The sequence below is a fragment of the Echiichthys vipera genome (genome assembly GCF_963691815.1).
Source record: "Echiichthys vipera genome assembly, chromosome: 7".
Taxonomy (NCBI): Eukaryota; Metazoa; Chordata; class Actinopteri; order Perciformes; family Trachinidae; genus Echiichthys; species Echiichthys vipera.
Window position 1 is genome coordinate 26,966,538 of NC_139832.1, and position 288,358 is coordinate 27,254,895.

Sequence of the window (288,358 nt, forward strand, 5' to 3'; positions counted from 1 at the left end):
AGATTTGCGTTAGGTTGATCAACTCAGAGTAGTTTGACCTGGAGTTAAGCGCGTACACCACAAGTAAAAAAAGACAGCATCAATGGAGCCCTGATTCGACGAGTCACCATGGCAACGGGGAAGCAGAGGGCTACGCTACCACTGGAATTGGAAATATTAATGCGCTCGTACGGAGAGTTTGATCATGTTTTTCGCCGAAAGTGTAACACCGCTGCAGCAGCAAAAGAGAGGGAGACGGCGTGGGAGAACATTGCTGCTCGGGTCAGTGCGTAAGTTTAAATGTAGTCCTGTTGCAATCACAGTAATATCACAGGGGAAACTGCTTGAGTGGTAGTCTATTATTTATTTAATTTAGGTGCATTCCCACGGGGGAGAAGCGTACTTGGCAGCAGCTTAAGATGAAACATAAAAACATTGTTCAAACAGGTAAAACATTGGTACAATCTGTTGGTGACGCCTCATTTTGAGCATGTTTTACATTGTAAAGTAAATATTACCGTAAGTGGCTGTTTTATATGTTTTATAAAAAAACTCCCATTTGCAAAAACGCAGCGCAACACACAATATCTGCTGGGATATGAGAGCATGACTTTGGTTGTTAATGTTGGAAATGTAAGAACGGATGAGGTTGTGTATGTAAATGATGGAATGTGATGAAACAGTATTGTGCGTATTCGGCACCCCTGCAGTTACTATGCTGTGTGAGCATCCATTACTATATGAGCACCTTATTAACTGACGAGGTCATCATATCTGGTTGTGTTAGCATCCTGAGACCACCACGATACTTCATTATTGTTGTGAATGTGAATTCATTTTTATTTTGGTTATACATTTTAAAGAAGAAAACTATAACAATTTGTGTGAATATGCAACAGAAAAAAACGTCATTATAATACATGTTTACTCCGATCCATTTCACTTAATATATACCAAACAATCAAGAAGCCAAAAAAGGAACATTCTGTGTCGCATTAAGTATGTACGTCCTTGGTTATCAGGTTTGGGCCAACCAAACGTGATGATCCTTGCTTGTCACCCCATTAGTAACAACAAAACAAGTGCCAATACATTGGAGACAAATAGGGTTGCCAGGTCAGACGTACAGTCAATTCAGCAAACTATGCATGACATTGGGGGCCTCCTGGTGGTCACCGAGCCCTAAGCAGGCAAGCTTAGGCTATGGCTGTTTCCTTTAATGTTTTGCTGGTTTGTTGTGTCACTCTTCAGTACACATATATCAAGAAACAGTATGTTTGTATACTGTAAGGCTCTATACTACTAACAAAAGCCTTAGCCTTCCTATCCAGAAGAACAGGTAGAGTAAATACACAGTTAAACCTGATGTAAACAGATCTCTGAATGTGAGATAGACTGCTACTGAACACTCTCTCATTCAGGATATTAATTGTATCATGCAGAGCAGAAAATACTGTCTAAAATAATTTGTCTCCCATTATAACTTTTCCAAGGGAAGAAGAAACTTCTCCATATTTACCAACGTTAGCAGTTACGATCTGAACTATATGAGAACTTGATAGAGGGACATCAACTATGCGTTTTTGAGAGGGGAAACTAACAGACCAAATATTGCAGAAAATACAGTCTGAAGATGATATTTTTCCCCCTAATAACTTCTGCTAGGAAAGCCTGTGAATGTTCTCATTCGTCCAGGTCATCGTCATCCTCAAAGCAATTTCAGTCAAAAACAACTGGACTGCTAACTCCTCAGGCCTGGACTCGGCTGTCCACTTACACCTCAAGGAGAAAGCCCACTCCTTTGATGACAGCAATGTCCAAATCTTGGACAGAGAGGACAGATGGTTTGAAAGAGGAGTGAAAGAAGCCATCTATGTAAAAGTGGAGAAACCATCGCTAAACAGTGGAGGGGGTCTGAGACACCACTTATCTCCAATTTACAATGCTGCCCTTTCATCCCTTCCCAGGAGATTCAACAATCTAACCTCAAAGGACAACTGTTCACACACGGCCCGGGTGACCCCAACGACTGTCGTTCAGACTCAATAGAGCACTAACGAAGTCGAAACCAACTGCCCACCAACGACTGTCACTCTAACGACGGGCGTGGGCACTTGGAGCACAAAGGGTGTCAGTGACATCATCGGCCTTGTGAGAGGTTAAATACCTGGATCTCCACACCAGTTAGTTGGACCAGTCCCAGCCTGGTCAGATGCGTACATGAACTGATGAAGCCTCTTGGATGAGAGGTGAAATGTCTTCCTAGACAAACAACCAGTCCAGTTGTTTTTGACTGAAATTGCTTTGAGGATTCTGCTAGGAAAGAAATAAACTTCTCCATATTCATCAACATGACTAGTTATGATCTGAAATATGTGCAAAATTAAACACTGATGGTAGTACAACATCTGTCTATTTAAAAAGGGGGATAATTTTTGTGTCAGCCTGAATATCACAGAAAATGCAGCATGAAATAATTTGTTACCCCTATAACTTTTCCTAGAGAAGAAGAAGCTTCTTCATATAAATACATAAAAATGCTGTCTACCACTACCATAATCCACTGTCTGATATATCATCAGCAGATGTAATTATTTTCATAAATTAATGTTACAATTTGCCATTATTGGTTCTACCACTTCTAGGTGTACTGCACTTGTGTGTTTTGTCCATGTGGTGTTGCAGTTGCTCCCCTGTTGCTGGTACAATCAATGTTAAACACTGTACCGTACTGTCTGTTTATTAAAGACAGGGCAGGCACAGTTTAAAGTTAGAACAGGCACCTTCTTTGGAAACCATGACAGAATAAGTATTAGACTTTGTTTACATGGATATATATTGTCTACATCTTCATTCAAAAGAGCAAACAGTTCGGGGATTTTTTCAGGTCTCAATGTCCTGATCTCAATGTGGACCAGGTCCAGAGTCTTGTCAGATGTGGGTTACGCTGTGACCGAATCTATGAATTTATAGGATATAGAGCAAAAGTTTGATTATCCATGTTAAATGTAATAAAAAAAATCCAGGTCTTTCCAAGTTTTGCTTTGGGGCACAAGCACTATAGCTGTTTTCTTATATATGTTGCAGGTTTGTTGTGTTTCTTCAGTAAACAGTTTCTTTATGCAAAGCAGCACATGAGGGACCATATACTGGGCTTCAGACGCCTTGAGGCCTTGGTAAATATTGACGCAGCTAAACAAGATGTCAACGGGAGATCTCTGACTGAAAGAAAGACTGCGCCATTCTAGGTTTCTTCTTGTTCCTCCTGTAGGTGCAACTGGCATCCCAAAGATGATTGTTAATTTCTAGATCAATTTGAACTTTCAGTTTGATCATGAGAAGGCCCCAGTTTGATCAAACAAAGGAAAAGCCTGGTAGCCCTTTGTCTGTAAGCAGCCGTTTTGACCCTCCAGTCACAGGCCCAACCCTTGTCACGACTCCATCTCCGGGGGGGGGGGGGGGGGGCACACACACAAAGCCACACCTGAGACACCAGTCCTCAATGGTCATTGGTCAAACCTGGCCTAACACCAGTGACATCATTTTCTCTATAAAACTGTAGGACACCTCCTGCTTGCTCTCTCTTCCTTGGACTCTCTCTTTAAATCTCCACACTCAACTTGACGCTCTCCATCTGGATCCAGGGACCAGCTGCCCACTGTCCCTAGGCCCTGAACATGGCCTGTATGGAGTAGGATCATCAGCCAGTTTAACCAACTGGTTACCAACTCAACTGAGCAGAGCAAAGAGCGATCTGATTCCTATTTTGTCTGAGAGCAACAACGAAGACATCTCATGGACTGGTAACTAATCACCAACTGGGCATTACTACATGTTATATGACTGTATGAACGGCTGAGCATGGAACTGTAACTTTCGTATAACCTGAATAAGAACTCCTGAGATCTTCAGCCTGCTGGCTTTTGTGTGACTTTAATGTTCAGAACCTTTTCTGCAGGGGTCCAAGCCCAAACCCTTCCTCCCTCTTTTTGTCTAATTCACACACACACACACTCACGCACACACACACTTACACATACACACACACTTGCTGTCAGCTTTAGTACGTTTATTGTGTTTTGTTTGTTGCATTTATTAATTTGTTAATAAATGTACCATATACCAAGAGATGAATGAGCCAGCCTCTACTAAGACAAGAACTTTTAAATCCTTAAACTGATTAAACTATTACATTTATCGGTGTTCAACCCTTAATTAGTAGTTTAATATATTTAATGAGACTTTAATAATAGTTATCACTCCGTCTATGACGGTGGTGCCCCGAGGAACTCTGGTTTAACTAGAGTAATTATTATTATTATCTTTAATAATTATTGGTGATAGCTAATATTTACTTGATTAACGATAAGTTTATTGAGAATACTCAATCTCATAACCTGAGCGTGAGTCAAGGCCCTACATTTGATTGGTTCTCCATGTGAAGTTTTGAATAAATTAAAGTTATTAATTTTTAGTAATTTTTTTAATTAATTTTCTTTTTCAAATATTTCATTACTGTCACACTTTTGATCCAATTAATCTAAAGTACCTACATTCCCGTTGGGTGTCTGAACGTCTGATTTGAAGAAGTGGTCCTACAAGCATGATTTGTGACATCCCAACTTGGACATCAATCCAGGTTTCCAAATTTTCCAATTACAGAGGCGTCAAATTCAATGCATAGGCCTATGTGGGTTATATCCCCATCTGGGACATGATCCATCTAACTGTCAATAAGCCTGGCCTTTTGTTGGTTTGGGCTTAAGGACTTGTTGCTCTGGCAACAGTTCCAGATATATTCAATTGAGCCAGCTTCTAAGAAGCAAAAACTCCAGACTCCACTCTAACTGTGGATCAGGATAATTGGAAGAACGAGGCCCTTTGTTGGCCCTGCACGAGTTGAGAAGTCTCCTTTCCTTATAATCTTCTGGCTTTCAATATTCCAACCAAATATACAGATTCATATGCATAAGACTCCATTTTCTACCATTTACTTTCGCCCAGCCCCATTTCTGTTGACTTACAGATCATGTGGTGGGTGTTTGGATAGCCTTGACTGCTTTTAAACAAACAAATAAACCAAAAAATGCAGGGAAAGCATAGAAAGACACATTTACAGTAAAAACTGACTCGTCACAGTTCAGTTCAAACAAGCCTTCAGCAGTGTTTATGTTCAGCTGATTCCAATCCGTGAGAGCTTTCACAAGAGCACTGGTTACCAAGCTTTTCATTTCTTGACATTACCCACCTGTATCCCTAAAACACATTTAAACTGGTAAATTGTGTCGGGACTCAATCTGTGGGAGTTTCTCTAAAAGCACAATGTTGGGAATTTGCAGCAGAGCTCTGGTAAGTTTCAAACCTTTTATTGCTGCCTGTTTACAATGTCCATAGTGCAGCTAACTGAAATTACACCAGCTAGACAACATCATCTGGGTACATTTGTGTATCCTTGCATACAACTATGCATTACGTATTCTGTTCAAATAACTATACTACTATACTATAACTATACTTTTGTTTCTATGTTTTGATTACCCTTTGCTTATTCTACTGGGTGTCTACACTCTTAATTGTTATGTTTAATTTGACAAATTCAGGCAAAGGTGGGAAGGGTGAAGCCCTACCACTTGCTCAAACCTGTATCAGCGACTCTGGTTTCTGGTATAAACTTGACTCAGCAGAAGGTACTGCCAAGGCTTCCTGTCCCCCCTCTGCAGCAGACTTGTGAGATCTACCTGAGTTTACTGGAGCCCTTAGTGGAGGTGGATGAGCTGAAGAGAACAAAAGAGCTGGTGGAAGAGTTTCAGAAACCAGGAGGGGTCGGAGAAAGACTGCAGGCAAGCCTGGAGAGGAAAGCACAGAACACTGAGAACTGGGTGAGCTCAAAAACTACACCAACAGCTGTAGAGACACTAAGACACATTCTGCCATTATTTAGCTCCTGGTTTATTCAATTAGGCTCCTGGGACTGACCCTCAGACTAATTCTGCCAGCTAAGTTGAGACAGTGTAGGTGCCAAGTTTAAAAATCATTGTTACCTTGACTAAAAATTACTTTTACTTCATGTTTGTTACTATACATTTTTTTTAATAAACTTTTATAAAAGTATTGTTGGCCAAAACCCATAACGAGGTAAACTTTAAAGCTTAATTAGTCTGTTTTGAAAGCCGTGCCTGACGCACACAATACAGAGGGAAGGTAAAGTTCAGCAAAATGCAGCATAGACAACATGTTTTACCTCATTAGTGAACTACAAATGTCTGTAAAACATAATGGGACTGTGCATAGGTGCAGACTTGGGTTAAACAGTGTAGATATATCGTCTGATAGAATCATATTGTAATCTTCTAAATTTTCACGTTGATGGATGGCGTGATATCCATGTCTGTATGTATCTATGTGACACTTATAGTTTGTAACTGTTTGTAGTTTACAGAGGATTATTTGACGATTGATTATCTTGCTCATCGGAAACCTGTCGTGGGTTTTTCAAACGCTGGGGGGGTCTATCCCAGAATAGGCTTCAGGGATAAAAAGGGACAAATAAGGTAAGGACACACACACACACACACACAAACACACACACACACACAAAGTATGGAACAGTCGGACACACAGTAGGTTTTTGTGAATGACATAGCACATCCCCTTCCTCAGTCGATTAGACAGTTGGAAAGCTCCGGACCAGGTCATCAATGAAATTATTATACAGTTCCTTATACTTTTAGAGGATGTCTTATATGTGTTTGTTAATTCCAGCGACTGTTTGAGTGTTTGAATAACCGTTTGACCTGTTTCTTTCTTTCATTTTTTAACAAGGATTTGGTGAGTGGAAAAGTATATTTTCTTCCAGTGCGTGTGTTAGCAGGTATCCTTTGTCGTATGAGTTCAGTGTGAAGGAGATATAACTCACAGCTAAGCTAAACCAGTCTGAATAACTGTCATGCTGTGTATTTTGTGTTTTTATTTTTGCAATGTGTAGTTAAGAGCTAAAAAGAAAACGGTGCATACACGGTCAAGTCTGCCTTGCGGCAGAGTGGAAGCGAGCGCAGTGCCGCGGTTTGGATTTAAGTTGATTATTAATCTGTATTTCAGTACTAGTACTTTATTTTCATTTAATTTCATGATTTATGTGAAGCTAAAATTCCGCATATGCATTGCCTGTTGAATGGCAGGCCAGGTTTTTTAGTCGGAATCTCTGATGTGTGAATACCCCTGGAGCTGTAAGAAAAAGATGGCGAGCCACCCATAGGAGAGAGGGAGTTGGAGTTGATGATCACCTATTCTGCAAAACTCACCTGCACACGTGGTCAGAGACACTAATATCAACACTGGGATCGCGGTAGGACAAGACTGACAGGTTTTGAAACAATACAAGGTGGATTTAATTTGAACTGATAAAGGACTTAACCGAATGACTGGTCATATACCAAACAAAGGAGATCAGAGTTATTGGTTATACTAATCTGGGAAATCGGATTGAGTTGTATTTTGATAAGTTTTCTTGAACTATGTTTTATTTTGTTTATTAATTTTTCCTTATTGTTTTGTATAAAATGAGTTGAAGCTTAAACAGAGCTGGTTAAGAAAACCAAAGAGAAAAACAGAAACATAGAACTAAACTTATAAATAGGCCTAACTAAGATAAAATGAGAACTTGAACTGAGTAAACTCAAAATAGATATCAGTAACTAAACAACCAACATAAGAAACCTAAGTACAAACTTATCTCAGCTCAAATAGGCTGGATTTAATCCAAATAACATAACTAGGGATAAATAACCTTATTTTTTCTGGTTTCATTCTGAATGGTTGAGGGGAGATTTAATAATTCATGTCTTGTATGTGTGTGAAAGTGTTTAGTACCAATTGTTCTTCTGACGTTCTCTACATATAAAAAGCCGGCAGTTAAAATTCCCTCACTGGTCTGTGGTCTGTTATTCTTACACTAGGACCAACCACTCACCTGAACCTAGACTCTGGTCCTATACTTAAAGTGCTACAATAGCATCCCAGATAAGGGACAATCCTGTTCTCTCCAACTTTAACAAAACAAAAGAAGCAATTACAAACCAAAAGCCCAGTGTCCAACTCCATCAAAAGTTCCTCTTTATCAGTATACTGTTCTACAGTCCAACATCAAACTCTTCTTAAGACAACTCAATAATGTCAAATTACAGTAAGAAATGTACACTATCAGTTGTCTTGAGGAGTCATACACAGTGTTTTGGAAGACTTCAAGTTTTGAGTTTTTGGGAGATTGATCTATACGAGGGACTTAAAGTCAGGATATCACAGCCTCCGTAATTGGACCATTCCTTTGTATCATAACTGTTATTGTTGGAATTCTTTTTGGGCATTTTAATGAATAACAATATTTTTCTCTTTTTAGGTGTGCTGCTGAATTCATAGCATCTGTCTTGGAACTAAAGGCAAATATTGACAAGTGAGTACTGAGGCTGAAATGCTCATGTAAGATCTTTCTCATCCTATCTGTTTGAACAGATTTTCTGTCATGATATATTGTTTCACACCACGTAGTCATTTTTTTAAAACTTGAATGTTTCAAATAATAAATCATTTCAAATCATAAATCATTTTACATGTTCAAAATAAAATAATAATAAAACATATATATTAATAATATGATATTGTGTAGGGGAAAAGACTAAACTTGAGTCAAAGATGGAGGCACAGCTTCATTATTGAAAGTGGTCCTGAACATCCAGTAGATGTGGCAGCTTCAGGGACATCAATGGACAAAATTGTAAATGGTATTGAATGGTTGAGGTAGTGTTTAATATCTGTATGTTTTCCAGTGACACACTACCAGTTGATTACTTGGTAGGAATGCCACTGTGTATGAAGCAGTACAAACAGGTGTTGTCATCCTGCCGTATTCCTGGTTTGGAGAAAGACTCATTGGCGTTCTACAACCAGAAACACATTGTTGTAATACACAACTGTCAGGTGAGGAACATCACAGCACTGTATCCTCCAACAGATCTTCTAAATAAACAAAGTTTGGCTTTTATCATTAGCTCAGTTTTTATTAATACATCGGCATGGATCGAGTGAATATGGGTGCTTCAGTGACATGAATGTAAAACGTTGTATATGCTATTCTAATCAAGTTTTGAACCACCTCAACTGATTTGTTTAGATATGAAGCAGCAGTAGTCTGACTCCCAGGTCCTAACTGATACCTAAGCCCCTCGCCCTCTCTCTAAGACCAGACACCGTAAAGAAAGATCATTTCAGCGTGTGTACACTTAGGATCCTTAAATAACCCAGTTTAGGGTGTGAATTAAATTACCAAGTAAAAACAGGTCTTAAAGATCTCCACCAGTAATTTAGCTGTGTTACGCTGATTAATCTTAATCACTTCCTTTTTACACTGTTGATATTTGTTTTTGGTTCACCTTTTGCTTCCCGTCCAAATCAGGAAATATGTAAACACACTAAAAGGCTCGTAGGTAGGTACATCCATGTATTACGTTTGTGATTAACAACAACATGTAATTAATAATTGTCATCAAATAACCACAAAGTTATTTCTGCATAGACAATGTGAGTCCTTGGGGACCCCTGAGTGTCTATGGCCTACTGGGCATGGCTCAGTTGGTAATCCATATATTTCCTCCCCTTGGATTTAGTTCTTTGTGATGGACGTGTACAACAGTGATGGGACTGAGCTGACAATTGATGAGCTCTGTGTTCAGCTGGAGAGGATCTGTAACTCCTCACTACAGCCCAGCACAGGGCCTGTCGGCATCCTCACCACCGAGAATCGTGATATGGTGCTGGAGCAAAGCCTACATCAACCTCATCCAGGGTGAGAAAAACTCTGCTCTCATGCAAGTCAAAGAACCCTTGATCTAATAATTAAACTAAAACTAAACTAAACTTCTTGTCTACAATAAGAAAAGTGATCTTGTGGCAGTAAGGGGAAAATAAATAAAATTCACACAGGCGTGATATACACAGACATTCAAACCAAAACTATGGAAATTGCATTAAATGGAATGTAAGGGTAGGTTTGGTGCCTTTTCTCAAATGATAATAAACAAAAGGGAATAAGTAACCTAGAGGGGTCTAGGCTGTTGTTTAATCATGTATTGTATTGATCTATTAGTATTTTCTTTAATGATGATAATAATCAGAGGCTGCCTTCAGTAACCCAAGCACGAAAGTGTTTAAGATCACTTATATTCATATAGCACAATTAAAAAGACCTGTAACAGTCACCCAATGTGCTTCACAGAACAGAGACAAAAACAAAAAGAATGCATGTACAAGAAACAAGAAAACACGCATATCATCACACCAGTGGTGATTGCTCTTAAAACTGCAAGGGAAGCTCAGCTTCCCCTAAAATGTCACCAAAAAAAAAGAAAAGGTGATGAAATATGTACTGCTGTGTGTACATTTCATTGACTAAATACACGCTAGAAAGCCTTCATCTTTTGTTCAGAATCAGCTACTTCACACATACATGTAACCAGCACAACTTCCTTCTCATTCATCTCCACAGCTCTTTACACAGTCGGACGCTCAGCTTCTACAGACTTCAATAGGGAAGCGTACAGCGGGTTGTTCTACTGCAGCCAAACTAGACGCTCATTGGATAAATGCTAGGCTTTGTTTGAGGCAGAATCCTTTTTTGATTGACAGCTAAATGAGCGACAACCGGCAGGGAGAGGGAGTGTTTGTGTGTGCAGCTTAATTAATTTGTAATATTTATACCACTACTAGCTTTATTTTTTATGTAATACAGCAAGAAAGTGTCAGACTTGGTTAAAAAAAGAAAAAGAAAACAAATCTCCGACAGGCAGAGACCCAATGGTCTGAACAAACCCACGTTAACAGAACTCTACTGTTAATAAGTGAGTACAAACCGCAGTTAAAACATACCTGAAGCTAAAGGAAAAGACCCGCGAGTCTGAGTGACTCTGAGAGTGAGCAGAGCGTGTGTGTGTGTGTGTGTGTGTATCCGAGGGGGTCACAGCAGCGGAGGGGGACCCAGCAGCGGAGTGGCGCTGTGACAAGCATATCACAGAAGGCAGACACAGTCCGCTAATGAGGATTTTCATTCAATCCGAGCACGGATATTGACGCGTATTACTCGGATTATACTCGTTCTGTGCAAATGTGCGTTATCCGTACCGGATACTCGTTTAGGCTCATCTCTAAAAAAATATACATAAAACGGACACATGATCAAACTAGTTATGTTTTCGAATGTTGTTAAAATGTCACTTGGGTATGGAATCCATCTTTTGCAGTGCCCATTAGCCCATGCAGAAAATAATATGTTGAGTCATGCATGCAGTGTGTGATGGTTGCGGGAATGTATGGTTGAGTCTGCCAGCTTCCTGCAACCTGACATGCGCGGGATGTGAGGGCCCGTTCAATGGTGCTTGCAACTTTAATTGTAAATGTTTCCATGTGCGCCATGAAGTCACTGTAGCACTAAAACTTGTAGTTAAAAACCTGACAAGGGCAACATAACTAAAAGTTTAGCTTCTGAAATAATCAATGAAGTTAATATTCCTTGAGCGTAAATGCGCACAGGGGAGCAACGGCGGACAGCAGCTCTGCTCTGCTCTCTGCATTCGCTAAAATGTGATTGTGAGTCAATATTTCCCTCATTATTGAACAGAATTTTTTATTTCTATGAGCAATCCGTGGATAAACCACACATATGACTCGTGAATGTCTAAATCAACTGTGATTGTTGGTCAGTAGCGTAATTGCTTTATGCTGCCTCAAGATAGCAATGCGCCAACAATGCACCTGACCACACATCATTTTAAAACACCAATGGGCACACAGATGGGTGCAAGAAGTTAAATCTTGTGGGCACTCGGTGAGAAAAATGACCACTGCATCTGTGTGAAACTAACAATGAAAGGTGAACTTTGCGCCAGGTGGAAGATGGATCCTGAAGTGTTTTCTGTGAAAGACAAACTGTTACTGTTGTGGTCTGATTACATAATAACATGATGTTAACTCTGTGTGTATGTGCTTGATGTATTTAGATAAGACCAACAAAGAGTCAGTGTCGGCTATCCAAAATAGCATCTGCACAGTGTGTTTGGATCAAGCGATGCCCCCTGTGTCTGGTGACATGCATACCATCAGATCTAATGTTCAGATCCTGCATGGAGGAGGCAGCCAGTGTAACAGTGGAAACCGCTGGTTTGACAAGGGGACACAGGTGATATAACACATATGTAAATTAAATGTACATGAGGCACTGGCAAGAGTCACCGTTTCATATCTATAAATAGAACGTAATATCATACGCATTATTGTGCATAGGTTTTTCATAAGATATCATATCAACCAGTTGCTGAGAATATGTTGCGTAGCTCACCTTCAAGAAGCCTGAGCAGAAGCAGGGTTTTTATCTCACATCTCGCATTTGTTCATTGAATGCAAAACCCTATGGCCAAATATCAGCTTGTTAACAAAAAAGGGAATAAAGTAAAAGCAAGAGTTGAACAGCATACTGGCCCTTATGAAACTGTTTGAATGCAGCAGTATAAGCTTTTCAAAAGATGTGAGATTGTCAGACCGGGTGAAGTTTACTTCTTCATTACCAAGCAGACAATCAGTGAAGGCAAAAAAATATAAACATGGATCAAGCAGGTTGTGTTTACAGGTATTTGTCACTGCACTAGCGATGCCTACTGTTTCGTTGGGATAGTGTGAGCTCTTCCCAACTTCTCAACAGTGAAGAAGCTTATGTTATCTTGAGCAATGTCCGTCTGTTTCCTGTGAACAGTGAATATACTAGTGAAAAGGAGCCTGAATGTGTCTGAAAGTTCCAAACTGCAGGGGCAACAGAGAGAGAGAGAGAAAGTGCAATATCTTGACAGTTTCCATAGAGTAGTACAACAGCAGGTTTCTTCTGACTTACTGATGATTCACTCTTTATAGGTATTTGAAAATAATTGTGATTCTCATCTTTTTTTAGTTAATTATTGGAGAAGATGGGACATATGGTGCGAATGGCTCACATGCCATTGCAGACGGTACAATCCTAATGGAGGCGTGTGTCCATTGTCTAAAAAGCATGTAAGTACTGTAGACCAAAGATAAATGAGTTCATGATTGCCAGTTCAGCAATGAGACTTTCAGTAGGACTGACCCAAATACTTCGATGGTTCAAAGATTGTTGGTTGCAGCTTTGTACTGAGATAATTTGTGTGTTGGTTGCTGCAAAGCTTTGATAATTGCCATAGTAATGGACATCCAAATCAGTATTTGAATGCAAACGTCATTCAAACTGGACGGAAAGAAACTAAAACTCAGGAAAAGAAAGCCGTTATATGACCACCTCAAAGCACCGGACTCCGTTGAGAAAAACAATAATTTTACATCTCGCATCAGTGTTAAAAAACACTTTCACTTTTCTTTTGGACAGAAACAAAATAAACTCACCAAACATGTCTTAGTTATTCCTTTCACCGTTCTTACAATCACCAACCCTGGTTTGGTCCAAATAGATGCTATCAACCTACTAATGTGTGCGATGAGCTATGGCTCATTCTTCAGATGCAAAATTCAGTGATCTAAAATAAATATTTGCACAAAAAAATTGCAATTACTCAGCCAAAAGCAAGTGTCTTGCTAAGTTAGCTAGCTAAAGTTGGTAACAATACTACAGTATTGAGAGGGCATCTGGGCTCTTCACCTGCTCTATGCTAATCTACATGGTGCATGGGTCATCCCTATGTTCCTCTGGTCCTATGTTCCCCGGTCGCATAAGACTCTGCCTTCACAGATTTAATTCAACATTTTGCTAGGGTTAGAGGTTACAGATAGGGTTAGGGTGAGGTTCATGGTTAGGGTGTAGGATTAGGGTCTACATAGGCCTATTTTCCGTGGAATTCGGCACTGATTGTGGAAAAATGAACAGACCGGGAAAAACAGGAACCTTCTGTTAAAAGAAGGTGTGCTGTTCTCTGGTCACATACAAAGTGGGGAACATAGGTACGCTCCCTATGGTGCACCTGGTCGTGGCTAAGATACTTTACTAAATGTCACATGAAATAGAAATTTTATGTCAAATAATGTAAAGCGACAGTTGTCTGAAACTTCTAGACTAGAGCACATTCATTTAAAAAATATGCCTACATGCCCTTGCTTGTCCGGCATTATGAGTTGAATGCCAACGGACATACAATCTAAGATAGTGTGTCTATGTATTTCATTGAACTTTATTTTGCTCCACCCTGTGTATCCTTTCTTTTCTCTAGGAATAGGATCAGGAAAAGGCCACAAGTGAAGCAGTCCCCCATGAAGCCTTTGCCAATGCCCCAGAAACTACACTTCAACCTCACACCTGAGATCAAGATGGTCATTGAGGAGGCCAAGAAGCACATGGACATGTGAGAGCCGCTTTTAGTTGCGATAGTTAGATAGACACCCAGTGACACACTATTACCAGAACAATAGAAACCCAAAGAGACATGAAGTAATTTCCATTTCCATGTGTTGCTTTGTGAACAGCTTCATGCATCTGTAACTCCATTTTCACAATCAAAATACAGACACAGATCACTGGCTTAAAATGTGACCAAAGCGATTTAAAATGTGATATGACAATCCTATCAGCAGCAAAACGTCAATATTGGACAATAACCCGGCAATGACAATGTTTTTTTTTTTTTTACATTCATTTTACCTGACTCTTGCCAGATGTATTTCGTTCCGACTTGCTTCCGCCTTGACTCTGCCTAGCTCCACTCAGCCATCTTGGATCGCTCCATAAGAAAGTGATTTCAGGTGGTCGGGCCAATCAGGTACGCCGGGCGAGGTTTTTGTAAATGTGACGTTGCAGAGAAGTGACTGTTGTAATTCAGACAACAATTGCGGCTCGCATCGAGGAAGCAGGCGTCAACATGGATGCTGCCATTTCATTCGTGTCCAATCTAGAGAATCTTTTTCTTTCAAAGTTACACTAGAGAACGGCTCTGAAGGCTTTTGTTGGTGGAAACCATGTCGGCTGTTCTGTTTGGCTTCTCCCTGCGTCGCTCTCATCAGCGTCACAGGTTGGTTTCGATGTGAGTGGTTGAAGTAGCATGTCAATAGAGATGACCGACAAGAGGTTTATCTGATCATATGCAAGATTTTTTGATAAGGCCCAGCTTCCTGAAATCACTTTGCTATAGAGCGATCCCAGATGGAGTGAAGCAAGGCAGAACCAAATTCATCTGACGAAAGTCACGTTGACATTTGGTGCCAACGTTTAAGAGAATATTTCTACAAAATCTGCCAGAGAAAGATTAAACTATGCGTTAGTTATGGTCAGGGTTGGGTAACTACAGCAGCAGACCAAAGCGCTTCAATGAAATGCTAACGTAGCATCCAACATACTAACATGCCCATCCATCATCCCAACCTCCACACCCTTACTTAAAGAGCACACTACACACTTAGTATGCGTTGAATATACATGCATCGGTATACTCTGTACCATTGCACAGTCTAACGTCAAACAATGGTGACGAGAAATTGTTGTTTTCCCATTGACTGTATAAAAAGGATTTTCCTCGGTTTTCCTGTCCACTCGTGACTGCTGAAACCGGACTTTTTGAAAAAGTTCACCCTTGTTAAAAAAAACTAAAGGCCAAACTGTGCAGAGAAACACACAGTTTCAAAAATATCCGTTCGTATGGACAGCCCCTAATCCAACACTGCTCCTGGAGAGCTACTGCCCTGCATGTTTTAGGTTTCTCCACACTCTAACACACGTGATTCTAAAGATAATCAAACCTGTGACAAGCTTCATCTGATCGATAAAGAGCACATCATCAGAATTAGGTGTGTAGGAATACAGAGCTATAAGGAGTCTTAATGCAGGACCTGTGTTGGGAATAACTTCGTACAATTCAGTAACATAATAAATGACTTTTTCAAATTAAGTAATGCAGTTACAGATATTAAAATTTAAATAAGCTCGTTACTCACTACTTTTGTCTTGATCATAGCAGATAAACACAGCCTATTCCCCTGACTTTTCACGTGGTTATGATTTAACATCAGTCAGTAGGCGTCTCTCAGCAGGGGCATTTCAAAGCTATTGCAGTTTTCGCGGGCAGGAAAGCAGCTGTTTTTAGTTTAAAGTATCCACAACACAGCTGCTAGCATTATTACAGCTGGGTGTTACATTAGTTCTTGAATGAGAAGAACTCCCACATACTGTCCTGTCACATTTGGGAATAGATGTTTCAGCATTAAGGGGATGGTATGCAGGAGTTATTCTCATTGGTTTCAAGATGACGCTCCTTCGACACACCTATCAGACATTCAGGAGTGCAGAGATTTTTTTCGAAATATGTGTCATTAGGGGTGGCACTTTGGTTTGGTAGTGTCGCCTCACAGCAAGCGGGTTCCTGGTTTGAATCCCGGCTGGGGCCCTTCTGGGTGGAGTTTGCATGTTCTCCCCATGTCTGCGTAGGTTCTCTCCGGGTTCTCCGGCTTCCTCTCACAGTCCAAAGACATGCAGCTGTTAGGTTAATTGATGACTCTAAATTGCCCGTAGGTGTGAGTGTGAATGGTGGTCTGTCTCTGTTTGTCTCTATGTGCCCTGTGATAGACTGGCCAGGGTGTACCCCACCTCACGACCCATGTCAGCAAGTATCGGCTCCAGCCCCCGCAGCCCCCGCAGCCGCAGAAGATTGATGGATGTTCCATTAGTTCTGCCATGGTTATTTACCAAAAATTAGTCAAAGGCTCTAGTACAGGCTCTGCCATCTTTTGAAAGTTAACATTATGAAATTCTAACTGGTATGGACAGACCTACTGCTGCTGAAAGTGTGTAATTGTATCACCATTTCAGAATAAATAATGGGTATTATTACCATTTTGCATAGAGCTACTACCCAAGAAGTGTCTCATTGTCCTGAAATGTCTCCCATCCCCACCACCACAGACTGGCCCAAAACCTGTGTAGGAAGTTGATGGCCTTTAAACACTTTGGGAAGAATGTCCTAAAGGCCCACAAAGTTAGCCCTGATGCTTTCGTACAGATGGCGATACAGCTGGCCTACTACAGGTGAGGTGCTGAAAAGTCATGTGGCGATGGACTCTCTTTGTGTGCAGCAGTTTTACTTTTTATGTACTTGATAATACTGTCAGGCAGCAACAGAGAATCTTGTTAAACTAGGATGAAATGTATTAGCCAAGTTTTCCCAAGTTTTTAAGGTTGTGTTTAAAATCAAGGCATTACTGTTAAGGAAACAGAATTAAGTCATCACGGGCAGTACAATTTGTGGATCAATAGAGGCTAAAATGATCTCAGAAAAACATTAAACTAAATGTGTTTGCAGAGCTCCAGTATTTGTTCGACGGGTTAACAAGTTTCGGGGCTCTGAATCAGGGGTGCAGATCCGATGTCAGGATTGGGGGACACAAAAGGGATTTTTTTTTTCAACTCATACCACGCCACCATTAATCACAGCTTCGTAGAGGTTTGCCATATCATTCAAAAAGTACTGCACATGGAATAATTTACTCTGCTGACCTTTCTTGTTTATTTGTCCAGAACAGCCAACAGTGTGTCACTGCTTACTTAACTGTTATATTAGTGAATTTTAAGGGTCTTGGTCAAGTAATGTCTACTCAGCCCTGGTTCTTTTCACCATCTTCCTTTACTTCCGGTGTATGGGACTACTTTATGCATGATTCATGGATATGGATAAATATGAAAATATGAAGCCCTTTTTTTTAAAGCTTTGTATGAAACTACCCATTCATTTGTATAGTAGTAAAGGAGACTAGAGATGGAATGTGGAGTCAGAAATATATTTGTCAAAAATTATTTGTTCCACCATTTCAATCATTTCTTTTTTAGATGTGAATCTTAAATGTGTGGTCTGAAAAAAAATGTGTTCAGTTTTTACTAATTTAGGGTGTTTTTATTGGGGGGTGGGGTGGGGGGTGGGGGGTGGATCTGCAACCATGCTCTGAATGATGGAATACAGAGCCTTTTGTTTAAAAAGCATTTCTTTCCTTTCTTTTGCCAGGATGCACCAGCGGGTATGTGCATCAATACAACCTGCCACCACGCGTTTATTCAGACTGGGCCGTTTAGGTTTTATCAATTCTAACACGCCTGCCTCAGCTGCCTTTGTCAAGGCCTTTGATGACCCAACAAAACAGGTGCAACTCAAATAATGTAACTCTATCAAATAAAAAGATGTGTAGTCATCGTGCCATAAGAGGCACTGCCTTAAGTTGCTTTAGTTCTTACTATTGCTGCACAGTAATCACACTTAAAATAGTTAACCAACTCCTTCTTGTTTTGAACAGATCTCAGAGAAGGTTGACTTATTGAAGAAAGCTATGGAGGTACATAAATGGTTCACTTACAGGGTGAGTATTAATCACAGCACCTCTCAATACTTCAAATCAGTGTTAGTGACAGTGTGAAGATGCCTTCCTATCTTCACCAAGCAGATGGGGGGACTTGATGTAATGTGATGATTTTAGAGCGGTGTGAAAGTGAGGAGTGTTTACTGACAACGACAAAGTATACTGATGATTTGAATCTTTGATTTCCAGGGGGCAGCTGCAGTTGCAGTGTCCAGGTCAATTTTCTCCTCTGGGGCTTGTTTTAGTTGTCCATGTAAGACATTCGTGTCTAACTGTTTATGGATGAAAGAACTGGCAGAAAGCTAAATGTACCCTGTGTAGTTTTCAACCAATATAAGTGCTATGGAGCCATGTTGTACATGTGGATCGGCATGTTATTTGTTCTCATGAACAAGGATGTACATGCACGTGTGAGCCGTTACTGAGATGAAGATTCCTGCAATGCAACAGCAATGCTAGTGAAAGATGAACTCTGTTAGATTTCAGCACGAAGTGGCTTAACTATAGTTACAAAGGGAATATAAAATCTTAACAAAGAAGACTTACAAAGTTGCGCGATAAAAGTAGATTAATAAACGAAAACACTGGTAAGAAAAACAAAAGATAAAAGATGGAAGAGAGGAGTGTAAACTGAAGAGAGAAAAATCTGAAGAGAGCGTGGAGTCCTCCGCTTGTAATTTTATCCCCAGAGGGGGTCTTGGGGCAGATCGACTTTCATGTTTGAAATGTAATGAAGGGCCGTCTGTATTCCAGCATTCTAACAAGGAAGAATAAACTATCTCTGGGTGATTTTTCGTTATTAATCTTTTTTATGTCCAATTCAACCAAACCCTTAACAGATAACCTAACTGAGTGAATGGAAGCATTATTTTAAACACAGAATATTCAGGAACTAAACCGAGACTTTGCACTTCTGAATCTAAATAAACATAATCATGAACAAGATACTAATAACGCATACACAGTTACATATTTAAGAGAATGTCTTTGAACAGCCAGTTGCGATGAAACAGTAAACTTAGTTGTTTTTAATTTTATCAGGAGTCCTTTTTGGTTCTGCTCCTTAATTAAAGTATTTTCCTTGTCCTTACCCCATCCTACCACTGGATGTCACTCTGTCTCCTTGGGTGAGACAGTCCCTTAGTTCAATTAGCGGTCAAAAGTCCTGTTGATTTACAAAGGAAAGGGAGTTCTCCATTTGGGGAGGAGGTGTCCATGGAATTCACTTTTAATCATCCTAGCAGAAGAGTTCTAAAACTTCTATCTCACATTGCTCTTCCTGTGAGATTTAGCAGATGGCCAAAGGGGAAATCAAGAACGAGAGGTTACAAAGGAGCAGTTCACATCGAGGTTCCTACAAGGGGTAACATATGGGGGACGGACTAGACGTAGAGAGGTGAATGTGTTTCAATAAAATTTACAAAAGAGCAAAAGATGAAATAAAAAAATTGTCAACACACATAGTGACCCTGGAAGTGACAAGATGGAGGCTCTGCAGTTACTTCTTACTTCCAAAGAGGCCACTAGAAACAAGATAGAGTACAACTTTAAGGAAGCATGATTGTTAACAGTGCAGGTTTCAAACTTTGAGGAAAAATCAGGTCTATAAATGTTTTATGAGGAAGGAAAAGCATTAACACACAGTACACAATACATTGTGGTGCAACAAACTGACTTGAACAGAATTTCTGTTTCGAAGAAAACTCCACAGGGTACTGCTGATTGACTTTGTAAACATATGGAATCTTCTCCATCCTAACAGGCATTGAAAGGCCAGGACATAGACAGCCACTTTTGGGGTCTAAGGATTGAGGCTGTTAAGGAAAAAATACCCTTGCCTGATATCTTCACAGACATCTCCTTCGAGAAAGCCTTTGACTACAGACTCTCTGCAAGTCACGTAAGTACCAGGGTCGAAACTGTGACATAAAAGAAAAAGATTGCAATATTTCAAAATAAAGATAGACAGGCCCGTTATTTCTTGCTCTGCAAAAAAGAGTAAACTGAATGACCCATTTGACCAGTCAGTGGCTGGAGTAATCCTCCACCTGATTCTCTCTCTCTCTCTCTCTCTCTCTCTCTCTCTCTCTCTCTCTATATATATATATATATATATATATATATATATATATATATATATATATATATATATATATATATATATTTCTATTCAAAGATTTTCAATTTCTCAATTTCAATGTCTTTTTTTTCTGGTGTGATCCCAGATCAAGGCATAGACAGAGATACCCTTGGTAAAAGGAGACGTGTGTGTGTGGAGTAGAGAAGGTTACAGAGATGCGAAAAGTTACAGGAATTGAAAGTAGACATCCGTGGCGGGCTGCAGGCTGGGGGCTGTGTTGCCATCTGATAAAGAGACATTAAGTGTTTAATGATGACTGTTTCCTAACTGGTTAAAAACTCATTCCATTTGCATTTATTCTTTATTTGGATGCTCATTAGCTTCCACAAAGTGGCGGGTAGTCTTCCTGGGGTCCACACAGGAAGCGACAACAATTAAAACAAACAGTCATAAAATCACACTATGTCAATAAAACAAAAACAAGGTAGATATATTCATGAAACAAAAAAAACAGCAAAAACAAAACAAACAACAAAAAAACTAAACCAAAAAAAAACGGGTCAGCCTCATAAATAAACAGTGAATAAGTGAATTTATGTTTAAGTAACTTTTTAAAAGAAGGTCTGCTTTTCGTGTGTCTAATGCTGACAGGGAGCTTATTCCATGCAGAAGACGCCCTATAAAGATCAGTTATTGTCATTAAATTTGTTTTTAGACTTGGAACCACCACAGAACAGTACTCACTTTGTGTGATATGACAAAAACCTGTAGAAACAAGCTCTTCACAAAGGAATTGTGCTGAATTGTTCCAAATAACATTATGCATAAATAACAGAACATATAAATGTAATTTTCCCTCCACTGACAGGCATGATAATTGTTTATGCATCACACTCACAGTAGCACGGAAAGGACAATGAAGAATGAATCTGGCTGCTCTGTTCTTTGCAATCTGAACTTTTTTCAGATGTTTCTCAGCCACATTTGGCCAAATAACAGGGCATTAAGGAGGTATTTTGCCAGAAGGTAATGATATTAGTTTTAGTTAGTAAGCCAATGGCGCTGTCCCCGCAGGATATCCGCTCGTGCTTGTTGACTCAAGAGTGGTGTGAAGAGTGTGGTTGTTTTACGCTAGTATAGCCTGTGAATGTTCTCATTCGCCCAAGTCATCGTTTCACCTCTCATCCATATTCTGGCACCATTGGTGGGCAACCCCCCACGCCACATCCAAAACTCCATAGACTTTGTGAGCAAAGTCCGAGACCTTAAAATAGATCCAGATGAAACCATGGTGTCCTACGACGTGACTTCCTTGTTCACCTGTATTCCAACCATGGAGGCCTTGGCCACGGTAAGAGAGCGGCTCACACAGGACAACGCCTTACACAACCGAACAAATGTCAAACCAGACCACATTTGCCAACTTCTGGATTTGTGCCTGAATACCACATATTTCCAGTTTAATGGCATTTTTTACAGACAGAAACACGGCTGTGCCATGAGTTCACCAGTATCCCCTATTGTGGCAAGTCTGTACATTGAGGAAGTAGAGGACAAGGCTTTGAACTCCTTCAAAGGAGTAACCCCAAGCCATTGGTTCAGGTATTCAATTCAATTCAATTCAAAAAACTTTATTTGTCCCCGGGGGGCAATTCAGGGCACACAGAGCAGCAAATAACGACAGTGCAACTATACAAAAACATTTTAACCTAACAAAAGGAATAAAGTGTAAGAGAAGAGTAAGTGTCAGGATGTTAGTGTGTTAGTACAGGTAGAATAAGTGTCAGGATGTTAGTGTGTTAGTACAAGTTAGATACGGAGAACATCGTCGGCGTGAGATGTAGAAAGACATGTGTGTATCAGATGTAAGCAGAAATAAAGAAATGTGAACGGGTGTATAAGATGTAAACACGCAGTAGACTGTTAAAACAGGTAAGCGCGGAACTGTAGTGCAGAAAAGATATAAGTGGACAGTGATCGGATTCAGATGGGGTCAGACATGATACATGTGTGTAATGAGCAGACGTAAACAGAACTATAGTGCAGTAATAGAGTATAAATATAATATATAACTATAAGCTATGTGCAGATAGTAAATAATAAAGTGTATGTGGACGACACATGGGTTAAGATCAAATCCAAAGAGGTGCAAACTTTTACTGAACATATAAACTCTGTGGACAGAAACATCAAGTTCACCAGAGAAGAGTTTGCCTTTCTTAGACTGTGACGTCCATATGGAGAATGACAGGAGCCTCCACATTGGGGTATACAGAAAACCCACTCACACTGATCAATGTCTACTGTTTGACTCCCACCACCCCCTGGAACACAAGCTTGGAGTTATCAGAACACTGCAGCATAGAGCTGATAACGTACCCACTAGCTCACAGGCTCAAGGGGAAGAACGCAAGCACCTGAGAGGCGTCCTCACAACTTGTGGCTACCCCAGCTTGACCTTTGTGAAAACGGCAGCTGCCTCCAGAAAGAAAACCAAAGTGGTTGAGAAAGAAAAAGATAACAAGAGAAACAACATAGTCATCCCGTATGTGGCTGGGGTATCAGGGAAACTCAGGAGGATCTTCAACAAACACTGCATCCCTTTGTATTTCAAACCCAGTAACACACTCAGACAGAGACTAGTACATCCCAAGGACAGAACACCACACACCCACAAAAGCAATCTGGTTTATGCTCTCCAATGCAACGAGGAATGCAAAGATCTCTACATTGGAGAAACAAAACAACCACTGCATAAACGCATGGCCCAACACAGGAGAGCTAACTCCTCAGGCCTGGACTCCGCTGTCCACTTACACCTCAAGAAGAAAGCCCACTCCTTTAAAAGTAGAGAAACCATCGCTAAACAGAGGAGGAGGTCTGAGACACAACTTATCTCCAATTTACAATGCTGCCCTTTCATTCCTTCCCAGGAGATTCAACACTCTCACCTCAAAGAACAACTGTTCACACATGGCCTCCTGTGACCCCAACGACTGTCGTTCAGACTCAATATAGCACTAACGAAGTCGAAACCAACTGACCACGAACGACTGCCACGCTAACGACCGGCATGGGCAAAGGTGCTAGGCTGAAAGCCTCCACTTCTGCTCAGCTGTGGTCTGATGTTGTCTGTCGGGTAAAAAATAAGCACAAGGGCAAGTCCCAAGACCCCATCTGCTTAGTGCCACAGATGTAATGACTGCGAATGGTAATGACAGCACTATCATGCAAGGGATGCAGTGTATTAGTACTAGCTTCAGAGCTAATGCCAATGGTGGATGGTGAGATAAAACAGGAAATGTGTGTAAGACATACACATTAAAATAACTGTAAGATATTCCTTAATAAAGCATTTACTACCTTCAGGGAGAAATGGAGCTGCTGTTATCCCGGGCTCTACAGAAGAACTGGGAGACAGGCTTTCCAGGTGCTAGACAGTATAACACATTGAAAAACTCACTTCTGTTCATTAGAATAAAAGGGGTATGAATGTGAGACACACATGTAGAGGATACATACTTGGTCTGAACACACTGGGTGGCTGCTCTTCTATCCCCAGCTGTGTGGCGAGGGCGAGCAGCTGAGGAGGGACAGGCAGCGGGGCCTTCTTCGTGGCTGTGGGATTAAAGACCAAAGGCCACACTGTTTGGTCACAGAGCACGTGCAGTAATAACATCACACAACGTTCAGGGTGGTTTTAAGAATTAAACACACAATAACCTTTGAGAAAAGCGACAGTCACAGAGGGGTCTTCGAGGTCAGCAGGTGAGGGAACAGTCGCAGCAGCTGTGGGCTTCGTCCTGTGTGCTGTCAAACATATTCACTGTCAGTGTCATCACACCGTCAAGTTTGTTTCTGCTTCACAATGTTTCTGTCACTAACTGCTGCTACACACTGAAACTACAGCTGCTGTTGACTGTGAACTGTGATTTATTTCAAACGTAAAAGCACAGAAACGTTATCAACAGATACTGTAATAATCACACCAGCTGTCCTTCAAGGATGTGGCATGTTAACCTATAATATATCTTAGATAGATATTTCACATGCCAGATCCTTGAGTGACAACCTGAGAAAAAGCATGCAAAAAAAGAAAACACTTACCCTCATCGCTGACATGTTATTTCCTTCAGTTAGTAGGAGAGTAGAAGAACACAAGCATCAGAACAGGCCAGAACACGGCCAAAATAACAAACGAGTTGACAGAGAACGGTAGTAGCAGGAGGATTCTGGTGAAACAGAATCCTCCCTCCACAGCGATGGAGAAAAACCTGTTGCTGGAGGCACAGCCGGGGATCTGGAGACTGCTGCTGATGGCCCTGAAAGCACAGGGGACATAAGACTTTTATCATGTACAGTAAGACTTTAGAAAACTCTTTGTATCAAACTAGATCCACCTACTTGGTTGCGTGTCGTATTTAGACGGAGACATATCTAACATCTCTCTCTCCAGCTCCTCGTCCTCCTCCATCACTAGGGGATTAAACAATAACATTAATGACATGTTCAGTACATTAAATGTTCACATTAAATCAGTATGTGCATGGTTGTGAACTGACCAAGTGTGGTGGATGTCGCTGTGGAGGCAGCTGATGTGGTGGAGACAGGTGGTGGAGAAGACTCGGCCGTCTGCTGCCTTTGGATATACCGCTGAAGCATGTCCATCCTACTGTTCTTCACACACTTCACCCCCAGAATGAAGCCAGCAAACCCATCTGCCCTGCTCTCCCAGACCTGCCTCCAGGTGTCCTTGGCCCTCTGTCCGAAACCAACCATGTTGTCCCCCTCTGAGGCCACGGGTAGAGCAGGCTTCCTGGAGGACAGATACTCCTTCAGGTCCTCTACTTCCTGGAAGCTTCTGGCATAGTCCAGAAATGACAGCAGGCTGTCTTAGCTGGCTCCCTGAGGATTGAAGTCCCACGTTGCTCCTCATCTTCTACCTTTTGCATAAGGTAGATGGTGTAGCCAACGTCGGTCTGCAATAGCCATCTGAATGACATCCCCTTGTATTTCCCGAACTGAAGCCGATACTCCCCCATCACCTCCTGTCGGTCCGACACATCCCCGCCCCGCTGAAGGACCACAGTGAGGGCGTTGGTCCTCACTAGGTCCTGTCTCTGAGGTGGAGACTTGTCCTGCAGTGAAAGATGAGTCTTGATCCTCATGGCTTCATCAGAGGGGTCCTGACGCAGATGGCCTGATGGGCCCTTTCTGAAGGACACCGTCATCTTTCCTGGAAAGAAGCTGAAGATGTTCTTCTTCATTTTCTCCTGTGCATAGAAAACCACAATGCATATTATAAAGTAATGATGAAAAATGTATGCACACTATTGTTAACATGCACATTTTTATATATATACACACACACACACACACAGAGAACTGTATCATCAATCATATAATCATTATTTAGTATTTGTATTGACTAGGTAACAATAAACAGACAGACAGACAGACAGATAGATGATAACTTATTTTGTGTTTCACATACAGTATTATTATTTATGTGTTACAGAGCAATTCTACCTCCATCTTACATGTAAGCTTTATAACAGACACATACTGTAGTAACGTTATTATCACTGCTCAATCAAAGTGTGCACCTGTACAGTACAGCAGACAGACACAGATGTTATACACGCTGCTTATTCAAGTGTACTGTTATTCCCCTGTATCAGAAATATTAACGACAGTAATGAACTTACACAAGGAGAACACGAAAGCCATTAGTTCCCATACGTTTTAAATAGAGAAGACGATGAAAGAGTGTAGATAATGTTAACTAACTAATGGCAATTGATGGATTTAAATAAGGTCAACTAACGGTGACTGTAAATACAGTTATAACCTGTCGATGCTATCACAAAAAAACTGTTAAAAAAACACTTGCGGGTAAATAGAACTGAAAAACATTAATTTAGCACTATGAAACCTGAGCCCCACTCACCTTTGTCAAGTCAAATCGTCACTAACAGTTTAGTTTATGCCAAAACTCCGTGCACTGATTGTTTTTCTGCTGCTGCTCCGTCTGAAAAAAATCACCCTCCTTACTGTTCCCAAAGGAGGAAACAGCGCCCCCACAATCACGCTTGTGGCCAAAAATATATGGCAGTCGTAGTGATAAGAACTACCATAGAGAATGAATGGGAAAAGATAAGAGAGATAAGGACTACTATACGCGGTGCCCGCGCGAGAAGGTTCCAGGTTCGCATCCCGGCCTAGGCCTTTCTGTGCGGAGTTTGCATGTTCTCCCCGTGTCTGCGTCGGTTTCCTCCGGGTTCTCCAGTTTCCTCCCACAGTCTAAAGACGTGCGCGTGTTAGGTTAATTGATGACTCTACAAAATTGCCCTTAGGTGTGAATGGTTGTCTGTCTCTGTTCGTCTCTATGTGCCCTGCGATAGACTGGCGTCCTGTCCAGGGTGTACCCCGCCTCATGAATGAAGATAAGGTATTGTACTGTATGTTCACATTATAATTTCTTCCTCTTGTCACGATTCATCATAACTCAACCATAGGTATACCTCTTGTATGTACTATATTCACTGATATTACCTGACTATTGACTGTGCTTCAGTCTAGTCATAAATGTTTAACTTTACATAAAGTTTTCTCCTGTGTCCATATTGGTGTTTCTAAATTCTTGCAAAATTAAAATTAAGACAACTGTTATCTTGTGCCATGTAATTAAATATACTGCTATAAGACATCAATAACAATCCCACTACAGTATCAGTGCATTGATGATCTGAAGGATGATTGCCTAACTACTGGCCAATCCTTCTCATACCTCATATGTCTTATGTAGGTATGCCTACTCCGGTGTGTCCACCGATAACCGTTGGTTTTCTACAAATTTCAACAGGAAATGCTGGATTTTAACTAAGGGATAATCAGAGTAGTGTGGTTTGCACAGCAATCCTCTTCACATTAGGTGTTTCTTCGATTTCACTCTGTGCCTAATAACTGTTTAACGCACACCTACAGGTTGATCATCCTGCTTATACCATGGTCCTTTGTCAACAATATAAAATAAAAGCATTTGGTTAAAGTTTTGCACTCAAAATCAAAAGTTTATAAAGTGAAAGCTTACATTTGTCAGGACAAGAAGTAATTCTAGTCGATTTTACAACCAAACAGTCAAATGTGTTTGTTTTTTACTCCAAGTCAAGGTTCCAGTGGCTTTAAGCTGTAGCAAAGAAGGAGGAGCAGCCGGAAATCTGATTCCGCAAAGCATCTCTGTGACTTGTAAATACATTTCTGGGGAAGGGCAGGCTTTGACACCTGTGCTCTTTAATGTTGATATGGTTAAATGCTAGGTAGCAGAATTTATAATGTGATTAAACTTGAGCCGAACTACATGTGCATTAAATGGTGTTAACATTGTCAAACAATCAGAGAAGAGTACTCACCCAGGCCATGGAAAAATGCAGATTAAGAGGTAGACTGAATATGTCCTAGTACTTCCACAATGAACATCTGCATGCAATAATAATACACCAAACAGACTTGCGTTTGCTGTTAACTTGTGTTTTAGTAACATAATGCATGGACATCATGTACAAGTGCCACACAGCTCAAATGGAATGTCCTTAATAACTACAGATCACCACAAACTTGGCTAGCTTTAAATTAATGCATCTGGACATTAGTTAACAAGAGAATGTTCAGAGAAACTATTTTTTGTGCAACGGACATTGTGGTTAAACGTAGGTATATACAACAATACGCACCGTGCAGTTTAGCAGCATATTGAAATAAAATAAGTACAAACTAAATAAGTGATAAGGAGCGATAAGTGATAACAGTGTTAAAAGTGTAGCAGCATTTCCTACTGAACTAAGTTACAGTACAACTATTAAAGTGATGTAGTGATGATATAAAGTGATATAAAGTGACAGTCATTTGCTCAGGACACAGTGGGCCTCATTTATCAATCTTTCGTGAAAGCAGGCGCAGATCTGAGCGCAGAATTGGTCGTAGGAAAGGACCCACGTGTGATTTATGAAACATTCGTATCTGACCAATCTCAGCGTACGAATGAGCGGGCCTTGATAAATGCGGCGGCTGAATTCGATCGTCATTAACATGTTACGCCCTTAAATATTCCTGGTTCGGAGGCCTCACCCACTGAGGTCAAACACAAACAGATCGGCATCCTGACATCCGAGATGGAGCAAAATAAAGATGTGCTTTTTGTCAGTCTTAAGAGTGGAATAAAAGGGGCCCATAAAAACACTGTATGCTTTGAGGCAGTCAACCCGAAGCAGCGCTCCACTGTGACCCGAGTGCGCCTGTGCGCACTGTTGGACAGGTGTAACCCAATTAAAAGCACACACCTTTGAACATATGAATTGCAAGAAATGCTGGGATTTTATTTAGGAAACAAATACATTCAACTTGCTCAAAAGATCCATTTTATTCATTTTGTAATTATGGTTGCAGTATATTTCCACAGAACATACAAAAAGGTGTTGTTTTGTGTTCGCTATTATCCAAGTTTGTGATTTTAAACTCTTTAAAATAGTTTAAAGACTGTAAGTAACCAATGTTCTGACCATTGTGGGTTAGCTGTATATAAACTCCTCTTTAGGTGGAAACAACAGCCTTCTGATCCAGAATATAACCTATAACGCAAGGGGGTGCATTTCACGGCAGGGGTGCTGAATACGGCACAACACCGGCGCTCTTGCTCTGTAGCAGGGTTTGCCAGCGGGGTTAATAGGTATTCAATAAGAGAATACCTTTGTCACCTAGAACCATACAAAGATGTTAATCATCTGATACCTTGTTTGATTTAATGCAATTTATCGAGGATAGCCACCAACTGAGGAGATGAGTTTGGCTCTGCAGTGCGTCTTGCCGCAGCCACGCGCCGACACATTCATTCATTCATTCATTCATTCAATGTCGGGGTCGCGGGGGGCTGGAGCCGAGCTGTTTTGAAATATAAAAGAATCGTGTGTCCCCCCCCGGTCACCTGACCACCACGTTTAAAAGTGACAGCTTGGCATCACAAATCACCTGTACATTTATCGAGTGGTAGTTTTGACGATTCATGAATGCGTAATCATTCATGGATGTTGCCTTCAGACACACATGAGTACAATCAATTGCTCTAACCACAATTATTTTTAAATTTGTTTTAAGAATCCGTTTTGATCTGTTCTTAATATGTGACTGCTTATGCTTAATGACAGCTGAGGTTTGTTCATTATTTTCAGCCAGATTCATCAAATCTGTTGAAGAACAGATTCAGCTCGTTGGCACGTTCAGTACCAACTCCTACTGTCTGGCTACCAGATGGTTTGTAGCCAGTGATGCTCCTCATGCTGCTCCACACTTCCTTCAAATTGTTGTGCTCAAGTTTGTGCTCCAGCTTCCTCCTGTAGCTGCCTTTGCCCTGTTTAATCTTCTCCTTAAGCTCCCTCTGGACCTGCCTCATCTACTCTCTGTCCCCATCTCTGAAGGCCCTCTTCTTCTCATTCAGCAGGGCCTTGATGTCTCTGGTGACCCACGGCTTGTTGTTGGGGAAACAGCGTACAGTCACTGTAGGAACAATGCTGTCCACACAGAAATGAATGTACTCTGTTATGCAGTCTGTAAGATCATCAAGGTCCTTTCCATGTGAATCACAGAGCAAATCCCAGCCTGTAAGTTCGAAGCAGCCCTGTAAAGCTTCATCGGTCTCTTGTGACCATCTCCTCACATTCCTGGTGGTCACAGGAAGCCGCTGGACTTGGGGCTTATACAGTGGCTGCAGGTGGATGAGGTTGTGGTCCGGTTGAAAGTGCAAGGACAGCACCAAGGTAAACTAATTAATAATAGAAGACCATGAATGATACATACAGCTACAAATGTTTTTAATTATTTAAATACAATCCCAAATAGGCATCACAGTTAATTTTTGAAAAAAAAGCTGGAGAGAAGAAAGTACTGCCTTTTTGGGAGCAGAGCTAGGGTGCTGACAATGTCATATACTTTACAGACATAAACAGAAATCTTCACAATATTGATAAATAGCTCTTAGAGGGTTATGCCTTTATTCCTAGAATCTGGAGTTACAATAATGTTTCTAAATACTTATCCCTACATATTTCTGATCAGTTATTAGTGATTAGTATGTTTTTATCATGGCCATGTATCATTAAATACCCTACGTTGAAAAAGGAAGCCCAGCATATATGCCTTTATTTTTTACCACAATTCAAGACCCTATCAACAGTGCCAGAGTGGCTGGAATGGTTGGGCTGCAAGATTACTTGAAGGGCTCAGTATTCAGCTGTAAGACCAGGTTTATTAGGTTAGGTTAATATTGCATCATATCTAATTGGGGACATTCATCTATGTATAATGTCAAAACACAAGTATGTAATCTGTCAGTACTTTAGAAGACATTCAAAACACAGCTCATTGTACTCAGTGCATTACTACTTGGGCTGCTATAAGAGAAACACTGGTCAATAATATATACTAAAATAAAATGATTCAGCAGTGGTTTAGGTGGCAGGCAGACACACTCAACACTAAGAAACAAGAAAATACAGGCGGCAGGCAGGCTCTCTGTGGACATACACACTATAACACAAGAATAAACGTGCAGGAGAATTTTTGGAGAATTTTCTGCTTTTTTCAATAAAGAAATTCTTCCTCAACAGGTCTTTAAGTAGTTTTTTATAAACTGGCCCCTACCTCAGGTCTTTGGCTTTCTTCGACAATTGGCTTGCTGACATCAGGTGCTAATTGCTGCTGGAAAAGAAGAAACATGTTATTTACTCTATAATTTACATTTGGGGTCATTCCAAACACGCACACACGGTACTCATAGCTAATTGGGGACATCCATTTATGTATAATGTTAAGAGACCAGCAGGTCAGTCTATCAGTACTTTTGGGGACGTTCTAGACACCTAGACACACACACACGCACACACGTCATACCTAATTAAGAAGAAAAGAAGAAGAAGAATTACTTTATTAATTCAATTTTTTTACTCTATTATTATTCATGTTACACACACACAGGCCCGAAATACACACACATGCACAAATAGGACCTATATACATGCAATTAATGGAGAGATGTTAGAGCGAGGGGGCTGCCAGTGACCAGTGCCCCGAGCAGTTGGGGATTCGGTGCCTTGCTCAACAGCACCTCGTTGGGGACCCTAATTGGGGACATTCATCTTCGTATAATGTCAAAACGCCAGTATGTAAGTCTTTCAGTACTTTAGAAGACGTTCCAAACACAGATCATTGTCGTTACAGTACATTACTACTTGGGCTGCTATAAGAGAAACACTGGAAAATAATATATACTAAAATAAAATGATTCAGAAGTGGTTTAGGTGGCAGGCAGACACACTCAACACTAAGAAATAAGAAAATACAGGCAGCAGGCAGGCTCTCTCTTGACAGACACACTATAACAAAGAAATTAATGTGTAGGAGCATATTTGGAGAAGTTTCTGCTATTTAAATGAAGTTCTTGCTCAACAGGTCTTTAAGGAGTATTTTATAAATTGGCCCCTACCTCAGGTCTGTCACTTTCTTCGACACTCGGCCAGCTAAAATTAGGTGCCAATTGCTACTGGAAAAGAAGACAAATGTTATTTACTATTTTAATTACATTTGGGATCATTCCAAACACACAAACTTGGTACTCATACCTAATAGGGGATATACATCTACGTTTAATGTTACGATACCAGCAGGTCAGTCTATCAGTACTTTTAGGGTCGTTCTACACACACAAACACACACTAGTCATGCCTAATTGAGGACATTCATATATGAAAAATTTCAATACACTAATACGCAAGTCCGTAGTTATTTTAGGAGATGTTCCAAACAAAGCTCATTGTCGTTACAGTACATTACTACTTGGGTTGCCATAAGAGAAACACTGGACAATAATACATACTAAAATAAAATGATTCAGCAGTGGTTTAGGTGGCAGGCAGACACACTCAACACTAAGAAATAAGAAATTACAGGCAGCAGGCAGGCTCTCTGTGGACATGCACACTATCACACAGAAATGAATTTGTAGGAGCATTTTTTGAGAATTCTCTGCTCTTTAAATAAAGAAATTATTGCTCAACAGGAGAAAGTAGTATTTAAGTAATATTTTATAAACTGGCCCCTACCTGACGTTTGTTGCTTTCTTCAACACTTGGCTGGCTAACATCAGGTGCCAATTGCTGCTGGAAAAGGAACAAAAAATGTTACTTACTAATTTCATTACATTCAGGGTCATTCCAAAACACACACGCTCATCATACAAACTGGTGACATTCATCTATGTATAATGTCAAAACATCAGTCTATCAGTAAGACTGGTCTTATGTTAAGAAACCAGTATGCACATCTGTCATTACTTTAAGAGACATTTCAAACACACATCATTGTCCTTACAGTCCATTACTACTTGCGCTGCCATAAGGTAAACACTGGATAATAATATATACTCTTAAACCAACTGCGTACTACACTGAGAACAAATACCTTACAATCTCTAAGAGATTAAGAAGTATTTTATAAACTGGCCCCTACCTGGGGTCTGTCCCTGAAATCAGGTGTCAGCATCTTGCCGACATCAGGTATCAGCTGACTGCTGACATTTTCTTCTAGAGAAGGAAACTTGGAAAAATGAAAACAATCATGATATTGGTCAAATATCAGTTTCATCTGAAAATGACAAAAACAACTATTATCAACATTTAACAAATTGTACCTGTATGCGCCAGGGCCAATCTCAATCCCTGTAATTGTAAGTTATTTCTTCACCTGGGGCGATGTCTCTTAGGGCAAACAGGCAAAGATGTGGCATCCCATCAATGGTTTTTATCTTGCAGTTAGGCTTAATGTGGTCATCATTTACAAGCCTTCCCAGTGACTTGTCTTCAAAAGATGCATCAAGACTTAAGGACAATACTATTTATATTAAGGTTAGTTACCTACTTTGCTTGGATACAGTGATAAGAAGGGCATCTTTTATTTGAAAGCTGAGTAAGTAATTGAGGTAGCTTGCAACAAAATACATTTACAGTATTACTAGGGTGGTTAGTCTCCTGCATGGTTTGATCGGTTTGGACCTGCTTACTTGGACGACGGCTGAGCTCACTGCAGGGGCTGTGCATAAGGCGCAAAAAAGGTAGGAACTTTGTTCCTATCTCGCACAGTTGTATGCCTGTTGAGGCTCAGCCTCGACTCAGGGTAACGTTTTTGAGGTTCATCCCAAGTTGAACAGGCTGAATCAGCTGGGAGGCCTCTGGCTGTCGTGTGTGTTCCTGCATGCAGGAAAGCTGCTGTAATTCTTTAAAATTTGTTATGATATAACAAGAATTTTAAACATTGGACTGTGTCAGCAGCTGTGATAGAAAAAGAAAAAAGAATACTGGCCAGAAAAATGGTGAAATGTGCGTGTGTGGATGACCGGTCATTGTGAAAGGGGGAGTGGATGAGTGTTTCAATAAAAAAACGGACTGAATTTTTGGTATTGGCTTAAGAGGATATTTCCAAAGAGTTTGGAAATATAATATGGAGGCGCATGCGCTTTGAAGTCTGTCTATGTAGGTCACACGCACATGCTGACCCGCTACCGCCACGGGCTGATCACCGTGGTACTACAGTCAACTAACTCATTTATATATACGTGAAAGGAAATTCACTAGAAACTGAGCAGGATCTGTTTGAGCACTGGATAAAGATATGAACACACACACACACAGCAGACAGCAAAAAGTGTCTCAAGAGGTCTATTGAAAGGCTCACAAATAAAGTAATTCAGTCGGTAAGGAACACACTGCTTATGAAAACTCCCATAGAAATATATATAAACTCATATAAACACTGCATGTATGATATGTAAAGCACCAATTAATAAGGGAAAGTTAACATCAAAAATAAATAAATAAATAAACGATTAATAATAATCTTCGACGGAACGGGTTAATCACTCACCGACTCTCTTTCAACAAGGATGTTCGTGTGTGTCTGAGATCTGTTTTGACTGAGCGTAGAGTATTGAGATACTGTATGTGTTTTGAGAAACTGCTATCTGCATGTTGAGCAGCTGGCTTTCATGGTTCCAAGTAGAAAAGTTCATGTGACTCAGCTGTGATCAGAGGAAAAACAGCTAAATGAAATTGTGTAAATACATACTGTGAATTAAACAAATGAGGTTTTGCGAGCGTTGTCATTTTAAGGTTGTGGCGCAGTTGTATTTCAGAAGTCGTGTGTGTGGCTATAAAGGCCAAATGCCATTTTGGAACAGTGGCACAGAAGAAAATCGGAAATAGGTGTGGTTGTGTCATCAATCGCCATTTTGGAGTTGTGGCGCAGTTCAAATTTAGGAGTTAGGTGTGGCTTGGAGGGCCGCCATTTTAAAACCTGATCACCATTTTGAATCAAACGTTGTGCAGTTTAAATTCTTGGTAGACGTCATTTTTGCCAAGAGTGGCTTGGAAGACTGCCAGACAGGAGGGAGAGTGTAACAGATAACCAACTGAGAGGACATAGCAGTTAGCCATAGGCCCAAATAGCATAGCTACCTGAAAGGTTAATCTAAGTCTAAGCATTTAAAATTGATTACAGCTATTACCATAGATTAGCTTAGCATAATTAGCATAGCTAAGGCTAAGCTAATTAGCACTGAGCTAAAAAACTAGCACATTAAATTAGACTTTGGGTATAACCATAGACTAGCTTAGCATAACTAGTATAGCTAAGGCTAGGCTAATTAGCATTGAGCTTAAAAAAACTAGCATATAAAATTAGACTGTGGGTATTGCCATAGCCTAGCTTAGCATAACCAATATAGCATAACCAATATAGCTAAGGCTAAACTAGCTAGCATTAAAGCTAAAGAATTAACGGTTCAATTGATTTCAAATTTCACTAAAGACGAGCTTAGCATAACGAAGGTAAGCTAGGCCTAAACTTATCACAAGTAAAACATAGAAATAGCATTCACCTCTGCAAAAGTGCTATCAAAGATTTGCATCGCCACAATAACACAGCAACACAACAATGACTGCACAACCAATTGATATAATGGGGGCCAAATACCCAGAATACTTTAAGGATATTCCAAGATTATCAAAGAAATGGGCAAAGTGCATGGGAAAAATGCCTGAACAGTGGCCGAAGGAGGGCACATTTGATGTGGGAGCTTGCAAGGACATGGAGGGACAAATTAAAAACTACAAGCCAAAAGATGGGAGTAAGAAAAGGAAAGGGAAAAGAGAGCTTGAATTAAATTTTTTTGAACCTGTTCAAAACAGAAGGTGAACGATACAGAGAAAGATTCAGAGAGAAAGTGATAAATCACAGTCAAATGAAAAAAGATGCGTACAAACAGCAGGCTGCAGGAATCTACCCCAGCCTAGCTGCCGTGGTTAAATTTACTGGAGACTTTGACATGCTAAAGGAACAAACCACAACAACAGTGGTGACACACGCCCCTGTTCGGGACTCGCAGACCAGGACCCCCGACAGTATGATAACACAGAGACAAGGTGTGAGCGACAACACGGACAAAACTCAGACAGGAGCTAATTGCCAATTAGGCCTATTTAGGCCAATATTCTGTAGCACAGGGAAAAGGACATCCATATTGGACTGCTACAAGGACCTAGATACAAGCAAAGCAGGACAGTCCTACTGGCTGAACCTGGATACTGCAGCCACTGACCTACACAGAGAATTGAATCGATCTCAAATACAAGACTTTGAGGGAGACATAGATGTTTTCTATGACAAAGCACGGGACAGACAGACAACTGGAGAATACCAACAGTGGCCAGAGGTTCCCAAGCCACCAAAAATCGACAGACCACAGACAAGAGAATTTGACCTTAGATACAGACCAAACCAGACAGATATGAGGCAGGCCAGTATCCAATTTTAATAAAGGGCACTCTGGGGCATTATGTGCCTTGGCAAACAGTCGACCTTGCAGGTGTTGTCTCAAGACTCCCTGACATTCAAAAAAGAGCCAGCAAATGGATAAGAGCATTTGAAGGGGAAACTGTGGGAAAAATGCTGGCCCTCAGTGACATAAAAGCGATATGGGCAAGATGTTTTGGGGCGGTAGCAATGGAGAACACAGCTAAAATGGGTGGAGCAGATGGAACCGAGTTCAACGCATATCGCACCACACTGTGGACGGAGCTGCGAAGTGAATACCCCACGAGAGTTGATCCAAAGGCTCTTAAGGGGGAGTTGCTCTCAGAGACTGAGAACCCAGCCACGTACATCACAAGGCAGATGAAAAGGTGGAAGCAGGAAACTGAGGAGGAGATTGAGAACAACCCCGTGCTGATGACATTGTTCAGGAACACCATGGTGGAGGCCATGCCAACCCCAGTCCAGAGTAAGCTGGAAGAGGTGGTAGGGCTGGCATCAATGTCACACCAACAGTTTCGGGACAATGTGGTACACACGATAGAAAAACATCGTAAAGACAAAAAAAGAGAAGGGTAAGCTGAAAGAAACTTGCAGCGGAAACTGACAGTTACAACTCAACGAGCTGCAAGGAAAGAACAAAATGTCACAAGTGATGGTGGTACAGGAGATACAAGAAAATCAGATCCCACAACCACCTGCACAAGCGTTAACACCATCGCAACAACCACCAGGAGCTGCCAATGGATACCAACAATCTTGTGGTGCACGGGGTGGATATGGAAACGCATATCATTCAAGGGGAGGTCCCTACAGAGGACAAGGCCCACGGCGAATCAGTGGTGAATGCTGGGTGTGCGGCATGCCAGGACATTTTGCAGGCCGATGTCCAAAGAACAATGCATTCAGAAGGGGCAGAGGCAGGACAATGCAACATGGAGCTAGAGGCTCGGCAGGCCCCTGGGGGAGACCTAATTTTGGATACTAGGGGTGCCCAGAGAATCCTAAAGGGGAGGGTCAGTTTCCAGTGATAGCGGTGGAGGCTGATGAAGAACCTATGCTGCAGGTTCAAATTGAGGGAAGACAAGTACCAATGCTAGTGGACACTGGAGCCACCCACACATGTGTGGGTCCAAGTTTGCCACGCACAACCCCATGTCAGACAGATTTGTTGAGACAGTAGGATTCTCGGGACAAAAGCAACTAATTCAAATGACGGCTCCAGTGAAAATAACCACAGAAAATGAAAAAATTAAAATCCCAATTCTGGTTGCGAAACAAACAAATGTTAATTTGATTGGAAGAAATGCATTGTGTAAAATAAACATGACAATTCTGTGTTCGTCAAAAAATATGCAAAATTCAGTTGAAAACACCCAAATATTTAAAAGTACAACTTTTGATACAAAGAAGCGGCTTAGGATGAAAGAGACATTTGGAGAAGGCCAGGTGCAACATTGAGTGAACAAGGGTTATGGAGGTCACAAGACGGGTTGTTGGTGGCCCCAATGACGTTGTTGTCCATGTTAATTTCTGAAGTGCACAGTCAAGATCATTGTGAAAGGCGGGAAGTGAAGAAAATTCAGCAACAAGGTTACTGGTCGCCTTATATGCAAGCAATGGTGAACAAGGTGTTTAACCAAATTGAAATATAAGATAATGTAAAAAAAGGTGTGAAAACACCTGTTGGACATATTCCAGTACCAGAAGGTCCATTTAAACATCTAGTTATGTACTATGTTGATATGATAAAATCAAGTAATTAATGAATTAATCAAGTAAGTAATCAGGCGATTTGGGATTCCAGAATGTAAATGGAACCCTGAAGGCTAAGCTAAACAAAATCTGTGGCGCCACTAAGCTAAACTGGGTAGATGCTTTGCCACTAACACTATGAGCTATCGCATGCAAACACATATAAAAGCCCATTTAACACCCCATGAAATGCTAACAGGTCGACCTATGCCAGCACCGCAGCTAACAGGTCCTATTAAAGGAACCACCGCTTGAACAATTGCAAAATGAGCTGAAAGCATATATGAAATGTCTATCTATGACTATGATCCATAAAACTATCTACACACAGGAAAGAGCACAAGAGGAAAGCCTGGAGCAGAAGGGGGAGTCGCCAGTGAAACCAGCAGACTTGGTGTGGATCAAGGTGTTCCTGAGGAAATGGCATCAACCGCGTTGGGAAGGACCGGACCAGGTGGTCAGGGCCACGCCGACAGCTGTCCAGGTCGAAGGGAGCACTACGTGGTATCATCTGAACCACGGCACAAAAGCGCGAATCAAGGATAAAGGGAACCCAACGGCAGAAGTAGGAGATTAGAAATGTGGTAAAACTGACTCTGACATTCCTGTGTGTTCAGAGTATGATGACTGTGGGGAGCAGAGCTGTGCCGAGCCAGGTACCGACAAGCGAGAGTCCACAGAAAGAAGGAGTCGGAGATGAGGAAGAGGCGATCCAGCAAGACAGGGATCCACCAGTCTAAAACAGATGAGTATGATGCAAAATTAAACACTCTGTGCTACCTGCCAGCATTGTCAGATAGAAATAAATGTACAAACCCATTTGAGCGTCTAACAGAGGAAAGCATTAAAATGGGAAAGAAAAGACAGAGCCAAACAACATGAATTTGGGAAGATAGAAATAATACTTCCAGAACAAGTTACAAGTCCAGAGGTACCAGAGAAGTTAGAAGAGAACAAACTACTTAGGACAGAGGTGGTAACAGGAGGGAGATTAAGGTTTGGTAGAAAGAAGAGGTGACGATTTCAGAAATCCTCAAAGATGGAAGTAGGCAAGTTATATGTGGGTGGATGTCAGATAAGTTAGGAACACAGTGTGGGACTATGGGGCAGTAAAATGCGTGCTAGTAGTGCGAGAGGCGTTGTGTGGATGGATCATGGAGGTAGATAATAAAAGACACAAATGAGAAGAAATCTAATGGAGGACATTGAAGTGTTTTTGTATGTTATAGGACAACCACAAGGAATTACATATGAGTTTAAGGCCCGAGATGAGATTAAAGCTATGAACAAATTGGCTGAAATGAAATAAAGTTACAAAAATGCTGGCAGAGATGCACGTGAGTGGAGAGGACTAGAAGCAATAGCCGTAGAGTTGGGAGCGTTATGTATAAGAGCTATTGCGGTGATTTTCATAGTGTTAATTATTGTAGCATCCCTACACTGTTGCATCATACCCATAATGAAAAGGTGGATCCAAGGACTGTTGTATAAGCGGGCAGTGGAAGATACAAAACTACAAATGGCTCAACTGGAGTTGGTCAACTGAACCACTACCCAGGGCAAAGTAACTATGGAATACATGGTTTCTGATTCTTTCTTTTTTTCTTTTGGAGCAGTGAGGAGGATGGTGAAATGGACATAAAATAAGTGAGAGAGGGCTCATCAGGACTGTGCCATGAGACATCCTCTCAAGCTGAAATATTGTTGGCGACTTCAAGGACTGATGATGGACGATGCCGACACATGCACCCACATATTATTCCATTATTGTTTAAGACTGTACAAGAATGTTCTATCCAATATTAGAGTGTAAGTCACAGTATAAAGGTTCCATCATAATCATACACTAGAGAATAGTTGTTAGTTGTTAGTTTTATGGAAATAAGACAATCAAGGTAAATCGCATAAAGTGACTTCAGGAGGGATATGGTATGGTGGATGTGAACACACACACAGATTAGATGGTTATAATCACCCGATCACAGCGGATGATCTGCATAGTTGAGAGTCAGGGAAGAAGAAAGTAGTGGCTTCATTCATTCATTTTTTTATTCTAATCAAAACATGATTTTACACAACTGCACAACGCAGGCAAGCACTAATCCACAGTTGCTCAGGCTTACACTACATTAGATGATTTTAGTTGATAGTTTTACAGGTAATAACACTATATCATGATCTCATCTCATCTTCATCCGCTTATCCGTGGTCGGGTCGCGGGGGCAGCAGCTTTAGCAGGGGACCCCAAACTTCCCTTTCCCGGGCCACATTAACTAGCTCTAACTGGGGGATCCCGAGGCATTCCCAGGCCAGTGTGGAGATATAATCTCTCCACCTAGTCCTGGGTCTTCCCCGAGGCCTCCTCCCAGCTGGACATGCCTGGAACACCTCCCTAGGGAGGCGCCCAGGGGGCATCCTTACTAGATGCCCGAACCACCTCAACTGGCTCCTTTCAACGCAAAGGAGCAGCGGCTCTACTCAGAGTTCCTCACGGATGGCTGAACTTCCCACCCTATCTCTAAGGGAGACTCCCGCCACCCTCCTGAGAAAACCCATTTTGGCCCCTTGTACCCGCAACCTTGTTCTTTCGGTCATGACCACTATATCATTATTGCGGTTATAATTGACAGTTTTACAGTTTATAATTTACAGCGTTACAGTTTATAATTTACATTGTTACAGTTTATAATTTGCAGTTTTTATAGTTTCATTTACAAATGTTTTATCACTGGTTAAGTTTATCACATGCTAAAAGATTAACGTGAAGGAATCAATGCAGCCGTTGGTCGCGCCCATAATACTTTAATGAAGGTTATGAACCCTCACAGGAGGGATATGAGGAAGAAAACATGATTGAGAAAGTGAATAACAGGGTTAGCTCACCGTGTATTGGGGACATAGGCCTGATAAGCACATATTCTGTTTAGAAAACAATAGAACTGCATTTGGGCCGGATGACGTCTGGACACAAAGTAGACGCCACTGATTGTAAATGTATGGGTGTGTATTGGAAAGACCTAATGGGGCGTGCAAACGTTGTCAGCATGCGAAACTCGCTATAAGACGGGAAGTTCTGTTAAGAGACACTTGGAATTTAGGAATGTAGGATTTGGGATTTGGGATCTTGGAACTCTGTGATGTGTGTGTCAAACCTTGATTCAATAAATTCCCCTTGATCGCTGTGAGACCTCTCTGCTGACTTCTTCTTGTAGACCTTTCTATTTTTATAATACCATGTTCTACCATAGTTTCAGACTCAGACTTGATTGGCACTTAAACTTGTACTCCATAAAATTTGAGATACGATGTTACTAGTGGCCTATTTGGCAGAAAGACATAACTGCAGGTGAGCCTGTTCTTTCAGAGCCCACCATCTTGTCACTTTCACGGTCACTATGTGTTGACTTTTTTTTGCTCTCTTTTAAACTTGATTTATTCAGAGAGTACACTGCTAAATCATTCACCTCTCTACTTCCAGTCAGTCACCTATATTTTACACTCCTAAATCCATACACATTTTCCTATTATACTTCCCTCAGCGCAGAGCATAGAACAGGAACGGATTGCATGTGCCATATAGACGATACTATGATCTCTCCGCTTTGGCAGGTCACACGTACTAATCCTTCACGATCTAATATCGTCATATCGCCACCCCTACTTCCAACTCTATATTAATATTCAGCAAAAACATTAGAAACTGGATGCTACCCTCAGAGACTTCAAACTTGTCCTGGACTTGCAAAAAGTAACTTTTGACCATCTCTGTACCGTATCCAACACAAACTTGCTTGTTGAAGTTTTCTTCTTAAGACTTAACCATAAAGGGATATTTCAGATTTTGAATGTGGTACTGAAGATAATTATCAATAGGCTGTGTACAACTAACAAAAACACTACTTGCAGAATGCAAGAACTTACCTTTGTCTGGGTTGATAAAATGCTTTGTGAGACCAGCCTTGTCAGTTTTCAGTTTAATGAGTTGTTCGGCATCCTGTTGAGGGCGGACCCGTCTTCTCCTCGAAGATCTCTCCATTATCGCTTCATTGCTAGCTATATCATCTATTTGACAGAATATTTCATGTATAATTAACCTAGTAGCAAATGCATTGGATTTAGCGAGCACACGCACACACACACACACACACACTTTTCACCTGTTTAGACACAACTTCCCAACACATTTTCATTGTGATGCACCTGTGCTGCATAATGGTAAGCACAGGTGGCAAAAGTCAAACACAATTAAAGCACGGTTGTCACTACTTGAACACAACAACTCAAAATTGATCACACTTGTGGCTAATGATGTGAGGGAATATATAAAGCCAGTTCAGAGAGCACTGATTTGTGAGGCACTACAATGGATAGAAATCTGAGAAGAAGAGTTTGTGTGAGAGGAGGTCGAGGTGGTCAAGGTGGTCAGCGAAGACAAAGAACTAGGGATGCTCGATATTGGCTTTTCTGCCGATGTCCGATATTCCGATATTGTCCAACCCTTAATTTCCGATACCGATATCACTCGATACCGATATATGCAGCCTTTTTACACCAAAATTCATCACATATCACCTGTTATGGAATTAACACATTATGCCTAATCTTATTGTGATGCCCCACTGGATGCATACATAAATGCAACACGGCTTTTCAAATGTAAACACAGTCTGTACAAAATAAGTTATTGAAAAAAGTGCCATTCATTTATTTGTTTGTGTTTTTAGAGAGAATATTTTGCCTCAAACAACACTACAGACATTATCAAAACAAGGAAGATGCATATCTTCAGTCCAGAGTAGTAAACAAACATAGTCCTGTTTTTCCAGACTGAGGAAGGACTGAGCCGTAACTTGGCAAATAATACAATCAATAAATTAGCATTCAAGCTCAACATGCTAACCTGTATTGGATCTAATGGATACAGCACCAGAAATTAGCTTCTCGACGTGACTGTAAACAATGCTGTGCAATTCGGATAAGCACTGGTCTGAGAAATACTTCGACTGGGCGTTATACAGACATAACGGGGCTCAAGAAGACAAGTTTGGTGAATCCGGCATCCTGAACGATAGAAAAAGTTTTTTTCTCGGTGTCGGCTGTTGCTTCTTTTCATCACTTTGCTGCACAGATGTAGCGTTTAACTCCGCATGATTCTTCTTGAGGTGGGTGATCAAATTTGATGTATTAAAGGAAGACGCCTTGTTTCCTCCTCTCATAACCGACGCCTTGCAGTCATTGCAAAGCGCACATTCACTGTTAGTAGGTGACACTTGGAAATACTTTCAAACCACGGACATCTCATGCACCGGGAGAGCTGAAGCTTGTTAGCCACGGTTAGCAACCTACGAGTGAAGCGTGTTGTTGTTGTCATACGTCATCAAGCACGCGCCTGTAAACGTCCCATGTTGCATTCATGTAGACTCGGAAATGCTGAAACCTACAGAACTAACATCGGTTGTAAAAACCCGATACCGATAATTCCCGATATTAAATGTTTAACTCAATATCGGCCGATAATATCGGTGGGCCGATATTATCGGACATCCCTACAAAGAACAGTAATATCTGATGAAATCAGAGCTACTGTGATTGACCATGTTCTTGTCTATGGTATGAACATGAGGGAGGCTGGACAAAGGGTACAACCAAACATCGGTAGATTCACTGTGTCCACCATAGTCCGAAGATTTAGAGAAGAGAACAGGTAACATTATAGTACAGTATGTAAATGTTGAGAGCAAATTACTGTATAACATATTACAGTATATACTGTACCACAGTATACTGTAAGTTTCAGTACATCACTGTGCCAGTGTACTGTAGTATTGTAATGGAGGGTTAGTCTAACTGTCTGTAGGCCTAGTATTCTATGTATATTTTTTGTAACTGCATGTTCTCTTTTTGTAGAATTGAAAGACTGCCACGTGGGGGTGGGAGGACAGGTGGCACATGTACACAAGTGGTAAACGCATACAATTTCTGTTTTTTTTGTACAAGTGCTGTGTGTAAATGCACAAGATTTCTGTTTTTTGTCTTTGTGTACAAGTGCTAAATACACAGGTTTTTTGTTTTGCAACATGCATTCAACTTCATGTCCTGAGCATTGTGTTTTCTATTTTTCTATGTAGTGTTTTGGGACTGCTCAGTAGTGTTTTTGATTGACTTGGGGCACAATTTGACAACAAAGTTCAGTTTTGGGCACAGATTGAACTGTTTTGAGGTGAAAGTTTGGTTTTGCAAGAAGAGTCTGAGGTTTTGTGAATGTAGCTTGAAAATTGGGGTTTGTGTTCACAGTTTAGAGAAAAGGAGAGAAGCGTTCAAGAAATGTGTCTTAGCAATTGAGAAAAACTGTAAAACAGTCTTTATTCAGCAGGTAAAAGCAGATCCACAGCTGACCAGGGGAGGGCAGCAGAGAACTGGATCCAGGTGAGTGTGTGGGCTCATGAGCAGGTAACAGACCGAAAGTTCTTAACAGGCTCAGCAAGTGTGGTGGAGGGGAAGTAATGCAAACTCACAACTGATGAAGGTCAGACTGGAAAGTGGTTCAGGATGAGGGCCAGGAGTGGATCCAGAGCTTGAGATGATTTCACCAGAGAATGTGAGTTTGTGAGGTGAAGCTGAAGCCAGGTGGGTCTTTTGGTGGAGCAGAAACAGGCCAGGTGCCAACCAGCCACAGGCAGACGAGGAACAGAAAACAGGCGGGCAATACTCATGGTCAGGGACAGAGGGCTGGTGGATTTACCGGGGCTTAGACGAGAAGGTCAGAGGCCAGTCGGGTCGATACCAGGTAAGCAATCCAGGAACAATTGCTGGAGAGTCAGGCAGGACTCTCACTCTTTCGCCAGACAATCTGGCAAAGACTGAGTGGACTGACGCTGCATATAAACTGGCTTGATCGGAGATGGTGAGAAGGTGAGAGCTGCAGGTGAAAGCTGTAGACTGATCAGGGGTGTGGCTCAGCAGCAGAGCAGGGGAGGAGCCGAGCAAACTGTTACAGTTTTGGTGCCCATCCTACCAATACCTGCTAACTAATCTCACCCCAAGCAAATCCTGAAAGTTGGCAACACTGCTTATATTACCTTGAAATGACAGTCTTTATGACTAGCTGCAGTTCAGTTAAATAACGCTATTCATCACCAGCTAAAGCTTGTTTTCTACCCAGCTTACTTAGCAAGAGTGTAACTAGCTAGCTAACGTTAGCTATCTGTGCGGATAAATATCAATTTATCATCACCAACTCAACAGAAAAGTCAAATTTTTCAGTGCGGTCAATGTCATAAGTGAACTGGGTAAACCACATGGCATAAAAACCTGATAAATTCAAGTCCGCTTACCTTAAAGGCCACTCCTCACTGTGTCTCCCAGCTGTCTGCTTGCAGCAAGTAGCACCTGCACGTCATGCGCGGGGGGGGGGGGGGGGGGTAATATTCCCATCACATATATGGGCGAAAATACTCTTCCAAGAGAATGGAGCTGGAGCTGAGAGATGGCGTCTCTATAAACAGATAGAGACAGTTGCTCATCCAGTCAAAGCGATGTGTAATGTTTGCAAAGAGATGGTGGAGTGTCCAGGAAAAAGCCCCAGATTGTGGAGCCCCATGGCTCAGTGGTGGAAGCAGGTAAAACATGTACAGAGGTTAAAAGTCCTTCCGTCTCTCTATCCGTGCAAAGTGCTTCCTTCAGAACAAACAGTCAACACACAACTTGCCATCTGATTGCAAACATCCACACCAACTTATAAAAACAAAACAATTTAGAAAGGTTATTTTTTTGTTCAAATGATTCGCCTTACATAATTACCATTTTCATAGTATTTTATAGGATGTGTACAGAACACACACGGGACACAAAAAGTGTGATTAGTTTCGCTTTCATTTCTGTTATTTGAAACATATGACAGAATGAATACTGTGGGCCTATATATATGCATTTGATAAACTCTTAGCAACATGAACATGAATGGGTTTGAACTGTGGGCTTCGGTCTTGAGCTATACTATGCTGTGTGAGCATTCATAACTATATTAGCAATCTATTAAATGATGAGGTCGTGTTAGCATCATGAGGCCACCGCAATACTTCATTATTGCTGTGAATGTGAATTCATTTTTATTTTGGTTATACATTTTAAAGAAGAAAACTATAACAATTTGTGTGAATATGCAACAGAAAAAAAATCATTATAATACCTGTTTACTCCGATCCATTTCACATAATATAGTCCAAACAATCAATAACCAAAAAAGGAACAGTCCGTGTCGTGTTAAGTATGTATGTCATTGGTTATCAGGTTTGGGTCAGACAAACGTGATGATCCTTGCATGTCACCCCATTAGTAACAACAAAACAAGTGCCAATACATTGGAGATAAATAGGGTTGCCAGGTCAGACGTACAGTCAATTCTGCAAACTATGCAGGACATTGTGGGCCTCCTGGTGGCCACCGGGCCCTAAGCAGGCAAGCTTAGGCTCTGGCTGTTTCCTTTAATGTTTTGCTGGTTTCTTTGTTGTGTCACTCTTCAGTACACATGTCTAAGAAACAGTATGTTTGTATGAGGCCATATACTACTAACAAAAGCCTTAGGGCCCCTTCCTTCCTATCAAGAAGAACAGGTAGAGTAAATACACAGTTAAACCTGATGTAAACTGAAGATCTCTGAATGAGAGAGAGAGACTGCTACTGAATACTCTCTCATTCAGGATATTAATTGTATCATGCAGAGAAGAAAATACTGTCTAAAAGAATTTGTCTGCCATTCTAACTTTTCCAAGGGAAGAAGAAACGTCTCCGTATTTACCAACGTTAGCAGTTACGATCTGAACTATATGAGAACTTGATAGAGGGACATCAACTATGCGTTTTTGAGAGGGGATACTAACAGACCAAATATTGCAGAAAATACAGTCTGAAGATGATATTTGTCCCCCTAATAACTTCTGCTAGGAAAGAAATAAACTTCTCCATATTTATCAACATTACTAGTTATTATCTGAAATATGTGCAACATTAAACACTGATGGTAGTACATCATCTGTGTATTTTATAAGGGGGATACATTTTCTGTCAGCCTGAATATCACAGAGAATGTAGCATAAAGTATGTTGTATCCCCCTATAACTTTTACTAGAGAAGCAGAAGCTTCTCCATATAAATACGTATATGTTTTGTCCATGTGGTTTTGCAGTTGCTCACCTGTTGCTGGTACAACCAATGTCAATTGGTGAATTCACATGGTGAATTGCACTCTTCAGACGGGAATCTTCCCCGCCTCCTTTAAAAAGGGGGTGGTGAAAAAATTTCAATCAAGTAAATGACTTTTTAATTGCAAACAACATTTTTGAGAAGTGTCAGTCTGGTTTCAGAACGAACCACAGTACAGAGACAGCCCTTTTAAAGATTTTAAACGACACCAGGTGCAACTTGGATAACAATGAACTCACGATCTTGGATCACTACTGGATCTAACCGCCGCCTTCGATACAGTAGACCATCACATTTTATTAGATAGACTGAAGAACCTGGTCGGCCTCTCTGGTACTGTTCTTAACTGGTTCATTTCATACCTCACAGATCGACACTTCTTTGTAAGTATGGATACATGTTCCTCAGAAACCCACAAAATAAAGTGTGATGTTCCCCAAGGGTCAATTTTAGGTCCAACTCTTTTAAATCTTTACATGCTTCCCCTTGGGGACGTCATCAGGAGGCACGGCATCAGCTTTCATAGTTATGCTGACGATACGCAACTGTATATCGCCGCGTCTCCTGATGACACAGGGCCTATTGATGTCCTTTTTAACTGCATTTTAGATATCAAGACATGGATTGCAGGGAATTTCCTACAGCTCAACCAGGACAAAACAGAGATTTTACTCATTGGTCCTGAGGGCCAGAAAGAGAAACTTTTACCAAAGTTAAAGAATTTTAAACTATCACAATCTGTAAAAAAAACTGGGTGTGATTTTTGACTCTGAGCTCAGTTTTATTCCACACATCAAAAATATAACAAAAAAAAGGTTTTTACCATCTTAAGAACATAGCCAGAGTCAGCCCGTTTCTCTCTCTGGCCAGCACGGAGGTGCTAATGCATGCTTTTATCTCTTGTCGTTGAGACTACTGTAATGCCCTGCTCTCTGGCCTTCCCAAAAAGAGCATTTCCAATCTACAATTATTACAAAACTCAGCTGCACGAGTGCTGACAAGGACCAGAGGGTGGGAGCACATAAAACCAGTTTTAAAGTCACTGCATTGGCTCCCTGTGTGTTTCAGGATTGATTTTAAAGTTCTTCTACTAGATTTTAGGTGTCTTAACGGTCTTGGGCCTTCTTACCTATCTGATTTGCCTTTACCTTATCGGCCGCTGCGGACCCTGAGGTCCTCTGGCACCGGCCTTTTAACCATACCACAGGAAGTTCAAAAAAGCACGGGGAGGCGTCTTTCAGTTGTTATGGGCCCCGATTGTGGAACAGCCTGCCTGAAAGCCTCAGGGTCTCGGAGACTGCTGAGACCCATCTTTTTAACCAGGCTTTTAATTGAAATCTTAACTCCTTTTGATTTCTTTTAGGCAGTTTTAATCAGAGCACTTTTTATCCTTTTTTACTGTTTTAATCTCTGTGTTTTAGCCTTCATGCTTTTATTTTTTTATGGCCTCTCATGCCCTTATGCTTTTATGTTCTAGTTCATGTTTTTAGCCTCTGTGCTTTTATGCTTTTATGTTTTAGTCCCTCATGTTTTTTGCCTCCATATTTTAACCATTTACTGTTTTAGGCAAAAGTTTTTAATCTCTAGTGTTTCATCAGGGGGCCTGCCAGATTGGGAGTTGTCTCTGGTCTGGCCGCGAGGGGTGCTGTCCCGTGGACAGTTCCGACCCGGGCGACTAGAGGGCTCTGCACCTTTGTGCGGAGGCTCCTGTCTGCCCGGGTTGGGGTGGTCTCTGTGATGGTGCTCCCTGTGACCTTGGACAGGGATCTCTCCCAGTGTGGTTTGCCCCACAAAGGTAGCTTCCTCTAGCCTCCTCTGATCTCAATGTGGACCAGGTCCAGAGTGTTGTCAGATGTGGGTTACGCTGTGACCGAATCTATGAATGAATAGGATATAGAGCAAAAGTTTGATTATTCATGTTAAACGTAATTTAAAAAAAATCCAGCTCTTTCCAGGTCTTGCTTTGGGGCACAAGCACTATAGCTGTTTTCTTATATATCTTGCAGGTTTGTTGTGTTTCTTCAGTAAACAGTTTCTTTATGCAAAGCAGCACAAAGGAGACCATATACTGGGCTCCAGAAGCCTTGAGGCCCTGGTAAATACAGACACAGCTAAACAAGATGTCAACGGGAGATCTCTGACTGAATGAAAGACTGCGTCTGAACACCCACTTTAGGTTTCTTCTTGTTCCTTCTGTTGGGTGTTTGAAAATCTGATTTGAAGAAGTGGTCCTACGAGCATGATTTGTGACATCCCAACCAGGTTTGGACATCAATCCTGGTTTCCAAATGTTTTAATTACAGAGGTGTCAAATTCAATGCATAGGCCTATGTGGGTTATATGTAGCCATCTGGGACATGATCCATCTAACTGTCTATAAGCCTGGCCTTTTGTTGGTTTGTGCTTAAGGACGTGTTGCTCTGGCAACAGTTCCAGATGTATTAAATTGAGCCAGCTTCTAAGAAGCAAAAACTCTGGACTCCACTCTAACTGTGGATCAGGATAATTCGGTTCTCCATGTACGAAAAATGAGGCCCTTGGTTGGACCTACACGAGTTGAGAAGTCTCCTTTCTTTATAATCTTCTGGCTTTTAATAGTCCGATACCAAATATACGGATTCATATGCATGCAAGACTCCATTTTCTACCACTTACTTTCACCCTGCACCATTTTTGTTGACTTACAGATCATTTGGTGAGTGTTTGGATAGCCTTAACTGCTTCCAAACAAACAAGAAAACAAACAAATGCAGGGTAAGCATAGAAAGACAAATTTACAGTAAAAACAGACTTTTGGGACAGTTCAGTTCAAACAAGCCTTCAGCAGCGTTTATATTCAGCGGATTTCAGTCCGTGAGAGCTTTCACAAGAGCACTGGTTACCAAGCTTTTCAGGACATTACCCACCTGCATCCCTAAAACACATTTAAACCGGTAAATTGTGTCCAAACTTAATTCGTGGGAGTTTCTCTAAAAGCACAATGTTGGGAATTTGCAGCAGAGCTCTGGTAAGTCACAAACCTTTTATTACTGATTGTTTACAATGTCCATAGTTCAGCTTACTGAAATTACACCAGCTAAACAACATCATCTGGGTACATTTGTGTATCCTTGCATACAACTATACATTGCGTATTCTGTATCATTCATTCATCTTCAACCCCTTGTCCCTGTCGGGGTCGCGGGGGGCTGGAGCCGATCCCAGCTGACATCAGGTGTGAGGCGGGGTATACCCTGGACAGGATGCCAGTCTAACTATATTCTTGTATATGTCTTTTGTTTCTATGTTATGATTACCCTTTGCTTATTCTACTGGGTGTCTACACTCCTAACTGTCATGTTCAATTTGATAAATTCAGGTAAAGGTGGGGAGGGTGAAGCCCTACCACTTGCTGAAACCTGTATCAGCGACTCTGGTTGCTGGTAGAAACTTGACTCAGCAGAAGGTACTGCCAAGGCTTCCTGTCCCCCCTCTGCAGCAGACTTGTGAGATCTACCTGAGTTTACTGGAGCCCTTGGTGGAGGTGGATGAGCTGAAGAGAACAAAAGAGCTGGTGGAAGAGTTTCAGAAACCAGGAGGGGTCGGAGAAAGACTGCAGACAAGCCTAGAGAGGAAAGCACTGAACACTGAGAACTGGGTGAGCTCAAAAACTACACCAACAGCCTTACAGACACTAAGACACATTCTGCCATTATTTAGCTCCTGGTTTACTCAATTAGGCTCCTGGGACTGACCCTCAGACTAATTCTGCTAGCTAAGTTGAGACAGTGTAGGTGCCAAGTTTAGAAAAAAAAATCATTGTTACCTTGACTAAAAAGGATTTTTACTTCATGTTTGTTAATACATGTTTTTTTTTTTTTAAATAAACTTTTATAAAAGCATTGTCGGCCAAAACCCATAACAAGGTAAACTTTAAAGCTTATTTATTTTGTTTTGAAAGCATTGCCTGACGCACAATACAGAGGGAAGTGAAAGTTCAGCAAAATGCAGCATAGACAACGTGTTTTACCTCATTAGTGAACTACAAATGTCTGTAAAACATAATGGGACTGTGCAAAGGTGCAGACTTGGGTTAAACAGTGTAGATATATCGTCTGATAGAATCATATTGTAATCTTCTAAATTTTCACTTTGAAGGATGGCGTGATATCCATGGCTGCATGTATCTATGTGACACTTATAGTTTGTAACTGTTGGTAGTTTACAGAGGATTATTTGACGATTGATTATCTTGCCCATCGGAAACCTGTCGTGGGCTTTTCAAACGCTGGGGGGCTCTATCCCAGAATATGCTTCAGGGATAAAAAGGAACAAATAAGGTAAAGACACAACACACACACACACACACACAGTATGGAAATGCCGGGCACAGAGTAGGTTTGTGTGAATGACATATCACATCCCCTTCCTCAGTCGATTAGACAGTTGGAAAGCTCCGGACCAGGTCATCAATGAAATTATTACACAGTTCCTTATACTTTTAGAGGATGTCTATTATGTGTTTGTATAATACCAGCGATTGTTTGAGTGTTCGACTAACCGTTTGACCTGTGATGAAAACTGCGTCATCATCAGCATATTGTGACAAGCTAACTGACTTTACACTTTCTGAAAAGGTTAAGCCTGCTAGACCCTGTCCGTGCTGATTCAGAGGCAGATTATAGCATCCCAGATAAGGGACAATCCTGTTCTCTCCAACTTTAACAAAACAAAAGAAGCAGTTACCAAAAACCAAAAGCCCAGTGTCCAGCTCCATCAAAATTTCCTCTTTATCAGTATACTGTTCTACAGTCCAACATCAAACTCTTCTTAAGACAACTCAGTAATGTCAAATGTACACCATATCAGTTGTCTTGAGGAGTCATACACAGTGTTTTGGAAGACTTCCAGTTTTGAGTTTTTGGGAGATTGATCTATACGAGGGACTTAAAGTCAGGATATCACAGCCTCCGTAATTGGACCATTCCTTTGAAACATAACTGTCATTGTTGGAATTCCTTTTGAGTATTTCAATGAATAACAATATTTTTCTCTGTTCAGGTGTGCTGCTGAATTCATAGTCTCTATCTTAGAACTAAAGGCAAATATTGACAAGTGAGTACTGAGGCTGAAATGCTCATGTAAGATTTTTCTCATCCTATCTGTTTGAACAGATTTTCTGTCATGATATATTGTTTCACACCACGTAGTCATTTTTTTGACATGAAAATTTCAAATAATAAATTAATTGTTTTACATGTTCAAAATAAAATAATAAAACATATATATTAATAATATGATATTGTGTAGGTGAAGAGACTTAACTTGAGTCAAAGATGGAGCCAAAGCTTCATTATTGAACATGGTCCTGAACATCCAGTAGATGTGGCAGCTTCAGGGACATCAACGGACAAAATTTTAAAATGGTATTGAATGGTTGAGGTAGTGTTTAATATCTGTATGTTTTCCAGTGACACACTACCAGGTGAATACTTAGTAGGAATGCCACTGTGTATGAAGCAGTACAAACGGCTGTTGTCATCCTGCCGTATTCCTGGTTTGGAGAAAGACTCATTGGCGTTCTACGACCAGAAACACATTGTTGTAATACACAACTGTCAGGTGAGGAACATCACAGCACTGTATTCTCCAACAGATCTTCTAAATAAACAAAGTTTGGCTTTTATCATTAGCTTAGTTTTTATTAATACAGTACATCGGCATGGATCCAGTGAATATGGGTGCCTCAGTGACATGAATGTAAAACGTTGTATATGCTATTCTAATCAAGTAATGAACCACCTCAACTGATTTGTTTAAATATGAAGCAGCAGCAGTCTGACTCCCAGGTCCTAACTGATACCTAAGCCCCTTGCCCTCTCTCTAAGTCCAGACACTGCAAAGAAAGATCATTTCAGCGTGTGTACACTTAGAATCCTTAAATAACCCAGTTTAGGGTGTGAATTAAATTATCAAGTAAAAACAGGATAAAGGTATCCAGCAGTAATTTCGCTGTGTTAAACTGACTATTCTTAATCACTTCCTTTTTACACTGTTGATATTTGTTTTTGGTTCACCTTTTGGTTCCCGTCCAAATCAGGAAATATTTAAACATACTAAAAGGCTCGTAGGTAGATACATCCATGTATTACGTTTTTAATGTGATTAACAACAACATGTAACTAATAATTGTCATCAAATGACCACAAAGTTATTTCTGCATAGACAATGTGAGTCCTTGGGGACCTGAGTGTCTATGGCCTATTGGGCATGGCTCAGTTGGTAATCCATATATTTCGTCCCCTTGGATTTAGTTCTTTGTGATGGACGTGTACAACAGTGATGGGACTGAGCTGACAATTGATGAGCTCTGTGTTCAGCTGGAGAGGATTTGTAACTCCTCACTACAGCCCAGCACGGAGCCTGTCGGCATCCTCACCACCGAGAATCGTGATATCTGGAGCAAAGCCTACATCAACCTCATCCAGGGTGAGAAAAACTCTGCTCTCATGCAAGTCATAGAACCCTTGATCTAATAATTAAACTAAAACTGAACTAAACTTCTCGTCTACAGTAAGAAAAGTGATCTTGTGGCAGTAAGGGGAAAATAAATAAAATTCACACAGGCCTGATATACACAGACATTCAAACCAAAACTATGGAAATTGCATTAAATGGAATGTAAGGGTAGGTTTGGTGCCTGACCACACATCACTTTAAAACACCCATGGGCACACAGATGGGTGAAAGTTAAACCTTGTGGGCACTGGGTGAGAAAAATGACCACTGTGTCTATGTGAAACTTACAATGAAAGTTGCACTTTGCGCCAGGTGGAAGATGGATCCTGAAGTGTTTACTGTGAAAGACAAACTGTTACTGTTGTGGTCTGATTACATAATAACATGATGTTTACTCTGTGTGTATGTGCTTGATGTATTTAGATAAGACCAACGAAGAGTCAGTGTCAGCAATCCAAAATAGCATCTGCACAGTGTGTTTGGATCAAGCGATGCCCCCTGTGTCTGATGACATGCATACCATCAGATCTAATGTTCAGATCCTGCATGGAGGAGGCAGCAAGTGTAACAGTGGAAACCGCTGGTTTGACAAGGGGACACAGGTGATATAACACATATGCAAATTATATGTACATGAGGCACTGGCAAGAGTCACCGTTTCATATCTATAAATAGAACGTAATATCATACATATTGTGCATAGGTTTTTCATAAGATATCATATCAACCAGTTGATGAGAATATGTTGCGTAGCTCACCTTCAAGAAGCCTGAGCAGAAGCAGGGATTTTATCTCACATCTCACATTCTTTCATTGAATGCAAAACCCTATGGCCAAATATCAGCTTGTTAACAAAAAGGGGAATAAAGTAAAAGCAAGAGTTGAACAGCATACTGGCCCCTATGAAATTGTTTGAATGCAGCAGTATAAGCTTTTCAAAAGATGTGAGATTGTCAGACCGGGTGAAGTCAAAAAGATGTTTACTTCCTCAGTACCAAGCAGACAATCAGTGAAGGCAAAAAAATATAAACATGGATCAAGCAGGTTGTGTTTACAGGTATTAGAGCCGGGAATGGTCTTTGTCACTGCACTAGCGACGCCTACTGGTTTGTTGGGATAGTGTGAGCTCTTCCCAACTTCTCAACAGTGAAGAAGCTTATGTTATCTTGAGCAATGTCCGTCTGTTTCCTGTGAACAGTGAATATACTAGTGAAAAGGAGCCTGAATGTGTCTGAAAGTTCCAAACTACAGGGGCAACAGAGAGAGAGAGAAAGTGCAATATCTTGACAGTTTCCATAGAGTAGTACAACAGCAGGTTTCTTCTGACTTACTGATGATTCACTCTTTATAGGTATTTGAAAATAATTGTGATTCTCATCTTTTTTTAGTTAATTATTGGAGAAGATGGGACATATGGTGCGAATGCCTCACATGCCATTGCAGACGGTACAATCCTAATGGAGGCGTGTGTCCATTGTCTAAAAAGCATGTAAGTACTGTAGACCAAAGATAAATGAGTTCATGATTGCCAGTTCAGCAATGAGACTTTCAGTAGGACTGATCCAAATACTTCAATGCTTCGAAGTTTGTTGGTTGCAGCTCTGTACTGAGAGAATTTGTTTGTTGGTTGCTACAAAGCTTCGATCATTGCCATAGTAATGGACATCCAAATCAGTATTTGAATGCAAACTTCATTCAAACTGGACGGAAAGAAACTAAAACTCAGGAAAAGAAAGCCGTTATATGACCAACTCAGTTGAGAAAAACAATAATTTTACATCTCGTATCACTGTTAAAAAACACTTTCACTTTCCTTTTGGACAGAAACAAAATAAACTCACCAAACATGTCTTAGTTATTCCTTCCACCGTTCCAACAATCACCAACTCTGCTTTGGTCCAAATAGATGCTATACACCTAGTAATGTGTGTGATGAGCTGTGGCTCATTCTTCACATGAAAATTCAGTGATCTAAAATAAATATTTGCACAAAAAAATTGAAACTATTCAGCCAAAAGCAAGTGTCTAACAATACTACAGTATTGAGATGGCATCTGGGCTCTTCACCTGCTCTATGCTAATCTACATGGTGCATGGGTCATCCCTATGTTCCTCGGCTCCAACCCCGGTCGCATAAGCCTCTGTCTTCACAGATTAAATTCAACATTTTGCTAGGGTTAGAAGTTACAGTTAGGGTTAGGGTGAGGGTCATGGTTAGGGTGTAGGATTAGGGTCTACATAGGCCTATTTTCCGTGGATTTTGCCACTGATTGTGGAAAATTAATTTAAAAAATATGCCTACATGCCCTTGCTTGTCCGACATTATGAGTTGAATGCCAACGAACATACAATCTAAGATAGTGTGTCTATGTATTTCATTGAACTTTATTTTGCTCCACCCCGTGTATCCTTTCTTTTCTCTAGGAATAGGATCAGGAAAAGGCCACAAGTGAAGCAGTCCCCGATGAAGCCTTTGCCAATGCCCCAGAAACTACACTTCAACCTCACACCTGAGATCAAGATGGTCATTGAGGAGGCCAAGAAGCACATGGACATGTGAGAGCCGCTTTTAGTTGCGATAGTTAGATAGACATCCAGTGACACCAAGTTACCAGAACAATAGAAACCCAAAGAGACATGAAGTAATTTCCATTTCCATGTGTTTCGTTCCGACTTGCTTCCGCCTTGAGTCCGCCTAGCTCCACTCAACCATCTTGGATCGCTCCATAAGAAAGTGATTTCAGGTGGTCGGGCCAATCAGGTACGCCGGGCGAGGTTTTTTTAAATGTGACGTGGCAGAGAAGTGACTGTTGTGATTCAGACAACAATTGTGGCTCGCATCGAGGAAGCAGGCGTCAACATGGATGCTGCCATTTCATTCGTGTCCAATCTAGAGAATCTTTTTCTTTAAAAGTTACACTAGAGAACGGCTCTGAAGGCTTTTGTTGGTGGAAATGATGTTGGCTGTTCTGTTTGGCTTCTCCCTGCGTCGCTCTCATCAGCGTCACGGGTTGGTTTCGATGTGAGTGGTAGTAGCACATCAATAAAGATAACCGACAAGAGGTTTATCCGATCATAAGCAAGATTTTTTGATAAGGCCCGCCTTCCTGAAATCACTTTGCTATAGAGGGATCCCAGATGGATGAGGGAAGCAAGGCACAACAAAATTCATCTGACGAAAGTCACGTTGACATTCGGTGCCAACGTTTAAGAGAATATTTCTACAATATCTGCCAGAGTAAGATTAGGACCAATAAACTATGCGTTAGTTATGGTCAGGGTTTGGTAACTACAGCAGCAAGACCAAAGCGCTTCCATGAAATGCTAACGTAGCATCCAACACACTAACATGCCCATCCATCATCCCAACCTCCAGACCCTTACTTAAAGAGCACACTACACACTTAGTATGCAGTTAATATACATGCATTGGTATACTCTGTACCATTGCACAGTCTAACGTCAAACAATGCTGACGAAAAATTGTTGTTTTCCCATTGACTGTATAAAAAGGATTTTCCTCGGTTTTCCTGTCCACTCATGACTGCTGAAACCGGACTTTTTGAAAAAGTTCGCCCTTGTTAAAAAAAACCAAAGGCCAAACCGTGCAGAGAAATGACTTTTTCAAATTAAGTAATGCAGTTACAGATATTAAAATTTAAATAAGCTCGTTACTATTTTTGTCTTGATCATAGCAGATAAACACAGCCTATTCTCCTGACTTTTCACATGGTTATGATCTAACATCAGTCAGTAGGTGTCTCTCAGCAGGGGCATTTCAAAGCTATTGCAGTTTTTGCAGGGAGGAAAGCAGCTGTTTTTAGTTTAAAGTATCCACAACACAGCTGCTAGCATTATTACAGCTGGGTGTTACATTAGTTCTTGAATGAGAAGAACTCCCACACACTGTCCTGTCACATTTGGGAATAGATGTTTCAGCATTAACGAGATGGTATGCAGGAGTTATTCTCATTGGTTTCAAGATTACGCTTTCCTTCGACACACCTATCACACATTTAGGTGTGCAGAGATTTTTTTCGAAATATGTGTCATTAGGGGTGGCACTTTTGTGTGGTGGTTAGCACTGTTGCCCCACAGCAAGCGGGTTCCTGGTTTGAATCCCAGCTGGGGCCCTTCTGTGTGGAGTTTGCATGTTCTCCCCATGTCTGCGTGGGTTCTCCCCGGGTTCTCCGGCTTCCTCCCATAGTCCAAAGACATGTAGGTGTTAGGTTAATTGATGACTCTAAATTGCTTGTAGGTGTGAGTGTGAATGGTGGTCTGTCTCTGTTTGTCTCTATGTGCCCTGTGATAGACTGGCGTCCTGTCCAGGGAGTGCCCAGCCTCACGTCCGATGTCAGCTGGGATCGGTTCCAGCCCCCCACCCCGCTGATAGGGACAACGGTTGAAGATAGATGGATATTCCATTAGTTCTGCCATGGTTATTTACCAAAAATTAGTCAAAGGCTCTAGTACAGGCTCTGCCATCTTTGTAAAGTTAACATTATGAAATTCTAACTGGTATGGGCAGACCTACTGCTGCAGAAAGTGTGCAATTGTATCACCATTTCAGAATAAATAATGGGTATTATACATAATGTGTACTTACCATTTAGCATTAAGGTAATGCAACTACCCAAGAAGTGTCTTATTGTCCTGAAATGTCTCCCATACCCACCACCACAGACTGGCCCAAAACCTGGATCTGAAGTTGATGGCCTTTAAACACTTTGGGAAAAATGACCTAAAGGCCCACAAAGTTAGCCCTGATGCTTTCGTACAGATGGCGATACAGCTGGCCTACTACAGGTGAGGTGCTGAAAAGTCATGTGGCGATGGACTCTCTTTGTGTGCAGCGTTTTTACTTTTTATGTACTTGATAATACTGTCAGGCAGCAACAGAGAATCTTGTTAAACTAGGATGAAATGTATTAGCCAAGTTTTCCTACGTTTTTAAGGTTGTGTTTAAAATCAAGGCATTACTGTTAAGGAAACAGAATGATGTCATCACGGGCAGTACAATTTGTGGATCAATAGAGGCTAAAATTATCTCAGAAAAACATTAAACTAAATGTGTTTGCAGAGCTCCAGTATTTGTTCGACAGGTTAACAAGTTTCGGGGCTCTGAATCAGGGGTGCAGATCCGATGTCAGGATTGGGGGACACAAAAAGGATTTTTATTTTTTTTCAACTCATACCACGCCACCATTAATCACAGCTTCGTAGAGGTTTGCCATATAATTTAAAAAGTACTGCACATGGAATAATTTACTCTGCTGACCTTTCTTGTTTATTTGTCCAGAACAGCCAACAGTGTGTCACTGCTTACTTAACTGTTATATTAGTGAATTTTAAGGGTCTTGGTCAAGTAATGTCTACTCAGCCCTGGTTCTTTTCACCATCTTCCTTTACTTCCGGTGTATGGGACTACTTTATGCATGATTCATGGATATGGATAAATATGAAAATATGAAGCCCTTTTTTTTTAAAACTTTGTATGAAACTACCCATTCATTTGTATAGTAGTAAAGGAGACTAGAGATGGAATGTGGAGTCAGAAATATATTTGTCAAAAATTATTTGTTCCACCATTTCAATCATTTCTTTTTAGATGTGAATCTTAAATGTGTGGTCTTTAAAAAAATTTGTTCAGTTTTGACTAATTTAGGGTGTTTTTATTGGGGGGTGGGGGGGTGGGGGGTGGATCTGCACCCATGCTCTGAATGATGGAATACAGAGCCTTTTGTTTAAAAGGCATTTCTTTCCTTTCTTTTGCCAGGATGCACCAGCGGGTATGTGCATCAATACAACCTGCCACCTCGCGTTTATTCAGACTGGGCCGTTTAAGTTTTATCAATTCTAACTCCCCTGCCTCAGCTGCCTTTGTCAAGGCCTTTGATGACCCAACAAAACAGGTGCAACTCAAATAATGTAACTCTATCAAATAAAAAGATGTGTAGTCATCATGCCATAAGAGGCACTGCCTTAAGTTGCTTTAGTTCTTACTATTGCTGCACAATAATCACACTAAAAATAATTAACCAACTCCAAGTGATGAGTTGTAACATCCCTGTCCTTCTTGTTTTGCACAGATCTCAGAGAAGGTTGACTTATTGAAGAAAGCTATGGAGGTACATAAATGGTACACTTACATGGTGAGTATTATTCACAGCACCTCTCAATACTTCAAATCAGTGTTATTGACAGTGTGAAGATGCCTTCCTATCTTCACCAAGCAGATGGGGGGACTTGATGTAATGTGATGATTTTAGAGCGGTGTGAAAGTGAGGAGTGTTTACTGACAACGACAAAAAAATGACTTGAAGAATCTCAGTATACTGATGATTTGAATCTTTGATTTCCAGGGGGCAGCTGCAATTGCAGTGTCCAGGTCAATTTTCTCCTCTGGGGCTTGTTTTAGTTGTCCATGTAAGACATTTGTGTCTAACTGTTTATGGATGAAAGAACTGGCAGAAAGCTAAATGTACCCTGTGTAGTTTTCAACCAGTATAAGTGCTATGGAGCCATGTTGTACATGCGGATCGCCATGTTATTTGTTCTCATGAACAAGGATGTACATGCACGTGTCAGCCGTTACTGTGATGAAGATTCCTGCAATGTAGCAGCAATGCTAGTGAAAGATGAACTTCGTAAGATTTTCATTTATTTAATTGTCTTTTAAGTTACTATCTATCAAAGAGTGAGTTAAAACAATTATTATTGATAATAAGATCCACTAAGCACTTCTACTTGCCTTTTTGCGGCATATTCAAATATCTGTGTCTGTGGCGACATTTGCGGGCTAGATGTAAATAAGGTGCCATGTTAGTGAAGCTGCTGACAGCTGATGGTATGCTGGCCCAACTGTTCACTAACAATTTTGCTGCGTTCACTTGTAATCAGGAACTTCCAACATCTGTGTGTGTGTATGGATTTAAGGGTGTAGGAATAGTCTACACGTATTATGGCTCGAATAGATTAATCACCAAATTAATTGTGATCTAACTCGGCTAATCAAAATTTAGGATTTAATTTACCTTGAAGAAGGGCACCCCACCAACTAAGACAGGGTGTTTATTTAACTTTGGTGAAGGTTTAATACCTGTTAGCAACTTAAAGTAATTGATTACTTAAATTTCATCAGTCTCGTCTCAAACGCGTTAGTTCGTACCGTAACCTAACAGTGACCATCAACTTCTGCACAGAAGGGAAGATTCTCACAACGACGTGAGGTTATAAGCATTTATTTGATTAACTGGCAAGGATAATACAGAATAAGGCAGTGCTGAATAGATAAGTGATAAGTAGGTTAGATGTGGATATAACAACCTTAAGATAGAGTAGTTCAAACCTAAGGGCTGGTTTATAATATTACTGGCGGACTTAAACTAGCTCTAATTAGCCTATCAACAGAACTTGGATCAGAACTTAATTATTACCAACAGTCTTAACCAGGAGCTGTAGTAAAAGGGCCGACCTTACTTTTGCCGTTGGGGTAACAGTCGCCTAGGCGTCTCACAGTGATCGAGCACTTGGGTCCGTGGGTCACCGGGGCCCGCTGTTGACGAATCTGCAGTTCGGCTGTGGACTGGGTCGACTGTCAGACTGGCGCAGTTGGAGCAGCGGGACTGCTGCTGCTTCACAGCCCTGCTTTGATTCCGGCCCTTCAGGTAGCTTGGCTCTGGCTGTCGTTGGTGGTCAAAAAAGGGTTCTGACTTGTGAGAATTAAATGCAACCTGGACAGATGCAAGAAAGATCAGCACGAAGTGGCTTAACTATAGTTACAAAGGGAATATAAAAACTTAACATAGAAGACTTACAAAGTTGCGCGATAAAATTGATTAATAAACGAAAACACTTTGGTAAGAAAAACAAAATCTAAAAGTAACGTTTCTTGCGAACTTTTTGAGCAAAGGAAACTTGGGGGACGGACTAGACGTAGAGAGGTGAATGTGTTTCAATAAATAAATGAAATAAAAAAATTGTCAACACACATAGTGATCCTGGAAGTGACAAGATGGAGGCTCTGCAGTTACTTCTTACTTCCAAAGAGGCCTCTAAAAACAAGATAGAGTACAACTTTAAGGAAGCATGATTGTTAACAGTGCAGGTTTCAAACTTTGAGGAAAAATCAGGTCTATAAATGTTTTATGAGGAAGGAAAAGCATTTAACACACAGTACACAATACATTGTGGTGCAACAAACTGACTTGAACAGAAACTCTGTTTCGAAGAAAACTCCACAGGGTACATGTGCTGATTGACTTTGTAAACAAATGGAATCTTCTCCATCCTAAAACAGGCAATGAAAGGCCAGGACATAGACAGCCACTTTTGGGGTCTAAGGATGGAGGCTGTTAAGGAAAAAATCCCCTTGCCTGATATCTTCACAGACATCTCCTTCGAGAAAGCCTTTGACTACAGACTCTCTGCAAGTCATGTAAGTACCAGGGTCAAAACTGTGCCATAAAAGAAAAAGATTGCAATATTTCAAATAAAGATAGTCAGGCCCAGTCAGTCACTGGAGTAATCCTCCACCTGATTCTCTCTCTCTCTCTCTCTCTCTCTCTCTCTCTCTCTCTCTCTCTCTCTCTCTCTCTTTCTTTCTCTTTCTCTCTCTCTCAATTTCAACAAGCTTTATTGGCATGACTGTGGTTCACAATATTGCCAAAGCGTACAGAATTACAGAAAAAAAGTAACAATAATAATAATGATGATAACAATAACAATAATAAAAATAATAATGATGATAACAATAACAATAATAAACAGCATATCAGTGTGCAGGTAAGAACTCAGTCAGGATCAGCTGGTTCATGTGGAGGAAATCGTGTCAGGTGTTGTGCAGGTCGTCTCTTCTCCTGTGGCAGGTGTTTAAATATCTCTCTAACTGTCTGTCTCTCTAACTGTCTGTCTGGTTCCTGTCAGGTGTTGTTGTGCAGCTCGTCTCTTCTCCTGTGGCAGGCTTTCACATATCGCTGCATCTACAGCAGTGCCACTTTTTTCTCCCAGTAAATGTTGTAGTTTTTCTTGATCTGATAGTTTGGGGAAGTCTGGAGTTGAACCTGTGATTTTTGTGCATATCAGGGTTCTGAGATCAGTGTGTGTGTCACAGTACAACAGGAAGTGTTGTGCTCTGTCTCCACCTGTCTGTGTGATCAGAAGCGACACAGCCGTTCCTCTCTGGATAGCCAGGTCTGTCTGTGTCTGCCGCTCTCTAAGGCCGGACTGTGGTCGCTGAGTACATGGTCAACGTTTTCCTCAGTCTGGGCTCAGTTACAGAGCTCAGATAATCTGCCATGGAGTATTGTCTGTTTAGGGCCAAATAGCATTGAAGTTTGCTTTGGGTTTTGGTTGTGGATGTCCAATAGTCGATGTAATAGTCTTTTTCTTTTGCTATAATTTGGTGGGGCTGGATGGTGTGAGAGCGGTCTTGGTGCCCGGTGCTGTTGGAGTTCAGCCTGTGGACCAGCTGGCTGAGGGGACTCCCTCCTTTGCTCTCCTCTTGGCATTGTAGGGCTTTGTGGTGGTAGGAGCTGGGCTCACTGGCTCTGAGGTGTTGGTAGAACTTTATTGCTCTTTTTTGGATCCGAATTAAAAGGGGAAATTGGCCCAGTTCAGCTCTGCATCCGTTGTTGGGGGTGTTCCTGTGAACTTTGAGGATGCTTTTGCAGATCTCAGTGTGCAAGCTTTCGATTGGGTGTTTGTCCCATTTTTGGAAGTCTTGGTTCATGAGAGGGCCCCACACTTCACTACCATACAATATGATTGGTTCAATTATGGATTGAAATATTTTGATCCAGATTTTGACAGGGATATCGATGTTTGAAGACTTTTTTATAGTCCAGAAAGCTCTTCTGCCTTTGTCTCTGAGATCTTTAATGGCCAGATTGAAATTTCCCGTCGATGTGATATTTAGTCCTAGATATGTGTAGCTGTGTGTGTATTCTATGTCCGTAGAGTCCAGGTGGAACCTGTGGGTATGTTTCTGACTCTTGCATCGTTTCTGAAAGACCATGACTTTTGTCTTCTCCAGGTTTACGGTCAGGGCCCAGGTCTGACAGAACTTTTGCAGGTGATCTAGCTGCTTTGATGGAGCGAGCGGTATTAGGTCATCTGCAAACATTAAACATTTGACTTCTGTGTCGGAGAGGGTGAGACCAGGGATCTCTGACTCTTCCAGGGATTTGGCCAGTTCGTCGATGTAAATGTTAAACAGGCTGGGGCTCAGACTGCAGCCCCGCTTCACTCCTCTACTTTGGGGGAAGAAGTCTGTTTCCCTGGTTCCAATTTTGACAGCACATTTATTATTTATATACATTGTCTTGATAATATCGTAGATTTTTCCTCCAATACCTTTTTCTAGTAATTTCAGAAACAGGCCATGATGCCAAATTGAGTCAAATGCTTTCTTGAAATCTACAAAACAAGAGAAGATAGTGTTGTGGACGTGTTTCTGGATGAGGCTGTGGAGGGTGTAGATGTGGTCAGTGGTTCTGTGTTGTGGTGTAAAACCAATCTGACTCTCGTTTAGGACTTTGTGCTCCCTGAGGAAGTTTTGCAGTCGACTGTTTAAGATGCTGCAGAATAACTTCCCCAGGTTGCTGCTGACACATATGCCTCTGTAATTGTTTGGATCATATTTGTCTTTAATGATTGATTCAAGGTTTTCTAATTTGTTGAGCAGATGATTTTGGTCTGAATCCAGTGTGATTGCACTGTATAGATTTTCAAAATGTTTCTTCCATATTTCCCCGTTTTGAATAGCCAATTCTTCCTTGTTTGATTTGTTGAATGAATGCCATTTTTTCCAAAAATTGTTTGAGTCAATTGACTCCTCAATTTCTTCAAGTTGACGCTGTTCATGCTGCTCCTTTTTAGCTCTCAGTGTTTTTCTATAGGATTTCAATGTTTCCCAGTACTGGAGGCGGAGCTCATGATTGTCAGGTTGTCGGTGTTTCTCATTGGATATTTTTCGGAGTGTTTTTCTCAGACACCTGCAGTCAGAGTCAAACCACTTTTCGTTAGCTGATTTTGAACTTTGATACTCATTGTTGTTTCAGATTGGAGAGCAATGCTGTGCTGTCAAATATGGAGTTAATATCCCGCACAGCCTGGTTCAGGCCGTCAGTGCTGTGGGGATAGGAGGTGTTGATAAAATGATCTAACTGGGATTGGACTACTGGATGACAGATGGCTCTGTGGTAGTCATCCTTACTATTACTCGTCCATCTATAGGGTTGTTTGGAGGGGTTGAGTTTACCGGGCTCTGCTACATGGGGGTCAGTTGGTGTCTTCCTAAGGTATAGGGATATTTTGCTGTGATCGGATAAGGGTTTGAGGGGGCTGACGGCGAATGCTCTTACACTGAAAGGCTCCAGGTCTGTAATACTGTAGTCCACAGTGCTGTTGCCAAGAGGAGAGCTGTGAGTGTAGAGACCAAAGGAGTCCCCTCGAAGCCGACCGTTGACGATGTACAGACCCAGTGTGCGACACAACTGCAGCAGTTGCTGCCCATTTCTGTTGACAGTTTTGTCGAAGTTTTTCTCGGTTTTGTGTGAAGGAGAGGGGATGTTGATCTGGCCAGGTATATGTCTGTTTCCTTGTGTGTTGATTAGATCTGATTCTGGGCCTGTTCTGGCGTTAAGATCACCACAGATCAGCACGTTTCCTTTTGTCTGGTAGAAACTGATCTCATCTTCAAGGATGGAGAAGCTGTTTTCATTATAGTAATGGGACTCTGATGGGGGGATATAGGCTGTACACATGAATATGTCTCTGTCTGTGGAGACCACCTCTTTTTTTATTTTGATCCAAATTGAGAAATCTCCTTTTTTGAGCAATTCAATTGAGTGAGTGAGGTTCGTCTTGTACCAGATCAACATCCCTCCTGAATCTCTGCCTTGGCTTACACTTCTCAGTTTGGTTGATGGGAATATTATTTCGCTGTATCCTAAAGGACAACCAGTGGGCATGTCTCCTCTATTCCAAGTCTCCTGCAAAACAATTATATCTGCGTTTTTAAACTCTTTCTTAAAGTCTGGGCTCTTGCTCTTAAGGCCAAAAGCAGAAGACCTCAGACCCTGGATGTTCCAACATGAGATAACAAACGACTTAGATATCATTAGGTATTAAACTCAACATGTAGCTTTCTGTGGTAAAATGAGACAAACTTCCAATCCTTATTGTCAATAGACCTAATAATATTATAACCCTTTAACATCTATAATTTAGTAAATATGTGAGTAAATACTCTAGGGTTGTCTACTGTGCTTGATTAATCAGGTGGGAGCAGAGCAGGCTGAGCATGTGTTGGATGTCTCTCAGCTGGCTGTGTGGGGGTGAGGTTGGAGGTTGGGAGGGTAAGTGGGGGGTCTGCTGCTCTCCTTACCACCTGAGCATAGCTCAGTGGGGCAGGGTGTGGCTCCTGGTGACGGTGCCGGGATGGGGCTCCTGGGGGCAGGAGGGGCCCTGATCTGGTGTGAGGGGGTCCGTAGCTCTCCTGGTGTGGTCGTCGTGTAGGGGTATGAAGATGGTGAGGTCTCTGTGTGGGTGGTCTGGATAGTCTGGTTGGCAGTCTTGGGGTGCTAAGGACCGACCTGTTCCTTGTGAGGGGGGTGGACTGGTCTTGGTTGAGAGCGACGTCCTTCAGTGTACGGGCGAAGATTGGGACTGTGTTTTTTAACAGATGGACGTGGTCATGAAGGCAGCTGATGTCCAGGGTGGGGTGGTGGGCCAGCTGGACCTTCGGCCTCAGGACGCAGTCTCTGGAGACGCTGCTGTTGATCCTGTGGATGGTATCAGGGTGGAAGTCTTTCCTGGGCAGCAGGGTTGATATAACCACTCTACTGTTGGGAAACGTGTTGGAGGCTTTCTCTATTACTCCTTTGAGTGACTCTGACACTCTCTCCTGCTGCGTCCTCAGCTCGTTGGTGCCGGTGTGGATGATGATGTGACTGGGAGAACCCAGACACTCCTCTGACAGCATCTCCATGGCCTGTTGGCTGGTTCGGCACCAGAGTTTGGCCACTTGGTGGTTGGGGAAAAGTTTCTTTTCATTTAAGAATTTTCCATTGGAGTCAATTAGGATGGCTATGTCTGGCGGCTGTGCCGGTCTGGCTGGACGGGTGGATTCCACCAGTTGGCTGGGGGGGAGCTGCTGGGTGGATAGAGTCTCTCTGTCCTGGTGTCTCTGGATGGGTGGAGTCTCTCTGTCCTGGTGTCTCTGGGTGGGTGGAGTCTCTCTGTCCTGGTGTCTCTGGGTGAGTGGGGTCTCTCTGTCCAGATGTCTCGGGTGGGTGGAGCCTCTCTGTCCTGTTGTCTCTGAGTGGGTGGAGTCTCTCTGTCCTGGTGTCTCTGGGTGGGGCTCCCAGGGTCCTGGTTGTGGTCTTGCTGTGAGTCCTGCTGTCCTGTGAGGTCTGGGGTGACTCTGTCTGTTTCCTGGTGTTTCTGTGACAGAGATGCCAGTTCTCTCCTGGGGCTCTTCTCCTTCTGTGCTCTTTCCTTTATAAGGGCAAAGTCCAGCTCAGACTGCCTGAGGTTTCCCTGCACCATGACAGTCCCATTCTTGTATATGTTGACTGATGTCATGGGGGAGTCTGGGTCTTCTGCTTCTTTGACCTTCAGCTTCCAGCCATTACAGATGCCTCTCTCTCTCTCTCTCTCTCTCTCTCTCTCTCTCTCTCTCTCTCTCTCTCTCTCTCTCTCTCTCTCTCTCTCTCTCTCTCTCTCTCTCTCTCTCTCTCTCTCTCTCTCTCTCTCTCTCTCTCTCTGTGCGCATGCAAGTGAGTGGGCGTGGTTGAGTGTGTGAGAGTGCTGAGTGCGGCCGCTGTGCCAGCGTCTCTGAACCTTTACTCTTTCTTTCTATCTTTATTTCTCTCCTTCTTAATCCTTTTCTTTTACTCTTTAGGTTTGTTGGTTTATTGTTTGTTTAGTATAATTTAGTTGTTTAGTTTCCTCTTGCCGAGGCTTTGCCGGGCTGGAAGTATGGCAGCCTCAGGCACAAAGAAATTTGAATCTTTAACACGGCGACATGGCATTAAAATAACATCTAGTGCCAGTGTCGAGGCTTGCAGCTTAGCTGTAGGTGAAGTGATTGGTCATGATAAGATTGTTTCTGCTGCTCGAATGAACAGCGCGGTTGTTTTATTTTTGGCCTCAATAGACCTGGTAAACGCCATTGTTGAGAGTGGGGTTGTAGTTGGTGGGACATTCACTACAGTTTTCCCTTTATCATCCCCCTCCAAGAAAGTGATCCTTTCTAATACTCCCCCGTTCATTAAGGATGAGATAATCAAAGAAACTCTCTCCCGCTATGGCAAGCTGGTGTCCCCCATTAGGAAGATCGCTATTTCTACTAATTCTTCACTGTTGTGGGCAAACCGGACATCTGGCGCGGGCCTGTCCTGATAAAATGGCTGAGCCGGCTACTGATGGACTTACGGTGGTGACTAACGTTAACGGGGAGAAGAGTGAGGAGGGACAATCCACTCTCCGTAATGTTTCCACTGTTGAAGGGGGCCATGCAGAGGGAGAGGGAACGGTGAGTCCAACTCGCCCGACGTTAGCCCTGTAACCCCGGTAAGTGAATCCATTCTTACACTTGGCGCTGATGTCTCCCACAACAGTGTTGTAGACACAGATCAGACTGATGATGATGCAGAAGACGAAAGCTCCCAAATGGAGGCAGATGAAGGCGACTCAGCTTTTAAAGTCCCTCGGGCTAGACAAAAGAGGAGACGGAGTCAGCCTAATGATTCTGATAAAGCTAAAACTGCGAAGGTTCATAGCGTTCAAAGGAAAACGTATGAATTGGAAGGCGAGTTTGACTCTGACTGCAGCGTCGGCTGCAGTATGCGGTTGAGTGGCGTCACCGCTCAGTCATACTCCGTAGATGACATTAAAAATTTTCTGAAACAGACGAAGAATGCTAAGAAAGTTCAAATTGACAATTATTTTCCTGATGTGGAGCAATTTATATCTAAAGCAAAACTTTTCATGGCTGAAGGTCTTGTCACAAGGCAAGAGGGTTACCGTCTGAAAAAGTTTTTAACAAACTTAAACGCTCTGTTGAATGACACTGATATGAAGCCTGTGAATGTTCTCATTCGTCCAGGTCATCGTTATCCGCAAAGCAATTTCAGTCAAAAACAACTGGACTGGTTGTTTGTCTAGGAAGACGTTTCACCTCTCATCCAAGAGGCTTCATCAGTTCATGTACGCATCTGACCAGGCTGGGACTGGACCAACTAACTGGTGTGGAGATCCAGGTATTTAACCTCTCACAAGGCCGATGATGTCACTGACACCCTTTGTGCTCCAAGTGCCCACGCCCGTCGTTAGAGTGACAGTCGTTGGTGGGCAGTTGGTTTCGACTTCGTTAGTGCTCTATTGAGTCTGAACGAATGTCGTTGGGGTCACCCGGGCCATGTGTGAACCGTTGTCCTTTGAGGTTAGATTGTTGAATCTCCTGGGAAGGGATGAAAGGGCAGCATTGTAAATTGGAGATAAGTGGTGTCTCAGACCTCCTCCTCTGTTTAGCGATGGTTTCTCCACTTTAACATAGATGGCTTCTTTTACTCCTCTTTCAAACCATCTGTCCTCTCTGTCCAAGATTTGGACATTGCTGTCATCAAAGGAGTGGGCTTTCTCCTTGAGGTGTAAGTGGACAGCGGAGTCCAGGCCTGAGGAGTTAGCTCTCCTGTGTTGGGCCATGCGTTTATGCAGTGGTTGTTTAGTTTCTCCAATGTAAAGATCTTTGCATTCCTCGTTGCATTGGACAGCATAAACCAGGTTGCTTTTGTGGTGGTGTGGTGTTCTGTCCTTCGGATGTACTAGTCTCTGACTGAGTGTGTTACCGGGTTTGAAATACACAGGGATGCAGTGTTTGTTGAAAATCCTCCTGAGTTTCTCTGATACCCCAGCCACATATGGGATGACTATGTTGTTTCTCCTGTTATCTTTTTCTTTCTCAACCACTTTGGTTTTCTTTCTGGAGGCAGCTGCCGTTTTAACAAAGGTCCAGCTGGGGTAGCCACAAGTTGTGAGGGCGCCTCTCAGGTGCTTGCGTTCTTCCCCTTGAGCCTGTGAGCTAGTGGGTACGTTATCAGCTCTATGCTGCAGTGTTCTGATAACGCCAAGCTTGTGTTCCAAAGGGTGGTGAGAGTCAAAAAGTAGATATTGATCCGTGTGAGTGGGTTTTCTGTATACCCCTATGTGGAGGCTCCTGTCATTCTCCATATGGACGTCACAGTCCAAGAAGGGCAAGCTGTTGTCTTTAACTTCCTCTCTGGTGAACTTGGTGTTACTGTCCACTGAGTTGATATGTTCAGTAAAAGTTTGCACCTCTTTGGATTTGATCTTAACCCATGTGTCGTCCACATATCTGAACCAGTGGCTAGGGGTTACTCTTTTAAAGGAGTTCAAAGCCTTGCCCTCTACCTCCTCCATGTACAGATTGCCACAATAGGGGATACTGGTGAACCCATGGCACAGCCGTGTTTCTGTCTGTAAAAAATGCCATTAAACTGGAAATATGTGGTATTCAGGCACAAATCCAGAAGTTGGCAAATATGGTCTGGTTTGAGATTTGTTCGGTTTTGTAAGGAATTGTCCTGTGTGAGCCGCTCTCTTACCGTGGACAAGGCCTCCATGGTTGGAATACAGGTGAACAAGGAAGTCACATCGTAGGACACCATGGTTTCATCTGGATCCATTTTTAGATCTTGGACTTTGTTCACAAAGTCTATGGAGTTTTGGATGTGGTGTGGGGTGTTTCCCACCAGTGGTGCCAGAATATTGGGAACATGCTTGGCAATGTTATAAGTGACCGAATTTATGCTGCTGACAATGGGCCTGAGCGGGGCTCCTTTAAAGGAGTAACCCCAAGCCACTGGTTCAGATATGTGGACGACACATGGGTTAAGATCAAATCCAAAGAGGTGCAAACTTTTACTGAACATATCAACTCAGTGGACAGTAACATCAAGTTCACCAGAGAGGAAGTTAAAGACAACAGCTTGCCCTTCTTGGACTGTGACGTCCATATGGAGAATGACAGGAGCCTCCACATAGGGGTATTCAGAAAACCCACTCACACGGATCAATATCTACTTTTTGACTCTCACCACCCTTTGGAACACAAGCTTGGCGTTATCAGAACACTGCAGCATAGAGCTGATAACGTACCCACTAGCTCACAGGCTCAAGGGGAAGAACGCAAGCACCTGAGAGGCGCCCTCACAACTTGTGGCTACCCCAGCTGGACCTTTGTTAAAACGGCAGCTGCCTCCAGAAAGAAAACCAAAGTGGTTGAGAAAGAAAAAGATAACAGGAGAAACAACATAGTCATCCCATATGTGGCTGGGGTATCAGAGAAACTCAGGAGGATTTTCAACAAACACTGCATCCCTGTGTATTTCAAACCCGGTAACACACTCAGACAGAGACTAGTACATCCGAAGGACAGAACACCACACCACCACAAAAGCAACCTGGTTTATGCTGTCCAATGCAACGAGGAATGCAAAGATCTTTACATTGGAGAAACAAAACAACCACTGCATAAACGCATGGCCCAACACAGGAGAGCTAACTCCTCAGGCCTGGACTCCGCTGTCCACTTACACCTCAGGGAGAAAGCCCACTCCTTTGATGACAGCAATGTCCAAATCTTGGACAGAGAGGACAGATGGTTTGAAAGAGGAGTAAAAGAAGCCATCTATGTTAAAGTGGAGAAACCATCGCTAAACAGAGGAGGAGGTCTGAGACACCACTTATCTCCAATTTACAATGCTGCCCTTTCATCCCTTCCCAGGAGATTCAACAATCTAACCTCAAAGGACAACGGTTCACACATGGCCCGGGTGACCCCAACGACATTCGTTCAGACTCAATAGAGCACTAACGAAGTCGAAACCAACTGCCCACCAACGACTGTCACTCTAACGACGGGCGTGGGCACTTGGAGCACAAAGGGTGTCAGTGACATCATCGGCCTTGTGAGAGGTTAAATACCTGGATCTCCACACCAGTTAGTTGGACCAGTCCCAGCCTGGTCAGATGCGTACATGAACTGATGAAGCCTCTTGGATGAGAGGTGAAACGTCTTCCTAGACAAACAACCAGTCCAGTTGTTTTTTGACTGAAATTTCTTTGCGGATAACGATGACCTGGACGAATGAGAACATTCACAGGCTTATTGCACAAGAATTTGGGTCAGCAACCCTGAAAACGGTGCGGGAACATGAAAGGTTGGCTCGGAAAATTGCAGATTACAGAAACCACCTACGGTTCAGTCTGAGATGCAAACAACAAAGGCTTACACCAACTAGCCTATTCCACTATGAGAGGGCATAGAGTGGAGAAAATCATAGAAAAGGCTCAAAACCAACTCCTCGGTGAGCGAATAAGGCAGGTCAATTTCACCATTGAAGGGCTTAAAGAGAAAGCGGACCTCTCACTCCAGAAACTGACATCAATCCTACCTGTCTCTATCATGGAAAGAGTTGTGGAATTCACCCAGAAAGCCCAACTATCTCAGCACAACAAGAGCAAAGAGAGACAAACCAAGAAATTTCACAATTTGCAATCCCGGGATACTGGCAAAAACACAGAAATACTCACTTGGAGGCAAAAAACTGACTTTCCAGCAAAGGAAGAAACACAAAACAGATGGGTTAAGAATTTGTCGGACAGAGATCTTTCCCACCCAGAGAAGGAGGTCTTAGCCAAGGGCTTGAACTTTGCCATGACACCAAAAGAGGTACCCGTTGTGGAGTTGATTACGGCTACGGAATCGGCTATAAAGAAAAACAACCTTAATGGAACTGAGGCTGAACAGCTAAGGTTGAAAGTGTCAGCAGCGTTGTCCCAGGCTAAGGTCCCCCCATCCAACCTTCTTTATTTAGTTTTTTCATGTCTAACGTTACTTTTTCCTTTTGTCTTTTTCTTATGAGTGTGGTTCGCATAGCTTCCCTGAACATTAATGGGGCAAGAGACCCCTTGAAGAGGGCGCAGCTTTACGAACTGTTCAGTGTAAAGCGCTTAGATGTGGTCCTCCTGCAGGAGACGCATAGCGATACTGCAAATTAAGTCGACTGGGCTTTAGAGTGGGATGGGCTCTCTCTTTTAAGTCACAACACTTCTGTTAGTGGTGGTGTTGCCATTTTATTTGCAAAGAATTTCACTCCAGTTTCCCATGAGGTTGTGGAGGTTATACAAGGCAGACTGTTTAAAGTCAGGGCACAGTTTGAAAACAATGTGTTCATTTTCATTTGCATTTATGCTCCCACCAAGGCAGCGGATAGAGTGTCTTTTCTGGACAAGTTATCCACTACTATTGCTGGGTGTAACAGTGATGATTATCTGTTTGTCGGTGGTGATTTTAATTGCACAGAACTTGACCTAGATAGGAACCACATGGAGCCACACATGCTCTCGCGTAGAAAACTTAGTCAGTGAATACACATGCATGATCTGAGTGATGTGTGGAGAACTTTTCATAAAGAGCACAGGCAGTATACTTGGACACACGCTCATGATGGCAGGATTTCCATGGCCAGGCTTGATAGATTTTATACTTTTAAACATCATGTAAACATTTTTAAGAATTGTGAGATTTCCCCTGTGGCTTTCTCTGATCATGGGCTGGTCCTGTGTGGGGTCAGTTTGAACTCTGTGAAACCAAAAAGTGCTTACTGGCACTTTAATACATCCCTCACTCATGACAAATAATTTAAAGATGTCTTTAAGATTTTCTAGGCTGGTTTCAGGGGGAGCAAGGCGTCCTTTGCTTCGTTGCAACAATGGTGGGATTTTGGCAAAGTACAAATCCAACAGTTATGCAGACAGTATTCTCATAACATCACAAGCGACAGAACCCGGTCTATTGAGATTTTGGAAGAGGATCTGGCAGAAAAAAAGGAATGCATTAGCTGAGCTGTTAGGGATAAATGCTAAGGGTGCTTTGGTCCGCTCGCGGTTCCGATGTGTGGAGCAGATTGATGTTCCTTCAAAGTTCTTTTTTAACCTGGAGAAGAAAAATGGCCAGAAAAGATTGATTCATTCTTTGAAATCTGAGTCTGGTTTTTTATTGACTGATGATCGGGAGATTCGAAACAGAGCCACTCAATTTTATCAGGATCTATACAGGAGCGAACTTGGGGTGGGAGGGTCTGACAGTTCCTTTCTGAATGATCTGCCACAAATTCCTCTTGAGTCCTATGCTGAGCTTGACGCTGTCTTAACACTGGAGGAACTGGAGAGGGCCCTTCAGGGTATGGAAAGTGGTAAAGTCCCGGGCCTAGATGGCATCCCTGTGGATTTTTATAAATCTTTTTGGTCAGAGATAGGTGATGACTTGCTTGCCGTGCTCAACGATAGTCTTGCTGGGGGGCACCTGCCGGTGAGCTGTCGTAGGGCGGTCCTCACCCTTCTTCCTAAAAAAGGCGATCTTACTGATATCAGGCACTGGAGACCTGTGTCGCTCTTGTGTAGTGACTATAAGATTTTGTCTAAAGTCTTGGCCAATAGACTATCCAAGGTAATGGACCAGGTCATTCATCCGGACCAAACATATTGCGTTCCCAGTAGATCTATTTTTGATAATGTGTCTCTGGTTCGTGATGTTATTCATGTTTCCAAGCTTCTTGGTATTGATGTGGGGCTGGTTTCACTAGATCAGGAAAAAGCCTTTGACAGGGTGGAGCACAGTTATTTATGGGACGTTCTGCTTGCCTTTGGTTTCAGTGAAGGCTTTGTAAAAAAGATCAGGGTCCTGTACAGTGATGTGGAGAGCATACTCAAAGCCAATGGTGGTTTAAGTGCTCCTTTTAAAGTCGGTAGAGGTGTAAGACAGGGCTGTCCTCTGTCTGGAATGTTGTACTCTGTAGCAATAGAACCTCTTTTACATAGGTTAAGAGGGGCCTTAAGCGGTTTATCTATACCTGGTTTTAATTTTCCGGCTCGTTTATCAGCTTATGCGGGTGACATAGTCCTGATGGTTACTGGGGGTGGGGACATAGAGGTAATTGTAAATATACTTACTGCTTATGGGTTAATTTCATCAGCCAGAGTTAACTGGCCTAAAAGTGAGGCTCTATTGCTTGGCAAGTGGGAGGAAGGGGAGCCAAGGCTCCCTGATGGTCTAGGGTGGAAAAAAGATGGGTTCAAGTATTTGGGTGTTTACCTGGGGGATGACCCATTCCTCCAGAAAAACTGGGAAGGTACAGTGGAGAGTGTCACTGGGCGGCTTGAAAGCTGGAGGTGGTTGCTGCCAAAAATGTCGTACATTATTATAAATTTATAAATAAATTATAAATAATCTAGTGGCATCATCCTTTTGGCATCGCCTGGCCTGTTTGGATCCCCCACCTGAGCTTTTAACTAAACTACAATCCATTGTTGGAAACTTTTTCTGGGACAAGTTACACTGGGTACCAAAATCTGTGCTGTTCTTGCCTAAAGATGAGGGGGGGCAGGGTCTCATACACTTCCATAGCAGAATTGCTGCTTTTAGGTTGCAATTTGTGAAAAGACTTCTTACTGGGCCAACAGTTGTGGCCTGGAAGCTTCTAAGCTGCACAATTTTAAAAACTTGTGGGGGGCTGGGGCTTGATAAATCACTTTTCTTGACAGCACCAGATCGATGGCGCGAGGCTACCTCCGTTCTACCGTTCTCTCTTTAAAGTTTGGAGCACGTTCAATGTACAAAGGCAGGGGGAACAGACCTCCTTACACTGGCTCCTGCAAGAACCTGTGGTCGGTGGAGCGAGAATGGACATTTCCTCTTCCAGCTTCCCCTCGCTCCAGAGGAGGTTTCTTGATTCAAGGATTGTGACACTGAAGGATGTAGTAGACCTGGCAGGTCCTGACTTCCAGGATGCGAGGCGCTTTGCTGCCTCAATGGGGCTCAGGTCCCTCGTGTGGCCACACAGCTCCTGGACAAGTGGCGCACAACCTGCACCGCGGATGAGTCCGCACTGCTTGGGATCTATTGCGCTGGAGCAGTGCAACCGGACATATTTGCTGACTTCCCTGGGTTGGAGCTCTCACCAATTTTGGATGGGGGTGCTAGCCCGCTCTTATCAGAGGCTGCCACAGTTGGACTGAGCATTGCAACTGGAAAACAGTTTTACCATGCATGTGTGAAGGTTTTTAACAAAAAGTGTTTAGGAAGCAGGGCGGACACGCCCTGGCGCACTGTTTTAAAACTGAGTGTAAATGTAAGACCAGAGTGGAGAGCAGAGATTTCTCTACAAAATACTAACTGTTTGAATTGCCTGTTTGCTATTTGGTAGATCAATAAAGAATCTTAAAATCTCTCTCTCTCTCGCTCTCGCTCTCGCTCGCTCTCTCACTCTCTCGCTCTCTCTCTCGCGCTCTCTCTCTCTCTCTCTCGCGCTCTCTCTCTCTCGCGCTCTCTCTCTCCACACTACCGTTCAAAAAGTTTGGGGTCACCCAGAAAATGTTGTGTTTTCCATGAAGTCACACTTATTTACCACCATGAGTTGTAAAACGAATAGAAAATATAGTCAAGACATTGACAAGGTTAGAAATAATGATTTTTATTTGAAATAATTTTTTTTTTTTCCTTCAAACTTTGCTTTCGTCAAAGAATCCTCCATTTGTAGCAATTACAGCATTGCAGACCTTGGGCATTCTAGCTGTTAATTTGTTGAGGTAACCAGGAGAAATTTCACCCAATGCTTCTAGAAGCCCCTCCCACAAGTTGGATTGGCCGGATGGGCACTTCTTGCGTACCATACGGTCAAGCTGCTCCCACAACAGCTCAATGGGGTTTAGATCTGGTGACTGCACTGGCCACTCCATTACAGATAGAATACCAGCTGCCTGCTTCTTCTCTAAATAGTTCTTGCACAACTTAGAGGTGTGCTTTGGGTCATTGTCCTGTTGTAAGATGAAATTGGCTCCAATCAAGCGCTGTCCACAGGGTATGGCATGGCATTGCAAAATGGAGTGATAGCCTTCCTTATTCAGAATCCCTTTAACCCTGAACAAATCGCCCACCTTACCAGCACCAAAGCAACCCCAGACCATCACGTTACCCCCACCATGCTTGACAGATGGCGTCAGGCACTCTGCCAGCAATTTTTCAGTTGTTCTGCGTCTCACAATGTTCTTCTGTGTGATCCAAACACCTCAAACTTCGATTCGTCCATCCATAACACTTTTATCCAATCTTCCTTTGTCCAATGTCTGTGTTCTTTTGCCCATATTAATCTTTTTTTTTTATTGGCCAGTCTCAGATATGGCTTTTTCTTTGCCACTCTGCCCTGAAGGCCAGCATCCCGGAGTCACCTCTTCACTGTAGATGTTGACACTGGCGTTTTGCGGGTACTATTTAATGAAGCTGCCAGTTGAGGACCTGTGAGGCGTCTATTTCTCAAACTAGAGACTCTAATGTACTTATCTTTTTGCTGAGTTGTGCAGCGGGGCCTCCCACTTCTCTTTCTACTCTGGTTAGAGCCTGTTTGTGCTGTTCTCTGAAGGGAGTAGTACACACCGTTGTAGGAAATCTTCAGTTTCTAAGCAATTTCTCGCATGGAATAGCCTTCATTTCTAAGAACAAGAATAGATTGTCGAGTTTCACATGAAAGTTCTCTTTTTCTGGCCATTTTGAGCGTTTAATCGTCCCCACAAATGTGATGCTCCAGATACTCAACTAGCCCAAAGGAAGGTCAGTTTTATAGCTTCTCTAACCAGCTAAACTGTTTTCAGCTGTGCCAACATAATTGCACAAGGGTTTTCTAATCATCCATTAGCCTTCTGACCCAATGAGCAAACACATTGTACCATTAGAACACTGGAGTGATAGTTGCTGGAAATGGGCCTCTATACACCTATGTAGATATTGCACCAAAAAACAGACATTTGCATCTAGAATAGTCATTTACCACATTAGCAATGTATAGATTAGTTTAAACTTAGATTAGTTTAAAGTACTGTTTAAAAAAACAGTGCTTTTCTTTCAAAAATAAGGAAATTTCTAAGTGACCCCAAACTTTTGAACGGTAGTGTATATATATATATAAATATTTCTATTCAAAGATTTTCAATTCAATTCTGTCTTTTTTTTTCTGGTGTGGTCAAGAAATATCCACTAACCCTAAAACGTACACACGGAGTAAGTCATGGAAAATGTTTCTGAAAAAGTTTAACCACAAAAGAAGATTCACCACATTTCACAGAAACACATATAAGAGGTCTCTGTGCTACAACATAACTAACCACTGCATTTTCACTTCTGTTCCTGTTCACCAGCTCAAGCCCAAGGATGAAATTATGACTTGTATTGGCCCTGAAGAACCCGGAACGTGCGATGTGGTCTACGGTATTTTAGAGGATTATATTGAAGTCTCTGTGTCCACTTATGAAGATTCCAGCACAGAAGAAAGTTATGCAACACGTACAACCAGAGCCTTGGAGGATGCACTGTTGGATATGAGGAGCCTGCTGGAAAAAAGTACCGAACTGTGAAGCTAATCTAGACTCAGTATAATTTGCTTATTGCAGAGATGTAGATGACAAGATTAATACAATTATTGTGTCTTTCTAAACGTAAAGCTGCAGCTGATTAGCTTAGCTAAGAGAGCTGGAAAATTGGCTTACTAGCATAGTCACAACATCAGCCTGCCATCTAGCAACTTCCCCAAGTCTTGCCATCAGTAAGGCTGCTAAGAGATGGGTATATTTGAATGTTACTACCACTTACCTCTTTGTCGATCCTTTGGCGGTGCTATCTGTCTTTGTTCAATTATAAGAGAAAAACTAAAAGGTAACGACATATTTATAATTTTTGTGTACTTAATATGAATTTATTCTCAAATCGGAGTGGAATATTTAATAATATATATCGTTTTGAACAAAAAACTATTATAGACTATAATGTTGGGATGATGGACAATGGACTTGCATCATGGACTATTTCAAATTTAATTTATTAGAGCACTCTGTTGTAGAAATGTCTGTAATAAAATGAATTCCCAAAAAGCAATTGTCTTTAAGAGATTCATTAGAATCAGAAATACTAAGTCTTAGATCCCTAAGTCTTAAAATTACATTTTGACACAGGGAGCTTATACATATAAACAAATACATTTGATACTAAGTGATTGATAATTCATTTGCTGGTTATTTTGTTCCCACAAAAGCCCTGGTTGAAATTTCAAGAAATATGTCCACTCTTGGGCTGCGCTCCTTCATGATGCTGTCGCAGTCCTCCACCACCTGAGGGCAGAGCAGGGCATAACATCTCAGGGAAATAATCACAATCTGGAACCCTGGAAGTGAAGAGAAGGATTTGTATGTGTGCAGACCTACTGTACATGCATACTGGTGTGCTGGATGTGCCACTTTTTAATTACAGTACTAATCATGTGAAGCATCACTCGCTCTATTTAAGTGAGCCAAAAGAAATATACCACTGACACCTTCCTAACATACTGCACAGTATCAGCTATGCAGTGTTTTTTTTTAAAGTCTCTCCCTCCCTCTCTGGAGAAAGTGGGGTGAGTTGATCCAATTTTTCTCGAGGTGTCTTTAAAGCAAGGGCATGACAGTAATGTGTCCACCTAAAGTGTGGGGATAAGTTGTGCCAAACTGTGTCAGAGAACACAGTTTGACTAACCTGTCTGTTCTTCTCTGATCCAGCTTACATGATGGTAAGCTGGACCAGTTTACCACCATTTTCAATAACTTCATCCAGCAGTTTGGAGCTAACGACACGCTAACAGTATAGCCTTATGTTGTAACCAACACATTCTTTAGAATCCCACATAGACATAGACATAAAAAACATTTTACATTTTAATGTTTTTTTAAGTTTGCTTACCACTTATTCTACAGGCCTCTCTCCATTACAGGATGAACAAATTGTATAACTCTGTGTGTGGTCAGATGACCAATTTTGTCTATGGTTGCCTAGAAACAGGGGGTGGCTTTACTTCACCGCAGGTTCAAATCACCCCACTGTCCCCTATAGGTGAGATACACAGAGCATGTGCAGTTATCTTGTGATTTCAGAAGACAGCTGTCAGTGAGCAATAAAAGGTCACACCCTGCAGCTGGTATGGTAAGTGTGTGGGGTGGTGGCAAGGAGAGACATCTTAAAGTGCAAGGATGCATTAAACAGTATTTTTCACTTTATGTATTACAATTCACACCAATGCTGTCATTCTTTCTACTTTATGGTGTTATGTGCTGATAATAATATCTCTATCTAATCAGAACATGTAGCTGGGTCAAAAAGCAGACACATTTAACTTTTTCACCTGAGGAAAATGTATTTATTAATTTCAAAATATATCATTAAAATTAAAGTATTCTGATACTTAAAAGTACTAGACTCTCAGTACTGTTGGCAGAGGAGTCGTGGACTGCAACATTAATTTATGTTTAAGCAACTTTTTAAAAGAAGGCCTGCTTTTCGTGTGTCTAATGCTAACGGGGAGCTTATTCCATGCAGAAGACGCCCTATAAAGAACAGTTATCGTCATTAAATCTGTTTGTGGACATGGAACCACCACAGAACAGTACTCACTTTGTGTGATATGACAAAAACCTGTAGAAACAAGCTCTTTACAAAGGAATTGTGCTGAATTGTTCCAAATAACACTATGCATAAATAACAGAACATATAAATGTAATTTCCCCTCCACTGACAGGCATGATAATTGTTTATGCATCACACTCACAGTAGCATGGAAAGGACAATGAAGAATTAATCTGGCTTCCTGCTACTATTATAACTATTAGTCATATATACTGTCACTAGTCTTATAAATTATAAAATCTGTAGCCATTTCCGCTACTCATCATTGATCATGTTTGCCATAATTATTATCATTTTCATATTCTATAACCTTAGATGTGCTTGTTCCTACCATTCTGCTATATTAACTGGCATAACATATAAGTCATATTCACATTACTATAGATATTATTATATTAACGGTTACTCTTTGGTTGCTTGCATCTCTTGAAGTATGTCTGTCTCTCTGTCTTTTGTCTGTCTTTGTCTTTTCTCTCTTTCTCTCTCCTTTTCTTCCTCCCCAACCGGTGCAGACAGATGTCCGTCCTCCACAGAGCTGGGTCTGTCCGAAGTTCCTGCCTGTAATAGGGAAGGTTTTCGTTGCCACCGTACTCTATGGGGGAATTGTTGGGTCTCTGTAAATCATAAATAAGTCATAGAGTGTGGTCTTTACCTACTCTGTAAAATGTCCTGAGATAACTTTTGTTATGATTCGGCACTATAAATAAAATTGAATTCAACTGCCCTTCTGTGTGTGTTTTCTCCGGTTTCCAGTCCAAAGACGTGCAGGTGTTACACCTGTCTCTGTTTGTCTCTATGTGCCCTGTGATAGACTGGCGTCCTGTCCAGGGTGTACCCCGCCTCACGCCCGATGTCAGCTGAGATTGGCTCCAGCCCCCCCGCGACCCAGACAGGGACAAGCGGCAGAAGATAAATGAATTTAATTTAATTTAGTGGGGGGGGGCTGGAGCCGATCCCAGCTGACATTGGGCGTGAGGCGGGGTTCACCCTGGACAGGACGCCAGTCTATCACAGGGCACATAGAGACAAACAGAGACAGACAACCATTCACACTCACATTCACACCTACGGGCAAGTTAGAGTCATCAATTAACCTAACACCTGCATGTCTTTGGACTGTGGGAGGAAACCGGAGAACCCACGCAGACACAGGGAGAACATGCAAACTCCACACAGAAGGGCCCCAGCCGGGATTCAAACCAGGAAACCCTTGTGCTCTGACGTGACAGTGCTAACCACCAATCCACCGTTCCACCAATAAAAAATACAGCCCACCCTCAAAGATGATAAGATTATGAAAGCATGCAGTAAATAATTTAAAAACATTACCCTGAGATTCAACAAAAGGACTGATTACTTCAGTGATGGTGACAATAATGTGACACTCGGGCGTGTTTTCTCTCTGGTTTCTCTCCACAAGAGGGTCAGAGGTCAGTCAAGGAAGAGCATCCTTGGAGCTTGTAGTGTGGGTGCTAGAATGCCTGGTCTGGATGGATGGGTGAAGGCATGACCCGCCCAACTCTGCCTTTGATTGGCTTACCCTGATATTCTTATCCCAATCTTAACCAATCTAACCAACGAAAGCAACACATTTTAGCCAATACCATCCTTCTGGCCCATCCATTCTAGCATAAAGACTGAAGCATTAGTCAAAACTGAGTTCTTTGGAATCACTTCTACAGCAGTTTACTTCTATCATCAATCTTGAGGGATTCAAGTAAATTAAATCTGAAACAATTAAAGTAGATAGCTGTTGCTTTTAAGATGATGATTTGGAAATGTTACATGAGTTAGTGAATTATTGAAAAAAACAGTCTACCACTGTGACCACCCTGTGTGCTTAGATTCAGTGACCAAGTCAACCATTCATTTATTTGTAAAGTCCTTATAATATAGGCCTAGAGATACAGCTTGTGTGTTAAAACTGTGTAACAGTGTAGCCTACTTTACTGACACAGATGTGGAACATGCTATCCAGAACCATTGTTAAATATTTAAAGCCCTGGTAGAAATATGATATTGACCCATGTGCTTTGTGACTTGAATGCTGACATTGAAAAATCCACGTGACAGTCTAAATTGACACCAACCCCAGTGTATCTCCTCAGGGGTTCTGGAAAGTGCAGCTTTTTCAAATTATGGACCAGTTGTGTCAAGCTAGTCATACAAAGCAGTACCGGAAATTAGCAGATTGCCTTTCAAAATAAAGGAAAGTAGTTTAAAATAGACTTTAAGGTGTGGATGCTCTGCTGCCACCAAACCAGGGTGAATTCAACTTTGGGGCGAACAATTAACATTACATTTCCTCAAGAGATATCCATGAGGGACACACACAAACACACACACACACACACACACACACACCAAAAACAGTGCTATAACACATTGCTTATATTGTAACATGTTAAATGTAGCTATAATGAGGAACCATAATTACTGTTACTGGATAATTGATAGGTAGTCAACTCAGGGGTTGTCTCAAATCTGCAGTGGTCCTGCATGACGCTTCCTGCTAATACTCTAACTATTAGTCATATATACCTTCTCGAGTCTTATAAATTATAAAATCTGTAGCCATAAAAACACCATCAGTGGTATGTCTCGCTGTATCGTAGCTGTTTGTCATAATTATTATCATTTTTATATTTTATCACCTTGGCTGTGCTTGTTTCTACTATTCTGCTGTATTAACTGCTATAACATATAAGTCATATTCACATTACTATAGATATTATTATAGTTACTGCTACTCTTTGGTTGCTTGCATCTCTGGAAGTATGTCTGTCTCTCTGTCTTTTGTCTGTCTTTGTCTTTCTCTCTTTCTCTCTCCTTTTCTTCCTCCCCAGACAGATGTCCGTCCTCCACAGAGCTGGGTATGTCTGACGTTCCTGCCTGTTATAGGGAAGGTTTTCGTTGCCACCGTACTCTACGGGGGAATTGTTGGTTCTATGTAGATCATAAATAAGTCATAGAGAGTGGTCTATACCTACTCTGTAAAGTTTCCTGAGATAACCTTTGTTATGATTTGGCACTATGAATAAAATTTAATCAAATTGAATTGAATTGAATTGAGTTGAAATCTTTAAATCGTTATACTGATACTAATACATATAGTTATAGCAATGTTTCAGTCCAGCATGCACGCAGGTATACTGTATTTGTAAAAATTGTAAAGCGCTTTGAAGAGCTGCTCACACACCTATTGCAATCGGTGCCAGCCCTTCATACATTAACACAGAAACTGCATGCATGTTTTCAAGATTTTGATTGTATTTTGAATAGAAAATAACCCTCAAAATAAAAACTGTAGAAAAAACATGTGACATGACATGAATTAGAAATACTATATCAATAAATTGCACAGAAGATATTAAAGAAACCATTGAAGACTTTAAAATGACGGCACAAATAAAAAATACTTGCAGTTAATATTTTTTATTTGTGCAACGATATTTAATATCTTCACTGCTGTCAGCAAACCTAATATGGTTCTATATACACACAAAATATAAACAGGTAACAAGAAAACAAATGATATAAAATGTATACCGGTATTAAATATGATATAAATAAGGCATTGCACAAAATGAGAAATATTTAAACCAGTGCATACATTACAACACATACTAACTATTGCACACTATACTAAAGTACAATGACAAGTCAGAAAAACCTCTGGATTTACCGCTTTTTACAGTGATTCCAACAGAGGGAGCTGTCTACATTTTAATTGCACCAAAGGCCTAAACACACCTCAACAAGCTCACCTTACAGCCTTACTCTTCTTGGTGCATAGTCATCTATATTGTCATCATGTGAAAGCTGTTTTGATGGCTGTTCTGAGGTGGAGGGGGTTGGAGCACCTGATGGTCCATCATTGGACTAGGCTGAGGTGGAGGGGGTTGGAGCACCTGATGGTCAATCATTGGACTGGGCTGAGGTGGAGGGGGTTGGAGCACCTGATGGTCCATCATTGGATTGTGCTGAGGTAGCGAAGGTGTCTGCAGCCCAGGATTTGCAGGGGCGTGGTTAGAATATTTTGCAGTGCAAGGGCATCAGAAAGAACTACATGTATATACACCATGGATGTTATATTTTAATTTTTTTTAAATCTAAAATGTACAAAAAAAGATTAAAACGTAACAGCGTTTTGGTGCTTTCTATACACAAGACTAATAATGGAAATAAGATGAGATTGAACTTTATCATTATTACAAATGCTGCAAACCAGAGTGCAAAAAAGCAGTAAAGTGCAGCGAAATGTGTGTGTATAGATCCAAATTAGAGAACAAAGTATTAATACTTGATTTATTCTGAAATATTGTTCTTGCAGTTTCTTCCACAGTTCAGTAACTGTAGTGGGTTTCTTAGATGTTACTCTGTTGCCAAGGATTCCAGGGATTAGTCATGGGCTTTGGATCTGGACTCTGACACTTCCTCCTCCAAATTTAACTGATTTATTTACACACTTTGGGTTCAGTAGTTCGCACTCTGCCACCGAACATAATGTTTCCTATCAGACCCAAATAAATTGAAGTTAGCAATGTCACGTCATGGTTTGGGGGATGTTTGCTGCAGCAGGAGTTGGGCCTCTTGTACAGCTACATGGCAGGGTGAATGCAAATGTTTATGTGTACGTCTTTTGTAAACATGCAATACCTTCACTGCAATTATCTCCCAATTTTCACGTAAGACAATTCCCCCCGTCACACTGCAAAACGGATTATGCAGTTCCTTGAAGCTAAGAAAATTGAAACAATGAAATGGCCAGCCCAGAGTCCAGACCAGAGAAACCCACTACAGTTACTGAACTTTGGAAGGGACTGCACGACGAATGGACCAAGATCAAACCAGAGCAGTGTGAGAAACTGTGGGCGCAGACAGGCTGAAGTCGTTCATATACAGTATGTATTTATTTTGTTAACATTAAGCTAAAAATTACTGTAGCCTTGCATAGAAATGTGAAGAAATCCCATGTAACCTATCATTCCTCCTGTCAGAGTGACTTCCCCTACATTCATTGGCTAGCTGTCTAACCTTAATCCTAATTATAAAACATGGGTCATCGACTGTGACTAGATCTAAAAAGGAAAAACAAGAATCAACTATTCCTTCTAATTTAAATGGTAAAGAATAAGCAAGTGGTACAAATGAGCTTGTCATTTATGAGTTTTATTTTAGCAGGACCTACAAACCGGAAGTCCACCCTCTGTACTGTAGTCGAGTTTGACGCTAGTCCACAACACGGCAGCGCCAGGCTGTCATGCGAGGGACAGGTCGCTGGAGAGGACCGCGAAGCCGACATTACGGGTGTGTTAATCATCCAAAGGAGAGTTTGTGACTTCCACTGTCGTCATTTTGTGGATAAAACCCGGAGGACTGTAGCGGGACCGCTGTTTACTCTTCATGGACTCTCCGGTGTGAGTAACCGAGAGCCGCGCTTTCCACCGTGAGCGTGAGTGCACGACTGAGCGCGTATCGGGAATGTTATGTTGAAATGCTTCATATCTGACATCCAGCTCACACTGCCAGGAAAGTGACTTTTTCTTGTCTCTGTGCAAGGCTTGGCTAAAGCTAAATGTTGGTTCTGGTTGCTGGTGAGTTCTTTATCCCCGGCTGTTCTGTCGGTAGCCCAGAGGCAGATGCAACAGGTGACGGGTGCAGGCCCCAAGCAAAGGTGCACTGGTCAATTAGTTGATAGCAAATTAGACAGTCCATGATGCAATTATGAATTAGGCAAACTATGGATATGAACTCACTGCCATCAATGTAAATAATAGTGACTAGGTTTACTATGGATTTAAGCCATTGGCTGTCAGATAATAGGCAATTTATACTCTTACCCACAGATAGACCCACTTGATTGAGAACTTAATTTTTACCTGCGCTGTTCCACAGGAAGGGTTTTGATTTGATCCCACAACAGACACTGGTTGCATAAGTAAACAAACCCTTAAACAAGCTGCAAAGTCAGAAAGAACATCAGAGCTCATAGTGTGGGACTATAGTAGAACATTCTTGTATACCCTTTCTGAGTGGTGCCTGAAAGCTTGGAGTTTTATTTTTGCTAGTGATACACGTCACTTGTGACAAGCAGGGTTCTAAATGAACTTTTTGGATCACCAGCCAATAAGAATTTCCACTAGCCATTTTTTTCCCCGGTGAAAGTAAGAGAAATTACGAGTGCCACTGAATGCATTTGATCATTTTATTGAAATAGTTGGCATGGAAAACACATCAAGTACAATACATACAACAAAGTATATACAGCAAGTGCAAACATTTCATTTCAAGCTTGGGATCTATCTATTTATGATTTTATATATATATATATATATATATATATATATATATATATATATATATATATATATATATATATATATATATATATATACACGTATATATCAGGGGTGGGGAAACCTGCTCCTAGAGAGCCACTGTCCTGCATGTTTAAGGTTTCTCCCTGCTCTAACACACCTGAGTCTCATGATTATTAAACCCCTGACAAGCTTCAGCTGCTTGATAACAACAGAGCATTAGAATCAAGTGTGTTGGAGCAGCAGAGAGAAACCTAAAACATGCAGGACAGTGGCCCTCCAGGAGCAGGGTCCCCCACCCCTGATCTATATCTATCTATCTATCTATCTATCTATCTATCTATCTATCTATCTATCTATCTATCTATCTATCTATCTATCTATCTATCTATCTATCTATCTATCTACAATACATACGACAAAATATATGCAGAAAGAGCAAACATTTCATTTCAAACTTGGGATCTTTCTATCTATCTTTCTATAACACATCCAAGTTCCTTAGGCTCTCCTGATGACTTCAGTCCTTTACTGCCTCAACTTTAAAATAACTCGTTCCCACCACCAAATTGTTCTTTTTGTTTTTTCTTTTGCTTTTATGTAGCAATCCTGACAAAACACTACATCACATATTCGTGATCAAACACAAGCCATTCTCGACCAGTCAGCCATTTGGCATTCAATTTTCTTTTCATTTAGTTTATCTTCACTTTTGATTTTACTTCACTAACATTTTCTAACTCCCTCCTCTTTAGTCATTTAGTTAAATCTGAATTTTTGACTTTACTTTACTAACGTTAGCTAACGCACGCTGGTATTACTGCAAACTGCACACAGCCAATGGGCGAATGAAAAGTCATCACGTAGCATTACGGCACAGCGTTCATGGGAAATGTAGGAAGTACAGCAACAGGACTAAATGACCGAGAGCAGAGGCTTGTATCATGCATGTAATGCTTCATATTCTTCATCGCCGGCCAAACTGGCTAGAAAGTTATTATTAACACCCGCATTTGGCAGGTGTGCGTGCGTGCGTGCGTGCGTGCGTGCGTGCGTGCGTGCGTGCGTGCGTGCGTGCGTGCGTGCGTGCGTGCGTGCGTGCGTGCATGCGTGCGTGCATGCGTGCGTGTGTGTGTGTGATTCCAATGTGCAGCAGGTGGCTTCACGTCCTCAGGGACCTGGAATCCAGTCAGGCTCGAAGGCTTGTATCTTGTCCCAGATAAACTTTCACTCAATTTGCACTTAAATAATGTAATTGATTAGTCTTCATTAGAACCTGATCTGTATCCGAACTTATTGAGTGCTTGTCTCTTTTTTTATATAACCTGGGGAGAAGTGCAGAGGTTCAGGCTACTGACAGCTGAATGTTTGTTCAAGAAGAAAAAACTGGGCATCCACTGGTCATACAAACCATGAGTGTGTTTTGCGGCTCCATTTATATACATGGTGTATGGATTTGAGGTAAATAGGCATTAAGAAAAGCAATTGTTGTAAGTAGCTTAGTTGCTGAATACGTGTGTTGATGAGAAGCAGCTTGGTCAGCATAAAGCACTAGTGGGTCAGAGGTCCCGGCCTTGCACAAATCCATGTGAGATTGTGGTTTTAAATGGGGGTAATTGCAAAAAAAAGTTTGGAGTTCCTGTTGTTATTGCTGACTTAACTGTGTGCACTACTAAAACTTTCCTCAATGCTAATCGTAGAGGGAAAATCCAGCAGTTGTATCATCAAAGGTATTTTTGTGATCCCACAGATGTCTACTGTCTACACCAGGGGTGCCCAATCCTTCTCCTGGAGAGCTACTGCCCTCCATGTTTTAGGTTTCTCCCTGCTCTAATACACCTGAGGCTAATAACATGCGCGGCAGTAGCTCTCCAGGAGCAGGATTGTGGACCCCTGGTCTACACAGACGGATAAAGTGTTTTCCTGAGGCAGAACGTACCCTTTCGGCAACATTTAGCATTACTCACAAAACACATTGTCTGTATCTTTTAGGTCAAGCAAATGTGTATTGAATGCGTTTCTCTTTCTCATAAAACATTTGTAAAACAATTTCTAAATAATTTAATACCATCATCGTTTTCACCCAGGGCTGTGTTCAAGATCACTCCTGTGTTCACCCATTCGCTACTCATTCGCTACTCCCTGTAATAGACAATAATTAGTTTAGTCATAGTCTCGCATGACCTATCTACATCACCATATCATTTTTGGATAAAGGAAAAAAACGCACTGACTTGTTTGTATATCTTTAAACCAACGGTACAGAGCCGATAGCAGAAGGGGAGGAGGTTCTAACCGGATGTCAGAATTTATCCCAGCAATGTCCATCACCTGAGCCAGATGGAAAAAAAAACTGCATTCTGAGATCATTTTCAGAAAGCAGTGTACATGCCATGGACACTTTTTTCGTTGCATTGTGGAATTTTTGAATGCACTATTGGCCTTATTTGTCTGAACAGGCGTTTTCAGAGTTGTGAGGAGCTGCTGACTGTGCAAGACCAGCCAGTCAGCATAGAAAGGACCATGTCAACAGTGTTTCTGTAATTACTGTCGATGCCAGAATGCGGAAAAGAATCTCTAAACTTGAGAACGGAAGAATAAATACAATTATATTGTCGAGAAAAAATGGGCGGGGCAGCATGAGGTTAATATAGCAGATAGAATACACACTAGTCCATTGTGGACTGTAATGTAAGTAAAAATGTTTTATTTTGTGAAATATTTTTTTTATTTATACTTTGCTTTGCTATGCAGCAGGAAGGGTAGTTTCATGTTGGTGTTTTCTACTCATTAGTACGATGATGCCTGTGGGGGGAAAAGCAAGCCGTTGCACAGGCTGTAACTTCCTGGAATGACTAGTTGACTTATAAGGGGGTGTCACTGTAGACCAGGGGGAGAGGCAGCAAGACAAAAATACACCAGGGAGCCTAGTGTCACTGGCTGACCAGAGGCCGGCTGTCTGTGGAGAAAGGCAAGTTGAGCTTCACTGTTACCCAAGGTTACGTTCAGAACAAAAATGTGAGTTGTAAGATGATTAAAATTGGTCTTGGAAGGAAACTTTAGGTTAGGTCTAGTCTTCAACAGATTGTTTGGGAATAAAAAATTGTTAAACTATGTAAAGCTATTTATTAGTCACGTTAACTTCAATATATGGCATATTTAAAATAAGTAAAACCATATATTCTGTGGAATGTGGACATACTGTGTGGGCTGTAATGTCTCAACTGCTTGCAAAGTGTAGGCCTAATCCAGCCCCAAACCTCAAACAATGTGTTTTGTTAAGACTGGGGGGGATTAAGGGTTTGATTTCAGGGCTCACATGCAACAATTAAAGCCTATCTCAGTACAAGCAAACATATGGCCTTGTATTATTCAAGCCATGCTACTGTAGTCTGTGTTTTAGAAGGTGTGTTTATATACAGTCTGGTGTAAAGGTCTTACAGATTTCTTCTGTTCACTCTTTTTTTCACACTTGCATGTTTCAGATCATCAAACACATTTAAATATCAGACAGAGATAATCTGAGTAAATACAAAATGCAGTTTTTAAATGATGATTTAATTTATTTAGGGGAAAAAAGCTATCCAAACCAACCTGGCCCATGTGAAAAGGAAACTGCCCCTGCAACCTAATAATTGGTTTTGCCCTTTGCAGCAACAACTGCAATCAAGCTTTTGCGATAACTGGCAATGAGTCTTTCACATTGCTGTGGAGGAATTTTGGCCCACACTTCTTTGCAGAATTGTTTTAATTCAGTCACATTTAGAGGGTTTTCGAGCATGAACGGCCTGTTTAAGATCATGTCACAGCATCTAAATCAGATTTAAGTCCAGACTTTGACTAAACTACTCCAAAACCTTCATTTTGTTTTGTTGAGCACTTCAGAGGTGGACTTGCTGGTGTGCTTAGGATCATCGTCCTTCTGTATAACCCAAGTATGCTTGAGCTTAAGGTCACAAACTGATGGCTGGACATTCTCCTTCAGGATTTTCAGGCAGAGAGTCGTCCAGGTCCTGAAGCATCAAAACAGCCTCAGGCCATCACCCTACCACTGCCATGTTTGACTGTTGCTATGATGTTCTTTTTCTGAAATGGTGTGTTTGTTTTTTACGGCAGATGTAATGCGACCCACACCTTCCAAAAAGTTCCAATTTTGACTCGTTAATCCACAGAATATTTTACCAAAGGCTTGGGGATCATCAAGATGTTTTTTGGCAAATGTGAGATGGGACGTTGTGTTCTTTTTGGTCAGCAGTGGGTGATTTGACAACCCTATTCACCACTGTTCCATGTTTACTCCATTCGTGGATTATTGGCCACTTTGGTTCAATGGCATCACAAAGCCTTAGAAATGACTTTGTAACCCTTTGATATTGATAGTCAATGACTTTGCTTATCCCAGGGAATTCATTATTTAACAATTTCTTTGTCAAATATAGCCAGGTTGGTTTGGATAGTATTTTGTTCCCTTAATAAATGAAATGATCGTTTAAAAACTGCTTTTTGTATTTACTCAGGGTATCTTTGTCTGATATTAAAATTAATTTGATGATCCTAAACATGTAAGTGTGAAAAAAAATCAAGAAAAGAAGAAATCTGTAAGGGGGCAAATACTTTTTCACAGCACTGTACATGTACACTGGAGATGTATTATATAGATGGGAAGATAACATGTAGGACAGGGGAAATAAAGCAACGTTATAATTTACTCACTAATTCGCATTGTACTGTGGTGATATGTTATCATTTCACAAAACTCTTTTCCGAGTAAATGATCAAGATTTTTCTCTGACATTGCAAAACAGTACAACAGTTTATTGCACGGAACTTCAATTTGACTCTGGTGCAGGTGAGGAGCAGTGAAAATTGTGAGGACAAAAACTGTCTATAGAATGATCACATTACAGTAAAAAGTTGCTCAGATAACCAATGTATGCCAAATTGGCCAAGGCCAGTCAATAAATGCTGCCAACTAGTCAGTTTACAGCAACCCAATCAATAAAAACGAATCGTATTGACAAAACATCTAGTAAAGCTACTGACGTCAGCAATACCGACTTAGGTTACTACAACTTTCTTTTTATAGTCATATCAGTTTTATTGGTGTTTACCACGTTTGGACACTCCCTAATGCTTTGGTACAACCTTTGGACCAAAGGTAAGAATCAACACTATGCCCTTATTAGTAAAATCCTTAGCCCCAGCTCAAGCATTTGATAAGCTGTTGACCTCAAACATTATCTTGCTTCCTATATATCTGTTGCATTAGATTACAAATTGCTGTTAAACCTTAACAAGAGTTCTTGGAGCTGGTATCATTGTCGGTATCGGTGTCGGAGTGTCTTTATATTGCTGTGTTTCAAGCCCGGTTTGACTTGTTTCTTGCACCCGTACATTATTTTTTTCTTTTTTGTGCTTAAATCTCAACTTCAAAATCCAGAGATAAGATGAATATTTGGTCAAGTGCTGAAAACAGTTCAAGCTGTGGACTAAATGACTTAGTCATGCTGCTTTGCTGTGTTATGCTGTATGCACCAAGTTTTATTTGACTTCTCTTGGGTTTGATCATAGATAGTTTGACTGAACAGAATAGAATAACTGAGTGATAATGTCTCCACTAAGACGACGCTAAAAGAGTATCTCTTCCTTGCTAGTTTATTGTGTTGTGGTTAAAATCGAAATACAAGAACAGGTTTGTCTTTGTAAGACTTTGCCTCTGGCTCTGGTAAATATAAAGGGATGTTCATGTGTCGTGAATATCATATGCTTAGCCTGGACAGGCCTTGGAATGTTTTTTTGTAGAGCATAAACGTGCTCCTGGTGGGAGGAACCCAATGTTTTTGTTAAGATTTATTATTTTTCTGCTGCACAATTGCATTTTTGAGCGGTCTTTGGATGCTCAAAAAGAGCATGCAAAAATGACAAAGGTATGAACTAATTTGTGCTTGGATGGGGCCGGCTTGTTCCATAGCACCCCCAAACATGCCTAGGTGGGGGGCCAACTAAAGTACTGAACTGAATTAGAGAGCAGGTGTTGTCAGTAGTTTTGTTTTGACTAGCAATGACTTTGCTTTTTATTTGTTGTTGGGACCAGAGTGATTTCCATGTATTTGAATGTTGGCTTTTTAGACTTTCAATTACCACCTCATATTTTCTGATCAACCAGGCAAGAGATGTAAATGTTTCTTCCCCTTTCCTTCGTCCTTTTATGAACTGCTCTATGAAAAAAGGCCAGGGGACAAGCAACACACTAGTCAGTTTGTCAGACTTTTAGGATGCTTTTAGCTATTTGCACAGAGGCAAAAATCTGCCATATCATGCATGTCTTTTTGTGGCTGGGCGATATTGAAGGTAGTTATTGTCAAACAGTATAAATATGTCTGTTGTTTATATTTGTCAAAATTTCTATCGCAATGTTGAAAAATGCCAGTATTTACATCATTTGGATGACTTTTGGACGCCACAAAAATGAAAAAAAAATCCAGTATTTAAACAATTTATCAAGAATGTAATTCATGCAGGAGTATACCAAAATAGGCTTTACCATGTAGTTATTTCAATTCAATTTTATTTATAGTGCCAAATCATAACAAAAGTAATCTCACTATTTAGTTATTGATTTAAAACATGCTATATCATGATATCGTTAAGAAGATATGAAATCTAAACCTATATCGGGATAGACGATGGCCATATCGCCCAGCCCTACATCTCAATCTTAACTACATGAAAAGAAGGACTGGAAAATATCTATTGGACAAAATACATTTAGCTCAATCAGACAATATACTAGATCATTTAGCAAACTGTCAGAAGCATGACATGACTCATTGCCTGTCTTCAAACAGGCAACAGCCAAGAATTAAACTACAGCCCAGTAAGTGGTATGTCCATTTATTTAAGTGTTGTTGTGTTGGTGTCTGAATGAAGATTATACAGTAAGTGTCTGTCATCTATTCTGTTCTGTTTCAAGAAATTGCCTATTGAGCTTTGTCAGAACACAGTGCAAATGGTCATAACATTATGGCCGCAGGTTCGACTATTATCCTAGTTTGACGTCATACTATCTATCATCTATAGACTACCATCTATCATCTCTAATGCAGCTCAGTAATTTGTACCCAGTTTGAATTTTCAGGTGGCTTGCCAGACCTTGTTGACAGTGGCTGCACCACAGGCAGGTTCAGTGAGGCAAGACTTAAAACTAAGGTTTCAGTTAACAGTATATTGAAGTCATAATTGATTTATAGTTCTTTGTCAAGCCTTCTGATGCAAGAATAGAGTCGTATCCCTGCTGATAACTGCAGTTTAAGCACGAACTATGCGAAACAGGGAATAGGATATGGCTGTACTTTACCCCCAGGGAAGTTTTGTCATAAAACTCAGCTGTTCACTTATGGCCTTGTTTTCATGCTTCCCTCATGTTCATTGTTGTTTTCATAGTAGATATCTGCAAGGCTTTAATTCTTCAGCTGTGAAGAGCTATAGTGCAGCATGAGGGCCAAAATTAACACTACAACTTGCAGCAACACGACTGGACTCAAACCCTCAATGCTGCCGTATCGTATGCACATGCTTTACCAGGTGAGCGAAACAGCTATGGTGTATGCTCAAAGATAAATATTAGATTTCTTTATATCTACTTCTATCTTGACTAAAGATGGCAGCTCTTCTGGCGTTCCAAATTACCTCCACCTCCAAACTGTTTAGGATTTCTTTTTTTTTTTTTTTTTTCCTTTTAGAGTCCAGTGCTTCACCTTCTATAGACTTTCATTTGACCATTCTTGACTTGATGCTCTCAACTTTTGTTTTCCATTTCTGCCCTTTTATGGGGATTGGTCGGGCGTTTACCTATGCTAATTAGGGTCAACTAGCATGCACTTTCAATTTAAGAGAAAATGGGATTTGTCGTTAAAAGAACAGAGGTACGAAAAAATACAGCGGTTCAAGAACACATCATGAATCTGACGTAGACTTTTCTTAAGAACAAATTTAAGAAAAAAATATCTGTGAATGAGGCTCTATAACGGTGATCCAGTCAATGATGAGCTGGCGTTAGCAACTGAGAGGCAATTGGAAAATGAGAAGCCGATTATTTATTCGACCAAGGTGGTAACTCATGAATCTCACCTAGCAACCCACTGGATTGGCTACTGGCATGGCTGCTCATTAGTTTCTAAGGCCGTGAGACCATCCTGATCTGGCAAGCTCCATTGTATTTTCCTCTCAGATCAGTCTGGTAACGTGCAACAGAGAAAATTTGGAGCTGTTTGCCAAGTGAACGTCCAGTCAGCGTTGGTTTTGAGGCGGGTTTGAGTGTGACGCAACGCATGCAAATCTGACCTGATCTAGACACATTTTCAGGCAGCAGTAGCTATTATTCTGTTTGCCGCTAGCTAATGCTTTTTTCTCTTAGATCCTTCTGTTGGAATATGGACTGGGCACCTGAAATTGGGCCTTTTATCCCTAAATTTGCCTTACACAAATGGCAAATATCCTTTATTGACATATTGTTTACTTTCTGAGCTTTGCCTCGATGCTCTGTTAGTACGTCATACGCTTCATTGATCTGATTGGTTGATTTGGCAAAATAGACAGATGGTTTATCCAATAAGCCACCAGTATTTTCACCCCTTCCCAAATGATCCTCAAAGGAGAGTTCCCAGACGGATATGCTGAGCAAATTCGATACATGCAAATCAACCCATCTGGCGGAGTCAGGTTATGAATAAAGATAGCTTAATAGATTGATGTAAACATGGCTTTATATCTGCATTGACTACATGTAAGCTGCAGTTCTTTTTCACTGCCAGTTGATGTCATCAATCACAGCCTCTGTAACGTTATTCTAAAAGAAGTTTCTTATCTTCTTGGACTATAGGATATTTTAGCATGAATGGCAAAATACTTTTTTCATTTTTATTTTTCACCACACTCTTATTTCCTGTTCAAATGCACCCTGTGGAGCTTTCGACCCTAGAGCTACAGGGCTGTTACATTTTTATTGCTATCTGTTTGTATATTGCACACATGCGGGAAGGGGGCGGGAAGGGATTCATAATCTGCCATTGCTTTCACTCTGTTTTACTGATTGACAGAAGGTAAATGGTTGTAACTTGCCAATAAATGTAGCAATGCACTGACAAAGGCAGTGGAGTAGAAGACTGCTAGCTAGAAAAGATGGATGGAAACTGTATTTAAAATATTTAAAAAATACCTATAAAAGTTTTTTATGAGGAATAAAATGCACTCAACCTGTTTATTCGACCTCATGGATAGTGCTTTTTGGTGAAAAACACGAAGTATAAACATACCACATAACTTTTGTTTACAGGAATGCTCTTACACTTCATCATTCTGTTTCGGACATACATAAATTCACACACATTCACATGATTTGTTTGCCTTCATTCTTAACTTCTACATCAGTGACCCACTCCAGTGTGGTCTCCCACCAGGGAAATAACAAATTTATAGCTGATGAGTATGTTGCTCCCTCTCAGAGCCCTTTATCTGTGGGTTAAGTATGGGTGTGTTTCTCTAAGCTGTGGACCAATCTGATGTGGCTTGTAGATATTTACGCAGACATATCCCCCCCGGAAGTGTGTTTATTTATGGCCGGGGCTGTTATGTTTTAGGTTTCTCTTTTCATCCATCCATACATCCTTCCCATTCTTGTGAACGTGACAGCTCAGGAACGAGGGATTTCTTTTCTTCTAACTTGGCACAAATGTGCACTTGGACTGGAGGGCGAACTGATTAGTTTTTTGGACATCAAAGTTTAAGGTCACCTTGACCTCACAAAATGCATTTTTAGCCATAAGTGCAGAACTGCGACACTTACTATGACAACATTTTATACAAACGTCTAATAGGATAAGATGATGAAGCGATGACATTTTACCTTTTAAAACAATATGGCCATCATTTAACGGCATAACTGGAGTTGCTCCTGGATCAGTTGGCTCAAGCAAAAACTTTTTGCAAGCAACATATTTTACGATGATGATTATGTTGTACTGTTTCACTTGCATTTTACCACATTCTCCTCATATATGGCTGTCCTCATATTTATATGGCTGGACCGTTTTTGTGCTCAATTGTTAGCCTCGTGAGACCATCTTGATCTCACAAGCTCCATTGTAATTTACTCTCAGATCAGTCTGGTAATGTGCAACGGTGAAAATTTGGAGTCGTTTGCCAAGCGAACTTCCAATCAGTGCTGGTATTTGAGGAGGGTTTGAGTATGGTGCAATGCATGAAATTACAACCTGATCTAGACACATATTCAGACAGCAGTAGCTCTCATTCTGTTAGCATCTCGCTAACGCTTTTTTCTCTTAGAACATTCTGTTGGAATTTGGACCGGGCACCTGATGTTGTGCATTTTTATCCACAAATTTGCATTACACAAACCGTAAATATCCTTTACTGACATGTTGTTTACTTTCTGTGCTTTGCCTCGACACTCGACGTTCGCACGTAATTTACTTTGTTGATCTGCTTGGTTGATTTGGCCCAATAGAGAGATGGCTTATCCAATCAGCAACCAGTAATTTCGCCCCTTCCCAAAAGATCTCCAAATGACAGTTCCCAGATGGATATGCTAAGCAAGTGAGAATCATGTGTCTCAGTCCATCTGGCAGAGTCAGGTTACTTGTGTGGCCAAATAGTTACACAGTAGAGACGAAACGGTAAGAAAATTTCATATTACAAATACAGTGACTAAAATTATCACTGTTATAAGTAACATCATGCTATTGTTGAAATAAAACAGGGCTCGACAGCAACAGTTGACTGGTTGCCTTTGGCAAGCAATTCTTGGCCTTAAATATCAGGGACAGCAAACAGAAAAACATGAACCTCAAATAAACGTTTAACATTTTTTTGCTCTTGTAATAATAAAATATTGCTGTTACAGTCAGAACTGGAACCAGAGAACAGCATGTGACAGTGCTGCACGTGCATTGGGGTGTTTCTACTTCATATTGTGTGCACATATTTTAGTTTTAGAGACTGACAAAGCAAATTAGGATGTGTGAGTGACTGTGGAGTGAAACCAACCCTTCAACATTTTAATCGAATGTGCAAATTGATTAAACTGACACTAAACCAGATGAACCTGAATTAGTTTTGCTGACGATCTTGTGCTTTATGTGATAGTCTTTTAACCAGGTAATGAAGCTCCCCCTCCCGGTAGGGACTGGCTCTCAGGAAGTATGTGGATTTTGCCGGTGGGTTGGTCTTTTGAGGGCACTGCCCAGCAAGACCGATGTCTAAGCGATAAAAGTAGTTGGAATTTCAGTTGAAGTAGAAGTGCTGAAGATAGTTCAAGTGTGCGCCCTGTAAGCAGTTTAAATGTCAGCTGGTATCAGCAGTGAAGAAGGCAGTTGAAGTGTAACATTTAAAGTTAAACTATTAATAATCAGTATCAGCTTCACGTTATTTCTGGGTTAGTAACCAATATGGGTCATGGGTCCGTGTTTAGTGTATGCTGATACTAAAATGATTATTTTTGTGAAGACGAACTAGATATGTTGTTGACGTAGCAGTAATCGAAACTAAGGATGGAGTGCAAACACAGGATCAGTGGGTCATGGGAGGAAATGGGAAAATTGCTTTTCTCTTGAAATTATCATGAAAATTTTGCTTGGATGTGGTTGAGTTCAGTTGTTGTCATTTGATCAGGAGAAGCTTATCTTAACTTTCTTATACATTTGTACATAGACTAACATTAATTTATATAGATTTTGAGTTTTAAGAACATCTGACTTCTGAAATCAAACCTACAGTACTGTAAACCCTTGCATCCACACATCACCACCATCGTATTTGTCCTGTTTATTTTTCATCCCATCTCATCTTCAACCGCTTATCCGGGGTCGGGTCGCGGGGGCAGCAGCTTTAGCAGGGGACCCCAAACTTCCCTTTCCCGGGCCATATTAACCAGCTCTAACTGGGGGATCCCGAGGCGTTCCCAGGCCAGTGTGGAGATATAATCTCTCCACCTGGTCCTGGGTCTTCCCCGAGGCCTCGTCCCAGCTGGACGTGCCTGGAACACCTCCCTAGGGAGGCGCCCAGGGTTCATCCTTACTAGATGCCCGAACCACCTCAACTGGCTCCTTTCAACGCAAAGGAGCAGCGGCTCTACTCCGAGTTCCTCACGGATGGCTGAACTTCTCACCCTATCTCTAAGGGAGACTCCAGCCACCATCCTGAGAAAACCCACTTCGGCAACCTTGTTCTTTCAGTCATGACCTTTTTATTTTTTGGCCATGTTAAAAAAACTGACAAGTGAAGATTGGAGGAATCATGATGGAAACAGATACTCAACTAAGCTGGACTCTGTTCTTACTAAATATTATGATGGTTATTGTTTGTAAAGCAAACGTTACCCAAACGAAACATTTCTTGTTTAGTCATCTGGGCACATTCTGTGTTAAAACCCAATCCCTCAGGATTCTGTGGGCATTTTGTCTGGATCCTGCCACTGCAGAGTGGTCAGTCATTTGAGCTCTGATGCAGCAGACTGCCCTGTGATCTGTTTCTGAGTGGGAAGCAGCAGTTCCACACTTGCTCTCTGACATTCCAGCTGTTCACGTTTCCTGTTTTCAGAAGAAATCACTGCTGCTAGAGCTAATCGGCATCACATTTAGAAGCACCGTGTCTCATGGCCAAGTATGTGCTCTCTGCGGTCAGATTTAAATTCCATACACTTCAAATCTAAAGAATCTGTAATGGTGTTCTCTGCTCCGAACATTCCCTGTCCGTCTGTAGAGCCCCCTCAGCAGACTTTCTGTCTCGGTGTTGATTTCGTCTTGATCACACACACACAAAAGTTATTTTTTGTTGGAAGTGATTAACTCATCAAACAAACATCTTGTGACCAACAGCGGTATTAAAATCATTTTTGCTTTGTGCTTTGTGTATGTCAGAATAAAAAAAACACAATATACATGTTTTTTTGCGTTAGAGCTTTTTTGGCTGCAAATACTTTGAGCACCGTATCTGTCTCTGAGGGCTGTAATGGAGAACAGCAGGTTTTTGTCAGTGATCTCTGTTTGCTGGTCTAGAGTGAATTACAAGTCCAGTTTCATATTACTGACCCAACCCAACAGAGCTCTTCCATTACTCACCTGCTTTCATTTTGAGGTCAGTTAAGAAAGATCCTACAGTGATGAACTGTTAAGCTGGGTAGTCACTGTAACAGACAGTACAGTTCACATTTTAAGAACCCTTTTTGCACACCCATAATGCATGCTTTCAACCTGCCGTTGTGAATGACCAGTCATAATGTCAGAGATGTGCTCGTTGACAGCTGCAATATTTTCAATTTAGACAATATGGATGTGTCCTCAAAATGTTCATAGAAAATATAGTGCTACTTTATGCTATAAACTGAACTAATGGGGATAAGAACACACACTTTCAGACAGTCTTGGACAGTCTGAAGACTTTCATGGTGTCGCACTTAGATGGTTCACACTTCACATCTCACTGGAACCGGTTCTCCATTCCCAACCCCATGAGCTGCATATTTCCCATAAAAAATGTTGGTTGCAATAGGTTGTAATCATTTACTTGCACACCCAGAGGTTGTCAATGATTTTCCAGGGCAGATGCTAGTGAAGTATAAGCAATGTAGAGCCCTGGATTGTTTTCTGTGATCAGTGCTCTTTATATTAAGGTGACGTTGCCATATCCTGCCATACGTAGTTGTCAAGTGTTGTGGGTTCATCCCTAGACCGGGGAAGTGCTCACACAAGCAGGCTGGATTACTTCAAACTTATTATGAAAATAAGTATGAAAACAGATACATTAGTCAAAGTAGAGGAATGTGTTTGAATGTGTCTGTTCGTTATTATTTGAAATACTCAGACTCTAGCAGTGTTGCGTTCCTGAACAGATCATGATTCATTCACAGGTTCCGGCATAAAAAACAAGTATATGGGTCATTTGAGATCATCCTGACTGTGTCTAAATCAAAGTGAGTGTATTATTTACACTCTATTGTCTTGTTGACTCTGACCTTTGGGAATGAAATGTGTTCCAGATAACACAGATTCAAGTTTTATGCAAGGCTAGTAAAACAAGGTAATTCTGTCTTTATTGTGAATGAAGCATCTCTTTGTCTGTAGCCCATTGACACATTTTTCCTGCTCTACTTGTCATCTCCCCCAAACCGGTCAAGGCAGATGGCCGCCCACCTAGAGCCAGGTTCTGATCAGGGTTCCATCTTTTAAAAGGACTTTTTTTTTTCTCCACTATCGCGCTAAAGTGCAAACAATAGCATGGTCTCGACCTGCTGTAAGTGAAAAGTCTCCTGTGATAAGTCCAGTTCTGGTTTGACAGAATTGAGTAAGTGAGGTGGTAATCTGGATCTTTTGCTTTTGAAATGTGACGCATTTAAAAAAAATTAAACACACCATCACCTCATGCAGATATTAGATGTTTTCTTACAAGTAAGAATTAGTTATTTATTTTTGAGATAATTTGTCGGAAAATTAGATTAGAATTAGATTAGCAGCCATGAAAGCAACAGTGCTATTGTTTTCACCATGTGTGTTTACGTCATCATGGCTACTATTACCACAGAAGTGGTTTTAAGTATTTTGCCAGGCGTTTATATATGTCTGTCTCTTGGGCTGCATCTAACGTCTGATTTCTCAATAATTCTATCATTTTTTTATTACTAGATTAATATAACAATTTACCTGAAATAAATATCAAAAATTTGTCTCATCCCTTTCCCTGAACTGGAGAATCATTATTTTTACGTACTTGACAAATGATTATTACATTTCATCACTGGAGTAATATGCAGTCAAGACAATTATTTTGTATTTTTGCGTCAGTGTGGGGGAAAAAAACCCTGAAACAATTTACAGACTGTAACAACAGCCACAAACTGGGCATCATAGGCTGATCTTAAGACATTTCCTCACTCATACATGGTCATTAAAGTAAGTGGTAAATATAAAACTGTTGCATAACAACATTAGATGACACATGGTGCACCGCTGCAGTTTTAACGTACAGAGACGTTCCAGAAATTACTTTTAACATGAGGCGATGAAGAATAAAATGCATTACAAAATAAAATATAATAACTGTGCCTGCCTGATTCTTGTATCTTCGTCACTAAATGCACTTATTGTAAGTGACTTTGGATAAAAGCTCAGCTAAATGAATGTAATGATGAAGAAACATGTAGAAAATCAATTTTAAGTGATTACTAACAGAAACACGTTCCGCATGTTATTTATCCCAGAGCCGTTTAATGATGCAGCTCTATGGCTGTAATCCTAATGTATCAAGCTTGGGTGCGGACAAAAAGTAAACAGGTGCTGGTTCGCTTCTGCTCCAGGATGCAATGGCTACAAGTGTTGGTACAGCAGCTGTACTGCCGTGATAAGCCATTTCCACTTTACAGGGCTTACAGAGCACCGCGTCGTTGGGTCTTAAAATAGTCCGACAGTTTTTTTTTTCTACACGGGAAATCCTTACTTTGATTGGGTGCAGCCATCTTGGGATGTGCCGACGCACTTTATGCAAGCCAACGTATTTCTGTAATTCATATGACGCTGTTCAAGTCGAAAAATTGCCCTCAGTCCTCTCGCTCTGTCACTCATGAGTCATGTGTCTAGTTTAGATCAAAATGAAGGCAGAGTTCAAAGATGGATCCGAGCAAGGGCGGCAGAGGTATGGGGTAGGGAAGGGGCCAATGTCCCATCACTTTTGTTCTTTATTTGAATTACCCAAAGATGGTGCCATTATGTGACATAGCATGTAGAGCAGACAAAAAACATGTAATACGTCTGATGACTTGATTACCAATTTGATTGCAGATGCCTTGTCCTGTTAAAAAACATTGGAAAGGTATAAAAAAGGGGTTTGTAGACCAGCAGTCTTGTTTAGCCCCTGATGAGGGGGGCACATGTCTTGAGGGGATAATAGTAATTGAGAAGCTACTGTCTGCTGCCAAACTGTTAGGCAGCAGATATCTGAGACCCCCGCTGGGCCTATCAAAGACTTAAATGGTGCGTGTGTGTGTGTGGGATAGATGACTGGGGAAAACTTGAGGGCCGGCCAGGTGTCATCCCTGCGCAGCATGCACTGTCCCTTGCCGTGACGCACTCTTGCTTGCGTATATCCACAGGTTTTCGTGTGTGTGTGTGTTGGCCCTCGACTTTGTATGTGAGAGAAACAGTATCTTCCTCACAACTTCTCCAGGACAGCAGTTTCCATGACTGTAATAGTGAGAATGATACTGTGAAGCTTCCAGCGATCAGGACCTGATACTTTGACAGAGATATTATCCATAAAATGCTTGGCATCACCTTCAAATGCTTTAACAGTCTGTTTTTTGGTAGAGTTTGGGATATAGCAGGGGTGCAGACTTGTCACCTTTCGTCAAAATTCGCCATTTTCATCTTGAATTTTGGTGTTTCACGTGAATCATGTAGATCTGCAAAAATTTTTTTTTTTGGGGGGGGGGGGTCATACATGTCATCAGGCATAAAGCTGCCTTTTAACTGTGTAATGTCACCTGTTGTTTGCTGTAGAGCAGGACAGTGTTGTGCTGAAATCCCCTTCTTTGCTTTTAGCGGTCTTTACAGTTAAATTTAGCCGAGAAAAGGTGAATGTTGGTTTAGTGCACTTTTAAGCCAAGTTCAGACCAAAGATTTGCGACAAGACGAGTTGAAACAACTACTTGCAGTGTTCAAGTCCGCAACGTTCTAGAACCTGCCAGTTCACACCAGTGTGATGAGGGGAGACGGTGTATCATCTCCATAGCAACGCCTCACTGTACTTCCGTTCTAACCTCTGACTTCTCAGGCTTTGTTTCGTAGCTTGATATAATTTGTAGCATTGTAAAATACAAATGAGGACGGAGCTAGTGAGATACTTTCTACACTTTCTTCTTCACTGCTTTGTTCTGGATTACGGTGCTCCTTCTCCCTGTTTATTGTATTACTCTCTCGACCCTCTCTCTCCGTCTCTTTCTCTCTTTTTCTCTCTCGCACGCATGTTGAGACTCAATCCATAACTGTCATTTCAACCAGCTGACAGTTTGTGACTTGTCCAGCTGACTTTGCTAAGACTTAATTGGCTGGTGAAACGGTCTAAAACCAGCTGACGACAACATCAGCCAGTTTAAGTCCAGTTGAGGGTCAGTTCACACCGCTGCAACTCTCACCTGCAACGTTCTATAGCACTTTCGTCTTGTCACAAATCTTTGGTCTGAAGAACACCGTCTTTTCAGTGGGTGTTGCCAGGGGTGTAGTCCTGCTGGAATGCACAGGAGATGCTCCGGCACTTTTTTTTTCCAAGTGAGAAAAGTGTGTTGATGTTTTATAATCCTTAGAAGTGAACAAATAACCTGATTGGTTGACGTGTGGAAAGGCCTTTGTACAGTTGAATCATATTAAATCTATGTAGACTCACAGTAGGTTACACAACCTCAGAAAAGGTGTATCATTTTCATAATGCACTGCACACGTGCGTTGCATCACATGAATCAAAAATCACCTTGAATTAGCAGCTGGACCGTAGCTGTCCCCGTAAATGCCTTCTTGCTTAGTTTACAATGTTAAACATAACATTACTTACCTGAACCTTCTTTATAGTTTTGTTTGAGGAAATCCGAAATGTGTTTCGAACATTGCTTGCTGTTACGATAAACGCTGAAATGTAGTTCTGCCTACTTTGGACTGAAGACAGCGGTTCAAAACTTCTGAACTTAAAAACCCCCATTAGATGTCCTTGGTATTTCAAATAAGATAAGATCACAAAAGGAACCAGGAAGCAGAATTCTTCTCATACCCCAGGACTCTGGGTGAACAGGGAAGTGATACTGATAGTGGGTAAACTCCCTCACATGCTGCAAACCTGGAACAGTTTGTGCAACTGAGGGACAAAGTATGTAGTCTGCTGTGTACATCTGCTATTTTTCATGGTTGTTTCTTCAGCATCTCATGCTTTACCCGATTGCTGCTTGTGTGTGATGCAAGTGTGTGACTGTTTTGCCTGTATTCCTGCAGCCACTCCAATAACTGCTCAGCTGAACCCCTCCAGTCATAATCCTATCAGGCATTCAGTGGAGCTGGAGGGGGAAAATATCTTTGTTGTAGAGAAAAAAAATGTGGGGTTTAATTAATGACTCTTTGAACTTTGCAGGGTTGTTAATTTTAGCAGGAAATATAGTCCTGTTCAGGGATGTATGGTCATGTGTCCCTGGGGACCTCATACAGAATGCAGGACATGACGCTCTGGCTATATGAGGCGACACATTGACCTCAGTTTTTTTCAGTGCAAGCTACAGACATTCCTCACACTTGAAATATGATGTCTTCTTTTTATCTTTTCCACCATATGTATGTCCTCATGTTTTGCAGTGGATAATGAACATCATCATAATTAAAGGCCCTGTAAGGGCGAGGAAGCAACAGAGCTAATACAAATAAAGTTAAACAAAACTGGATGTCTTTATGGTGAGGTATAAAACAGTAGCTACTAAATGCTGCACTTTAGGGCCAATGTCCGAAATAGTTCACTTCATATCGGGATAGATCATGATATGTCATCGTTTTCTGGTCATTTCATAATTAGTCTATATAAATAACCACATTACAGAACCTTTTTTCCCCGTGTGAATGAAATGAACGTATTATCTAATAAAGTTAAGCACTTGTGCACAGTGCAAAATGACCAAAATAGTTTTAAGTGAAATTATAGGGAAGAAATATATGTTCCCAGCTGTGCACTGACTATGTTTGCTTGTATGCACACAAATAGTGTGATGTAAAAACAAAACCACAAACTCCAAATTATACACCCCTAAAATATTTCACATCAGATTTTCACAATGCCAAACCACATTCTGCACATATTCCAACAGCATCTGTAGTAGAAGAGTCTCGGTGCTAAACTGACTCGCCTGCGGTCTAGACTTGTCACCCATGGAAAATGTTTGGCCTACAGTACATCAAGTAAGAATGGTAAAACATTCCACTTTCAGAATGACAGCAGTCGGTCTCCTCAGTTCCCAAACGCTTCCAGAGTGTTGTTAAAAGAAGAGGTGATGCAGCACACAGGTAAACATGACCCTGTCCAAACTGTTTTGAAACATGGCATCAAATTCTAAATGAGGATATCATTTTCAAAAACATCATTTTTTTTCTGTTTCAACATCTGATATGTTGTCTTTGTGCTATTTTCAATTACATGTGGGGTTTTCAAGGATCTGTTATTCATTGCATATGTATGTATATTCATTTGGAAATATTATATAATGATAATACAGTATATACAGTATACATATATATACATATAAAGCACTTCATAATCCCAAAGTGCTTCACAGAGGAAAAAAAACAATAATAAATGCAGCAGTAGTTACATCGAAGAGATGGATATATTCAGCCCCATCAAATTCTGAAATTCTGTCTTATGTATTAATGCAGATAAGTGAAATGGTTAACACCTCCCAACATTTTTACATCTGTGTTAATGAAATGTTGCCTTACTTTGACCAAAAGATGGATGCCTTTTCCAAAGACTGCAAATCTTGATTCTGTCATCCTGATTCTGTGGTCTAGGTAATTGAGAATTTGGAAATTGAAAAACTGGGACAAAACCCTTCAAGAAGAATTCAATCTGGGATAGCAAAAAGGTGGTTACAAAATCTGGATGATTGTGACCTATTTTAAAATATCGATAGATTTTATTTCTAATCCCGTTTTTTGTTTCTTTCAGAACTAGCTAAGCATGACGGCACGCACCGCATCATAGGAGTCCAGTACTGACAGTGTGGAAGGAGTGACCAGGAAAAAGCAAGCAGGATAGGAAAAAGAGAGAGTGATTGGACACTTTTTTTTACCATCTGAGCAGATGGGTGACATGGAGGATGAGCGTACAGCGCAGGCCAGCGTGCTCTTTGAGAACTTTGTCCATTCGTCCACCTGTAAGGGGACTCTGCAGGCCTTCAGCATCCTCTGCAGGCAGCTGGAGCTGGATCCTCTGGACTACAGCAACTTTTACAGCTCACTAAAAGCTGCAATCAGCACCTGGAAGGTCAAGGCCCTGTGGACTAAACTGGACAAAAGGGCACAGCAAAAGGTTTACAACCAGAATCAAGCCTGCCAGGGCACCAGGGTAAGAGAGAGCAAGTGGAGGGGACCTGAACTACTAATTCTACTGATAGAAAGGAGAAACTAGTTTGGTTCGGTAGTGCTATTTTTCCATATTGGAAGGGTATTCATGCTTTTCAGAGTCATGAGCATGAAACCTTGTATGCAGGACGGCACGGCAAGGTTAAAGGCATTGTTGTGACCTTCTGATGGTGTTGGAGGTTTACTGGTTCATACAAACAGCAGTATAGATGTGATCACACAGAATGTGGCACAGTGCAATTCATTTGAGCATCTTCAGGAAATATGTAGTTGGTAGTGACCATCAGCTGCAGGGGCTAACGACTAACATGCTACTCCATAGATATATATACTGTATATATGTAGATGCTGCATTGGCTGCTGGTGTTCATTGGAGCGACATGTCAACACATCAAACTAATGCACGTATGTCTATCGTGGCGGGAGATGTATCCACTATTCAAATTATAATTTCTCACTGACTGCACAGTTTTTTTTTGTTGATCACCTATTAAAAGAGAAATCCCGGACAGTCGCTAACAGCCAGACATGGCTAACACTGAGTAGCTTGAGGCGGTGCACTGAACACATTCCAAAAAATGTTTTAACCACTAATATTTACCATCCCTCTCACTCCCATTACCTTTCCTGTCCTGTGCCGAGTGCCAAAGGAATAGAGTTGTGTATGAACACTTCTTTTCAGTACACACACAGAACAGACAGCCAGCAGACTGTGAGGAGATATTTTCTAAATTTAAGTATAAGTATACTGAATCAGAACCACAAACTCCACCTTTAAAGCAGCTCCAGTTAGCTGTAATAAGGCTGATATCTAAAAGTATGAACAGGAGGAGGGAAACTGAGCTCAGAGTCCATACCATCACATGATACACCCACACTGACGGCCGAATGCAGAGAAATGTCTCCCTATAAGCATAGTTCAATTAATGTGTGTTAGGGATACACAATATGGATTTTTTTCAGCCAATAACCAATAATCACCTGCTTTTCTTGGCCGATCCCTATAAGATAACAAGACATTTCACATTTTGTATTTTAAGAATTATTTTTCTATTTAAAGAAGTACATAGCCTATAGTTTATGCACACCTGAGGGTAAGAAAGGCTGAGATGTAGAGAGCAAAGATGGCTGATTTAATATTCAGTATCTCTGACCTAACCAAATCTAACATCATTGCTACACATCACTATTGTCTATTCTGAGTGTGACTTTTCAAGTGTTCATTTGTTGTTTTCTAGTATAAAGTAAATCCCAAAAACTTGATGATCTGGCTTTTTATAGAGCATTTTGCCTCAGAATTCAAATGAAATGCTTGGACATAATCTGTCAAATCAGATACTCAGTACATGTTTATTGGCAGATAACAAACCAACGTTAAAGGTACAACCCACCACTAGGGCTGTACAGAGTACCATTTTTTGAGCTCTGAATATTCAGTTATTTCAGCCTCCATGCACGTCTTTTAAACCTAAATTGTTGAAAAAGAGCAGCTAATGTTGGTAGCAGAACAACAAGTATGCGACTGTCCTGCAGCCGCTCTCTGGTGATCACACAGAAACCAAGCATTAGGAGAGGAAAAGTGAACAGTTGGCAGTAAATGACAGCAAAACACAGTAAAGACTCTCACACAGAGCTGAAATGCAAACATGTTAAAAAAAAAAAGGAAGTAGACACAATTGCAGAATGCAGCATGTGCCATTCAGGTTTATTAAAAGCATTGTTTCTTTAAGGGATTTGGGAAAAAACAAGCAATATCGGAATACCAAAATTGAAAAACCGACTAACTACCCAAGGAACAAATATCTGAATATTCACGTGTAGCCTGTGTGTGGATACTGCACTTTGGCTTCATATTTAAAGTTTCATAACAATGCAATCATCAGTTGTGCACAAGACACAACTTTGGTTGCAGGGAGAAGATCAGCAAAAAAATGTGTTTACAGCTCAGTGAGAGAGAACAAGATCAGTACAAAAGGTTCAGGCGTTTGTCGTTTTGAAGGTTACAAAGGTCACCACAATTCATTTACAGTCTATCTTTTGATATAATCCTTTTTCCTTTATCTTGTTTCTGTGTTCTTTTGAGTAGAACACAAGTGCCCATTTTTTACCAACCAAAAAATCCTGAACCTAAAAGAAAGCTTAAGGGATTGTGGTTTATTTGTTTAAATACCCAATTAGAACCTTTTGCTGAGTGCATTGTTAGGGAAATAGATTATGCAAATACATTGTTTCTGTAATTATATCCAAATAATTAATTGGACCAGAGTAATCTTAACTCTGAGGTGTTGAATTAACTGGATTTTGTGCATGTAACTTGAGCAAATTCAGTTGGATCAAATAACATAAGCTGTTTGTGGGAAACTTTATGAAAGTGGACACCATACTGTATGTTAGTCAGCTTTTAATATATGGCTGAAAGACAGGATGGGAGTTTATACATGTATTTCATGTGATAGGTCATATTATGTATGAATAATATATGATAATATGCCATATTTGTTATTTTATGCCACGTGCTGATCTGTCTTATTGTCTGACAATGTTTGTCAAGTATGATAAGCAGCACATAGGGTTGGGATGACTTTCTATCTGAAGGAAAAGATAAGACGTCCGGAAAGAGTCCAGAGACCCACTGAGGGGAGATTAACCGAGATGGGTTGGGTTGACGGTTGGCCAAAAATAACCACTCAATTATTATCCCAGACATTTTTGTGTGTGCATAACTGTAAACTGGCAAAACCTCCTTGACCTGGAAGTGGGATGTTGACTGTAGTCACAGATGACTTTTTCCTCATGTTTCCACATGATGATGCTGTTTTCTTCTTTTCTTATCAGTCCAAAAGTAGATTAAACAACAATGTCAGTTTAAAAAAAAAGCCAGAATCCTCCATCACATCTACTGTAAAAAAAAAACAAGATTGTGATGACCAAAATCTTCCACCTTCAATAAATACAGTAGTCCACAAACCAATGGGTGACGTCAAGGTAGCTATGTCCATCTCTATTATACAGTCTATGGTTACCATGCAAGAAAATCAGGTTCTTTACTGTTATTATTAAAAGGATATATTATAACAGCCAAATTCATGGGACAGCAGCAGAGATTTTTACTTGTTACACACTTTGTAGAGTGAGGCTGCTGCCAGCTTCACTGTCTGCATTTGAGTCTTGCCAACTGATAATGAGGTTAATTCATTGAATTAATTCAGTGTATGATTCTCACTTATTGGCATGAATGTGAAGTGAACAATATTGCCAAACCATCGTGGATAATACAATTTAATAATAAGATGAGAAAAAAATTCTAAAAATCACTATACTATATACTAGAATACAAACTATTTTTCTGTCAGTTCAGTCACCATGCTTTATTGGCATGAATGGGAAACATCCCTTGAAACTTTTTAAAACATCCCCACCACCTTGTCCCTGTGCCTCTTTCATTCAGTGCCTGATCATTGGCGGTGGTCCTTGTGGTCTGCGGACAGCCATTGAACTGGCCTTGTTGGGCTGTAAGGTGGTGGTGATTGAAAAGAGGGACACCTTCTCCAGGAACAACGTGCTCCACCTCTGGCCCTTCACCATCCACGACCTCAGGGGCCTCGGAGCCAAGAAGTTCTACGGCAAGTTCTGCGCCGGCTCCATCGACCACATCAGTGAGTTTAAATCTGCCGTTCACTTCTCAGCTTCGCTCATTTTGGTCCTAGAGAGAGAAAAAAGTGGGGATGGTGACTGTTGCCTTACTCCCAAACATCTTTTTTCCCTTCTAGTTCTCTGGGAAGGAAGATCATTTATTCTTCAGCTTTGTTAAATAGTTTCACAAAAACAACTTCCTAAACCTTAATTTCAGGACTCTTTTTAAAGTCACTTGATGTGCAGACAGCGTGATGGGAGATTCCTATGTCCGTAGTCCTTCTTAATTTATTGTAATGGGATATAAAGAGTGTAGAACTATAACTTTTTATGTAATCCAATCCAAATTGTAGACCGTGAACCTAGCAGTCGACTACTTTTGATTAACACGCTGCGATTCGCTCTGCGTGTACATGTTACGACCACTAGCCTCCGCTTCAATCATAATCAGAAACACTTTAATAATCCCAGGGGGAATTTGTTTTGTTTCAAACTCCAGCTATACAAACAAAGTATTTAACAACAACAATATTATACATTATACAGAAATCTAAAACAGTATATATAAAGTATATAACTATATATAGAGATATATAAAATATCAAAATTACAATGGTAATATATACAGATCAACAGTACTGTAATAACGTGCAAAGTATTGTATCAAATGTGCAAAAAACAGATTGTTTATGATTGAGTCCGTATCACAGAGAGGGGGTGGCCAAACTAATGAGTGTGCCGATGGCGAAACAAGCCTATCCGTGTGTGTGCACTCAGTTCAGACGTTGTGTCGTGGCGAGTAAAAACAGAGAATCATCTTCAGTGTTTCACAGATATCCATAAAATAATTGATTTTAAAACGCACCAACAACCGCATTGATTGCAAAGACCCAGGACATCAGGAGATTACATTAGTTGGGCTACTTCGGAAAAAGTGTTAACAACTTGACAATACCACAGTTAGCATTTAAAGTCAACTGAAAACACTGCATTTTCAATATATAACACACTGGGATGATTCAGTTGATTCACATTTCATAAATAATTGACTTTAAAATCAATACATAAACTAGACAAGACATGGGATTAAAATATGTCCCTCTTAAAATAACCATGTTTTTTTTCGTTGAATAAGAGTGCATTTATGTTTCTAGTAAAACAATACATTAACCTTTGTTGTGGCTATCCTGGTAAACCTTACAGTGAAGGTCTCAATAAATAAATAAAAGAAATAATAAATGAGGCCTAATGATTCTTAATTACAGCACAAAGGTATCAGTAACTATTAATAGACTGTGTATGCCAAAATGCACAAGAAGCCTAAATTTTGATGTTTACAATCCAGGATGTAAACTCATTCAAATATGCAATAATTAAGTTAAGTGTATGTGATGGAATAATGACATTGGAAATTAGGATTTATTATATTATTATTTTACAGTTCTGTCTGCTTCCTTTTAAAAGAGATAACATACGTGCGTGCGTGCGTGCGTGCGTGCGTGCGTGCGTGCGTGCGTGCGTGCGTGCGTGCGTGTTCCCTATGATATACATAAATGTAATGTGTGCTGTCCTTAAAAGTTCCTTTCATTTCTGCTCTCTATATTTAACATTGGGGCATGACAGTGGTGGTATTTGCTGGCTGTGTGACTTTGTAACCTGTGAGAAGAGATTTTCCAGCACGCCAGCTCGCTGCACTTTGTTTCTTCAGTCTTTATCCCTAGTGGGTTTTTTCCACTGGTGTTTCTTCCTCTCAAGCTTTAGTAACAGTGTCATGTATTAATATCTCATGTGACCTCTTCTGTTCTAACTTCTCATTTATAAGTGCAGGCATGTCTTTCTCATAAATAAATACATTTCTTGGTCACTATGACATTCTCTGTTACCCCAGTTTTTAGAGGCCTTGTGTTAAAGTGAAATTCCGGCGTAAAATCATCCCATGGTCTTTTTTGGCACTTGCATACATCAAATAAGCCATAGAGACAGTTTTTTCATGCATAAACTATTAGCCGAGATATCCAGAAGAGTTGCTAACAGTTGCTAACACCTGGACGTGGCTAACACTGATTAGTTCGGGGCAGTACGGTGAAGGCATTAAAACATCTTTTTTAACCACTAATACTGCTCAAAATAACACCAAACCTGCAGTAGCATGATAAGAGTCCCTACACATAAAACAAAGTACCAAATGCAAGAAGGAGAAAACTGTCTTGATGGCTTATTATATGTATGTAAGTGCCGGAAAAGACCATGGGATGATTTTACGCTGGAATTACACTTTAACTTGAATAACAAATAACCGAAATTAATTCTGCACAATAAGGTACACAGATTTTAAATGTGTGCACAGAAAGCAGATATTAGGTTGGTCTCAACCCTGGTTTAAAATGTATGCTTGCTTTTCTGCCTGTACAGGTAGATCTAGCCTTGCTTTGTCTGCTTTTTGGATATTCTCTGAATATGTGTGTGTGTGTGTGTGTATCCACTCCAGGTATCCGCCAGCTCCAGCTGATGCTGCTGAAAGTGAGTCTACTTCTGGGAGTGGAAGTTCATGTCAACGTGGAGTTTCACAAACTTGTAGAGCCACCAGCAGAGCAGACTGACGACAGTAAGTCTGTGTGTGCGTGCTGTTATCCGTATGTCAAAGGGTCATGAGTGGCAGTGACACACACAGACTCTCCTGCATAACTCAGCTATATATGGAATCTCTGTGCTCAGAAAATACATGTGCTGAAGTGATCAGAAAGTGTCCTAGAGAGAAGACATTTGCAGTGGCAGTATTTATAGAAAACTGTGTGGAAAACAATAACGTAAGTCTATTGATGGTGTCTGCTGATAGTTCCATTTTAGTTCTACCTTGAGTTTGCCTTTCGAATGCCAGGTGTCCTGAACTCACTTGTGTTGGCCCTCTAGTCTGCTCCGTCATGGGTGGACCTCCCCTTTTCCAGCACTGAATCACCATGCCTGTCTGTCTCATCACCTAGCTGATAAAAGGGGGGCGTCTTTTCCAAGCTTTGTCTGAGGGGGAGGGGGGCAACCACAGTCTCTGACTTTGAAAACCCCTATTGTATAATTTGTGTATTTAAAAAAAACATCTTCGCTCTGACACTGTTAACCTTGATGGCATTCTGATCGTACAGGCGGATAGAACCCAAAACTCTGGGAAAGTGCGGGGTGGTGTTGTGCATTAAGTTCCACTGGTTTACTCACAGCAAAGTACATGGTGGGAAGGTCTTGGAGTTGCTCACCCTGTCTGTCCAAGTGTTTTACCTCCCAAGGGAGTTCTTGACTGTCGTGCTCAGTTGTGTGTGTGTGTGTATCCCACCAAACGCCAACGTCAGTACAGCAGCCGAGCAGATGGTGCACAACACATGCGTCCCCGGTGTTCCTCCTTGTTAATTTAAACAGCTGTTTGCGCAGTCACGCTCTGCCAGCATTCAAGCAATATGAGGATGTACCAACAAGTCTTAACAAAACTATAGATCTGCGCAACGGCAATATTTCTGGAGCCTACATAGCCAGAGCTCTTCCACTGCTAGGACTATGGGCCACAATGTTATCCACCTACCTCCTGTTTACAAGTAACAGAACACACAGGGCCCCCAAATGGTGAGACGATGCTATTAAATAATTTCCCTCGGGATAAATAAAGCTTCTTGAATCTTGAATCTTGCATGCCTTCAGGGCTGTTTTATTTGTAAAGTCTTTGATGGAGAGCTAGACAAGCAGATCTTTCCCATCACTACAAGCCTTTCAGCGAGTCAAGACCCTTAGTACCTTTGCCAATGATCTCAATAATTTCAACGCCGATTTGATACCTCTGATTTCTCTGAGAGTGTGAGAGCTCCTTGGACACTGCCCTTCCATGAATTTGATTGAGTCTCTCCTAACCAGACAGGGCGTCTACCGCCAACTCACTAGATGCAAACCCAATCAGGCTCCGAGGCTGGCTGGAAACCCCCAGGTCGGGTCCCAAAAAACTGCCCCTGCGAACTAACACCCATCCTTCACCCTTAGATCACTCTAAACCAATACATGCCCGTAGCTTTAACCTCTGTTATCATGAAATACTTCAAGAAACTGGTCCAAGACGTCATATTAATTAATTTGTTGCACCACTCCTGGACCCCCCCCAATTTGTATACATACGTACACGATAAGAGAAGGAGAAGCACATATGATGCTTTGGCCTCTCTCCTGTTTTAGCCTCTTTACATTCGCTCCATCTTTGTTTTAGACTTGATTTTAAGATTGTGTTGATCATGACATCTTCATGACTTGGCTCCAAATTATTTTTTTTGACATTTTAATCCGATTTGCGTAATTTTAGATCCATTGGGTGATGAAGAAACTGCAGCACATCCAGATTCCATCACCACTAAATACAGGATCCATAACTTTCTCTTCAACAGACCACAGTCTCTAAGGGTTGAACATTCATTGTTATCCACCATTATCCTCAAGACTGGCACTCCACAGGGGTGTTTACTTAGTCAATTTCTTTGCACCCTCTATGCAAACAACTGTGTTTAGTCCATCCACCATCACCCTCTACTTCAAATATGCAGATGACGCGGCATCCTCACACTGCTCAATAATAACAACACTTACTCTCTCTGTGCAATATTCAATATTCCAATCTCACTCATGGTGCAACTTTCTCTACCTCAACACCCAACCCCCCTCTTGAGCCCCTCCCAAAACAGTGGGACAACCCCCAGTCTTCATCAGAGGAGAGAAGGTAGAGGTGGTGAAATCTCTCAGATTCCTTGGCATTGCACTGGACAATAACCTCAGCTTCAATCAGCATACGCATAAACTGAATCACCTGTCTGTCCAACACAATCATCTGCTTCTCCTGTACGGTGCCATCTGTTTTTTGCATTTGCTTACAGTCGCCAATAAGAATAAACTCTTTAGAATAACTCATTTAGCAAACTTATTGGTATTCCTCGCCCCCATCTATTTGACTGTGTCACCTCATTCCATCCAACCCACCTTACTTAGGGATGAAGGTATAGTCTGCTCGGTCTGGCAAGAGCTTTACCCATACAGCCATACACGCTTTAAATAAGTAACCTCCTGTAATGGTACTAGAAATCCAGTCTGTGGTGTGCTAATAGGACAAATAAAATATTTATCTAAATAATCAAATTGAAGTGAACCCAGCAGATTTGTCGTGTCCCTCCTCAGGTCCTGGGTGGCGAGCAGAAGTCAGGCCCTCCAGCCATCCTGTCTCGGACGTTGATTTTGATGTGGTGATTGGAGCTGACGGACGCAAAAACACATTAGACGGTGAGAAATACGGATCATCACATCTACAAAATGGAGTGGTGCTGCGGGGAACACATGGTTCAAAATGAGTCATTAGAAAAGGTTTGTTCCTGACCCACGTGTAGGACAAAGTTATGCATCAGTCAAAGCACTATTTGTTTTTTTTTTTCCTGGAAATGAGGGGAGGTGTCAAAGCTGCTCTTGGTCACGAGGTAAAGCATTTCCTGTCGACATGTTGGTCTGTATTAGTAAGTGTTCTGGTTTATGTACTGTCAGAGAGCTTTGCCATTAATTCAACATTTTTCACCACAGGTTTCCCTCTGCGTGGTTCATTGCTAAGGTTTTTCATCCCCTCTCGGCAGGTTTTGGTCGCAAAGAGTTTCGAGGCAAGCTAGCCATCGCCATCACAGCTAACTTTGTAAACAGGAACACCACAGCAGAGGCCAAGGTGGAGGAGATAAGTGGCGTGGCCTTCATCTTTAACCAGAAGTTCTTCCTGGAACTCAAGGAGGAGACAGGTGAATTAGAAAATTGATTAATCACCAGATACTAACACTATAATGATACTATGAAGCCTAATATTCTCTGTTTGTGTTGTATACCATGCAGGATTGCCTGTTTCCTTCTCCTACTGTAATTGCTACATTTTACAGCATTTTAAAGATAGACTATATAAAAGAAGTGGATGTAGCCTCTGGGTCTGAAAAGTAGACCATTGCAGGGGTGCCTTAAACCTGCATTCTTTCAATTGTTAAGCAAAGGGGATACACCACTGGTTGCAAAAAGAAGATGGTCTGATGGTATGAAAATGACTGTACTTTTAATTTGATTTATTACCTCAGTAAACATTTTCCTGCTGAGTTTAGGGTCTCAATCACTACTTTGAAGTCTTCTTCAATACAGCATGGTGTTTATTTTGTAAATGATCGTCCCATTCAGATTAAAATAGACAATAGAGCAGGGTATGCTTTAGAGTCTGTCTACCTTGTGATTGACAAGGCACTACCACGTAGGGTTGTCAGGATATTAGAATTTCAAAGTTGATACCGATACTCAGGAAATTACGCAATACTATTTTCGATACCATGGGGAGAAAATTACAAAAAATGAAGGCAGTATTTCAAAAAATTCAGATTGTTCCAATACAGACATCAATAACACTTTTAAAAAGCTGTCTGACGTAGTGCAAAAGAAAAACTACGTAATTGAAGGATGTAAATATGACAAATATGTTCAAAGTCTCTTGTTTGTTTTATTGTGTTGTTTAGCTCAGGGATTTCTGTGGCCATTAAATGATTCCATGAAGGACGTTAAACCTTGGATTCACTTGGTGAATCAGTTGTTGTTAGCCAGGTTTCTCTACAGTGTAAACAGGGATCTGGTCCATGCTAATGTATTCAGCTACAGTCCTGTTTATCTTCTGTGTTTCTGCTGACTTGGCTCCATATCATCGCTGCTGATTAAATAGAGTTGGTATAGCTCCACCGTTAACGTTACTGTTTTATTATTATTAGACACACGGTAGATTCTACCCAATGCTTGTTTACATCCTTAGCCTTTCTCCGGTTGTTAGCTTTGCATACTTAATACTTCCAAACGGCACTTTTGCTTTTTTCATTTTCTACTAAAACTGGGAGTGAAGTTCCTTGTGTTCAGTCAGCCCAGTGTTGTTAACGCGATGAACCAGCGTTCATGTGCTCAGATGAGCTGTAGTTTCTTTCTTGTCTTGTGTGCAGCGCTGCTGTGTCAGGTTACACCTCAACTAGAGGAGGCAGAGACGGCACTGTTGATGGCAAAAGTATCGATACTTTTGCAAGTTATCTAATCCAATACTAATATTTAGTATTGATCATTTGTTTGTTGTTATTAGAAACTTTTCCATTCAATGTATTTTTGTACATGAAGGGAGTACAAATGAGCCTTAAATGTGTTGTTCAGCATTTCGGCTGTACTAAAAGACACACGGAATTGGCTGTTCATTGTTTTCCTTTAAGTGCAATTTGTTTTAAGCCGGGTTTTCAGTAGACAAAGTTAGTATCCCAATTAATATAGTTAAGATTATTATTGATGCACCTTGGTAACCTAGCTAGCGATAGTGTTAGTTGGTAAATTAGCATTTAGTTGAAAATGCCAAACTCAAGGCTTCAAACAGTAGTCCACAAACATATGAGTGACGTCATGGTGGCTACATCCACCTCTTTCATATAGTATATGATTTTAAGTACCGTTTTAATAAGTAAATCTACTCCTGTTTTCAGGAATTGACTTGGAGAACATAGTTTACTACAGAGACAACACCCACTACTTTGTCATGACGGCAAAGAAGCAGAGTCTGCTGGACAAAGGGGTCATCAAAAATGTGAGTTTACACACGCATATGTCAAATTCAGCAGTATTCATTTTGAAACCTAATTTTGTTTGAGTCTTCGATTAAAGCCAATTTGTCACACATGGTGGTCAAATAGTGAAATTGCAAGAACAAGATAATTCACTTGATGCCATTGGTCCCCAAAATACTTTTTCCCATTGACTTGATATGGTGAAAGAGCATCACAACCTGCAAAATTTCTTGTTTCACTATCAGAATTTGATCTATTCGGTCCGATAACAATTGGAAAGTCTAGAAGAGCTGCACGACTACATAATTTAATCCTGAGTGGTAAACTGGAAGTAACCGGCTCAGCGGACAGAGGTCTCTAGTGCACCTGCCATATGAGCCCCATAATGCAGAAGCAGTGCCGATTTCATACCCACAGTTGAACTTTTTAGGCTTCATGCGCCACTGAACAACTTCCATAGGAATGAACGGGGCTCAGCCTCAAACACTGTATCCATTTCTCTCAATACATCCGTGACTCCTGCTCAAGAAACAAATCCCTTTCTCAATTCACATTTCTTTCTTGTAATATTCGTTTTGACTAGCTGTCAACTAATATTTGCCCCTATAGTTGTTGTTGATCAAAGTAAAACTGTTACTTAGCAAAGTTATGTGTGTGTTTGCCAGGGCAGCGATAAGCTAGCTTTGGCACTGAGTGATGGGCATCCATAGGGGGTGATAATGAAACTGGGCTCTAATTAGATGTTAGCTCTTTGACATTTCTTCTATGCCCGCCCCCCCAACACACACACACACACATACACACACACACACACACACACACACACACACACACACACACACACACACACACACACACACACACACACACACACACACACACACACACACACACACACTATGAGTCAGGTTTTCTCTCAGTGAGGGTTGCTGTCATCTACAGAGATTAGACAGTATAAATGAGGATATTATTATGGCATCAGGGTGCAGTGTGCTGTTGACCCTCCAACCAAGAGCTTGCCAGGACAATCTTCTATATACACACACGCGAGAAAGAAAATGCCCACACACACACACACACACACACACACACACACACACACACACACACACACACACACACACACACACACACACACACACACACACACACACACACACATACAGAGGCTTTGAAACTCTGCCTCGCTGTGCCCTCTGTGGTCTCTATCTCATATTACATTGCCCATTAGCGCAGAGTGATCTCTCACTCCGTCAGCTGTGTCAGCATGCACACGTGGCCGGAGGCCCCATCACTGATAATAGCTCACTGGTTCAACAAACTAGCTAATAAGGTTTTGTCATCATCTTCCTCTCTTTTAGTCTAAAATAGCTTTATTTTTTTTGCAATTTTTTGTTTGTTTGTCCAACCTGCCATGTTGGCAATCTTGCAATGATAACGAAAGGGAAAAATGATTTGTGTATTTGCTCTTTGATTTGGATTTGCCCCAAAATGTATTGGCTTCTTCCTTGGCCCGCGCTGCACCCTTCAACCAAGTTCCATGAAATTCGGGCCTGTTGTTATTCCGTTTTCCTGTTAATGGACACACAAACAAACCCAAAACATTACCCTATTGACGTGATAAAATTGTTGACAAGTGCAGCTTTAAAACATTCAGTTTACAGTATGTAAATTATATCTGCCTTAACCCTTCCTCCCTCATCTCAATGCAGGACTACATAGAAACAGAGAGACTGCTGAGTCTTGACAACGTCAACCAGGAAGCTTTGCTCTCATACGCCCGTGAAGCAGCTGACTTTGGCACAAACTACCAGCTGCCATCCCTGGACTACGCCATCAACCACTACGGGCAGCCGGATGTAGCCATGTTTGACTTCACCAGCATGTACGCCTCCGAGAACGCTGCCTTGATCAGGGAGAAACACGGACATCAGCTACTGGTCGCACTGGTGGGAGACAGTCTGCTTGAGGTACGAGGTAGCAGTGACAGTGTTGTTGAGTTGTTGGATACTTTGGCCTCCACCCTGACTGAGGCTCAGCTCTGTGGTCACGCTGACATAATGTTCTCCATTTACAGCCTTTCTGGCCGATGGGTACAGGTTGTGCTCGGGGTTTTCTGGCAGCTTTTGACAGTGCTTGGATGGTGAGGGGCTATGCACAGGGCAGGAGTCCTCTGGAGATACTGGCTGAGAGGTGTGTGGCTTCATGTTCCACTTCCTGTAACTTTAGATGAGCTATCTAAGGCCCCGACTGATATGGGATTTTTGAGACCGATACTATTACTGATTTTCGAGGGAAAACTCATTGATAACTACAATGGCATATTAGGGCCAAGTATGAAAAAAAAGGGATCCGGGGAAGGGGGGTAATATTTTGAGAAAAAAATAGCAGATTTATGAAGAAAAACAATAATGGTGAAATATTGCTTTTCTACATGTTTATGCTAACATTAGCAACGATTGTTGTAGGTCAATAAATATAGACAATAGTCAGTCTGCGACTTATGATCCGCTACTTTTTTCTTGTAGATTTGCCACTTTTTTTCTTTATAAATCTGCCATTTTTCCCATAAATATGCATTTTTTTGTAGATTTGCCACTTTTTTCTTTATAAATCTGCCACTTTTTTTCCCATAAAAATGGTTTTTTTTTTTTGTAGATTTGCCACTTTTTCTCATAAATCTGCTGCATTTTTCACAAAATATTTTCCACCCAAAGCTGCACAGATAGACTGTGGCATAATTTATCTTCTTTTTTCCAATTGTATTGTTTATTGGCTCAAAAACAGATGTAGTTACATAGTATAACGGTACAAATATAAAAGAAAGGTATTTCACATAGTTTTTGCCACATTATTATCCCAGATCCACATTCCCTTGTATCAGGGTTCCAATGGGCCTACTAGAAAACTCCCACCCAACATTTGATGAAATGGAGATTGTGTGGTACACAAAATTTGGCAAGTAAATCACGGAATTAAATGAGGTAAATACAGACACAGTGGTAACAACTAAAGGTTTAAGAATGATAAAACAATGAAGATTCCAGCCTCCACAGGCAGCCATTGGAGCTTTTTTCTGTTCTGTGCTTACGGGCTGGTGTCCCGTTTAAGATCTTGGTTCTTATGAATCATATTAGCTTTGGAGAACTCTCTATGGGTAATTTCTGTCATATGAGAATGAATGACTTGTCATCACTTGCTGAAACAGAGTAAAGTAGCAGTATTTAAAAAATGTCTGGTGTAAATGCACAAGTGATGCAGATTTCATGTTAAAGGTCTTTATAGTTTTGAAAGCAATGTTTTGTGCGTTCAGCTTTCCTCAGTGTTTGCTGTCTTCAGGCAAACGGTTGCAGTGTACTTCTCAGATCTTTGAAGCTGCCTTATCTTTAATCTACCAGTTATATTTGCCCTGTTGTTCCTCAGGGAGAGTATTTACCGGCTGCTGCCTCAGACCACCACAGAGAACATAAGTAAAAACTTTGAACAGTACACCATTGACCCCGTCACCCGTTACCCCAACCTCAACTCCAGCTGTGTGCGCCCACACCAGGTCAGTCAAACACTCCTGTAATAAAAGTGAACTTTGTGTGTGTAGCAGAGTAAAATCAAAAGCAGATGTCCTCACATGCATTTGAATGAAACCAGATATCAAAAGGGGTGAGGTTGAGACATTTTAATGATGGGTCTTCTGCTCAGTGATGTTGGATTCTAATCATTTAAAGGCTCAGTAGGCAGGAAACCTAGAACAAAGGTGTTGTCGTTGTTGAGTCTACACGGGTCTCCATCTCCTCAGCTCTGACCCAAGCTCTTCACACCAAACAAGCACAGGCATCTGATGCACGCGCCTTATACACGCAACGACGGTCCCTGCCCAAGGCAATCACCAAGTTGCCCCAGCTTCTTTTTTTTTTTTTTACATTATCCTCCATAATGTCCAAGTCACAGGTAAGAAAATCCTTTTTTTTTAAAAACACATCAGCGATGGTAAATAGTTTTTATATTTAATACTGAACAGTACTGAATGAGTTCATTAGACGGCCGAGGACTGAAATGGAGAACTAACTTTTTACTCATATGTTCACCTGTATCAGTCTGCTTACTCGTCACTTATTCCAATCGTCCCGATCATGATTGCGATTGTTGAAATTATAGAAGGGAATTTACTGTCACTCTTGGCAAACTTGTAGGTGTGAAGACATTTGCGGTGGAATAGTATGATACAGTACTCTAATGTAGCAACATAGACCTGATCTTGTATTAGCAGTAGCCGTATGCCTTTGGCTACGGTTAGCAGGAGGCTAACGTATTAGCAACCTCCAACAATGCGTTATGGGTAGCCTCTGTGAACAGGCTGTTTCCATGCCCACACAACCTAACCCCCATCACAGCAACCGGAGTTCTTAGAGGAAAAATCATTTAGCAGTTTACCTGTCCAAGAGAAGAACAGCGAGCTCCGAGTCCAAGTTCAAACCAATGTTATCCCCAACTCCTCTCCGTCTTTGAAATGCAACGCCAATATTGATACGCATTTGATTGCATTTGTCTCTTTTTGAGGAATCCGTCGTCCTCTTCTTAGATCGTTTTGCACTGAACGTGGGTGTTTCCAGCCGTGGAATAGCAAACTTTCCTGTCCGGTCATCCGCAATTGCTGCAGACTGGGTGACCACCGAAGAATCGCGGATGCACATCTGCTTTAGTAGAACAGCCAATCACAGGGCTGGCTCTCTCAGCTGCTCTGTGATTGGTCAAAGTCATCTGCCACGGGGTCGATTCTTTGCAGGCTAAAAACTGAGCCTAGGAGAGACGCAGAGGTCTGATCTTCTCTCACATCACTTAATTTACACTATTCCCAAGGTTATTATGGAGGTTTTTGCCTAATGTGCCAAAAATAAGCGGCCCACTGAGCCTTTAAGCTTTTACCATCAATGTGCATGTTAAATCTGGGATGTTTTTAAAGAAGCAGGTATCTCAAAAACACTCAACAATGACTGAGAAATGTCACTTTTCTCTTTACCAGTAACATCAGACATGTCTTAAATTCTACTCTGATACAAAATCTTTGACATCCAGTCCCCTTTCTCATGCTGTGCTACCATTCGACTGAATAGAACAACATTTGTCTATCTAATATCTCTAGCTTTGTGTTTCTACCTTTGTGTTATTTATATTTGGACTGAGGCTAGTGTTAATGTCTGAGTGTATTCCTTTATTAGCCGTATACAGCTAATACTACAGTAGCTTTTTTGTAGTAGTACTTATAGTCATTATTTTTCTCCATCAGTTCTCCCTAAAGAGGCTCCCAGGAGATTTGTCGACTGCACATTCAAAAATGTACAGTTTGATTTTGCAGTGACTCAGTGTCACTCTAACTGTGTTAAAAGTTATCCAATCAAGTGTAAATAATCAAACAATTTGAATTTAATATACCCTTCGTATCTTCTGCTTTCCACTCTTTTTTTCTTTCAGGTGCGTCACCTGTTCATCGATGGCCAACAGGACTCGTGTCACCTGCAAAGAGGGGGACCCACACGAAGATCAGTGAACTTGTCCAGAAGAGGTGAGATGCAGAATGACTGTGACTATGTGCTGCACTGCACTGTTTGTGGATGGTTGACATTACGTCTTATCTTACACTGTATCATTGAATTAGCTGCAGACGTAGCAGAACTTGCAGACGTGCACGTGCATCTGCATTTGTAGAACAGCCAATAGAAATGCTTTCTTTCGGAAATTAGTCTGAAACCAATAAGTCTCCCGTCACAGGCTGGACATTCCTAAAGCCTGAAAACAGAGCAGGTGCAAAGGTCTAGTGTAATTCCGGCGTAAAATTATCCCAAGTTCTTTATCGACACTACTATTACTACTGACTGTGTTTTTTGGTGTATGAACTATTAACGGAAAGATCCGGTAGAGTTGCTAACAGCTCGATGTGCTTAACAGTGATTAGCTCGGGGCAGTACGGTGAAGGCATTAAAACGTATTTTTTAACCACTAATACTGCTCAGAATTGTTTTGTTTGTTGTCAGTGTTTTGTTTTTTGCGTAAGGACTCTTATCATGCTACTGCAGTGGTTTGGTGTTATTTCGAGCAGTATTAGTGGTTAAAAAAGACGCTTTAATGCCTTCACTGTAATACCCCAAGCTTATTATTTATAGCCATGTCCGGCTGCGACTGTTAGCGACTCTCCGGCATATCTCCCTTAATAGTTCATACACAAAAAAACAGTCTCGATGGCTTATTTGATGTATGCAAGTGTCGAAAAAGACCCTGGGATGAATTTCACTTTAAATTACATGATGAAGAAAGATTATTATGAGGGGTAGGCAAAGTATGGAAAACACCTCGTGATATAACACAAAACAGCACTGCAAACTACAGCCTCCGAAATGGCCATGAAGTTAAATCAACCGTGAAACAAATTTCCATTCCTTTCACTCTACAGATAAGCTCTGAAATCCTGCCGAGATGTTCCAGTTATGTATTTTGAAGCTCATTAAAGCGAGGCTGCAGATCTTTTATCTAGGCCAGTTAGTGTCCTGACCTGAATGTCTGCTCTGTCCCTGAATTTTCCGCCAAGGTTCCTTCCTCTGCTTGAGGCTCGGGAGGTTATTCAAGATTTTCAAGTCACAAGGCTTTTATTGTGTCATGGAACTGCTGTATATCAAAGGGTAAATTCACCGTACACCAACTCCACAGGACCTTGCTGACACTACTATTAATTCCTTTGTCTCATGCAGAGTCCGAGGTGCGTCCTGGTCGGCTGCTGACCTGGTGTCAGAGGCAGACTCAGGGCTACAGAGGGGTTGATGTCACCGACCTCACATCTTCCTGGAGAAACGGCCTGGCCCTGTGCGCCCTCATACACCGCCAGAGGCCCGAGCTCATGTAAGAACACGCACAAAAGCGCACAGTCTATAATGTAAACACATGGAAATGCTGAGGTATACAAAGATCCTGGTGGTTTTCTGTTGGTTTGTAAATAGTCCAGACAGGCTCTCTTTGAATTGAGCAGCTTAATGCCATAAATTAATAATTATTTTTCTAAGTAGTGTGTAGACAGTGAGCTCTTGCTCAGAAATATGAGCTTATTAAGCTTTTTATCTATGAAATCTTACTGATGTCGAGATTAAATGTACACAAGATGACATGCGTGCATGTGCAAACGCCTGTCAGGAGCATCTGTCTTTATTTTTCTCTGTCTGATAGCAAAGCCTAACTTTACTTTTAACGTTATCAAACAGAGATAAATGTTCTCCCCTCGTCCTTAAACAGTCAATAATTGATACCAGAGTACTGCCTTGTTTTACGAAGAAGCAGCACAGCGCTGTGTGTGTTTGACCAGTCACAACTGTCATCCCTGCAAACCCCACCCCAACTTTCTGAAAAAAAATGCAAAATGGCCCCGGAACTTAATTTAGCCCCTGGTCCCTGCAGTCGAAAAAGGAAAGGAGTTTCTCAAAAGGTTCCTCGTCCATTGGGCAAAGTTCCTGCAGTGGCAAACGCTTTAAGTTGCAGTGATTGTGTTGAATTTAACTGCTGATTAATCTCATTCAACAGGCTTTTATACAGTCAGCACTAAACTACTTTATCCAGTCTGCCCACACACAACTGAGAAAGTACATACAAAAGTGTCAGAGTGATCTCATCAGTGCTTTGAAGAGCGCTCAGTGCGTGGACTCAAACACACATCGTTGTGATCCTTGTCATAGAGGGTAGCTGTGATTCAACACACACACACCGTGTGATCTGCACTCATAGGGATGGTGTTTGCATGGTTGGTATTTTTCCACTGTTCCCAATCTTTACCTACTAAACAAAGCAATCGTTAGCTACGCTAGAAATAAAAAAATCCCGACAGTCGAAAAAAAAAAAGACTGACACTTTACTACTGCACTACTTCATAAAGTACATTCATACTTACCTGCTAGGTTTTTAGAGGGTTTTCACTGAAAACAGCTGCCTGCTGTGGCTGAAAACAGCGCTTTGAGAGCGGTGACATGGAGCAGTAAATTTGCGTTGTCACTCAAGAGGCCGCGCCCCTAATTATTCATTAAAAATTATTATGCTAATTATCCATGTTGTCATGGAGATATGACCTAAACATACAGACCAGAAGGTTTTTTTGTACCAGGCCTTAAATAGGTTAAATTATGCTGTGAAATCGGCCTGTTTAACATGGGGGTCAATGAGAAACTGCTCTATTGTGCAAACTGCAGTTTTTGGCACTTCCGTATTGGATCAACCAAGAAGTCACTGTGGTGGGGCTTGGGTGGAACTCATTATAAAGCTTCATAAAGCTGAGAGGATCTGTAGATTTAGGTGATAATACCCTGTAGGTTTATCACTAATAACGACTCCTTTCACGTTGTCCCACTGTCATTTCATACGTTATTATTCTAAAAATCTATTTAAAGCTGTTATAGAATTACCATTGTGTTTCCTGTGGTTCCATTCTCTGATCAAACATTACATTTTTGCCCCAGTACTGAATAGCATTAAAGAATAGCACATTTTCTGCCCAATATTCAGTTTTCCAGTGTGTTATTACAGCAGGATGTGTGTAGTCTTGACCTCTTCACATCAGGACCTGAATGCGTCAGTGCATGCAGACAGCTAGGTGGGAGGTCATTCTTTAATTCCATCGCTAACTGATAGAAACAACTAGAACATAAAAATCAAAAATGCACTTTCTATATTCTCTTTTCGCTGGGAATAGGGAGGACGTTTCAAGACACGATGTAAACCCAAACACTACCCTCCCCTCCCTTTTGTTCTTCCTCAGTGACTATGACTCTCTCAACAAGGAGGATGTGGCGGGGAATAACCAGTTGGCGTTTGACTTGGCTGAGAGAGAGTTTGGCATCCAGCCAGTGACGAGGGGGAAGGAGATGGCTGCGGAGGCTGAAACGGACAAACTCCTCATGGTTCTCTACCTCTCCAAATTCTACGAAGCCTTCAGGAACTCCTCAGGAAACAACAACGGTCAGGTTCCTTCCTGCGTCCGTCGCAGACAGTCAAAACAGGGTGATCAACTTCTTTCATTAGCAGCTGTGAAGTCAAGCATATACCCTATACTGCGTGCTCTAATGTGAAACATAAGGGATTAAATAAGAAGTTCAACTCTAGTGTAAACGATATTGTTAAGTCTAAAGCTAATGGAGAGTAGTTATGGGTGGTGGTTTGGGTGGGATGGTGACAGTGAGTGCTAATAGCTGGGTTCCTACGCAGTATGAAAAAGTATGGCATTTAATTTGAGTCATTTCCAGGTCTGGATAAGTATTGGAAAAGAGAAAAGAGGATGGAAAAATGTTTGTGTTTTTTCCAGACTGTTATCCCACTTTCTAAAATAAAATATATGAATATATACAAACAAACACAACATAGCCTACCTGTAGATGATGAAACCGTATGAAACTAATCAAGCTGGCCGTAGAATGGTGTCGGGTTACCATGGTTACCATTTGCTATGGGAACTGTCCGTAGGGGTTGAAGGTTCACAGCGATTAATTGCACTCTTTAAGCATTTAGGCTGCATAAAATGCTGTGCGTTGAACATGACCCGGTTTGGAGTTCACTCCCTTATATGATCTACAATACGTATGTAAAAATGACTCACTTGGTAACATAGTGGCACACTGTGCATAGTCAGGATTTAACATACGTTAGTAAGTTGGATTTTTCAAACCATTTATTTACATAAGCATCTAACAATTGGTATTCAGATGTTTAATATTGTCTGAAAAATTCTCTGAGAAGTCTGGAATTTTGAAATGGAAAAATGTGTAGGAACCCTAAATAGGGAGACAATAATCATTATGTCGTGAACGACCATTGTTCAAAATTCAGTCTAGGTAATGGATTTGTGAATATTCTCATTTGTCCAGGTCACCTGACTTTCTTGAGTTGAGAGTCTAGGGGCGCACTCACGCTGTCCATCCGTACCGTGCCCCGTGCTTTAGGGTACTTCTCCCCCCCTCCCTCTCCCCCGCGGCCCAGGCCCGTTTTTTACTCACACTACCTGGGCATCGACGCGAATGCTTCTTGCTGCCTATACGTCATCACGCCGCAACACTTCACACGCATTGATTGACGTCATCGCGATGCGTCGCTTTGTTTACAAAAGTGCGCGGCCTTTTGGCCACATAATGGAAAGCAGCGCAGAAAACATGGTAACGTTTTTGGCTTTGTGGTTTTTTTTGGACTCATTGTGATGCGGCACGACCCGTGAACCTTTTGCCGCCATCGTTTTAAATGTCCGCACATGGTCCATCCTTCTTTTTTCTATGTCCCAACAGGCGCACATAAAAGGTATCAGGACCGTCGTAGGCCTCGCGCTCGTGCTCGTACACGTGCAAACGTGCTTTACAAAAGCCCACCTCTCCCAAACGGGCCTCTCCTTCATCTTTCTTTCTTCTTTTTCTTCTTCTTCCTCTCCTTTTTTCTTTTCTTCTTCTTCCTCTCCTTTTTTCTTTTCTTCCTACTCCTTTCTTTTTCTTCTTCTTCCTCTTCTTTCTTATTTTCTTCCTTCTTCCTATCCCTTTCTTTTCTTCCGTCTTCTTACTCCTTTATTTTTCTCCATTCTTCTTTCTTTTTCGTCCTTCTTCTTACTCCTTTATTTCTCTTCCTTCTTCCTACTCCTTTCTTTTTCTTCCTTCTTCTTACTCCTTTCTTTTTCTTCCTTCTTCTTACTCCTTTCTGTTTCTTCCTTCTTCCTACTCCTTTCTTTTTCTTCCATCTTACTCCTTTCTTTTTCATCCTTCTTCCTACTCCTTCTTCTTTCTTTTTTCTTCTTTCTTTTCTTCCTACCCCTTCTTTCTTTTTCTTCCTTCTTCCTACTCCTTCCTTCTTCCTTCTTACTCCTTTCTTTTTCTCTTTCTTTTGTTTTCTTTCTTTTCTTCCCACTCTTTCTTCAGCTTCCTTCTTTTCCTTTCTTATTTTTTTCTTCCTTCTACGTACTCCTTTCATTTTCTTTCTTCCTTTTCTTCCCACTCTTTCTTCTTCTTTTCATTTAATTCTTACTACTCCATTTTTTTCTTCTTCCTTCTTTCTTCCTAATCCTTTCTTTTTCTTCTTCCTCCTCTCTCTTCGTTTCTTCCTACCCTTTTCTTCATACTTCTTTTTTTTTCTTTTTCTTCTTCCTCCTCTTTCTTCCTTTCTTCCTACCCCTTTCTTCTTACTCCTTCTTCCTTTTGTTTTCTTTTGTTCTCACTCTTTCTTCATCTCCACTGTTTTCTTCTTCTTTCTTTTTCTTCCTTCTACTTACTCCTTTATTTTTCCTCCTTTTTCTTTCTTCCTTTTCTTCCCACTCCTCCTTCTTCTTCTTCTTTTTCCAATATAAATCACAATACAGTACTAGAGTGTGATGTCTCTCCACTTACACAGAATGACGAAATCACAGTGAGGCTGATCTTCAAAAAAAACCTCTTGTGCTATTTTCTGCTGCTGTGGACGTATTTTCATTGTGTTGTCAAAGTCTGTGAAATCGGTGTACAGAACACTCTTTTAGAGTATAGACCCAGTTGTGTTTGAAATAACTGAGGCTCTGGGACTGTTCTATCCACTGCGTGAGCTAGAGCTCCACGTTACACAACGATGGTCAGGGCCAGAGCCATGACTGGTATGTGTGCTATGTCGGTGCAGGCCATATCCAGTCACTCCGTGTAACTCTGGAGGCCCTCAGCTGGTCACACCACCGTGACCATGTTTCACTTCTAGCGCTTTAATTTTAATGTCCTGTGGGCGTCTGTGTCACCCACACTGCTGTCACCACGGAGCAATCCACACCTTTGAAAGGCTGGGGAAATAAGTGACATGCAGTGATCCGTTCCCTAAGTCCACATGGTGGGAACTTACTTACTGACATTTTGGACCTTACGTGTGTGGTTTGGTTATATTTAGTTAGTCATGATATCTACACTGTGTTCCAGTGTACTATATTAGCATTTGGTAATATAAGCTGTTGCAAAGTTTCATCAGTGAGTTTGAGTAAATTTCTGATGATTATTGGAGTAAATATAAAGTGCAAGCCATTTAGACAGTTTTTTTCCGTGTATAAACTATTAACGGAAAAATCCGCTCTAGCCAGATGTGATTAACATTGATTAGCTTGGGGCAGTAAGGTGAAGGCATTTAAACATATTTTTTAACCACCACCTAATGCTGCTCAAAATAACACCAAACCTCTGCAGTAGCATGAGAAGAGTCCCTACACTTAAACTGAAGCACCAACACTGTAGTTAGTGAACCCGCAGTTTATTAAAAGTGTTTTGAAAGACTTACCTACTGGCCCCTGTACCAGCTCCTCTCATAGTAAAGTCCATTCAAGTCCATTACCAAATGCAATCCAAGACTCTCCAGGATTTCTCCGTTAATAGTTCATGCACGAAAAAAACTGTCTCGATGGCTTATTTGATGGCAGTATTTGCCGAAAAAGACCATGGGATGATTTTACGCCAGAATTACACTTTAAGTGCTGTATTGACTGTGTGCAAACAAATCAGTTTACAGCCCCTTTGTGTTGATTTTTAAGAGCATCATTATTGCATCTTTGAAATTAATTTGAAGGCGAATGCTTTGTTTCATTGAAAAGGTGACAATCCTGGTGAAAAAAAGTGTTGGGATCTCTGTTGATACCACTACCAGGAGTTTCCGCAGTCAAAAATCCGGGTTAGAAAAACAGAATACGACGAATAAAAGCTTATGAGCAGATGGACATTATCCGTTTTTTTGTCTTTTAATTATACTACTCAAAATAGAAAAATGAAGGCAGGGGAAAATGAAATGAATGAAAAATGAATAAATAAGCTTATTGTAAACCAAATATGAGTGTGTTTGTATTCCAGGTTCAAGAGAACCAGACGAGAACAGTGAAGGATATCCAGCTAAAACCAACCACAAACTGCTGAACCTGCCTCAGCCCAAGAAGAGGATACCCAGGGTAAAGACACTTCCTGTCCCATTTTCAATTCTCCTCTCTCTTAGGCATTTATTTGATGCTTTCATTGAGGATTAAAGAGTGGATCTTTCTACCCTCCTCAAGGCCTTTCTCATTCATCACCAGTACACAGCTACAGTCATTGAAATCTTGATTAGATAAGCTAAAGCTAACGAGGTTTGCAAAAAAGAGTGTTGGCTGCTGTTTTGCACAATGATCAGAGTGATTCTTGATCTGCTCTTTTTCGTTGAACACGGAGAAAGGAAACTTGTATGATTCAATGTCTCTGTGAATGACTCATTATAGTGTTGTCTTCTGTCACAGGAAGACAGTAAGCCGGAAGAAGATTCGGCTAACAAGAGACGGAGAAAGGGAAACTGCTACCTCACAGAGGTATGTTCCACAGGAGATCTAAAATCAGTTCCAAAACAACACAAGTGACACTTTGCTCCGTGTGACTATTGATCAACTCCCTGCTACTCTTCCCTCCTCGCTCACCTCTATGATCCCGTCTGCGACCCTGGCACGGCATCAGTTGTCTTGTCACAGTGCACCCCCTGCTGGCGAGGACGGTGAGCTGCGGGAGAACAAGGTCCGCTCCATGGCAACCCAGCTGCTGGCCAAGTTTGAGGAGAACTCCTCCACTGCAAAGATCCATAGCAAGGTGAGTGATGGGCAGTAGTTACCCATACCAGACCCATTTAGCTTCCAGACGCACAAAAGCATGGACTTGAATTTCTTTTTTCACAAACTACGTGGTTTCGCCCTCTGTTTTTGGTAAGCCAGAGTTGAAGAGTTCACTTGCAGCTGAATAACTGGCTTGAGTGTTGAAGCAAAGAAAGGCGAAATCATTTGAAACTGAATACCTTACGTGGACATTTAATACCACTTTATTTGGTGAACCAAGCAGGACTGCTGGCTATTCTGAGAGCTCCCTCAAGTCGAATAAACAGATAAACCATAAAGTCGACATAACTTTTAATTGACTAAAGCTCGAGTTTGGGAGCCAAAGCAAAGAAGAGAAGGATGCGATAAAAAGAAGGGTTGACTAAGTGTCTCGCACAAAGACAAAAATAAACAAGATGATGGCGACGAGACGACGGAGGCCCTTCATATGGGACTGAAAAGCATAGGTACACAAATCAGCAACCTGAGAACAGAACTGAACGCAGATTTCATGGCATACAAAGAGGAATTCAGGCAGAATTGTGTAAAATGAGCTGTTGTGACCTCTAGGATGATCCCAGCCTCATGAAACTTTACAACCACAAACTAGAGACCTAGGGCATTCAGAGGGTGGATTTTTTTCTTATTGACACAAAAGGGGGTTTCTGAACAATTAACAGAACAGAATTTCTTGCTATACAATCGCCAAAAAATGCAAATCTCAGGGTCTGTGTGTCTTAATGTGGTATTTAGGAGGGCATGAGAATGGCCTTCATAAACTTAAAACATGCTTTCACGATTTATTTTAACTAATTAATTAATGAATTCATTTTTATTACAGATTCATGACTTGTAGAACTTGACACAGTGCTGAGCCGCATCTCAAATGACTCTTTAGGTTCCAGGTTTCAGATGGTATTCTATGTGGCATATACTGCTAATCTGCAGTAGACACTAGAAAAAGGGGGCGGCCAGTCAAGGGGTTAAATTTGCATTCCACACTAGAAGTGCTTTTTTTTCCCGCCTCTTGGACTTTTCCGGGGCACGTGATATTCTAGCCCTGAAAGCTTGGGGGGAAGAAGTATTTGGGATAATCTATGGTTTCTCCAAAGGATATATTTGATCTGTCTTCACATGGATATGTCTTTCAGTGTCAGGCAGAATGTTATTGTAGAAGGCATTGGCTCTTTCACTGGTGCTGGTTGCTTCATTAACCTCCCGCTATGGATGAGCAGTAACCCAGCTACCAAAGTGGCCCGGGCTAGGCTCCCTCATGGGTCGAATAACCAGTTTACTGCACTGGGAGGGTCTGAGTTGGAAAATTCAGTAGTGGTTAAATATCACAGTTAGATATAAGTTGCTTAAGATTCAAATTTACGCCAATTCTTTGCTTGATCTAATCGAGTAGATCAGTGGTTCTCAATCTTTGTACATCACACACTGACATCACAGTTGAGCTCGTAACTCATGACCATGACTATGTAGCAGGCTGATATTGTAACAAAAATATGTGGTCATGGTGTGATAAAGTTACTGCGGCACTTTCACCACAATGTACATTCAAATCATTGCCACTCTATCGACTGCTTTTCCTTTCCTTTCCTTCCCTGTCCTTTTTTTCCTTTCTCCTCCACCTCACCTCAGTCTGATGAAGAACCATCCGATCCCTTCTTTTGTGCTCCTCTGTCTCCTTCCGCCTCCCCACATCCTCCCTCAGAGGAGGACGGCGAGGAAGAGGAGGATGAGGAGGACCTGGAGAAGAGTGAAAACCCACGTTTTGCAAAGCCCAAGAAAGTCCCCTCACCTCCTCCTCTGCGTCCCTCACGCCCTAAGTGGCAGGTACGCCTCCTTCTGAACACTTCTCAGTTCTTTCTGTTGTGACAATGATTGGATTATTATTCAGCAAGCTTGAAACCCTTTTCTTCCAAATGTTTAAAGGAGCTGTGAGTTTTGTGTAACTACTATACTATCTTGTTTCCTCTTGCTCCTCATCTCCTCTTCCTGCTTCCAGCCCTCCATCTACCTCCGCCTCCTGGAGAATCCCAGCGCTGTGGCTCAGCAGACCACTTTCCTCTATTCCCCCAAATCCTCTCACCCTCAGAGCGGCTACAGTCGCTCTCCTTCACCCTCGCGCTCCAAGAGCCCATTAAGTCCTCCCCGCTCACCGAGCCCTAATGTAACTGAAAGTTACTACCCAGAACGCACCTCTCCAGACGTGACAACCAGTCACTTCGCTGCTTCGGGTATTAGCCGTTCCTCTGAGAGTTCAGAGGAGTCAGCGCAGCAGGTGAATTCAAAGCCAGTTCTGTACGATATTACTCATCACAACGTTTACAAAAATATCAGTTCACAGCTCATCGTTGCTCTTGTCCAATTTACACCTCTGCCTGCTGTCTGTGCAGAGTAAAGCCCAGAGACCGTCTACGAGGAGCATAAAAGAGAGAGCGATCCTCCTCTCCTCAATGTTTCCTGGGTCCATCAAACCTCCTCGTGCTTCTCGTTCTGAATCACAGGTTGTGTATTGCACCAACCTCTTTTTGCTGCTCCACTAATGTCATCGTTGGGACGACTGCATGCTCATAATAACAGGGTGCTTCTTAGACTTGTTCAACAACACACAACGGTTCCACGTGTAAAAAGGGCAGCATAGTGTTGCATTTGATCTTTATGTGGTATTTAATTTAAGCAATTTGATTAATTATACTTGAATATTTTGAACCCTAAAAAATGTGTATATTTGAAAATTGACTTTTCAGGTATACACATTTTTGTCTGAGGGGAATTTCGACCACATAAATTCAATGGTATAATATTTGCCTCAACCCAAATGGAAAGGCTTATAACAGAAGATCTGTAAGGCTGAAATGCACGTATGAGACATCATTGACAGGCCAAGTCTTCTAGTTCCTGAAATGTGCTTGTTTAATGTTTGCCATTACTAAGACACAACCTAAAGTATCAGTTAAGTGTCCCAGTGGTGAGATTGTGCCATTTGCTTTTACTAACTACTGTGACACTAACAAAAACTAAACAGAAACATTTTGATGACTATAAGACATTTTACCATCTCTTGTGTTTTCCACGCCGGTAAGTCTGTGTGAATTATGCTTTGGTGCTCATGAGTTCTGTAAAATGAACTCAACTATTGGATTAGGCAGAATCTAACTGATCTAACAGTGTGTGGCATGTCCATATAATTACTAAAAGTAGAAAAAAAAAAAACTGTGATCTGGCAACATGAGCAATCAACCCCGCAACATGAGCAATCAACCCCACAACATTCACGGTTCAGATATTGCTACTTTACAACATTACTTTTTCCCCATTTCAAACTAGTGACGTCCAAATGAAGCTTCATGAACCATTAGTAGTATTTGTTTAACCCATGAGGTGGAGCTCTTGGTTTAAAGGAAAAGGCTCAATGAATGATGCTGAGGGCTTTCAACCCTTTGTTTGAGCAAAGCGTTCTATCTAGTGGAGGGTTCAAGAAGCTTCATTTGGACATCACTATTTCAAACCAGTTAGGGGACAGAAATCTTTGAAATAACCTGAAGCGTTCTTACTTTGATATAAAACTGTGTGTTAAAGGTTGAATATGGAGAATCTTTAAAAGAAAATTAAAAGCTATATTTAAAAAAAAGGAACAAAAAACACCCACAGGGCATGTTTTTTGACAGGTTTGACAATGACTTTCTGTCATATTCTGTTTACTTTGTACTAGCCAATAACGCTGGGCGTTGCTGGGTTGCCAGGGTTGTCTATTGTCAGGCTACAGAAACAAGGAATCATTTTGAGTTGAGAACCAAAGCATTCAAAGAAAGACTTCCAGTTAAAGACTGGCTAACGTTAAACACTGCTGTACAATGAATGAATTAGTCTAAATGAGTCGTTACCCTGTATGAGTCATCACTGACATGGAGCAGGCTGATCGCTGACACACTCGGAAAACCAACCTGGCAACCCTACTGCTGGAATTATGTTTTGTTGTTGCAGCTACGATCGTGAGACACTAGATGACGGTGTTCTGCTCATTCGCCATATTCAACCTTTAATGTAGGACTTCTGTGGACATTAGAAGAAGCTGGTTGAGAAAACTGTGTTTTCAGGGCCTTTACCTGTGTCTCTGTCAGCTTTGTACTCCGTTTGCATTTACACACTATTTTTATTCACTTTGTAGAAAAGTTCCCTTTTGAAACATAAACAAACTGATTCCAGTGTCAATGACTTGTGTATGAAATTCACACATCGTCTGTTCTACTTCTTCTTCTTCTTCTGTAGGTGAAACTATCTACCTCTTCCACTCCTTCCTTGTCCACACCTCCTCCTTCTCCTCTTGCCTCTGTATTTAAGAGCTCCACTGTCCACCCTGTAGTCCACCCTGTCCCTGACCCCGCTGCCCAGGCCGGTTTTTCCTCCGTCCCCCTGTGCACTGCTGAACACAAGGACAAGATACAGAAAGACTCCTCTACTCTGTTGTCTTATTCTGACTCTCTTGTTGTCGATTACTCCACACGCGACAGCAAAACATCTGCTGCCCTCTCCTCGGCTTGCTTTGATGAGGGACAGGAGATCTCCACTGCCCTCTCTGATACTAACTGTGAAACTGGACACAGCAGTTCATCTCCCCATCCAGCTTCTTTACAGCGCAAGGAAAGCTATGAGAGGATGCACGAGAGCTCTCGGAATAATCTGGAAAGTGAGCAGGAGAAGGTTCAGGAAACAACTCAGAAGACATTTGATGATAAGAAATTAGACGAACATGTTCACATGAAGGTAACCATTATCTTATGCGTTAACAGCCGGCTAGTTCAGAACTAATAACCTAATAGCTTTTTGTCTATTGGATACCAACACTTTCAGTATACATTCCACATTTCAATCCGTCCTCCTTAAACCTGAAGTTGGTAACTTTCCGTAAAAGATGTTTTTTTCCCCCCTATTTGCTGAAACTACCACCATATCCTGAGACCCATCTGGGAAAAATGTCATGTATCTCTACCTCCACCTTCTGTTCCCGTCTGCTCTCAGAGCCCTCTCTGTTTGCTCCTAATGGCATCTGCTAGTTTCCAGCGCTCCTGAAGAAAAACAGAACAATCAGAGTCGAGGAGTCTCTGATGCAGTGTCAATGAATGCTCTGAACTCCTCCTGAACACATCAAACTGTGAAACTAGGCAGGGCTTATCAAATATGAATTAACATTATGATACCGTATTGCATATTTCGTGCATAAAGTGTTTTCAGAAACTTATTTTAGTGATCTGTTGAGCTGTGAAATAAGAAAGTTTTTGACCAGATTAAAAGGGAAATATACACTACAGTAACAGAATATTCATTTATATTTGATCACAGCACAGAGCAGTTACTGACACTGGGTCAGAGACTCCTCGGCTCTGATTGGTTCATGGTCAGACACACTGGATCTAGCAGATGACATTAGGAGCAGACAGAGAGGTAGAGATACATGACTTTTTCACAGCACGTCTGTCTCATTGTGCTGTCGGGATTAAGTGGCAGTTTCAGCAAATATAAAAACAAGTTACCGACATCAGCTTTACATGTGGGGTAGGAAAGAGCCCTTGCTGACCCCGTTATATGGTTTAACCTTCCTCCCTTACTTTTCTGCCCTTGTTCGGCCTGTCTATCTTCAGTCCATCTGCGTTGCTTCCCTCCACACCACAGATACTTCTGGTTCACCCAGCCCAGCCTAGTCTAATTTTAAGGGGGTAGAACTTCTCAAATTGGCAATACTTGACAAACTTTATAATTCTCCTGAGTCTTTTGGACTTACTTACTCGCCATACCATGACGTATGACCATCTTTTCAGACCATCTGCCTACGACCTCCTTCTTAATCAGTGAATCGCATTAGAATATATGACATTCGTTTAGCTGACACTTTTAACCAAAGCGACTTACTGTACAATTGCAGAAGTGCATTCAACCATGAAAATAGTACCCAAAACGTGTTTTTAAAAAAAGAATTTGGTTCAGTGAGGGATTAGTAAACTGTTTGGCAGTAGCAGAGCGTAGTGGACAGGCCGAAGAATTGTTGTACAGACCGATTTTTCAACAGACTATATGCATATTTTATCTACATTAGATTTAAGTTTAGTCTACAAAGTGAACAGAGCTGAGAGTTTTGACGAGTTACTCGGTCAGCAATATTTTTCAGCTTAAAAAAGGCTTAATTTACTCGTTCGTCCCACTTAACAAAGTCAAGGACAAGACAGCTTGGTGCAACGGATTAATGCAGATGCCTTTCTGAAGTCTTTGTGAAACCGGGCCCAGGATATTTAAGAGCCATTCTATGAGAACACCCTCAACTCATCTTTAGAATTAAAGTGTTATTCCTGTTTCAAAGGACTGTGAACGGTGTCACACTGTACAACTGATAATCCTTCTGGTGTTCATTTAGTGCAATGGGAGCTGCACTCTTGAGAACCCTCGAAGAATCACTCAAAAGTCAGTTGTTCGCTCTGAGAGTTGTCCGACTGGAGCTGCTAGTTACATTAAAGAGGTACTAGTCGATGCCTCGGCCTGCATGAGATTCCAAAAATTCAAAGTAGATCACACTTTTTGTGTTTTCATCTGTCTTCTTTCTAACTCCTGTCTGTGGTTTCCAATTCTTTCTTTTCCCCGCTCCAAATCCTCTGCAACTGTTTCCTGGCCTTTAATGTTAGCGTACAGTGGGAAAGGTATCATCAGCCATAGGTGCTAAAGCTCAGATATTGGCCGTCCTGTATGAGACAGACCACAGGCCCAATGCCACACCGGTAAGATGCATGTGGATGTTGCAGAGACCAATCTAACCACAGTTCTCGGTCTTTTCTGTTCTTGAAAATTGAAGCGTCTAACAGTTTACATAACCTAGCAGCATGCATTTTGTTGATTTCGAGGAGAGTTTACATTTAGCGGCAAAGATTATATCAAGTGAATGTACACAGCAGTTTTCAGTGTTGGGCACCAATAAATGCTGCAGCTTCTCCAGACCTATGACATGTCCTGTTTCCCCGGCTGCTGAGTGAAATAAAAGGGGTAAGCTCCAGAGAGAGTACAGACTCCGGCCCTGGAGTTAAAAGCTGTAGCCGTAGAAATGAATAGTGTTTTACATGCTGATTCCAGCTTGACAACAGCCTTTATCGGCCTGAAGGGCTCTTAAGTCTGAAAGGGGAAAATGGGTTCTTCCTGAGGGAAAAGCAACTAGTGTGTTTGCAGCAGCGTGAGATGAGAAACAAGATAGAACTTCTGGCTTCTAATGTCATCTTTGGGACGACTGCATGCTCATAACAACAGGGTGCTTCTTAGGCTTGTTCAACAACGCACGACGGTTCCACGCGTAAAAAGTGCAGCCTACTGTAGCGTGAGATGAGAAACAAGATGGAACTGCTGGCTGTATTTGCATGTCGTGTTGCATCTGTATGACTTAACTTCAGGGAACAAAGCTCTGCACACTGCTACCATATGAATAAGTAAATATGAAGCTACAGCCAACAACTAATAAGCTTAGCATAGCATAAAGATTGGAATCAGGGAAATAGCTAGATGGTATCCATTTTCTCAACTAACTCGGCAAAGCAAATAAGCGCCTTTTCCAAAAAGGTCTGTGGAGTTTGATGAGTAACTGGCAGATTAACAGTACTGGCTCAGCAAAATTTACTTACTGCTTTATTGCAAAGCTGCTAGCCTGTTGGCAACACCACCTTAACATATTTTGGGAGCGTACCTATGTTCCCTAGGTCCGATGTTCCCCCCTTGTCACAAAAAGGCTACCGTGTTCCCCGGGCTGTTATTTTTTCCATAGTCAGTGCCGAATTTCCTGGCAAATAGGCTTATGTAGACCCTAACACTACCCCTTAACCCTGCCCCTTACCCTAACCTTAACCCCCTCCCATTTTGGGCACCACGCTTCATGCCAAAACCCAACAGTAACCCCTAACTCTAACAAAATGCTGAATTAAATCAGCAACGTCATGGGCTTATAAGACCTGGGAACATAGGACTCCTTTTGGGGAAAAAGGTTCCAATGTTCCGGGGAACATAGGGATAAACCCATATTTTTACACATTGCACCTCTTCATAGAAAGCAACAGCGAATCACTTAATATATAGAATGATAGAATGTCTTTTATGGCAATTCTGGCCAACATCTTTTGATGGCAGGTGTAACTGCTTTAAACTGTTTACCATCTTGCTGCTGGACCATGTGACTAATTTGTTTTGTGTATTTTCTTTGCAGGCATCTGTCAGAAATACAAACAAACATAAAAACGTCCCGATAGCGGTGTGTAAGGTCTTTCTAACCTTGTCACGGTCTTCTTCCTCTCAGTGTGTGGTACGTAAAGACTTGCCCCCCGGTCTCGGCGGCAGTGACATCTGCCACTTCTGCACCAAGCGGGTGTACGTGATGGAGAGACTGAGCGCTGAGGGCTACTTCTTCCACCGCGAGTGTTTCCGCTGTGACGTCTGTAAAAGCACCCTCCGTCTGGGAGGGCACATCTTTGACTCGCAGGAGGGTGAGTTTTTTTTTATTTTAAAACATATAAAGTAGGCTTTTTTGTTCTGTAAATATAAAGTGGTTTAATCACTTTATCCAATGAAACACTGGAGATCTGACTTACTGTCCTTAGCCTTGTTTTAGCCCTGGTGTTGGATGACCTCTAACTGTAGTTTGTAGTTTTTCAGACTCCCTCCAATCTTGGAAATGTTTTGTGTCAGTGTGTCATTATAAGGAAATTTTTTATTTGTGATTTTTGTGTGTTTCCTTTACAGCAAAGTTCTACTGTAAGATGCATTATGCCCAGCGCCAGTCCAGCATTCAAGTGGGGAGGTTCAGAAGGAGAATGGTAAGGAAGAAACAAAACAAACATTTCAAAAAAATTTTGATGCGTAAACTTAACCGCCACGGTCACATACCGGACCCCATTTCACACATTTAATAGAATAACATCATATTTGTACGATATTATACATAATGTTAATTGGAATATGTTAAACTTGTATATATATGTCAGGGCTCGTGTGTGTGCCCAGTCACTGGGAAATGGGCATAGCACATACTTAGAGCTTTGTTTTGGTACTTTGAATTCTCCTTTTCACGGTTTCAGAGTTGCCACGTATAGCCATGTGACCTGCTAATTCTAACTTGTTTGAATCTGTCGAGCATATGCTCAAGGGGCATAATCGTGTGTGTGTGTGTGTGTGTGTGTGTGTGTGTGTGTGTGTGTGTGTGTGTGTGTGTGTGTGTGTGTGTGTGTGTGTGTGTGTGTGTGTGTGTGTGTGTGTGTGTGTGTGTGTGTGTGTGTGTGTGTGTGTGTGTGTGTGTGTGTGTGTGTGTGCGTGTGCGTGTGCGTGTGCGCGTGTGCGTGTGCGTGTGTGCGCGCGCGCGCAGGTAAAAACAACAATACATGAAGTAAATAATTTACAAAACAGCAATTACATTTTTTTTAAGCATCTTTTGTAACACTCTTTCAAGATACGTATATTAGCCTAATAGAAAAAGTCATTCCATCATTTTTTTTCCCTGAAATCGTTATTTAAACATGGAATGACTCAAGTATGGGGAAGATATCAAATCTTCCCCAAACTTGAGACACATGGAGAATCGGAAGTGAAAAATATAAAATGAAATGTAGTCTGGTGGAAATAAGGGAAGCGTTGTCTTGATCCATTGATGACCATCAATAAAATAAATTAAAATTAAAATTTGGAATACAAGTTGAACTCAATGCTTTTGCTAGCTCCTTTTAGATTATGCAAAAGGTAGAATTATAGGGAACGTGTGTACAAAGTCAGCTTTCCTGAGCATGTGTGGTGTTTGTGATTGTCATTTTCTACTGATCCTTATGGGAAAGATATTTGTTTTTTTGCTATTTGTGTAAACTGGGGCTGTCAACCTATTAAAATATTTTATATCTCGAATAATCATTCATTTTTTTATCTGTTCTAAGTGTACCTTAAAGGGATATTTTTCAAGTTTTTAATCTTCTTATTAACACTACCAAGTATGCTTGCACTATGCTTTGGCGAGGAGGAGGGCTCTCTGCATCAGCTGTGTGCTAGTAAGTGGTATCTGAGACTGGGCGAACTCCGGTGGTAACTCAGTTCACATGGACAGTAAATGCAGAGAACTTTGGTCTTGTCCACAGAACCATCAGAAGCTGAACTTCTCTCCTTTATTCATTTCTGCTCAAGGAGGTTTGTTTCTGCTTACCATCCACAATTTTACTGCTACATCGCTTACGGATTTACTAAACTACAGGGCGGGACGAGGGTCATGATCACAGAACGCGTTATTATGGCGTTAACTTTGACAGCCCTAGTGAAAACCAAATCGCCATCGAGAATTACAACACAGGTGTCATTATCAATCCATCATCATCCATTTGATTTAAATTTCAATTTGTTTTTGTGTATGTCTCGCTAGAAGTGTGGGAAAAAAAAAAAAATGTGCAAGCCTACACTATTTGTACTGTTTCCCTTGATGTTTAATAGAAGGTTCATCATTTTCCTCTTGTGTATCCTGATATGTGCAGGAAGACCAAAGCCGCGTCACATCATCCTCATCGTCGGACAGAGGTCGATACTCAGCGACAGGCAGCGTGCAGATCCAACCCCCAGGTACCCTGGTTTCCTTGCTTAGGCAAGGCCTGAGCTGGCCAAGGCTTGCTAGCCGGGCTGTGTGTGTGTTGCCTCGACGGCTGTTGGGACGTGTGTGTGAGTCTCTCACAGCTGTGAGGTCCCACGTCAGGAGTTACTCGCATGACTATGTGTTCCTGTATGAGCTGCTGAGCCTGGGCTGTCCTCTGCTCTGTGTGATGCACGAGGTGCTGGGACAGATGCACCAGGAGCCCCAGCTGGCCCATCAGCAGCTCATCGGCCCCCAGCTCACGTAGAAAGGAAAAATAACAAGGGGCTTGTCTGGGCCAGGTGATCTCATAGGACCTGTGCTCTTGTGCTGCCCATCCTGGATGTATCAGGGGCTCATAGATGTAATCATTTTGGAACCAAATAATATCTGTATTTCCTACATTCCAAGTGCCCGTGGTCATTTCAGTTTTGTGTATTTGAAGTCAAAACTGTTTTGGTTAGTGACGTTATCAGTTGCTTTCAAAGTAATTTACTTCTGAATGACTTGATTACTTGTAATCTAGCTTCTGATGCTTGTGTTCAGTGCCTGGGGTGAACTTTGCCTGTAGTTACAGTGGAGCACAACAGAAAGCCATTAAGTATTCAATAATACACCTTCAGTTGTAATGCACGTATACAATGCTGCAGCTCTTGTGCTGACTGTTGGTAATTAGCTCAGATTCCCTGGTATGTTTAACTGTCAGGGTCACCTGGTGTTGTGCCCTGCTGAATGCGCATGTCACTCACATGGGCTTGTTCCAGGCTGCTGCAGACTGCAGGCATTACTCAGAGGGTCTATCAATGACATTTACAGCACACAGCTGTGACTCGATGATCTGTTACACCTACAGACTATATATAACGATACAGTCAGACAGTGTTTTTCTCCACTTCCTCCCATTGTGCCATCTGCTAGCATGTAGGGGGCAGGGTTTATATGACCTATTCTGCAGCCAGCCGCCAGGGGGCGAGCCACATGTTTTGGGTTAACTTTCAGAGCGCTTCCTATGGTAACACCGCATGAAACCTGTTCCAGTGATCCAGTGATCAGGCTCAGAGCAACCAATTGGATTGTCACCAAATGTTAAACCTTTCCCATTCTGCACTTCAGACGAGCTTGGGTGTATCTGGGGTGCAGTAATCTGGAACAGGCCCTCTGACAGTTTGGTTTCAGTGAACTTGAATGATGTAATCCACGTGGTTTGGTCTGACTTTGCCTGCTGCACCTTAACTCTGCATCACAGAGATGTACATTGGAAATGCCAAAACAGTATTCTAATACTTATAATTTCAGGAAGTACTTGTCATTTAATTACATTTTTTAGGGGGGTAGGTAGTAAATCACTTTGCCACGTATTTTGTAAAGATAATTGACTTATCTCACTTTATATATTTAGGGCTCATTGTTTATGGTTTTCCTCCAGTTTTTTGGGAATATTTTAAAATGAAATAAATTAAACAAAGATCTGGATTAAAAGAAAAGAAAAGTCAACCATTTATTGTCTTCTTTCGACTAAATAAGAACCCCATTTGAGTTTTTCCTGTTTTTTTCTCTTCATTTTGTGTCACTAGAAGAGTTTTTTCTTTGTAGTTCTGATCATTTTCTAAAAATCTGAATATCTTTGCAACAGAAAAGTCAACAGCTTTTGGTTGCATTGGGTTGTAAAATCAATTTGAAAGTAAGTTTAAACTGATCTGTGCCTTTCTTTTTTTTTTTTAATAAAATCTAGATATTTTCTGATTAAAATCAGTACAATGAGCCTTATATATGATGCTTCCAGGATGTTTTTTCTTTTTTTTTCTCCTCAGTACTGAACATAAAGCAGGCAAAGACTGTATATTCCTGACTGAGTGAAAATATGTTTGCCTTGTTGTTTTTTTAATTCAAAGTTTTGCAATTCTTTTCTTTTGTAATTGAGGTCATTTCTAATAATTATTTGTTGCATATCATATGTTGTAAATGATGCCTAAGGTGAATTTAGTTCTGATGTTTGGCTTCGTGCAGAATTAGGGGTCAAATCCTAAAATGCACTGTTGAAGCTTTGACCTGTTATTGGACGGTTACATTTCAGTGTAATGTCTTATTGTGATCACTTTATTTCCAACAGGATGTTTCCATGTAAATTCTAGGACTCCGGGTTTTTTTCCATCTTCCATTTTCCTTTTTTCCCCAAATCTCATTCATTTTCTTTTTTCCAATTTCATCTTTCTCTGTTTTGTTCACTTCATTTTGTTCAGTCTGTTTCAAGTTTCCAATGCTGCACCCTCTGATTGGCTGATTCCTGCCAGCGGGGAAGGTGACGATTGGCCGGCTTTGGTCCTAAAATCTTGTCGTGTTGCTTCTGCACTGGCTGCCCCTGTAGCTCTGTCCCCTGTCACCTCACCCAGAATAACCCATCACAAACCAGCCCCAGAGTCCAGGTGTTATGTGTATCATTGTGATGTATAACTCCAAATTAAATATTATACCTTACGTATAATTGATTTGATCATTTCATCATAGGGTTAAATTTCAAGAAAAATCATATCCTCACTTCTATCTCATACTTTTATCTCTAGGGTTCTCAAGAATAAGACCATATGCCCTTTTTGCTACTGTGAACAAATTCCATGAAAAGACCAAAACCAACATTGGATGCCGGTTTTTCACACATGCACTGCAAACTCGTCAATACCAGAACTAAATAAATCTCTGATGTTGAAGAATAAGGGTGAATTATTCAAATACAAATGTTATAAATGTATAGAAATGTCCAACAATGAGATTTGGATACTTCTGTCGGTAAGAGGACTGTTAGATAAACAAATCACTAAAATAAATATTGTTAGTCTATTAATTATACTTTCCATAAATCAAATCTAAATCTAGTTTCATTTTTAGTTAGCTGTTTGACTCTATAGATGACAACGTGAGGCCGTTTGTGCAACACATAGGTCCATATCTCAGCGGCTACTGGATGGATTGCCATGAAAATGTAGATCAGATTTCAGAGTCCTCAGAAGATGAAGCCTGCAGACTTTTTTGAGCTTTTGAGCTTTTTTTTAGCAACATTTTACTCAAATGTCTAATAGTTATCCTATAAATGATGAAGTGACGACATTTTATATCCAAATGTTCAAGGCCAAACCTTCATCATAATAGATCTGTATTCAACACCATGAATCAGGAACAAAAGGGGAGACATTTGGTACTAGTGACGCTAATCTTGAAACTTCTGATTGAGATGTTGAAGATGTGTGTGAAAAATCCATGTTTCACCAAAAAAATACACTTCATTTATAAAATTCCTTCAAGACTTCACTACCTTTATTCTCCCTGGACAGTTTGGATGTAAACTGCAGCTTGACTGGTTGGTGGAGACATACAACCACAATGTGGTGATTGTAGTTGGTCTTTGCATTGGATTTGCTAACAATAAGGAAGGTGTATAATATAATACACTAATGCTTCAAAGCCTTTATTGTGACAAAATTTGAAGGCGTCAACTTGCCATGAAGGATCAGTGCCCTCATAAGTAGATTTCAAAGTGGGACCTGGTCATACACAGCACAAGGTTTTGTGTAGAGATTGTTGGAAGCTTGTAGTGATGGTTATTCGGTGCACACATAACACCTTTTTAGTTGGTTTGTTCGTCACTTATTTGTTAGTTTTGGTGTCATATCATCCGGCCTAATCCCACTAATGCTCATGGTGTGCTGTGTTCTTCCCTAACACCAAACATCCACCTGAATGCCCCTGATTTATTCTTTCTCTCTCTGATGTATCATCAGCAGCAGCCTTGCTTCTTGTCAGGCTGTTTAACGGTAACAAATGTGTCCACGTGTCTGTGGTCTGTCTGTGGTTCCCTCTGTTTCAGAAGGAGGCCTCCCCCCCTCAGAACCCCTCTCCAGATCTCTCTCATGTACCTCCTAGACTTTGCTCAGGAGATCAGCAGCCCCATAGCAGCTTTTTTTGCACACTGCCGGATACATTTTGTTGGCTGTATTCTGTATGTTTGTGTTCATAATGAGTCTTGAAGCAGCCTACAAGCCTTGTTATTTGTTTTCCACATTGATATCTCCTGTAAAATTGCTTAATTTATGATATTTATAAGCTGTAAATCAAAATAAATCAAATTTGATTACATAAATCATTTTCTTCGTGGTTTGTGCCGATTAGTTTTATTGCGTTATTCGAATAATTCCGAGAAAGCAAAGTTTGGACGTGATCGGTCGATTCTTCTAAAATAATTCCATATCTTTTAACTTTTCCATATCTTTTAACCACAAAATTAACAGCTTCATCAAAACGCAAATCCTGTTTTCACCTGTGCTGCTGGCGTAACATCACCCACATAAATCATGGTCACAATCACAGCTTTTAACTCAGCAAATAACGTGCTCTGTAACATCTGATGAAAAGCTCAACAACTGTTTCAGCAGATTCAAAGGGAGGCACAGCAGTGGGGTCAGATGACTTTTGAAGAAAGTCATTTTAAAGTGACAAATAGACAAAGACATTAGGCTATATGCAACGCTTAGCTATAATCAAACACTAATGAGCCAAGTGAAACTCAGCACCTTATTGAACAACGCTCCAGTCAACCTGAACAGAATTGAAGTGAATCACTTGACAATTCTTTCTGTCAGCTTTATGGGTTCTGCTCGTGGGTCTGCTCTTTCCTTTACTCTGGTATCTATGTATCATTTGGTCAAGTGTTTATTCTCTTCGGCTCTTCTAAGCCATTCTGACATTTAGCAAAAAAAGTGAGAACACCAATGGGTCCAAATGAAAGTCGCATTATTAAAAGGTCTGACTGCATATATGTTACATCAGGATATTTTTTCATTTCTTTGCTGTGAACAAGTGGAATCCCCTTTGGAAAGATTCTGTACAATGTTGACTCCGTTGCTCTGTGAGTACTGTCATGAACATGTCATGTATTTTATCAGTGTTGTGAAGTGTGTTGCTAATTGAAGTCTATTGTTTTGTGGAGTGGAGTACACTCGTATGTCACAGACGCATAAACTATATTCATGATTTTCACTAAGTGTGCTTTACTGTATGAAAAGTATATTAGGATATGTTTGGTACCTGGCATATGATAGTTTTAAATACTATAGTACATAAGAAGTGCAGAAACCGCTAACCTGTTGAAGTAGACTCCCACCGAGACATCATGCATGAAATAAGCTACATTGCTAGTAAATGTCTATTGTAACTTAGGTTTGCATTCATTCAAAGATGGTTAAAACTTAATGCCCACATACTGTTTTTACTTTTTACAGATCAGCTTGACAAAGGTCAGAAAAGAGTCCCTGAAGACTCTGAGATGGCTGTTGACGCTCTGGATGCTTCCTGTATAGTCAAACCCACTGCACAAGATACTGCAGAGGCCAAGGGCCAAAGCCAAGAGAGTACCAGAGGTCAGTGTGGCTCCTACGGTACTGTCTGTGGTCTGATTTTCAAGCTCCCAAAATATGCAGCACTGGGTGGATACTGTGAAATGAGTGCATCACTGGCTGTTATTACTTGAAAACATGATATTCCCTGAGAGAAAATCTTAAACTGGCTGACCTTTAACTGGTGACCCTACTTAGGAAGTGTGTGTTATTGTTGGAGTCGCTCCCCCTGCTAATGTCTGGGAGATCAGGGTGCGGCTGACATACTCTGGGTTTTCTCCCACACTTAGCTGAATGTTTATTTTATCTCAGTAGCAGAGTTTTCCTGGGCCCGACAGTCTGTCCACACACATTTCTGCACATGCAGGAGCGACGCTAATTACTAGAAGACCGTTCTATTTAGACAAAGGTATTCAGTTTACAGTACTGTCACAGAGGAAAAAAGAAACCAGGAAATAATAATTAATGTACAGGCTGGCCTAGGCTGCAGCCTAGGTGCCCCAGGTGTAGCCTCCATTGTATTTTACTTGCAGATCAGTCTGGTAACCTGCGGCAGAGAACATTTGGAGGAGGTTGCCAAGTGACTGAACCAATAAGAACAGCCCAAAGACTGAAAGAACAATGGGACCAAGATCTACTTAAGAAAATTCCTAAATTGATCTAGCAGGGGGGGGGGGGGGGGGTAAAGCATGATTAATAATGTTGGGTGCCCAAACAAACAGTAGCCTAGGGGCCCATGACCACCTTAATCTGCCACTGGCAAGGGATGCCCAATTCCGGTGTTGGAGGGAAAGGGTTAGAGTTGGAGCAGGGAGAAACCTAAAACATGCAGGACAGTGGCCCTCCAGGCCTGGACTTGGGCACCCCTGAAAAAAATAAGCCATCGAGACAGTTGTTTTCGTGTATAAACTATTAACACAGAAATCCGGGAGAGTTGCTAACAGTTGGACGTGGCTAACACTGATTAGCTCGGGGCAGTACGGTGAAGGCATTAAAACGCCTTTTTTAACCACTAATACTGCTCAAAATAACACCAAACCTCTGCAGCAGCATGAGAAGAGTCCCTACACATAAAACGAAGCACCAGCAACGTAGTTAGTGAACCCAGAGTTTATTTAAAGAGTGTTTTAAAGACTTACAAACTGGCCCGGTACCAGCTCCTCTCATAATAAAGTCCATTCAAATCGAACACCAAATGCAATATGTGTAGGGACTCTTCTCATGCTAATGCAGGGTTTGGTGTTTTTTTGAGCAGTCTAAGATGTTAAAAAAGCCGTTTTAATGCCTTCAGCGTAAAGCCCAGAGCTAATCAGTGGTAGCCACGTCCGGCTGTCTCTGGCTTATTTGATGTATGTAAATTTCGAAAAAGACCATGGGATGATTTTGCAGCGTAATTACACTTTAAAGAAGCTACATCAGAGAATTCAAACTTTTCATAAAGATGGCTCAAAGCCATTAATCGATTATCAAAATAGTGTGTGATTCATTTAATCGGCGGCAGTGGCTCAGTCCATAGGTGCTGTTGGGCATGGCACCAAACCCCCAACTGCTCAGGGCGCCAGTCACTGGCAGCCCCCTCTAACATCTCTCCATTAATTGCATGTATAAAGGTCCTGTCTGTGCATGTGTGTGTATTTCGGGCCCGTGTGTGTAAAATGAAAATTAATAATAGAGTGAAAAAAATTTAATTTCCCCATTGCGGGACAAATAAAGGAATTCTTCTTCTTCTTCTTCTTCTTCTTCTAATAGATTAACCCAGCTCTAAGTTCCCTGCCTGTTTCAAACAGACATTTATGGATTAATCATGATGATGTGGTGCCGTGACCTCACATCCATGCATCCCAACTTTTGTGATCCTCTGACTTTTCATCCAGAACAATCAACACGTCAAGTGTTTGCTCATTAGCAAAGGCTAAAGTCACATATCTGCTAAACATCAGCATTAACATTTTCATTGTGAGCATGTTAGCATGCTGATGTTAGCGGTTTTCTCAAAACACAGCTGCGCCTGTACGTACAGCCTCACAGATGGCTGTACTTTGCTTCATAATGTGTTTTCACCCGACTTACGGCTGCTATAAATTCTCTTTTTGGCACTTTTTATTTTTGAAAGTTGATGATTCTTAATTTGAGATGATGCTTATCCCCTGTAAACACTGGCTACAGTGTGTGACATGCTGTGTGGAGAACCAGAGTGTCCTGAAAACACACTGCAGAGATTTGGCCTTTGGACTGTTATCATGTAACATGTTGCTTTCTTTTGGTCTCTTTTTTTCGGCCTCTGTCTCCTATTTCTGCAGATCACTGCGACACCAAACACAATAATAGACGGAAATGGAAGATCAGAGCGGGTGAGTATCTCAGACCGTTATTGTAGTTGTCTATGCATTGTTTCTCCCGTCTTCAATTCATTCATGTTCCTGGGCTTTCACTGGGCTGATTGTAATTTAATGTTATGGGAAGTAGGGGAGAGCAGGGTGATTTGAACCTGTGGGGAAGTTGAGCCACCCCTTGTTTCTAGGCAACCAGAGGCAAAATGAGTCATGTGATCACACTTGTCAAGCGTTATCCATTTTATACACCCTGTGATGGCCCGCAGAAAAAGTGGTATGTTTTTGGATTCATGATTTTAGTGTTTGAACAATTACATACGACACAAGTTTTTAAAAATCGTACACGTGTTAATACTTAAGGAAGCTACAACATGAGGCTATAACGTTAGCAGGAAGCTAGCTCTAAACTACTGGATGATACTATTAGAATTGTGGGGCTGGGGTGATTTAAACCAAGAGGCCCGGGGAAGTTATTAGGATATTTATTATTATTAAAACATTATTTTACTGTACTCTACATTGCATTCTTACATATTATAGCCGAAATGATGTGGCATTATGAACTTTAGTCAAAGCCTCTCTTGAGCTGAGAGAACACTTTTTTTTTTTTGGGGGGGGGGGGGGCATATTTTGAAAATTGTTTATTATAGATCCAAAGTGATGATTCTCAGGGATGCATCATATCCTGAAAAAAAGTAAATATCTTAGTTGTGTTACGACCTGCTCGTTAAGGCCGCAACAAAGAAGGGAGGACCACACACAACAGAGTCAATTGTGAACTTTTACTTCCAGTTTGTGAGTTCAATAAACACAATCACCACAGGTACAAGCTTCATCTCGGCAGTCAGGAAGAAAGTGAACTCAGGAGGCCAGGCTTTTTAAAGGCTCTCCCACAGGTGCAGCCAGTGGCAATCATAGGTAGAGGCGGAGACACACAGCAGCAGAGGCAGGGCTACAGCAGCAGAGGCAGGGCTACAGCAGCAGAGGCAGGGCCACAGCAGCAGAGGCAGGGCCACAGCAGCAGACAGCCTCCCATCAGCAAAGGCAGCAGGCCACAGACACCTATAAAAGGCAACAAAAAGGCAAGCACACAAGTACACACGGCTATGGCCGTCACACTCCCCCCCATAAAAAAAAGACCCTTAGGGTCTTCATAAAGGCCCTTTCTAGGTCCGAGACAGAGCATCTGCCATCACGTTCTCCCGACCTTTAATATGGCAAATGTTCAGATTAAATGGTTGTAAAAACAGTGACCAACGCATCAACCGTTGGTTGTTGTTCTGCATACTGGATAGGAAGGTAAGAGGATTATGGTCAGTGTACACAGTAATTGGCATCACGCCAGATCCTACATAAACCTCAAAAAATTGAAGAGCCCATATTAATGCTAGGGCTTCCTTCTCCACAACTGAATAGTTCAATTGGTGACATTTGAACTTACGGGAGAAGAAACAAACTGGGTGATCAATTCCTGCTTCCCCTTCCTGTAACAGTATCGCTCCTGCACCAACTCCGCTTGCATCCACCTGAATCTTGAAGAGTCGATCAAAGTCAGGAGCTGCAAGTACAGGAGAGCAGCAGAGGAGGCGCTTCACAGCAAGAAAAGCAGCTTGACACTGGGGAGACCACACAAATGCAGCTTTCTTACTCAGCAGGTTAGTTAGTGGAGCAACAACAGTGGAGAAGTTTTGACAGAAACAACGATAAAATCCCACCAATCCCAAAAACCTCCCCAACTCTTTTTTGGTTGTTGGCACAGGGTACCTATCAATCGCTTCCACTTTAGCCCTCACTGGACATACCTGGCCATGGCCCACAACCTTACCAAGATATGTAATGGCTGCCTTGGCAAATTCACATTTCGACAGGTTAACTGTCAAGTTGGCCTCCACTAGGCGTTTAAACAGGGCATTGAGTCTTTGAACATGTGATTCCCAAGAATCACTATACACAACAACATCATCCAAATATGCCGTGCATCCAGAAAGCCCCTTTAAAACCCTGTTCATTAAACGTTGGAACGTAGCTGGAGCATTTCGCAATCCAAATGGCATGACATTATACGCAAACAGCCCTCTAGGAGTAACAAATGCACACATGTCTTTTGCCCTTTGTGTCAATGGCACTTGCCAATACCCCTTTAAAAGGTCAAGTTTTGTCACAAACATTGCATTCCCTACCTCGTCCACACAATCGTCAATACGTGGCATTGGGAAGCAATCAGGTTTTGTGACAGCATTGACTTTCCTAAAGTCTGTACAGAACCTGTCAGATCCATCCTGCTTTAGAACCAATAAACATGGCGAAGCCCAACTGGATGATACTGGTTCTGCCATGCCATTGTCTAACATGTACTCAACCTCTTTCTCCATTCGTCTTCTCTTGTCTATTGAAAGACGGTAGAAGCGTTGTTTAATGGGTTTAGCATCCCCAACATCAATGTCATGTTGGATCAGGTGAGTACGTGACGGAGTGTCTGAAAACAAAGAAAGATGGGAACTGATTAACTGAATCAAATCTGTTTGTTGAGGACCTGACAGGTAACTCAACTGATTGTCCAGGTTGTTCAAATAAGCAGAGTTGTTCAGTTTCCCTGTAACAGTTTCCTCTGATGGAACAGCAAAGTCTTCAGATGACCTACTAGCAGATGTTGCAACAGCCAGGACAACTTTAGATTCGCTTTTATGTGGTGATACGACACTACTCCCACTGACAGCCCCCACATTTGCCTGCCCACCATAATATGGCTTCAACAGATTAATGTGACACCATTGAACCTTCTTTCTTCTCTCTGGTGTATAGATAAGATAGTCACATTCAGATATCATACTTTTAACTGTGTATGGTCCATGAAACCTTGCCTGAAAGGGGGAGCCTACAATTGGCAACAGTGCCAAAACTTGATCACCTGGCTGAAACTGGCGAGCCTGAGCTTTCTGATCAAAGAGGTCCTTCATCTTCGTCTGAGCCCCACCAAGCTTCTTCCGGGCAGTTGCACAAGCTGTATACAAACGACAGCGGAAATCATTGACATAAGTCAAAATGTTATCGGGAGGATCCACACTTTTCCAGTGATCACTCAAAACTGCCAATGGGCCACGGACTTTATGACCGAAGACCAAGTCATTCGGGCTCAATCCTGTACTTTCTTGGCAAACTTCTCGCACTGCAAGCAAAAGCCAGGGAAGACCTTCCTCCCAATCATGTGACAACTCTGTACAATACGATCTCAGCATTGACTTCAATGTTTGATGAAACCTTTCCAGAGCCCCTTGAGACTCTGGATGGTAAGCACTTGAAATGTTATGTTGCACATGAAGCTGCTTCATCACGGTAGTAAAAGTTCGAGACATAAAGTTACTTCCCTGATCTGATTGTATGACCTTAGGAATGCCAAAAGTGGCAATAAAACTAGTCAGAGCTTTAATCACAGGCTTAACTTTAATGGAACGTAAAGGAAATGCTGTTGGGTACCTTGTAGCCTTACACATCACCGTCAACAAGTAGCTGCTGCCATTCCTACTCTTTGGCAGTGGGCCCACACAATCCACAATCAGGTGCTCAAAGGGATTCTCCAGTACCTTAATTGGACATAATGGAGCTGGCTTGATTTTCTGATTTGGCTTACCAGTCAGTTGACATGTGTGACACATTTTACAATATGCAGACACATCACGTTTCAACAACGGCCAGAAGAAATGACGAAGCACACGATCATAGGTTTTTTTTATTCCCAGATGCCCAGCCGCACCATCATGCGCCGTATGTAACACCAATTGCCTAAAAGCTGCTGGCACCACAACCTGCACCACCTGATCCACCTCAACATTGTTAACTACACAAGACCATTTCCTCAACAGCACACCCTCTTGAAGAAAATAGCCATTTTTAAGCTCTCCTACTTTGCTCTTGGGGCAAACCATGTCGAGCACATGTGTTAAAGTGTGATCCTTTGCCTGCTCGGAAATTAGTTCTTCCCTACTGATGGATGGCAAAGGGAAAGGACACAGCACGGGCTTATCCTGGACTTTCTCAGGCACCTCCCCTTGAGAACCCAACTCTGAAGAGTGTGCTTGTGAATTAGCCTTGCTCATTGCTCGAGTCACCGCACACACAGTAAAAACATTAGGATGCTGTCTTGAACACTGATCTTGCTCCTCACAACACCTTGGTGATGCTGTCAGTACCAGTGGTGGTAACACATCCTTCCACACATTCGCCCCAGCCAAGTCGTTACCCAGGATAACATCCACGCCATCCATAGGCAACGAATTGCAGATTCCCATCACCACTTCGCCCTCAACCAACTCAGAAAATAAATTAAGTCGGTGCAAAGGTACCTTTAAAGGGACCAAACTAATGCCAAGAACTGGAGTAGCGTCACCAGTATCAGTAGCTGGTGAAAATGGCAGCAGGTCTTTTACAATGAAGCTCTGTGATGCCCCTGTATCTCTCAGGATTTTAACAGGCCTCCGGTCACCTTCACAAATAGAAACAAAACCCTTTGTCATGAAAGGAGCATACATATCTTCCTTTGGGAGCACCGGAGAAGTTGATGCAGGGAGTGGTTCTGTCACCTTTGATGATCCTGGAGCCACTAAACCTGCAGACTTGACATACACATTAGATTCCATTACATTGTGATCAGACCTAGAAATTGGACATTCCCCCTTCCAGTGACCCTTATTTTTACAGGAATGACAGACCCTTCCTGGATCAAATCTACCATCTGTCCCTGGAACATTTCTGACACAAGTCTGGGAGTCCTGATGAGAACCACCATACTTGTACGGATTAGACCTCCCATTCTCTCTTTTTGAGACTTTTGCACCATATTTATATTGTTCTGAGCCACCAACATGGGTCAATACATATTCATCTGCTAAAATAGCAGCTACTGAAGCTGTTTTAACCTTGTTTTCATTAATATACACGGCAATGTGATGCGGCACAGAGTTTTTAAATTGTTCTAACACGATGAGATTACATAGATCCTCATAGTTATCAACATTAGAGGACGAGCACCAGCGAGCAAAGTGAGCTGAAATTTCATGTGCAAACTCAACATGCGTTTGCCTGTCATCCCTCCTCCATCTCCTGAACTTCTGCCTGTAGGCCTCCGGCACCAGCTCGTATGCCTTCAGTACTGCAGCCTTTACTTTAGCATAATCTAAACTATCAACAGAGTTAAGGGAAGAATAGGCGCTCTGTGCCTTACCTGTGAATACACATTGTAGCATTAATGTTTTATCTGCATCAGGCCATCCTCTAGAATCTGCCAGTCGCTCAAACAAAATAAAAAATGTATCGGGATCCCTTTCATTAAATTTGGGTAACAGGCGCAACTGAGCAGCAACATCAAAGCTGGTAGGACCAACAGGTTGCCATGGTTCTCCAGCCCCCAAGAGAGATTTGCTAGACCTTCTTTCCCTCAAAGACTCCAGTTTTAACTGTTCCAGCTTCAACTTTTCCCTTTCCAAAGCTAGCCTCTCTGCCTGTATATCCATTTCCCTAGCTCTATATGCTTGCTCAGCCTGCAGTTTTTTATGTTCCAACTTAAAGTGCAATTTTTCCCGTTCCAGCCCGAGCTTGTCTTTCTCAAGCTGCATATACTGCTCCGCAGATAACTTATCACATGTTCCTGAAAGCATCACACCAAAACCTTTAACCTGCTCAGGTTCAATAATATCCATTGACTCTGTCAACTCCTCAACAATGCCCTTTAATTCAGTTTTATTAGGCATCTGTTCAGGTTCAGGTTTTTGCCAGCCTAAGTGCAAAGCCAAGTCAATCAAATCTGCCTTTTTAAATTGAGACAATGTACTACGCACCGGCCGCTGTAAAAAGTCATTGACCAACGGATTACTATGGTCACAAGACATATTTTTGATATTAAATACCCCAATCACACAGAATTTTACATTTCTGTTCACCAGTTACGGCAGAACCATAGCACAGCACAGACAGCCCAGCAAAAGAGTGAATGGGATTAAAAAAAAAACAAAAGGAGCTTCCCCCCTGAACTGCCTAGCCAAATTCTAGCTAACTCGACCCTAGTCTTCGTATGTGTACTGGTGGTGGGTATTTATGCACCTAAAACCCGCTTGCACTGGGGAAGACAAACTGTCCCAGCCAATGCTACGGATGGTGCCCCCGAGACAATTGCTACTAACCACGCGGACAACACACCAAAACAACAAACAGCCCTGAAAAAAAACAACCTCAACAATCCTTCCTAACGAAGAACTGTTGCTACAACCTATCTGGGGGAACAAACAAATGCTCCAGTCAGGACAACAGTTTTATATGATTAAAATCCTCCCCCATAGCCAAATACTGTCTGAGCACATGGCATGGTTCTGCAGCCACAAACAATATCCCCAAACCTCACCACAGCAAAGCAGTGTGTGTTAGTATGGCCCCTCCCCAAATATTTTCCAAACAAAAGAAATATCCAACATCAAAAAATATATAGATCAATGCCCTAGATGTTGATCCTGGACGAGCCCCCATTTGTTACGACCTGCTCGTTAAGGCCGCAACAAAGAAGGGAGGACCACACACAACAGAGTCAATTGTGAACTTTTACTTCCAGTTTGTGAGTTCAATAAACACAATCACCACAGGTACAAGCTTCATCTCGGCAGTCAGGAAGAAAGTGAACTCAGGAGGCCAGGCTTTTTAAAGGCTCTCCCACAGGTGCAGCCAGTGGCAATCATAGGTAGAGGCGGAGACACACAGCAGCAGAGGCAGGGCTACAGCAGCAGAGGCAGGGCTACAGCAGCAGAGGCAGGGCCACAGCAGCAGAGGCAGGGCCACAGCAGCAGACAGCCTCCCATCAGCAAAGGCAGCAGGCCACAGACACCTATAAAAGGCAACAAAAAGGCAAGCACACAAGTACACACGGCTATGGCCGTCACAGTTGGATACATTACTGCCATGCCCTCAATTAAAACACACCTTGAGTAAAAACAGGCTCATCTCAAATTGCTCTCCCCTTGCCTATAATCCCTGAGATTTCTTGTCATTTTTGATCAAATCCTATTGGTATTTCTTCATTTTTCTTATAGCCTCAGCTACTGTGACGTGTACACATATAAATACAAGTATGCAGTGTTATAAATCAAATAATTGTCAGTGGGGAGGCGTCCTAACAGACAGGGAAAGACACTGCACAGTGATGGTGCCTGAGGTCAGAAGTACAGATACAGTATAAACTGTTGTAATGCAGCATGTAAAACACTTGAGGTCAGTATTGTTGTTCTGACAGACAGTCATGCCCAAAGTTCTGTTTTCATCATTTGCTCTGTGGCCTTATTCTTCAATGTTTTGGGTTTATCATATCATTTGTTTTGTCCAGTAATTATATTTTAGTGACACCTTTGCCCGCATGCAAATCTCAAGTTTAATGCTGCTGTGTTTCAGATTTATTTTAAACTTATCTTGCTCCATTAAGAATGTATTATTACACATGGAAATGTATAATAAGCCTTTTTCCACAACATACATACTAACATGTCATGTGAAATGCACAGATCCTCCAGTAAGCCGTGACAGTGACACACCAGGACCTGAAACTGAAGCAGCTAAATGGAATGCAGCCATCATTCATTTTATTATCTACAATTACACTTTTCCATTGTGACGAGTCCAAATGTTTTGATTAGTGCTTACGTCGCAAAGGGAGTTAGTTAGTAATGAGGAGTCTTCTCTTTATAAGAGAAACGACAAGTCCGCCCCACTCAAGCAAACGACTGAGAGTACATTTTTTGCCCTTGCACAGCTTTCCCTCTGATCTACATCAAGCACTTCCAGAGAAGCTGGCCTCTGGACAAAGAGGCCCCAGAGACCGTCCCAGAAGCCGACTGTGACTTTGAGGAGAACACTGAAAATCAAACTGTATGTTACACTGATTTTTTTCCTGATTTATTGGAGACGCACCACATAGTCTGACACATACTGTATATTGGTAGGCCTATAATAAACTATCACATATCGCTATCTATCATATTGGAGGGTATGTTTTCTGATACAGTATGTAAAACATTTTTTACAGAACATGATGCAGAAAACGATGCTCGGGGTGATTTAGGAATTGGTTCCCTATAGCTATTTTTTTTTATTATTCTTTATTTAAATCATCAGCAATTGACTGATACCAAACATGATTTTTATTTAGCTAATTTTATTCTTTAATTTCTCAGTTTTCATTTCTGGAATTGGTTGACATTGTATCACGTTGTGCGTATGATGTATAATAATGTTGAATATAATATAAATTATAGAAATGGAGTATAAATAAAGTTATTTGTTTAGGAAAGCAGCCTTCTGAGTACCTTTGCAGAGTCTTACTGGTGCAAAATCGATGCACATTCCACATCCAGAAAAGGTTTATTTTCATTCTAGCTCAAAAATGATTCAGTCACCATATTAGTAGCCTGTAATTTTTTTGGCATTGGTCTCAACAATCCCATATCAGTCGGGCCCTAACACATTTTATCAGAACAATGTTAACGATAATGAGAATAATGTAACTAGAGGTAAAATGATGTCTTCTGTATAATCCACTGACATTGCATTAATATTTTTATCAACCCTGTGCGCAAGTAGACTTTTTGTGCACTGACAAGGTTCCTGTTCTTTCAGAACTCTGACAGCGGATCCAAGACAGCAGCAGATCCCCAGAATCCCTCACAGGGAAGTGAGAAGAGTGAAGAGCCCTCAGACTGCCACTCGTCCTCCCCAAAGAAACGCTTGATGTTATCTCTTTCTGAGAAAGAGAAGCTTCTGAACTGGAACATGCTGGTCACACCAGAGGAAACTCAGATCAACACAAACACACAGCAACATAAAGACCAGGTGGAGTACCAATGTTAGTGGTTCTAGAGCATAATGAGCCTGCACATGCATACTATTTTCAGCTCTCTATCGCTCGCTAGTCCTTCCAGTGTAGCGCAGTGATCCAAAGACAGTGATGTGAGTGAGATAAGAGAAGTTAATTCCACATTATGTTAACCGCATATTTCCTGTCCTCTGATGTTTTATCAGGTACAAGCAGAAGCAGATAAGCTTCACACAGACTCGAGCCAGGACGGGGAACCATCCCAGAGCCAAAACCCTACCTCGGCCTCCTCTGCCTTCAGGCTTATAGCAAACGCCTTCAGGAGGACATTTGGTGGGACGAATCCTTCCAGCAGGTCCAATACCGCAGTCACAATGTTTGTATAAAATACTTTATTTTAAGAAACACATTAAAGCTGCTGTAGGAAAGATTTTTCTGGGCAAATCCAAACATTTTATCAGTCTAAACTGTGTCTTTTGCGGTTCATTTCTGGATTTAATTCAGATTTAATGTACATTATGGTTTGTCTTTGGCTTTGCCAGGAGGACCAAACGTGAAGGCCCCCGCAAACAGAGGCCCATGTCCGAAGGAACGTTGAACTTTAGCTCCCTCTTCAGCGCCCTGGGTCCAGAGCCTCCCAGAGCTGAAAAGAAGGCCGACACGCGTGAAGCTCGGTTGGCGTCTGTAGGGGCCAGTCCGTGGGGGGCTGGGCGAGACCTGCCCTCTCTGTTGCAGCAGGTGTCCCTAAAGGGCCGAAGAGACTCTGGAGGGGTGTTCTCCGACGACATGGCATCGCTGCCAGGCAGGAAGGTTAACTTGTTTTCATCCTTGAGGCTGAGGAAGAGGGAGGCGTCAGAGAGTGAGAGGCAGGACCAGGAGATGCAAAAGGAAATCAGGATGATACTCACCAACCTCAGAAACGACGGTGAGTGCAGTGATTCACAACCTTTTTTGCACATGATCCTTGTAACCTTTTTGGGCCACTTTGGAGCAGTGCAACAAACTTGACATGTTGGCCTCTTATAAAGTTGTTATGCCGAACGTGTTAGCGGTCATCACTTGCTTATTACCACATCCAGCAGACATCAAGGAAAATAAGTTAATTAGTTTGGAGGTATATTTCAGGCGACCTGATGAACGTGTATGTAATTCCTGAGGGACATATCTTACTCTTTAACTGCTAGAAACTCAGCTATGTTCACTATGTTAATTTTAGCAGCTTTAAAGTGAAACAATGTCCCCTTGTAACAAGCTGCTGCATATGAGTGTTACGGATAGAGTCATACCCTGGGCATAAAGGGAGCGTACCTATGTTCCCCGCTTTGTATGTGAACCCTTTTTTGAAAAAGAAAAACGGTTTATAAAACGGTTACCGACTATGGCAATATTAAAGTGACATATTCCAATTTAAACAGTGTCTATTAACAAAAATCATTAATAAACTATTGTTCTTACAAAGAAATAGGCCATCCTGGCCAGCAGTTGCTATGGAACGTACTATCTTGGTGTAATTTAGCCTGTTGCCGGCCCTGTTAGCTTAACCGAGCATAGCCTAGCATAGCTTGTAGCCATTGTGAAGTTTGTCAAACTGAATAAATGCCACACACATAAACACTAAACTGCTTTGCTAGCTCAATCATGTTGTAGCTAAGGTATCTGCTTAAAAAAACTAATTTTCTATAGACAGATTTGAGCAACAGCGACCGTTTCTACTGCCCATTCAGTCACCAGTCAACTTAAGCTAACGTTAGCTTGTAAACATCTTGAAGTTTCTCAAACTGAATAAAGAACACACATAAACACTAAACTGCATTGCTAGCTCAATCCTGTTCTAACTAAGATATCTGCAGATTTTTTTTCCCTTTGGACAGATTTAGCTATTGCGTCCGTGAACATGTGGTTTTAGCTTAAGCTAAAGATGGCACCAGTGTCACGACGCACCGGCACAGCTGATTGACATTTCCAATAACAGAGAGTGTTAGAAATAAGGATAACATGATAACAGGATTACAGGATTATATATAAATGAGGAAATATATTGTAAAAAATAAGACTATCACTCTATAAATATTTTTTACTAAATAACCCTAACCAATCACTTTATAAGCATGTTGAAATCTTATGCAAGTTTATGTTAGGAATTAGGAATTCAACGTCATACCTGTGGTATACAGGAATAATACCATGACTAACAACCAATCGGATTGCTTGATAAGAGCCATCTGTTTTATAATATCCGTTTAAGAAGTTTCTTTCGTTACAATGCAAAGATACAGAACAAAAAATATCAGTAGGCACATCAATAAATATAAAAATATATAAAAAAAGGCACTAAAATTCAAAATAAGTATGACTGTCACTCATCATGGTTTAAGAAGAAAAGGAAAGAATAAAAACATTTTGTAAGCATCTCCATACACAGGTGCACATCAAATGTCTCCCACTTGTGTGTTCCCTTATTTCACATTGTGAATTATTTTTTCTTAATAACAAAATAAGAACAATAGACTACAGAGCTGTCGTGAAATCATCCCCTTCCAGAAACTCTATAAATGAGCCCCACATCATTCTGAATGTGTTATATTTCCCTTTAATAGCGTGTGTAAGTTATCTAAGGCAAGGCAATGCAGTAGCTCCTCAACCCGGGTTCGCTTGCTTGGTCTGTGAACAGATAGTGCAACTTTATGTTTAGCTTCAAGAAGACAAAATATGACCATCTTCTTACTGCTATTAATAAGCGTACTGCTTGCTGGGAAACATCCAAAAATACAAAACTTGGGACAGAGTCGAAGCTTTTCCTCAATAAAGATGGATACAATTGCAATAACCTCTTTCAAAAATCTTGAATGATGGTGCATTCCCAGAGGCAGTGAAACAAACCACCTTTACGTATACCACATCTGACACAAGTATCTGGTGTATTGGGGTAAATACGATGTAATAATTATGGAGTAAAGTTTGTTCTTATCAACCATTTGTAGTGAAGGATTTTGAACCTTGTATTTAATGTTTGCACCCGGCTTTGGAAACATATCCTGCCACTCTTCTACAGTGATATATCCATTAAGGTCTGAACACCGGTCTGCCGTTTTACAAGTTATAAATGGAAACAGTTGTTTTTGTACAAACTTAAAATGTTGCCCTGCTATTCACGCCTTTTTATTTATTTTGTTCCAATCTAGCCTGCAGACAGCAGAATGCTGAAGAGCCTTCCTCCAGTGACGATGAGAATCGAAACCTGACATCCAAGCAGAAGGTTTGCATTTCTATGTACTGAAAGACAGCACAATGCAGGGATTTGTTAAACATACCGAATTTGCGTCCATGTCCATTTTCTGAAATGTTGTGTACATCCTGTTCCAGCTGTGTCCAGAGAGACAGAGAAGGAAGCAGGAGAAGACGGTGGCCGAGCAGGCCAAAAGAGAACAGCTGAAGAGGCTTCACAGAGCTCAGGTGCTATTATTTCTTTCCTTTTAGGTGCACTCATTTAATAGAATGGTTCAAAGTGGAGAGCTGTCCATAGTCTCAGCATATTGCATCTCTTAGTTTGACTTGACATTCTCACTGAAGGGCCGTCTGCTAGTGAACAGGATACATTTTACATTTTTGAACATTTACCTGATGCTTTTAAAGTAAAAAGGTGTATTATGAAATATTTGGAAATGGTTAACACTCAAGTGTTTGCTCGGTCTGACTCATCTGAAAATATCTGTATTATGTCTAGTTCAAGTACTTTTGGTATCATCATTCTTCACCAAGCTTCCTGTTGGATTCTGGTGCTGTGTAGGGCTGATTCTTTATTATATCTGTGTGCGTACATATTGAAGTCACACTAGCTGAAATGTTGAAACCTTTGGGTTTCAAAGGGGAAATCATCTCTATGTTTCAGTGTATTTGCCCACTTAAGGGAATAGTTCAATATTAGCGAGAAATATACTTATTCACTTTCTCTCTAAGAGTAATAATAATAATACATTTTATTTGTATTGCACTTGCGTTGGTGAACAGGAAGGTTTTATGGTCTTTTTTAAAAAGCATCTGTAGTCTAATGGGCCCTCAGGTGGTCAGGGAGGGCGTTCCATAACCACAGAGCAGCCGGGGGAAAGGCCTGACCACCCATGGTGCGGAGCTCGGTTCTTGGAACTTGGAGGGTGTTTGAGGCACCAGAACGGAGGGTGCATGAGGAAGTATGGGGGATGAGGAGTTCCTTGAGGTATAGGGGGACATGTCCGTGAATGCAATGGTGGGTGAGGAGAGAGAATTTGTACTCGATTTCTGAGTGGGACAAGGAGCCAGTGAAGAGATTTCAGGATGGGGGTGATGTAATTGTGTTTGCGTACCCTCACCAGGATCCTGGCAGCACTGTTCTGGAACTATTGCAGTCTCTGAATGCTCAGGCCAGAGATCCTGATGAGTAGCAAAACCATAGTAATCGAGCCTGGTTTAAAGTAGATAAACCCTCGGCCACTATTCTTTAAAAATGAATAATAGTTATGGGATCCATGTCAATATTGTTTATTTAGGTTATGTGATTATATAAAAGAAAAAATACTATAAACTTATGTCATTGGATGGTTTAAACTCCTACATATGGATATCAGTAAGGGCCTTAAAATTCAATGGAACCACAAGGTGTCGGATTAATCATACAAGAAACATGTTAATTGGTATCTTCAGAGGTGCTGGCTCGATGGTTTTATCACGTCCGGGCCTTTGAAACCATTTCCTGTATTCACGCTAAGTTAACCACCTGCCGGCTATAGCCTCATTTTTAATGTACAGATAGGAAAGAAGGTGAACACGCCGTTTCCCCCAAAATATCAAACTATTCCTTGAACTCTAATGGACTCTAGCCATGCAGATGGTTTTATGTTGTGTCCAGATTTTGAGATATCTGTCTGAGTTTTTTTGCGCCAAAAACAGTGAAGGTTAATGGAATATTGTCTGTGGTGCTCACAGCATTAAACATTAAAAAAAACCTCATCTCTTTCCAGAAATTATGTTCCGGTCATTCAAATGTTTTATTAAACACCACAAACTAAAATATTTTAACTTAGGTGGAATAGTAGTGAAGGCAGAAACCTCAGAGAAAGATATTTCATAACCTGGACCAATAAGAATTTCCCTTGATCATGTGTGTCATATAACGTCCCATTTTGTATTTGCTCAGGCCATCCAGAGACAACTGGAGGAGGTTGCAGAGAAACAGAGTGATCTAGAGGAGAGAGGTGTGGCTATAGAAAAGATCATACGAGGAGAAACAGGTATGGAAACAGTTGCTGAACACACACACCAGTGTTTTACTGAGGTCTCGAACCAGAACTTACAAAGTTACTTTAAGACAGAGCATTGAAGTAGAGATCATTTCCGGTGTTGCCGGTCCAGTCCGATGTATGAGCTTAAACCGGTTAGATTTTATGCAAACCGGCTGAACTGGCATTTGTCATTATGACAAGTTCTGGCCAATTAAAAGTTATCTGTGTAACGTTCAGAAAACCCTTGTTGTTAGTGACACCTGTGGCCATTGCAGTCAGCCTGCTGCTGTAGTCGAGAGCAAGTACTGGCCTAAAACAATAAGACTGAACGTGATTGACCGACATCATGTTGACTGAATGCTGTAAAATGTATTATAATCATATTTAAAATAACAATTGCTTGCTGTTTGCAAATCCCCAATACCACAAAGCAGCCGACGGCAGATTCATGCTAAGGAGCCAAGCCACAGCCAGCTGGCCAACATTTTGCTTATGTTACAGTGAGCTAAGTTTGGCAAATAAGCGTCAGCCAGCTTGCTACGCTAAATTGATTAGCCGTTGCTTTCTTCGTTGTAACATTGGCTGATAAAGTAAGTTGCAAATGGGAAGCCAGCCAGAAGAGCCCAGGGAGTCTGGATGATTTAACTGATTGTATCCGCAGAAAAAGTATTTTGCCATGTCTGCTAGCTAGTAGCAGACTCCGTTTCTAAGCCAATGTTCGCTAATGTTGCACACTGTTCGTTGTAGGAGAGGTGAAGAGGGACAAGAGACTCTGTGACTCATTTCAGGTCATGTTACAACCCGTTTGCCCATTTGCAATAAAAAAACAACAATTAATATACACAGCAGTGGTGGTAGGGAGGAATGGCGCATGTTTCTTTTACTAGAAAGAAATGTGTTTTTTGGGGTGTGGGATGAGACATGGCTGAGAGAAAAGATGAAAAAGATGTAAGACGGTATATACGCTGTAGGAAAAACGTCATGGCTTAGAGGTACATTATTGCCGACTAGTGGACTGGAGTCACAACGCTCTCATTCATAATATGATACCCGTTTGAAATGGGTTTTTTTCACTGGGTCAAGCCTACTCTGAACCACAACATCTTGGTTCAATCTAAATCTACTCAGTCAACTCCACTTTGAAAGCGTCATTCTTTCTCTTTTTTGGTTTCTGTTCCCATAATTTTCAGACCATTCATTAAAAAAACATTGGCAACAGTTTATGTCTGTACTCTCAATAGACAGTGAGACTTCATTGTTGCTTCATCTTTTTCTACAGTACTGGCCTTTCTTTGTGCTCTAGTGAATGAGGTCTTGTCACATTGATGCAAAGCAGATGCCCTGTCTGTGTCTGTGCTTGAGCTAGATTCCAGCATAATTTTTTTTGTAATGGCTTTATGAGACTAATTCAGTAAGCTCACCAAGACCAAGAAAGTGGATCATACATCACTCCAGTTCTGAGGCCTTTACACTGGCTAACCATCTGTCAAAGAATTTATTTCAAAATACTACTGTTGGTTTATTAAGCACTGAATGGTTTAAGGCCAAAATACATTTCTGATCTTCTGCTACATTATCAGCTATCCAGAGCTCTCAGGTCAAACTTCAGAAAGTTGCATGTTCGCTTCTACTCTCTCGTTCTTTTAAATCAAGGCTGAAAACGTTTCTGTTTTTGACGCTGCCTTTTATTAAATCAAACCATTATTAATTTCTTACACTCATAAACTGTTTAAAAATGGACGTAGCCTCTCCATCGAGGTCCGTTCTCTCACCTTGATCCAATCATATTCACCTTTGGGAGCCACCATCTTGGCAGACTTTGACTCCGCCTCATTTCCTCTTACCAAAAAAGGGCATTGATGTGATGTTAGGGGGAAGGAGATACGTCCATCTGACGTTTACTGAATTAGCAACATTAGCACGACTGCCGGGGAGCTAGGCTAACAGAACACTCTGCTAGATAAACGGGAGAGTCAATGTTGAGATTTTTTTGCCGGGACAGGGAGGGAACAGGAGTCATTTCTATGTATTACCTGTGTCTCTAGCAGAGATTACACCGGCTCTACGAGTCAAGTACTATTCAAGTCATGGTGGCTATTCAATTAGCATAACAGAGCTAATGTTAACAAGTTGTGTTCCTAAACTATCTGTTGGTACAGTCGATCAAAGAGAAAACCATCTTGTCACTCATGGTAACACCACCACACGAATGACCGCACTCCAGGTCGGGATGACGGCGTTAGCATGCTAATGATGCTAATCCTGACAACTAGCCTCCAAGAAGAAGTAAGGACGAGCGGCTAGCTGTCACTCAAGATACCACGCCCCTAATTATTCATAAACTTTAACCTCCAATAAAATAAAAACTAGCCTGGTACAAAAAAATGCCCCCCCCTGCTGTGGCTGAAAACGGCGCTTTGAGAGCAAGGACATGCAGCAGTGAATTTGCGTTGTAACTCAAGAGGCCGTGCCCCTAATTATTCATTAACAATTATCATCCTAATTATCCATGTTGTCATGGAGATATGACCTAAACATACAGACTAGAATGTTTTTTATGTACCAGGTCTTAAATAGGTTTAATGATGCTGTGAAAACGGCCTGTTTAACATGGGGGTCAATGAGAAACTGCTCTATTATGAAACCTACCCCTAGTGGACACTCAGATAACTGCAGTTTTTGGCACTTCCATACTGGATCAACCAGGAAGTCGCTGTGGTGGGGTCTTGCTTACACTGCACTTGTACTCTTGTATTTTATACTTGTCCTATTCTATTTCTTATTCTCTCTAATGACGTTTATACATGTTTCTAATTGCTTTTTAATGTTTAATGTAAAGCACTGTTCTTTGTAAATAAATTTCCCTTGCTCTACCTTATGTATTAATGTAAAACTCTGAAATATTTTTCTCTTTCTTCTCCATCCTGCCTCTTTCCTTCCCTCTATCTTGCTACATTCCCCCCATCGATCCCCGACTTTTCTTCCTCACTCTTCCCCTCCCAGAATCATCTCAGACAGATGACAGTGACGAGGCCCAGCTCTATCAGACCTGGTTTAAACTCGCTCTGGAGAAGAACAGATTGGCGCGCTATGAGTCTGAGCTCATGATCTTGTAAGGGACTGCGTCAGATCACACATGGAATAATGACAAACATAAATTGTGTAAATATTGTTGCAATCCCCATTTCTCACCAGTAGAGGTCACTGAATCTTCTGCTCTTTTTTAGTGCTCAGGAGCTGGAACTGGAGGACACACAGAGCCGACTGCAGCAAGATCTACGGCACAGGATGGCAACAGAAGGTAAGGGTTGAACGGGCACAAACGCACAGTCTGATAGTCAGACGTGATAGTACATAAACTTCTCCCTCTGCCCTACTCCACCTTACTCCAGATACAAAGAAGAGTGCCTCTGAGCTGCAGGAGGAGCAGGAGATCCTCTCAGAGATCATGAGGACGGTGGAGAAACGAGATATGTTGGTCTCTGTACTGGAGGAGCAGAGGCTGAAGGAGAGGGCTGAGGATAGGGACCTGGAGAGCCTTGTGCTATCCAAGGGCTACGAGTTTCACTGGGCCCAGGCGGATGACAGCTGGGGGCAGGAGAAGCTGGAGTGAAGGTTGAATGTTGAGCACCTCGGGGGTAAAGAGCAGGATGGATAGTAAAAGGTAGAGATGTGCTCAGTGACATTTTTACCATGTTAGTCTGTGCCTCGCTTGCTTTCGTAAAGCTACAAATCTAGATGTGTTGAGGATGGAGATGTCATGAGAGTCTATGTGTTTATTCACCCTCAATAGGACAGCGTGGCTTCATCTTGTCTCGCTTTGTGCTGCTATGCTGAGGTCAGACACTGAGGAAGAATGGATATGGAGCCTGAGCTAATGACTTCTTTCACAGCCACGGGGGCTAATACATTCACTGCCATGAAGGTTATTTGACCTTCAGAAGTGTAATCTGTCACTGCCCATGCTGACAGCAAGCTGCAACTTGATGTACAATATGTTTAACCACTTCTAATAATGTGACTGACTGCCTTGTAACATTCTGGTACACCTCATAAACCAATGTGGCCGCCTAATCAAGAGCTGCTTTGTGTGGTTGCTTGCCTAAAGAGTGGAATTGTTGTGACGGACTTGTTATTATTGTAACACTGGATAGCACACGAAACGACTCAACACTTTCCCTGATGTTTGAGTATTTTGCACAGTGTGGTTTGTTTTACATTTGTATCATAAATACAGAAATATGTTTTATGTAAATCCCTGTTAGGCACGTAGTTATGTGTGCGTGTGCAAGCTCTGTTGTGTAATGTTATTTTTCACTTTGTGCTGGAATACTGTCAAACTAAATTCAATTGCATTTACACCCAGTGAACACATGAGAAATGGAATCCTAACTGACACATATTTGTAGCCAGCTGGTAAAATGTGCCTTCGCCAGGTGGCTGAAAATGTCAACTTTTTACAGCTCTGTCGTGTCTGTGGCATCACTAACTGGGGCAAGACATGTCTGAAAGTGTTGATGTAATTCAGAGTGAATTTACCCTGTGACTAACTATTTATAGGTTAAACCATGGTTGTTTCAACTTGCTGGTTTTAACCTAGTGTTTGGGCTGTTAGTCCAAATTAATAATGTGTTTACATGAGTTTTAATCCCAGGACAATGATCTACACTTCTCTTTGGGTCCCTGGACTTTAAATGTTAGGTTTGTTTATATTTTGAACACACTATCAGAATAAGTTATGTTTTCGTTATAAAAACTGTAAATGTGTGTTATGCTTGTATATGTAGCGTTATGCTGCTGTGAGTCTTTTAAATGAGAAAAACAATCTTAAATAAAAAGTGAACTCTAAATTTTGAGTAAGTTACTTTTATAATGACTAATGTAAGTTGTTATAATTGAAGTTAGGATCAACGATGGACTTTTGGGCTTGCATTTATTATTTTGTTGGGATTTGAAAAAGTAAGAAAAACAAAATTATTATTAAACTCCATTTAAAATGTTTGACTATTTAATTGAGGTATTTATGATTTGCCAACATGTTTACATTAGCTAAAATAGGATACGTTAGCAAATCCTGAAAAGCAATAAAATGTCATGATGGTGTGTCACCAATGTAGGCCTACATTTAATACTAAAGGTTGAATCTGGAGAATTAACAGAACACCGCCATTTTGTGTCTCCTGATCATAGTTGCAACAACAAAAAATAATTCCAGCAGTCGGGTTGCCAGGTTCGTTGCAGAGTGTCAGTGATCAGCCTGCTCCATGTTAGCGATGAATCAAACAGGGGAACCACCAAGTTCAACTAATTCATTAATTTTACAATAGTAACGTTAGCCAGTCTTCAGCTGAAGTCTTTCTTTGAGTGCTGTGTAATCCATTAGCTAGCTCTCAACTCAAAATGATTCCTTGTTTCTGTAGCAACAACAGACAACCCTGGCAACCCAGCAACGCTCAACGCTATTGGCTGCTACAGTGGAAACAGAATGTGACAGAAAGTCATTGTCAAACCTGTAAGAAAAAATGTAAATATTAATTCAGACTAAATCTATTTTTTTATGGAAACGCAATACTTCAATTCTGTAGGCTACCCCTCAAAACTCACTGTGGGTGTATTATGTATTACTTAAAAAATATAGCTTTTAATAAAGATTCTACATATTCAACCTTTAACCATTCAAACTGCCTCTATGGTGTATGTAGGTGATACGTTTACTCCCACTTTGATTATCTTAGCAAAATACTATATCCATAAAATGATTTGGCTGAACAAACTACCCTCCTTTTTGTTTTTTTAAAGATCCAGATTTTAAAACCGTAGTTTAGTTATGGAAAACCTAACTCTCAAAAATAATAAATTGGCAAAAACTATTAGATTATTTAGACATTTCAGATTTACTCCCTTAGTTTAGCAGACCACATTCTTTTTTTCTTTTGTTTGTTATTCTTCATTCCCTTATGTTTTAGCCTACTGTCTTTGTACATTTTATTTTAATTCCTGCATTTAGATTAACACATTTACGGCATCGTGTATGACTCGTAAAAAAAAGGTATAATTCAAGCTTGGAACATGTAAGAAAAGTAATGAACTGAATCTCCTCAATAAAGTAAGAGTAAAAACTTTGTGGGAGCCCTCCTCTCCTGGTACCAGCTCCCACTTCCGCGGTCAGCTGCCTCCCGCTTGCTCATTGGCTCTCACCTAAAAGGAGGAGGAGCCAGAGGAGGAGCCAATCACTTCCGCCGACATGAGAAAATGCCTGGAATTCCGTTTCCGCTTTAGGGAGTTGACGGTGATTTCTTTCCCTTTTTTTTAACTTGACTCTCCAACTAACTTTCATTTCCACGACAACTCGGACAGTTTTGTGTTAACTGTCCCGGATTAAATCACCGCTACGACGATGGCGTCTTCTCCTCAGAAGTCCCCCTCCTCTCCCAAATCTCCGACGCCTAAATCCCCATCTTCCAGAAAAAAAGACGACTCTTTCCTGGGAAAACTTGGTGGAACTTTGGCAAGAAGGAAAAAGGCTAAAGAAGGTAAACAGCCAGCAAAAGAACGAGCAACAAACTGACAGGGACCGTTACCGGCTGTTTGTAACGTTGTTATATTGTTTTTGGAAGTGAAGAAAATAGTCATTACAGTATTATACATCATAACGGACAACGGTAGCAAGTCTCGCAGTGTAGGAATCCCCACAAATCTGCACAAATTCACTGCGCACCCGTATTCCAGAGAAGCGAACACTTTTAACACTCATTTCTACTTATATTTATCACAAAGAAACACCATCAACGCGACGTGCGGTTACTTGTGTGGCGGCCTGTGTCTGTCTCCATGTACGGTATTGAATCCGCTACTACTGTAATAAGTGAGGAATGAGGCACGAGTAAACACAGGCCCGTCATACACACACAGGCAACACCCTCCCCGGGGACAGTGGCAGGAATTGTTGCAAGGTTGATTCCCAGGGCACTTTCAAATTCTGACCAGCAGTCCTGGAGCTCATAGGGATTGCTCGGACTCTTCAGTTTCCCATTAGTTACAAACCTGGCCACGTTGGACTTTAATTACCAATAAGAAATTCAAAAAGTCGCCTTTTAAAATGCCCACTTCAGTAGCCGGGCAGGCAGGACTCTTTTAATTTAATTCAATTTTTATTTATAGTGCTAAATCATAACAGGATACATATCAGGATACTTTACAGAGTAGGTATAGACCACACTATATGGTGGTAAATTACATATTTAACATTTTCGTTGGTGTACCCTCTGTGATCCATCCCCTTTTTTCAAACTAATCAGCTAAACTGACCATTTTAAAGCATTTTGAAACAAAATCCGAGATGATTTTGTTACATGAAAGTTTATGCAGTTATATTTATCTTTACAAGGCCTAGACACTTGCTTCGTGATCAGGGTGAAACAGTTAACAATGTAGGTTCATCTATTTTTTAAATACTATTGATGATACCTAACTCTAATGAGCCCAGGACTACTTGCAAAACATGTGCCTTAACAAAAAAGCATCTCAATCGATGTGTTCAAACTAAGCGATAAAGGATTTGTACACACCAGTATCCACATCCGGCAAGGCTCTGGACCTGGTCCCCCTTGGGACCAGAACATGAAGGCCTGAACAAATCCCTAAACTGTCTTTTAAATGCAGATGTATATAATAATTTGCCAAGTTAAAGGTTGAATATGTAGAATCTTTATTAAAAGCTATATTTAAAAAGTATTTCATACAACCATGGGGCGTTTTGAGGGGTACAGAATGATATTATTGCTTTTCCATAAAAAATATATTTAGTCTGAATTAATATTTTAAAAAAATGTTTGAAGGGTTTGATAATGACTTTCTGTCAAATTCTGTTTACATTGTACCAGCCAATAGCGGCCGGCATTGCAGGCTGTCTGTTGTTCGGTGCAGCTACTGTAGGCTGGCACTGGGTGAAAGCCTCAGTGAAGGGGGCGTTATTTGTTCCAGCAGCCGAGTGACCGGTGACAGGCAAAAACTAGAGTCAATATATGCCAAGCATTAAAACGCTGCGTTTCTCCTTGATCGTTAAGCTAACTTTCATGTTTACTTAGCTGTGACGGCTAACGGTAGCTGTCAGTCAAACTCTTCTGCGATACTTGATTTTATGGTGCGATTTGCCGAAGTGGATGGATTCAAACAGGCTCAAACTGACTCTGGCAACCCAACTGCAGGAATTATCTTTTGTTGCGACTACGATCTTGAGACATTAGAGACCTACCGTCATCCACTGAGTTGTTGATGAATTTACCTAGATCCAAATTGAAGACAAAGGGCGATCATGCCTTCTCTGTGTCTGCTCCCAAACTCTGGAACAACTTGCCATTACATGTTAGACATGCAGGATCCATGGAGAGGTTTACGTGTGCTATAAAAACACATTTTTTCTCATTTGTCTTCTAATCCAGCCTAGTTTTTTGTTTAACATGTCTATGTGCATTTTAACATAATATTGCACTGTTGTTTATGACTACTGTAACCGTGCACGTATGTGTATGTGCATGTATGCACATATGTTTGTATATGTGCAGGTGCTACATGCATTTGTGTGCGAGTATGTGTGATGATATGCATGTTTACCTGTTTCTTGTACATGTGTTCTTTTTGTTTTTGTCTCTGCTCTGTGAAGCACTTTGGGTGACTGTTACAGGTCTTTTTTAACTGTGCCCTATAAAAAAAAGTGAACTTGAACTAGATGGCGGTTTTCTGCTCATTCTCCATATTCAACCTTTAAGGTCTAATAGTTATTACCAACTAGATACAATACTGATGCTGGTATTGTTTTCAGCGTGTGCATGCGTGTGTGCGCGTGTGTGTGTGTACAGGTGTTTAGTTTAGATCAAAATGAAGGTTGAGTTCATAGAGGGGTGTGATCTGAGCAAGCCCCCTCCCCTTTAGGTCGCTGGCTCGATTTGGTGTCATGGCTGGTATGATCCTAAGTGGTCGTATGTCTTAACATTGTAAATTTTGGATTTATATTTCCCATCAATATATTAGCGGGGACATGCCCCCTCCCCCCATATTACAATAAAAAATTAAATATATTCCTCCCCAATATATATTCTTACTACAGGATTGATTTGGAAATACAGTAGACTGTACAGCAGAGAGGCCGGGTTTTATCATGGGCTGAGAAAGGTCTCTCTTAATTGGATGATTACTTTGTGTCATTCAGGATACTGTTGCACAGCTGAGCCCCATTTTATGTTGTCTTTGTCTACAGGACATGCATACAATCACATTATATTCCTGCTGGCTTGTGTTCAACACACACACACACACACCAGTGTGTAAGATGTCTGCACTGTGTCCTGTGATTTGATGGAAAACGTGGGCTGGTCGCTCTTGTGGACATCATTGATTCAATTTTAGTCCTTGTGACATTTATGGCAGTCAGTGTGTGTGCTCGGGAGAGAGGAGTAAAGGCAGGATGGAAAAGGGGGTAAAGGAAGAGTTAAAGAGCTATAAGATGGGGACGAGATGGTATGAAAATAGGGGAGAAGGTCAGAAGGTTTGAGAGTATCACTTAGGGCTACCCATTGACAGACACAAACTGCGGTGTGGATGTAGTGAAAACAGAGTATCGGGGGCTGGTGTCTTATTAGAGACTAGTAAACTCAGCCTGTGAAGGATGAGCTGCAAGGGAGAGAGCTGTTCCTGCTAGCCAGGAAAGGATGCTTGAAACTGGGGGACGGAGACAGACAGACATGGGCTGTGGAGCACTCTGCCCTCCAGGTAGGACACAACAGTAGTGTGCATTATTTCCTTACATGTAGGCAGGGTCAGATAGAAGGCATTTTCCTGACCGACGCATCCATTGATGTGGCTTTTTATTGTTAAGCTCATTTAATCAAGTGGTTGTTCTCACGTTTTATGGCACTGACCCAGAGGGGGAGGAGTAATGTACAGTCAGGGCTCTGAGGACGCTTGGGATTCCTGTTCAGTCTACTTATAATACTAACAACCAATCAAATCTGCACCGAACACTAATGTTGTGTTAATAAACGTGAGCAAATTATTTTTTAACACTTGAACCGATCCAAAATAATCATTATAATCAGGTCAGACTTGACATACCAGTATGGATAAACACCCGGTTAGTAAGTTGAATGCAATAATACCATCATCATCTCACCCTTTATTGCGTAAATCTACCCGCCATACACCTTACTAACACCCAACCTTATTTTCTATGAACTTGCTCATCCTTAAATAGCACAAGTGATAATTACAATAATAACAGATCATGCTTATTGGTGGTGTTAGTGTATCACAGCTATACCTCCACATGAGTCAGAGTAAATTGTCAGCCCGTGACAGTTGCTATACACGTCTTTGAATCCCTTTTATGCACTTATTCTACTGGAACAGAACGTGACCCATAGTTTAACATTTTTATTCTTTCTTCTGTTGCCAATCCATGAAATAATGTCTAGCTGTTCTTACATATCTCATAACCTATCTCAACTCTTTAGGTTAAACATGTATTCTCTCAAAATATTAAAATGATTGATTTCATATTAGCAGATGTGGGAATGATTGTATGTGCCCACTAGAGATACACGATATCAGGAAAATTTGTGATATGCGATACTTAAAAAGGTTAGAGTTTTAATGCAAAAGCAGCCAAACTAATTTGGTAGGCAGACAAGAAGTGCCTGTGCTTTCTAATGCAAAATCCTGCAGTTTCTGATTTTAGCAATTGTAATTTATTGTTATGCTGTGATCACACTGCCCGTGATGGACGCACAAAGTCAATCTACATATGCCATTTGAACGTGGGCGGCATGTTCCTTGCTTTACTCGCGCTACCTGCAACGCGATAGATGCTAAAATTGGTCAAGTTGAAAATATTGAACTTTTGTAGCTGAATCAAAAGCTACAACATAAGCTCCTTGGAATAAATATGAATCATTTAACTTTAATTTCCCTGCTCCCCTTTCAAATATTTCCTTCTACTCTAAACCAAACACCCCTTACTGCCTGGACTGTTTCAATAAATACATAACTTTAAACTTAATGTTAATCAAGTGAAATGTCTCTCAGTACCATTGTCCGTGTCAACGCCATGATGGAATCTGGTGTCTTCGGTCCACTTTGTTTAGCAGACTCACAAAGCTGTCCCTGCTCACTGTATTCACTGGCAACATCGCTTCAGCAGTTCCTTGAAGCTAAAAATATTGAAAAAATTAAGGAGAAACTCTGGAAAATCCTTAGCTACAAAGTAATTTCTAAGAAACCCACTACAGTAACTGAACTCACTGCTTTTTCACAAAATAAAGGCTTGTGCCTTGGTTATAAAAACATGCTAGGACAGCAGTGATATAGCCACAGCGGATATTCTATCAAATTAGGAACAGTAAAAAATGACAATATTTCCAAATAAATCAAGTATTAATACTTTGTTCTCTAATTTTGATCTCCATGACATGGCTATGAAACAATCAGATGGCTTGATTTCAGCCACCCATGTTATAAAAAACAATATAAAACACAAGCACTAACACATCCTAAGCAACTGGTCATACCAGACCAGGTAAATCTGTAGAAGTGTAACTCCTGCTTGAATTAAATTAAGTAATGGTTTATTTTATTACTTCATGTCTGACCGACGCAGTAATATTTCATTACTGTTGACTCACAATTGCCTATCAACAGACATAGAGAGCATGTGAAGGCATCACGCAGCATCAGGGGGGTGACAGCTGCAAATCTACATACAAATCATACAGGGTCTCTGCAGTTGCATCTTACCGCCAAAGCTGCCGCTAGAAACAACATGTCTCAATTCTTACGGCCTACAACTTTTAGTCTTTTTAGTTTTTCTGTTATTTTTGTTCTTTGTACAAGATCCGCTCAACACAGAATGAAGAGAATGAGGCATGTGTCACCCTGTAGGAATACTCTCGTGATATCAGAGTGTGTTCATGCAGACATACTGCACATGTAAGCATTTGTGGATGGTGTTGATTAAGAGGATGTTCCAGCGAACACAGAAATGCACAGGATGTTCACTCCATGCTTTCTCTCTCTCTCTCTCACACACACACACACACACACACACACACACACACACACACACACACACACACACACACACACACACACACACACACACACACACACACACACACACACACACACACACACACACACACACACACACACACACACACACACAGCCACAGAGATCAGCAGTGATCAAGCCTCCTCAGGTATCTGACACACTGAGAAGAATGGCATGCTGGGTTTCTAAAAAGCCTGCTGAGAAGCAGGAAGCAACACCGGTCTGTGTTTGTTTGACACCAAGAGGCTCTCAACAGAGGGTCTGTTTGTGGAATAAAGAGAACTTTAGGGTACGTCCACGCGATCAAAAAGGACCTTTATTTTCTCCGTCTTTCTGAAAAAGTTTCCCGTCCACACGGACGCGGCTTCGAGAAATATCTGCGTCCACACGAAACCAGTGAAACCCGCTAAAAACGCTGTGATACACATGCCGGGCCTGGATGTGGCACTGTAACTGCCACAGAAATACGCCAACAAGGAGAAGAAGAGACGGGGAGATGCTGTTGTGTATAATCAGAATACAAACACCGGAGAGTTTCTCTCCAGATCTGGAGACTTCGCAAATCCTCCTCTATCCTAGAGAGAAATGTGTACACTGTGTTAGTGTAGACTTTTTTGGGGTTTTGGACTCTGATGCACGAATCACTCTGCAGTTAGCGTCCTCAACGAGCAGAGGATGCTGCTGTGAGCCCTTCCCCATCCCGAAGCACTGGTTGTCTATTGAAATTCAATTGAACTGAACTCAGTTATCGACTTGTTTGGGCTGCTTCTCAGTATGGACGTACTCAGCTTCTAAGGCTAGTAGCATTGTAAAACAGTCTTTTTTAATAAACTCCGGGCAAAGCAAAAATTGTCATACATGCCACGTAAAAACCTCCAGTTATACATCTAAGCAACATTCATTCATTTAATGGATTATTCATATATAATTATAGACAGATCTATTCATACCCCGGATGGGCATTGATATTATTAAAGAAACAAAACTCTGGCACTCAGATACATAGTCTTATGTACTGGAACAAACAGGTTTGTTTTTGCCAACAATAAAAAGGACACTATTAATAAGAAGACGACTTATTATTTATGTGCACAATAAATAATAAAGTAGGCCTGCATTCAGCTGACAATGCATGTCACAGTAAATTATGCTATTTCAGGCTATTAGTAATACAGTGATTGTATAAGCCTTTTAATTGATGCATTCAAACAGTCTGTGAAATTTATTCAGCCATCTTTCATGCATTTAGAAACTCTTGCTTTTTGCCTGGACAATGTGTTTAACTTTTACGTATCTTTTGAATTTATTATAGCTTGCTCTTCACTCTGCTGCCAGTAGACTTATACATGTTTGTAGTACAGGGTCAAGGAGGCCATAACTCCAGTATCTTTACTTATCAAATGTTTGTTTGTTGCTATATTAATGCGCACAATGTTGATTACAGCTCCTTATTTCATAAATTATTAATTATTAATCGATTGTTAAGACAGCTGACAATCGATTTAAAAATTCGTTTAAAATATGCACCCCAAAAAAATAGCAATTGGAGAACATACTTTTGGGCTCTGTGAAATCATGATGGGCTTTTATAATTACATCATTTTTAAGAAATATAATTCCTGCATTCATTGATGATGAAAATAATTGTTAATTACAATCCTGGCAATCCCACATTCACCATCCTTCCACAGTAGTCACTAGAGAACTAAATGTGTAGTAATCCAGTCTCCAACAAAAGGTACTATTTACTCCTGTTTAAGCAACATTAGCTCAACGCTGCAGTGCTCAGCTGTTAGGAAAGGCAGAAAGATATTACCTGAGCAGTGTTGGTTTTGCTTTTCATGGAGATTCAAGAATAACAATAATAATGCCTGTGTTATCCTTAAAAGTCGGTTAGTTATTTAGATAAGATTTGATAAAATGGAGAAGTTGAAAATCATTAATTGAGTGTGATGATCATGTTTGTGTCTCTTTCTCCTAGTGTCTGAGCTTCAGGAGGAGGGAATAAATGCCATCAACCTTCCTCTCAGCCCTTCTCACTATGAGCTGGACCCTGAGGACACCATGCTAGGTAAGCAGCCACACTCACTGTCCCTCAGATACGTTTGCTGGAATGCCATATGGGTACATTTTGGAATTTTAGATTTTACAATGGGAATATTTTTATTTTAAGTTTATTTATTTATTATTATTTCGTTAACCTTTATTTATACTGGCATAGGTATGGTGCAGCCAGAGCACACTGGAACAACGCTAGAACAAAAACGCTGTAGTTAATCGACAGAGGAAACAGAACTAAACCTTTAGCTTCTGAAATAATCATTATAGTTATGCTGCTGTTCCCTGTGCGTAAATGTGCACAGCATCTCTCCAAATGGAGATGCACTTGAAAGAACAATGAAGCTGTCTGCTGCAGCGGACATTAGCTCTGCTATTTTTACATTGTAGAGGAATTAATTCATGTATTCCATATTCATGATGTATCATTTAATTAGGTTGTATTAAAAAATGTTTTAAAAATGCTTCATACCACATTTGTTGTTGCAGCATATTATTCTCAACACCATGAATATGTCCCTAAAATCCAAGTTGCATTACGCTTAAAATGTAAATGTTACTCAAGCCTGGCTGGTAACTGTAGTAGTTTTTATGATATTATTGTGTGGTCGATCTGTCATCATTTCTAAGAGCATGACGGATAATTTCATAGATAAGTTATGCCCATATACTGCATGTCCTTCACATCAGACCTCCACAGAGAGGAACAGTGACTGGCACAATCCCTGTCACTGAAAATGTCCCGGAAAAGTCCTGGAACATGATTAAAAGAGTGGGATCCCCCCTGACGTAAAACCTGTCACAGTTATATGATGTTAATTAGAATCAGATAAATAAGGAAGACGACCAAAATGATTATTCTCTCAAGACTTATACTTATTTACAGCACTTTCGATAGAGGTTCCTGCAATGGTGGGATTAACGTTTTTCTAGATTAATTAAGAACAATAAAAGCCCAAGAGTGACATGGCTGTGCCTTGTCTTAAGGATTTCTATCGGAGGCCTCTGGTATGTTGGTGTAACCCGGCCTATGAAGCTAGGTGGAAAGTCATTGAGCTATCTTTAATGGGAATACCTATTCGGTCAGTCTCTGGTTGCCCTGACAGATTTAATGATGTACACCGGCTGCAAAATCTCTGTGTTAGCTGCTCTTTGAAAATGAGGTCAAAAGTGGTAAAGAGATGTCAGCTCCGCAGAGATATTGGAGTGTTGAGCTGGCCTGCATTCCGTTCACACTTCCTCCCAGCATCACAGGACCACAAGTATAAACATTGGCCTAAGCCACCTCTTTCTTAGGTTAATCAAAATGGAAACCTAAACTCTTTTAGGATCTGCATCAATCTTAGGATTTGGGCAAAGAAGATTCTAATCTTCACCTACAGGTTATCCACTTTTTTTCTGAAAATAATAAAGAGCCCTAATTTACCTTTGAGAATTATTCAAATATTCATTCTTATGATTCAAAAAGGACTAAAGGTATCACTGGCAAACTCTACAAATGCTTTGTACAACAGATTATATTGGTGGTGCTAGGAAAAAGAAGCAAATATAGTGATTTCAGAAGAAAGTGGCTTCAAATTTGGAAAAATCAGCCCACTTCCACAAACTCTTATTCCCGGCGAGATTTCTGCTGGAAGAACCTGGTAAGATTTTTTATCACCCCGAATCAGAAATCCAAATGGTGTGTGAGTGTAGTGGGGTTTCTGCAGACTATGTTCATGTCTTTTGGTCCTGCCTGTGTGTTATACATTTTTGAAGGGAAGTGGCAAAGCAGAGAATCTGGAAATAACCTTTTTTTATCTTGGAAAACTTCCTGAGGGCCTCAGTAAAAGAGACACATACCTCCCAAAGATTTTAAAAAGTAATTACAAAAAGTAAAAAGTCAATTACAAAACGCTGGCTTCAGAGGAATCCTCCAACCTTGAGACTTTTGTAAACATTACAAACTCTATCCGCGCTATGGATAATTTGACTTTTATGCTGCAACTTCAAAAGGAGAAAGGAGAGGAATACTGGAAAAAATGGGGGGAAAAAAACAAAAAAAACTATTGATTCGTAGGGATGGATCTGTATGCACTGCATCTGTGTGTACTGTACCTGTGCCTACTGCGTTTTCATACTTGCACCTGTTTTGCCATGATTGTATTGTCCCGTCCTAGCCCTCCTGTTTTTTCTCTTGTGTTCATGTATGACAAATAAATTGGGAACCCTGAAAAGTTGGAGTTAGACATGTATTGCTTTTTCAGAGATAGTCTGTTTGGAGTATAGTGATAGTTTCAGCAAATATGAAAAATACAACAACATCCTCTTAATTGAAAGTTACCAACTTCAGCTTTAAAAGGGTGAGTTCGGATTCACCTGAGTCAGCAACTCACGTCTTTGCTTGGCTTGTTGCAGAATCTGTGTGAAAGGGGCTTATAATATGCACATTAAATGCTGAGATTGACTAGTGTCATTATGCCACTCTGTGACTTGGTTACTTGGGGGAAAAAATCATTTTAGTTTATTAAGATTAAAGTGGCTATTCGTCCTTATTTTGGAATATAAAGTCCAGTTCAGACCAAAGATTTGCGACGAGATGAAACTGTTTAGAACGCTGCAGCGCTGTGAACGGACCCATCATGTGACGTCTCAAACCGGCTGATGTTGCCGGCAAACTGTCAGCTGGTCGGAATGGCAGTTTTGGATGGAGGCTCAATGAGAGAGAGAAAGAAACAGAGAGAGAGGGTTGAGCGAGCTATACACTTAATAGGGAGAGGGAGCACTGAAATCAAGAAAAAAGCAGTGAATCAGAGAAATGCAGCTGTAGAAAGTATCTCACTATCACTGTCCTCCTTGTATTCCATGATGCTACAAATTATCAAGCTATGAAAAAAGCCTGATAAGTCAGAAGTTGGAACATATGTACAGAGAGTCTTTGCTATGGAAATGATAAACCTTCTCGCCTGGTCTCACTGGTGTAAACTGGCAGGTTTCAGAACGTTGCGGACCGTGCATCGCAAGTGGTTGTAAGTTTCAACTCGTCTCGTTGCGAATCTTTGTTCTGAACTGGGCTTAAAGTTCCTTCTCAGTTGCAACATTTATCATGTTTCTGCTCATCCATTAGAGGAGAATGAAGTCCGCACCATGGTGGACCCCAACTCCAAGAATGACCGCAAACTGCAGGAGCTGATGAAGGTAAGGTTATTTATTTTACCATCTATTTCTTATACGCTACTGAAATTTACAACTGTAACATGCTGCATCTGTTGATAACTTGCAACAAAGGACACAAGTAAGTAAAAATAAGGAGCTAATAAGCAGTGGGAAAAGTGTAAAGGTGACTTTTGGTGGACAGGCTGAATCACTCGACCCAAAACCATCCCTTCTTAGTAACTTGATGTGGCAGCATGGTGCCACGGAGCAGGCACAGCTGCAGGAACAAGCACATTTGTGAATAATCACTGGAGTCAAACAGGCAAACTCTCATGGAGAACATTTGTTAGGCTCCCAAAGGCCTCAGATTGGGGTAACGATTTATGCCCTCCTCAGCATATGGCCTAATCAACACTGGTCTGTATTCAAAAAAGTCCTCATTGAAAATCTGGGAAATGACCAGTTCATAGCCATGCAGCTGGATGAAAAGTACATTTGCAAGACAGTACAGACCATAGAAGTAATATTTGTTTTTGGTTTCAGCATGTACTCTGGACATTGAGTGAATTACTTCATAAGAAAATGCCATTACAATATGACATTCGAAGATAACTTTCAAAATGATTAAGCAAGTTCCGTTGATAACTCATTAGTCTTTTGTTCTGCCACTGTAGGTGTTGATTGACTGGATAAACGATGTTCTGGTGGGGGAGAGGATCATTGTGAAGGATCTGGCTGAAGATCTGTACGACGGACAGGTCCTGCAGAAACTATTCGGTGAGAAGTTGAACCATACACACGGAGACACAAAACTAAACTTGGCATTTTGAGCCGCTGTTCTATCATTATAGTTTTACGAAGAGGTGAATACTCATAATGAATGCATGTTGAAGTAAAGGTTTCCTTACTGAAGATTGTGTATGTGCATAAGTGTTAAGTTTTGTAATATTTATTTGTGACTGTGTACTGTGCTTCAGAAAAGCTGGAAGGTGAGAAACTGAACGTGGCAGAGGTGACCCAGTCGGAGATCGCCCAGAAACAGAAGCTGCAGACCGTTTTAGAGCGCATCAATGACTCGCTCAAACTTTCCACCAGGAACATTCGCTGGAACGTTGACTGTAAGGATAGTTTCGCTTTCGACTTTGTATACAACTGTAATGCTGTAATCTATTCTTATTTTTATGATTTATGATGATATGATTTATTTAATTCAAGTTGGCAGCTGTATATGCTCATATAACATACAGTATGTATGTTTGTTTAACTTTATGGGACAATGCGTCAGCCTCTTGTCATGGAGCATTCCGTTTTGGTCTTGTACTGTTGCAGTGTACTGTCACCAGTCAGTGTGTATTCTCTATCTGCTGAAAAGGTGAATGGATTTGAGAATACAGGGGACAGAACGTTCAGTGAGGTGCATTGCATTGTTGGGCATTGCACAGAAGTGCAAGGAACCCGAGTATGCCATCTGGAGTACTCTAAAAGAAACCGGGATGCCGCTGCATATATACACCTTATCCCAGTTATTGAATGGCGCCGACTATCTGCGCAGGCACAGCTTAAGCCAAGACACGTAAAGTAAACAGAAATACAAACAATGGAACAACGGAAACGTCTCTCTCTCTGGAGTGATGTAGAAACGGAGCTTTCTCTTTTCTAAATTAAAGAGGTTGTATCTTCATCCACTTCATCTACTCTTCTCTGATGTGGTGTAAGTGACCTTAACAGGATAGCATTGGTGCAAAGGAAGTTATTGCAATGCTCTGGAGTTGGCAACCTTTTTGATATGAAGGGGCATTTTTACATTTTCTTGTTAATCAGTGTGCAATATCAACGTCTACAAAACCCCCTCCTGCAATGTTATTTTCACTGAGCTGACTGAACACAGATCAGCAGAAACACAGATGATAAACAGGACTGTAGCTGAATACATTAGCATGGACCAGATCTTTACCTTAATGGAATCATTTAATGTCCACAGAAATCCCTGAGCTATAATAACACAATAAAACAAACAAGATAATTTGAAGATATTTGTCACATTAACACCCTTCAGTTATTTTCACTACGTCAGACAACTTTTTAAAAGTGTTGTTATTGATGTTGTTTGTATAGTTGTAATCTTTATTTTTAAAATTCTGCGTTTATTTTTTTTAAATTTTCACCCTGTGGTATCAGTATTTTCCTTGGTATCAGTATCGTGACAATTGTGACAACCCTACAACAAAGGGTTAGAAGCTCACTGAAGTACCAGTCCTTGAGCTTTTTTCCTTTAAACCAACCTTCATAAAAAAAAAGAAAATGCTTCATGACACTTTATTTCAGTTGGAAAAAGTCAAAGTACCATAAATAACAGTCAGTGTGCCAACCTGTGGCTGTGAAAGAGCCATTTGGCATGTTCATGTCATTTGTTTTAAGAGTGCCATTGGTTAAGCTGCCACGTGCCAATGGTGGAACCCGTGCCCAAGGTTGCTGACAGAGCAGAGAAGAAATTAGCAGTAAAGTGGTAGTAAATGTAGAGCGAAATGTTTCACATTTCCTGTCACAGTTTGTTTCTGTAAACACAGCACCTACGCAAATAGATTTCAGTATTCAGTAACCGTGTTACTGGTATTTATCGTGTTTACGAGAAATATGATAGCCCTACTTCTCTGTGCACACGTAAACACCATATCCCAAATATGATCAGAACAGGGATACGCCTCATAAAAGCGATATTCATGTCCATGATAACACACTCATTGTTCCCCTCATGTGTGGAGAGAACTTAGCCTGGGAATCAGACAAATCTGCAGAGTTCATGTTTCATTTGCTCTGGCAGGTACACATTTGCAAATGCAAGGGTAGAGAGCATAAGCTACATGCCAGGTTGTTTAAAGCCCTCCACTTAAAGGATTTATGTTTGAATTTACTTGTCTTGCCATTGGATTAATATGCTTCTTATTGAGCTGCAAGCTTTGAAATTGAGAACAACAGTGAATGTAGCCATGCATGTCAATAGAACTCTCCATCTCTCCTTTGATGGCACTCTTTTATCTGACACAGGGAGTAATAATGACTTAATTATCAGGCTGCCAGCACACTGCCTTTTACTTATGTCATTAGCCGTAACATGTAGGGGAGAGGGAGGCAGGTGAAAATGGATGTGGGGCACGTGGCTGAAGAGCAGATTACTGTATGAATAAGGCAAAAAAATGGATGACACGATGGAGACAGAGAAAAGCTATAAGATAAGAAACAGAATTGATTTTGTGAGAGTAGTGCACTAGAGAAGGGCCATATCGAATTCATTTATTTCAAACCAAATAATATGATATTCTTAAATGCACCTCTGGTAGAAGTCTGTCCTTGAAAGCTATTTGTGAGAGATGTCTTCAAAAATGCTAAAGAGCACAGTGAATAACATGCAATGTAATTGATTTTGCAGTCCTTTTGAGGAGCTCTCTTTTAATCAATTTACTTTTGTTTGTCCCTTCTTTCGTTCCCCATTCAGAAGCCTCAGAAAAACACTCGTCCTGATGTATCTTATTTAGATTCTCTTATGCAGTGAGGATCTAACATGTTTTATGAATGCTTTTAGCTTATCTATGTTTTGCCATTGACACGGAATACAATCAAGGGCTTTCATTAGAAACATCCAAAGGTAAATCCTATTTGTTCAGTTGACTAAAGACATGTCGCTCCGTAATGTCAGACTGAACATGCTCTTCATGGCTCATCAGTTGTTCTGTCTCTTTTCTCTGCACAAAAGCTGTTATTTCTGTGATATTTTTTTTTTTTATCATTCCAAGGCAACTTTTGGCATCTTGTGTTTGTATTTACCATTGAAGGTACTTGACCTTGGCCACATTGAATGTCGAATTCTAAATTCCTGAAAGGACGAAAAATAATAGAAACTATGTGGTTCACCTACAGGGAATTACTCACACGGAAAAAATACAAAAGATAAAGTTTTTAACAAGGTTTAAAAAACCCTTGACCTGCACCCGACCGCCGGCAGCCCCTGCCGACATTTTGTCTTTCGAAGGCTGTAGAAGTCTAGAGATGGAGTAAAGATATTATCACAGGAAACTATCTAAGGAGCTTGGCATGCTAGCTTGTCAGTGAGGGGGCTAAATTTCACTCCAAAGGCTAAGTTTTGACGATTGAAAAAATGGCATGGTAATTTTCAAAGGGGTCCCTTGACCCTGACCTCAAGCAATCTTAATGAAAATGAGTTATATGTATACCCATGGGTCTACCCTTTGAATACATTTTATGATGATCCAGACAGTTTGGGGGCAAAAACATGCAGTTTTTGTCAGGCTGTACAAATACATTATTTTTCCTACTCTAAAATTGAGTGTTAGTATATTTCTGAATACTGGAGTCAATAAAATTAGGTCTGGCTGTAAAGCCGAGACTATTGTGGATTCAATGAGTGAGACCTTCTTTTTAAGCTCACTGTATAAACTGAGCAGTTTTGACCTCTAGGATAATCACATCCTCCTGAAACTTTCCAACCATAAACTAGAGACCTAGGCCATTCAGGGGATATAGGGCTTCCTCCAAGTGTCAAAACTTTTTGATCCCAAATTATATCATGGATTTTTTTCCAATGTTTTTGTCACAAGGCACCTCATTTACAAAAACGAGTATTTCCAAGGCACACCTTGACATATTATTCTATATACATCATCAAAAATAAGTAAGTATTGCATGTTGCTGAAGGAGGTTCACATAAACATTTGCATTCACTCTGCCATGTAGCTGTACAAGAGGCCCAACTCCTGCTGCAGAAAACATCCCCCAATCCATGACACTTCCTCCTCCAAATGTAACTGACTTCTTTACACACTTTGGGTTCAGTCTTTCCCCAGTGCTACCCCAAACAATGTTTCCCATCAGACACAAATAAACTGAACGTCCTCTCATCACTGAAGTCACTCTGGACCAGTTCTCCTCTGTCCACACAACATGTTCCTCAGCAAAGGCAAGTCTAGCCTTTTTATTCTTTCTGCTGATGAGAGGTTTGGTCACTGCAGAGGGGGCTTTCAGTCCAAAAAGTCTTAAACAATGAGACACTGTGTGAAGAGACAGATCCTTGTACTGTTCAGCAGTGCACTGGCGAGCAACTCCAGCTGCAGTGTTGAACTGATTCCCCATTGAGAGTTTTTGCATAATCCTGTCCTCTCGTGCACTTGTTTTACATAGACGTGGAGGGACTTAAATTAATCTGTGCCTTTGTAAAGTTTCAATATTCATGAAATCACAGACTGTGAACACCCAACCTCTCTCTGATGGATAAGAGGGTCATCCCTTTGGCCTTCATCTGGACAACCTGCTGTCTCAGGGTTTCAGTCTCCTTAGAGCAGCTTCCATCTTACAAAGTAACCAGGAGAGCTGCAGATAAGTAGGGTGTGTTCAACAATAAAGTCAATTGTTCTCTAATTTTGCTTACTTCTTTTTTCATAAAATAAAGGTTTTTGTTGCAGTGCCTTGGTTATTTAAAAAACATGCAAGTACAGCAGGGGTATAGCTACAGCAGATATTCTATCAAATTCTGGACAATAAAAATAACAATATTTCAGAATAAATTAAGTATTTATACTTTGGTATAAAGTTCCACCTCCACATATGTATGTATATATACATTTCATTTATAGGATTTGTTCCATAACTATTGTTCTGTGATTCTGTTTTCTGTTGTTTTCTCCTGTTAGCGGTTCATGCTAAGAGTATAGTTGCCATCCTGCACCTGCTGGTGGCTCTGTCGCAACACTTCAGAGCACCAATCAGATTGCCAGACCACGTTTCTATTCAAATAGTGGTCGTTCAGGTGGGTGTAACCTTGATTTAAAGGCCTTCTGGTATGAATATACAGTTCTTGTCTATTTACGTGTATAACAAGTAAACACCTTTCTGGAGAATGCTTTGTATAACACTGCTCACCACTCCTGTGAATTAATCTTTGGATTTACAGGAGCCAGTATCTTTTTTCAGTAGAATAAAAAAGAAAAAATCACATTTACATAAGCTGTCCTCGATTCATGTCTTTCAGAAAAGAGAAGGCATCCTTCAGTCCAGACAAATTCAAGAGGAAATCACTGGCAACACAGAGTATGTACGCTCTGCTACCTGACTTGGTTTAACACCTCACAACATGTTTTGCTGTTGTTACTATCTGGCTCAAAGATGGCAACAAAAAGGGAGGCCACACAGACATCAATGTTTCAAAAAGGAATGAACCAAATTAACTAATAATAGGTGTAGAGTATGTAAGTAAATTATATCAGTTGTGTTAGCAATGGATAATGCAGTGGATAATGGGAAATATGGTGCAGGTATGTTGAAAGGTGCATCAAACCAAACAAAGGAGAAAGTGGTGGTGGTGGTGGTGCAGCAGGCCTGAGTCAGAGAGTGACCTCCCAGCTTTCAGGCCTCTTACGCCTTCTGGAGGCCACGCCCAAAGAAGGTGTGGTTAATCAATCAAGACAGTGACATACAGTGCTGGTGCAACCTGCTGCTAATAGCTCTATTACATTGAACTTGTTTCACCATTAACAAAAAGTCTCATTGGATTTAAAGATCTTTTGAGTGCATTTCTAAGTACAGCGAGTGCTGCTCCCCATATTGTTATGATTTAGATTTACTTCACTTGCCTATGATGGGGTGTAGTAGGTGCAGGAATCTTTGGGTTTCTCACGAATTATTCGATTCCAATTCTTCTACCATTCAAAACGATTCTCAGTTCAAATTCCATTCTCTGTTCATAACGATTCAAAATCAATTTTTTAATCGATTTAGTACACGCTTCAGGTTCTACTCCAGTCCTCTGAGAGGACTAATAAAGGCAGTGTGGCAAATTATGGCATGAAAGCATAAGATTATACTTTATTTTTTTAAAAAGGTATCAACTGATTGCAATTATGTAAACACACAAAGGCAAATCTATGACCAAATGTAATTCATATTCTTCCATTCTTCAAAAACATAGATAGTCATTTCGAAAAAATTGAACAAAAGTATTCCTGCAAAATTGGTATTTAGCCTAGCTTTAGTTTTTAATCCAAAATAATATTCTGGTGGACAGTATATTTTGAAATATCTTTTATTCTGAAACTCTACAGTGTAAAGTTCTGTGAATGTTATGCAATTAATCTTATTTCCATATTGATTTGGTATTTGGGCTTGGTTGTGTAACACTATTATGAAAACTGAAAACAGGACGTGGACACAACAGATACGACATATGTAGATGTGAAGGCTCGTCCTAAGCTGATTGATTATACACTTAATCAAGTTAAAATGGTTTCTTCAAGAATGTATTTTCCTTTTGCTGTCAGTTGGAACGAACAAGGTGAAACGACGCCACTAACATCCATTAGATCAAAATGGAAAGATGAGTCCCAGTGCTAACTAAAGGGCTTGTGATGATGAACAGGTGTGTTGATAAAAACAAATTCTAGATTCAGAATCATTCTATTACATCATAATTAATCAGTTGATTTATATTTTGTATTTATAATCTGAAATTGCCTGGTCCCAAATAATTAGCTGTTAGCAAATGACACATATAGTCTAGCATTGTATTGTATTGCAGTGTATAGCTCAGGGCTCAGGGTTCAAGGAAGTGCAGTGTCGAGTGTGAAGTCGTTTGGATGAGCAGCTCTCGAGAAAGCTGCAAGCAGCGATACTGGAGGCCAAGCGATCGGCCCGCCCTGAAAAGGCATTACACGAGTACATATTGAATGAAAACATCCTGACTTTTTGTGTGTATCACATACAAAGCTGTGTCCAGTTGCAGTGATTCCCTCCAATAAAAACATGCAGCCTACAAAGGTGCAGCAATGTGACTGGCCTCATGAATAACAAGATGTAACTGGTTTTGTGACCTGTTCAGTAACTATATTCTAGCATCTAAATCATAAATGGGCACCTCTCGAAAAGGAGATTTTTCAGATGCAGACTCAAAAGTGAGTGGAAGACGAAAATTCCCACAATTTGCCACCAAAAGCTTTGCAAACAAAGCCAACATAGAGCGATAGAAGTCCACAAATGTAGTATTTTTCTTTGCACAGGCATAAGATTCAAAACATGTTGGAATATCTATGCAGTATGCAGTTGAATCATCCTGGAACGCATTTAAAAAAAAACGCTAAATCACGGCGTCAATAGAGGCACTGGAGCGGCAAGAGAAGCCCATACATTCGCAAGTAACCATATAGTAGATATACCAGTTACATCGTCATAACACACATTTCAGAAAGTTTGTCATTCATGGTGTCAATAGAATGTAAGCGACGATTTGTGATGGATAGTTATCTCCATGTGCCTTGGATGAAGCTTGAAATAATTTCAGCAGCAAATTTGGCACTAGCCAATTCAGTTATTATTTATTATTTATCATATGTAATTTTACGTTAACACAGGGTCAATAATGATTTCTCAATGGGAGTGTGGTCAAAGAAAAAACAAGTGGGAATGTCAAATGTACAGATAGAAAAAATCTAGCAGCTAAGTTTACAGCTATGTTGTTGCATTACCACCATCTTTCGGAGCTATCTAGCTCCTACAGAGTGGTGTAAAGATTTCCACCCCTACCTCTTGTGGCTCTGTTCTGAAGGGTAACGAGAGAAAAGGGAGGGGCACTCAAGAACCAGGATAGGGGTAAAATGAGACATGGGATTGGGCCTTCAAATCGTGGGAGTGTGTGTCTGTGTGTGTGTACAGCCTGTCAGTAGAATTCATCATTGTGGTGGGACCTTAAATATGTTCTGAACTGCAGTCCACTGTGCTTTAGATATAATTTGAGAAGAATATTTTGTAGTGGTGAATAGACAACCATTATGTTTCAACAACATATATGATGGCACCCTTAGCTGAAGAATTAGACAATTTAAAACACACACACACACACACACACACACACACACACACTTATTGTCTCCCTGTGAGGCTGTCCTGCAGCCTGACAGCAGCAACGAGGGAGATAACGGCAGGCCAACACACACAAGCACACACATTTTGTCATGGTAGATGGATACACTGTTAATAGCACACTCACACATGGTCACAGTGGAAATACGGTTATTACCAACCCACCAGGAACATTGCCCAGACATGCCTGCCTTTGCCATCACAGATTACACCATGAACATGTGTGAGAGTGCGTGTGTGCGTTTGTATGTGTGTGAGTGTGTGCGCCTGCCATTTCTTGCTGGCCCGCCCACTGTGATGTCTCTTCCTCGGGGACACTCACACTGCAGTGTTCCGTACCCTCCAAAACCACCTGACCCTCTCCCACAACAACATCCTCCATAGTGCTAACATTGTAATAGTAGACAAGAGAGGCCCTCCATTCCCATACAAAACCTGCATGTACATTCTTCATCCATTGTATTAATATCAAACAGTTTTGTTCCGCTGTTGAGATTATTACATTGTGCTATAGCATGTGTCATTGTGAACATCCCAGTGTTGATGCCCAGCTTATTTGAATACCCAAGGTGCATCTGTGCTTATTGTTCATCAAATTATGATACCCTCGCTCTATTATTGTATTGTGATTTCTGTGACATAATACCCCCATTCTCTACATTCCTCTGTGATTGAATTGGAAGCACTCGTCTTTCATTTTCCAGTTATTTTCTATGAATGTTCAAGTGTGAAAAAGCAGATATTCCCTTTGATTTGTGCGTTTGACGTGTTTGTCTTCCCTTTTTCTCTCTCTCTCTCCTCCAATTTATTTTCTCTCAGGGCTTTCTCTGGCAGACACGGTATGTCCTCATAAAGAAGAGTTTATTGAGCAATTTTTTTTTCAGGAACATTCACATATCATTTTTTAACGAAAACATATTTTGTTTATTTTTCACAGAGCGCGACGCTTTTGATACCCTCTTTGACCATGCTCCAGATAAGCTGAATGTCGTCAAAAAGGTACTGAGGCTTTGCAGTGGCCGTCTCAATTGTATCAGTCGTGTATTAGAATATCAAGAAGGTCTAATGGAGAAATGGCAACTAACACTGAACCCTCATGTGCTTCGAAGCTTCGGTCATTGCCATGGTTATCGACATCCATTTAGTGTTCAGATGCACTTTTTATTATTTTTACAGAGCAAATGGAGCTCCTCCTTTCCGTGGATGACGATAGAGCATACTTGCCAACCTTGAGACTTCAAAAATAGGAATAATTGCAAAACCAAAGTGGGGAACTCGCCCAGATAAAAAAATTGCCATGAATTTACATTTGGTGTAGCAGTATTGTTGTTGTCCTGGTGGAAACAGAAGACCTTTAGATATGTAGGGCTTATGCACGCTCTACAGTGCCAGAAACAGGTTGTGATAAAGAAATGGGAAAAAAAAGGTGTTAACATCTATCATGAATCTGGAGCAGTAAGGAGAATCTTGTCTGCAGATATCTCTGCTCTTTAATCTCTATTCCAAAACCATTCTTGGACTTTATGTCATCGTTGTGAGGGGAAAGTGACTGTGTTTTAACGTGAGAAGAGTAGTGTTATAAGCAGCTCTTCTAATCTACAAAAGTTTTGAGCATGAAAGTTCATTCTTGACCTCGGAGTCAACTCCAGTTCTTCTTACTATCTCCTTTTTTCGAGAACTTTCAATCCCACCCCGATGGTCTTTCTGTCAGTGGATGGAGTATTCTTATTTGTCATGGAGCTGGCTGGACAACTGAGTAAACTCCATCCACTAATGTAGAAGGTGATATGTGATTGAGAGCCCCAGAAAAATAAGCTAGTAAGTGGGCCTTGAGTTAAAAAAAAACAACAATTCAATTCTTATTGATGCATAAGATATTGCATTAATCATGTCAAATTGTGATAGCCGCCGAGATACTGTGGTTTAGTTGCTAACAAGCCAGATGTCCGTAAAGTTGTGAATGCAGATATTTGTAAATTCTGTCTTGTTTGAAATGTTGCCAACTTCTGTTTTTCCTTGGTGTTTTTCTCAGACATTGATCACATTTGTGAACAAACACCTCAACAAGCTCAACCTAGAGGTATCTGAGTTGGACACACAGGTACGTCACACACCTACATACACACACAGGAAAACATTTTCAAAGGTCCTACAAAATGTTTCCCCTATATGCATTTGACAGCAATGTTGCTGCTAAATAATTAGTGCCAAATACAATAAACTTGCTGTCTCTACTTTCAGCAGTCATGTAAAAGAGAGGAAAATAGGTCAAAGACCCTGAGACATTGCCAACGCATAGCTGTCTTTTATTAGTTATTGGTTGTTCTAAAGAGCAGTTGGTGGCAACAAAGACGCCGCTCCACTCTGACGCTGGTCTCACTACCTACCTGTTACAACAAAGACATAGAGACGACAGGGAGCATGAAGCGTTTACCTCAGTAGCAAATATGGGATCAAATTCACAGTTTATTAATGAATGTAACGTTAGGCCTATCAGGGCCATCTGATTCCAAACTGCCACATTGTGACAACCCTCCCCCTCAGTGTCAGATACTAAATCACAGAGCACAAGTAAGGCACAAACAGACAATGAAGCTCTGCATTGGCTCCACTGACTTTGACTGCTGTGTGTTATCAATAGTTATCAATCACTAATAGTTATAATACTTGTTTCACGTTATACCTTTTAATGTTGCTTTTTTTTTATTTTTATTTTTTTTTTACCCAGAAATCATTTTTTACTTGCCCCTATAGAAATTGTTTATGGGCAGTAATCAATAATCAACAAAGACTAAAGTTGATTATAATCTTCAATCTTTATTTGGAGGTGCTCTACTTGAAATACTGAAAAATAAAAAAATGCATGCTGGGATTGCCTCCACACCACTTTCACAGGCTGTTTCTCAGTATGTGTAATAACAATGTTTTTTCATGGCCCCATGAACTAACAACGTACCATCTATCACAACATACAACAGAGAAACTCTGATTCCATCACTGACAGAGGGACAGACTTCATTCTCTGCTCAGGACGCCATTGCTCCACTATATCTTTACATAGAAAATAGCTGTTTGCTTCTTTTTTAATGTTCTGAATGTTGAGTATAGCTTCTTAAAGGTGTTATGGCACTTGAGGCAACTTATACAATACGAAGTTGGAGTTTCGTCCACATCCACCAACACCCCCCCACTAAAATCCTGTTTCCAGGGTCATTAAAATGTATGCTTGCGCTTTAGGACATAAACTTTGTCCTTACCCGCCTGATGAGTACTGCAACTCTCAACAGAGATGAGAAGGAATTCACTCCTTAGCTTCTTCCATCCTTAGCTTCAGAAAAAAAACAATGTGTTTATTTATTTTCTGCCACTTGCCCCGTGATTAGGCTTGTAGGTTGCTAAATTTAATGGCTCGACGTGGCATTTTACTTTCCCCAGGAAACCCTTATTGTTGATCCCTGCCTATGCCTAAATGGTATGGGTTTTTACTGGGCTGTGTTTTGTGTTATGATTTGATTAGCTAAACTAAACTTGTTTATAATATGACAACACCTAAAAATGTAACTGATATTAGATACATCATCTCCACCAATTTCCTTTTCAACTCATTTACTTTAAACATTTCACAGAAATGCGCTATATCATTTTGTTGCTGTAATTGGTTGTAGGTCACACTCCTTGAGATTGAGATGATGCTAGGCTAGGAGAGAGAAGTAGGAGCGGCAAGAAGTCGCAAAACATTTTGTTAAATGTTATTCGTCAACTACGACCGTGTGCAGGTGTTTCTAAAGCCTTTTCTCCATTCTGGAGGCGGGAAATATCTTCTACTGGCACAAAATAAAACACTGTATACTAATGTTTGAATATTTTGAAAAGCATGCCCATCTTAACATTTTTTTTAATCTGTCATTGAGATTTTAGCCTTCTGTAAACATACCTGAGATAATGCCACTTGTTTCCAAATCAGTTCAACTTGTTGACACCAAATGTCAGCACTGTTCAGTAACAGCGGACTGAGCATAAGTCTGTTTACGTCACTGTGCTTCTGTCTCAGTTTGCAGACGGTGTTTATCTGGTATTGCTGATGGGGCTGCTGGAGGGATACTTTGTGCCGCTCTATAACTTTTTCCTCACACCAGAGAATTTCGACCAAAAGGTAAAGTGTGAATTCTTGCTCCATATCCGTCATTGAGCTGGACTTCTGATTTTGAAAGCTTCTGACAAGGTTGTAGTTTGCTCCCTCATGGAGGGCAGCAGTCTGAAATGTACCAATGTATCTCATTTAAATCTGTTACAAAAGATTTCAACAGTGACCTTTTTGGACCTTGTGAAAAAGGTTTAATTTTTGTTACCAAAATATTTTTAAAAATCTCTCTGAAGGCATGTTTGCAATTTTGCATGCAACTACTTCTGCTCACTTTTGTCGCGAATGACAAAAGTAAATAGCTAATCATGCTGCTGATAAACTGAGGCCGTGTTTTTCGTTGTATTAACGTGAAAATGTGAGTCTAAATCTAAAAGTGGTGATTTTACAGTTAAAAGTGAGAGTTGTGTAAACATCTGGAAATATATAAAAAGGACCACATATGGAAAATTAGAATTTTATTGAAGCCCTTCGCTCTCCTACTTTAACTTGGACGTATATTTACGAGATATTTTCTGCTCGTCTCGTCGTGAGCTCTACCATATCAGTGTGTCTTTTCTCTTCGAGGTCCGTGAGGAACGACTGTGATCCATCTTTGGTCTTGACCTATAGTTTAAGAAACTCTTAAATCAATACTTCATTTCTGAGGAGCCTGTGCACTCAGAGCCAGGACTCTCCTCTCAATAAGAACAGTGATTGATTTTTTACTACCTAATGAAAGCACTTCTTCTTGCCTTTTTTGGCGAGTATTCCAATATCTGCGTCTGTGGCGACATTTGTGGGCCGGATGTAAATAAGCCGCTATGTTATTGACGCTTCTGACAGCATTTGGTCTGTCGGCCCAGATCGTCACCAACAGCTTTGCCGCGTTGACTTGTAATTGGAAATCAAAAATTCCAACTTCTGAGTCAGGCTTGTAAGGGCAGAAGTGTAATAGGAACGTGTGTGCGTATGGATTTAAGAGGGTAACATTTAGGGGGCGGACTGGAAGTAGAGAAGTGAATGTGTTTCAGTAAAGTTTACAAAAGAGCAAAAAAGAAATACAGTAGTAAACACACATAGTGAACATGAACGTGACAAGAGGCTCGCAAACAGGCTTGCAAACAGGCTCGCCTACAGTTACATCTTACCGCCAAAAAGGCAGCTAGAAACAAGAGATCTCAAATCTTATAGAGCACAACTTAAAGTATTGTAATTCTACAAGTATTGCGATTCTATATTACGATTTATCATTTATTTTTGTTTCCTTTTTTAACACTAGAGTAAACCATGGGGGAAAGTTGAATCATACACTTTGACATTCACTTTGGAAAATCTCTAAATTGATAGCGCAAACATGTAACTATTCAGGAATGTAGCTATTTCAAGGAAAGAATACGGGCCATTTACTCTGGAATGTGCCTAAATTGATTCAGTAAAATGCTTGAATTGTGTCTGTACTTAGAGAAGTCCTCAGTTCAGATTTCAAAGTTTCAGTTGTTTTTTTTCCAGCAACCCAAAAAAATCACAGAATAAAGACATTTCACAAAGTTTTCGCTCAGTTTTTCACACAGTTTTGACGGATAAATCATAAGTAGTATAAATAAGCAATTCATTCTTATACATTTAAAGTTTTAAATACTAAAAAATAAAGCTAATTAGTTACTCATTTTAATAAAGGTCTTATTTTCTCTTTTGTCTATTTACTATTAGTATTTCTTATCTGACTACACAATTAATCGATATAACAATCAACAGAATAGTCGATTACTAACATAATCGCAAGCTGCGCCCCTAATTTTGTCATCTGCCTGTGGTTTGTAATGATGATTATTTAGCAAAATCAATAACTTTATGTTCAGAAGTGGTTTACTCATGTTCTGTGTATTGTATATGTAGGCTATAATTGCTTTATATTTGTGCCTTCAAATTAAAGCTGGCAAATGAATGAAGCAACTGTTGTGGAGTGGCCCTGGTTGACTTGTTACTGGACAGCAAGAATTCCAACAAAATGTACTTGAGCACAGGTTTTTTCCGCTCTACCATATCAGTGTGTCTTTTCTCTTCGAGGTCCGTGAGGAACGACTGTGATCCATCTTTGGTCTTGACCTATAGTTTAAGAAACTCTTAAATCAATACTTAATTTCTGAGGAGCCTGTGCACTCGGAGCCAGGACTCTCCTCTCAATAGCCTGATAAATGCCATCCGTTTTCCCCATTGCCCATTCAGTGCGGAGCCATCCCTCCTCTCCATTGGCCTTTGTAGTACTATGGTATTCTAAACAGGCAATCTGCGGAGACACCACAGTAGCCTTTTGTTTGGGTCTTGGCCAGAGTCCCCTGCCAAGCTCCAAAGCAGAATGGGCATCGGTGTTACAATGTGTACACACACACACTCCTGGCCCGGAAGAACAGGCACCAGCCCCACAGCATCTGTAATCTCCTTTTGCACAGGGAAACACTGGAGTGGCTTAGGGGCTCGGCTCTATTACTGTGTGTGTGTGTGTGTGTGTGTGTGTGTGTGTGTGTGTGTGTGTGTGTGTGTGTGTGTGTGTGTGTGTGTGTGTGTGTGTGTGTGTGTGTGTGTGTGTGTGTGTGTGTGTGTGTGTGTGTGTGTGTGTGTGTGTGTGTGTGTGTGTGTGTGTGTGTGTGTGTGTGTGTGTGTGTGTGTGTGTGTGTGTGTGTGGCACTATAGGGGTGGGCTGTGAAAAGTAGCACAAGGCATCAAGAAAACACTCCTGCTTGTGCTCAGTAGATCTCTACTTAAGGCTCATTCTCTTCCTTTCTTTTTGATTGTATTAGACGACAAAGGTCACGCTTTTCGCACAATAAACCCTTGTTGGGCAAAGCTTTTAGTACATCACAGCAGGACGCGCAAACACACACACACACACACACACACACACACACACACACACACACACACACACACACACACACACACACACACACACACACACACATACAATGGGCATAGAACATCTTTCAGCTTTTTCTATATCTTCCCTATAATTGGTTTTCCTTCTCTTGAACTCAAGTCTGTTCACAAGTCAGATTGGCTTAGACGTCTTTGCTGGTTGCCTCCCCACAACTGTATCGCTGCTCCTCTAAATGCAGCAGGATTGAAAATCAAAGTAATTCCATCTTTAAATTGTCCACCTGAAAAAGATTCAGGCTCCATCTTTTGAATAAGCATTTTGGCATGGTTCATCGCGATTTGTTCGTTTCCAGGAAAAGCCGTCTCATGCATCTAATGTAAGAAACACTCTACGCTGTGTTGTGTAGAAGTGTTGCTACTTACTGTTGTTAGTGTTTTTTAATGACATGTAAAACCTGGCTTTCAATGACTGTATCCATTTCTTGGAGTTTTGAGGTCTGTGAGTGACACTGCAGACATGTATCCATTTATAAATGAGGGAACAGAGTGTTTGTGCAGCTGCTGAAGGCTTATGGTCTTACAGAACAGAGCAGGGTTGTGTTTGCCAGCACAGGAAGCTGCTGCAGCGCGATTGAATGGACCCAGAGTGTATTGTGAGATTTAGCAACCAGTGTCTCTATGTTCCCTTATCAGTGAAGAGCTGTGTGTGTGTGTGTGTGTGTGTGTGTGTGTGTGTGTGTGTGTGTGTGTGTGTGTGTGTGTGTGTGTGTGTGTGTGTGTGTGTGTGTGTGTGTGTGTGTGTGTGTGTGTGTGTGTGTGTGTGTGTGTGTGTGTGTGTGTGTGTGTGTGTGTGTGTGTGTGTGTGTGTGTGTGTGTGTGTGTGTGTGTGTGTGTGTGTGTGTGTGTAAGATTTGATTTATACCAATGCCATTATCGATTCAGCTTATCAGTCCGATTCTTTAATCGATTCCCATATTGATTCCTGATCAGTCTTCTGTGTGGATAAAAGGGCGGCCTACACATGTTTTAGTGTCTGAAAAAGTTTTATTATCCAAGTTTGAGCATGGTGTCGATGAAATGAGAGAATGTAATGAAATGAGAAGTCCGGCATGGAACCAATGTTCTTACAAAAGGATGTTTACCCTCAGTAACAGACCTGCTGCTTGATTGGAACAGTTTGACCCTCATGTGGAGGGTCAAATGCAAGGCATTCCTGGAATTTAAGCCCACGACGTGTAGCAAAATGTTTCACCATTGTTCTGGTGTTTGCACACTTTCTGGACATTATCATTTAAAGGACAGGCAACACCGTTGTCATCTTTCTTCGTTAAATGAAGCCACTCTTTGGAACATTTTTTTATCCCTGCCATTACTCCTTCCTGTTACAAGTTTCCAGCGGTGTGTGAGTTTATCGCATTGTTTTGCAGTGTGCAACTGTCAGAAAAAATGCCGGCCTTATAAAAGGAATTGCTGTGCTCGGAGGCGTAGGATTCTAATTCCAAATTTGTTACCGGTTCTCAATTCCCATCCCCTGTGTGTGTGCGTGTGTGTGCGTGCGTGTGTGTGAGTGTGTGTGGCGTTTGCATGTACACAGTTAGTGAAAATGCTTCCTGCTGCACTTTCTTGTGTCCTAACAGTCTCAACGCTCTCTCTGCAGGTCCACAACGTGTCCTTCTCCTTTGAACTGATGCAGGACGGAGGTCTGGAAAGACCAAAGCCCCGACCAGAGGGTAGGAAGTACATTTAACAAGGGATGTCCCAGCTGTTTTGGCCCGATCCAAGTCTTTTAATGTTCTAATAATGTTGCATCCTCAGTACTTTTAAAAATTATCTGTTGATTAAATATGCATCTGACAAATTGAAAGAAAATGGCCTTCTATGTTTGACACACTTATTTTTCAACAGCTGCAGCAAATGTGTTGTTAGCAGTGTATAACGGAACTCAAAATGTAGGTCTAATATTGTTCATAGATAAAAAGATAAAGGGTTTTTAAATACTGGCGTCTGCTAAAGGAGAGATTTGTCTGCTGGATACAGGCCATTACAGCTGAAGGGAGGCAGGAGTGTGGCATCCACAGTCCAGCCTGCAGCCGCTCTTGTTTAATGCACTTTACACTCGCATGTGTACTCGAATACATCTATATACAACTTCTATTCTTTCTCTATGTTTTTTTCCAGATATAGTGAACTGCGACCTTAAATCGACACTGCGCGTCCTCTACAACCTCTTCACCAGGTACAGGAACGTGGACTGAGCACCATGCGTGGAGAGAGGGAACACTTATACCATGGACCACACGTTAGAGCTTAAAAAAAATCTTTCTATTCGTTGTGTGTTTTTATCTGAATGCATGCATTGTTCGATCATGTACCACACACAAATCTGTCTTTTTTTTACTATTTAATCCTGGAGAGATATTTGGCTTGTGTGCCACACATTGTTGAACTCTTTATTGTATATGTGGCATTGCTATACAGTCCTACAGACATCTATGAACTAAATAAGATAGCCAATGTTTAGCTAAAGACCCCCTCCACTCTAAAATGTATTTTTCTTCTGTTTATGTCCTCTAAATGTCTTACCTTGACTGTACTGACTTGTATGTGTACAGTACACAGTACAGTACAGCACACTGAAACTATTTTTGAGGATCCATGGAGGTCCAAGCTCCCGCCCAACTGATAGAAAGCAGGCAGCGCAGTCTACAGTATTTTGCAAGGGCAACATTGGCTTAGTGCCGCCCAGGATGATTGTTATTGGTTTAAAGAAATACAAACAAGGCAGAATGATAAGCCGGTGTAGCCAGAACACACTCCGCAGCGCTGTGAATATGTGGTAATGCAAGATGAATGGCCTACTGATAAAAGTATTGCAATGTTTATATATTGGCAGAATTCACACTGTGGCGACAAATCTGGAATAAATGCTGTATTCAGTTACTGCTAATGCAAACGGAACACTTCCTGCTGCTGCCCATTCAAAAACATTTAACTGAAACACAAGTTGACTTTTATTATGAAGTAGTCACAGGAAATGCAATGTCCATTAAAAATGCATCTACAAGACAACCGTCCTTTTTACAGCATTTGTTGACAGTGGATCGGTTTGAAATCTGTCAGGAAGTAAAGAGCAGTGAGCAGGAGCCCCACTGAGCTGTTAGATGAGGAGCTGCAGGCGACAGGCTGCACACCTGTAACACTCTGGCTGCGGGCACACACATGCCGTGACATGTGCAGCATCAAATCAGATCATGGTCGCTCACAGAATGACAGAAAAAGGCAAATTATTATATTATAAGACTTTAATTAAAATGACAGTAGTTTGTTTTCTGGCACCTATGGTGTTAAACTGCTTCGGCTGTCGCTAAAACAACCAAGACTGATAGATTAACGATTGCCTCTTTAAACCAAATATTAATCACAGCAGAGTATTTTTGCATAAAAACAAAGACTTAAAGTCATAGAGGTTATTCTGTAATAACTGTCGTCTGCATAGATATCATGAAGGGGAGATTTTAGATGAACTACACCTGTATCTTAATTCCGCAAAGAAAACGTTTAACAGTATTTATTGTACATTTTGATACGCTTGTTCTTTATGAGTTTTCCATCTATTTTTTAGTTTCTTCTGTCTGCTCTTGTTAAGTCGTTCATAAGTGCCTTTATTCAAACGTGAACACAGCTATCAGCTCCCCATACATAGTATTTAGTATTGGTATCGTCCCAGACTTCCTTTGCATGTATTGAGGGATAATTGACCAAAGCTTTGTTCTATTCACACTGTAAAACCTTCAAGGCGTTCCTCAGCAGCCACTCACTTTTATTGTATTCCATTGAGGTGGTACAAAGTACATTAACAATATATAATCACGCTGCTCTGCTCTGCGGTTGAATACATTTTATGCATTGTATTTTTAATGCACATTAGATTGAATTGACTGAATATACATGTAATAAATGTATGTTGTGTTCGACTTCCGAGCCAATTTCATTTCTTCAACAAAAAATGCAGTAACTGCATGGTTCAAGCTGCCAACACTTTCTCCATCATGTATCTATTTATGTTTTAATACATTATATTCAATAAATATTTCAGTCCCTTAATGCCGCTGCATTTTTTTGTCTCTCAAAGGAAGCAAAGGTGGATGCTTTCCCAGCCAAGCAACTATCGATCGGTCAGATTGGTTCCAATTTAGCCTGCTCAGATAAAAACAAGTGGAGCTACACAACAATTTTCTTGAGATTAAGATTGTGATAGTCTGTTAGAGTCTTCTATTGAGAGAGAGCGTTAACAGAGTTTTTCTGACATAAACTGAAATACAGTAGACAGTTACTGAATGGATGAAAAGGTTCATTTTTCATCACACATTCCACATTAGCTTTTGGAAAGAAAGTAGGGGAAATGGGTTTGTATACTGTTGTGTTTGTGTGCGTGTTTGTGTGTTGATGTATTATTGTTATACTGTGGCATTGCAGTATTCTCTGCTGACACCCACGCACGTTACGAAACCACTCTGATTCAGAGGTTTTTGATTGCAAGTTGTTTTTTTAATTTCCAGTTTTGTCCGTCTGTATTTTATGAACACAGAAACCTCTGATTGTGCGTTTGTGATTGATTGATTGATTGATTTTATTTGATGATTAGAAAACACACAACACTGCACGACAGTCAATACTAAAATATCACCAAGGATGAAAAGACTATAAAGCACTAAGGCTTCCATTGTGGTCCTCCAAAACAAATGCAAACAATAAAATTAACATAGAAATAGCAGGGAACGGGGTAGATATGTCAATATGCTCTTTTTGGTCATAAAAAGCATGTCTGTGTGTGTGTGTGTGTGTGTGTGTGTGTGTGTGTGTGTGTGTGTGTGTGTGTGTGTGTGTGTGTGTGTGTGTGTGTGTGTGTGTGTGTGTGTGTGTGTGTGTGTGTGTGTGTGTGTGTGTGTGTGTGTGTGTGTGTGTGTGTGTGTGTGTGTGTGTGTGTGTGTGTGTGTGTGTGTGTGTGTGTGTGTGTGTGTGTGTGTGTGTGTGTGTGTGTGTGTGGGTCGGAAATTGTAGAGTTATCCTTGTGTATTGTAGCATATTTCAAGATGAGAACATTGTAGAGGTTATAATCCAATCTTCAATCGAGAGTTTGTGTGAAAGGGCTCACGTGCCTCCACTCTGCACTGCAGTATTCTTTTATGTTGTTGCTAACCTCAGTAGGCTACATGTTGCTAACAGTGTACGGCTAACATCCATCAGAAATGCCGCAAAATAATAATAAAATGCTTTAATGGGTCGCCAAATATACTTTGCGGCTGTTAATTTATCTGGGTGGCCCAACCCAGTAACTTTAACTACATGTGTAGGGACTGGGGAGACACTGAAAAGTATTTTTAACATGATTTTTTAATTAAGTTCTTTTTAACAAACGACCAACTCCTTTAAGAAATAACTTAAAACTACGTTTTCACAGGAAGCTTTTTTTCAACCGCTATATCGAAAACATGCAGCACACCGCAACACTTTGCTAACTATTTGCTGTGGGCTTTGGTGGTGTTAATACATTTCTATCAGTTTTTATAATCTGTATATCTCCAATCACACACTTTGCAGCTTAAAAAGTTGAAAACATACATCATTAGTACCTCAAGTGACAGAGGCTGGACCAGTAAGAAAAGAAAATACTTCTGGCCTTACAACTTTTCTGGTGGAAACCCTGTAGCTAGCTTGCAAACCTTAGCTTTGGCTATACTTACCGCTCAGGAAGAAAATGAGCTTTTCAGCCCTTGAAAGTCCTTCAGCTGACCTCAACAAGCTCACTGAAGAATTCTGGATCTGGCCTCGCCCTGGGTTGCCTGTCCATGGAGCTAGCGTTAGCGATCTGCAACTAAGTTATAGTTTAGCAATCCTGAAACCCGGTGTCAGTCAGACCCAGACTCTGATGAGGAATATGTTAAATAAGTATCAGAGTGGTAAGTGTAGTTAGCATCTTATATTAGTTTCTGTTGTTTGTTCGCTTGTAACTGTGGGGTCATCCCTATGTTCCCACGTGGGGAACATCGGACCCTTTTACCCAAAGGGTGGCCATGTCCCCCGGTTGCATAAGCCTTTGCCTCCGCTGATTTAATTTAGCATTTTGTTAGGGTGAGGGGTTACGGTTAGGGTCAGGGTTAGGGGGTAATGTTAGGGTCTACATACGCCCATTTTTTGAAAAGCGGGGAACATCTCGATACAGTCAGTGTCAGACATTTTAGAGGACAGAAACGAGAAAAACCCTTTTTGGAGTTAAGGGGGACTTTAAGTTATTTTTGGTAAATTAATGTGTACTTATATGATGCCTATCTAGTCTTCCAGCCACTCAAGGCCCTTTTACACTACATGCCACGTTCACCCATTCCCACATTCATTCATACATTGATGGCAGAGACAGCCATGCTCATCAAGAGGTAATCTAATTAGCAGATGCACATTCACATGGCATTGCCTTCGGGCCCAGGGACACTTAGACATGCGGACTGGAGGAACAGCCGACCTTCTGATTAGTAGATGACCCGCTCTACCTCAGGAGACACGACCGCCCCCATTTTTATATGTGAAGACAGAAAAAGAGCTATAGGCTCATATACAGTATGTGTGTGTGTGTGTGTGTTGACTAAATGCCTGGTGTAATATTTGGTATGAGTAACAGTATCCGCTGATGATTGCCCTCAGTCGCAACAGACCCTGAGGGATCTGAAACCATGTTATGATCATTTCCTATCCACTCCCTCGCCCAGGGAACAGTTCAGCTGCTCTAGTTATAACCTTGTTACATTATCGTTATTGCATTATCGTTACATTGTCACTCTGTGCGTGGGTCACGTGGGGGCACAGAGCCACATTCCTTTAATTGAAGAGACCACAGAAATGTAGAAATGGAGTGCTTCTTCACGGGTTGGTTTTAAAAATGCCATCTTTTGGAAAAGTTAGACAGTCCATTAACCAATCACTAACAAGCAAGTTAAGATAATTTGCTTGTAAAATACAGTATGTTATTGTGGTAACCCAAGGCTGTGATCATACCTAATGATGATTTTTTTTTGTGCAAATCATAGTACAATGCTTTGCACATTTATGTTTGATTTATTGTTGATGTATTCACCCTTGTACAGTTGTTATCCTTTAAATAGTTTTTAGTTAATCGTTTTTTAAACACACTTATGCAATTTTTTGCCAAAGTTAGATGAGAAGATTGATACCACTCCGATGTGTACAGAAAATATAGCAGCTGATTAGCTGAGCTCAATCATATCTAAAATGGAAACAGATAGCTTGGCTCAGTCCGAAAGTAACAAAATCTGCCTTCCAGCACCAATAACTGTCACAGTATATCTCACTTGTTTAATCCATACAAAATACAAAGTATAAAAACAACAATTGGCCATTTTACAGGGGGTTATGTGCCATACTTTTTTTGTCATCGTATTAAATTAAAATTTCATCCATCCATCCATCCATCCATCTTCAACCGATTGTCCCTGTCGGGGCCGCGGAAGGCTGGAGCCGATCCGAGCTGACATCGGACATGAGGCGGGGTACACCCTGGACAGGACGCCAGTCTATGGTTTTCCAAAATCACCCATTCCCAAGTTTGCTGACCCCTGCTCTATAGACTCTCCCCCTTCGCATGGACCTGAGGGCTAGTCTGCAGTATCCTTCCCTTCCTCAAACAGCCTTTTCAGTAGAAGCTGTGCACAAGTTTATAAAGCACATTGCTGTGAGAGTACACTGCTCCACTTTTACTTGAACACAATACATTGACAGTGCAACCTCAACAGTGTGCGGTAAAAAGGAAGTGGCAGATATAGCACAGGGCACCAAGCCTTCTCTCCTTTTGAATATCTGACATTTATTTGACACAAGAATAAAAAGAGAGTCATGTAGACATGAAAGATGGCAGTTACAGGCCTGAGGTTTACAGGCTCAATTTCCACGATTGGCATTGATCATGCTGCTGAGAGATGGAGAGAGAATGAATCAACTGCACAAAAGAGGTCGCAAGTGCCTTCGCTTTTCTGCTGCCTCTCAAAATAGAGAGTACTGATCTAATCAGTTTTACCTTTTGTGTCATTATGTGCATGAAAAGTGATCCACAACTGCAGGACATATGTTCCAGGAATGAACAACAAGGCCCATATTCCCAAATCATCATGAATCAGCAATCAGTTAGGAGCTACTTTTAGCCTTAAAGTATAAATGTGACGTAAAATCATCCCATCTTCCTTTTTTGGGCAATTACATACATCAAATAAGCCATTGAGACAAGTTTTTTTCATGTATAAATTATTAACGGAGAAATTCCGGGAGAGTCGCTAACAGCTGGACATGGCTAACACTGATTAGCTCAGGGCAGTTCAGTGAAGGCATTAGAACGTCTTTTTTTAACCACTAATACTGCTCAAAATAACACCAAACCTTATGACAGAGGACACTCGTAGGGAACTTTTAGTGCTATTTAGGAGAACTCCTAGTAGGAGGATAAAGTGTTGCCCAGATCATAAACAAGATACTTAGAATGTTATTGATGGAACATATCCTTTACACACACACACACCAGTTTTTCTAGATGGACAGTTGAGAGGATTGGTTACTGTTTAACTAAGGGCCCACTCACACTGTCCATCTGTACCGTGCCCAAGCACGTTTCACGGCTAAAGTCTAGTTCGTTTGACCAGTGTGAGTGCAACCATACTGCGCCTGTTTGCGGCACGCCTGCCGTCCACGGCTCGTTTGGGAGAGGTGGGCTTTTGTAAAGCACGTTTGCACATGTACGAGCACGAGCGGGCGCACGTGTACAAGCACGAGGCCTATGGCGGTTCTGACGTAATTTTATGTGCGCCTGTTCGGACATAGAAAAAAGAAGGACGGACCCTGCACGGACATTTAAAACAATGGCGGCGAAAGGATCACAATGAGTCCAAAAAAAACACAAAGCCAAAAACGTTACCATGTTTTCTGCACTGCTTTCCATTATGTGGCCAAAAGGCCGCGCACTTTTGTAAACAAAGCGACGCATCGCGATGACGTCAATCTATGTGTGTGACGTGTTACGGCGTGATGACGTATAGGCAGCAAGAAGCATTCGCCAAGGCCCAGGTAGTGTGAGTACAAACGGGCCTGGGCCACGGGGGGAAAGGGGGGGGGGGACAAGTACCCTAAAGCACGGGGCACGGTACGGATGGACAGTGTGAGTGTGCCCTAAAGGGATTTGGAATTTTAACTTTACTAACAGATGAACCAGTTCTATTATCTCATTCATATGACCCCACTGATACAATGTCATTCTCAGAACAATCATGGCAGCCAAGACTTGAGGTGTTCCTGCAGACAGGAATTTAAAGGAATAGTTCCACATTATGGGAAATGTGCTTTCCCCCTTTGTTCCAGGAGATTAGACAAGAAACTTGAAACCACTCTTGTGTCTGTACATTTTCTCTGACATGAAGTTGACTTAAATGTATAGTATTCTAGATACCTGATGAAGTGGAACTATATAGCAACCAGGGATCCGTAGCTGAATGGATGAATGTTGGCATGTGTTGTGAAGCGCTTTGAGTGGTCGGTAGACTAGAAAAGCGCTATATGCGGTCCATTTATGACCGGTAAAGTAATCCCGCTCTACTTTGTAACATTACCTAATTGGAGTTCGAGCCATTATTGGGCTGCATGTCCAAAGCTTTTCTCTAATGCCACATAATATAATAATGTGATACTTTATTGATCCTCATAAAGAAGTCAGGGGTCAATGCCAAGGAGAGGAGAACCCTTGAAGTTTAAATGACTTAAGGTTTATTTTATTATATTATATTGGGATCAAAATGACCACAGCTGATTTTATCACATAAATGTAACACAAATAGTGATTACTTAAAATGACTGAAAACTAAATGTATGTATCTGGTACCAAATCACACAAGAATCAAATGGTGAATCAGCTTTTAAGTACTAATGTGGATTGTAGTCTACCCATGAGAAAAGCTACAATTTGTACTAAAGAAAACTATATATTTTCACAATGTGCAAATTATCTGTAGCTTCAAGCTGCCACCATCCACTGTTTGTACATATGCACTGCAAATAATGCACTGTAATTATTGTGTGATGTAGAAATTACATTCAGAGCAAAGAAGAAAACAAGGTCACAAAGACACACACTCATGTTGAATGTTTTATTGATATATTAATAATGAATCAAGCAATATTACACAAGAGGGGATGCTTTACCTTCAGTGATGTTTACAATGACCCCAATGACAGTAAAGCTCACCCTCTAGTGTAATATTGTAAGTAAACATACAATGGTCAACAACAAAATAATACTTGATTGAAGTATTTTAATTTTTTTTATTGTTCATAATTTGATAGAATATCCTCTGTGGCTATACCACTGCTGTACTAGCACGTTTTTTTTTTTTTTAATAACCAAGGCACTTCAACAAAAACCTTTATTTTGTGAAAAAAAACAGTGAGCAAAACTAGAGAACAGTAACTATTGTGTCAGAAGAGAAGATTTCAACAATGTTTTCTTCTATAGGATACTTTTCTGAAGCTTCCACCTACCTTTCATGGTCCTCCCCAGCAGATGTACTAGTAAGTTGACCTTTTTAGTCTAACTATGGTTTCCAGGAAAAACGTCCACACTCAAAAAGAAAAAACTAGAGAATTAATAGATTTTTTGATTTGATCAAGTGCTATCATTAGGTGTTTTTACATTGGACAGTAAGACGGTAATTGCCGGCCTAATTTGGCGCCCTTATTCAACCGCTTGGACCGCGCACATATTGGTGGCTCGATTTCAATGTAAATAGAGTTGATAATCAGGCGTGATTTGGGCGGAGGTGTCGAAGACATGAACTGTTGTGAGGCTCAAAGCTGGAAGTTTTAAAAGCAGGAAACAGCTGGTCAAAGAAACAGGCGGCAAAATATCAACCATCGTGATGAGCAACTGGGAAGCCTGTGAAATGTGTGAGTTGTGACCACGGCAGAGAAAGTCGTGAATTATCAGATCACTGGGCTAACTTCTTCTGACACATATGGCGTACGTCACTGTACGCCCGACTTTGTGATGTCACATCATTTACGCCTATGCCAGAAAGCCATCTTTTGGGAAAGAAGGAATATTACGCCTCGGTTTCACATAGACAGGACGTCAAATTGCAGCCTTTGCCTGGCCACAAATGTGAAGCATTCTCTATATAAAAACCTCTATTGTCATGGCTCCAGCTGTTTCTCAGGTGTTATTTCCTTTGTCTCTCTGTGTTCTCCCTGTTGCCCCTGTGTCTCCTCCTTCCTTGTCTGTTTGTGGGTGTGCCTATGTGTCTCGTGGGTGCAGCTACCTGATCTGGCACCTGGCTCATCTCCCCACCTGTCTGCAGTCGACTCATTAACTCACAGCTCAAGTACCCCGGCTCTCCTTCCACTCATCACCAGAGCCTGCTCAGTGCTCATGGCTGCTCAGCATGTTGCGTACTGGAGTCTTTGTGACAAGTTCTTCCTTGTGCCTAGATCTCCAGCCATGTTACTTGCCTCAACTCAATCTCAAGCTCCAGTCACCAGCTCGACATCTCCATTAACACACTCAACAGCTTGCCTGCCCCTCGCCGTCGCCCCCACTCTCCTCCCTTAATTCCTCTTTCATTCAAAACCAATTTACCACATATGCCCTTTTGTGTCATAACAGAACAATCTGGCCACATGAACCCAGTCGACACAGACTTCCTTTGCCAAGTCCTAAGGCATCTTGGTCAGACAACATCCAATCCAGGAAGTGATAGACACCTTGCAGGCCCTTACCTCCAGCATTGCCCAACTCCCCAGCCAAATGGTAAAGGTCACTGCAAATTTCTGTGCCCTCAAGTCTCAGGCGCTGCAGCCTCATCTGCATGATTTAGGTTTCTCCCTGCTCTAACACACCTGAGTCAAATACTCTGCTTGTTATCAAGCAGCTGAAGCTTGTCACATGTTATATAATCATGAGACTCTAGGTCTGTTTCAGAAGGGAGAAATCTAAAACATGCAGAGCAGCGCCCCTCCGGGAGCAGGATGCCTGGAGTAGCCTCCTTCTCCTGTTTAGTCCCTCAACCTCATGTGCACTTAAATACAACACGCTTTGGCACAGTGACTGTCTTCCCCTGCGTTGGCATTTGGAGCTCACAACAACATCCACTCCAGTGGTTTTAGGGCTCACTTGGCCACACATAGCCATAGCGCCCACTCCATCTACCCTGAACCATCAGACCTATCCTCCAACGGTTGATCATGACCTAGGCAAGATTTTTAGTAAGCAGAGAGTAATTTTTCTGCCCCCTCATAAAGCATATGACTGTGCTATTACCCTGCTCCCTGGGGCCCACTAGCCGTCCTTACAGCCCAGTGAACCCCATGAACAGGGGCAGGTGAAGACACGTAAGCAGCTGCAGCGGTTTTCAGGGTTCAACAACTTCTATCGATGTTTCATCCAAGACTACAGTAAAGTGCCCCCCCCCCCCCCCCCCAACACAACTCCACGGCCACTTCTTTCTCATGGACTACTGAGGCAGACATGGCTTTTGCCACCTTAAAGCAACTTAAAGCAACTCTTTACCACAGCCCGGTTCTGACTCACCCAGATCCCTCTTTAAGGGGCCTGAGGACACATCTACTGTCGTAGTAGGCGATATGATCCGGTGAAGACTGGGAGAGAAGCCGGGGTTGATATAATGCAACAGTTGATTAAATGATGAGACGCAGGTGTGCCAACTTTCAGAGCTCAGGAGCAGGAGTAGACACACCCACACACACACATGCACACACACACACACACACACACACACACACACACACACACACACACACACACACACACAAAAAAAACATAAAACTAATATTTTTAGGGACAAAATATTTACTCAATATTTTACTGTGTGTACATTTTAGAGCATAGAAATTGTAGTCAGTGAACTATGACAGAACATTAGGGGTACTGTTTTTTGATAATCTGAGATTTTGAGAAATTGAGTCAGAATAGGTCAGTGTTAGATTTTTTCACCCAAATGCAGGGAACCCTTAATTATAAGGGGCAATGTGTCTTTGTTCAAATGGACAAATAAGATATCTGGGTTTCAAGAAATAAAGATCATTAAGGGAGCAATACTGTTGTGCAGAGAGGGACAGGAAACCTTGGCCTACAAGGTAAACTGCTTTAACTTCACTGAAGCTTCACAGGGCTTTGCCATCTTGGATTGTCAGCCAGATTCAAGGCTGCTGCTGGTAATATAACAAAGTGAAAAAAAAAATACATAAGCAAAACGTAAAACTGTTTCAGACATTCATGTAGTTGCTTTGCTTTGCTTTGCTACATTTATAAACAAAAGTGTCTACATAGAAATTTACACCATGTAAGCCTCTGAGTCTCCATGCAGTGGATGTACTTACTTTGTGACTTGTATGAGAAATCTTGCTCAAATAAAACACACACACATCTGTTTAAACTCATGTAACTAAAGGTTGAATTGAAACCTACACAAACAACCTCTCCAGAATATTGACTGATACAGGGAATGATGAATGTGAGCGACAGTCACAAAGCCCAAGGTTTCGGTGAATTGCAAGAAAACATTGCTATAGCACTGAATGCTGTGCTTCAGATTTGTTTTTCCCTAGGCTCATCTTGCAATTGAATGAATTCCATCAGGCAAAAGTTTGATTAATTTATGTGCTCAAGTACTACTTTGATTACTCCTTCTATTTCAGTTTCAGGTGTATTCATTCTGCTCTGCTGTAGTACTACTAAAGCGTCAAGGCCACATTTCATTTAATTTTAATTTTTATTCGGTTGACACACTTATGTTTCCAAAATGTTGCTCTCTCTTCTTGTCACTAATATACTCTCCATAAAAGTCGCAAACAGCAGAGAGGACAAGGTGCAGCCTTCTCAAAGTCTACTTTTAACCAGCCTGATGTGATGCAAAGAATGCAAAAATGGCTTTTAAAGTGAGTGAATGGCGGTAAAGTGAGCTACGACTTGGCACCCTCTCATCCAGATACGTCACAGAATCTACATTAACTGTTAATCAATGAATTAACTAGATAGTCTTACTAAAAGATAAAAAAACCTTTATTTTGTCAAAATAAAAAACAGTGTGCAACACTTTCAGATCCCTCACAGTTATTGGTGTTAATCTGGCACCTGGTGACAATTTACTTCATTGTTTAACACACCCTATTCATCTGCAGCTCTCCTGATTACTTGTTAAGATGGAAGCTGCTCTAAGGAGACTGAAACCCTGAGACAGCAGGTTGTCCAAATGAAGGCCAAAGGGATGACCCTCTCATCCATCAGAGAGAGGTTGGGTGTTCACAGTCTGTGATTTCAAGAATATTGAAACAGACACAGATTCATTTAAGTCCCTCAAAAAGGCCGGTCATCAATGTAAAACAAGTGGTTCAACACTGCAGCTGGAGTTGCTGGCCAGTTCAGTGCTGACAAGGGCAAGGATCTGTCTCTTCACACAGTGTCTTATTGTTTAAGACTTTCTGGACTGAAAGCCCACTCTGCGGTGACCAAACCTCTCATCAGCAGAAAGAATAAAAAGGCTAGACTTGCCTTTGCTGAGGAGCGTGTTGTGCGGACAGAGGAGAACTGGTCCAGAGTTCACTTTAGTGCTGAGAGGATGTTCAGTTTATTTGTGTCTGATGGGAAACATTATGTTTGGCGTAGGACTGGGGAAAGACTGAACCCAAAGTGTGTAAAGAAGTCAGTTGGAGGAGGAAGTGTCATGGTTTGGGGGATGTTTTCTGCAGCAGGAGTTGGGCCTCTTGTTCAGCTACATGGCAGGGTGAATGCAAATGTTTAAGCTGAACCTCCTTCAGCAACATGCAACACCTTCACTGCAATTGTCTCCAATCAGCTGCAATTTTCTTACAAGACAATGCCCCTGTCACACTGTAAAACAGGTTTAGCAGTTCTTTGAAGCTAAGAATACTGAAACAATGAAATGCTCATCCCAGAGTCCAGATCTAAACAGTTTTATGAATAATGACATCATCCATAGCAACAGGGTTAACCCCACCCTTTCTCTTAGATTAAGACTTCTCTCTAATTCCTTAATATATGTTGGTCTCAGCAGCTTTGCTTGTGCTATTTAGGAGTCCTCCTGGTGGGAAGGTTAAATATTTTGTGTTTGCGGGTCCAGGAGTCCATTTAGATTTTTTTATTTATTTCATGTAATTGCCAGGGCTCACATTCAGTTATTGTCTTATGTACAGTTGATTTTATATAAATATTATATGGCAGTGATCTGACTTTGTGAATGCGGTGATGAGGGATGGGTCCATGTCAGTGATGGCGTAGTCGTCTACACTAGTCCCAAGAGCTGACCAATATGTGAACATCCCCAAAGAACCTCCTCTCATCCTGCCATTAAGGGTATACAGCCATAAGGAGCGACAGAGATGCAGCCGCTCTTTCCCCATCATGTTTACATCCTGGTCTTGATTGTGTCTGTGGCTAGTGGTGGGGGTAAGGAGTACAGAGGACTGTCCAATGATGTGGCTGTAACCAGCAGGAACCACTATGTCGGGCTCACATCTGTTTCTTTTCATTACCCTGGGCATGGTAGTGTCCCATTTCTTTAAGGAGATTTTCAGAAAACATTTTATTGTAAAATGGCGACTCAAGATGGTGGCCCGTATGTGCAGATTATTATCCCATATGGCAGTATTTTGTTTAACTTCATTCCAAAGTATGTTGTTGCATTTTCAAATAATTTCTAGATGAGATGATAAATCCTCTGGATGCCACTCGATAAACCGCTTGAATCTCTACCAATGCGTATGTGTTTCTGTTTGAGAGATAGTAGAAGTATTTCGCTATTTTTCTAAAAATATGACATCTTGATTTTTAATGTTAGATATGAATTCTGAGTCCTTGCTCTGACTTTAAAAGCAGAGTACAGACCCTGAATGTAATAACAAAGAGCTTTGATTGTCGGCCCAAAGGTGATTGGACCTGACTTGAATTGGGTTGGGTTTGTGCAAATTTCCTTAATATCTATTAAACTCAGACAAATGGATAAATAAGAAAATAAAACATATTATATATCAAATTTTAATCACGCTTGGGCTCTTGTAGGCCGGGTTCTGGACTCTTGCATGGCGGGCTCCACTGGAGTGAGCTATGGTGTGTTGCTGTCCATGGGCTGTGGTGGAGTGTGGGACTGGAGGCTTTCTGTCGGCCTCAGATCTCAAGCCAGATTTCAATTGTGATTTTTTTTGGCGCGAAATCATCCCATGGTCTTTTTCACCACTTACATACGTCAAATGAGCCATCAAAACAGTTAGGGTTTTTTTGGTGTATAAACTAACATATAAATCCCTCACAGCCAGACATGGCTAACATTGATTAGCTCGGGGCATTAAGGTGAAGGCATTAAACATCTTTTTTTAACCACTTATACTGCTCAAAATAACACCAAACCTCTGCAGCAGCATGAAAAGAGTCCCTACACATAAAACGAAACATGTCACTCAGGTGAATGTAAAATGTCTGAAAGGGTTTTTACGCATTTTAACTTTCAAGGAGTTGCTCTCAGTGAGTAAGGTGGTGGTAAGGGAGGTTTAGTGTCTTGCTCAAGGGTACTGTGACAACTTTCATGGAAGTTGTTGTTGGACTGTGTGCCCTGCTGATTTCAGCCTCTGAAGAAATCTGTCATCCTAAACTTAGTCTTTCCATGGCAGGCCTATCTCCACAGCACTGTAAGTGCTGGAGTGAGGTCTGGTTTATCATTCTATGATGGTGGAAAAAAAACAATCTGGCTTGTTTATATTTCTTTAAACCACAGTCTTCTTGGGCAGCACTGAGCCCGATAGCGAAAGAAGGGGAGGAGAAGGCCTGAGTCAAAGGCACGGCATGGGATGTCAGGCTTTATCCCAACACTGTACATGTGAGCCAGACTGTCATAAACTCATCTTGTATGAATCTGGTCAAACCCATGTTGTGACTTCACACCCTTATTGTTTAAATCGGTCCCCACAAACCAGTAGGGGGCTCTTGCTTACAATTTGCTTCCATCAACTCTGATGTACTCCATCTTTCCCCTGTCATTCCAAGCACGGAGGATACCAAAATATTAAATTACACACAGAGATGAATGCAAAGATTAGAAGGTTCCAGTTAAAGCGATGTTACCACAAGTAGAGCTCACTGGACAAATGTGTCCCTCCTCAAAATTATTTTTAGCCCCTCAGAGTTTCTCAAGAGTGACAGTTAAATCTATCTGGATTTTATGGCTGTACTATTCTGAGCAGTGAATTTGATCTTTTTATGGCACACAAACCAACTCCATGTGTACACAAATCTTTTTTTTTGCCCCTTGGATTCAAGTGTTTGATCCTCCATGAAGAAGATATAGGCCCAAAGCACATTAATGAAACGTCAGGAAACCAGGTGAGGTCAGATTGGAGGTCAGACTATTGACCTCGTGGTCAGCGGGCTGAATGTTTTACTAGCCTGTTCTGTGTTCGCTCGGCTGTGAGTCGGCGAACGAGACGCCCATGCCTCCACATAGATGTCATAGGAACACACTGTGCAATCCACATGTGAGTCAGCTGTGTGTGGGTGTGTTTGTATGCATCTGTGAGAATTTTACTTGCACACACAAAGACAGACATGCTGCCATGTGGAATGCTAGTGTATTGGCTGGCCGGCTGGCCTGGCTGTAGTGTCGGGTTGCAGGAGGTGTTCCAGGCTGTGACCCTGGCATATCTGTGTTTATTTTATGTCAGCCCCTCCCTCAGGGGAGATGACAGTCCAGCAGTGCCTGAGGGGTTTGAAACCTGAGAGAGGCCGAGGCGGCTGCCTGGTGCATTCAAAGGTCTGAGAGAGAGACAAAGATTTTCTGGTTAAGGCAGTAGCTATTAAAAGTGGGGTCGCCAGCACCTTCAAGGCGGTCAGCAAAATAAGTTTAATTTCACTGCTTGTTCAGTCTGGGATTAGCTTGAGAGGCAACACAGTATTTAGACAAATATCTAGAGGAGGATTTAGATGGCCTACATTATTCATGAAAGTCTGATAAACATTAGCCTTTGATATTTTAATGTCTAAATGCTTAAGGGTACGTCCACACGATTTAGACGTTTTTTTTTCTCTGTCGTTCTTAAAAAATTTCCGTCTATGCGGCCTCAACTCAAGAAATATCTGCGTCCACACAAAACCAGTGAACCAGCTAAAACACTGTGATACACATGCCAGACCAAGTTAAGCTGTTTGTAATTACAGGTTGAATATGGAGAATGAACAGAACACCGCCATCTAGTGTCTCAAGATCGTAGTTGCGACAACAAAAAATTATTACAGCAGTCGGGTTGCCAGGTTCGTTGCCGAGTGTGTCAAGCGATCAGCCTGCTCCATGTTAGCGATGAATCAAACAGGGGAACCACCAATTTCAACCAGTCAACCCTGGCAACCAGCAACGTCAGCTGTTTTTGGCTGGTACAAAGTAAACAGAATGTGACAGAAAGTCATTGTGAAACCTGTAAGAAAAAAAATATTTATTAATTCAGAGTAAATCTATTTTTTTATGGAAAAGCAAAACTTTCATTCTGTACCCCTCTAAACTCACCCCTATTATTGTTTAAAGCAAGTGTTCATTTTATTGCAAACCTTCACTTGTAAGAAAATCAAATAATGTATATTTCTTCATTCAAAAGTCCTATAGACTTGCGTAAGTGTTTAAAGTGATGTTTTTTTATTATTTAAACTTTAACTTTTTTCTAGTTTGACTAAGTTTAGTTCGACTGTTTGACTTAAGTTGTATTTGGTGGGGAATAAAAAAAGTTTGACGTTAAACTCTCACAGAGGTGTTGTCAGTTGATTTGTTGGGCAGACCTTGTGTGATTGGCTGCCGGTTGTAGTCCACGCAGAGCAGGCCTTGTTTTTATCTCGACCCTTTTCCTCCTCCACTGAATAGAGTTTGGGCGCTTCTCTTTTTTCTTTTGTTGCTGAACGCAGCCCATACAGTCCGGCCCCTTCCCCCTCGCTCTCTTTTTTTTCTTCTCCACCCATCCTCCCATCTCATTCACTCTATTTCATCCATCCAGGGTGACGCCAGTCCCTCTCACCCCGCCCCGTTCAACTCAGTCCACACACTGCGTTCATTTCATTCCTGCTCCCATTCCGCGCATATTTCGCATCCTTGGAGAGACGCTGCGCATTTTACGCACTCAGCGCGCCCGATCCTTCATAAACCGAAACCCCGAGAAGACTCTGGAGTTGGCGGAGTGCTTCCCGATGCTGTAGAGACTCCGATCCGTGGAAAAGTGTGCGGATTAATCCATAAAGCGGCGTATGAATCGAGGTAAGTTCCCAAGGAGGAGTCCCCCCCTCAGCCTGCAGCCTGAACGCTGTCGGACGTTTCGCCTGTTCCGAAAACCCTCAAGTGGTCACTGGAGCTGAAATTCAAACAATTTCGGCGACATCGCGAGCGAAATCGACACAGTCAAGCCCCTTCTACGTGTTTAACAAGTCTAACAAGCTTATTAATGCTTTGTTGTGCCAGCTTCAGAGCGAGGGGTGTCGCTTTCACTACAGTTTTATCCCTCTCTCTCTCTCTCTCTCTCTCTCTCTCCCGACACCAACAAACAAACCTGCTTTTCTATCACTTCTTTGCCTCGTATACTAAAATACAGGCTGCAGGACATCTCTCCATCAGAGTTAGGATCCAGATGTAGATCTAGATGGAGGGAGAAAAGAGATGGAAACATGTTTCGCTGCAGCGTTGGGAGACAGCTCCACAAAGCTGGGAGTGAATGGGAGACTTGTTGCATCGGCGGGGTTTTTCTCTTTTCCGACACAGGCAGGCCAGGCCCCAGTCACAGGAACAGGCCATAGGCTGATAACGTGCACGGAGCCAGTGTTTACCCAGTGACCAGAGCACATTATAGGGACATATAAAGGCGACCATCCAGGCTGCTGGTGGATTTGTTCATGTATTTCATCCTCTTCATCTTAAAGAAAAGATATATTATGAAGGGTTTAGAAGTCATTTTATTAGCCTATTTAGATCTCCCCCCACCTTTTCCAGGCTGACTCACCTTTCACTGTGTAAATGAACGTTTTAAAACACATACACTGTGTGGACTAGACTGAAGTGAGGACCTTTATCATTTGCTGTGTTACGGGGACATGCTCGTCACGCAACTATTTGTAAATGAATGTGGAGAATTGTGTAACTGTATCTCAATCTGTACGCGAAACCAGGTTTGTTAATGAGTAAAAAACAACAACAACTCTAAATCTGTATTCAGATTAGAAAGTGAATTGAGGTTTGTGTGTGTGTGTGTGTTTGGGGGGGGGGGGGGGGGGGGGCTTTGCAGATCATCTTGTCCTGGGTCCGAGTAAGACACATAGCGGCCCTGAGTGAAGGTTGCGTACAGTTCAACCACCATTTCATATATGTTTTAAGTGTCCGTTGGTACTAGTGGTGATTTAGCGAGAGACCTTATGTATTTTAAAATCCCCACTGAGTAGCCTATAATATCCCCATATGGGCTTGTAGTTGAGTTGTACATTTCCTTTTAAATATTGATTAAAGGGCTGCTCTTGTCCTTTTTTAAAGCAAAAGATATGTGGTAATACAGGCCAAACCACAATGTAATTATTGGAGACAATTACAGCCTGTAGCAGCTGCATTACTTCTGCAACCATCTGTCAGATAAGGGGAGGGAGGGGTATGTCAGATGAAAGGTAAAGTAGCTTCGGCTCCTTTTTCATACAGTTGAGCTGGAGATGAATGTTTTGAGGTGAAATAGTCGTAGTGTGTTTATGACTCGGGTATAATGTGACGATTATTATCTTTTTTTACGTATCCTTTAGATTATTTTTCCCAATCGATTGATACATTGTTATTTCTACAACATGTCATGGAATCTGCCTATTATAATTACTCCGAGCACAAAGCAGTGTCCCTAAATAGGGTTCAATCCACAGTGATATAAACAGGGGAAAGAAGCAAATGCTGTAATCAGAGAGTTTTTGGGCATTTTTCCTTGAGAAATAACTGAAATTTTAATTATTAAAGACCAATAATTAATGATTGTTGATTGTCTGCCGATCAACTAACTGATTTCAGGTCGACCGCTGTTACAAAACAATCAGCGTGTATCAGAAAAAAAAATCTAAAAATTATTTAAAGTGAAGTATTCTAAAGGTGTATTCACTTTCTGACCTAGTATTAGTATGTTCATAGAGTAATTTTTGGTCGACATGTGGCAGCTGGCAACAGCGTACAAATATTGCTTTATGTGATGCTCTACATCAGCAACAATATCTATGATGTCATTTCGCCTAGAAAATATGGATTTTAAATAGTGATACAAGTGTTTTTATCTTTTTTTTCCATTTTAAAATTTTGAAAAAGTTTAAATATTGATCTTGGAGCAAATTGCACTTTTTATTCTCTATGTGCTCCCTTTTTAAAGTGTTTCAAAATGATAAATTAGGCAGTTCTGAAAGTGTAACAGAGGAAGGAGATGTGTGTGTGTGTGTGTGTGTGTGTGTGTGTGTGTGTGTGTGTGTGTGTGTGTGTGTGTGTGTGTGTGTGTGCGTGTGTGTGTGTGTGTGTGTCATTATCTTTGAGTCTAGGCGTGCGAGTGTACAAAGCTTTGTCAGTCACCCTGGGCAAACAGCCTCCCGTCGTCCCTCCACTTTCCTGCCCTCTCCCCCCACGCCTCTCCCTCTCCTGTCCGTTGACATCTGTTTTGAGTGCTCTGTGCACCTGTAGAGATCGGGAAAGAGTGTGTGTGTGTGAGAGAGGGAGCGCAATAGGGGAGGATGAAGGGAGGCGCAGAATGCAAATCCAGGCGTTTGTTCTGGGCCTAAGGAACGCAGACTGGCTGACTAACGACCATTTGGTTATGTGTGTGTGTGTGTGTTTGCCTCTTGCTGTCCGGGCCAGGCAGGCCTATTGTTGTGGCAGCAACAGGCGTTAGGAGATGAGGACGCACCATATGGCCTCTGTGTGCTTTAGCCACAGCGGCTGTGTTCGTGCGCCTGTTTGTGTTTGTGTTCATGTACTTCACCAATGCTGTTACAGTATGGTGGAGTAGTGAGCGGTGGACCGATAGCTGCCTTCCTCCTCGTCGCTTCATCTGTTTCTAGACAGGAGGACAAAATCCGGCTCACTGATTTCTATGGAATCTGGATTAGGGGGAGTAATCCTTCTGGCAGGAAATTATGTCTTGTGACACCCCGATGTAATCCCACTTTGGTCAAGTTTTCTTTCACAGAATTAGTCAAGAGTTTTTAGGGTGTGAATTGTCTAATTGGCTGGGTGATAATTTCATTACAACAATTTATTGTCTTTCACTGGAATCATATGATGTAATCACATATCAATATATCATGGTATACAGTTGCTTTGTCTAATAGAGATAATAAAAAGCACATACTAACTCAAATATTTGGAAGATTCTTTGATTGCAGTATTGTTTTTTAATCATTTGTGTGCAGCTGGAATTTAAAAACGTTTTTTCTCTATAATGTCACTCAAAACGCTGGTTCATTTTGCACAAAAGTTCTCAATTAAATGAGAGAAGACTCAGTACACATCGTTTTTCAGGTATTTAATTCACACGCGTATACAAACACAGGCTTTACCACGTGGTTATTTCATATGTATTAACGAAATTATCAGGAAACATGCTATATCGTGATCTGTATTGGGATAGATTTTGGCCAGCCCTACATTTGGATGAATCAACAGGTGACACCGTTCCACCAGTCCCTTTTGTTGTTGTTGTTGTGGTTTTTGAATTTATCGAGGTGTGAATTAGAGAATTCTCTCGCATTTAAAAAACACAATTTCCTTTCGATACTCATTAAAATCAACTTCCAGTGTCCCTGCAGTCCTGTTTCAATCTCCTGTCTTTTACACATCTCCGAAATAATCAGACAGCTCCTGCATTTTATTTAATTGTATGGTCAAAAATGTCATAAATGATTTTCTGCTTGCTGTGCTCGCCAGAAAGTGTCAGGAAGTAGCAGGAAGAATAAGGAAAAATTTGGCCGCTGTGGTTTTAAAGAGGATAAAAACTCAGAAAGAAGTGAGGTCTGTGCTCGTATGTAATGAAATTTAGGGAGCAGAGCCGGTTTATTGGAGCAACAATGCTGTGTGTGTGTGTGTGTGTGTGTGTGTGGGGGGGGGGTTTAGGATATGTTTAGGGGGTGTGAAAGGGGGGACAGGCTTTGTTTAAGGGATGGGGGAACAATAGGCTACTGGGTGGGGTGGGGTGGAGATGGGCGGTGGGACGTTGGTGTGCAGGGGGGAGCTGGTTTTTGGCTCCAGGAGGCCGTGGAGCCTGTGCTGGCTTGTCTGACTGCCTTTCTCTCCTCTCCTTGTCCCCTGCAGTCTGTCTCTCTCTCTCTCATGTCCACACTAATATACAGCTTTGTTTATACCTGAGCTGGGAATCACATATCTCGCAATATGTTACTGTCCGAACAGTTTGTCAATGCTATTACCGCACAGGTGATTCGGCAGCATATCCTAAGGTAGTCGTCCATACTGCATCATGATGTTGCGTGTCAGTGAGGAGAAAAACACAATGCTAAAAAGACAGATCCATCTTATGTTACTGCTTTTACAGTTTTCCTTGATCGCTAAGACCTGGGATCAACTTGATCTGCATCATCACTTTCTCAGCACAGCAGAAGTCTTCACCCTTTTCACAGTTAACACAAATCTCAAAGAACGAACCAAAACTGTTGGATTTATTGTGTTAAACAAAAGGAAAGCATTCATGCACAGCTGATGGAAATCACTTTCATAGTTATGAATGTCTAATGCACATGTGAGAAACTCAGGGTGCAGTCACACTTGCCATTCATACTGTGTCCAAGCAAAGGCCGGCGGCTAAAGTCTAGTTCGTTTGACCAGTGTGAGTGCAACCATACCTCGCTTAGGAGCAGCACGCTTGCCGTCCACGGACTGTTTGGGAGGGGTGGGCTTTTGTATGTGAATATAATGTGAATATAAAATAAAATGTACTTTAGATCATCGAATATGTCCTTTAGTTTTGTGTTAACTGAATTTTGTGATAGCAGGTAGCTACGTAGCACGCACGTGGAGACAGGGCGGTGAATGCGTAAATTGAATAACCCCTCCCACCTCTGGTAGAATACAGGGATTTCATAATGTATTACAGATGTCCTGAGGTCAAATTATTTTACCCCACATCCCCACGTAGAACAAATCCAGTCTGAATAGGGCTTCAGAAAATGTCTTTTTCTTTATTTCTTTACATACTTTACATTGTTATAGAATGCACCAAAAAGTCAAGCACGCAGATCACTTTTACTTTTATTAGAGCTAAAAACCCTGCTTCACTCTGTACTCTGTGCCTTTTACACTTTTTGAGGTGTCCTGTTGAAACAATGTAAAGAAAAAAGTGATTATTATTTATCATGTGCAGGTCTTCCTGTGTCTCTGACATGTAAGACCTTGAATAAGCACCTAAACTACACATTCAGACATTCAGTATAGTACAGCTTTTGTTCATCTTTCACCGAAGAACCATTAAAGAATTTCGGGCCCAGAAATACTCAGAATATCCATGCCATTCTTTTTGACTGGGCCACCACATACAAGGTTTTGTCCGTATCTGAAGAGTTGTGCTTAGGACTCACACGGATGCATTAGAAAATTATAATTACAAAAGACATTTCTAACAGTTGTGAATAGATGTTTTCCTTTTGTTAAACACAGTTAATCCAACATATTTTGGTTCTCTATGAGCTCTGTGTTAACTGAAAGAGAAGACTTATTCTTTGCTAAGGGGACGGTGAGCATCAAGTTGATCCCAGTTTCATTAAGTGTGTTTTGAAGATGGGGTAGCTCACTTTATTTTTGGGCAAAAATGTCATAATAATCTTTCATCATATTGTAATTCAAGTATTCTGAGAGAAAATGAGAGAGAGAGAGAGAGAGAGAGAGAGAGAGAGAGAGAGAGAGAGAGAGAGAGAGAGAGAGAGAGAGAGAGAGAGAGAGAGAGAGAGAGAGAGAGAAAGAGAGAGAGAGAAAGAGAGAGAGAGAGAGAGAGAGAGAGAGAGAGAGAGAGATGGGCAGCAGTCATTTGCTGTATCAACATTCAAATCAAATCAACATATAGTCGGCTACTACTGTGTTTATCAAAGCTGGAGTGTATGCTGAAGGTATACACGCTGCTCCGTGAGCATTTATGGATAGCAGGCTAAATCATTAGCCACATTCTCGCGCCACCTCTAAAACGCTTTACTGATATTGACACATTATTGTGAGAGTCTAAGGGCCTGTCCACATGAAGACGCGTTTTCCTGTAACCGCACAACTTTAGTATCGTTTTGGCTGACCATCCACATGCAGCCGGCGTCATCGAAGCCTGAAAACGGTATTTTTTGCGAGAGAAGTGAGATGGACCCATATACTGAACTGTACTCGCAGTGACATGCATGGGAATGAATTAGGCCGACCCTATATTTCTCTCTTTTCCCTGATGGTCTGAATAAGTTGCTTGATTTGTCGCTAGTAGCTTTTTATAAATAAAGTTGCCAAGTAGGTCACAAAGTAGCAAGAAAGGGCCCACCTGTGAGTGCTTTGGTACGGGAAGGGGCTCACAGCAACACCCTCTGCTCAGTGAGGACACTAACTACAGAGTGATTCATGCATCAGAGTCCAAAACAGCACAAAAGTCTCCACTAACAACAGAAACAGTCGACACATTTCTCTCTACGATGGAGGAGAATTTCGAAGTCGCCAGATTTGTCAAGACGTCTCCGGTGTTTGTATTATGATTATTCTACACAGCGCCTCGCTGTCTCTTCTTCTCTGTTGTTGGCGTATTTCTGTGGCAGTTACAGTGCCACATCCAGGCCTGGCATGTGTACTATAGCGCTTTGAGTCAGTTTTACTGGTTTCGTGTGGACGCAGATATTTCTTATGCCAGCGAAAACTTTTTAAGAACGACATAGAAAAAAAGGTTGTTTACGATCCTGTGGACATGTATAATATGCAATAAGAATGTCAATATGGTATAATGTCGCTTATAGTTTAGCCTTCTGCTGACTGTAGCAAAGGTTCATGGCTGCAGCTAATTCAAGTTCATGTTTCTGTAGAGCCTTGAATCACAGTATTTTATTTCAAAGAGCTTTACAGGCCCAAGTTTGAAAAGAAGACAGGACAGTAATCCTCATAGAAAGGATCAGGATGAACTGAAGGATTAGTGCTCTTACAGGTCAACATATCCTCAAAAAGTTCATATGATTTCTTAAGAAAAACGATGCACAACAATTGGTGGACCATGAAACGGCTACCAGAAGTGGGCCGCAACATTTCTACGTTTAGGAAATACAAGTAGACGGTTAAGTTTAGGGACCAGAACTACTGTTGCAGGACCAGATAAGTTTAGGCAATAAAATATTAGGTTAGGGTTAGACATAAAAACGACTTGGTTAGGATAAGAAAAAAAAGTTGTGGTTTGGCTTAGTACTTCTGTGACACTAACACTGCCACTGTAACACAAACTCTGGTCTCTTGAGTTAGTCCTGTGTTTTTTCAACATGCTGAATTGAACAAAACAGCTGACAAGGCCCTATGGGGGGCGCACAGTGCGGTACACACCGCAAAAGCAAGGGCTATGGTCAGTGAGTGTCTGACACCCTGTTTTTTTCTGTGCCCCAACTTTGACCGACGCTCAGCTGTCGGCCTGGTGTGTCCCGGACAATAAGTAGATAAATGGAGAGTAGCGACTAAGCTATCATGGGAAGTTTCAATCAGCCCCATGTTTCCTGTCCTCAGCAAGAAGCGAGCTGGAGGTCTAGATTTCAACCACTGCTGCTTATTTTCCCGGTTGGAGGAATTGACATGATAAACACTGCAGAGCGGCACAACAGCTCAGTCTGCTCTCTGAGCCTGATACGCTCACAGTGGAAACATGTTTCCCTGCTGTTTGCTCACGACCTCGGTTTTTCTCTTCATCAGGCTTCGTAGTCCTCACTGTTGTTTGTTCTATAGTTCTCTGAACATCTCTACGCTCAGTGTAGATAGTGATGCATTATTCAAGAATAGTTTAATAATGGTCCTGTTGGAACCAAATAATATTTCACTGAATTAAACATTTTAACAGCCTCTATTTTTCCTCTAGAGCTTGTAACAATACTGTCTATATTTCTGATGTTTATGCTGACACTGATATGTATACACTGTACTTTTTGTTCTTAAGAAGCTATTAGTAGTGAATGACAGCATGATCTCTAGCGGCTAGCTGTTAGCTAAAGCAGCTAATGTCTGCCAGTTTGCTGTCTCAATCAGTGCGTCTACATGCACTTTAAAAACCCGATTAAAAGGGCATACTCCAGTTTCTCATGTTTTTCACCATGTAAACACCATAACCTAGGAAAAATCCGAGTTCTCATACCTCATAGTTACCAGACCTTAATAACTCCTTTAGTAACTGGAGTTCTCTCGCATGTAAACGCTTTACCCGGGTTACTATCAGATTTCTCGTCTGTGCATGCTCCCCACTCGGCGGCGGTGGCTTTTGACCCAGATATAGAATAAACCAGGAAACAACAGTGTTGGAAACAACGGTGTTGGAAACAACGGTGTTGGAAACAACGTGGAAAAAAAAACAACAATAGAGCGTTACCTATAAACCGAGGGAGGACTTCGCCATGGCAAGTAACATCACTACCAAGAAGACCAGTTTCTGTCATAATTCTGTCCAAAAGTCGGCTGTTTTCCCTCCGCTTGTGATTTTGAAAAAGGAGAACCAGAAAAAAAACTCTATTCTGACCAGTGGTGTTGGCTGCCATGTTGGCTGAGCACCACCTACTGTACCGGAGGTCGAGTTTCCCCGTCATTTTTCCTGTTCAACCCCCCTCATGTATATGAGGGGAACTTCAATAATCTGATCATTCCCTTTACCGGGGTAAGGCCATTTTCAGGTTACTGATGTGCATGTAAACGCACTGACTGACTCTTCTTTACTTATGCTACAGTGATATTATCTATTACTGTTTGCCATCATTTAGCAACACACAACACAGTGGCTACTGTTTAGCTAAAGTTACTTAGTGTCACTTGGAGTTCGTCAGTTTATCAGTGTGGGGATTTTTAGGGAGGCCCAATTTGTCAGGGTGTTTCATGTGCTGCAAGAAATTCTTGAGTGTTAACTGCACAACAGAAGCCCCACGTCATGCCTTATATTTCCTAATAATTGCAGATTGTAGTAGAAACGCGTGCTGGTCCACAGCTGTCTGTGACTGTATGATCGAGGCTTTGCCCCTTGACCTCCAGCCCTCATTGTTAGAAAGAAACCAATAGGAGTCAGACAATCAGACAAAATAAACAGTCAAATTATTACCAAACCTGTCCACGTTAATCACAATTAACAGACCAACTTTGTAGTTCGGCTATAACCTACCAACTCCACACTTTTGGTTTTACCTGAAGTAAAATATCTTTTGATAATCTGACTAGCTGTTCGCTTTGAATTATTTTGGTATGTAAGTTGTTATTATAATTGATGACCAAAATTATGAACTGTAATTCTAAAAGCCAGATATATCCTCAAACTACTTCACACCGCACAAAAACCACATGTACTTTTTGTCAAATAAAGTGGTGTGCATTTATAAAGGAAAAATGTACGGTGAAATTGTGTGCACCTCACACATACAGACCAGCTTATCTGGGATAGCTGCAGGTTATTGTCTCAATCGCTAGTCTTCTTCAATACAGCATGATGTTCATTTAGTAAATTATGGCACCCAAGTTTGGCCTTTAACCTTCAAATAGGAAGTAGCTGTAACTAGAGCATACATTGTCCAATCTACACCAATTTCTCATGCATGACAAGAGTCATGGCCTGAACACATCTACATCTCAATATCTACTCACAGTGATTACGCCCCCTATTGGCAGGATGGAAAATGGCAAACATTTACATGAAATTTCCATTGTGGGTTCTACGTGTCATGTGCGCGAACATAAGGCATGTTTTATGCATGTTGCGTCATCGCATGGCAACCATTTTGTGCTTCTAGCCATGAAACAAGAAGTCACTCTAACTTCAACAAACATTCTGCGCATTTCACCAGATTTTCCAGACATGATGAGAGTGTCCAGGCCTTAAGACAAACACGTTCCAATTGTGACCAACAGCAACAGTGCAACCTACTGGCAACAGAAAGTCAGCCTGATAGGACAAAATTCATCCAATTTACATAACATTTTCAATGTGCGTTATACACTTGATACAGACACAACACAAAGCATGTTCAGTACATACTCTCTAGCAGCGCACAGCGGATGCCAGAAGTGCTGCAAAAGTTGCGAAAGATCGCCTTTGGCCCCACGCCCTTCGCACGGTGTCCTGCAGGGCCCATGGTGCACGGAGCCCTGCAGTCGCTGAAATGCACCGCCATGCCCACCGGGAACTGGATGACTCCCCTGATGCGCATCTTTAATTAATTGTTATTTTTATACTCTATAAAATAACAATAAATAAAATGTAATAAAGTGTAGGTTACTGACTAAAATCAACACCATCTCTCCACTAATTTGATAATAATAACGGGCTTCACCAAGGAGCGGAAATGCACTTGACGCACTGATGCCTAAATACAATAAAAATACATAAGCAGTTGTTCCGTTTCACCAGTAACCATGTACGATAGCATAGGGGAGGATTAAGGTAATATTTAAAACAACTAAATAAATACCAGATCAAATACAACATACATAGTGTAGGTAATAGAAATTACCTCTTCTGTTAAGAGGTTGTTAGTGACAACTTGTTACATCAAAATCACCACCCAGCTACATTCTTATTCGTAAGAATAATGACAAATAAAAACTAAATCAAGTGCTTTATAAATTGTGTATCCGTCTCTTTTATGGAAGCTAAAATGATGCATTTAGGAAACACAATGCAGAAGTCGAGGGACGTGTGGGGCTCGGACACAGCTGGAGTGCGCAGTGATGGCACTGCCATTTTTTTTATCGTTCATCAGTGTGGACGCTCATATTGTTATCGTCACAGTTACTCAGTATAGTTGTAGTTCTTGGTCGGCCCCTTAATCGTGATTCACCAGTTTTATGCTTGTGGCCCCAGCACAGGACGCACATCTGCCGCGCTCTGCCTCCTAACTGGCATCGGTCTAAATTAAGCAGCACCCATATTTTAATGGACCGCAAATCGAAAGCGCAGTGCAGGGGCTAATTCAGTCCGTGTGTGTGTGTGTGTGTGTGTGTGTGTGTGTGTGTGTGTGTGTGTGTTTGTTTGTGTGTGTGTGTGTGTGTTTTGTGATGAGAATGGAGCATATGTTAACTGTAGGTGTGGTGGAGAAATGGATAGCTGAGTACTGTATGTTCTTCACATTCATGCAGCCAAACAATGTTCCTTTACTAGGTGTGGAATAACTCTCAAACATGAACACACACACACACACACACACACACACACACACACACACACACACACACACACGGTTTCTGTCTCAACACAATGCTCCTGAGTTCACACTTATTAAATGGTGTTGGTATTGCTGCAACCTCCCCAGGCCTCTCTTTCTAACGGAGGAGGATATTGTCTTCTGTGTGTGTGTGTGTGTGTGTGTGTGTGTGTGTGACAGTCTACATGTGACAGCAAACCCTCCCAGGTCGAGGCCACATAATGCCTCTGTCTGACTCAGCAAAAACTGGTGGAAGAAGTATAGCAGAGAGGGATGGAGAACCGAGAGAAGAGCTACAAGCTACAAGCTAAACCTTTTTAACCATCCCATTTCCAGGAGCAAATAAGCACTTTACTGTATCAGTGTGCAATCTGCGACCAATTACTATGTGCGCATAAATGGTAATGCTTCTACGAGAGGAGGTGGTAAAATAATGAGTGCATGCTGTGAATCTCTGCCTCTTCACCACTAATACAGCAAGACGCTCTTTCATTTTATCTTTCTATCTCAAGTGTGTATAAGCGCAGAGGAAGAATAAAAGAAGCTTTGCTGGTTTTGTTTCACTGATGCTGCTTTTTCATTTGGCCCGATGAATATTGGTCTTTGTTTTCTAATCATGGAATCGGGTCAGAACTAATCAAACCAACTCGAGACTTTCATAAAGGTGATTCATTTTTCCTGGCATTGAGCAGTATGAATTTATCAGTAATGGATTAATTGAAATTGTGACCATCTGAACTATTAAGAGTGAATGCAGTGACGTGCGTCACCGCCGAGACAAAAATCACGAGTATAGGAGTGCTGAAAAGATTAAAGTCTGAAGTAGAAATGGAGGCTAAAGAGAAAAGTTCAGTCCGCGTGGTATTTGTGCAAGTTGAATGATCATATAGATAGATCATAAGCACTGGGGGGGGGGGGGGGGGGGGCAGACTTTAGTTTGTAATTAGTGTTTTCTAAGTAATTAGTGTCATAACATAAAGAGAAAAAGGGCTGAATACATTGTCGAGACTGAACTTTGTAGTTCAAAAAATAGTGGAGTGGTTCTATTTGTTGTGCCTCACCCCTCTGTGCTTTACAAAAGCCCACATCTCTAAACCGGGCCATGGCCGGCAAGCGTGAAAGTTGTACTCACACTGGTCAAACGAACTGGACTTTAGCCGTTAAGCATGCTTGGGCACGGTACGGATGGACAGTGTTGGTAGTGCACCCTTAAGCACGGCCTAGGATTGGTTCTACTACCCTGATTACAACACACAGAGGGAATGTGACTTAATTCCCTGCTCAGTACGCCATTACCATTACTCCACTATATCTTTAAAAAAGCAAATATCTGTTTGCTGCTATATTAATATTCAGTACAACCCCTTAAATATTTCAATATTCCATAATCTTGCTTCATGGTTGTTTGAGCTGTTGGAGAGATTGGAGATGCAGTCCCCCACAGTTCAGTCAAAATATAGCTGAAACAAAACACTGTTTTGAGTCCTGAAAGTTGTCACATGGTTGTTTAGCCTTGTGAGAAAGTGTGTCTTCGTCCTCTTATAGACCCTTGTTTACATTTAGCGATGTGAGCAGATCTTAAGTAGATACCACTGCATTCAGGTGTGAATGTACCTAGAATGCATTGAGGATGCAAGTTAAGTTAATCAGCGTCTGTCAAGGACACATGTTGCATGAAGACATAACAAACAACCACCACAGTCGTCTTCTCTAGCTGTACAGTTGAGTGCTAATGCTAGTTTTTTTTTCAATGTGGTAAGCAGTGGTTGGGGTTTACCTTAGATACAAGTGATAATTTCATACATGGTAGGTATGGTAGTCAACCATCCTGCAGGCTGTCATTACTGGATGTACACACAACGTAGACACTTTTGAATTAGGTTGGTTCCTTTGAATTCACTCCTGAATTGCACTTCTTCTAAAAGCTATTAGATACGTGCTCTAAGAATAATAATATCGTCTTAAACTTTAACAAAAATACTACACAATGGAATATTTTTTCACAATACTTAATTTATTTATCTATAATTTCTCCTGATATGTCTCTTGGTAGTCAATATTAAAGTTAAATTGTACATTGAGTTTTTGGCCACTAGCGCTGCTATGGCACGGTGTTTTTTATGAATGGGTCCCTGTTTTGTGTGTAAAAATACCTGCTATTGATCTCCTGTTATTCTGCTGATCAACAGTTAGGGGCAGTAATGCATAAAATATTCTAGGATATGCTAACAATGGCAGGGAAGTAGAAGACTGCTAGCATAAATTGACATAAACAATGCAGAGTTTAAAATATTTTTAAAAAATCTACCTATTATTAGACCGGAAATGCACACAAGACGCGTTGTGTCCGGAGTTGGCCTGGTTCCAAGGTGCAGCTCAATACAAACCATTGTTTTTATCAGAAATATTTTAGATAACGCAAAGCTCTGCCTTACAATAAAGCCTTCCTGTCTGCACTCCCCTTCTTCAAGTTCCACTTACTTCCCCACAGCTGTCTTTAGCAACAAATCTCGCAAGATTTAAGAACCAGATTTTTCCATCTTTCCATAATGTAATGGCAAAACACTGACAGGCTCAGGGGCGGGGCCGGGGTTTGACATATTATTTTTTCTGTAATTAATTGAAATGAAGGTGTTTTTTTGACAGCCCTAATATTTATACATGAACCTAACCCAATTGGTTGTGTCACAGGTTCTATATCCATGTTTAGTTTTTTGTTTTTTGTTTTAACCATTTCTGATTTGGATATGAAATACCATCAAACTGCAACAGTGTTGGATTACATGCGGAAATAGCTGTAAATGCCAAACACATGTAACAGAATACTTCACATATAAAATATTTCATTTCTCTAATAATAAGAAAGTGGAGAATTCTTTGTATGTGTGTTAGATTTATTCCTAGAGTGACCAGTGAGGAGGGACGGACAGTACATCAACTCTTGCTGAAATAATATACTTCAATATATTCCGGCTGTTTGAATAACATGAGGTGCAAATGATGTGTCCCCTGTGAGAGCTCTGAGGGCTGTGAGGGCTGTTAAAGCAGCAAGATGAATGAAGCACCCCTGAATCTGTTGAGATATCTCACACTTTAGCCGCATTTGCACATGAGTAACAAATGAACGTTGGGTCTTGGTGGTCCTTGATCGTCCTTGATGAAAAATGTATAAAACCTAAACTAAAATAATCAGAAAACAAGAAATATAACCTCAGAATTCTCTTTGAGCCGTAAGGGGAAAATTAAAACATGGCAAAACATTGTAAAGTGGAACATTATTTGCTTTGAGGATTATGAGAAAATCCTCTGAATAAAACCTGTGTGTGTGTGTGTGTGTGTGTGTGTGTGTGTGTGTGTGTGTGTGTGTGTGTGTGTGTGTGTGTGTGTGTCTGTGTCTGTGTGTGTGTCAGCAGGGGGTCTTGTTGGTAGACAAGTTAAATGTGTTATCACAGGCTAGTCAGTTCCTTTCACTCATTCTTCTGTTGGACCACTCAACGGCATCTGTTTAAACTGTTTCCAACACGCACGCACTCACACACACACACACACACACACACACACACACACACACACATAGATACATACCGAAGACCCTATGGTAATGCAGGCACTCAAACATCAGTAGTACATGTCATTGCAACCTCACTGGTGTGCTTTTAAGAATATGGAGACTGAGAGCTCCAGACCCCAAGGGCCTTCAGCAACCTTCAGCTCACCAACACATGTAGTTGGCATGTGGTGGAAGCCAGCAAGTGCTGTAAGGACGAAGTGAAAGAGGAAGAAAGGCGACACAGAGGGAGAGCATGAGAGTCCAGGGCAGCTGCAGCGCTGTGGCTCTATGCCCTGTGTGTGTTCTCCTGAGGGCTGGCACTGACACCATGGAGCCTGCTGTCCTGGCTGAAGTAGACCCAGGCCTGCCTGGTGACACACACAGAGGGGGAGGGGGAGGGAGAGTGGGGGCACCCAGGGTGCAGAGGAGTCGCCCAGTCAGAGTTGATTGTTGTGTGACTAATGTCTCTCTCCAGCGTCCATCTGCTGCTGGGCCCCTCTCATGCTCACGTCATCTGAGCCTCACTGTGATTCTTCTATTAACCACGGAACGTTTTCTCTTCTCTCTCCACCTACTCATCCCTCATTTCCACTATTATAAGAAAGTCCCAGTACCGCTTTAATATGTCACTGTATTTTCCTCACGATTCCCAAACTATTCTTTCTGCTGCAGTTCCAGTCTTATATTCATGTGTTACTTTAAGTAACAGTTCCACCTTGTTGTCGGTCCATCAATCACATCTCTGGTCTTACATTTCGTCATTGTTGGGGCACTCTCAGGGCCTGATACAACATTTGTAACTTTGGCGGAAAACACAGATTGGGCGTCCTTGCAAAGCATATAGGGCGACATATTAAAGCAGTTCCTGAAACATCACAGTGGTAAGTGTAGTTAGCATCTTTACTAGTTTCTGTTGTCTGTTAGCTTGTTAGCTTGTAACTGTCCGTGGCTGACAGCTATGATGGCAGTATGTTTTCTCTCTGTACTGAAGGTCCACTCTGAGCTGGAGATTTCACATCTCTTTGTCGGCGTTGTGTTGAAGTCGTTCCCCAGTCGAATAGTGTTTCACATATTCGACAGTGATTGGAGATGTACCAACTAAATATGTTTGAATTTCAGAAGGGCACAGACGTCTCCTCCTTCAGGCGCGGAATGTGAAAACACCTCTGTAGTGACAAAATTTGCTCGGATACAAGTCAATATAGTCAATGTCAGATATTTTAGAGGACAGAAACAAGAAAAACAGTTTTTCAAGTTGAAGGGGACCGATTGCAGATAAATGCCATTATTTACACTATGATATCACATGGTTGAAGTTCAATTGCACCCACATGCAGTGCAGTTGAATTCTCAGCTACTCAGGCTGACTTCGGTGTTTTGAAGGCTGTTGCACCGTGACACAAAATAGCCGTAAGTTATAAAGTGTTTTAGATACAATGGAGACTAAATCCTGCAGGAATTTTAAAGCCTATTGAATCTAAACGTAGGTGGTTCATTGCCGTTGCTTCAGCATGCCGAAAGAGGTCAAATGTCTTGTGAATGCTTCTGAATTCAAATGAAGAAGCCATTCTCCCCTCTCCCGTCGTTTGTTGAGGAATTCTTAAAATATAATTTGAATGTGCAGTACCGCTTTTGTGCTGCGCGTGATTGATTTTTAGTGATTAACAGACAATAATTGACTCAAGAAGGAAGTAGATCATAACGCTCGTGCACACACAGTCTTTCAAAGAACCCAAATTCCTGTCATTGATTCATTAATGATTCGGCTAAACCTGGAAGCATAACACTGACATCACCTTTATAGCTAAGTTTTTGAGGCCAATGCATTAGCAAAAAAATAAAATAAATGAAAAGCCCCTTAGAGCTTTCTTGCTGCCTGCTGGGGCTGGAAACAAGATTGAGAACCAGTAAAACAATAAGGCAAAAGGCGATCTCTTTCACATTACGCACATAGACATAGGATCCATTGTTTGTATAAAATATTGGTTGGTAAATTCTATGTAAGACAACTAAAGGCAGTTGAAGGTGTAAAAGTTTTATTGTTTCAGCTCAACAACTGTGCCATGGTATCACCCACCTTTAACCACGAAAGTCAAATGGAGGTAACGGAATGGTGTCACCAGTCAGATATCTCATCTCATCTCATCTCATCTCATCTTCATCCGCTTATCCGGGGTCGGGTCGCGGGGGCAGCAGCTTTAGCAGGGGACCCCAAACTTCCCTTTCCCGGGCCACATTAACCAGCTCTAACTGGGGGGATCCCGAGGCACCCAGGGGGCATCCTTACTAGATGCCCGAACCACCTCAACTGGCTCCTTTCAGCGCAAAGGAGCAGCGGCTCTACTCCGAGTTCCTCACGGATGGCTGAACTTCTCACCCTATCTCTAAGAGAGACTCCAGCCATCCTCCTGAGAAAACCTATTTCGGCCGTTTGTACCCGCAATCTCGTTCTTTCGGTCATGACCCAGCTTTCATGACCATAGGTGAGGGTAGGAACGAAGATTGACCGGTAGATCGAGAGCTTTGCCTTCCGGCAGAGCTCTCTTTTCGTCAGTGCGGTAGAGCGACTGCAACACCGCCCCCGCTGCTCCGATTTTCCGGCCAAACTCATGCTCCATCGTCCCCTCACTCGTGAACATGATCCCGAGGTACTTGAACTCCTTCACTTGCGGTAAGGACTCATTCCCTCCCTGGAGTAAGCAATCCACTGGTTTCCTGCTGAGAGCCATGTCCTCAGATTTAGAGGTGCTGATCCTCATCCCAGCCGCTTCACACTCGGCTGCAAACCGATCCAGTGAGTGCTGAAGGTCACCGAACGACGATGCCATCAGGACCACATCATCTGCAAAAAGCAGAGACGAGATCCCCAGCCCACCGAACTGCAACCCCTCCCCACCACGACTACGCCTCGATATCCTGTCCATGAAAATCACAAACAGGATTGGTGACAAAGCGCACCCCTGGCGGAGGCCAACCCCCACTGGGAACGAATCCGACCTACTGCCGAGGATCCGGCCACAGCTCTCGCTTTGGGTGTACAGAGATTGGATGGCCCACAGAAGTGACCCCCTCACCCCATACTCCCGCAGCACCTTCCACAGTATAGTGCGAGAAAATTTAAATTCTTACCTTTGTAACCAAATATCATTTTAATGGCCTCATTCTGCTTTGTGTTTACAAGAGTGGTCAAAAGGACGCCAACACTGGTGACTTAGTCGTGTGCTACCCTTGCCCCCACATGGACACCCCCATCTCCTCCCTTTAAACACTGGGTGCTGCTGGTCATCCAAATTAATATCATTGCTGTCAACACATCCGGACCGTACTTCAGTCCATTACAATAAAATAACTGTAGAATAATATTACTCCAAAATACCCTAAAGTCTTCTTAATTGCCATTTTTGATGTAAACCACCAACGTTCTTACTGCTTTCTCTCATCAAGGTCACTTTTATATACTAGTAGGGGTGCAACGATGTGTTTTTAAAATTATATGTATAATTTTCTATGGTATCTTGTATCTCTACAAGGACGATTCAATGAAATCGTAATTGAAATCGATATATATGTATAAACAAGCAAACGTGTAATGGCAAAAACAATTCCTTTTTTATCTAAAAATAAAGTGCAACTTCAGGACCTGCCAATTCAGCTACAATACAAGGTAGCTCAACATTAACAACTTCTTTACGGGTGGAAGACTTTTTTCAATACTCTTTTTATATTGAAAATGAAAACACAAGTAGTAGGTCAAACAATGTAGATATAAGCTCTGACAAAATCATATTGTGAGGGGACTGCCTATTCCAACCTCGGTCCACATGGCTACTTAATATTCATAAACATGTCTGATGGGTTATTAAGTCTACATGAATATTAAATACCCATGTGGGCCTAGAGAAAACAAGCTGCCACTATATGATTTCATCATGCCTCATATCTACACTGATTAAGTTGGTATTTATTCTGACTTTTACCAACCTTATACACAGCAGGCGATTTATCTAGCGCATCCCCTTTCTTGAAGAAGCCGAAGTGTTTCATTAGCTGCACCTCAACTGTGGGTTGAAAATTCCCCGCCACCAGCCATCCTTTGTTCTGTTGTCACTGTTGGAGCATGCTGATGACATCATACGAGCAGTGCCATTGAGAGTGCCGCTGACGGAGAGTTAATCTAATATTTATTCGCTATTAAAAGTGCTAAAATAAATCCATATAAAGTCTGTTGTTCTTGAATATAATGTGCAAATAATTACTATCGACACAATAGATTATTTACGTTTCACATCAATTTTATATCGATATATGTCCCCAGTTAAGGACAACTTGCCAAGCACCTATCGATGTAGGTGGATCGTAGGAATATAAATCGATACATCGATGTAGTAGATGAATCATTACACCCCTACTAATTAGACGTATAATTACATATAATTACAAATATGACATTTCACTTGTAGATTCTTAGAAGTGTATGAATCAATTCTGCTTGCACTTTAGTGACGATCGCCAAGGGAAAGCACCGCGAAAAGACCGGAAACTGTGTCAGACCAGATGTGTGCGGATAGGGACTATACCAGCAAAGGGTGACTGATGACATATAGACGTTAGCCTATTTAGCCATATTTTGGTGAAATGTTGATTGCTTCTCTGCTATCTTCATTCAAATAGAGAGCAGAGAAATGTATTGCAGTGCAGAAGTGGTTTGAACAGTTTCTATTGATTCTTTTATTTCTGTCATTAAAACTTGCCATCAGTGGAGTTGTTGTAACATGAAGGATTCCAGCCTCTGTTACTTGTGAAGAAGAATACTTCACTTCAGCAGACGTAGTTGCACAGACACACACGTTGTAGAGGAAACAAATCTTGCTGCTACCATAGAGCCCTGTGGATGAATGAATCCTTGTTTGAATGGAACACTGCTTGGAGGAGGGCAGGAGGGAAGAAAGCAAGGGTGGGAAGTTGGAGAGGAAACGGAAATGAGGGTGAATAGAATAAGCATGAAGAGAGAAAGAACTCTAAACTCTAGTAAAACCAGCAGATCGCATTCATTACATGTGGCTTGGAGTCTTAGCCAACGGATGTTTTTTTGCGTCCTCGCAGTGTAATGCCCCAGGTGCTGAAAAGCTCGGAGCTGGGCTCAAGTGTACAGAATGTTGCCTGCTGCTTTTTGGGCTTCAGTTGCATGTACGCGCTGTTAAGTGTAGTTGTGTGTTAAAATTAGCCAGGCGGACACAGTGTACACACACTGACATACACTTCACACTGCAGGCTTGTGCAGGCTGTGGCAAGGGACAGTGCAAGGGAAGTGTGAACAGTAGACGACCAGACAAAATGACATGTGTTCGCCCGAAGAGCTGGCACTGTAATTGTGTGTGTGTTTTTATGTGTGCATATGTTGGTGTGTGTGAGCGTGGTGTGTAGTATGCCAACCCTGCTGTTTACTGTGGGGGATTTTAGAAGAATTGTGGGCAGCTGGCAAGCCCCTTCAGTTTCTCTTTTTTTTCTTCCTAACTCTGCTGGTAGCTGTGTGTAGTAGTGGTTTCTGTCTGTCTGTCCCTCATTCACTTGCCCCACTTATATGCATGAGGATTTGATGTTCAGCCACCACAGCGCTTTAACAAAATAGGCAATTTCCTACATGAAAAGAAGCAATAATTTACCTCTAGCAGCTGGGATACAGGCCTACAATGTGTTGATCAGAACTTAAAGCTGCACTAGAAAATATTTTTCCTGTAAGAAATACAGACTTAATGTCAGCATGAATCACAGGATGGGCTCTAGGGAAAGGAGAATGACCCATTTCCATTGTATTTGCCCTATTTTTAAAAATGAAATTCTGGGTTGCGGTTATCACATCCATTCAAACAAGTGAAAAATCAAAATCTAAAACTGGAATCCAAACCGTGCCCTGAACAGCAGTGAGCAGCACACCATACAGAGAAAGCTGGACTCAACCAACACTGGATGTGTTTAGCCCATAGACTGTGTAAAAAATGGACGTAGCATACCCGTTGGGGTCCGTTCTCTCAACTTGATCCAATCGTACTCGCCTACGGGAGGCGCCATCTTGTCAGACTTTGACTCCGCCTCATTTCCTCTTACCAACAAAGGGCATGTATGTGACGTCGGGGGGGAGGGAGATACGTCCATCTGACGTTTACCTCTGAGGAGAAGTGAGGGCAAGAGGCCACGCCCCTAATTATTCATACATTTTGACCTCAAATAAAATAAAAACTAGCCTGGTACAAAAAAATTCAACCCCCTCAGTGTATGTGACCTAAACATACAGACTAGAATGTTTCTTTTGTACCAGTACCTGTTTAACATGGGGGTCAATGAGAAACTGCTCTACTGTGCAAACCTGCCCCTAGTGAACACTCAGAGAACTGCAGTTTTTGGCACTTCTGTATTGGATCAACCAGGAAGTCGCTATGCCGGGGGCTTGGTTCAGCCGTTCTGCTCAGGCTGTTGAAGGACATTTCAAACCGTTGACTCCTGCTGTTATGTAGACCTGACGATATACTATGTGTGTGTGTATATGCTATGTTTGTGGCAAAGACTCATTGCAACAAGCACATCAGTGTCATCTGTCATTGACTCCCATTTGTAATTTTAAAAAAACAACTTAAATCGTAGCTTGATAGAAGGTAAAACCGTGTTTTTAGTTTTGTGTTTAAGTGATGCGGCTGACCAATCACTGTGAAACAAGATTCATTGAGTTAATATCGGAGGCGCCGATATAAAATGTAAATCTTTTTCGGGAGCAATTTAACCTTTATGTACCGACACAGGTCCAAATGCTGGAATTGATACCCGGGACGTTGTTATGTTTGGGCAGCATCTATTTTTCCCTACCTTTAAACTGTCATTTCACCGCGGATATATGGTATTTTTGTTAAAAAAAAAAAAAGTAAGCTAAAAGTAGGCTAAAAGCTGAGTTGCTGGTGATAAAAGTCATTGAAGCATGTATCACATTGTCTACCTTACAATGCTGTGTATTTAATATGCAGTTAGCCTAATTAGATAAGGAGGAGCCACTGTTGGGCACCGGAGTAATCGAAGCTAAATGGTGCACACAGGCAAATAATAACTTAGCCTCATCCATTGGCTGGTTCACCTTTGTTGACTAAAGCTGAAGGTTTTTTTTTAACTGACATTTTTCCACTGTCAGTCGCCATGTTTGTTAGGGCAGCTGTCTATTCCACTAGTAGAGAGTAGAGACTGATCTCTGGTGGTGCGTGCTTTGCACTACAATACATCACCTAATACACCATTTTCGCATAAATTTAATAAAAAGAGGAGCATCTGTAATTTAGACAGTATTTAGAATGATACCTTTGGGATTTCTAAATACCCTGGTGTACCGTAATAGCTATACCTGATACCACCCAAGTTGTCATAATGTGGCATGTGCTGTACTTACTTTGATTGCAGCTAATACAATACTTTTTTGTGTCTGTCTTCTTTCATTTTAGGGTTCCTGCTGTTCCAGCTTGCTGAGTTGTCAACAGTCTACTAGTCTAATAGTATTATTATTGGTAGTTAGTATTGGGGATTACCATAGTCAGCAGCAGCTAGCATTAGCATTCATTTGTCTGCAGCTGGCTTTGCGCACTGGGAGTTAGTTATTGCCATTAGTATAAACGTTAGCTTGAGTTTTATATTAGTTTTTTATCACTTTAGCGCCGAGTACCTGACGGCTAGTTAACGTTAGCTACCAGTATGGAATGCAGTAGTTGGAGCGGGAGTGAGAGCCCAGGGGACGACATGGAAAGACTAAGTGACTCAGGAGGGGATAAGACCATGGACGGGGACCCTGAGGGGGTCTGGAGCCCCGACATCGAGCAGAGCTTCCAGGAGGCCCTGGCCATCTACCCACCTTGTGGAAGGAGGAAGATTATACTCTCAGATGAAGGAAAGATGTACGGTGAGTAATGGAAGATGTTGAGTGTAGACTGCTGTGATTTTAAGAGGAGAAGCTTTACTTTTGTTGCCAGAAAACAGTGAGAAATGACCAAGGCCAAGATGGCACCTTCAGATTTTTGGTTTTGTTCAATCAAAACAAGAAAGCGGCAAGTTTCCACAATGGACAATCTTAAACAATGTTTTTTGTTTTCTGCAACTAACAACTAATTAACCAAGGACTAATTTGATTAATCTGAATGATTACCTTTACAACAAAAAATCAAATTGAACATTTCATTGAAGTTCAATTTATTTTGACAAACTGTACATTAGAATGCAGCAAAAAACTAAATGTAAACAATGGTTTACATATTAAAATCAAGCCCCCACCACAGCGACTTCCCGGAAAGCATTGCGAGATATACAACAAATGGAACCACCTTGCAAAGGTGTGTCATTCAAGACAAAGAAAAGGAGTGCATACAGTCAATGAAAATCAATCAGACAAAAATCCAGACGAGCATAGTTATGGGAATTACGACTCTTTGATGGGAGCCGGATCTCATGGCTCTGTTCCTTCCAGAGAGCTGTTCAAAAGAGCAGCTCATTGTTGGTTTTTAAATACTTTTTTAAGGGTTGGGGAATAATACTTATCTGTTATTTATCTGTTGTATCGGAATATTAAACAATCCCCCACCACATTGACTTCCTGGTTGACCCAATACAGAGTGGCCACTAGGAGCAGTTTGCATAATAGAGCAGTTTCTCATTGACCCCCCATGTTAAACAGGACGTTTTCACAGCATCATTAAAACTATTTAAGGCCTGGTACAACAAAACTTTTTTGTTTGTAGGTTTAGGTCATATCTCCATGACAACACTGAGGGGGGTGAATGTTACTTGTACCAGGCTAGTCTTTATTTTATTGGAGGTTAAAGTTTATTAATAATTAAGGGCGTGACCTCTTGAGTGACAGCTAGCCTCTGGCCCTCAATCGGTATACGTCAGCCAGATGGACGTATCTCCCTCCCCCCAACGTCACATGCATGCCCTATTTTGGTAAGAGGAAATGAGGAGGAGTCAAAGTCTGACAAGATGGCGACTCCCAGAGTCGAATATGATTAGATCAAGTTGAGAGAACGGACCCCTACGGGTATGCTATGTCCATTTTTTATACAGTCTATCGTTAAAGTGCATACCTGTAGGTTTAAACTGGCAACTACAACATGATCAAAATAAATTGGCTAAAATAAGAAAAAGAGGACTAATTATTTAGTTCTTGGCAAACCAAAGCTAACCACGCCACATCTAATTCTCTCAAATGTATAATTTAAAGTGTCTTTTCTTTAAAGTTTCTTTAAGTGTTTATCAGTTACTTTTCGAAATCCACATCCGCATAAATAAGATCCACCGCACACTGCTTACTTACAATGAAATGCATCACTTTTAAAGCTGGTCTGCCATTTACTCCTGTCATTCACTACCGAGCTTGTTAACCGGTGCATTGTGTTCACTTCACCTGTTTCTCCTCTGCTCTCAGTGTGATATGTGTGCAGCGTGATGTCCACACGGAGCGCTGTGGTTTCCGTGGTCTGTCTAGCAGCTGTTGATTATAATGGACTTGCTCTGCTGCTCTGTAGCGGGCAGGCAGTGGCAGACATCCGTGCAAGTGTATTTCAGTGAAACATGAGAGCAGAGGATAAGATCATGTGAAAATTTGGTGAACATTTCGTGGGAAAGTTGTGGACGTATTTTCAGCATCAGCGTCATCGATAATGATGACTTATCGTGGCAGCCCATTATGCCCACAATGAATCCGTTTTCAAAATTGTTGTTAATGAATTTTCTTGATCAATTGATCAATTAAAGGACCTGTTGTTCCAGCACAAGTGTGATGTAGTATACAGTATCTGGAACGTTCAATTACATTGCATAATGGAGGACACTTATTTGTGTATTTATATAGTGATACATTTAATCATTCACAAATTCAAAGTGTGTGTTGTGGTAGAAAGGGATTGTGACGGCTCTGCACAGTGTTACACACAAGATTGGAGAAACTGTTTTAATGTTCGCCGTGGGGTGTCAGACTGAGAATTACTGGGTGGACGGTGGTGTGAAAGGAGAATAAACTGTAAAAAAGAGGAAATAAAAGCGTACTATAGCTGTATCGTGTGTGTGTGTGTGTGTGTGTGTGTGTGTGTGTCTGTGCGTGTGTGTGGGGGTGTTTAAGAATGAGCGTGACACTGTGTGTGCCTGTCTGTGTGTGTGTGTGTGTGTGTGAACTAATAGAGTGATGAACAGATGGTCCTCTGGCTGCCACCAGCTGCGCCTCCCTCCCTCTCTCTTTCACTGTTGTTTTTTCCTCCCTCTCTCTCTCTCTCTCTCTCTCTCTCTCTCTCTCTCTCTCTCTCTGTATGCAAAGTGCACTTTGATTCCCTGTACACACTTGAAGAAGTGTCTCCTCCGTACCTTATGGATTTACACACACACACATACACACACACACACACACACACACACACTATGTCGTCAAAAGTATATGGACACCTGAAGATTTCAACCGAATGTGTTTTACCGTAAGCTTAATCATTTTGATGCTACACTGCCTTGCAATAGCAAGAATGGTGCCTTCCCACTGCACTACAACTGATTTTGGTGAAACGTGATCATATTTTATGGAGAAAATGTTTTCTGGTTTTCCGGCTGCTCTGACTCGACTCTCTGTGATTTACTGTGAGTTTCTTCTTAGACAGAAAGCTTTACTTTTTGCCGAAGTAACATTGCTAACTGCCGTCAGCTAGTTAACTCAGATAGCCGTGCTGCCAGGACTTGGAGTTCAGAGCACCGGTGTTGTTGTGCTGTTGGAGCTTAGGTCCGTTGGGAGTAGGAGATTTTCAGACACGAGGTGGTTGGGAATGCTGGTGGGCAGCGGCGCCGGTGTTTTGCCAGAATGAGAGCCGGTTGATCGGACAATGGAACCAGGTTCAGCAACTATAGGCTACAGACATCATTGCAGAGGAGGAAAAACCAAAGAGGATGTTGACAGAGGAAGCTAAGATGAGAAAAGAGGAGAGTGACCGAGCAAGAGGCCACCGGGCAGGAGTAAATCTCAGGACCCCGGACAAAAAACACTGAAAATTGTCTAAAATAGTTTGAATAAAGAGGACCAGGACAAACAGTCCTACACCAAAGGTACACAACAATATGTAATTTACATGGGTGTACACATACGTTTGGCCTCCTGTCAAAGCTGTTTGTGTTCAGACAGCCACCAATCCATCAGTCTCAGTTCTCAGCCTCAGTGGCATGTTCAGCACCATTTGTTTACCTTGTTGGCTTTATGTCCAAGTTGTTGACTCATTTATCACTGTGGCCTAATTGAGTTAGACAGTGTCTGTTTTCAGAGACAGAGAAGGGATGAGTAGCGTTTGGCACGGAGACCATGGGGGTTTAATTGTTACTAGAACATCTGTGCAAAGTGGAATTATGAAATTGAGTTTGTTATTATTTTAGGCTCATGGTGCACACAGGAAAGGAGGGAGGCCCACGTTTGTATTCATGCATGCTGTTTTCATTTGACTTTTGAGAGACATGAAAGTGTAGAAAAATCCCTAAATGGATGTCACGAAAAGGAAGAGGGAATGAAATGGTGCTACTATGCTTTGAAAAGGTACAGTAGAGTGTATCGGCCTGTGACGACAGAAGTATCATATGGTATTGAATGTTCTTTGTCTCTTCAGCTGTGGATCAGGGACATGTTCAAAACACATGTACTACATACTATGAATGGTGTAAGGAGTGTAGGCTGTAGCATTGACACAGACCTCAGCTAAACATGATTAGTACAGCCTTATTAAATATTTGATCCAATCTTGTCATGTTGTAAAAACATTGCTATTTTCCCTTTCATTAAAAATTTTAATTTAATTTCCTTTAACTGGATGTAGTGCATCACTTCATCTGAGTTAAAGGTGATGCGGTTTTCTTTACACTACATCTGCAGCAGATGCAGAGCAACATTTTCATTTCAGTACGGGTAAATGGACTGGCATTTATATAGGGCCGTTCTTGTCTCTACTCAAAGCACTCTACATTGCTGGTGCTTTGATTCTCTGCCTGACCCCGATTGGATCCGTTGGTTCAGGTTGGATTTGCGCAAATGTCCAGAATATCTATTTAACACATGGATAAAACAGCAGTGGAAATTCAGGAAATAACATAGTTGGGCTTGGGCCCAATACTGCCGCTGGGGATCGGGTTGGGCTTGGGCAGAAACTATTCGGGTTCATGTCAGGTCGGTCCTGATCCTAGCTCTATACACTACATTCACCCACACTAGCATTACACTACACTAGCCATGTTTCCATAAACATATTTTAATGCATATTTTAAAGATTCACACTAGAAAAGTTAAATGGGAATGGCAAGATGTGATGAAACTTAAATGCTTGTAAAGGTTCTTTACGCTCGCTTGAGGTGGTTTTTGCCTTTTTCAATATATGGTCGATGTGCTAAATGGGATATGGAAACACCTTTTGCTGAATAAAGGCGCATTCACACTTGGCCCGGTTGATCCGTGCCGTGCGATACCCCCCTCTCTCCTCCCCGCTGGCGAAGCCCGGCCTGCGCTCGCACTGCTTCGAAATGTGTCACATTGTTTTTGAAAAGTGGTATCATAGACCTCAGGGTTTTAGTTTATTTTGTTCAACCCCTTTTGAATATTTTCATCTGATCAAATCGGCAGTAAACATTCCACGTCCACACCAGACCACCGCAAATCCTTTGTAGCCATTTTTTAAATGTCCGTTGCAGGGAACAGTCGCATATAAAATTGACGTCAGGACCGCCTTCTCTACTCGTGTTCGTACATGGGCAATCGTGCCGTGACGGTTGCACTCACACTGGTCAAACAAGCTAGACTTTAGTTGTGAATCGTGCTTGGGCAAGGTATGAATGCCAAGTGTGGGTGCCCCAAGTTCTGATGTAGCGGACACTAAACTCATATGGCTGACCAGCTGTTTCCACTCTCAGCGTCTTCTCGGGAATCCCCATAGCGTGTTTTCATCTCCCAACAGTATGAAACATTACCAATACTCAAGCAAAATACCTGAAGACCTCCCTGCGTTTTTCTCTTGTAGATGTGGTTAGATGAACAAAGCAACTTGTTTTGTTTCCGGTTAGCAACCTCTACCCTGTTTACAGCCATGCGTAGCCTATAGCGCCACCTTCTGACGGAGCTACACAGCCTGGTTTATTCACTCCAAGCCAGTTGATAGAAACACAATCAGTTCTAGGTGTGTAAGTAAGGACAAGGCCAGATTCCTAGACAAACAAACAAGTCCTGTTGCTTTTGACTTAAATTGCTTGATGACCTGGACAAATGAGAACATTCACAGGCTCAAGTTCTAGTTTCCTTTTTTTGGTGACATTTCAAAAGTTTGCTTAAAATTGGCTTGACAGTTGTAATGGAAACACAGCTACTGATGAGCCTGTGAATGTTCTCATTTGTCCAGGTCATCGTTATCCCCAAAGCAATTTCAGTCAGAGCAAGTGGTTATTTGTCTAGGAAGACGTTTCACCTCTCATCCAAGAGGGTTCATAGGTTCATGTACGCAACTGACCAGGCTGGGACTGGTCAGCTACTGATGGCAATTTTGGTCATTCTAGTTCGTTTTTTTTACATTTATTTATTTTATTTTATTTTTATATTTGTTTGATGTGTTGTGCACTTTGATAAGATAAGATGAAGATAAGATATTCCTTTATTAGTTCCACAGAGGGGACATTTCTCATTCACAGCAGCAAAGTGGATAGTAAACATAGAGGAAGCATCAATAAGAAACAATAAATTGTAGAACAAATATAGAAAAAAATATGAACGATATAAATATAGGGAAATATAAAAATATAAGAATAACAGGAACAATATATATAGAATTATTATATATATTATAAATTTACAAATGTACACTAAGGCACAGAGGAAAAATAAAAGTATTGCACATTATGATTGAAATTGTGTTATTTGGTATGTTGACTTGACTCCATATTTACTTTGTTTTTATGGGAACAAAAGGTTTACCTCCTCCAAATTCCTTAATGCATACGCCACCATCGTAACTGCTGTTGGCTGATCTTTGGTGTCAGGTCACCTGTTGCACTCTACATGTGGTAGCGATGTCCAGGGTTACTGTTTAAAGGAACAGGGAGCTTGTTTGTGATTAATTAAATGTTAACTGTGTGGTTAGAGGGACACATGATGGTTCGAGTCATGGTGCCTGAAAAGACATTAAGGGCGCTACCTAGAGAATCTCAGCTCGATCCACAAAAGCTGTCTCATCTCTGAATGCTGTATGATCATATGTGAGGGGATCACCTGCTCACTGTACCAAATGGAGACCTAACAAACGGCATTAAACCTTAAAAACACTTAAATTGTCCCATGGATGTCCTGACAAACACAAGCTTCTACTCTGCGTTAGTGCAGCCAGACTCTGGGCCAGAGTCCAGCACCTGTGGTCTGAGGTCTTTCCAGGGTACACAACAATACACACTACTCCACTGCAGCCTTGTTAGCAAGCGCGGTCAGTGAGGCATTGAACTTTCACTGAAAGGGTTTTCGAGCCATTCTAAAAAGCAGCTGAAGCTCTTAATCACTCTGCGAGCAGAGTGTGGGGAACCACAGTTAACTACTGCAGGGACGTGGTTTTGGAAGAACAGAAAATATTTTCAAGTCCCAAAAAATGTACGGAAAGCTGTAGAGTTTGATAAATTGCTTACTCATCCCCACAGGTATTTATGTGCTCTCTCTCAATGTGACAAATCAGTCTATGTTTTTTTCAGGTGTGGGGGCGTTTACATTTTGCTTTTCAATCATCATTATCACAAGTCTGCTGCTCTTCTTTTTTATCTGCTTGAATGTTGACGGAATGGTCCAAAATCAGAGAACAAACATGAGCATTCTGTGTTTTTCAATTGCATCAATATTTGCTTGCACACGGAGTGGCTTCAGCCTGGAGACGGGGGTTGCTTCTGTTCGTCACGGTTAATGACCATCTGACTTTGGCCTTGAAGTCTTTCACTGGGCAAGTAGAGAGAGGGAGGCAGAGAGAGGAAGAGGGAGACAGCAGAAGGGTAGCCCATTCACTACAAGAGGGACAGAGGAGGGGAGAAAGGGAGCCGCCAGGATGGATGGATGGAGCGAGTGTGTGTGTGTGTGTGTGTGTGTGTGTGTGTGTGTGTGTGTGCTGGAGTGTTTTTGAGAAAGGGAGGGCGAGGGATGTGTGCCGCAGGGTTAGTGAAGGATGATAATTCACCGTTAAGCCTCCTAGAAAGACCAGCTGGCCCCTCTGGAGTCAGATGTCAGCCTCAGTAGCCAGGACTGTGTGTGTGTGTGTGTGTGTGTGTGTGTGTGTGTGTGTGTGTGTGTGTGTGTGTGTGTGTGTGTGTGTGTTTGCGTGTGCGCTGTCGTCAGTCGCAGCTTTTGACTGCTAGAAGGAAAACACCTGCATGGGGAGCTGTAGATGTTATCAGTCTAAGCTCCCTATCTCAGTGAGAATGGGATTGGTCCGAACATACACACACACATGCACACATGCGCATGCACACACACCATCTGCTAGTTAGTTAGGGCTATTGTTGCGAGCCATTTGGGTAGTGTGTAGCGAGGTTTGGCTTTGTGCTGGTCTTGACCATCAGTTAGCCAGCTGGCCTGACATTAGTTTTCCACTTGGTCGGAACAGAAAACACACCAGAGACAAAGCAAACTAAGCAACATAGCACCAAAACATGCTTGTTAGCAAATTCAATAACAGCCCAATTATGCAACCTCATAAAACCTTTCAAACTGTCACCTTTTAAATTTGAAGACTCTAAAGTCGTAACCTGGTCAGACCTTGGAGGCCACTGTAACACTGTGCAACACTATCAACTAATATGTGTTGTTGTGTATGTATGGACACACACACTTCTCTGTCACAGGTTTTCTAGATGTTTCTGCTCCTTTTCTTTCTCTGTCTCCCTCTCCCTCACTAATCTATACTAGCCAGGTCATGCTGAGTCTGCTGTGCTCCCTATTGAATAGGTTGAATTATTCAGCATTGTAAGTGTGTGTGTGTGTGTGTGTGTGTGTGTGTGTGTGTGTGTGTGTGTGTGTGTGTGTGTGTGTGTGTGTGTGTGTGTGTGTGTGTGTGTGTGTGTGTGTGTGTGTGTGTGTGTGTGTGTGTGTGGTGTGTGTGTGTGTGTGCGTGCATGCGAGAACACACATTAGCATGGGTACAGCTGTCCTGCTGGTTCCTTTAATCAGGGGACGGCCGGTCTGCATGAATACCTGTATTGTTGGGCATGTGTATTCAGGGCTGTGGTGTGTGTGTGTGTGTGTGTGTGTGTGTGTGTGTGTGTGTGTGTGTGTGTGTGTGTGTGTGTGTGTGTGTGTGTGTGTGTGTGTTCGTGTGTTCGTGTGTGTGTGTGTATGTGTGTGTGTGTGTGTGTGTGTGTGTGTGTGTGCGCGTGTGTGTGTGTGTGTGGAGGGATCAACAGGGCTATCGGTGATTACAGCACTACTATGTGAAACTGCACGTCACAGGGTCGCTGGGTAAACTGCTAAATCAGGCACTAAGATGTTTGTCAGGGTCATATGATTTCTGCTTGTGATTGTCTGTGAAAAAAAAAAGGTAGTTGTGTGTATGTGTCTGTGTGTGTGAATGTTTCACTAACTATACTCTGTGTCTTTTCCCAACAGGACGAAATGAGCTGATAGCCAGATACATCAAGCTGCGAACAGGCAAGACGCGGACAAGGAAACAGGTAATAATGGGAGTGTGTGCTAAATCCAATCATGCTGTCAGCCAATGCTAAATGCAGTGATGAATAGAGGGTTCTTTGAAAAGCTGAACATTAAACGTCAACGGTTAAGTTTGGGGAAAGAATAAACGTGAGTTGAGTATAAATCCTGTACAGAAGTCTTTTGGCGTATGGTATAAGCATGGAATTAAAAGGTTTTTTGTTTGTAAGTAGCGTTTTCTAAGTAATAAGTGTCATAACATGAATACAAATTGGCTGAATGCATTGCTTGAGAGACTGAAATATGTATTTCAAAAAATAGTGGAGGTTCTCTGAGGGCCCTTTTACCTGGCTATCTATTAGCATACTAGCATACAAATAGCTAGCTAGCTAACTGTAACTACACATAGCCTACTAACTGAATACAGTAGCAGTTAGCTAGCTAGCTACTATTAGACCACAAACAGTAGTATTATCTTAAGCATGGGGATGTAATGGGCAAAATCTCAGGATTCACGGTAACGTCGAGGACAACGTTTGCAACGTCCAAGGTGTGTCTTGTTCTAGAAGTATTTATTTTAAACACTGCAGTGCAGTGCTCATTAAGGTCAGTAAGCCACAATTAGCATGCTAACATTCTGTGGCGGTAGCTAGAACTTTACCTGAAATGTACACACACAGGTTCAGATGTTATTTGTGGTTGACAAAGCTCTTGAAACTTAGAGTTTTGAAATTGGGATTGATGCTTTAGTTTGTAAACCGCTTTAATGTCGCAGCCGGTAAAGCTGGGGCTTAATTGAATTACTTCATATACAGCCGGGTAGCTTGTGAATATCCCCCGGGGGAAATAATCTCATCCTGACATATTATTATAAGATAAGTTGTATCTTATTACATCCTTTATTTGTAAATTATATTTATTCATTTTAATCAGCAAAGGAACCAAAGTTATAAAATGAATGTAGTTGAGTAAAAAGTCCACAGAGAAATGCGTGATACTCGCTAACAGCCGGACGTGCACTGAGTAGCTAGAGGCATTACGGGGAGCGCATTAAAATGTCTTTTTTAACCACTAATACTGCTCCAAATAACACCAAACCTCTGCAGTCGCATGGTAAGAGCCCTTACACATAAAACAAAGCACCAACAACGTAGTTAGTGAACCTGGAGTTTATTAGAATAGTGTTTTGAAAGACTTACCTACTGGCCCCTGTACAGTTTACAGCATGGTACAAAATACAGCTTAAGTCTCTAGAGCTAATTTCTCTGTTTATGATAACTGTACAAGAGGTGAATTTTTATACAACTCACTTGTTTAAATCATGTTGAGACTTTACACATAATTAAGGGCATGGCTGCTTTAAGTGACACACAGGTGGCTAGCAATGACTGTAGTCTTTATTCAGCCCGCCTCAGCTCCATCCACGCTCCACCTCATGGCACGTTTTGGCTCTTCATAAACCCATGAATGATATCACAGAGACTGTGTCCATATTTTATACAGTCTATGGACACTTTTGGTACCAGGAGCTTTTCTCTTTTCATTTTCCACCCTGGATAGTACCCCCTGTCTTGCAGTGGAAATGCGCCATCCGTATCATAATGGCATCTTTCCACTGCATGGTATGGCTCGACACAACTAGCTCTTTTTTGTTTTTTTCCATTAGCAAAAGTTGTGGAAAGTACATGGTACCTGTTACAGTTTTAGTACTACCTTGGTGGAGGTTCAAAACGAGCTAAGCCCATAATAATGTGCCGTTAAGGGTGTGTTTGCGAGTACGATACTCAACTCATGTCTGTGCAGGAGTTCAGAGAGAAATGCTTTTAATTGCTAAACTACTGCTAATGAAAAAAAACAAACATGCAAACAAACACAAGCTTTTAAGTAGAAAAAATAATGGGGGACTTTAATGGTGAGGAATGTATAGGAAATGCTTCTGAAGAGCAACAGCAGACGCTGCGACAAAAGAACAGGGATGTCTGTAGAAATATCCTATATATGTGAGAATTCCTTTTACAATTTATGATACTACAAATATCAGTATAATGTCTACCACCATGCTGCTGCGGCCTTTCGCCAGGCAACCACGGGGCACAGAGCTCTATGCAGAGCACCAGAACAAAAACATCTACACATCACCGGCGGTATAAATTTAACATCCAAAACACAAGATTCACTCTCAGTGGGTGACATGAGAAATACTTAAAGTACGAATGTTTTAAAATACAACTCGGCCAGCAATCCAGGTCTTGTCTATGGCAACACGGCATATTAGTTGTTGGCCTGTGTTCCCAGGTGTCTTTTTGCTCTCTCAAGAGATGTACATAGATGGGTGTATTCACTGTTGTCAGGGGATTTGTGTGTGTGTGTGTGTGTGTGTGTATGTACCCTTCCAGTGTGGCAATAGTCCTTTCATAACCATGGCAACCCACTGTTTGGTCCTTCCTCCTCTCTTCTTGGACCCTCTAACCCCCCCTTGTTTTTACCCTTTCCTATCCTCTCCTCTCCTCTCTTCAGGTATCCAGCCATATCCAGGTTTTAGCCAGAAGAAAATCCAGGGAGTTTCAGTCCAAACTAAAGGTAAGGGTGGAAGTAATGTTAACATATTTACACACAGGGTTTGGTGGCTTAGTAGGAAAGTCGTGTTAGAAAAAAAGCTATAGAAAACGAAACTGCTTTATCTGAAAAGCCAAGGAAAAGACATCACATTATTTAACATAATTGACAACAAATGATCTGTGGGAAATACCATGCACAGAATACTGCAGGAATCAGACCCATGAAAATCTAGAAGATTACTGTTTAAATCACAGACTTTCCCCTTTTCCAAACATTTAGCTGCCCTGTAGCATGTAGATGCACTAGGACTCATTTAGATGTCTCTACTACTGTACACCACATAGTGCATAAAAGCAATCGGAATTCAGTGTTTGTCCCCTGCTTGTTAACCTTTCACTGCGGCTGGATGGATGGCTGTCACAGTGACTCCAGTATCCTAGGTATCTAATTAGGCCTGTCTTACATCTATCCCTTTATTCATCTGTTCATCTCCTCTTCCCTCCCCCTTCTTACACTCGTTCCACCCTCCTTTCAGTCTATTAATCTTCTGTCTCCTCCCTCTTTGTTTTTCTTCCTCACTGTTGGTTGTAATTAACTTCATGTATGGCAACAAAGGAGCGTTTGTGTTCTGAAAGGAGCATTTGAAAGTCAAAACAGTCTATAGTTGATAAAATTGATAGTTAATGATATTTGAATGAATATAGATTTAACATACAAACATGTTATTGATGATAAAGTGTATGCTGTTTTCTTTGAAATTATGTTGGATAACACATATCATTATGTTGTTAGAATGGGAACTGACTGCATTGGCAAGAGTGCAATGTAGCAGAATGAAAAGGGATTATTATACTCTTTATTTTGTTATGTTTTGAATATATTAGACCTAGCTTGTTAAGGTATTTAAAGATAGTATTTTCTGACCTGTTAAGATCCACCTACTTGCTAGTGAGTGGGGGTAGGAGTAGACCAAAGAGACTTTTTTGAGCTAAATGTTATAAGAGAAGAACTGTGAGGTGCATGGATGAGGCTTCATTTGAAAAGTAACATCTTCTAGTTTCGGAAAATGTGCTTGTTTAGCATACGGCTGGTACACAAGCTAAACTACATTAATCCAAACACGGCTCAAGGACACACCCAACATTCGCGCAACTAGTGTTGACTTCTCTAAAGACAGCCCAAGATTACATTTTAGAATTGCTTGTTTTCTCCAGCCAACAGACTAGGATATCAAAATAAAAAATAAAATAATGGAAAATGGAAAAAAACAGCAAGTCTTTCCTTTGGAGAGGCTGAAACCAGGTATTATTTGGCATTTTTGGTTAAAAGATCAGTCTGCCGATATTTTATGCGTTTCAAATTGTCAGCAAATCCAATGAAAAAATCAAAACCAACAATGAAATGATCCCACTAACAAGTATTGTGTGTGTATCAAAGTCTGATTTATGCCATCCATTGTTGTCTGAAAACTATTAAAAAGATATAAGTGGGCCACACTGTTAAGTGACATGCTCCTTAATAACCATAAACACACACTTTAGTTTGTTTTGACTGGATCTCACAAACACCTACCTGCTGCCCCAAATACTTATGTGACTACCGCGATTCAAGGGGCAAACCAGACCCAAAATCTGCCCAGTTATCATTTATCCTCTATTGCGGGGCCAGCAGTACACATGTAATAGGTTGTCAAAAAACGAATACTGGTTATAAATGGATTGTCTTGGCACTATATATCATCAAACATGCTGTATAGTCTCTCTGGTCATTTGAATGTGATGTAAGAGCTTTCCCCACTGTTGGAAACCATAACACATTGGTTGGTTGTTTCAAAGAAATTAGTTCAGGTCAAGGATGTTATCAAGCTCATATGGTTCCTGGCATTTAATATGAAAATCCAGCATGATTTCCATCTCAGTAGCCCCTATAATGTTATTACCTCCCTGAGGAGGAGAGATTCCTCTCAGTGCCAATTACCTTGAGTGAAGCTGCCAATTAGTAATTCTCCAGCTATTGCAGTGCCTCTAATTCCATTTCATTCAACTGTTTTCTGCTCTGAGGTTCATGCTGCAGAGTGAGTTCAGATGTTACAAATGAGTCCCACAAGTTCAGACTTACAGTAAATCTTGGCTGGGGCATGATCCGAAGTGTATACATGATATAAAAACGTTTCTTGATCAATAAACCCAGTATACTGTACAGTTTTCTGGTTTATCAGTGAAGTGTATGAATTGCTCTGCAGACTGGAGTCTCTGAATGGGTCAAGCGTGAATGTGCATCGGCAGGTCTGAGTTATATAGCCATCGCCTGGTGTATCAAAGTCTGTATGCTCACTGCGCTGCATTTTTATAAACGATGATAATATGGCAGGGGGGTCAAATCTCTTGCCCCAGTTCTCATTCTCATAGACCTGAATGTCTAGTAACTACTGTTTTCCTTTCATGACTTATATGTCTTTGCTATGACTGCGAAATGGTGCCAGCGTAGAGAATTTTGATTTTTATCACAATTTAATTAATACCTTCGTTCTACACAGAGCTGCACTTGCTTACCACATTGGATGTATAAAGAGAACTGGATACAGTGTTGGGGGAAGGGCCCCGATCCTTCCAATGAAAGTTGCTCAGTGGAGAATGAAACCAAAAAGTGCCCCATCTAAAAAATACCCAGATAATCGGCACTGCTTCCGTATTGTGTGACCCATACAGCAGTTGCTCTAGAGACTTCCACCTGCCGAACTCGCTACTTCTAGTTTAGCGCGCCGCTTACTTGCATGGGGATTATTTAATCATGCAGCTCTTCTAAACTTTCGAAATGTTATCGGACCATCGGACCAAATGGATCAAATTCTGATTGGGAAACTAGGTAAACATTTTACGGGGGTTGTAACGCTCAAAAAAATTGATCCACGGATTTACAGACTTCTCCTTCTCCATGTAAGTCAATTGGCCCAATGTCATCACATGACCAACACAGAAGTTTAAATTCCATCGTTTGGCCACTATGTCAAATAGTCTTCAAAGCACGGTGCACTTCCTGGGGGTCTGTGGCACTGCATCCTCCAGTGGTGTTGATAGGCAATCACTCGTGACGTATAATCCAATCAGTGAGACTTCAAAGTGGTGAAGACAGACAGAAAGAGGCCGGATGCATGAACTGTATGGACATATTTTCACTGGACATTCTTACTGGAGAGATTTAAACATGTCAGAAACGAATGAAATGTCTCATATCTAACTGCCTGTGCTACTTTCACATTGTTGTGCTTTTTGCAAATGAGACGTTCAATATTGGGCAGTTTACCTTGATTAGTGTGATCAAAAAGCAGCAGGAGGCACAAATCCGATCACAACCAGTCAGATAATGACAACTATTTACTACTTTTTACTCTTGGATTTAAAATTATATTACTCAAGATAGTTCCAATCCTTTTTCTTAATGTTTCGGAAATACCTACTCCATGTTTATTTTCACTTGGGTTGTGTAGAGCCAGAATGTAAAGTCTGTTCATTATGATGATGATGAAGATGATAATGTGTGTGTTTGTTGCCGTGCAGGACCAGAACGCTAAGGAGAAGGCTCTGCAGAGCATCTCCTCCATGTCCTCGGCTCAGATCGTCTCAGCCACTGCCATACACAGCAAGCTCCTGCCTGGAATAGTACGGGCTAGCTTCCCAACCAACGCACAGGTAACACACGCTGTATTTATTCTCTTCAAACAGATGCTAACATGAGTAATAATAAAGCTGTTTTGCACAGTCTTTTCGCTTCATATGCTCAGTTTGAAGTCCTGCGTTCGTGTGCATGTGTTTATTTTCAGCTGTGGCAGGGGATGATTCCTGGAGGACAGTCTAGTTCCACCACAGAAGAGTAAGTCACACTCACTACGCACACTGATATTTATTTGAATTTTATTTTGAGCTTTGATATGGATTGTCTTGTCTGTAGTAGACAGTTGTAGATAGATCACAATTATTCTCCTCAAGTCACTCATTCTTGTACCTCAAAATGTACACCATCCGACATTATCATTCACTGGTATTAAAGAAACTATTGGTGTAATTTTTGCTGATTCATATGATTGATGCCTAGGATTGATACCTTTCCTTATCCTGCCAAATACTGACTGATGTTGTTGACTATATGAATACCGTATCCTCATATAGTATTCATATAGTCAACAACATCAGTCAGTATTTGAGTCGGTATTTCACAATTGAGTAAAATTAGATTCTAATGACCTGCTATCGTGCTGTTTCCATATTTTGCATTAGTGTCTGTTCACGTTAGAGTGTGGATACCTGACCCAAGCCCAATAGAACCATCCAGGCTGGGTTGGGACAAATATTTACAAATAATGTTCAGTTTTGACCTACTTGACATGGGGCTTTGTGTTCTTTTTAGTGAATATATAGTGTAAAAAAATTAAACGGATGGACCCTACTGTCAGTTTTGTATCCAGTCCCTCTCAATGTTCAATTAGATTTCCAGCAGCTTGAAATCTGACACACCAAACACAACTGTTTATCTCATGGTGGGGCGGGTTTCAGATGTATTGACTGACAGAACTGGAACTTACCAGAAATGTCGGACTCATAAAACTCGGATCAAGCTGTCAAACTAGGTGGCGCTGCTCAAATATGAATCAATAATCTGTTAGTGTATTAGTGTATAAGCCACTTCTTTCCTGCTTCAAAACAGACCAAGTTCCGTCTCAACTTGCAGTCCCTCAGAGCTACATCATTTCGTTTGCTGTGATTGGTGGTAAATTGTGTGGTTGTAGACCTATTCTGTATGGAAAGTGCCCTGAAATAACTTTTGATATGATTTGACACTGTAAATAAAATTGAATTGTCATTGGTTGTATGTCACGTTTGCTTGGTGTGATTGGTTGAAGATCATGTTTCGTTGGTGTGATTGTTTGTATGTCATGTTTGATTGCTCCGATTGGTTGTAGGTCACGTTTCCTTGGTGTGATTGGTTGTAGGTCAAGTTTTGTTGGTGTGATTGTTTGTATGTCATGTTTGATTGCTTGGATTGGTTGTAGGTCACGTTTCTTTGGAGTGATTGGTTGTAGGTCAGGTTTTGTTGGTGTGATTGGTTGTAGGTCAAGTTTTGTTGGTGTGATTGTTTGTATGTCATGTTTGATTGCTCCGATTGGTTGTAGATCACGTTTCGTTGGAGTGATTGGTTGTGGGTCACGTTTCGTTGGGTTGACTGGTTGAAGGTCACATTTCGTTGGGGTGATTGGTTTGAAGGTCATTTATCTTTGGAGTGATCAGTGCGATAGGTCACGTTTTAGTGGGTCTACACCTAATCTATATGGAAAGTGTCATGAGAAGTGTTGGGCATGTTACTTATAAGTAATAAGTTACAGTGACTAGTTACTTCTCCCAAAAAGTAACTGAATTAGTTGCTGAGTTACAAATTATAAAAGTAACTATTATTTTAATTATAAATTACATGTGCATGTTCGATTATTTATGATAAATCTGAATATTATATTAAAATGGACACTTAATACAATACATCATTAAACAGAAACAGTGTACACAAATCTAAACAATTTTAATGTTGCTGTGTGGAAAAGGTGAGATTGTTCCAATCAAATTTCATGTATTATTGTAGATATTATAATTACTATGTTTATATAGTGCATCAATAAAAATAACACAATAGATGTTTTGGAACTTTTGATATTTATTTTATTATATTGAGAGAAGTCATAGTGGAATTCCATGAGGTGCAGAAGCGCGGGCATCACAGGGCCTAATGTGCATTTCATGTAAACATTTGTTCCTTTAATTTCATGTATGGAAAAGTAATGGCTATACTTCCAGTTCAAGAAGGCTACTTCGGGATTACCTCGGCTCGCCATTCTTGTTGTTGCTTGTTTTCCGTCCACATGGCCTCTACTCAAGAAATATCTGCGTCCACACAAAACCACGCTGTAGTTCACATGCCAGGCCTGTATGTGGCGCTGTAACTCTGCCACAGAAATAAACCAACAACAGAGAAGAAGAGACGCTTTTGTCGTTGTGTGTGCAACCATGCATGCTTTCGATTTTGAACAACAGAACCTTCAAACTCTATGTCTGATTGGTTTACCATGAAATTTTACCCATACCTCAGCCAATCATCGTCATTTATGTTGTTTCGTCCCCCCTCACCAAGGAAGAACAGTCTTTGCCGCTCGACTTAGAGATCTAGTTGGTCTGATGAAAACAGCTTTGATGAGCTAATAATTATAGTAAAGCGCCGCATTTTTTGGCAGTAACGGGCACTGTGTTATAGTGATGGGAAGAGTAATCAATTAGAAAAGTAACGGTGTTAGTATTGTTATTTTTTTACGCCGTTGTTCCTCTCTCTGTCCTGAGATAACTTTAGTTATGATTTGACACTATAAATAAAGTCTAATTGAATTGTGATTGATGGCAGGTCACGTTTTGTTGCTGTGATTGGTTGTAGGTCTAGAGGCATCTTGGTCTGCACTGTTGATAACACTGTTGATGGTAATCGAAAATTAACTGAGAGGTTCCACACTTATATACATTTGTGAATTTTTGTGCCAGGCTACCTGAAAGCTATTCCAGTTGGTAAATATTCACACAATCTCGTGCTTCATTCTACATTAACTGTGTTGGGCTTGGGTTGGGTTCAGACATAAAAACCAGAATACTGTTGGGGTCAGGCTTGGTAACGACCTGAGCCTCACTCTAGTTCACATGACTAGTGGGGATAATTGTGGTACAAGTTCAAACTCTTTTCATTTCATTGACAGCTGCTGTTATATGGCCATGTGATGATAATGATATTGGATGATGATAATGGAAGTAAATTACACTCTTGGCCTCTGAGCTCCTGCTACCGTTCAGAAAAGACTCAGAACAGAATTCCTTTCTATATAATGTAGGTATTAACTGGCCCTACTGTATCTGTTTGAGCTTTGCTAATGCTCTCGTCTGTCTGTCCGTCTCTCTTTCTCTCAGCATCAAGCCATTCTCTCAGCAAGCCTACTCTGTGCAGACAGCAGGAACCACCACAATCTCAGGTGAGAGAGAACACATTACAATTATCTTCTTTCTGTAAAGCAAATAGAGGTTCTCTCTCCTTCCATTTAGGCCAATGGCTCTCTACATAGGGTTTTTCACTCTTTCTGGGCACTCGCGTTTCCAGTGTCCCCTGAGGTTTGTCTTTTGAGATGGTCAAAAGAGAAAAGGTGTCAGTCTGACTTTTCTACATCAGCACAATGATAACTTACTTCTTATAGGATCAAGTCTAAAACCATTGAAGTTTAACTAGTATATATCCTTGGTTCACTTGGCTAAAATTGTAATTACCCCCGTAAAAATTATATTGTGACAGTGCCCCTACATTTGTGTGAATTTTGAGTTTTGACTGACAACATCTGTACTGTTTCTTGGTTTTTGTCTGTGATGTAGCACTCCATATGTGACTCTGTACATTACCCAGTAATACAAATCACAACATGGACAATGTACACAGTCACAGGAGTGCTGAGGTAACAGAACCACTTGTTGCTGTGAGTTTTGGCCATATGCCATTACCACAACTGGACCCTTAAGAGACGCTAGCCTAGTAAGAAACAGTCTAATGTTAGCAAGCTAGTCTAAACTAGTTAGCTGATTCTATTGGGAATATGTGCTAGGGTTAGGGTTAGCAGGCTAGGCTAACTAGCTTTCATATGCTAAATTCCTCTGTATTGTTCCCAGTTTAGTACATGGGAAGTGACATGAAGCTTTTTTTACGATCTTTACCTAATATCTAGGTAACAGAGGGTGTAAAATAACAAGTGCACCCAAACCTTTGGAGGAAAAGGACCAAAACCTCAAGAACAAACTGCTGAGTTACATTTATCTACAGAAAATTTCAGAAATGTAAAAAAAGGCTACAAGGTCTCCAAGGCTAAAATAATAAACTATTAACAGTAACTCACTTGCTACAGTACATTGAAGAACAGATCAAAATGAGACTGGAGAGGCCAGAAATGAAACATTGTGGCTAACTCAAACATTCTGACCATCAGTGAAGTAACTTTCACAACAAATAGATAACTGCTAGAATGTCATGCATATACTCTAGTTTTACTGAGAAGTAACTATGTCATTGGTCTGGACCCAAAGAAGCACATTGTCAAGTGTGAAGTTGTTTGGATGAGTTGTGTGCAATGAGTAGAAATTTGCTAGCAGCCATACTTGAGGCCATTTAGTCGGCCCGTTCCCAACAGGCACGTTTTGAATTGGCCTGTGGTAGTATGGGCATAAATTTGACAAAAAATAAATAAATATATATATATATATATATTTATTTATTTTTTGTCAAATTTATGCTAGCATTTATTGCTAACCCTGGTAAATGGTGTCTATGATGATGCATTTTAAACTAACTAACTTTTTTATCCCTTCTTTCCTGTGTGTGTGTGTGTGTGTGTGTGTGTGTGTGTGTGTGTGTGTGTGTGTGTGTGTGTGTGTGTGTGTGTGTGTGAGTGTGTGTGTGTGTGTGTGTGTGTGTGTGCGCGCGTGTGCGTGTAGGCTACGAGCCTCCCACTCCAGCCCAAACACACAGAGAGCCAGCGTGGCAAGGTCGCTCCATTGGCACCACCAAACTACGACTGGTAGAGTTTTCATCTTTCCTGGAGACACAGAGGGACCAGGAGGCAGTGAGTACACACATACACACACACACACACACACACACACACACACACACACACACACACACACACACACACACACTCACACACATACACGCACTCACACGCACACACGCACGCACACACACACACACACACACACACACACACACACACACACACATACAGTCTACAATAAGCACTCCGTATTGTCCCATAAACAGAGATGACAGATAACCCCACAGATAGCAGAGAAGAACATAAAATCCCTTTGTGTGTATCCTAGTATGAATGACCTTTGTAAAGCTCTATCTCTCTGTCTGCTCAGTCTATCTGTCATCCTGCCACACCATGGACACGCTGTCATTTTTCTACCTTTGGCTCATAGACAGCTGGCATTCATCTTGTTGCAACTGTTTGGACAGTTAGAAACCTTAAACACTTCTTTGTTGATTCCGAAATAGAAACTTGTCAATAGGTGTCACATTTCCTGCATAATTCACATTAGTGTAAATGATGGTGCCATTGCAATGAAAATGGATCCTTGGTATAAATGATAGGCAAAGACAAAAGACAAAAACAGTACAGTTGCACGGATGATAATGGTTAAAGGGAAATCCTGATAGTTATTTAAAAACTGAGTAGGTAAGGCTGAATGATTTGCGATAAATACATAATTATAATTTAAGAAGCTTGTTTCTTATCCTCAGACTCAGTAAAACACAATACAACACAATAGTGTTTTATTTGACATATATATCCAAATATGACACTCGCTTAAAGCCTTAAAGCCACCATTCCGTAACAGTAACAATAACATTTTACTCCCTGAGTTAAATATACTTTGTAGGTTTTTATTTTCGAGGCCTAAAAACCCGTTAAGCATATTTCCTCCACTATAAAACATTTGGAATATTTTTATAATAGTATTTTTTAGTACATTGCTCACATCAATGTCATAGGCAGGTTACACAGAATCTCTATCAATTTACCTGCATGCTTTTGGGTGCAAATGTGTGTGCTAGTAGAGCACGAGATCCAAACAAAATGTTGTTCCATGGTGCAACCAGCCTGGAAACTCCTGTTTGTGGTTTTAAGACGATTACTGACAGTGTCACTGTCAAGTCTGCGGGTCTATTCACTGCTATTTTTCAGGCTTGCAAAACTCAGACCAAAATGTATACTATACTATACTATTCTGTTACTGTTACTGTGTCCAATTGTGTCCAGATACATTTTGCTCTCCCCCTTGGTAGCAGTGTTTTTAATAAGTGGGTCAAAAACTTAATGGGAGACCTTTACTGTCTGCGATGTGGGCGAAGTGTCTTCACTACTCCTGTTTCTTGCCTTGTTGGATACTTGTCCAAAGAGCAAGAAATCATCTGTTTAAGACGGCCATAACTCCTTTGGTCTGTTTATTATCAGTTATCTGCACTGTTGTTTCTGTCAGTCTTTCTTTTGCTGTAGTTTAACCAAGGGTGAGATCAGTTGTTCTCTATCTGTCTACACTTTCTCTGCCTCTGTCATGGCCTAATTCAAAGTTTTCCCTCCCCCGTCAGTACAACAAGCACTTGTTTGTGAACATCAGCCAGAGCAGCCTGAGTTACAGTGACCCCCTGTTGGAGTGTGTGGACATCAGGCAGATCTACGACAAGTTCCCAGAGAAGAAGGGCGGCCTAAAGGAGCTGTTCGCCAAGGGCCCGCAAACCGCTTTCTACCTGATAAAGTTCTGGGTGAGTAGACAAACACTTACCTCCTCCTTCCTGTCTATGTGAGAGTTCGCTTTCATTTTTTCTCAATACAAGCTTCACATCCATCCAAAAATAATTGAGGCCTCAACATTTCCAAATGGCTAAAGCCAATTGATTTATTTTTGCTAAGGTTTGGTCAGCAGAGAAAGCATGTGCACCATTTTTTTTCTGTATTTTTCCACCCAGTGCCATCTATATGTCTGTACTTACAAGTGTCTCCACGTGTTTGTGTGTGTGTGTGTGTGTGTGTGTGTGTGTGTGTGTGTGTGTGTGTGTGTGTGTGTCTGTGTGTGTGTGTGTGTGTGTGTGTCTGTGTGTGCGTGTGTGTGTGTGTGTGTGTGTGTGTGTGTGTGTGTGTGTGTGTGTGTGTGTGTGTGTGTGTGTGTGTGTGTGTTCTGTCTTTACACCTGGGATATGGAGGTGGTGGGTTGATGAAAGCACAGTCGCTTTGTTTGAACACCTGCTCACCTCCTTACTCACAGGTTGCTTTGTCTCCACCTGTGTGTATGTGTGTGTGTGTGCGTGTGTGTGTGTGTGTGTGTGTGTGTGTGTGTGTGTGAGTGTGTGTGTGTGTGTGTGTTTGTTTGTGCGTACATGTGTTCATCTCACTTTACTGTTTTTCCTCAGAGCTGCAACATACTAAGGGACTTTGAAAAATTCCAGCAACCGAAAACATCACACATTTAGTCATTTCTTTTCCAGCAGAGTAATGACACTCATAAACTCAAACTAATCAGAGTCTCACCCTGGTAGGTGTCGTGACAACACTTAGACAATATTTTATTAGGATTTACCAAGTTGGTCTAGAACTTAAATCCCCAAAGTTGTTTACATCTGTCAATGTTTCCGTTTTTTGCACAGCACATATGCAGTTACCATGATAACAGGGGTAGATTTACCGCTTCAGATTTACAGCAGTCTTTCAAACAACAGATCCTTAATGTCATAGGTAGACAATGCAGCTTCTCATTTCTAAGTGGTGTAGGAGAGTAAGCCTACTTTTGTTATGGCTAAAATATATCAGTCGCTGAATTAATTATGAATTAACTTGACTCGTTAAAATTTAGGATTTATTTTGCCTCGAAGTAAGGGCACCACACCAAATTAAGACAGGATGTTTATTAAACTTTGGTGAAGGTTTAATACCTGTTAGTTATTTAAAGTAATTGATTGTTGAATTGTATCAGTCTCGTCATGAACGCGTTAGTTCGTACCACAGCCTTATCAGTGACCAACACTTTCTGCACAGAGCGGAAGACTCTCACAACGACGTAAGGTTACAAACATTTATTTGACTACCTAACAAAGAGAATATAATACAGTGCAACACTGAATAGATAAGTGAAAAAGGATATGTGGATATGAAAAAGTTTAAGACCAGAGTGATTCTGACGGACCGAAACTGGTTCTAATTAAACTGTCAACAGAACTCGGATCAGAATTTAACTGTCACCAACGTTTAAACCAAGAGTTGCATTAAAAGGCCAACCTTACTTTGCCTTTGATATTACAGTCGCCCTGGCGTCTTACAGTACCGTTGCAGGATCGTAGGTCCGCGTCCCAGTGTTTGGCGGACCTTAGTTCTGGTTCTGTAGACTGGGTCAGCTGCTCGGTTGGATCTGCGGGCCTCGTCTGCTCCCGTCCTGATTTGAATTCAGCTCTTCAGGTGGCTTGCCTCTGGAGGTTGTTTGTGGGTTGACAAAAATTCTGACTGGTTCTGAACTAGAGTCTGACGCAATTTGTCGGCCAGACAAAAAGGAAAAGACGGCACGAGGGGTTTTACTATACTTAGGAAAAATAAAAACGTGTCGTAGAAACTTATAAAGTTGCGTGTTAAAAATAGATTAATAAACGAAAATACTTAAGTAAGAAAACAACGTCTCTTGCTAACTTTGGGTTAACAAAGTTAGACTAAAGAACAAAGGGAACGAAGAGGGGAGAAGAGCTAAGTGCAGGAGGTGTTGTAACAGAAGGGGGTCAGAGGTGCAGAGGTGCAGGACCAAGTTGCAGAGAGTGAGTGGACAAGAGCTGTCCCTCTCTTATCTACGTGGGTATTGAGAAGGCGGCTCTTTCTGACCCAACCCTCTGGTTCTGAGTGACTTAACTGCTTTTTATGCCGGAATTCTAACAGGGAAGATTAAACTATCTCTGGTTGATTTTCCGTTATTAATCTTCTTGATATCCAATTTAACCAAAATCTTTAGGCAGACAGTTACAGATACAGATACTGAGTGACGGGCCTATTATTAAAACACAAACAATATTTCAGGAATTAGACAGAGACTTTGCACTTCTGAAACCACATAAACATAATCACAACAAGATACAAATAATGCATATACTGTTACACACTTGCAAGAATGTCTTTGAACAGCCAGTTCCGATGAAACATCGAACTTTAACTGTTTTTCCAAACATCTACACAAAGTTCTGTTGCTTAGATTTTATTAATTAAATTAAATTAAATTAAATTAAATTAATTAAAGTCCATCTGTCTCACAGAGACAGCTCCTCCAGTTTGAAGTGCGGTCAGATTTGACGTTGATTTAGGTTAAAAGGGGTCCTTAATCCTTAAGTTCTGGGTTTTATTACCCTAGGAGGGTCCGAGGTTGTAAACCAAACTTTATTTCTTATCGAAACAAGCATACAAATGTCTTATCTACCGTTGGCTTCCTGCCACGCTGAGCAGACAACCAGACACAAAAACTCCTTAAACAGCACTTTCCTCATGAGGTCCTACAGTGGTGATGGTCAATTTGCTGAATGAAATGAAAGCTGTCACTAGCACATTTACTGGCAGTAGCAAACTAGCTCATTAAGCTAACATGGCTCCATGAGTGGGTTGAAACACTTTTACAGGCTGACTTTTTGGTTGGACCACAGCAAAGCAGGGGCCAGCCCTATAAATGTGAAGGTCTGTCTCTGAGTGAGTCAGTGATGCAGTACACCATTGGTTGAAATGAGTGACGGACACATAGTCACGGATAAGCATTTCTTAGCATCTTTTCTGATTGACAGGTCAGCACGGCAGTGACCAGTCAATCATAATATAGCCACACCTCAAAGAATCCCCTGCTTTATCATCTATTGACTCTAAATGGTAACCTGACTATCGCCATATGACTTTTGTTCCGTCTTGACGCCGCCTAGCTCCACTCAACCATCTGGGATCGATCCATAGCAAAGTGATTTCAGGGTCCGCAAAAAATTGTCGAGCCAATCAGGTACGCAGAGTGGGGTTTTATAGATGTGACGTAGCAGAGAAGCGACTGTTGTGATTCTGAAAACAATGGCGGCTCGCATCGAACAAGCAGGCGTCAATATGGATGCTGCCATTTCATTAGTGTCCAAACTAGCGAATATTTCTTCTTTAAAAGAACACCAGAGAACGGCTCTGAAGGCTTTTGTTGGTAGAAACCATGTCGGCTGTTCTGTTTTGGTTTTAACTGCGTCGCTCTCATCAGCGTCACAGGTTGGTTTTGATGTGAGCGGTTGAAGTAGCACGTCAAAAAAGATGACCGACAAGTGGTTTATCCAATCATATGCAAGGATTTTTGATAAGGCCCAGCCTCCTGAAATGGCTTTCTAATGGGGAGATCCCAGATGGATGAGGGAAGCAAGGCGGAACCAAATTCATCCGGCAAGAGTCAGGTTATCTAAATGGGACCATCATTTACAAAATGAACATCATGCCGTATTGAAGAAGACTTGAAACTAAAATTTACTGAGATAATAAATCAAGGGAGACGTACGCTTTTTTCTGACTTCTTTTTTTTTTTACTTCTATACATTTAGTCTTCTTTTTGCAACCAGCGAAGTTGCCCCCTGGTGGACATGAATAAAGTTTAAGGCACTTTACTTAAGCCACATTCAAAAGGTAACTTAATTACGTACAGCATCGTCAGCCCTGAAGATAAAATACAATCTCTCCTATGCTTCCCCACCATGGTCTAGAAGCTGAAGCAGGAAGGTTTTCTTGCTATCTTTTCTGTAAGACTTTTGAGGATATTTGATGCAACCTAGGCCTCATAGGACAATGACACTTTAGATGAGTAATCCAGAACCACACACTGCTGAAAATAACATGATTTTTATGAAATTTAAAAAGTCCTTAGTGATTTGACTGAACCGTAGCTTTGCCATGCCATGTGATATGGTACTTCAGTACATTTTAAGAACAAATATTACTGAAACACTACAGAAAATTGCAGATTAATATTTAATATCCACCACTACCACTACAGGCAATTGGATAATACTATGACCAGTGCCTCTGGATTTCCAGGTAACTCACAAGGCAGATTCACAAATAGTCTACAGCATTGTCAGTGTGGCTGCTGTAAAATAAAGTTAGCAATTCCCCTTGTGTCAATTTCACCATTCTACAGGCAGACGTTAGCGTCAGAACGTATCTCTGCACAACAGATCAGATTGTGAACGAATGCAGAACTTCCTGTGTGTGTTTGTGTGTGTTGATAAAACAGATACACTGCCCTGTGTCCTGTGTGTCAGCATGACACTCTGAGGAGGAGGGGCGTGACAAAGCATTGGTTGGGAATCAGAGGGCTCCCCACCCTGCTTGTTGTTATTGGCCAGTTAAACCTCCATGTGGGGCTTGAAGACCAAAATAAAAATGCAGAGGACAGGGTCTCTGTCGACACATACACCTTTAAGTGGGTCATAACTGATGATCGAGTGAGATTATATTTGTTTTAGTTAATACATTGTTTTTTAGGATAATACTACATACTATACCGTTTAAAATATCCGATTGACATCGGCCATTGAAAAACCTGTATCGGTCGACCACTAAAGGTAATGCCCTTCAAACACTATTTGCCCTGTGTATACTGTGGAGAAATCCAAAGCTTGACAAGCCTACCTTGCCTAACCGTGCCTAGTTACAGTTGCTAAGCTATTATTGGACGATCCTTGTCGGGGCTGAGGTTTAATGTAGGGTTAATTATCAAAGCGCTGGATGGGGTGAATTGAATGGAGCGATGAGGTTGTTGACAGTAGAATCATGCAGGGGAGGACAGAAGCCTGTAGGCCAGCGACATGGTTTCAGTATACAATATAAAGAGGACACATGCATGAGAGAGAGAGAGTGTGTGCGTCTGTCATGAAGAGATTTCTCTCCCTGCTTTTAATTAAAAAGCACCCTGATCTACCACAATGGAGCATGTTTCTGATAATCTGCTGCTTTATGAAAGCACGGTTTGATGTTTGTGTGTGTGTGTGTGTGTGTGTGTGTGTGTGTGTGTGTGTGTGTGTGTGTGTGTGTGTGTGTGTGTGTGTGTGTGTGTGCGCGCACGTGTGTGTGTTCATTCTCAGCCCAGAGACACACAGTGCTCCTTAGAGAACTCATTACAAATAGTACAAACCCTTTCCACGTCTCTCAGTCTGTAATCCAGGTGCAGCATGTTCTCACTGCTCTGATGACACAAAGTTCCACAATAATATTGTTTCTTGCCCATTTGTATCTTCCAGTATTTTTAGAAAGTAAATTAGCCTCTCACTATTGATTTGAGTCACATTGAGCGTTAACAAAGCTACCAACGGTTTAGATAAAAATTACATCTAATATACGGTCAGTTCACACAAGTTAAAACAGAAAAAATATTGGCCTCCTCGAGAATACCATGAAGGGGAACAGAGTTCTGTCGGTTGTGCTCACGGCACTGAAAATCAAGTTCGCCAGGAGATGTCCAGCTGATTGCTGTGCAGCCAAACACTGCACACCAAACACTGGTTTATCAAGTGAAATAACAATAGTAAAATTATAATGTGAAAAAAAGAATAGAAGAAACTATATTTTCTAGATTCAGTCTGACTGTTTTCATAAACTACAGACCTCTTTTTGAAATGTGTTCATTGGGACTATTTCTCTGGTGGAAAGTAGTTCCAATGAAAACTGTCCATTACAATGGAGATGCCATTGTATTGAGGTGGAACCAGAAATCTGTCATCAGTCTGTTGATGCCTTAAAACCTGGACAAACCAAATTCAGACTACATGTACTGTATATCCAATCCAATTACCAGTAGGTGTAAGTTACATATTTCTTTGGGAATTGGGTAAAGTGATTAAAAACAGTACAAGTTAATATGTTGTTGTAATGTGCGATGACCCATTTGAGATATCATTATGTCAAATATGACTGATTAATTAGTAAGTTGTAATTAATGATGTGCTCGTTATCAAGCAGCTGAAGCTTGTCACAGGTTTGGGAATCGTTAGAATCAGGTGTTAGAGCGGGGAGAAACCTAAAACAGTGGCCCTCCAGGGGCAGCATTTGGCATCACTAATTTTGATAATTGATTAGTTGAATTGCGTATTTTATAAAACAAAACAAAAAAATGTGAATATTTACTCATATACTTTTTTTTCTACTCCTCTCTGACAGTAAACTTAATATCTTTGAGTTGTGGACAAAACAAGACATTTGAGGACGTCATCTTGGGCTTTCGGAGACACTGATCAACATTCACCTTTTCTGGCATTTTAGAGACCCAAAACTATGAGAAAACAATGGACAGTAATAATCAACAATGAAAATAATTGTTAGTTGTAGCCCTAATGACCGTGCAGATAATAATTAAGCCTGCAGCCAGACGAGCACACCATTCTACACTCCAGTCAGTCTGGTCCAGATGCTGCAGACCGAGCAGCTTGAGCATGTTACGGCTCAGTAACTGAGCCACCAGCAGAGGGCACTGTCGGCTTACTTTGGTGGCAGAAACCAGACACTTCTCCTTTTCATGTGTGTTCCCATGTTTCTGGGAGTGTAGATGGATTTGATTGTTGTTTGATTTTGATTATATCTAATCTTTTTTTTTTTTTCTCTGCGGATGCCAGGCGGACCTGAGTTATAATGTGCAGGACGACCCAGCTGCCTTCTACGGTGTCACCAGCCAATACGAGAGCTCGGAGAACATGACCATCACCTGCTCCACCAAGGTCTGCTCCTTTGGCAAGCAGGTGGTCGAGAAGGTGGAGGTGAGGATGGATTGAGATTGTTGTGGTGCGATCTGGATAACAATAATAATACATTTTTTCATGGTGCTGTACTTTATCACTGGGATCAAATCAGAGAATAAACCTGAAGCCAGTTCATGAAAGTTTTAACCCTTGCCATTTTAACTATCTCACAGAAAGTCATGTTTGTTACAGTTATTGAACTAAATTAAAGTTTGTTAGACCCTGTGGTCGCACGGGTGTTTCTAGGTGATAAACCCCATGTGTCCACTTACGATAATCCCAGAGAGTTTGGGGCAATAATTATACCATTTGTTTCTTGCAGTAAGAATGTGTTATTTTCCATAAATTGGGTCTGACTGTAAAGCTGAGACTCTTGTGAATTCAATTATCTTCATGTGTAATGATGTTAGTAGCCATTTCATTGTAGTGAGAGGATTTTTTATTTAATCTGTGCTCACCAGTTTTGGGAAAGTTCATTTTCTACATGAACTAGTTTTAAGTTCAGTTCACTAATTTTAAAATGAACTAGTTCATAGTTTGTTGTTTTTTCAAACATGCTATTTATTATTTTTTCAATAGCTGTTCCTGCAAGCTATTATTTTTCTAAATTATTGCCACAGTCTATATAGAACAACAGACATGAATTATTTTAACAGTTTCAACACTAAAACTATGCGTCAGATTTCATCTTCATGTCCAATTTTGAATCCTTATCCAACCAGGGTTTACATTAGAACTGAGGGGACAGCGTTTCCACATCGTTGCTTTAACACTTTGCTGCCGTGCATTCAGTCCACACTAAGAGCAGCTGTAGCTTTCACACCTGCAGTATATTCTCAAAACCAGGAGGAAAAACTTGCTGCTTGAATTTTTTTTTTTTAATGAGGAATTATAAAGAAAAACAGGACAGTAATTGTTAAGGTTAAAATGTTTTTAAATATTAATAATTTTCTATTTCAGTACATACTAAAAAGGAATACTGGAATCCAGGTTCAACGAACAAGTTACATGAATAGTAAATCCGGGAACCAGGCTGAGGAAGGAAATTAAGGTTGAACTTGAAATTAATTTCATGAAAGCTGGGTTTTCTACTTTAGTCAAAGGCTGCAGTTCTCCGTCAGTTTACTGCACCACCAGGTCGTCCAGCTGTGGCTGGGAGATGACAGCGGAGCCGCTACTGTACGCAGTTAATGGGATTTGGGTCGAGGATCTGTCTTGACTGTATTTTGATTTTTTATTTGCTTGCACAGAACTTGAAAAGCTGAGTGCTTCAGTTCAATGGGCCGTTTCAGGTTTGCTGTTGATGTGACTGAAGTGCAGGCAAAGTTTGCACAGAAATATAAGTTATATAATTTCTTACCGTTCAATTGTAGAAAAATTGTGTTGCAGAAATCTCCAAATGTCAAACGTTTTTGATGCCAAGGTCTGGATGTCTAAAAGTGGTATTTTGGAGGGATTTTTGTCAGTTTTAGGGTGGTAAAACATAAACAAAACACAAATTTTGCACCACCTAAAAAAGTTAAATTAGGCTCATGGTGCGTCTCAAAGGGTTAAAGTAGATATATTCCGACACATGTTTCTTTTCATGCACACACCTCATGCCTTCCCTGCATAAATCACTGCCCCACTTAGGCCACTGCAGTCAAAAAGTCTTAAAGTGTACTGATGTAGCATATTACAAAGTCTGAAATCAGTGACACTTAAAGTCTTAACCTGTTGAATTTTTTTAGCCATGTTTGAACTGATGCAGTTTAGGTTTTGTATTAGCCATATGCTGAGGAAGCAACTTTTTTGAAACTATAAGATGTTACCTTTCAAAAGAAGTGTGAGGACACATGCACTTAGACCTCACAGTTCTTCTGTTATAGCTTTGGCGCAAAGTGTTTTTTGTCTAACCCTACTTGGGTTTTACCAACAACAAAAGAACCGAGTGTCCTTCAGACACTTTCTGTCTAACTGACAAATAAAGAACATTCATTTTGGCAGATGCTTGAAATGAGATGCACAGCGTTGTTATAAAAAAATATTAAGAGTACTCAAGTCTCAAGTCTTTTAGTTTAGATATTCTCACTTTGAGTACTTCATATGAGACAAGCTTCAACAACACTGCGTCCTATACATCCCATAATACCTTGTTGGACCCTTCCTACCATTAATGTTATCTTTACTCCAGTGTTATTTTGTACCACAGGCTTTCTGTTCACAATGTGTAAACATATAAATCCTGACATCAAATTGGCCCTTGTGACATCATGAGAGGTGCCTGGCACACTTTCAGCCACAGAAGACATTTAACTGTTTTTGTGCAAGCAGCTCATGACTAGTATACTGTTGTGCACTTAAAGAAATTGGTGGAGGGGAGGCTGGTGGCTGAGTGGTTAGAGCAGTCTCCCCGTGTAAAGAGGCTGAAGGTCCTCGAGGCAGCGGCTGCGGGTTCGACTCCGACCTGCGGCCCTTTGCTGCATGTCTCCCCCTCTCTCTCTCACCCCATTTCCTGTCTGTCCCATCTAATAAAGGCAAAACTGCCAAAAAGAAGCTCTTTGACTTTAGTGGTCAGTTATAACTTAGTAACGGTTACTGATTTCTCTGTCTCTCAGACGGAGTATGCAAGGTTTGAAAACGGGCGCTTCGTCTACAGAATCAGTCGCTCTCCGATGTGCGAATACATGATCAACTTCATCCATAAGCTCAAGCACCTGCCGGAGAAATACATGATGAACAGCGTGCTGGAGAACTTCACTATTCTGCTGGTGAGGACATGAGTCCGTGTGTCTGTCTCTGTGTGTCATATCAATACATGAATGTTTTGTATGTGTGTAACAGACTGTACATAAAGATGGACGGCTTGACAGCTCCCTGTTAGTGAAGCCAAACTATCGCCCCCCGGGTGGCTGGCGTTTAATAACCTCAAATACTTTTTTTCCCAAAGGTGGTTTCTGTGGATTTAGGTATTTTTCATTATGCTGGAATTAGTAGTTTGATGCTATAAAAACAGGCGGAAATGTTATAATTGACAACCGTCATCGACTCGCAAGTCGGCAGGTGTATGGACATCACTTTGATGATGTTACTCTACCGCCTGATCCCTACTGTGCAGACAGATTACAACATGACAGTGCCTGTCACAGAGGCTTAATTTTTGTACAGAGGGAGGAAGTGGAGCTGTGTTGTCCATCTTTATATACAGTCAATGGTGTCTATGATGATGCTTTTTTAACTTTTTGTATCCCTTCTTTGTGTGTGTGTGCGTGTGTGTGCGTGTGTGTGTGCGTGTGTCCATCCAGGTTGTGAGCAACAGAGACACTCAGGAGACATTGCTGTGTATGGCGTGTGTGTTTGAGGTGTCCAACAATGAACACGGAGCTCAGCACCACATCTATCGACTCGTCAAGGAATAACACACACACACTTACACAGACGCACACTTATGCCTTTTGTTTGGTGATTAATGGTGACATTGGAGGTAAAATGTCTAAAACCTGAATTCTACAAAAGTGTCTTTCAGCCAAACAAGTCGACTTATTGAGAAAGAAAACGGCTCACAAAACAACACAAACATAATTTGGTCTTTTTTATTTGACATCATATGATGCAGTATTCCACATATGAGCATTTCCACACACATCTTAACTCCAACCAATATCAGATGCTCACTGGCTGCAAAAAGCACGGTGAAACACATCAGAATAGGCCCTGGTTGTTTTCCCAAAAAAACATTGTGACTCTGATATCACCTGAAGATGTCATGTCTCCTGCTGATTGCTTTCCCAGTAAACCTGTATGTTGCTGTTGAAAGTGGTACTCTTGACTTGTGCTTTTGGGAAAAGTCACCCAGGAAAGAAAAAAAATCTCCCAATTTTGACAACAGTCTGTGTGTCATCTGCCAAGATAGAGACGGACACTGAAGGTCAGACCCTGTGTATCATCAATAACCAGAGAAGGAAATTACACTACTGCATTGTCATATAGTGCATTGTCATATAGTACAGTGTAAAGGTGGTTTTGTACAGATAGCCACTACAAATTGTGTGAGCTGCATTCTTGCACAAAAAAAGAGGTTTGTTCCCAAAGAAAATAAATCAAATTTTTACCTTTTTGTATGTTTTCTTTGAAAAAAAAAAAAGAATAGCTTCTAAACTTTGGGAAATTGTTTATTGATAGTAGCATATAGACTATATTTTAATTCCAGGAACACTATCTAAAAAAATGAATAACAAAGTATAATTGAAATTGAACGATTCAGGTACATTTTTGTACAACAAGTGACTCTTCATGAAGATTGAATAGATGGACTAGTAGTAAAGTTATAATCCTTAAGATTTCTGTCCTGGCTTTTTTGGTCCTGAGATTCACAATAAAAGCTTCTCTGTTTTTTCTCAGTTGTCAGCTAACCTGATTCGCCAGATGGCTTGTTTCACAGAACCGTCTGAGAAGCCATCATTGGAAACTGTTTGGAAAAGTGCAGGCACTTTCAAAGCATACCTGGCAGTTTATTGGATGATCGAGCTGTCTATCGAACTCTCAGCCAAGTCAATCAGGAGAGGATCTAAAATATCTTTTCCATCAAGAACAGCCTTCAGTGTCGTTCTCTTCTCTCAGTGAAGGAAAAACTCTTCAGTTGTGATAAAACTGCTGCTATTGCAGCGTCTAAGATGACCACTTTTGGAGCCGCTATTGTTGTTAGGAATGAGCAGTTGCCTCTCTGTGTTATCGTCTCCCCCCTCAACTGCCAGTAGCTCCTCACAGGACGCTGATTGGCCAGATCCACCATGGCTCGAAAAACAAATTTGACATGATTTTTGTGTGATATGTGATCATGTGATTCTTGCGTGATCTTTGGATATTATTATATCAAGCTGACGACATGATTGGCTATTATTTATTAACTGAATAAAAACTGTGGACCTGCTTGACAGTGAGTGAGTGTCTCAACTTCCTGTACCTGGCCCTTCAAATTAAAAGCCCTCAAGCCTTTTAGGCCAGCCGCCAGTCACATAGATTTTCACTAAATTTTGACAACATTGGCTCCAAATGTTTTGATTTTTTTTTTGGACCAATGGACTACTGAAATTTTGGTCGACTATTTGGGGGCAACCCTATTGCAAACCCTGCACTCTTGCAGAGAGCGGCATTCCCCAAACCTACTGACTGCCAGGGCATGTTGTATGAAGATAGAGAAAGACTGCACTGTTGGCAGAAGAAAACAAGCGGAGCTCCGTCCTGTGTGGCCACATTGTTTTTACGTTCATATGCTTAAGCAGAGAGCAAAAACGCTTGGGTGGTTCACCTAAGGTGTATAATGGCAGGGAAAACTATACTGCTGTGGGAGAGTGAACAGAAAACTGTGAGGCTGATGTCAATGAAATAAAATTACAAACTGTAGCTGGATACACGTGTCCTGTTAGGCAATTTGAATCCAGCATGGGAATGGCGGACTCCACCACTTACAACAAAAACTACCATGTCAAGAGATAATTACAGAATCTGAATATATTGAATGACTATTGCTGAAAGAATTGTAGAACATAAACTATTAAAAAACAAAGACATGGTTTGGTTTCATGAAAATCTTAAGGATTATAACTTAAAATAGTGGCCAGTCCATTGGGAAACATTGTGAATCTTCAAAACTATACAACGTCATTCATGGTGTAGATGGAAACATTTCAGATCTCATGCTCTGATCAGGTTTCACTTGGTGAATTAAACTTAGCTTAGTTCAATATTCCTGCACCAGCTAAATTGAGCTTTAACACGTCCATACTGACAAATATGTTCAAGTCTGATATGTTATTACGTCCATATTTAAATTGAAGATTGACCACAAGCCATGGCTCCTGTTTTTCATTTTAAGAAAGGTGGTTGAATACACAGTTCCCTTAATCAGCCCAGGGCCTGTGTCTTCCAGTTACATGATATCACGTCAGAATTTAAGTCATTTATCAATCAAAAACCAAAAGCTGTTGATGAAGTGTACTGTAGCCGGTGATGATTGCTCAGCAGCAGGAAGTGCCTTTGGTTGGGAACAGCAGTAGACCTTTCTAATCATTTTCATGAAAGTCCTGATGATTATGTGTTGTAAATGGTGTATAGAAAGGGATTTTAGTGAATATAAAAGCATAATTAGGTATAACATGCTCCTGTATCAGTGTCTGCCGGCTAATTATCCAAATTCCATAGCTGTTTCTTGTTGTAATTTGTCAGCAGTGAACCATCCTAAAGAATCTTGACTGTTCTTATTTACCAAGGGATGTTAATGAGACACATTCTTGTTCACTTCGTTTTATGGCAGCATTTACATGTATTTGCATTATGCACGTGTGACACATTCATGTTGAAACCGCTTGCACACTGGGTATTGTCTGGTGCCTCATTTATGAACTACAACTTGGACTTGTTACTAATAGAGGACCAGATCTAATTAGTGTATCCTCACGTCTACTGTATGTATATATATATAAAAAAAACAATGAACAATGAACCAACATGCTGTATTCAATGAAGAATGAAGAATAGGGTATTATGATTAACACAGTGTCAAGACTCACAGGGTTATGTTTCCTGTGTGACCAGCTGGGATGCTATGTGGTGTCCAGAATACCCAGTAATTTGCAGTGAAAACACTACAATTTAGTGTGTGTTTAAGCAACTTTTAACATTCTACAAGACCTGAAATATTTAGTCAGAACCTGCCAGCTGTTAAACATTTGGTCTTCATGATGCCTCACATCTGACCGCCGTGGAGCAGCCATCACTGCTGAAAAATGTTAAGATTTGTCGTTGTCCACAACCACTCATGCGGTTGTCTCTCAGGGTTACAGACACCTGTCCACCAAAATGCAACCCTTTCAATACACCGGATATTCTGTCAGGAAACCCGCTTTCGAAACATCTCTGCCTTCAACTTTCCCAGAGTGTTTGTCTCACGGTCGTTTGTTGTTTGCAGGCGGACTACTAGCCCTTCACAGCAGAGTACTAACATGTAACATGTACATGATAACCAGCCTCAGAGGGGCTGATTTTTGCAATAATGACCCTCTGTCTGGACATTATCTACCACCTGCTTACCAAAGACAGTCGTCATGTGACAAATACAGAGGAAAAGGATTTATTACAAGCAAGAGTAACTTACAAGCTTCTGCCAAAAATAAAGTTTCAAGGAAAAAGGACTATCGACCTCCAAACATCTGTAGCTCGCGAGCTACACTGTAAAACTGTACAGATGTAAGTAAAAAATACAATGAAATAAACAAAAGGTAATAGAAATTTGTTTTGTTTTGTACCAGGTTTAGAAAAGTGTGCGTTAATATGTTTTTGTCCTTAAAGTTTTTAATTTGAGCTATCAAATATGGACACCTCTTATCATCTTGGTTGGCAGACTAGAGAAGGCCACAGGAAACTGATTTATCAAAATGCCCCAAATGTCCGTGTCAACTTTACAAGGACTCAGCTGTAGGGCTTTGCTGTTAAATGTCCGCTCATTAGAACCAAGTATAGAAAATGCTCGCACTACTCAAGTCACACAAAAATCAGCGCATCCATGTTGCCTAAAAGTCGAAATGTTTCAGTGAACAACTGAGTCATCGTCTGTGTTGTTAATGTCGTCTCGTATGTGCAAGTTGGATATTTATCTTCTTTTCCGAACCACGCGTGGCACAGAAATCCTGTCTGTAATCTATTCCAAAATGGCCTTGAATCTTTTCGCTCCGGTGCTTGTGCAGCACGTCTGCATGTGTGCCGAGGGTTTTTGATAAGGTGCTTTATATAAAGGTGACAATAACGTTTATTACAGATGTTGTGTATATCTTTGATATTCTAATGTTTATCCTATTTTGCGAAGAAGAGAGTACTAATGTGTGTCTATTGGTACTGCACAGGGTCTGATCTTGGCTTTGTAACTTTTTTCCCCTCATGGCTAAAAGTATGTTAGATATTTTCTAGCTTTGTAGAGACTTTGTACGCATATGCTATTCAGTTTAAATAAATGGTCAGTTCCAAACTGTGATCTGGGGTTTTGTCTTTACTCGTAGTGTCTGAACTCTGCATCTTCTGTGTTGAGGCAACTGAGACCATTTGTTCTTGTTATATTGCATTGACTTGAGTTTTAAAAACAAGGGACTATCTTAAAATAGGATCACACCATGATAGCAAATCAGGCCAGAGGTGTAAAGTGCTAAAACGCTTTGAAATAATCTTGGACCAAAAATTCAGGAGTCCTAAAATTAGGACTGACTCATTTTTTAGCACTCAAAGCAGCATTGAAATCTGGGAAACGTTAGAGGTCATAAGAACTCCTTAGTCACTAAGAGCAAATCCATCCATCCATCCATCTTCAAAAGCTTGTCCCTAACGGGGTCGCGGGGGGCTGGAGCCGATCCCAGCTGACATTGGGCGTGAGGCGGGGTCCACCCTGGACAGGACGCCAGTCTATCACAGGACACATAGAGACAAACAGAGACAGACAACCATTCACACTTACAGTCACACCTACGGGCAATTTAGAGTCATCAATTAACCCATGCACGTCTTTAGACTGTGGGAGGAAACCGGAGAACCCGGAGAAAACCCACGCAGACACGGGGAGAACATTCAAACTCCACACAGAAGGCCCCCAGGCCAGATTCGAACCAGGTACCCTCTTGCTGTGAAGCGACAGCAAATCACAAACAATAAAATGACTGCTGCCTTGTAATCGCTTCAACATTTTAGAAACTTTAATGATAGAGAACTTCCCGACTCTGAAATTTTCCTTAAATAATGTCCTTCCTTTCAGGTTGGACAAAAAATAAACCTGCTAACCGTTAACGAGCTGCCAGACATGTCAGAGGCTGATGATTAACTGCATATATTCCAAGACTAGTACAATAGCCGCTTCTCAATACCAAGTACGCCAAATTCAGGCTTGTGGACTTGGGAGTCCAGACTCCGGAGGACGGGAGGACGCAGTCTCAGTAGCATACATGACGTCACCATCTCAGCTAGTCTTGGTTGTAGTTACCCCAGAACCTCACATCTCCGAAAACCTCGAAGCAAATTTTAAAATAGGCTCTATCTTAATACATTGACAACAGATTCAAAGCATAAACTATGTTTTCGCCTAAAACATCTTAAATCTGCTTTTCGTGACACAAATACAGTAGTATTTCAGAAATTATAACTCAAAGTTGTGTTTTCTTTCCTGCGCCATCTTCGCTGATGATAGTGTGAAATGCATTCTGGGATACCTGGCTGTCTGAAGTCCATAGAAGTCACCTCTGATGCATAAAAAGGGCGGAGCAAATCACATCTGGGCATTTGGACCGTACTTGGCGAGATGCAGACTATTGAACTGGACGTTTCACAGGCCCACGAGAACACAAGTACAGACAAGAATGCAGATTGAGAAACGGCTTAAGTCACCAATCAAAGATGGTCTGCAATTGCCATGATGCTCAATAGGTGGCACACTCATCATAGAAAAAGAACAGCGCAGCTCCAGTTCCACTGCACATGTGTCATACCCCCAAAGCACCACCATCTTTGATTGGTGTCTTGACCAGTCAGTAGCCTTTCTTACTCTTTATTTCAGACAACCAATCCCAGTTTCAGAAAACATGACATCATCCATAACAACAGGCTCAACCCCGCCCTTTCTCTTGACTTCTGCCAGTTCCTCAGTAAGAGTTGGTCCCTTTGTAAAGAGGTTTGAGGGGAACACACTTATTGAGGAACTTTCAGTGTTATTGAGGAGTCCCCTCAGTTAAAATGCTTTGTGAATATAGACCTTGATTACTGAAAATACATTACTGTATAAAAGTTTGTCACCATTGGCTTAAATATTTTGCATGTGAGGATTTACACAGCGAGTTCGATTTTAAACATGTCTTACACGGTTCTTTAGAGAAGCAATGTAACCCAATTTCAAAACTACCCTAAAAGCATCACTTGGTCAACTGATATTAATTATACTTTCGTATTCTGTGTGGAAGCAACAAGAAAAATGCATTTGTGCTTATTTTGACAAAAGAAAATGTTGTGTAGCAGAGGTGTCCAACCCTGCTCCTGGAGGGAGAGTACCTATGTTCCCTGGGTCCTATGTTCCCCACTTTGTATGTGACCTGGGAACACCGGGCCCTTTTTTAAGAGAAGGGTCCAATGTTCCCCGCGTTTCCCAAAAAAGGTCCTATGTTTCCCACTTTGTATGTGATCTGGGAACATTGGACCCTTTCTGTGAAAAGCGTTCTTTTTAAAGAAAAGGGTCCGATGTTCCCCAGTCTGTCATTTTTTCTACAATCACTGCTTAATTCCCCTGCAAATAGGCCTATGTAGACCCTAACACTACCCCATAACCCTGACTCTAACTGTAGCCTCTAGCCCTGACAAAATGCTAAATTAAATCAGCGGAGGCAGAGGCTTATGCGAACGGGGAACATAGGGATGACCCCCCCGACAGTAGCGCCCCAGGAGCCGGGTTGAACACCTCTGTTGCATAAGCTGAATGAGCCACATTGGCACCCTCGGCAGGTCAACTGTGTAGTTTTCTTTACGAACACCAGAGGGAACCATACACAAAGAATTCAACCCACAGCTCTATATTTCTATTCATGGCTAATAAAATGAAAGCATCACTTGCATGCACACAGTTGAATAAATAGCCTCAATCATTTGCTATCAAGATAATGTAATTATTTCCACACCTCAGTGTATTTGATGGAGTACACCTTCAATCCTACTAAACAGTGTTTTCAATCACAAAGGGGCAGAAAAACTCACCTAACACTTCACTATTAAGCAACGCCAACCTTTTTGTGACAGCACATGGTCACGTGTTGTGGTAACACTGGAAGCACCAAACCCTCGACAACCAATAATAAGTCTGCAGGCCAGTCACATGCGATGACCTCACAGGAAATGAGGTCAAAGATGAGGAAAACCTTCTGTTATCTCACATCCCAGACACAGCTCCTCTTTATCCAGATCTAGTGTGTTTGTAATGCATGCTCTGTGGGTGAACATGCTGTTGTGTGTGGTTGTGTCTGATATGTGCATGCGCACACACACACACACACACACACACACACACACACACACACACACACACACACACACACACACACACACATGCATTGGTGTCTGTTCACACTCCAGATTGTTTTCTAAGCAGTTATTTTACCAACAAACGTGGTCTGGTGAATCACTCTGAGCTGAGGTTGGATTACACAAGACTAATGGTGGCTGGTGGGGATGAACACTTGCCATTAATGTAATACTCACACACACCAAAACACTCAAATAAATCCCTTTATGAGTTTCATTGAGCATATTCTGGCCTGCAATAGTTGAAAGAGCAGATTATGGGGTCAGACAATATTAGAACCCTGCAGGGTGAAATAGATGGATTTATTTCTGCTTTATGGTCAATCCGTTTTATCATACGGATACATTCATTGGGGATTATGAAGCTGAAACTGTATAACAATGCACTGCGGAGTAAGCGCTTCATCTGTGTGTTAGCTTTAGTCTTCTTGGCTTGTAACCATTAGTTCTACTTTGTGTGGGACATCATGAACAAATACTATTTAAAACATGCACAGAGCTGCAGCCACAAAAACATTGCTCAATTCTGCCAAAATATGACTACTAAGAATATAAGATAAAACAATCAAATGTAAATCTATTGGGGAAATCAGAATTGTACCACAATGCACCAGCTATATCAGGGGTTGTTTGTTTAACTCTTTGTCTGGCGCCACCAGTGGTGTGCACAGAATTTTTGAAGGGCAGGGGCGAAAACGAAAAAAAGGGGAACATTTAGTGAGACCTCGCCACTGAAGAGGGCACTTGAGCATGTTTAGTGTGCTTGTGTTCATGTTATATTTATGTAGGCACTGTCAAATCAAGTCAAATTCCTTGTAATGAAAATTGCCTGGCAATAAACCTGATTCTGATTCTGATTCTGATTCTGATGTATTTTGGCTTCCAAGAGGGCACTTTAACGAACATTTTGGATGCCAAAAGGGCACTTTAGATCGCGATTTTCAACAATTGTGCCACGAAGGGTCCCACCCTGGCACACCAGTGGGTGCCACTATCACCTCTTTTCTTTCACTTAAAAGCCCTAAAAGTTGTTTTCTCTTTCAGATTTTTACTATGAGCGTTGGGGACATTTGTGTATTTCTGATTCTCTGTCCTCTTTTCACCGGCTTTAGCATCGTACAGAATTTGAGTCAGATGCAGGGTTGTTTGCTCACGTTGCCTGGGAGCTGAATCTGATTAATATTAAATGTTATAGAGAAATAATGAAGATTAGAAACCAAGTTTTAGGCGCTTTAATTAGCAATGTAAAAATATTGAATTACAAGTACTTTGAGTAGCGATTTCACCATGAAAGTGCACTTAAATGTCATTATGTATAATGGCCCCTTTCACTAGTGTTATTTTATCATATACAGCATTAAATTATTGGATTAGTCAGTTATTATTGACGCAGTTTAAGCTTACTGTCAGTGAAGCTGATTGAGAGACAGTACATTTGGATACTTGATATGCATATGCATGCATCATATTGTTGATGTTGATCCTAAATTCTGCATGTAAAATATAATGTATGAAAAATCACAACGTCCGAGAGAAGATTGTATCCCGCAGATCTCATCGATCTGCCTGCGTTGTCTGTTTGCAGTTGAATAGAGATCGAAGTCATTCTGTGTCTTTTCCTGCAGTACTACTTTTGATCTGGTGAATGATTTGGAGAGGAGAGATGGACATCCTGTCTCTGGATCCCTGTCCAACACACCAGTCTTTAAGGAAGGGAGTATTGGGAGGGGTGGAGATGTCGTTAATAACTATATGGCGAATGGACAGCATTTATATAGCACAGTTGTAATCTGCACACACTTTTGCTCAAGGACACTTTGACACGAAGCAGGAAGCTCTAAATGCTCTCTCTCTAAATGCTGAAATGAAATGTAGTGGTGTAGAAGAATAAAGGAGAATAAAGTGTAAATGCTCAAGTTAAACACAAGCACCTCAAACTCTGCCTAAAATGCTGGTATTGGTATCGGGGGGTACACAAGTTTGCACTGATCTAAAACCAAGTACAAATGTAATTTAGCTCTGAAAGAAAACAACTTTAAAGTAGTTTATTAATGTTTTTTTTCTGTTATGACTGACTGTCAAACTAGATGATCAAAGAAAGTTCTCTGGCATTCATTCTCTTTATCTATTTGATTATATTTTACAATACGGCGAGCTAGGTCATACAACAATATATCAACCATATCACCATACAGGATTAGCAGTAGTATACAACTGGTAAAAACAATATCTATATAAATGTTTTTTAAAGCACTGTTATTGGATGGGTAGGCCTACTCTGTGTCTGCCGATACACAAGTTCAGGTGTCAGAATTGGTATCCGGAAGGCAGAACGGGTATCAGAACAACAAGTATCATACAAGTAGAATGAATCTAATGTTGTTGATACAAATCCAAACCCTGATCTTTACCTTTGCAGACGCTGCAGGCAGTGGGCTGCACTGCCACGCATGTCTGGATATGGGAGTCATACAAAAGTGTGTAAATGTTAGAGATTAAAAGCAGAAACCTTCAGATTTGGGATTACTGACCAGATTACCATTGAACTTTGCAAATAAACACAGGAAACGAGCTTTTCTTCACACTGACATCAAGCTCTGCACAGATACTACTGCATGTGTGTCTCACTGTCTTAGTTTCCCTGTGTAGAAGGAATAAAGAGAGAGAGAGAGAGAGAGAGAGAGAGAGAGAGAGAGAGAGAGAGAGAGAGAGAGAGAGAGAGAGAGAGAGAGAGAGAGAGGGGTGGGGGGGTATAGGCGTGTCCCAGCCGTTACAGCACCCTCCTGTTTTGTCCCGAACAGAGCAGAGCAGCCTGTCCTGACGCACGGACGCTCCTCTCCTCTCCGGGGCAGCGCGCAGGGCTGAGATCAATCGGCCGGGGAGAGAGAGAGAGATGATGTGCCGGCAGGCAGCCCGGGACCAGACGACTGAAATAATATGAATGGCTCTCATGTTTCTGAGGACAACTCAGGCCATCGAGGCAGAACAAGGTTCGGACTGAGCGTATACAAAGAAGCGCAGAGGATTTGTTTCTGGGTGTTTTCAGTTTCTCCTGATTCTGTTTAAACAACTGCAGTTGAGAAATATAGAGACTACTTTACTTTCCGAGTTGCCACTTACAGACTAACACTCAGTGAGAGCTGTCTGTAGAAACTTTTCTCTCGTTGAGTTGAACCGGAGATGGAGCCGGAGGAGGGGAAGATCTCTGTGTGGGTCTGCCGGGAGGAGAAGCTGGTCTCCGGGCTGACGAAGCGAACCACTTGCGCCGACGTGGTCAAAGTCCTGCTGGAGGACCAGAACCTGCAACAGGGCGCCTCTGCAGCGATGCTGTCCGGCTCCCCGCAGTCCTACTGCGTGGTGGAGAAATGGAGAGGCTTCGAGAGGATTTTACCCAACAAGACCAAAATCCTCCGGCTGTGGAGCGCTTGGGGGGACGAGCAAGAGAATGTCCGCTTCGTCCTGGTGAAGAACGAGGCTTCGCTGCCCAACAACGGGCCCCGCAGCGCCGAGGCCAAGGTGGTCCAGAGCCGGGAGAGCGGCGGCCCGGGCGGAGTGCTGAAGGGCACCGCCAGGACTTGCTGGACCGCCGCGGCCGCTGCCGCTAACCTGTCCCAGGAGAAACAGAGGCGCATAGTCAGGAAGGCTTTCAGGAAGTTGGATAAGATGAACAAAAAGAAAGAGCAGACTGTATTTAAAGATAAGGGCTCCGTGGAGAAGATGGAGACGCTGGTTCACCTGGTGATCTCCCAGGACCACACGATCCGCCAGCAGATCCAGAGGATCAAGGAGCTGGACCGGGAGATCGAGCGGTACGAAGCCAAAGTGCACTTCGACCGCATCAAGAGACACGGGGTGAACTATGTGCAGGACACATACATGGAGGAGTCCCCCTCGGACGGCCCCGCTTCCACGGACTGTAAGCGCAAAACGGAGCGGCAGGACGCGCGGTGCACGGCGGAGGCGTTGGCGCAGTTCGAGGAGTACGCGCGCCGGTGCGAGGAAGTGGTTCGGCTGCAGGAGGAGCTGACGGAGCGCGAGGCGCTCGTGGAGAGCATCACCGGGGAGATCCAGGAGGAGCTCAACCGGCGGTGGATGAAGCGGCGGCGGGAGGAGAGAGGAGAGGAAGCGGCGAAGGACGCTGACAGCGCGGCGGAGGAGATGTGCCTGGCAGCGCCTGCCGCTCCAGCTGTGGAACCAGAGGTGGACAGTTCTTCTGAAAACGAGTTCGCGATGGAGGAAGAGAGGATCAAAACGCAGCTGGACACCAGTCTGTACATCGGCCTCCGGCTGAAGACAGACCTGGACGCCATCAGGGGGGACATGGACCTGAGTTTGGCACTCTGGGAGACTAGGGAGAGTGAACTTCTGGACCTACTGGCTAAAGTTGAGACTATGGACATAGAGCAGGTGAACAGCAAAGTGGCTGATGATGGTAAGGCAGAGCTGGGCGCAGAGAGTGCCGAGGCTGAGTCCGCATCAGCAGAGAAGAGCAGCATGTGGGTGGAGCAGGCCAGAGGTCTGTCCAAGGCCTGCAATACAAACGACGAGGACTCGGACACGGGTCTGAGCTCCATGCACAGCCAGGACTCTGATAACCCACCTGTGTGCGAGTCACTGGTGTAGACTCACTTTGTTTGGAAGCATGTTGGACTTTTATGCAATTCAAAGCCAAAAACTCAGGGGCAGAGAATCAGTGTTGGCAATACTTCCCTACCCACAATCCTCCTCTGTGTGGATACTGTAATTCTATAGCAATAACTCCTGTATGTAGTTGCACAAAAAGCTAGGAGGGAGAGCATGCTTAGAGAGGTTTTTATAGGCCATGTTGCTCCATAGCTGACCTTTGACCTCTGTGAGGAGAGTCAATAAGATACCACTTATTAAGAGAAATAGCCTAGATGTAATAAGCTACATTTAATCTGTAGTCTCCCACTAGAAACTAACTTTAAGGTGAACTCGCTCACAGGTATACAGATGGTTAATAACAGCTCACCTTTGTCAGGATACAGTCTGCTGACACCACCGAAAGGCAGGGCTTAGTGTTGTACACAGTAAGCAGACCTCATGGCCATATACAGACAAGTTTCCTTTAAAAGGTCGTCATCAAGTGCACCTTAATGCACAGTAAAGTACCGCTCGGTCAGCTTAAAACCATGCTATGAAAGCTCTTTCAGTCAAACAAAGGTGGGATCCGTTCATCTCAGTCTCTTCACAAATAAAATTGAAATTTAGAGAAATGATAGCGAGTCAAAAATGACGTTTCCAGAACTACTATTAGTTCTATTATATTAGAATAACTATTATTTTGAAAAAAAGAAAATTGCAGACTTGTGTACGGGAGATGAAACACTGTTCCTCATCCTGCTGGCTAAGCAGAGCAGACCTTGATATTGTCCTCAGTATAAATAGTTTCTGTCTTTAAAGCACAAACAAAAATCCTATTTATTTAACAATATGACACAATGAGCGGGCTCATCTACAACGCTGTCCTCGTGACCCTTTAAAAAGTCATCAAAAGTTACATATTTCTATGAGCTGTGAGAGTTTCAAGCAAGCAAAGAGTGATTTGTTGCTCAGGTTGTTTCATTTAAGTAATCATAGACACGTGAAAGGGACAAAAACTGAGTGTCCTAAAAAAGACATACTTTTTTGGGGCATCATTTTTTGTTGTTGTTGTTGCCTCTTAACTTTTTAATGATCTCACAAGGTTTATAGTTTGACCCCCTGCTTGGTTTAAAGTTGTTAAAAAAAGATGATTCTGTGATATCTTCCTGGAGAAACAGCCATAGAGAAATCAGAGCCCAAACTATCATGTTTTGGCACTTGTATAAATTTCAAAATTTCACTTCCATAAATAAAAGGACAACTAAAATAAAAATGGAGAAAAAGAGACAGACTAAAAAAAGATTTGTTTGAATTGAAGCGGCACAGACTGTCACATCCTTATTTTTAGTTCCTAGAAAGGGTCAAGCTCCCAAAACGACAGATGCTACATTTCCCAGAATGCAATTTGATCTTTAATTAGACCCCATAACCTCCTAAATGCCCACTTCTTTCAATCCCCAGTCCTCTAGTTTTAATGCAGGCTTGGTTTGCTTTAGGTAACAATACCTTTTAACAGGCTGAGTATTATTCCTCGTGACAAGTGAGATGAACATTAGTTTGTCCGTTCTGACGGTGGCTTGTTTCCCTGAAAAGCATCTTATTCAGCCATCATCAATAAGCAGTGAAGAAAAGCTTCATGTTTAAATCAAGGTCCAAGTTAAGGTATTATTTCCTCCCTCCAAGGGACAGTTTTATCAGATGGTAGAACTTGGTGTGTTGCACACACCAATAATACAAATGTGAGCCTGCACTTTAGATATCGACAGTTTTGTAGATATCTAATTATATGTGTCTTGTCTAATCAACAAACGTATTTAACTTTCTTGGAATCCCCAGGTTTTGGCCTCCTTGGCTTCTCACTTATTTAGAAATGTGTCCTTTTATCTAATTCTTTACACTGTTGCTATCCGTGAGTTCAAACACCTGTAAGGCTACATCCACACTACTACGTTTTTATTCTAAAATGGCGTTTTAAAAACAAAACAATCTCCATCGCAAGCATTTTAGCTCCGTATCAGAAATAATTTCTGTCTATATAAAGAAGCTGCAGTTCTCTGAATGTCCACTATGGGTAGGTTTCATAATAGAGCAGTTCCTCATTGACCACCATGTTAAACAGGCCGCTTTCACAGCATAATTAAACCTGTTTAAAGACTGGTACAAAAAAAAATTCTAGTCTGAATGTTTAGGTCATATCTCTATGACAATACTGAGGGGAGAATTTTTTTGTACCAGGCTAGTATTTATTTTTTACAAGGTTAACGAGTGACAGCTAGCCACTGGCCCTCACTTCTCCTCGGAGGTACTGTATACGTCAGCCAGATGGACGTATCTCCCTCCCCCCAATGTCAAATCAATGCCCTTTTTTGGTAAGAAGAAATGAGGCAGAGTCAATGTCTGACAAGATGGCAACTCCCGTAGGTGAGGAAGATTGGATCACGTTGAGAGAACGGACCCCGACAGAGACGCTACGTCCATTTTTTATACAGTTTATGTTAAAAACACATATAACATGACCATTGACAGGTTGAAGACCATGGATGTAATATAGAAAATACTTCAGAGGAAGAAGAGCAATGGTATAAAGAAAGACAAGATATTTATTTGTTTGGACCGTCGATGATGTGGAACTGAAGGTGAAACATGAGTATGAGGCGGTATAAGGTGGTGGAAAACAGATCGGGGGTAGTTGCAAAGCAAATACAGCAACATATTAGAGCGGTACCAGGAGCATTATTTATCGTCGGAGGATGCCATGGCAAAGAGAAAAGAGTGCCACAGAAGGATGGAATCACAAAAGACATGTGAGCCTACCTAACTGATTAGACTGACTGACTTGTGTGTCTCCGTTTCTGCCCGTCCTGACTAAGACACAATTAACTAAAACAGGCTCAGTAGCAGTTTCCAAACAGCAGCAAAAGATATTTGTTCGAAACCAAAACGTAGCTGTGTGGATGTAGCATAAGGTTGGATTTAAAGATTCTTTTGGGAGAAATGACCCCATTCAGTAATCCCGCAGTCCCTGTATCTCTGCAAGCTGTGACATTAGGGGGAACTATTTTAAGCCTCAGTTCACTTTTTACATCCTGGAAAAAGTTACTGCAAAGCAGCATCGGCTGTGCTTTGCGCTATCCTCTTCCAGGAACCGCATAGACGACAAGCAACAGCAAATAAAAGAGAAGCTACCAGAATACATTATTTTGAGAACATTCTTCAACTAATACAACTCTCTGCATTCTTGTCACGCCGTTGTAATGTCAAATCTTACATGGTTGTCTAACTGTTAAATGGTGAAAATGAAAAAACCTTGTAACACCTAGAAGAGGCTGATGATACTGTTTCTGTGGAGTTAGCTGTAAACTGTGTCCACGTACCAAAATGACCTGTGTGTAGCTCATTTGCTTTATCAGAGACATTCAGCCCGGCTCTACATCAGCAACTCTGAGGCCAAGTGCACTCAGATGCATTGTGGCTGCATCATAACGCCAGTCAGCACATTATTACACATGACTGTTAGTGTTGAAATAAAGAGCAAAACCTACGTGGCTTGTGGTGTGTTTTTGTTCGGCATGTCATTGTGTGTGTGTGCCGCTCACACCTCAGTTAAGAGACGACTTCCCCCTTTGGCTAAACATTTTTTCCACACATGCTTTTTTGCTTCATGTATGGTTTTCAGATGGAAAGATAGTTAGCATACCTCTAGGCCACAGTGCTTGACAGTGAACGCTATGTGTGGATTTGTGTGGGTTTTTTTTGCGCAGGGGTTACTGCTGCTCCTGTTATCCTGCCATAGTCGTCATGCATAGTTGTGTTTAATTGCTGCGTCCTGATCGCTCATGCAAGAACTCATGCATTAATTATGACAGGATGAAACAGAGACCTGGATGAACAGAGCAGAGCTACACAGCTCAAGTTACCATATAGGAACACATACCCCCACACGTTCCTCAGGTGGTGCCTGAAGGAACTAACGTTCAACCAAATGACTAATGACCTCCCCCACTGCCGTCTATGCGGAGGGTTTTGGTCGGTGGTCTGCGATATCTGTTTCTTCAGGATTTCACATCCAACCAATTGAATGAAGGCGAATGGAATCTGATTTGTGGTGCTCGCAGCAATGATAAATTAATTCATTCATTCATCTTCAACCGCTAATCCCGGGGTCGGGGTCGCGGGGGTGCTGGAGCCGATCCCAGCTGACATCGGGCGTGAGGCGGGGTACACCCTGGACAGGACGCCAGTCTATCACAGGGCACATAGAGACGTACAGAGACAGACAACCATTCACACCTACGGGCAATTTTAGAGTCATCAATTAACCTAACACGTGCATGTCTTTGGATTATGGGAGGAAACCGGAGAACCCGGAGGAAACCAACGCAGACACGGGGAGAACATGCAAACTCCACACAAATGACATTTTAAATATTTAACAACAGCATCTATCTCAGAACTCACTGTGGACAGTTTTCAGGGGTTTTACTGCCATTTACTGTGGATTATCCAGAGTAATGAGTCCTACACCATTCACCTCTAATTGACGTCCAGGTAAATTACAATGTGTTTAACCACTTTTAGGCCAACCATATTGTCTATGTTAGTTCAAAATCAAACCAACTAGACTGTGAGAAC

At 41.3% G+C, this 288,358-nt stretch overlaps 4 protein-coding genes across 4 annotated transcripts; all 4 read left to right on the forward strand.

The window, feature by feature from the left end:
- Positions 1–85,644: 85,644 nt before the first annotated feature.
- Positions 85,645–168,805, forward strand: LOC310949472 (F-actin-monooxygenase mical2b-like). Its single transcript, XM_083916946.1, has 39 exons — positions 85,645–85,801; positions 106,303–106,376; positions 106,460–106,858; positions 110,324–110,531; positions 112,997–113,113; positions 115,699–115,800; positions 116,142–116,297; positions 118,038–118,138; positions 119,831–120,088; positions 120,196–120,311; positions 121,542–121,668; positions 123,585–123,675; positions 124,856–125,003; positions 126,901–127,142; positions 130,961–131,055; positions 131,377–131,445; positions 131,588–131,716; positions 133,363–133,557; positions 133,730–134,005; positions 134,121–134,231; positions 135,997–136,491; positions 138,134–138,235; positions 138,399–138,491; positions 140,045–140,231; positions 140,488–140,561; positions 142,251–142,335; positions 146,202–146,246; positions 147,613–147,750; positions 150,027–150,077; positions 157,843–157,958; positions 158,706–158,918; positions 159,108–159,277; positions 159,444–159,826; positions 162,084–162,157; positions 162,265–162,354; positions 164,072–164,165; positions 167,160–167,268; positions 167,384–167,457; positions 167,549–168,805. The coding sequence occupies exons 3-39, from the start codon at positions 106,595–106,597 to the stop codon at positions 167,767–167,769; spliced, it is 5,619 nt and encodes a 1,872-aa protein (XP_083773072.1). The 5' UTR covers positions 85,645–85,801; positions 106,303–106,376; positions 106,460–106,594; the 3' UTR covers positions 167,770–168,805.
- Positions 168,806–170,410: 1,605 nt separating this feature from the next.
- Positions 170,411–201,459, forward strand: parvaa (parvin, alpha a). Its single transcript, XM_083916863.1, has 13 exons — positions 170,411–170,689; positions 178,238–178,327; positions 181,421–181,491; positions 182,124–182,226; positions 182,427–182,567; positions 187,152–187,267; positions 187,490–187,548; positions 191,188–191,207; positions 191,306–191,367; positions 192,401–192,469; positions 194,420–194,521; positions 199,023–199,095; positions 199,544–201,459. Exons 1-13 carry the CDS (start codon positions 170,554–170,556, stop codon positions 199,618–199,620), a joined length of 1,119 nt encoding a protein of 372 aa, XP_083772989.1. The 5' UTR covers positions 170,411–170,553; the 3' UTR covers positions 199,621–201,459.
- A 15,095-nt stretch (positions 201,460–216,554) lies between these two features.
- Positions 216,555–273,391, forward strand: LOC310949218 (transcriptional enhancer factor TEF-1-like). Its single transcript, XM_083916575.1, has 12 exons — positions 216,555–216,726; positions 238,887–239,338; positions 248,060–248,124; positions 250,619–250,681; positions 254,218–254,349; positions 254,481–254,530; positions 257,650–257,711; positions 259,213–259,340; positions 260,873–261,046; positions 267,923–268,063; positions 270,643–270,795; positions 271,330–273,391. The coding sequence occupies exons 2-12, from the start codon at positions 239,134–239,136 to the stop codon at positions 271,441–271,443; spliced, it is 1,287 nt and encodes a 428-aa protein (XP_083772701.1). The 5' UTR covers positions 216,555–216,726; positions 238,887–239,133; the 3' UTR covers positions 271,444–273,391.
- An 8,560-nt stretch (positions 273,392–281,951) lies between these two features.
- LOC310949926 (ras association domain-containing protein 10-like) lies at positions 281,952–287,216 on the forward strand. The gene has a single exon (XM_083917542.1). The coding sequence runs from the start codon at positions 282,302–282,304 to the stop codon at positions 283,742–283,744; it is 1,443 nt and encodes a 480-aa protein (XP_083773668.1). The 5' UTR covers positions 281,952–282,301; the 3' UTR covers positions 283,745–287,216.
- The last annotated feature ends 1,142 nt before the right edge of the window (positions 287,217–288,358 follow it).

Excerpts from the sequence above, each read along its gene's own strand:
- LOC310949218 (XM_083916575.1), top strand. The coding sequence starts at position 239,134 with ATGGAATGCAGTAGTTGGAGCGGGAGTGAGAGCCCAGGGGACGACATG. Across the intron at positions 259,341-260,872 it reads CACAGAGGGACCAGGAGGCA|TACAACAAGCACTTGTTTGT; the intron begins GTGAGTACACAC and ends CTCCCCCGTCAG. Across the intron at positions 270,796-271,329 it reads AGAACTTCACTATTCTGCTG|GTTGTGAGCAACAGAGACAC; the intron begins GTGAGGACATGA and ends GTGTCCATCCAG.
- LOC310949472 (XM_083916946.1), top strand. The coding sequence starts at position 106,595 with ATGGGTGACATGGAGGATGAGCGTACAGCGCAGGCCAGCGTGCTCTTT. Across the intron at positions 120,089-120,195 it reads TGGGAGACAGTCTGCTTGAG|CCTTTCTGGCCGATGGGTAC; the intron begins GTACGAGGTAGC and ends CTCCATTTACAG. Across the intron at positions 159,827-162,083 it reads CACCAACCTCAGAAACGACG|CCTGCAGACAGCAGAATGCT; the intron begins GTGAGTGCAGTG and ends GTTCCAATCTAG.
- LOC310949926 (XM_083917542.1), top strand. The coding sequence starts at position 282,302 with ATGGAGCCGGAGGAGGGGAAGATCTCTGTGTGGGTCTGCCGGGAGGAG.
- parvaa (XM_083916863.1), top strand. The coding sequence starts at position 170,554 with ATGGCGTCTTCTCCTCAGAAGTCCCCCTCCTCTCCCAAATCTCCGACG. Across the intron at positions 181,492-182,123 it reads AACTGCAGGAGCTGATGAAG|GTGTTGATTGACTGGATAAA; the intron begins GTAAGGTTATTT and ends CTGCCACTGTAG. Across the intron at positions 187,549-191,187 it reads GAAATCACTGGCAACACAGA|GGCTTTCTCTGGCAGACACG; the intron begins GTATGTACGCTC and ends ATTTTCTCTCAG.